Here is a 288358-nt window from a genome sequence, read left to right as displayed (position 1 = left end):
CCGGAGAAAAACCTATAGTGGTAACACAAACCATTTTTTCAGAAAACACCAAATATGTTCTGGGCTGCACTGAAAATGCACCCGACATCCGTAATGAATGACGTGCTGGTTTTTGTCTCGACTAGTCAGGTGTTTATTACATTCAGTGATTCCCCAGTAAAGCAGATAATTTCAAACAGACTTCAACAAAAGTCACACTGATGAGCAGGTTTTTAGGAGACAAGAATAACCTAACAGGAGAAAAAGAAAATTAATTTTGTATCCTAAGATTAGCTTCTTGAATATAGCAATGAAGTCTCTACCTGGTAAACAGAAGAAAACAAGTTAATGTAAAACTGGCACTTGGGTTTCATTATCATGAAATGATAATTTCATTACCATTTTGGATTTCGTTATTCATTATCATGAATGAATTTCTTGCATTTCAAAGATCTAACATGGGGTTTGGAAGAGAACAGAGACAGAACCCTTGAAATGCTTTCAACAGCAATGACAGATGTACAAAGTGCTAGAGGCCTGTGGTTTCCAGGATTCCACTTAACTTCTCTCAAGTTACTAACATGCAGTGGAAAGAGAATGCAATCTTCCCAGGACACTGGATCAATGTGTTGCAACAAATACAAATCATTAATGAAGAAAACAGGAATATAAAACCTGACAGGATATAATCTGTTTTGGTGATTTTATAATTCAATAATAGACACAATATGAACTAATGTATGGCAGAATGACCTCCTTAGTTGCCTACCACGGAGCAGAGTATTACGTGCTCACTGGGAAGGGCTGCGGAATGCTCCACAGAATAGTGGCATGGGAGCTGAGCTTTGAGGAACTCAACGGCTGCATTGAAAACGCACTGAGTGGTCTTGGCATCCGTAGGCAGAATTCTGTTCCACACTGCCTCACCCTCACTAGAAGGTGGCTCTGATGAGAAAGGACAGCTCAGTGGACTTGAATTCCTAGTGGGCTTAGCTGTTTCTGTCTGCCTGCTGATGGGAGAGGCTCTGGTGCCCAAGATTTCAGCCTGACTTTTCCAATTTATGCTCTACCCTCCAACTGGGAAGTATTTCTGCATTAGGATGGCAATCCTTGATCATGCTAACTAGAAAATTCTTCAAGAGGACCACTGATGCACATCACCCAGTGCCTGAAACTTTGATGAAAAGGCATTCTTTGATTTTTGTTTTTCCAAGGTAGGTAGGGTCTCTCTCCAGGCCAAGTTGACCTGGAATTCACTATGCAGTCTCAGGATGGCCTTGACTCACAGTGATCCTCCTGCCTCCCAAGTTCTGGAATTAAAGGTGGGCAGCACCACACCTAGTCTAGAATTTTCTCTCTCTCTCTTTTTTTTTTTTTTTTTGAGGTAGTTTCTTGCTCTAGCCCAGGCTGACCTGGAATTCACTAGGTAGTCTCAGGCTGGCCTTGAACTCACAGCAATTCTCCTACCTCAGCCTCTCAAGTGCTGAGATTAAAGGCATGTGCCACCATGCCCAGTCCATTTCTTTCAAAACTCTATCAGTCTATTTTATTCATTTTTAAAATAGTGTTATTGAAACCTTTACAAATATTATCTTTTCATTTTAAGCTCATTATAGGGAACAGGAAGCAGTAACACAATAGGGAGAGTCCTATAGCTGTCCTGCCTCAAATAAGGACAAGCGGTAATTCTACCTTGCTACTCTGAGTTAGGTCAGCATACATATTTTCAGGCATCAGGTTTAGATTTTTTTTTATGTGAAGGTGAGTTAATCTCTTTAGACTTGTAATGAGTATTAAATTCTTAAAATATACAGATTGATAAAAACATTAAGATCCAATAAGTAAATAGGCAAATCAAATATACAGAACTAAAATTAAGTCTGCTATGAATAGTAACACCAAAGTATCCCATCATAGAGAAGATAGGAAGAAACTAGAGGTCTCAGACATTGCTGGTGGCAATGTAACTTGGAATAATACTTACAAAAATCTATTTTCTCATTAAATGTCTTTTTTTTTCTATAACTCTGGGGAATGACATTAAGAAAATGATATCTAAGAAGGAGAAACTCTTCACATGTTTATTGAATTACTGTGCAAACATTACAAATGATCTTCTGGTTTTCATCTTGCTTCTAAGCCCCGGCACAAGAAAATTCCAACACGGCAGTGACAGAGGTCCACTTCTCTGCTTAACCCCTCATGTTGGCCCTTCATTTCTCAGGGTGGAAAGCTATAGGCCCACGTGATGCGCCTGCTACCTTTGGAACTCATCTCTCTGCTGCTCTGCTCAGCTCCTTCCTCTCCAGGCCTCAGGCCTCCTTGATGGTCTTCTAACCCACCCAACACAGCCTTTGTTCTGGGCTCCTTTTTACTTCTCCTCAATGTCTTGTTCAGCTTTCCCTCCTGATAAAGCCTACCCTAAACCAATCAGTTTGTTTCCAACTCCTCCCCTGTGGTGGTTTGATTCAGGTGTCCCCCATAAACTTAGGTGTTCTGAATGCTAGGTTCCCGGCTGATAGAGATTTGGGAATTCACGCCTCCTGGAGGAAGTGTATTGTTGGGGGCGGGCTTATAGTTGTTAAAACCAGTGTCCTCCTGCCAGTGTTTGGCACACTCTCCTGTTGCTATGGTCCACCTGATGTGGGCCAGGGGGTGATGTCCTCCCTCTGCTCATGCCATCATTTTCCCTGCCATCACGGAGCTTCCCCTCGAGCCTGTAAGCCAAAATAAATCTTTTTTTGTTTTTCCTACAAGCTGCTCTTGGTTGGGTGATTTCTACCAGCAATGCTAACCTGACTGCAACAGTAAAGTGGTACCGAGGAGTCGGATTGCTGCTAGACACCTGTGTAGCTTTGGCCTTTTGGAGCTGATTTTCAAAAGGAATGTCGAAGGATTTGAAACTTTGGCCTAAGAGATGACTTGCAGTTGCTGTAAGTACAGCTTGATGGACTATTCTGTTCAGAGCTGAAAGACCTGAGTGCAGTAAGAACTATGGACTGTGAGGTTTGGCTTATGAGGGTGAGAAAGAGCTTTGCTTGGACTGGGCTAGCAGTTTGTGTGAGAACCTTGCTCTTATGGCTGTGCCTTGAGAAGTTGTGCAGGGTTACTTTGCATAAAAATGAACTGGTGTGAGCAGAGGAATATGGCACAGAAAGAAAAATCTTTGGATGAACTGTTGCCTGTTCAGCTGCACTTGAGAGTGTACAACTTTTGAGACTGGACCAGCTGACCTGCACTGGGGCAAAGGGAAGAATGTCAACTCTTTTGAAGGGGCCTCAGTGCTCAAGGAGTGTCCTGTTCTTCAAAGTCTGTTTTATTTTCCCCTGGATTAACAAATTGGCATCCTACCTGGTATTGTGAAGTATAAGAAATGAGGAGAGAGTCATTGAGTTAGCAACATGGTCTTGTGTTTTGGAAATGGCCATGGGCAGTATAAAGCAGGCTTTGTTGGTTGCCTGCATGGAGAGCCCATGGGGTCATAAAGATGAACTGTAGATTGCAGTGGAGACCCAGTGGAGATGCTGGGACCACAAGATGGCTGCTAAGGAAAGCTGCCAAACCCAGACGATGTTTTCCAGGACTGTGAGTAGCCTAGCTGGGGGGGGCAGAATTGGAACTCCAGAGACTTGGTGCTGGTTAGAATGATTGGACTTGGAGATTTGTCACTAACTAGTTGTTGGACTTGAAGCTACAGAGTTTAATGTTTTCCCTGGTTGTTTTAAATCTTGTATTGGCTGAATATTTCTTTGCTGGACCCAATGCTATCTTTTGCAGTGTGAATGTTTATTCTGTGCTATTACGGTTTTAGGTTATATTTTGGTTTTATGGCTCAGTTAAAAGAACTTGGACTATGAGAATTGCGGTGTCCCCCGTAAACTTAGGTGTTCTGAATGCTAGGTTCCTAGCTGATGGAGATTTGGGAATTAACACCTCCTGGAGGGAGAGTATTGTTGGGGGTGGACTTATGGGTGTTATGGCCAGTTTCCTGTTGCCAGTGTTTGGCACACTCTCCTGTTGCTATTGCCCACCTTATGTTGGCCAGGGGATGTCTACCCTCTGCACACGGTGTTGTTTTCCCTGCTATCATGGAGCTTCCCCTCAAACCCGTAAGCCAAAATAAACCTTTTTTTTCCCCACAAGCTGCTCTTGGTTGGGTTATTTCTACAGCAGTGTGAGCATGACCGCAACATCCCTCTAAAGTCAACCTGAATTTTCCCTTTTAACGTGTTCTTCCTCTTCTAACCGAAACCGTTGTACTGGGCTGGCTTTGCACTTAGGGGGCCTTTGCAGCTCGGCACTTACACTGGAGAAAGAGCCCTGTGTGTAGGCATTCTGAGCGGAGAAGAGGAAATGCTGGCCTCTTTCCTCTCGGCCTGAACCACGATCCTTTCAGAGTCCTGGTATTCAGGAATGACTCACAGAAGTACTGCTGACTCTGGCCCAGAGAAAGCACATAATAAGAGAGAGATATGCCTTCTGTTCTGGCTGCATGGGACTCCTGACTACTTACACAGGGAGGAACAAGGTATGAAATAGAATTTGGTCTCAGAGGACAATAGGACAGTTGTCATGTTACCAACCACTGACACCTTGGTCTATGGCCAGTGCACCCATACTTCACAAAGCTCTTCTATCTCCTTACCCACTACTGCCCCTCCTGCCCATCAGAGGAGATGCCCGTCTTCATGGTCACTCCTTCCCCCTCCTCCTCTTCCACCTTGGCTACCATAGCAGAAGCAGAGGCTTCTCTCATTTAGAAGACATTCCAATGTGGGGAATCCAAATACACGTTTGATAACATAGAAATAAAGTTGTTTTCATTATGATAGCAAATTCCTTTTTTTCACCCAAAGCACATTTCATGTTCGTTGGGGTTTGAATGTGATGATTCCATAGGCTCATGTGTTTGAACACTTGGTCCTTGGTGGGTGGTGCTCTTTGGGAAGGTGTGGAAACTTTTGGAAGTGGAGTGTTGCTGGGGGAAGTGGGTCAGTAGGAGCAGACACTGAGGTTTCACAACCCAACCCACTTCCTGTCACTGCTACTTCCCACATGCCAATGTGACAAGCCAATTTGATGACAGGATCCACACTTGCCATGCCTTCTCTATCCTCTGCCAAAGCGCTCTGTCTTTCCTTAATTTGCGTCTGGTCGGGTATGTGTTCACAGCAATGAGAAAGTATCCATTATAATATTTAATGCTAAGTATCACTTCTTTTCCAGCCATTTTTTTTTTGCTCGTAGGAAGAATTGATTGATCATATTCTATATATGGGTCCACTACACAAGAAGACACCTGAACACCTGACTTTTTTTTTCTTTGAGGAGGATAATTTTAAAAAAGCATCAACATTGGAAAATTACCAGTGAGTAATTCCCTGATTATCTAAGCCAGTGTGCTTAAAACCCTAATTTATAATACTAATGGGGAGAAAGAAAATCATATGTGGCTGTATTCCAGCAAGTCTGATTAGCAGATGCTTAGGGCCCATCGCAATCTGCTCTTAAGCGTTCAGCTGACTGATGAATTTGCAGACCTCACTGCTAATCACTCATATATACCTGGGACAGAATAGAGGAAGGGGGATGAGAATAACAGAGGCTAAGCAGAAATTAAAGATTGAATTCACTAGGCAGTAATAAGAAATAATAGAAAATAAGACAAATAAGTAGTGGCATGGCATAGTTTGATTTATCCTAAGGTCATGAATCTTTTTCTGGGAATAAATCATCAAATTAATCAACAGTCAACATGAACTTCTAAAAGTGCACGCATTCACTGGTGGAGGGATAGATTTTGTAAAATTCAACATGCTCCTTCTATAGAATGCTAGTGGTACTAAATATATCAAGTATGGGTAATTCCATGTGTTTAAAAATACTAAATGAGAGCTTGTAAGATCTCTGCCTATTTTCAGTTATAGTAAGTTTATGGAACATTAGCTAGTCACTTTTGGTTTTCCTTGTTCATGGGGACTGCCTTTAGTATTACCTAAAAACTCACTTATGGGTTAATCTTGATTGGTCCTGTAATCCATTTTAAGCAGGTTTTGCAATGATTCACTCTATTATTTCCCAGTGGTTTTCCTTTCTAAGTATTTACTATAAAAATCTATTCAACTTAATTTTTTCACAGGATTAGGCTGGTAAGGATAAAATTAGCTAGTCTGGAAGACTTTCTAAAACAATCATTAAAGACCAACTCAGTAAAACATAATCATCACTGAAACAGTGATGGTTGGGGCTAGAGAGGTAGTTTAGCTCGATAACAGAGCACTTGCTTAACCACAGTAACCATGACAGCAATATGGGAAGATTTTTAAAATTCAATTTTTTTCTGTTTTTTTAAAAAAGTTATTAAATCCAGGTGTGGTGGCACATGCCTTTAATCCCAGCACTTGGGAGGCAGAGGTAGGTGGATTACTGTGAGTTCAAGGCCACCCTGAGACAATATGGTGAATTCTAGGTCAGCCTGGGCTGGAGTGAAACCCTACCTCGAAAAACAAAAACAAACAAAAAATATTTATTTGAAAGACACAGAAGGAGAAAGAGAGAGAGAAAGAAAGGGAGGGCACACCAGAGTCTTCAGCCACTGCAAACAAACCCCAGACACATGTGCAACCTTGCACATCTGGCTTATGTGGGTCCTGGGGAATAGAACTGGGCCCTTTGGCTTTGCAGGTAAGTGCTTTGATTGCTAAGCCATCTCTCCAGCCCTTTTCTATTTTAATACTTATGAAAAAACTCGTTGTTACGAAAACTGTGACCAGGTGGAGTACTAAAGAATGAGGGTCTCGCCTCGCCAACAAAGCTCAGTACGCAGGAAGCATGGAGCACTGACTCAGCAGGAGGGAAAAGTACTAGGCTGAGCTGCTCTGCTAAAGGCTCACCAAGCTTGGTTTCACTCATGGCTCCACCTATGAGACATCTCTTTAAACCTCCTCCTCCCCTCACTGCTTCCACGATTTGAAGTCATCACCGTAGAGACAAGAGCTAAAACTAAGGGGACGGGATGAGACTCAGTGGGTCAGGTCTCTAAAATAACAAATCACAGGTAAGAGCCTTAATAAACATTAACACATTTACAGAGGCACTAATGGGAGAGGAAAGAGGAAACAAAGCCATTACTGGCAATGGATCTGAAAAGAGGCAATAGAGTATGAAAATGAGAATAACAGCATTTGTAAAAATTTTATTATCAAATTTGTAATATTGAAATGTAACAAACAGACATAAAGGCTAATAAAATCATTAGGTTTCTTCAGCTTTAATTAAAATTAGAATTGGCCAAAGTAATGCTTTCAAATTTCGGCTAGGAAATTAAACAAAATCTTTTTTCTTATAGCAATAAACACTCAGAGGAGACAAATTCAAAAGTATCAAGATTATTTTACAAAGTATTTATTTAAGAAGTATGGAAACAATGATGCCTCAACAGGCAGTCAGAAGATGCTCACAGACCTGTGTCTCTCAAGCACAAAGCAAAAAATAGTCCCAGGTTTCTCAGAAGTTGGCATCTTGACAGCAGAATTTCCACCAGTGTCCCAGTCATTTCTCAAGGAAGTACCACATTTGCTCTGTTGAAACTGAGGGAAAAGGAAGTTAGGGAGAGTAAAGTAGAAAAGAGAGGAGAAAGGGAGAGAGAAAACAAACAATTTAAATCTGTAGGAAGCATTTAAACAGATAAAAAGATTCAACCTTAGTATGTCATAGTTTTCTTATTCCCTTCCCTCACATGTATATAAAATCACAGTTTGATCATTTTCTAGCTTGAAAGTAAAGTGTTCCTTCTCATTTTGTGAAATTAGGAATATGATTTTTAAAAAAATGTTTTTATGGGCTAGAGGGATGGCTTACTTGTTAAGGCGTTTGCCTGCAAGGCCAAAGGACCCAGGTTCGATTCCTCAGGACCCACATTAGCCAGATGCACAAGGGGCGCACGCATCTAGAGTTCATTTGCAGTGGTTGGAGGCCCTGGCGTGCCCATATTTCTCTCTCTCTCTCTCTGCTAAATAAATAAATGAATGATGTGTGCAACCCCTTGTGCATATGGTTAACGTGGGTCCTAGAGAATCGAACCTGGGTCCTTTGGCCTTGCAGGCAAACATCTTAACTGCTAAGCCATTCCTCCAGCCCAGCAATAAGATTTTCATCAAAACTTTTAATGACTATTTGAAATACATTTTGCTTAATTTATATAACTTAAATTAGTCATAACTTTTTTTGGTTTCCACTAATGTAAACAAATTTACATCTTATGCCTCAAGAGCCATAAGAGACTATACCTTCTATACTGCTTTCTTTACTTGGTGAAGATCTTGGGACCTAAAAGATTAGAATAGGAAAATAATCTGTTAAAATTAATACTTAGAAAGTGAACCCAGTTTTTCATGAAATTACAGAACAAAGGTGACATAAAGCAGTTCTCGAACCTCAAAAAAATAAACCTTACTTTTTGCCTGTAATAGCTGGTTCACTCTTTCTGATAAATAAAACCATTAGAGTCAAAGAGGAAAAACACTTGAAATGTCTGTTCATTATCCATGGGCATCTCTGAGTATGAGAGATTTTTCTTTCAGTTGATTCCATGGCTAAAGTTTTAAGAATGAAAAAAAAAATAAAGTTTTAAAAATGAAAAATCAAGCACACTCCCTCCACACACACATACATAACACACAGCTGTATTCTTGAGATTTGAAATTATTTTATGATTATTTTGAAAGCTAGAATAAGAGTTTTAGAATAGAGGAAACAAAACCTACAGTATATAAATATGAAAGGCTTTTCTGAGATGTGTTTCCCCCTCCTAAATAAGAACAAAACTTTTGGGGGTATTTCCACACTTCGTGGGAATCAATTATCCATAGAAAGGGCATAATTAGAATAAACAGCCACAGAGCCACTACCCAAGTGAAGGAATAACTTGTTGAGTCACTATCCAGTTTCCTTCCTTAGACACAATTTACATTTGGCTTTGTGTTCTTCAGATCACAACTGTAATCATTAACTTCTAATTATCTGAATTCGTCCATATTCAACACGATAGACCTGGCAGTGGCATGTGAGAGGCAGAGATACAAATGGATGGCCATATCCCAAGCATCTAAATCTTTAAATGCTGAAACATGTCAAGGTAAGAGGGTGGATAAAAATGTTGACAGGTACTGTATAGGGCGCTCTCATTTAGAATTCTGGACATCTCAGAGACATGGCCCTGACAAGGAGGGTCAGGACCCTATTCCTACCACTTCTCTTTGTATGCCTGGCTCCTTTGTGCACCTAGACGGCCCCTCCAGACCATGCATCTGTGCATTCCCAAACTCACTGGGCTCCTACCTTTTGGCTGGAAAATTAGATCGACATTAGCACGTCACGGAAGCAGGTCTTTCTTTGGCTGCGCCATTACAGCACAGCAGGCCCTCACTGTACGCACAGGCTGCAGCCCAGACACTCAAGCATCTCTTACACACCGACAGGATGAAAGCGACGACGGGAGTCCTATCTTTCATGATGGGGCATAATTCAAGTATCTATGTTTCTACAAATACAGCCCAATAATCTTTTGGAATACTTCAGATCTCCTTTGAAAATTTCCCCTAGATTTACCTTTAATATTTCTAAGTCTGATATATATTTCAGCAGATTTTTCCTATTTTGTTTACAAAATGGTACCTGTTACTACTAGTCAATTTGGTGACGTGGATTATTCCTAGACACAGTGAAAATATTTTCTCTAATTGAACTGTACATGTTACTGGGTGACTATTTAATGATACTGGGGGTTTTAATATACTACACTCAGTTATGTTTGATTAATATATGTTCATCCAATTTGTGCTTCCTACAACAGTTCTACTGACTGCCCAAAAGTTTTAGTAATTTTTTTTTTTTGGTAACTAGGCATTTTGCCTCACAAATATTTAATGACAAATGTCCTGTGATAAGGTCCACCGAGCTAGTGAGGGGGGACTGGTTTCTCTGAGTCACGGCTGCCTGCCGCGACACTCTCAGCATGAAGAAACCGCAACGCTGCCTCTTTATTGTGAAGCTCAACAAAGTTACCAAACCGTGGAATTATGGCTAGATGTAGTTTCCCAATTTTAACCTTATTCTGTTAATCTACCTACCTAGCATTCCCACATCTCCTGATTTTCTTCCCCAAGATGACTATTTACCTGCTATTATGTTGATAGGAAGCAATTTAAAACTAAGATATCCACTGAAACTTTGATCTTCTAAATAAATAACTTTAAAATAAGAAATCTGGGCTGGAGAGATGGCGTAGCGGTTAAGCGCTTGCCTGTGATGCCTAAGAACCCCGGTTCGAGGCTCGGTTCCCCAGGTCCCATGTTAGCCAGATGCACAAGGGGGCGCACGCGTCTGGAGTTCGTTTGCAGTGGCTGGAAGCCCTGGTGTGCCCATTCTCTCTCTCTCCCTCTATCTGTCTTTCTCTCTGTGTCTGTCACTCTCAAATAAATAAATAATTAAAAAAAATAATAAGAAATCTATTATATCTGTTATTAATTAATCCATAACCCAATGAATGAGATATGAATAATTTTAACCTGAAATAGTGAGACAAACTGCTGGGACAAAGATGTGAAGTTTCTCTTGGGCTGAAGAGATGGCTTAGTGGTTAAGACATTTGCCTATGAAACCAAAGGAACCAGGTTTAATTCCCCAGGACCCATGTAAGCCAGGTGCACAAGGTGGCCCATGTATCTGGAGTTTGTTTTCAGTGGCTGGAGACCCGGCGCACCCATTCCCTCTCTTTCTTTCTCTCTCACTCTCTTTCTCTCTCCCCCTCTATCACTCTCTCTCAAACGATAAATAAAACTAAAAAGATATCAAGTCTCTTGTTTTACTTCTTCCTTAAAGAGTACTGAGTTTTCTTTTTTTTTTTTAAATTTATTTATTTATTTATTTGAGAGCGACAGACACACAGAGAGAAAGACAGATAGAGGGAGAGAGAGAGAGAGAATGGGCGCGCCAGGGCTTCCAGCCTCTGCAAACGAACTCCAGACGTGTGCGCCCCCTTGTGCATCTGGCTAACGTGGGACCTGGGGAACCGAGCCTCGAACGGGGGTCCTTAGGCTTCACAGGCAAGCGCTTAACCGCTAAGCCATCTCTCCAGCCCTCTTTTTAATAACTTATTCATTTCATTTGCAAGCAGAGAGAGACAAGAGAGAAACATACAGAGAGAATGGGTGCACCAGGGTCTCTGGTCACACTGCAAACTCCAGATGCATGCACCGCTTTGTGCATCTGGCTTTTTAGTATATGTGCTGCTGAAGCGAGCACACATCTGGCTTTTTGTGGGTACCGGATAATTAAACCTGGGTTGTTAGGCTTTGCAAGCACATGCCTTAACCACTGGGTCACTTCTCCAGCCTAAGTAATGGGTTTTGATTATAATCCATAGAAATATATACCTGGAGACCTGGAAAAAATAAACCAGTGCTCCTTTCTTGCTTCCCTAATAGTTATTTTCATCAACACAGCCATAGTGATTCAGATCACACCACTCCTTTGCTTAAAATCTTCACTGGGGACTTTTGGTCAAGATGGTGGCTTCCTAACCACATTTCAGCTTCTGGGAAGGTAGTGAGACCCGAGGAGATACACCAACCCTTGCACTTCAGCCAGGGCTCAGGTGAAACCACAGAGGAATTGGTGAGATGAGTAAGAGTGTTGCTGCCATGGTGAGCCAGACAATCAGTGTCAGGGTAAAGGAGACAAGACATTGAGGATACTCAACACATACCAAGCAGAAATCCAGAAGCTCAAAGAGCTCATCACTGAAGTACACTTAAAATACACCCACAGGGCTGGAGAGATGGCTTAGTGGTGAAGTGCTTGCCTGTGAAGCCTAAGGACCCTGGCTCGACTCCCCAGGACCCACGTTAGCCAGATGCACAAGGGGGCGCACGCATCTGGAGTTCGTTTGCAGTGGCTGGAGGCCCTGGCACGCCCATTCTCCCTCCTTCTCTCTATCTGCCTCTTTCTTTCTGTGTCTGATGCTCTCAAATAAATAAATAAAAATAACAAAAAAATTTAAAAAAATACACCCACCAAGGCGCAGGGAATTTTGCAGAAGATGGGGAGGAAAAATTTTAAGGGCCACAAGTTGGGAGGGCATACCCAAAAGCATTGCCCATCCTGCAGCCCCCCTTTCCCTGACTGACTACTGCTCTCACAACCCCATAGGGAATACCAACAACCCCACTGAGGAGGTCCTTAGTGGAATGGGGGCAGGGTGGAGGGAAATAATGGTACCAACACGTGTCCATACTAAGTAAGTGTATACACACACACACACGTATATATATATTTTTAATTTTTTATTTATTTATTTGAGAGCGACAGACACAGAGAGAAAGACAGATAGAGGGAGAGAGAGGGAATGGGCGCACCAGGGCTTCCAGCCTCTGCAAACGAACTCCAGATGCGTGCGCCCCCTTGTGCATCTGGCTAACGTGGGACCTGAGGAACCGAGCCTCGAACCGGGGTCCTTAGGCTTCACAGGCAAGCGCTTAACCGCTAAGCCATCTCTCCAGCCCTGTTTGTTTGTTTTTGATGTATTGAGGTAGGGTCTCATTCTAGCCCAAGCTGACTTGGAATTCACTTTATAGTGGCCTTGAATGAACTCATGGTGATCCTCCTACCGGTGCCTCCCAAGTGCTGGGGTTAAAGGTGTGTGCCACCATGGTCAGCCACATTCAGCTTTTTTGGTATTCTGAGGTAGGATCTCATTCTAGTCACAGACTGGTCTTGAACCCACACTGCAATCCTCTTACCTCTGACACCCCTGAGTGCTAGGATTAAAGACATGGGCCACCATGCCTGGCCCTAAGTATATTCTTAAAAAATAGTCTTCGATAGGTCTCTGCTTCATTTGAACAAGAAATATAATTCTTTCTTAAAACTATATTTTATTTATTTATTTATTTGAAAGAGAGAAAGACAGGGACAGAGAGAATGGGTGTGCCAGGGTCTCTAGCCACTAGCCATTGCTAATAAAATCCAGATGCATGTGCCCCCTAGTACATCTGGCTTATGTGGGTCCTGTAGAATCAGGATCCTTTGCTTTTGCAGGCAAATGACTTAACCTCTAAGCCATCTCTCCAGTTCAAGAAATACAATTCTTAAAATGGTCTTCCATTTAGGGGTGCTTCCTAATTTGCCTCTGAATTTTTCTTCTTCTACAGCATGCAAACATTCCAGTTTCATCTCTTCTTCTTCCCCTGAGCCCCATATCTTCCTAGGTCAGGAGTCACTGTAGGCTCAGGCATCCTCCTGCCTCATTCACTTCCAGACTCATATAAATGCCCTTTCCTGTAAGGCTCCTGATAACCTTTTAAATAACTACCACTCCCATCCTATTTCTGGAATGTCACTTCCTCTTTTGCTTATTTCTGCCTATTGAATGCAACACTACATATTTTATAGTTATATTTACTATTCATTGCTCCAACTAAAATGTGACCTTCAAAAGGGCAGAGGTTTTATTTTTGTCTTTTTCTGTGTCACTGCACACCCAGCACACATACCCTACCACAGAACAGTTGATGAATTACTGAGGGTATGGGAGTGGGAAGGGGAGGAGGGACCCAGAAAATTAAAAGCAGCCGTAATTAGCAATAACATTTTAGCTCTTTGTAAAGACCTACATTTACTAGTTTCTAGCTCATAATTAGTTAAAAAAAACCTTAATTCATAAATAGGATTTCAAGATTACACATACTTTATATATCAATACTACCTAATTATCTCAATATTAATTTTATTTCATGTTCTCTAAATTAAGCATAATTAACTAGTAATTTCTAGGCAGCATTATCACTAGAGATGTAAAGTTTTTTGGATTCCTCAGCCTGGACATGGAACTCTTGTGGGGTAGGGAGCTATGTGGAGATAAAAAGGAGTGTCATATATTTCAATCTCCTTGAGCAAAAATGCATCTGTCCCCATGTAGATAATGGATGACTGACAGCCCATGAGAAAAGAACAGCAAAGGAGATGTGTGTGTGTGTGTGTGTGCACACATGTGCATATGTCTATAAACAAAAATAAATTGATAGCACTAAGAAAAATTATAAAATAAACTTTAAAAATTCAACTAAAAGGTTGACTCAAATTCACTGATGTTTAAAATATGTAATTGTAATGTTATTTTAAAGTTTCTGCTTCCCAAAATGACTTGACACATTTCACTGCTAGATACCTGAGAAGTTTTACCTGAGTTCTCATGACATTTACCGCCCTGGACATTTGTTCCTTACCGATTCAACGAATGATTTTGCCTCCTCTGGGGTGCAATGGAAAGGGCTATCACACACCTGCACATTTGTGCTAGAGAAGAAAAGAGAAGGTTATTAAACACAATAAAAAAGGAGCAATTGCCAAAATGTGCTCACTTCCCAGCACTCCATAGTGGTTGCATAATTTCAGCCAATGAACAAAGGACAGAAAGAGCATACCTTAAGGCAACTAGAAGCGCTTGATATTCTTTAAGGCAAAATTACAAATACAGAAAACTCCATAACACTGCACTTCTTACACAACTAAAGAAAACTTTAAAAGATGATATAAAAATCCAAAGGATTTTCTGGTGTGCTTATAGAGCTATACCATAACAATATTTGACCTTTATTAAAGCATCAACTTTGACATTAGTGTAAGTATGCTTCAAATATCGAAAAAGATACATTTCTTTTGTTCCTTTTTTATTTTTGTTTTTCTGAGGTAGGGTCTCACACTAGCTCAGGCTGGCCTCAAACTCACATGATCCTCCTACCTCTGCCTCCCAAGTGCTGGGATTAAAGGTGTGTGCCACCACACTCAGTTTACATTTATCTTCTTAAAAAGCTGTTCTGAAGTTCAAAATTAACTGAATGTCTTGAGTTTTTATCTGCTAAATCTGAAAACCCTGTTTCTAAAGTAATCTTCCACCCCTACAACAAAATGAAGCCATAAGTAGGACTGTAACTTGAAAATAACAGATACAAAAGATTGAAATTTATAGGGCAGTGATATGGAAATATAATAAAGGGGAAATTATTTTCGCTAAGCCAGTCTCAAATCAGACAAAGGCTCATACTCAGGATAGTCTCCAAGACACTGCCCAGGGTTTGGATGTCAAATCTCCTCATTCTGAAACATCACAGTCTAGAACATAGGAGATGGCAAAGACTGAAGATTTTTGACAATGATCTCTAAGTTTGTAGAAGAAAATAATTGTGAGGTGATTGTATATAAAGCCAAATAGAACTGGATCTATCAGTATGTAAGAAATGCTTTCTAAGGGCTGGAGAAATGGCTTAGCAGTTAAGGAGTTTGCCTGCAAAGCCAAAGGACCGTGGTTAAGATTCCCCAGGACCCACGTAAGCCAGGTGCACAAGGTGGCACATGCACCTGCAGTTTGTTTGTAGTAGCTAGAGGCCCTGGTGTGCCCATTCTCTCTCTCTCTCTATCTGCCTCTATCTCTCCCAAATAAATAAATAAATATTTAAAAAATACTTTCTATATATTACATGTGCCATCCTCTGGGAAGACAATTTTAAGGCATAAATATAAGTTGTGAAAATTGAATATATCTTTCATTACTCAGCTTGTAAAACCTATCTTTTTGTCAAGCTCTGTTATCATATGGCTCAACAGAAAACATTTATAGAAAAAAAATCCACCAAAATACCCGTGGTTATAATCAAGTGTGCACAGTGGTTACATGAGAACCCAGAAGGAATAAAACTGCAGGGGTGACAACCACACTGCTCCTTGGAGGTAGGCGTTCATGGTGGAAGGACAGTGAGGAAGGAGGGAGCAGACCATATAGTTGGAGAAGAGGTCTCATTACTAAATAGGAGCTGGATTAATGATTCAAGAGAGTCATAAGAAGTATAAAAATAGCATAGTGGGCTGCAGAGATGGCTTAGCAGTTAAGGCACTTGCCTGCAAAGCATAAAGACCCAGGCTCAATTCCCCAGTACCCACGTAAGCCAGATGCATAAGATGGCGTATGTGTTTGGAGTTTGTTTGAAGGGGCTAGAGGCCCCAGCACGCCTATTCTCTTCCTCACCCCTTTATCTGCCACTTTCTCTCTCTCAAAAAATATTTTAAAAATGATATAATAATATTTGTACTCTAAGGTAATTTTGTCCAGCACTTGGGAGGCTGAGACAGGCTCCAGGTTCCAAGAGACACTAGGCTATACAGAGACCCTGAGACCCACTGAGACCAGAAGAGTCACCACCTGGCTCTACTGAAACAACCGACTCCAGCAGGTGTTGAGTAGCTCCTGTACACCAGGCACTGGGGTATAACCAGGTCTTGCCCCTTCATCTGCTTCGAGGCTCTTATACTGCAGAAGGGATGATTCATAAACGCTGTATGTAGTAACTGTGATACAAAGGATAATGGGGCCTAAGCAGGCCTGCACTAGTATGAAGGAAGGGGTTTAAATTAAATCTTAAAAATTGAGCAAGTACAGCTAATTCAAAAACCAAGAAAACAATCATGGCAAAGAAAACCAAGCAAGCAATGGTCAGAAAACAAGAAGAGTGTGACATTTGGAGGAGTCACAGAGTCGTTGTGTGTTGTTGCAACAGTAAATTAGAGGCAAGAAATGGCTTGAAATGAAGCTGGATGACTAGCAGGGGCCGAACCTCCAAAGTCGATGCTTGTCCTTTTAGGGAAGAAGTCTGGATCTCAGGGTTCTTAAGAGGGAGGCTCATAGAATCGAGTAGGGAGTGCTTCCATCTGCTTCGACCCTACTGCCTACAGTTTAGAACAAGGACAACACATCTAAGTTCTAACTGTCTGCCTGGTGACTGACTGTGACGTAGCTATGTACACTGACTGGGAGAATGGCTATAATAAACAGTGTGGCTTTAAGCTTGACTGGAAAAAACAGGATTAAAAACGTTGGAAAGAAATGTTTGCTACTTAGTAACAACACATTGTAAGAAATTAATTAAGACACTTGCTTAAAAAGCCTGATGGCCTGGGTTTGATTCCCCAGTACTCATGAAAAACCAGATACACAAAATAGCATTGGGGTCTGTAGTTAGTTTACAGCAGCAAGAGGCCTTGGTGTGCCCATATATTCCATCACATAAATACATATAAAAGAAATTAAAAATAGAAAGTAGTTTACCAAATAAAGGCAAAGAAGCTTTTGAATGCATCTTATAATTATTAAGAAAAAAACTATACAAAATTGAGTTAAATTTCTAAAGATGTTAATTGAAATTTATACCCTGAAAATTCTTAAGCTAAAAATAATTTGTTGTAAGCAATGCAGAGGAAGTAAGAGAATTCAGCTGTTGCTATAGCCTGGATATGCTTGGTCCTCTAGGGCTTCTCGTGCTGGAGTCTGGTTAGTGTGCTGGAACCTTTTTCAGGGCTGGGAAGTGACTGGGTCATGGCAGCCTTCATGAAGGGATCAGTGTTGGTCTGGCAGCAGAGTCCTGTGCTCCTGCTTACCCCATGATCTTTCTGCACCTTGTGATGCCATCTGCCACGAGCCAAACACACTGGGCTGTGCTCTTACACCTCCAAAACCATGTGCTGAATAACAACTTATCTTCATACAGTTTTCAGCCTCAGATATTTTGTTACTGCAACCCAAACCAGACTAGCACAGCTAGTAGGAAAGCAGATATGGGGCTGGAGAGATGGTTCTGTGGCTAACAGTGCTTGCTGACCGCCTGACAGTCTAGGTTCGATTCCCCAGTACCCACAAAAAGCCAGATACACAGACTGGTACATGCACCTTTGCAGGAGCAAGAGGACCTGACACAGCCATCCTCACTTTCTCTGTGCTTGCAAATGAATAAATAAAGTATTTTTAGAAAGACAGCAGACATGGAATCTAGGTTTAAATCCAGGCTCCACTGTGCACTTGTTTGACCATAGTAAATTATTTAAATTTCCATCTCGCCTCAATTTCCTCATGTAGAAATAGTAACAACATATATTATATAAGGTTTTTTGAGTATTAATGAAAACACCACATGTAAGATTCCCCAAACCTAGAATATAGTATAGAATTCAATAAATGTCAGCTCTTCTATTGTATGCCTTCTTAATGCCCTTGGGGCTAAAGCAACAAGACTCCGGAGTTTAGAGGAATTAAGATTACCTCTAGAGTAAAGATAATTACTCAGAGCAGGAGGAAAAAACAAATAAACAGGAAACACATGAGTCCCCCCTGGGACTATATAAATGTTTTAAAGGATGATTACGGAGATGAGGGAAACAGCAATCTGACTTCTGAATTTCTCTGTATTCAGAGAGGTTAACATGTCCATCCAAGTGGTCTTCACCCCAGGGTGATTGTGGTTTTATTGGCTATGCTGAAAGCAAAAAGCTTTGTTTGCAAACCACTTTCAGTTGTTTAAGGAAAACAGTACAGAAAAAGAAGTAACACTGAGAAAACTGAAACTCTGAAGGCTGTAAACAATTGTGAAAATTTAAATCAATACAGCTAGACTGCTAGGCATCACATTAGGTGTAACACAGTTAAAAGCCTAGAAAAAAAGAACATTAAACTTTCACAAGGGTTTTTAAGTTATATGATATTAAAGATTATAGGATCTTTATTCTTTACATTATGTTAGTACATGTAAAGAAAATCTATGTGGGATCTAAGTGAAAAAGATCTTAACCCAACATCCAAAGATTGGTAAATAAGTATCAATTTATGTGGTGGTTTGAATAAATGACACCATAGCCTCAGGTATTTTTGATTAAGCTTCCTACTTAAGTCTCTAGCAGGTGAGGTAAAACCCTGTTGGAAGTGAGCCATTGGTGGCAGATTCTTGAGTGTAGTCCTAAGGCACGTTCAGAGCAAGCTTGATCTCTGACTGTTCTCTTTCTCTCTTTGCAAGGAATGCATGCTGAAGGCAGCTTCTTCCACCATGAGGAAGCATTCCCTGGAATCTGTAAGTTTGAAATGAACCCTTTCCTCCCATAAACTGCCTCTGGTCGGATGTTTGTCCCAGCAATGAGAAGGAAACTGTAACAATTTAGATGCCATAAACTGCAGTGGAATATCTGAGTCAGGTATGTTACTATCATTTGAGTTCTCCTTAACTGCTGAGCCATCCCTCCAGCCCGCTCTTAATCAGCTAATGGTCTAGATCATGCTGGATAAGATGGTTTTTACTATTCTTAAGAAATGATGCAAAAAAAAAAAAAAAAAGAAAAAATACAGTAGCCACTGGTAAATGAAATAACCAAATACCTACGTATTGAAAACATTACTAGTTTTTACTCCATCTGGGCACTTATCACTATATTGCAATTAAATATTTACTTGATCAGTATCTCCTGCTAAAATACAGACTCTTGAAAACAAGACCATGTTGGACTTGTGGCTTCACAGTACCACACAACAGTGACCACTAAGTAGGTCCTCTGAAAAACAACTGAAATCTCTCCTTTAAAGAAGTGAGATTGGAACAGTATTATGTGGCTGCTTAACATCAACTAACAATAAATTGTATTACTTAAACAAAAAGACAAATTCTTACCAGTTTATAGACCCACTATCGCATTTCTTCATCATCATGGCTTTCCAACATTCATGAGCAGATTTAATAACTTTAAGAGCAAAAGCCTAGTTCCAACCAGAAAGAGACACAGTAATCACCACATGATAGTGACACAGAGATTAGATGATCCCACTGTGAAGTTAATTATGAGCATGAGCTCTAGATCAGGCAAGTGACTATAAAACCTAGCTTGCTTATTTATTAGCTATGTAACTTTGAACAACAAATGGAATCTCTAAGCCTCAATTTCCTCACCTGAAAAATGACGCATAACATGGCTAACTGCACCAGGAACTGGTAGGTAAGGAGTGCAGGTGAGGACAGGCTGCCATCAGTTTTCAGCCTATGGCCGATTTAGTGCTGCCCTGCCCCTGTTGAATAGTTGTGATGAAACCACTTGGTCTGTACAAGCCTAAAGCACCTGAAGTTGACCTTTTCCAGAAAGTTTGCCTACCTCTCATCTAATCTACAGCATGGCTGAAAGAATCACTAAGGCAATACTTAAAAAGCACTGAGCTTAGCCCAAGACTAGTAAGTCCCCAACTGCACAGTCTAACTGCAAAATAGTTTTGGACTATTAACTATCTGAAAACATTAAGCTTTCTTAGTATTTTCCAAATTTGTTCTTAGCAATAATTATTAAGATGTCTCAAAGTGCACAATCAATAATAGACACACATCTTGCTAGACATACATCAGTAAGACTGACTAATAAAAGCTTGCTATATTATTCCAGAGCATAACATTCTGTTAATGTTCCCCCCAATGCTATTTTTATTCTTTAAAGACAATCCTTATTTATATTAACTCATACTAGCTCTTTTCTCCTTAATGACAGCTAATTATCAAGAAAGTACAGAATCTTTGGTTCTGAGATATGACAATAATGGAAAAGCTAACCAGTGAAATCAAAGGTCTCTCGGGTCTACTGTGGGCTAAGATGAAGAATGTCTTAATTCTCAGTGAGGGAGGCTCTCACTTAAGATTAAGGACAAGATATCGGACTTATTATCTGGATGATACAAGAAACATTTTTATCCAAAATTACCCAGATAATTGTGACTCTTTGGAATTAATTCCAGTACTTGTTTAGGGTCAGGCAGGAAAACCCCAGAATAAATAACAGCAGGCATTTTTTAACTTGTTAAAGCGGTATGATTAAATGTTCTAGAATTAGTCTCTGTATTTTAAATGGCAGTGGTGGAAAGCAATGCATAAAATGACTATTTCTTTTGACAGTTTGTAAGAAGGACCGAGTATTCATACAGAAAAGAATACTTGTCAAGAACAAACAAACAATAAAAGATACCTCACTCTTAGTAAATTCATGATGTGGTAGGCTTAGTCTAAAGCAATAAAGGATTACAAAAATACAGGTTTCTAATTTGTATTATTTCAAATGAAGAAATATATTTGAGGAAAAATAAAAAACAATTTGTCACATAAAATGATAACATCTTATTTTTAAAACAATCCAATAAAAAATTATAGCTTTGTATTTGTATTGAATAATTCTAAATACAGCCTTTATAATATTAAAGGTTTTTCTTGTTTTTTTAATGAGCCTTTCAAAAAAATGGGCAAGGCATTCAATTCTCATATAGAGAAATACTGTAAATTTCAAGTTTTCTTTAAGTGCTTTATTTTCACTTACAAAGTATAATTTATTAGTACCCACTGAGAAGTTGGTTTAGAATGTGCAGTTTACTTAGTGCTAACAGCTTTTTAAAAAGCCATGCTAAGGATCTTTTTTATGTGATTTTTTGGCTCTTTTTAAAATTTATTTCTTTGTTGTTGTTTGAGACAAGGCCTCATACTTCCCATTCTGTCCTTGCACTCATATGTAGCCAGAGACAACCTTGAACTGCTGATCCTCCTGTCTCCACCTGCAGAGTACTTGGATTACCAATGTGTACCACCACACCTGTCCTGAAACAGCTTTTTAATAAGTGTCCCATACTTTAGATTTTAACTTTTAGACTCAACATTTCATGACAACTTTGTAACATTCTAGGTAGAAAAAGGTGCTATGGCAGTAAGATAAGTCAAGTGCTTTCTAATTGTTAACTCAGTTGTGGCAGAATTAACGGTAGTAGTGGATTTACATTAAAGGTAAATAACCTTCTCAAGATAGTAAATGGAAGGTTTTTCTTATACACAACTTGCAAGGTTTAACTAGCAGTAGAATTCCTTCATGTTCAGAGAAGATAATTAGTTATACACAGATAATGAAGCAGATACTTTTCAGCTTTGTTAATTCACTTAAATTTGTTGCAAAAAATTTAATGATAGTATCAAGTATGTAAGCCAGTAAAGACTTTGTTGTCATACTAATACAGATATTGACAAAAAATTTATGTAAGTAAAGCAATTACTGTATAGGCACGAGGAGGTACATTCTAAAATAAAGATTCTCATCTTCACCTTGTTTTTGAATTCTCCATTAAAAGCAAACTTGTTCTCTGGCTTTCCTTCTGGTACCTTATAAAGTCTCAACCAATTCACAGTAGCTTCTAGGTAACCTGGTTTGAGCTTCTTAACATCATCAATATCTGTGAGGGAAGCAGAAACAAAGATATTTTATTAATAAAAAATTCCTTTCACTTAGTGGTACAGTCCTGCGCTAAAGAAGTCAGGAAACAAAAGGCCTAGTCCAGCTCACATCACAGGCCGTTATGTTAACTGGCTATACAATGAGTGACATGTATCATGTCACCTGCTGACTTCTGTTTTCATGTGTATAATACTATTCTTTAACTGTACATTTATGGAACCCCTTCAGGCAAAGTAAAGGGATGGACATACATTTTTGTCTGAAAATCCCTAAGTCTAGATATAGGAAACAGACAAATAGATTAACAAATTGAAAAAAGTGCAAAGAGGCTTTAACAGATACACAGGAATGGTACGGTCATATATAGAGAGTCATATAGAGAGAATAAGCTCCATGAACGTGGGGAGCACATCACTGGTCAGGTAGGAGGGATGGATTGAAGGACAGCACACATGAAAGCAAGGGAAGGGATTTCAGGAAAGACACTGATGGCCCCAACTGGCTAGACATGGGTGTTAATGGGGAGTGAACCCCCAGGAAGAGCCAGGCCAGTGAGGAGCATACTGAATGATAGGGATCAATGTCTTCTTCTGAAGGTGATAGAGGGTTTTAACTAGCAAATTCATAGTATCAGGATCTGTATATTAGAAATATTAGCCTAACAGTTCCCTCACTATTTCACAGGGACTGACTGAGGCCTTTAACACCCCACAGTGAGTACCACAGCCCCACTGAAGAGGGTCCTTGGGGTAACAGGCACAAGGGCTACAGGATAAAAGTATATAGCCTATTATAATATATACATATGTAAAATAACAGTAAAAAAGTCTAAAAGAATGCTAATAAAAGTGAGGGCAGTGCCCAGAGGAAAAAGTACTTAAGATGGATGAGTTGGGTTTTATCCAATACTTAGTAAATTTCCACCACATGTCAAGCTCTGTGCCAAGCTGTGTGATAGAAAAATGAATGAAAACATGTTCTTGTACTCATGGTTAGAGTGGAAAGACATGGATAACAGAAACCCACAAATACAATTATGTTTAGTGGTGAAAAGTCTCTTGCAAAAAATAAAGCTGAGAAAAAAAGATGGAAAATGCATCAAGTGATCTTAAACAGACTGTACCTGAATAGTAATAAATGTTCAATTCTGTAATGATTTCTGTAATTATTACTTTTTGTTGCCATTCACTGGAATATAACTGGAAATACAATTAATGTGTTAAGATTAATAAAAATTGCTGAGCGTGGTGGTGTACGCCTTTAATCCCAGCAGTTGGGAGGCAGAGGTAGGAGGATAACTGTGAGTTTGAGACCAGCCTGAGACTACATAGTAAATTCCAGGGGCTAGAGGAACATCCTACCTTGAAAAACAACCAACAAAAACCAAACCAAAACAAAACAAAAAAATATTCATAAAAATCCCTTGTTCAAAGGCTCCCTAGGAAAGGTAGCCTAGCTGATTCATAACAATATAAACATGTAAAAAACCCTGACCACATTGTGACTTAAGGAAAATTTAGGAGAGTCCTTCTATGTAAGTGACAAATAGAATTGGTAGTACTTAAAAAGAAATTTAAAACTACAAACCAGATGTTGCCCCAACAAAGGAATAATTTAAAGATTACTCAGTTCTAGACTAGGTCATGAAAGTCTGGTGGGAATCCCTCTAACTCCGCTTTGACAAGCAAAGGCAAGCACGTTGCAGACAGGAATTAGTCTCTTGCTTCTGCACACTTGCCTCATCTGCTGCACAGAGATTTCTCACCTCCAGAGCCTATGCTTCACATAGATGAGTGATATGGCACAGCTCAGGACAAAGAGAAGATTGCATCTGCTGTTTGAAGACAGTGACACTGAAAATGCCAATGTTTCATCTAAACATTTTCATCTAAATTTTTCATCTAAACATCTAAAACATTCTGGAGCAAAAAGCAGCAATTTTACAATTAACCAAAGGGGGGAGGGTAACCAGCTGTAACTGAATGCAGGTCACATTTGCTATGATATTCAGTCAATGCACATGAGACAGTGACATTTAAAGATTACATCCTTTCAGTATTACATATTGCACCCATAATTACTGAGTCCATTGCCATGACCAAAGCAGGACATCCAGTAAGTATTTCAACTAATACATTGTTGGTTGTTTCACCTTCAGATTCTTATTTTTTCTCCTTACTTTGTTAAGAGGTAAGTTCTCCACTGATGATTTTCTTACATCCTATCTATTGTGGCTTGAATATGAAATGTTCCCCACAGGCTCATGTATTTGAACTCTTGGTCCCTAGCTAGTGACACTGCTTGGGAAGGCTGTGGAACTGCTGGGAGGTGGAGCCTTGCTAGATGAAATGGGTCACTGGGGACCTGCCTTGAAGTGTTACTCCCTCCCTCCTGCCTCCTGCCTGCAGCTGTGACGAGCCTGGCCTCCTGCTTCTGTCTACCATGGTGGAATGTACCCCCTTGAATCTGTAAGTCAAGTTAAATCCTTTCCTTCCTTATGTTGTTTCTGATCAGGTATTTGATCAAAAATAACTAGAACATTACCCCTATTTTTATAAAGCATCCCTATAAATTAATGACAATTTTTTTTAAGTTATTTATTTATTTATTTGAGAGCGACAGACACAGAGAGAAAGACAGATAGAGGGAAAGAGAGAGAATGGGCACGCCAGGGCTTCCAGCCTCTGCAAACGAACTCCAGACGCGTGCGCCCCCTTGTGCATCTGGCTAACGTGGGACCTGGGGAACCGAGCCTCGAACCGGGGTCCTTAGGCTTCACAGGCAAGCGCTTAACCGCTAAGCCATCTCTCCAGCCTGACAATTTTTTTTTTAATTGAGGGAGGGTTTATTTTGGCTTATGAGTTACGGCAGGGAAGACATGTCTGCAGGACCATGAGGTGCCTGGACACATTGCCTTCCAGACAGGAAGCCAAGGATGATGAATACAAATTCAGTGTTATCTTATTCACAAGAGTATAAAAATCTTTTAGTCCATCAAAGTTGAATCACCAGAAATCTACTTTGATCAGTGTTCAAAATAATTTTATTATGTAAATATAATGTATGACCCCATCACTAGGCCTCAATCTATTACTTTTTATCCCAGTGTATAAATATTTATTACTTAACTCATTGATTTAAATGACAGAAAAAGCTAAATATCAATATTGATTTCAGTTTAGGTAGCCATTTCCCCAGAAATTATGCAGGGGATCTTTAAGATATCAATTGCTATAAAACCATCATCAACAGTGCTGGTAAAAAATATTAAAAATCTGCAAATGTAGCTAAGCTTTTCTTTTCTTTCTTCTTCTCTTTTTCCTTTTTTCTTTTCTTTTCTTTCCTTTTTTTTTTTTTTAGGTAGGGTCTTACCCTGGCTCAGGCTGACCTGGAGTTCACTATGTAGTCTCAGGGTGGCCTCGAACTCTTGGTGATCCTCCTATCTCTGCCTCCCAAGTGCTGCGATTAAAGGTGTGCACCACCACACCAAGTAAGCTTTTCTATTCTCACATAATTTCATGCAAGAAGAAAAGAGCTGCATTTTTGCAAATAATACAAAACAAAAGTTTATTCATTTTGGACATTCTTAAAACTATAATAGTAAATATCCAGTAGTAATAGACAATTTAACAAATTACTTTTCTGAAAGAATGAAACATTACACCTAAAATCTATAAGCTGATTCAGTTTACAGAATACATTTATATTAAACATAAAAAACTATAGGCAAGATAGCTTTAAAGGTTTTCCAAAATATATGGTAGAAGTAGTAGTATAAAAATAAAATTTGTCAGCTGGGCATGGTGGCATACACCTTTAACTCCAGCACTCAGGATAGGAGGATTGTCATGAGTTTGAGGCCACCCTAAGACTACATAGTGAATTCCAGGTCAGCCTGGGCCAGAGTGACCAAAAGAAAAAAAAAAAAAAAAAAGAATTTGTCTAATTACCTAACTTCTATGTTTTCTCCTATGCTGCAAAGTTACCTTGTCCATTAGAAGGTCACTTACTAAAAAAATAAGAGATCCTGGGTAGTGGTTAAGGCATTTGCCTGCACAGCCTAATGAACCAGGTTTGATTCCCCAGTACCCACATAAGCCAGATGCACAAGGTGGCACATGCATCTGGAGTTTGTTTGCAGTGGCTGGAGGCTCTGGCACACCCATCTCTATTGACCTGCCTCTCTCTCTCAAAATAATTCAATAAATAAAAATTAATCTTAAAAAGTGATCTATTTGTAAATTTTCTTTTATTGTGATAAAATGCACATAGCATAATATTTTCCTTCTTTAAGTTGTTTCTGGTCAGGTATTTGATCAAAAATAACTAATACACTACCCCTATTTTTATTAAACATCCCTATAAATTAACTACAGTGTTGTTTTTTTATTGAGGGAGGGTTTACTTTGGCTTACGAGTTATGGCAGGGAAGGCATGCCAGCAGGACATGAGGTGGCTGGGCAACTTTTCTATTTGACACAGGTTTTACAATATAGATGTATAAATATTTTAGGTTTTCAAGTCAGGCTCTTGCTCTAGCCCAGGCTGACCTGGAATTTACTATGCAGTCTCAAGGTGGCCTCGAACTCATAGTGATCCTCTTACCTTGGCCTCCCAAGTGCTGGGATTAAAGGCATGCACAATCACACCCAACCAACATATATGAAAACTGGCAATCTATCCACTTATTCCCACTCCTAGAATTTTATATGAAGCTTTCTAATATAGGCAATTATATCATTCAAACAACAAAGTTGAGAGAACTTGGAAAAGTAGTTTTAAAATATTTTATTAATTTCTTTATTTCAGAGAGAGATTAAAATATTTTATTTTTAACACATTAAATAGTTATTATGAACACATTCATGGATGTTCATGAAAGCCAAAGGACAGGTGTTCAATTCCCCAGTACCCATGTAAAGCCAAATGCATAAGGTGGTACATGTGTCTGGAGTTCGTTTGTAGTGGCTACAGGCCCTGGCACACCCATTCTCTCCATCTGCCTCTCTCAAATAAATAAACAAAAAACTTTAAAAAATAAAATAAAGGCTGGAGAGATGGCTTAGCAATTAAGGCGTTTGACTGCAAAGCCAAAGGACCTAAGTTCAGTTCCCCAGGACCCACATAAGCCAGATGCACAAGGGGGCTCACGTGTCTGGAGTTAGTTTGGCTGGAGGCCCTGGTGTCCCTCTCTCTACCTCTTTGTCTCTCTCAAATAAATAAAAATAAAGTTTAAAAAAATAAAAACGCTAGAAGGAAATCATACCAGAGAGAAAGGCGGACGCATGGACCTTTGTGAAGGAGGAAGTTATTTGGTATGGAAAATATATATGTATAATACATACACATGCACATTTGTACATACAGCTCTTAATTTTTAAAAGACATTTGATATTTGAAACAATGGTAACAAAAGCTTGGTTTGTGGAATCATACACTTCAGGGAGGGATGACATTTAGACTGCTTTCAAAAGATGTTACACAGGGCTGGAGAGATGGCTTGGCGGTTAAGCGCTTGCCTGTGAAGCCTAAGGACCCCGGTTCGAGGCTCGGTTCCCCAGGTCCCACGTTAGCCAGATGCACAAGGGAGTGCATGCGTCTGGAGTTCGTTTGCAGAGGCTGGAAGCCCTGGCGCGCCCATTCTCTCTCTCTCCCTCTATCTGTCTTTCTCTCTGTGTCTGTCGCTCTCAAATAAATAAATAAATAAATAAATAAATAAATAAATAAATAAAGATGTTACACAGATGTTTTCAGATAGACAAAGGACACTTCAGTGACAGAAAGGTGTCCACAAGGCACTGAGGAGCAAGAGTCTGGCACTAACTAGAGGTGGGGGAAGCAAGTGTGTTATGAGCCAGCAGCCTTACTGATACAGGATGTTTCCCCTAGACAAACATGTGGGTGGAGAATTAGATGACTTTTACTAAGAAAGAGAATTTGGATTTTTATGTCAACAGTGAGGTCAGAAGGTTTTCTACTCTCCTTTAAAGTAACATTTCCCTGAACTCAGTTGATGAGTGAAGAAGACAAATCTTAGTGGCAGGAGGCTGAGAGCAGAGAAGTACACACACTGCCTCAACGGAAAGGCAAGATGTGGCCGGCAAAGGCAGCGAGGAAGCAGGAACTGATGGGAGATCAAACTAAGAGAATCTGGTAATCAGGTGACTTACGAACATCACCAGTAACACAGAGATGGCGAAGTTTAGAATGTCACAAAAATAAAAACAAAGGAGATACACATGCCTCTACAGAAACAACCACAATAGTTAAAAATGTCAAGATTCTTAGCATTAAATCAATGCTTTATCCTATGAAAATGTGCTTAGTTTGAAGGGATTTTCAGAGTTCATTTTAAATGTTCATTATTGTTGTCAATACATCTACATTCTCTTATTCATCAATTTTAAAAATTACTTTTGTCACACCAGACACTGTGCAGAACCATCCAGGCAATATTATCAAACTATATAAATTCATACCTCTAACTTTACCATTGATTTCCCACAACCAAGAAGTGCCTGTATTTCCACAAAGGTGCAAAGAAAAGGAATTAGAATACTTTAAAATTTTTTAGCTTTTCTAGTTTTGGTCTTAATCTGGATTGTTTCCATCAACCCATAGCATAAAGAGAACAAAGCATATATTCAAGTAACAATTTTTTTTGTTTTGTTTTTCGACGTAGAGTCTCACTCTAGCCCAGGCTGACCTAGAATTCACTATGTAGTCTCAGGGTGGCCTCGAATTTACGGAGATCCTCCTACCTCTGCCTCCCAAGTACTGGGATTAAAGGCGTGTGCCACCATGTCTGGCAAAGTAAGTATATTTAGACAAACATCAGAAATATAATTGTTACTCTTTGCTCTTTTTTTTTTTTTCGTTTGTTTTTCTTGTTTTTCGAGGTAGGGTTTCACTCTAGTCCAGGCTGACCTGGAATTCATTACATAGTATCACTATGGCCTTGAACTCACAATGATCCTCCTACCTCTGCCTCCCGAGTGCTAGGATTAAAGGTGTGCATCACCATGCCTAGCTCTCTTTCCTCTTTTTTTTAACAAAATATTTTAATATTTATTTATTTATTTGTTGGTGGGGGGCAGATAGAGAAAATGGACATTAACCAATGCAAATGAACTCCAGATGCATGCACCACCATGTGCATCTGATTTTCATGGGTACTAGGTTATCAAATCTGGGTCCTTTGGCTTCACAGGTAAGCACCTTAACCACTAGGCCATCTCTCCAGCCCTCTTTGTTCTTTTTAAAAAGTATCAGGAAGTAGCCCATGCTCACATTTTGTCTGGAAGTTAAATAAAGGAGCTTACAATTCTATGGAATATTACCAAAGGAAGCACCTGGGGTGTCTGCACACAGCTTTTGTTCCAGTACTACACTTGGTGCTCCCCAAAGTTAGACATGCATGGCTCACCCTTTCTCAACAAAATCTGTGGGAGGCACGAACATGTGCACTTAATGCCCTTATAAATATTCACAAGAAACAGCAGTCTCATTGAGTAATTTCAATGTATTTTTTTGCACAAGATCCCTACTCAAGAGAATTAGATTTTTATGTTTCCCAGACATTTTGCATGCCTTTGTGTAATGTATATGTCCTACACTAAACTTGCCTTTTCACTTTTGTTTTTCATAAATTTTTCTTAAGTTAAAACATAGAAAATATGGAAATTAATAACTTTATAATAAGTGTTCCCAAAGTCATTCTACAGATAGAGAAAAGGAACTCAAAGAGTTGGTGATATGGATTAAAAATATTTCCTAAAACTGGGTGTGGTGGCCTTTAATCCCAGCACTCAGGAGGCAGAACTAGGAGGATCGCTGTGAGTTTGAGGCCACCCTGAGACTACATAGTGAATTCCAGGTCAGCTTCAGCTACAGTGAGACTCTACCTTGAAAAAACAAAAAGCAAAAGCAAATTTCCTAAACTGGGCATGGCGGTGCACAACATTAATCTCAGCACTCATGAGGCAGAGGTAGGAGGATTGCAATGAATTCGAGGCCACCCTGAGACTACAGAGAGAATTCCAGGTCAGCCTGGACTAGAGTGAAACTCTACCTCAAAAAAATAAAAAACAAGAAAAAAAGTTTTACACACACACATACACACACACACACACACACATACACACACACATTTATTTTTTCCTAGAACAAGAACTTAGGGGTAGGAAAAACTCTAGGGATCATTTATGGATAGAGGACCCATCTTACAATTTTAGAAATGGAGGAGCTAAGCCTTTGGGGGTCTATGTGCCTTTCCCAAGGTCAGGTAACAAACAAGCAGAGGTGAGTGCTTTAGAATTTAGATCCCCCAAGTTTCAACACATCATAGGAATATGACTAAGCCTGAACAACTGCAAGAGGTCAAGGTTCAAAAAAGAACCAACAGACTTCCAGTAATTTAACTCCTAATTACAGTGCATTTAACTCAACGTGTCCCAGCTCAACTGCCTCCTCCCACATCCCGTCCCTACACACCCATGCCTCTAAGATACCCATTAATGAAATCAAAAGGATAAGGATCAAAAGAGCTCCCTTCCTACCAGACTTCTAATTATCATTAACTTACTACTGCCCAAGGGAAACAGTAACCACTACCCAAGAGTTACAAATATGGTTGACAATCCCAGACTATTTTAGAAGAGCGAAATGGCAGAGCAATGACAATCCTGGGCTGGGGAATCAGACTGAATGTAAATGAGCAACGTGTTATTGAGTGACTGACTGAGACAGGCTGGCCTCAAACTTGTTATGTAGCAGAGCTGACTCCTTGAGCTTTCGATCCTCTTGAGTGTTGGGATCACAGATGTGTACCACATCCAATTTATGTGGTGCTGAGAATGGAACCCGAGGCTTCATGCATGCTAGACCAGAACTTGACCAACTGAGCCACATCCCGCCGTACCTTGTTATTTCAGCAAGTTACTAGTCATCCCTCCTCCAGCATCTGTCTCATTATCTAACAGAGTGAGGCCAGTACATCTCTGAACAAGGAGCCATACCTTCAGCCAGGGACAGCACATTTTAAAAAATATTGTATGTTTATGTATTTATTTGAAAAAGAGAGAGGGAAAGAATGGGTGCTACAGGGCCTCCAGTCACTGCAAACAAACTCTAGACGTATGCACCACCTTGTACATCTGGTTTATGTGGGTCCTGGGTAATCGAACTGAGGTCCTTTGGCTTTGCAGGCAACTGCCTTAACCACTAAGCAATCTCTCCAGACTGACAGCATATCTTGAATGAAGTTGTCTGATTAGATATTTCACAAAGAAGTATTTAGGCACTATGTAAGCTAGAGCTATTCAGATGACAGTTATACCTTGACCCCTTCCGGAGCCCACAACCATGTCCACTGTCTTGTGAAAGCACATGAAAGCAAGTTGAACTCTCTTCTTTCTAGTTACAAAGATGGCATGGTAGTGTTGCTCAGAATTATTATACTATACCCTCTTACTTTTTTTCTTAGTTTCCGAAGTGGCAGTATTAAATTATGTACTAAGAAGAAAAAAATAAGATATACTATATTAATTTGCTTATTTAAAAATATTATAAGAACCTTAGAAGTGTTTACTTAGTAAATAAAAATTTAAGCCAAAGAGATTCACTTTAGACATGCTCATTCCTTCCCAGAAAGACAATAAAAGGAATTATGTAGATTTACTTTTAAATTTTCCTAAGTGTATATTGAACTTATTATTAAACACAATTGAAACACAAAAACTCTGACAACACTGGGACAAATGTGATGGTGGCCTTTGAAAAAGTTCTAACGGTCCAATTTAAAAAGTCTCCTACTGCTCATGTAACTCATTCTCCATAATGCACACAAATCAATACAATGATTCTGATTTCAAGTTTTGACTCAATCTTTCATGTTTGAAAAGTGTAAAATCATTTCATAGGCAGTATTTCCAACAGCACAACAGATAATAGTTTCATTTACTTAAAGACAAAAAAGAAGAAATCTTCCTTGCTTTAAGCTGAAATAATTCATAGGTCTAATTTACTTGTCTTGACCTAAGGCCCATCCCCGCTGAGCATTGTGGATGAATTTCTGAAGCTCCACACTATGAGAGGCAGTTCATGTAACCAAGGAATGACACAAGCCTCTGCATCACAACCTTTTAAAAAGCCCTGAACTTGGTTATTTCTTAACAAAGCACTCTTATCTCTAATGGCCAAGGCACTCTAGCAACAATTCAGGTGCACTGGGAGGCTTATTAACTCTTTCAGGCCATTAAGGCACCATTACAAGCTTTAGGGCCTGGAAGCTAATTACAGGTCACTAAATGATCTCAGTGCTCTCTAGTGTTAATGAGCCTGCCAAAGTGACCAATTTTCCATCAGACAGTACAGGGTATTTGCTTTTAAATGTTATTTAGACTTTTTAAAGATTGTTCACAGTGGCAAGATCAGATTCAAAAGGTAAAACTTGAAGACTTAAAATGTTTACTTTTTTTTTTTTAAATTTTTATTTATTTATTTGAGAGCGACAGACACAGAGAGAAAGACAGAGGGAGAGAGAGAGAATGGGCGTGCCAGGGCTTCCAGCCTCTGCAAACGAACTCCAGACGCGTGCGCCCCCTTGTGCATCTGGCTAACGTGGGACCTGGGGAACCGAGCCTCGAACCGGGGTCCTTAGGCTTCACAGGCAAGCGCTTAACTGCTAAGCCATCTCTCCAGCCCTAAAGTGTTTACTTTTTTATTTACTTTTATTTTTAGAGAGAGCAAGCAAGAGAGAATTGGCACGCCAGGGCCTCAGCCACTGTAACCAAACTCCAGATACTGTCGCCACCTAGTGGGTATGTGCAACTTTGTGCTTGCCTCATTTTTGTGTATCTGGTTTACTGGGGATCTGGAGAGTCAAACATGGGTCCTTAGGCTTACATTTTTTTAAAAAATACGGTCTCACTATGTAATTCATGCTGACCTGGAACTCATGGTAAACCTCTTGCCTCAGCCTCTCGAGTTCTAGGTTTATAAGTGCAAATCACCATGCCTTACTATAAACATTAAAATTAAAGAATCACAGCCAGAAACAAGAGCTTTTATGAACTGTGGTTAACATGCCTCCCTTTTAATTTACAATAACTTCAATCACACACACCAATTTACTTTTGTTTTCTGGACACTCCAACTTACCATTAAACCTTTCAGCTTCAGGATCATTTACATTAATAGCAATTAATTTCCAATCTGTTTCCCCTTCATCAATAAGAGCCAGAATCCCAAGGATCTTCACATGAATCACCTCTCCACGAGAAAGAACCTTTAAAGAGAAAAGATGGTCATTATTTGCATGACTTGGAGTTGACCAGGTATTATAAAAACAACACAGAAGATTAGAAGTACTATAGACTTAAATTTAGTGGTTCCAACAGTTAAAAACTAATGTGAATGTAGTTATAAAGCCTGCTTTGCAATGTCCTTTATAGGACTACATAGTACCTCAAAACTTACACTTATGATAGAATTACTGATTAAACAGATGAAACCACACAGACTATGCAGACTGTGGGCCAGAGTAGGGGAATCCAACAACAATAGTCCTAAAAGTAAGAAAGGATGAAGCAGCTGCAATTTGTTGGGACACACATGGAAATAACAATTACCTACAGAAAGCTACCTAGGGACCATTTTAAATCATCAAGGAAATACTACCTTGCATGCACTGATGAGGCAGAGACCCATAAGGCAAAGTAAATAGCAGTCACAGAACTGGAAGAGTGCCAGCCACCATGGAAACCCCTTTCACAAGAAGGGCAACTGAACACAGGACAGAAAAGGCTGCAAGTATTAGAGCTAAACTAGCCCTGAGAAAAAGTTATTCCAGACCTGCCCTGATCCTAACATTTTCCTCCCTTCCTAGCTCCTTCTGCCCTCCTCTGTTTTATGCCTAGAAGCAATAAAAATGACCCACAATGACCACCTGCAAAACAAATACCCTTTAACTATAACAATCACAACAATTAAAATTCTGTCAATAAGCAGAAAAATGTTTTAAGGCCTGGGTGAGGAGGTGGAATTGAAGAATTATATGACAGTGAAATGCAGAAATGAAAGATGACAAATTCACTATAAAAGAACTGTTATAGGGCTGGAGAGAGAGCTTAGCAATTAAAGCACTTGCCTGTGAAACCTAAGGACCCAGGTTTGATTCCCCAGTACCCATGTAAGTCCAGTGTACAAGGTGGCACATGTATCTGGAGTTTGCAGTAGCTAGAGGCCCTGGTACACCATTCTTTCTTTCTCTTTCCTCTCTCTCATAAATATGTTTTTAAAACAACTGTAAATATACTCAAAGATTTAAAGAAAAATATTAAAATGTGCAAGGGAGAAATGGAAATATAAAAAAAAGCACATGGAACCTTTAAAGCTGAAAAATGACATCATCTGAACTGAAAAATTCTCCCAATGGGTTTAACCGAATAGAGTTGATATGGTGGTTTGAAATGTGAAATGTCCCCCATTTCCTCATGTGCTATGATTAAGCCACATACTCAATCCCAGCTTATGGACACTTTGGGAGGTGGAGATGTGTTGGAGGAGTTGTATCACTGGGGAGCAGACTTTGAGGTTTATTAGCTCAGCTCCACTGTGTGTTCATAGCTTACTCTTTCTACTTCCTCCCTGCTGCTGTGGTGATGTGACACCCAGCTTTTTGATTCTGTCATGCTTTCCCTACCATGCTGAAACTTTTACTCAAAACTATAAACTGGAAACAAATCCTTTTGTTCCATCACTTGCTTCTGGTCAGGTGTTTTGTCTCAGCAAGAACACAGAAATTTTTGCACAAGACAAAGAGTGACAAAAAGTAACAAAACAAAGAACAAATACAAACAGGCCAAGAAGAAATTGATAATCACAATAACCCAAGGGATAATATCACATAGTTTTTGTGTAATTAGAAACTCGGAATGGGAGCCGGGCGTGGTGGCGCACGCCTTTAATCCCAGCACTTGGGAGGCAGAGGTAGGAGGATCACCGTGAGTTCGAGGCCACCCTGAGACTACAGAGTGAATTCCAGGTCAGCCTGGGCTAGAGTAAAACGTTACCTCAAAAAACCAAAAAACAAAACAAAACAAAAAAACAAAAACAAAAACCTAAAGAAACTCAGAATGGAAAAGAAGCAGCAGAAAAAGATTATGTTTCAAAGTCCCCCAGTTTATGAAAGGTGTAGAGGTGTAGACATATACACTGGAAGAGCAAACATACATAAACACTCCACCAAAATAAATAAGGAAAATCATACTAAGGCATATAATAATAAAATTGTGGAAACTAGCTACATAGACTAAGTATCAAAGGCCGATGGGGGAAGGAGACTGCATATAAAGGTACAAAAGTGAGAATGACAACTGATTTCTTTTTATAAACAATGTAAACCAAAAGACAAAGGAATGGAATCTCAAAATAAATCTTAGAAAAACACCAGGAGAGACTTCCGGTTAAGATGGCGGCATAGGAACCACGCCAAAGCAGCCTGGGGTAGAAAGACCAAAAAAACTCAGCAAAATATATACTTTTACTAAAAAGCGAGGTGTATAGGAAGTTGAAATGGCAGTAGAGAAGTGGAAGAGATCCAGAGCATCCAGAGCCAGCACAGGCCAGCAAAAGCGAGGTGTATAGGAAGTTGAAATGGCAGTAGAGAAGTGGAAGAGATCCAGAGCATCCAGAGCCAGCACAGGCCAGCAAAAGCGAGGTGTATAGGAAGTTGAAATGGCAGTAGAGAAGTGGAAGAGATCCAGAGCATCCAGAGCCAGCACAGGCCAGCAAAAGCGGCCCCGGCAGGTCTACAGACTGCGGGTGCAGCAGTGCACCAGAAAGCCGCCAGGCTCGGCTTAAACTGCAGGAAAAGCCAGGTGAGGGGAGCTTCCACTCACACCGGAGCTCTCTGCAAACTCCAGAAACGTGAAGGGAGAGCAGCAGTGAACACTGGAGGAGCAGATCACAAGGTAAAAGAACACGTGGAACAGCCAGAGAACTCGAGCAGCATCAGCTCCCTCCTCTCCCCCACCACCTGTGCCCAGCTCCAGCGAACAGAGCAGCGGTCCTAGGACCCGGCCATGCCAACTTGAGCCGACAGCGGGACCCAATCGGAAGCAGAGTCCGGCAGCAACATCAGCGGCTCCGGCACCGGTAACAGCGGCCTCAATGGCAGCAGATCCAACAGCAGCAGCTTCAGAGGCAGCAGTGGCGAATCCAGCAGTGGCAGCTATAGTAGCAGCAGCAGCAGCGGTTCCAGCAGTGGGGGTGCCAATCTGCAGGGCCACAGTTTCCAGGCTCGGTTTTCCCCGCAGGAAAAGCCAGTGCCCAGCTCCAGAAATCAGAACAGCAGCCCAACGACCCAGCCAGCAACTTGACTGAGACCAAAATCATCCAAAGAGGTAACTGGGATTACACCAGGGAAGGTTCTTACTTGGTCACAAGCTGACGTGAATCCCTCAACAGACCAGAAATCTTAACTTCTTTGTTGATAGAGGATCTGGTTGTTATAATAACTACTGTTACATAAATACTCGGTGCTGTTTTTGATTGAATGTGTACAGTGTTTAGTTAAATTTTAGAATCTACCTATATTTTATTCCACTCAGCCTACTTGAATACTCCCATAGCAGGCAAACTCAACCCCTAGGAACACCTTTGTAGATACTTTGAGAGTCTTAAGAGCCACATCTAACACCTTAAGCTCCTACCCTGAAGATATATAACATCAGATCAATTGACACAGCTAAGAATACCCAGCTAGCTAGAAAATCCAAGCATTAACTTAATCCAAGATGCAAAAATATATACATTATAACATAAGAAACACTAAAAAGCAAGACAATATAAATCCACCTAAAAGTATTAATGCATCAGAAATGGCCTCCAGTGAGAACGAGTTAGAGGAAATGTCTGAGAAAGATTTCAAAAGAATGATTGTAAATATGTTCAAAGAAGTCAAAGAACAAATCAAAGGAGTCAAAGAGGAACTCAAAGAGGAAATCAAAGTAATCAAAGAAGACACAGGACACAAATTTCATGAAATAAAGAGGTCAGTACTAAACATAAATAAGGAAATAGAAATAAAAATAAAAACCAGTCAGAATTACTAGCAATGAAGAACACAGTTAATGAAATAAAAAACTCTGTAGAAAATCTCACCAGTAGAATGGATGAAGGAGAGGACAGAATAAGCTAGAAGACCAGGTGGCAGATCTAATACAGTCCAACAAAGAGAAAGACAAACTTATAGAAGAGTATGAGTGGGAATTTCAAGATATTCGAGACACTATGAAAAGATCAAATATAAGAATTCAGGGCATAGTAGAAGGAGAAGAATTCCACTCCAAAGGCATAGTAGACGTCTTCAACAAAATCATAGAAGAAAAACACCAGGAGAGATGGACCAGTTGTTAAAAGGTACTTGCTTGCAAAGTCTGACTGCCTGGGTTCAATTCTCCATTACCCCTGTAAAGGCAGATACACAAAGTTGCACATGCTTCTGGGGTTCATCTGCAGTGGCAGGAGGCCCTGGGGTGCCTGTAGTCCCTCCCGCTCTCTTAAATAAATAAATATGTTTAAAATTATTAGAAAAAGGCAGCTAATCTAGAATGCAGAGAGGTTACAGGGAACTGTCTGAGGCAATGGAAATGTTCTATGTTTTGACTAGAAGTAGAGGTTTTGTGTATGTAATCTGCCCAAAGTTAATGGACTTCATTCCTAAGGTAAGACCATTTTATTTTATATAAGGCATCTCTTTCCCCTTTTTAAAATTTTTTTAAATTATTTATTTATTTGCAATAAGAGAGAAAGAGAGAAGGAAGAGAATGTACATGCTGGGGCCTCTAACTGCTGCAGGGAAACACCAGATGCATGTGCCACTTTGTGCATCTGACTTTACATGGGTACTGGGGAATCAAAGTTGGGTCATTAGGCTTTGAAGCCAAGTGCCTTAACCACTGAACCATCTCTCCAACCCCTATAAGTTATTCTTATTTTATTTTATTTTACTTATTTATTTATTTATTTATTTGAGAGCAACAGACACAGAGAGAAAGACAGATAGAGGGAGAGAGAGAGAATGGGCGCGCCAGGGCTTCCAGCCTCTGCAAACGAACTCCAGACACGTGCGCCCCCTTGTGCATCTGGCTAAAGTGGGACCTGGGGAACTGAGCCTCGAACCGGGGTCCTTAGGCTTCACAGGCAAGCGCTTAACCGCTAAGCCATCTCTCCAGCCCTATTCTTATTTTTTTTTAATTATTTTTATTTATTTGACAGAGAGAAAAAGAGAGAGAGCGCACACGCGCGCATGCAAATGTGTATGCCAGGGCCTCCAGCCACTGCAAACAAACTCCAGACGCATGTGCTCCCTTCTACATCTGGCTAACATGGGTCCTGTGGAATTGAACCTGGGTCCTTTCACTTTGTAGGCAAACACCTTAACTGCAATGATATCCCTCCAGCCCCCTAGAAGTCATTTCTTAGTGAAGTTCAATAGTTAAAAATACTAAGAGTTCTTAAGTAATTTTGTAATACCAAATAATCTAAGGCAAGAACAAAGCCAGTACGCTGAGAATGGCAGACAACAAAAGACTGGACTTTGGTGACATCTCTGCTCCAGTGTCTTATTTAGTCTCAAATCTGTACTATCTGAGACTTTTGATACAAAATCTCAAGGCATATTGGATTTTAACCAGTTTTGTTTCATATTTTATTTTCTGATGTTAGAAGTATCTGAGATGAAGATCAAAATTCAAATGTTAAGCTGGGTGTGTTTTCTTGAATCTTTTGTTGTTGTTGTTGTGTTGTTTTTGTTTTTTGAGGTAGGGTCTGACACTACTCAGGCTGACCTGGAATTCACTGTTTCAAGATGGCTTCAAACTCATGGTGATTCTCCTACCCCTGCCTCCCAAGTGCTGGGATTAAAGATGTGTACCACCACACCTGGCTTTGTGTGTGTTTTCTTAAAGAAGTTAAAAAACAAAAAAAACCCTCCATGACAGTAGATACAAAGGAGACTCAAACCTGATCAAAGCTGTCAAGAAGAGGCTGTTGAGAGCACAACACTAAATAAGACATCTCTATCACGCTCTCCACGGCTCAGTAACATTGCAGAAGAATGGGCAGAAAGAATCTAAGAAGCACAGGTGCACTCATGACCTCACAGTGGTTGTCATTACCCCAATAAGACCTGCACAGTTCTGAACCCATCAACATTCTGACATAAGAACAACAAAAAGAATTGAGACATCAAAGTAGAGCAAGGACTGCTGGGAAGAGGAGGTATGTGATGGAAGCAGGGGTCAGGGAGGGGGGGGGCAAAAGAGGGTACTGGGATGGGAATGCTATTAAATGACAGTATACTCATGTATTTCAATAAAAATGTTTAAAAAAGGGGGGGGGGCTTGGGAAATGGCTTAGTGGCTAAGGCATTAACCTGTAAAGCCTAAGGACCCTCATTAGATTCTCCAGGATCCATGTAAGCCAGATGCACAAGGGGGCGCATGTGTCTGGAGTTTGTTTGCAATAGCTGGAGGCCCTGGCGTGCCTATTTTCTTTCCCTCTGCCTCTTCCTCTGTCTCTCTCTCAAATAAATAAATAAATAAGACATTTTAAAAAATGTTAAAAATGTAAACTGATTAAATATAGCAATTCATGTTACAGTCAACAGGCCACGATCTCTTACACATGAGCTGTGTAAGAATGTAAGGATATGAAGAATACTAAGAATAATGAAGAAAACCACGAAAGCGCAACTGAAATGGAAAGAAACCATGCAGGGGGATTCACAGAAGAAAAACCTGGATGTCCTTTAGTAGCATATAAAGAGATATGCAAGCTCACCCCTGGTATAACCTCCTTGTGGTTTAGATAATACCTCTGCCTGTAGTCCCAGGATTCACATAATCTACTTTTTCCTCTGATTGCCAGCTCTGAATCTAAAAAGGAAATCATTTTTTCTGTTCTACCCAGACAAATCAGAAATTGATATAATAAAAATGTACTGTTCTATTACCAAGAAAATTTACACATGAACAAGAACCAAGGGTATGCAAGGGACAGAGTAAAAGATATAAAGATAAAATCATGAAGACAGCTTGCAGGTCCTCTTGTCACTGTCGGCCACTGTGTAAGAATCTGAGATTTTCAATACAAGTTTCATTCATGCCCTAACGCCTACCTAGAATCTTCTATAGCAATTACCATTTAAATTCTTAGCATTTTACCAAGTAAATATTTTAATTAAAAAATAAAAAATCTCTGTTATGAGTAAAAACATAATCCATATATTTAAAAATATGGCACCAAGAAAATAAGACTGTTGCAACTATATGATGCTGAAATTATTGATATATATGGTACCTACTAGGCCTAGGAATTCACTCTAAATAAGATATAGGGCTGGAGAGATGGCTTAGCGGTTAAGCGCTTGCCTGTGAAGCCTAAGGACCCCGGTTCGAGGCTCGGTTCCCCAGGTCCCACGTTAGCCAGATGCACAAGGGGGCGCACGCGTCTGAGTTCGTTTGCAGAGGCTGGAAGCCCTAGCGCGCCCATTCTTTCTCTCCTCTATCTGTCTTTCTCTCTATGTCTGTCGCTTTCAAATAAATAAATAAAAAATGAACAAAAAAAATTAAAAAAAAAGATATAAACCCATATACATTACTACATACATATGAACTTCACTTTCTGCTTAGGAAAGAGAGACTTGAAAACCCATTTGAATTGCTTCACCTCTTCTGCAAACCACATTAAACTACATTTACCAGTGAAAAATAAGATATTAAGATAACACCTTAAGAAGGTAATGACAATGAAATAATTATTAATGTTATACACACAGACCAACTAGCCTTCATAAATGCTTTACAAAGTGTAGAAGAAATTACAATCTATCAAGAAGTTGAAGCAGATGTTCTCTGGCTTAAGAAAGTGACTCCAGCAATACTCAAGTTGCTAGGGCCTGCACCTATGTTCTTTTTGTTTTTGAAAGGTTTAGTTGGTTATATGATTTCCCTATAAGCTTAACACATGAACAAGTTACAGAACAAATTTCTTCAATATTCAAATGCACCTTTATATTCAACAAATAAGTTATGCAAAATAATTTGTGCCCTGAAATTATTTATTTTGAAAAAGCTGATTTTAAGCTAAAGTCAAATAAATCCGTTCAAAGCAAATGATACTAAAAATCTTGAAACTGTATGAACTGGTGATTAGTTTACACAGCATATGAATATGGTTAATTGTACTTTCATTCTTGGAAGATACATAGTATGTTAACCAGAGACTCATGACTCATAGATAACATCTATTAAGTGCCCAGCATTGTACTAAGCACCATTAATAGTAATAATAATAATAAAAGAGTCCCTGCTCTCAAAAATTTACTATGTTGTTTGGGAGCCATATATTTCAAGCAGGGATAGAATAACATAACACAGAATACAAAATGTACCTTAATAAAAGTGGACCTCAACAACTAGGACTCTTTCATCTCAAGTCCAGACAGTTGAAATAACATGGCCAGAACCCGCAAATTTTAAAGAACAGGGATGGGATGGATATAAAGATGTGTATCAGTTCTCACAAGTTTGAGCACAGGAGGAAGCATACCACACAGGCTGGAGATGCCTGGGATTCAGTCCCAACTCTGACAACCACCAGCTCGATGAGTTAGTCCCTCTGGAATATGGTTTAAAATGTGGATAATAAAAATGCCTCTTTCACAAGGTAGCAGTGAGACATAAATGAGATAATGCACAGTGCCTCATGGAAGCATCAATATTAAAGTCTAGGATCCTAAAGGAAATCATAAGTTATTTTCCTCCCTACCATTGTAGGTAAACAACAACAACAAAAAAATGTTAGGAAGGATGACAAAAAAAACAAATGGCTTTCCCCTCAAGAACACCCAAAGGACAAATGAAAAGACAAGCTCCAAGTGACATTTTATGTTACTTTCCACAGTGTTCTCCATCCATGAGAGGACATGAACTATCATTTTAGCATCCTTAAACACCAGAATCTCAGAATCTAGTTTTCTGTTGTCTTTCTTCAGTATGTTTGTTTATTTTGGATTTAACAAACATAGGCTGGAGAGATGGCTTAGTGGTTAAAGGTGCTTGCTTGCAACACCCAATGGCCAGGGTTTGATTCCCCAGTACCCATGTAAAGCACAATGTGGCACATGCATCTTGAGTTTCTTTTTTTTTTTATTTTTTTTATTTTTATTTATTTGAGAGCGACAGACACAGAGAGAAAGACAGATAGAGGGAGAGAGAGAGAATGGGCGCGCCAGGGCTTCCAGCCTCTGCAAACGAACTCCAGACGCGTGCGCCCCCTTGTGCATCTGGCTAATGTGGGACCTGGGGAACCGAGCCTCGAACCGGGGTCCTTAGGCTTCACAGGCAAGCGCTTAACCGCTAAGCCATCTCTCCAGCTCATCTTTTTTTTTTTTTGGTTTTTTGAGGTAGGGTCTCACTCTGGCTCAGGCTGACCTGGAATTCACTATGTAGTCTCAGGGTGGCCTTGAACTCTCAGCAATCCTCCTATCTCTGCCTCCCAAGTGCTGGGATTAAAGGCATGTGCCACCATGCCGGGCTTGAGTTTCTTTATAGCATCATGAGGCCCTGATGCACCCATATTCTCTTTGTCAGTCTGCCTTGATCTCTCTCTCTGTTTCAAGTAAATAAATAAACAAATACAATTATTTTTTGTTAAATATAGCAACAAACAAGAATGTCTTACACTCCAACATTAAATTTGTATTGGAGCCAACAAAATGTTTCCTAGAGGACAGGCTGCTCTTGGCTTGGAAATGGGCAATGGCAGACACACAAGCCTAAACATGGCCCCTCTGAACTGATCTTGGCACCAACTCACAGAAGCCACTAACTGTTCAGCTCAGCTCCTCTTTCTACATGTCTCCAGGGGTAAGTCATTAGTAGCATCTGGTAAAGAGATATAAAAGTAGTCCTGTTCACAATACATGACATTACAGGCAAAGGGCTTCCCTTTGGATGTAAATTGTCTGACAAACTGGAATGCTGCCCCTTCCCATTCCACATTCTCACCACATGGCACTTCTCAGCAGGTGCCAATCATAAAGAATTTCATGACTCATCTTCAGTTCTGCACTATTTTCTTAAATCGACTCCTGAGTCCAAAATGAAGATATAAAAAACATTAATAGATGGCTGATATTTCTAGCTGAGAAAGACTGTATAGCTAGGCGGTAAGATCTTCTTAGAAGGGGTCATATAAAGAATGCTTATTGGAAGTAATTTTCCATTCTAAAGAGGGAAAGAGGCATGGACAAGCTGATGAATGGGAATAAAGTGGACCAGGATCTAAAACACCCACAAGAGGAGCAATCAATAGAAACTAAAGTAAAAACCCTTGAGGACAACACCGTACAAAGACATAGTACATGGGACCAAAGGACCATAAGATCTTTAGAAAACAAGAGCACCTGAATTAAAGTTATCCTGCAGTTATCAATGAAAGCAGCTAGCTCTGCTGATAAATGGCTCTCACAGGCAGTCTGGCCTTCCAGAAGACATTTGGCAGAGTCTTGAGACATTTTTGTTTGTGACAAAGGAGACATACTAACATCTCAACAGGAGAGGCCAGGCTATCCTCAGGCAGACACGCTAACAAAGAATTGTCCTCCCCATACATCACAGGGAAGAAGATGGCAGCAGAGGTATCTTTTTAGGATTCCTGTGACTCATATGTCACTTACACAATGCATACTTTAATTTACTTTTTCACTTACAAAATTATTTTACTTAGAATTTTCTAACAACAGATGGGATTTCTACGGATTATAAATCAAGGAAGAAGCATGCTTGGCAGGTTGTTCAGTTTTATCAAATGTAACATGCCATCTGACCTCAAAATAACTTAAAGGGAGAGCTGTATTTCAACAAACCAGTGCTTTGCTCTAATGCCTAAAAAACTAAAAGAAACTCAGCAAAAAGTTCATTCTTAGGAATAAATGGTACAATTCTTATGAAACCTATACACTTAAATCTCAGTTAATTGAACAAACTTATACTGACTGTATCATGTTTAGTTTTCTCAGCCAGCAAATGGACAATACATACTCTCTGGGGGAATTCATATTGTTAAGAATTTCTACGTCTCAGTCTGCTGTCAACTTCCAGAAGACAGATGTGTGTTACGAGACTTTCTACCACAATTTCCCTTTTTCTTCTGGTAGGCAGGCAAAAAGAAAGTCATATACTCCTAACATCACCTTCTTGTGATAGTATTTACTTTGTATTTAATAAATATTATCATGGATCATGCTAACTGAAGGAATAAATTCTAGATATAAGAGGAAATATTCTTTCCCAGTTCTACCATCACAAAACTCTTCTAAGGAAATTACTTAGCAAATTTTGTTACTACTTCTGTGGCAGCAATACAATTTATGTCTGAAAGGTGAGTTGAGAGTCTAGAACAAGAGCAAAAGTATGCCCTAAGGTTTTAGGTGGAACCAAACTAAGGTTATTATCAACTTTTCTTGCTGTTGTGGGATTTTTTTTTTTCATTTTTATTTTTTTCAAGGTAGGGGCTCAAGCTTGACCTAGAACTCACTCTATAGTCTCAGGATGGCATTAAACTCATGGTGATCCTTCTGCCTCCCAAGTGCTGGGATTAAAGGGGTGTGTGTCGCCACTCCCTACAAAGGACAGGATTTTAGTCACAAAATGTTGGGCTGAATTTTTCTTTCATCATTCTAAGAAATAACTTGAAGCAATTTATTTCATAAATTATTTGAGATTTTTAGTTTTTCAACAGTCAAGTGAAGATCTATCACTTTTCCATCACAGGACTGCTGTAAAGAAACAAGGAAAAGTAGACAGATGAACTAGAGCACAAGTGGTATTTTACAAATATTCCATTTTTTTCCTGTGGGTTTTAATAGACTTGTTAGAGCAAAGACTACCAAGTGCCAATTCTCATAAGCTTGAGATAAACAGACTTTCACAGGGCTGATAATGTAAATTCTTAACAATATGTATCCAAATGAGGTAAACTTCAACCAGCTCTAGTCATAACAAAGAAAACCATGGAAACCTTTCAGTGAGAGGAACTTCACGCATGGTATGGAAAGTAAGTCAAAAGCCTATGGCTGGGGAGGTCACAGACCTTAAAGTGATGCCTATAATGTTCTTTGGCTAATGGAAAGGTGATGTTCAGCAAAATGTCTTCTAAACATATTAAGTTTATCCCTGTGGGGATATGACTGAAGAATTGAGCCTGGTGTCTAAGTCCCAGGATGTGCTTCTTAAAATATTGTAGTAGCCTTCCTTTATTCAAGCATATTCATTTATATAAATTTTGTTACTGCCCCTCTTTACAGAAAATGTTTAAAATATAAATTCTGAAAACTGTACCTTATTACTATTTTTTTTAAACTGCTTATCATTTGGTTGTATTTCTGCTGGAGAGAGGTGACAGGCAAGAGGTGACAGACCTACCAAATTTTTGTATTAACTCAGAAATCTCTAAGAACGTAGTAAGAGGGAGGAAAAAGACTAGGGGACAAAAAGTGAAATCTCCAGGAGGAGAAAGAACCCTGGTAAGCAGGAAGACAAAAAAGCAAAGGAAAGGGAGCAGGCTAGACCCCTGCTTCTGGACTTCTCCCAGCCCCCTGCTCTGGGCTCCCTGCACAGCAATGTGGAATGAGAGCGAGACCTGAGGAGATCAAGGACCCAATACACTCCAACCCAGCCCCAGCTGGAACCACAGAGGAACTGGGGAAATGAGCAAGAGCACTGCTTTCTAGGTGAGCCTGATATCAGCACAAGGGTGAAGGAGATAAGACACTGAGGACACTCAACACCCACCAAACCAGAGATCCAGAGGCTACTACTATGTGCCCATCACTGAAGTAGACTTAAATGCACCCTCTATGGCTCAGGGAATTTAGTGGAAGAGGGGGCAGAAAGATTGTTAAAGCCACAAGTTGGGACATTCTGCACAGAGACATTGCCTCTCCACCATAATTGACTGATACCCCCAAAATGCATGACCCACAATCCCCACAAGGTTGACCTGCATCTCTAACAAGGAGGGCCTTTTCAGAAAAGGGGCAGAGAGGAGGGAAAGGATGGTACCAACATGTGATGCTTACATATATATGTCCATATCTAATAAAAATAAATTTTAAAAAAGCAAAGGAAAAGAAATATTTAGAGGAGGATGAAGAGGTGAATAAAAACAAGAATGATTTAAGGAGCACAGAAGAATGTAACAAATAAGCAGAGGTCAATCATACCTGAGAGAGCTAAGGTAAGTTTCCACCAAGAACCAACCTCATCTGAATCCGCAGGGAGTAACAACCAATAGCTGGACATGCATGCTTTAACTTAAGCACATGCTGCATGGCAGACCCTGCGCTCTCCACTGGTGATGGCTGCTCCAGCAAGCCTATAATCAGTGAAGACAGCCAGCTAGGCACAGGCAGTGCAGTGATGCACACAACCAGCTGGGGTCTACAGAGGGTCAAGCCGACTTCCCAGAGGAAGAGAGCTATTAGCCGACACCTTTAGACGAGCAGGGGAAGTAAAATTCCATCTGCATAATGAGAGTAGCCAGGATGAAGGCCTGGGAAAGGGGAAGGGCAGATGAAATTTAGGAACTTTAAGACTGCTGCAGCTGGTGGGTAGTATGCAAACAAGGAATACCAAGAAAGGAAGCCAGAAAAGGAGGCAGCAGGAAGGAGGCAGGTACTCAGACAAGGAAAGCAGAAGAGTCTGGAGTGATAACTATACTCAGCAAGGAAACTTGTTAGGAGGAAGTATTATAATTCAAGTGAGACATAACAATGAACTAGACAAAGCCAGCAGCAATGAGAATGCAAAAAAAAAAATTAGCTAAAAGCTCTTTAGGACACAGAATCAGCATTGCATCCTTATCTGGATGAAGCGACACAAAGAACAATCAGGGATGACCCCTTCGGTTTCTCGAGTTGCCAACAAGAGAAGAGATGTCCCTTACTGAGACTGAGAATATTAAGGAGGTAAAGCAGAGAGAGGAAAATAATGAATACCGCTTGGACATGACAACTTTGAGAAGCCTAGGAAACATCTAAGTACAGATAAAGGTAGTTGAACATATGGATCTGAGCTGAAGTCATCAATCCAGCAGCAAAACCAGAAATCCTTGGTTGGAACTGACTCATCCAGGAAGCCCACGTGAGGATAGGAATGGACCCTCATACTGCTCATCTTTTAGTAAGCAGAAGAAAAGGAACTTGCAAAAGATACCAAGAAGGGCTGGAGGGATGGCTTAGCAGTTAAGTCATTTGTCAGTAAAGCCAAAGGACCCAGGCTCAATTCTCCAGGACCCATGTTAGTCAGATGCACAAGGGGGCACACACATCTGGAGTTCATTTGCAGTGGCTGGAAGCCCTGGTGTGCCATTCTCTTTCTCCCTCTCCCTCTTTCTCTGCCAAATAAATAAATAAAAATAAAATATTAAAAAGAAACCAAGAGGAGGGAGCCAGAATGATGAGAGGCAAAACAAGATTATAATACCCAACAAGTCAAGCCAGCTGACTTAAGAATAAAGAGGTAGTTAATGGTATGAATCATAAAAGGAAATTCAAAAGCTCCCCTTCTAGGCTGCTGGATTCGGCCAAAAGAAGTTACTAATCTTAATGTGAGCAATTTGATTGAAATGATGATGGAGAGGAGGTAGGAACAACTATGCAACCAATGGGCTGACAACTAGGAGGGAAGCAGGAAATGTAGATAAGTGTTAAAAACTCTTTTTACACATTGTCATGTGAAGTGTAAGAAGAAAAGAGACATGTGACAAAAAGGAAATGATAAATGAAGAATTGAAAATAAAAAGAGAAAACATTTTTAAAAATCACCCTTTACCAGCAGGGCGTGTAGAAAGTTATTCTAGAGTATAAGCAGCAGAACATAAACTGCTAGTGGCCACATTTGATGTCTAGGAGAGCTACAAAACCGAAGACCAGACTCAGAGGCTGTGCCATGGTGCAAATTAAGAGGGAAGAACATAGAACAAGAGAAATGAATGTAACAGAAAATAGATACCTGTCATGCGTTTTGATTGCTTAGCCCCCAGCTGGTGACAATTTGGGAGGTGGAGCTTTGCTAAAAGATGTGTGTTACCAAGGGTGGGCATTGGGGTGGTACAGTCAGCTCCCCTTTGCTAGACTTTGGTTTACTGTCTTGCTGCTATTTGCCAAGTTCTGTGGCACAGAGGTGATATCCAGCCTCTGCTCATGCCATGCTTTCCCCTGACTATAGACCAAAATAAACTCTTCCTCCCATTAGCTGCTTTTGGTTGGGTGTTTTGTCCTCGCAATGAAAAGGTAATCACAACAGAACTGGCCAAAGCAGATAGAAGGACTGATGAGCAGTGCCAATCCATGAGTGTGTGCTGTTTTTTTTTTTTTTTTCTCAAAATAGGGCTTTGCAAGCTAGACACAGGTATGCAGAGAAAACAGGAAAGCTGGTTTTCATCACTATTACAGTTTCTATCTATATAAAGGCAAGGAAACTGAACATAGGGAGAGCTTGGTGAACTTCATGTAAATGATCAGATGGCACATTAGTTACCTTAGTTGTTGCTGTGACCAAATACCTGCAGGAAACTGCTTAAGAAGGGAAAGGGCTTTTTCTTGCTCACAGCTTTGAGGGACTATATTCTGTCACGATGAGGAACACAGGGCAACAGGAACAGGAGGCTGGCTGGTCACAGTGTAGCCACAGTCAAGAGAGGGGCATGGAGAGGGGAGGAAGTAGGGACTAACTATAAAACCTTAAGGCCCTGTCACAGTGACTCACTTCCTCCAACAAGATTCCACCACTGTACCAAATAATGGCACTGTCATAAACCAATTATTCAAGCACGAGAGTTTACGGCCTATGGGAGCGATTTTACATTTAAAACACAACAGATGGAAAACATTTTAAGCCTTGTAGATGCTCAGTTCTGCAACTGTGGTCAAACACAGTCTGGACAGTGACACATGAACAGGCACAGCTGTGTCACTTTAATCAGAGCCAGGCAGTGGCTGCTGTTTACTAAGGCCCTGGCTTAAGAGAAGGAGTAAAGATATAACAGACTATTGGAGCAATCAATGGGCTTGAACTTTTAAAGTAAAAGAACTGGAGATTAAAACCAAACAAAACAAAACACATGAATCAAGAGTCTCTAAACAAACCTTTGAGCCTATTTCACAAACATCAATAGGATCATTATCTCCACAGCAGTTTGTGTCCTTATCTTTTTGATGGGGATCTTCCCATGTCTAAAAAAAAAGGGGGGGGGGAGAGAAAGAAATGTAGATTAATGTTCACTAAAATACATCTTAATCTTTCTACATGATCATGATGTTTTATAGATAGCCATAATCAAAAGGGAAAAAAACATCTCAGAAGTTACATAGCCATAAAGCCAACATGACAGCACACTCATAAGTATTGTAATAATTAAAACAGATTTACAGTATTTCCTCTCTTCTGTCTCTCATTTGTCTGTGTAAACACATCTGAAAGTGGGTGGCATTTCCAGACATACTTACTTTCCAAGTTTAGTCAGTGACTAAATTCATATTCACAAATCTCAGATTTTCAGTTTGAATGTTCCCACTGCCTATGCCTTGTTTCTGTTTTTCTACTATCTCAACTGTAGCTCCTATCACTCATAACTTCCTTTAACATAAGACTCTAGGTCTAGCCTTCCATGTTTGAAAATAAACTTCCTATTCTTTAAATGTCTTCTACTAGTGGAAACACGATTTTGCCTTTATAAATGGCATTATTCACCACAGAAAAGCCTATTTTGTCTCATTTCATTCTCTGAAAAAATCCTCTACCCTAGCCGTTAAAATTTCAAGATCTTTTACAAAATTTTTATTAATTAATTTATCATATGAGAGAGAAGTAGAGAGTGAGTATGGACACACTAGGGCTTCCCACCACTGCAAACTAACTGCAGACAGATGTGCTACTAATTTGTGCATCTAGCTTTGTGTGGGTACTGCGGATACTGTGGAACTGCACCTGAGCAGTCAGACTTTGCAAGCAAGCTGAGCCACCTCCCTGGCCAAAATGCAAGATCGTCCAGAAAGCATGGAAGATGCCAACACTCCAATTTACTTGAAAAAATTGTACCCTGTTGGCTACAAAATATTTCTTTCTTTCCTTTCTTCTTTTCTTCCTCTTCCTCCTCCTTCTTTCCCTCCCCCCCCCCCCCCAAGGTAGGGTTTCACTCCAGTCCAGGCTGAGCTGGAATTCACTATGTAGTCTCAGGTTGGCCTCCAACTCATGGTGATCCTCCTACCTCTGCCTCCCAAGTGCTGGGATTAAAGGCGTGTACCACCATGGCCGGCAAAATGTTTCAGTTTTGTAAATACATAGCATAGTGGCAATCTGGTAGCCACTACCCCTTCTCAAAGCTTCATAGGTGCCTAACTCTTTAAGTTGAACTACAGAAATTGACTAAAACTACTTGCCTCAAATTTACATGATAAAGGTGTCATCACAGGGTTCAGTTCTATCACTATGGTCCTGGCATTCAGGTTATCAATGCTTCGCTTCTCTAATTTTATGTACATAGCTAAAAATACACACTTATTTATAGCCAACCACAGATAACCTTCAATAGTTTCCTTCTAATTTTAATTATAGCACAGGAGTAAACTAAGCCAATCTTACTTAAAAAAAAAAAGGTCCCACAATATTGCACTACCCCCTAATATTATCACTAATAATAAAACTTAAGCATTTAATATTATGTCAATATTTTACATTGCTTCTAGGTGACAGCAGCACTTACTTTCTAAGATACACACATACACTAGCATGCATACTCTGAGGAATATACCATTATTTTTACAAGTTAACTGAAACATAATAGTGTAAACTGGTCTAAGCTATAAAAGTTTCTAAACAGCAGAGAAAGGATCAGAATTCATTCTATTAATCAGAATTTATGATTTTTCTTTTTATTGCCTTTTTTTTTTTTTTTTTTTTTTTTTTTTTAATTTTTATTAACATTTTCCATGATTATAAAATATATCCCATGGTAATTCCCTCCCTCCCCACCCCCACACTTTCCCGTTTGAAATTCCATTCTCAATCATATTACCTCCCCATTACAATCATTGTAATTACATATATACAATATCAACCTATTAAGTATCCTCCTCCCTTCCTTTCTCCACCCTTTATGTCTCCTTTTCAACTTACTGGCCTCTGCTACTAAGTATTTTCATTCTCACACAGAAGCCCAGTCATCTGTAGCTAGGATCCCCATATGAGGGAGAACATGTGGCGCTTGGCTTTCTGGGCCTGGGTTACCTGACTTAGTATAATACTTTCCAGGTCCATCCATTTTTCTGCAAATTTCATAACTTCATTTTTCTTTACCGCTGAGTAGAACTCCATTGTATAAATGTACCACATCTTCATTATCCACTCATCTGTTGAGGGACATCTAGGCTGGTTCCATTTCCCAGCTATTATAAATTGAGCAGCAATAAACATGGTTGAGCATGTACTTCTAAGGAAATGAGATGAGTCCTTTGGATATATGCCTAGGAGTGCTATAGCTGGGTCATATGGTAGATCAATCTCTAGCTGCTTTAGGAACCTCCACACTGATTTCCACAATGGCTGGACCAGATTGCATTCCCACCAGCAGTGCAGAAGGGTTCCTTTTTTTCCACATCCCCGCCAACATTTATGATCATTTGTTTTCATGATGGTGGCCAATCTGACAGGAGTGAGATGGAATCTCAATGTAGTTTTAATCTGCATTTCCCTGATGACTAGTGACGTAGAACATTTTTTTAGGTGCTTATATGCCATTCGTATTTCTTCCTTTGAGAACTCTCTATTTAGCTCCTTAGCCCATTTTTTGATTGGCCTGTTTGATTCCTTATTAGTTAACTTTTTGAGTTCTTTGTATATCCTAGATATTAATCCTTTATCAGATATATAGCTGGCGAAGATTTTTTCCCATTCTGTAGGTTGCCTCTTTGCTTTTTTCACTGTGTCCTTTGCGGTGCAAAATCTTTGTAATTTCATTAGGTCCCAGTGGTTAATCTGTGGTTTTATTGCCTGAGCAATTGGGGTTGTATTTAGAAAGTCTTTGCCAAGACCAATATGTTGGAGGGTTTCCCCTACTTTTTCCTCTAGCAGTTTCAAAGTTTCCGGTCTGATGTTAAGGTCTTTAATCCATTTGGACTTAATTCTTGTGCATGGCGAGAGAGAAGAATCTATTTTCATCCTTCTGCAGATATTTATCCAGTTTTCAAAACACCATTTGTTGAAGAGGCTGTCTCTTCTCCAATGAGTATTTTTGGCATTTTTATCGAATATCAGGTGGCTATAGCTACTTGGGCTTACATCTGGGTCCTCTATTCTGTTCCACTGATCTACATGTCTGTTTTTGTGCCAGTACCATGCTGTTTTTGTTACTATGGCTCTGTAGTATAGGTTAAAATCAGGTATGGTGATACCACCAGCCTCTTTTTTGTTGCTCAGTATTATTTTAGATATTCGAGGTTTTTTATGATTCCAAATGAATTTTTGGATTGTTTTTTCTATTTCCATGAAGAAAGCCTTTGGAATTTTGATAGGGATTGCATTAAATGTGTAGATTGCTTTAGGTAAGATTGCCATTTTCACGATATTGATTCTCCCAAGCCAGGAACAAGGGATGTTTCTCCACTTTCTAGTGTCTTCTGCAATTTCTCGCTTGAGTGTCTTAAAGTTCTCATTGTATAGATTCTTTACTTCCTTAGTTAGGTTTATTCCAAGGTATTTTATTTTTTTTGATGCAATTGTGAATGGGAGTGATTCTCTGATTTCATCCTCTGTGTGTTTGTTGTTAGCATATATGAAGGCTACTGATTTCTGTGTATTTATTTTGTATCCTGCTACATTGCTGTAGGTTTTGATTAGCTCTAACAGCTTGCTAGTAGAGTCTTTAGGGTCCTTTATGTATAGAATCATGTCATCTGCAAATAGTGATAACTTGATTTCTTCCTTTCCAATTTGTATCCCTTTTATGTGTGTCTCTTGCCTTATTGCTATGGCTAGGACTTCCAAAACTATATTAAATAGAAGTGGAGACAGTGGACACCCTTGTCTTGTTCCTGATTTTAGTGGAAAAGCTTCCAGTTTTTCCCCATTTAGTAATATGTTGGTTGTAGGCTTGTCATAAATAGCCTTTATTATATTGAGATATGTTCCTTCTATTCCCAGTCTCTGTAGGACTTTTATCATGAAGGGATGTTGGATTTTGTCAAATGCTTTCTCTGCATCTAATGAGATGATCATGTGATTTTTGTCCTTCAACCCATTTATGTAATGTATTACATTTATAGATTTGCGTATGTTGAACCATCCCTGCATCTCTGGGATAAAGCCTACTTGGTCAGGGTGAATGATCTTTTTGATATACTCTTGTATTCTGTTTGCCAATATTTTGTTGAGAATTTTTGCATCTATGTTCATGAGGGAGATTGGTCTGTAATTTTCTTTTTTTGTTCTATCTTTGCCTGGTTTTGGTATCAGGGTGATGCTGGCCTCATAGAAGGAGTTTGGTAGGATTCCTTCTTTTTCTATTTCCTGGAAAAGCTTAAGAAGCAATGGTGTTAGCTCTTCCTTAAAAGTCTGGTAAAATTCAGCAGTGAATCCATCCGGGCCTGGGCTTTTTTTAGTTGGGAGATTATTGATAACTGCTCGGATCTCCATGTTTGTTATAGGTCTATTTAAGTGATTAATCTCATTTTGATTTAATTTAGGTAGGTCATATAGATCAAGGAAATCATCCATTTCTTTCAGATTTTCATACTTTGTGGAGTATATGCTTTTATAGTATGTCCCTATAATTTTTTGAATTTCTCTGGAATCTGTTGTGATGTTACCTTGTTCATCTCTGATTTTATTAATTTGTGTCTCTTCTCTCTTTCTTTTGGTCAGATTTGCTAAGGGTTTATCAATCTTGTTTATCCTTTCAAAGAACCAACTCTTTGTTTCATTAATTCTTTGGATTGTTCTTTTTGTTTCTATTTCATTAATTTCTGCCCTAATCTTTATTATTTCTTCCCGTCTACTACTTTTTGGTTTGCCTTGTTCTTCTTTTTCCAAGGCTTTAAGGCGAAGCATTAGGTCGTTTACTTGCGACCTTTCTAATTTCTTAATATAGGCACTTAAGGCTATAAATTTACCTCTTAGAACTGCCTTCATTGTGTCCCAGAGATTTTGGTATGTTGTGTTCTCATTATCATTTGACTCTATAAATTTTTTGATTTCCTTTTTGATTTCTTCATTGACCCACTCATCATTTAGTAGTGTATTGTTTAGCTTCCATGATTTTGTGTATGCTCTATAGCCTTTCTTGCTACTGATTTGTAGTTTAATTCCATTGTGGTCAGATAGAATGCAAGGAATTATTTCAATTTTCCTGAATTTGTTAAGATTTGCTTTGTGTCCTAATATATGGTCTATTTTAGAGAATGTTCCATGTGCTGCTGAAAAGAATGTATATTCTGCAGCCTTTGGATGAAATGTCCTGTATATATCTGTTAGGTCCATATCTTCTATGACCTCATTTAGTCCAGATGCCTCTCTGTTTATTCTTTCCCTGGATGACCTGTCAATTGATGAGAGTGGGGTGTTAAAGTCACCCACCACCACCGTGTTTGGTGTTATCTGTGACCTTAGTTCTAATAGTGTTTGTTTGACGAATTTGGGAGCCCCCATGTTAGGTGCATATATGTTTAGGATTGTAATGTCCTCCTGTTGGAGTGTGCCCTTAATCAATATAAAGTGACCTTCCTTATCTTTTTTGACTAACTTCGGACTAAAGTCCACCCTGTCTGATATTAGGATAGCAACCCCTGCTTGTTTTCTAGGCCCATTTGCTTGAAACACCGTCTTCCAACCTTTCACCCTAAGATAATGTCTATCCTTTGTAGAAAGGTGAGTTTCTTGAAGACAACAAATTGTAGGATCCTGCTTTTTAACCCAGTCTGCAAATCTATGTCTTTTCGTTGGGGCATTGAGACCGTTGATATTAAGAGATATTATTGAAAGGTGTGTATTTATGTTTGCCATTTGTGTGTGTGTGTGTGTGTTACTTGTTCTACCTGTGCTCTCTTCTGTTAACTGGTATTTGAGTATGGCTGGTTTTTTCTAGGTTCCTTATATGTGTGCTTTTCCTTTTGTTCAGCATGGAGGATTCTATCAAGTATTTTCTGTAGAGCTGGTTTTGTCTTCAGATATTCCTTTAACCTGCTTTTGTCATGGAATGTCTTTATTTCTCCATCTATTTGGATGGATAACTTTGCAGGATAAAGTAACCTTGGTTGACAGTTGTTATCTTTCAGAACTTGGAATATATCACTCCAGGCCCTTCTGGCTTTAAAAGTTTGTGTTGAATAATCTGCTGTAATCCTGATGGGCTTGCTTTTGTAGGTAACTTGATTTTTCTCTCTAACTGCTTTCAATATTTTTTCTTTGGTTTGTGTGTTTGGAAGTTTGAGTATAATGTGGCGAGGAGAGTTTCTTTCTGGGTTTTGTCTGGCTGGGGTTCTAAAGGCTTCCTGTATCTGTATTGGCACCTCTTTCCCAATTTGGGGAAAATTTTCCTCTATGATTTTGTTGAAGATGCCTACTATGCCTCTGGAGTGGAATTCTTCTCCTTCTACTATGCCCTGAATTCTTATATTGGATCTTTTCATAGTGTCCCGAATATCTTGAAATTCCCACTCATACTTTTCTATAAGTTTGTCTTTCTCTTTGTTGGACTGCATTAGGTCTGCCACCTGATCTTCTAGCTTAGATATTCTGTCCTCTCCCTCATCCATCCTACTGGTGAGATTTTCTACAGAGTTTTTTATTTCATTAACTGTGTTCTTCATTGCTAATAATTCTGACTGGTTTTTCTTTATTATTTCTATTTCTCTATTTATGTCTTGTATTGCCTTCTTTATTTCATTAAATTGGTGTCCTGCCTCTTCTTTTTTTTTTTTTTTTTTGAGGTAGGGTCTTACTCTAGCCCAGGCTGGCCTCGAACTCACAGTGATACAACTACTTCTGCTTCCTGAGTGCTGGGATTAAAGGTGTGTGATACCAAGCCTAGCTGATTCTCTTCCTTTAAACATCTTTCCATACTTTCAGAATTCCTATGTACATTTTACTGTGGAAACTTTGTTTTTATTTCCTAGTCTTCACATTCCCGCCTCGTGTGTGTATGTGTGCATATGCGTGGACGCATGTGTGCCACAGCATGCACATGGAGGTCAGAACACAACCTTGGCTTATGGGTTCTTTCCTTCCAGCTGGTAAGACAGGGTCTCTGTTCTGTCTGCCACTGCGAATGCCGGACTAGTTGGTCTGCAAGCTTTAGGATTCCCTTGACTCCACCTCCCATTTTGCCATAGGTTATGGAGGGATTACAGACATGTGCCATCCCATCCAGCTTCATGTGGGTTCCTAAAACCCAAACCCTGGCTGTCAGGCTTGTTCAGCAGGGATTTAACCACTAAAGCCATCACGCTAACCCTGCAGCCTCTCTCACCACCTGTTACCAGATACCCATTCATAAGTGAGCTGTTGAGGATGCACTGTGGGACAGGAGTACCGACAAACAAGAGACCACAGCAGTAACATCAGTGTGCTCAGGAAACCAACATGGGATCAGAAAATCTAGATCAAAAAGGCTTAAATATCCAAGAGGTTCCTCTTTCTTCACATAAGAATCTCCTGAATTCTCTTTCATCCCCTTCCAGAGAACAAATGTGTTAAGCCAGAATTCACACTGGCCTACAGGAAGATAGCTATATACTAGTTCTATCTTATCCACATCTAGACCTAAAATATCTAGACCTCAGTTTCTTCGGCTAGAAAAAGAATGGTTCAAATAAGAAAATCTTCAGCTATGCCCTTACCCTATAAACTCTGCGAGTATTAGTACTCGTTCAGACTCTGCACGAGCCCTAGTCTAAGTGGGAGGCTTACAGATTCTTAATTTAGCCTATTTAAAAAATAGTTTATTTTTATTTACTTATTTATGACAGAAAGAGAGAATGGGCATGCCAGGGCCTCCAGCCACTACAAACTCCAGAAGCATGTGCCACCATGTGCATCTGGTTTACGTGGGTTCTGGGGAGTTGAACGTGGGTCCTTAGGCTCTGTAGGCAAGTACCTTAACCACTAAGCAATCCCTCCAGCCCAATCTAGCCTATTTTGGTCAACATTAATTGTAAGAAACCCCTTCCTTATACTGAGGCAAGAGTGACTTGCTAAAACTTGTATATAATATAGTTTTTTTTTTTTTTTTTGACTGTTGGGATGGCATTTATTTTCTACCATTGAGGAAATAAAAATACAAGTGAAATATGCTTAAGATACACATTGCTGTGAATTTTATGGGCATTTCTTCATGATCTTCTGCTATCAGTCCCCCAACCAAATTGCCAAAAAAGACCAGTTCTATTTCTAACTTTACTGTGGTAATTTGAATCAGATTTCCCCATAAATTCAAGTGTTCTCAATGCTTGGACCCCAGCTGATGACGGAGTCTTGCTGGAGGAGGAGTGTTACTGTAAGGAGGTGATGTCTAGCTTCTGCTCTACCATCTTTTTCCTGCCATCATGAAGCTTCTCATAAGACTGTAGTCAAACTAAAATCCTTTCCTCCCTTCAGCTGCTTTTGGTGGGGTGTTTTGTCCTAGCAATGAGAAGGTAACTACATCTGCCTTGAATATTTTACATATACAGGCTTCATTTATTTTTTGTTGTTGTTGTTCGTTTATTTACTTATTTATTTGACAGCGACAGGCAGAGAGAAAGAGGCAGAGAGAGAGAGAGAAAGAGAGAGAGAGAGAGAGAGAGAGAGAGAGGGAGGGAGGGAGAACTAACGTGCCAGGGCCTCCAGCCACTGCAAATGAACTCCAGATGTGTACGCCCCCTTGTGCATCTGGTTAACGTGGGTTCTGGGGAATCGAGCCTCAAACCAGGATCCTTTGGCTTCACAGGGAAGCGCTTAACCATTAAGCCATCTCTTCAGCCAAGGCTTTAGTTTTATTCCAAAACAAGATATATACTAAAGGATCTCAATTTTAACATGAAAATATAATGTAATTTCAACAGAGGAAATCTTGAACAATTTAAAATTTTGAGATCGCCCTCTTGTGGGCCTTTAGGTGTACAACCAGGAAGCGACAACCAGTAAAAGCAAAATGGAAAACTGTCAAGTTCCAAATTTTAGTATTATTGCAACAACAGTGACAAAAATTTAGATGCACAATTTAGAAATAACTTATACCATTAAATAAGCAAAGGGAAACCAAACAAAAATGGGCTGAAGGGCTGGGTAGATGGCTTAGTGGTTAAGGTACTTGCCCACAAAGCCTAAGGATCCGGGTTCAATTCTCCAGAACCCACATAGGCCAGATGCACAAGGTAGTGCATGCATCTGGAGTTCATTTGGAGTGGCTAGAGGCCAAGGTGCACCCATCCCGCCCTCTTATTAAATAAATAAATGAAATACTTTTTAAGAGTGGGCTAAAGACATGAACAGGTAAGTACCCCCCCCCCCCCAAAAAAAAAACCACAAATAACAAAGATGGAAGGAAGGAAGGAAAGATGAATGACTTATAAATACACAGAAAGATACTGGCTTGAGAAACACAATTAAAAAGTCACAATCTGGGCTGGAGAGATGGCTTAGCGGTTAAACACTTGCCTGTGAAGCCTGAGGATCTGGGTTTGAGGCTTGATTCCCCAGGACCCACGTTAGCCAGATGAACAAGGGGGCTCACGCATCTGGAGTTCATTTGCAGTGACTGGAGGCCCTGGCACACCCATTCTCTCTCTCTCTCTGTCTGCCTCCTTCTCTCTCTGTCTGTTACTCTAAAATAAATAAATAAAAATAAACAAAAAAAAATTTTTTTAAGTCACAATCCAACAGAATTTGAAAACAATATAATGATCTGATAACCCAAAATATTACCCATGATTTAGATACCTGGAACCCTATATACTACTAGTAAGATTGCAAACTTGCAATTTCTTTTGTCAACAACTTGGAAATACTTCATAAAGTAGAATGGATACATAGCTCACCATCTGATTTATGGCTATATTCCTAAGAGTAGGTATCTAAATATGTAGAAACAATGTTAATATAGACTCAAGAAAATAACACAAAGCATAAACAATGTATCAACAGGAAAACAGTGCTGTAATGGCTAATCTTTGGCTGTCAAATTGACAGGATTTAGAATCACCATGGAAACAAACTTCTTGCCATGCCTGTTAAGAGATTTTTTCTAGATTAGGTTAATTGAGAGACAACTCACTCTAACTGTGGGTAGCACCATTTCATGAACTGGGGTCCTGGACTGTAACAAACAGGAAAAACCCAGCTTAGCACTGGCATTCACTGCTGCTGATTTCCTGAATGAAGATATAATTTGACCAGCACTACTTCATGTTCCTCCTACCATGCCTTCCTCATCACGAAGCTGTAAACTGAAATAAATTTTTTCCTTAAATTGCTTCTATACAGGTATTTGGTAATAGCAACAAGAATGTAACTAGTGGGCTGGAGAGATGGCTTAGTGGTTAAGCGCTTGCCTGTGAAGCCTAAGGACCCCGGTTCAAGGCTCGGTTCCCCAGGTCCCACGTTAGCCAGATGCACAAGGGGGAGCATCGCGTCTGGAGTTCGTTTGCAGAGGCTGGAAGTCTTGGCGTGCCCATTCTCTCTCTCTTCTTCTATCTGTCTTTCTCTCTGTGTCTGTCGCTCTCAAATAAATAAATAAATAATTTTTAAAAAAGAATATAACTAGTAATAGATGTATTCATACTAAGTATGTCCTTAATAAAAATAAATTAAAAAGCACCATTTTTAAAAGTTATTAATATAAATGCTGTACAAATTATCACTATAAACCTATGACAATGAACAAATCACAATATATGTTGTTGACCTAGCCTAAAACAAATCTTATCTTCATACAAGTATTTGTGACCATTACTGTATAATCTATAAATATTAACCAATATACTTAAAATCACCAGGTCTTTAGGTCTCTTTGAAAATTACTCATGGCAAAAATTTTAAAAAAGCTGCATATACAACAGGTGGATATTGAAAACCCCTTCCTGACTACCAAGGATTCCTATCACCAAGTTAAGGAAAGTAAGAACTACTCAGCCATGACCTGTATTTCCCCAGCTCTAAACTAGAGCAAGAGTCTCTGTCATTTGGCTCTCAGCAGCTAACATCAGAAGTAACAGTGCCACCATGTAGTTATTACTGAGAACTCATCACCATGCTACATGCTGTGCCTTGATCACCTCCTTCACTACACAGACCTCTTGAGGGAGGCAGCATGATCATTCAGACCTACCTTTAGTCTCTGTCTTGGACTCTAAACCATACTATATTTGCAGCCAGTGACTCAACTATGTAACTAAGTTCAACATATAAACACACTGATATTATATTGAAATTGAAGAAGCCTTGCATTTAAGGTGAGCCTAGTCCCTCAATATCATCCAGACAAGTGATCTAAATATTCACTTACAGAAAGAACACACTGGAATGACCTTATAAAGAAGGACAATGGAAGGAAACTGAGAGAAGACAAAGGTAACTTCTACCCATGTCAAGCTCTGAGAAAAGCACCATGGGAGAAGCAGGCGCCAAAGGCCTGAAATACTGATGGCTTATTGATGAGCCACAAGTTTAGTGAATTTCTACCTAATCAATGTTCTATTGCTTCAGTGCTCTTTCAGGCTATTGGCTTGGTAATGGTCCTTACTTTCCTGCTGCTACACGTCAAATCATAGGGGAGCAACAAAATCCACTACCCAAAATGTCTTTGAAACAAATACATACACAGTGAATTCATCAACTTTTCAGACCAAAGAACTTACTGTTGGATTTGGTGGCACATCTCTATCCTGATACTTCCGAGGCTGAGGTAGGAGGATTAGGCATTCAAGGCAAAAGTGGAATATATAGCAAGACCCTGTCTCAAAAGAACAGCCAAAAAGTATTGATCACTAACTCCTTGCCAATCAGGAAGCTGCAGAGTTGTAGAAGAACCATCAATAACACAAAATCCCTGCTCTTGCAAGGTCTACGTGCTAGCTAGAAGAGATGGAGGACAGACAACTTACAAGGCAGATTACAATTTGGTAGATGTGAAAGAAAGTTAATTAAAATATGGAGATAGCAACAAGAGTTCAGGAGGCAGTATAAAAATACAGACAGGAAGGAAGCTGGAAGAAACACTTCAGGAAGTAAGCTATGTGCATATCTGGAAAAGTGTGTCCCAAAGCAGCAGGAGCATGCTGGGAGCATCAGAGGGTCACAGCAGGGGAGAGAGGGAGATGGGCTCAAAGAGGGGCATGGTGCTGTTAGTTGGCTCTCATTTTAACAGCTCACTGAACATCAGCAATAAAGAAAAAAATCTAAGAGTGTGTGTGTGAGAGAGAAATAACACAGAATTACCTGTTCCCCTAAGTAATATATGATTTCAACTTTTTGTGTGCTTAGGTTTTGAGGTACAGTCTAGCCTAGCCCAAACTGACCTGAAACTCACTCTGTAGTATTAGTCTGGCCTTGAACTCACAGCCATCCTCCTACCTCTGCCTTCTGAGTGCTGAGATTAATGGTGTGCACCACAACACCTAGCTCTTTATTTTTTTAAAAAAATTGTGTCTAGAGGGGTAAGGATGAGATTTAAAATTGTGTCTTAAAGGTAAGGTTGAGATTTATAATTGTGCCTTAAGGGTAAGGTTGAAACCAGGTGTGCTGGTGCACACCTTTAATCCCAGCACTTGGGAGGCAGAGGTAGGAGGATTGCCATGAGTTCAAAGCCACGCTGACACTCCACAGTGAATTCCAGGTCAGCCTGGGCTAGAGTGAGACCCTACCTCGAAAAACCAAAAGAAAAAAAGGGGGGGGGGCATTAAGGTTGAGATTTAAAATTGTGTCTTAAGGATAAAGTTGGATTTAAAATTGTGTCTTGGGAGGTAGGGTTGAGATTTAAAATTATATCTTGAAGGGTAGGGTTGAGACTTAAAATTGTGTCTTGAGGGGTATGGTGTAGACTGGGCCTTGTTATGAAGCCACTGCAGTTCTTTTATTTGCAACAATCCTCCTGCCTCAGTTTTCCAAGTGATAGAATTACAGGCATGTACCACCACGGTCAGCTTTGCTTTGTAACTTTTCTTTCCACAAAAAAATAAAAGACCCAGTAAACAGCTTGGTAGCACTTATTATGCTACACTGCAACCAGTGACTTAGTTGTCAACACTCATCAGATGATAAATAACTTTCATGAAGAGCCAGATGATACTGAAAGTACTAGTCATCATAACAAACCCAACACTAAGGTCTGGGGAGGCGACTCACTTGGTGAAGTGCTGACCATGCAACCATGAGGAGCTAAGTTCAGACTGCCAGCATCCACATAGGAGCCAGTGCAGCGCACGTCTGTACACACTGCAAGTCCAGTGCTGGGAAGGGAGAGACAGGAGGAGCTCAAGGGATTGCTGCCTGGCTACTCTAAGCAAATTGGTGAAATCCACATTTATTGAGTGGCCCATCTCAAAAATTAAGGTAAAATGAGCCTTTTTCATTCAAATAGTATGCAATAGACAGTAATATGTTACTATTTTTGGCATGTGCATGTATGTATGTGTGGTGTGCATGCTTGTATACATGCTCATATGTGTGAAAAACCAAAAAAAAAAAAAAAAAACCAGAATTAAGCTATATAGCAAAGGACACCCGAAATCAACCTCTGGCCTCCACACACACATGTGCATGGTATTCACCTGTACATACATGTGCTCACACATATACAAACATGTACACTAGCAAGCATACTATATACATACATACATATACACATACATATGCAAAAACTAGTAAAACATTACTATCTGTGCCATAGTATTTTAATGAGAAAAGCTCATTTCACCTCAGCACAGACAGTAGGTATTCTATGTTCTTATCTCACAGGTGAGATCAAGAGGCAGAGAACAGCCCAGGATTTGGATCAAGGTCATGTTGCCAGTGTGGCTCTGGCTCTCAAGCCCACCTTCTTGGCCACTTATGCCTGCCTCTCATCTGACCTCATATCCCCAATTCCTGCCTGGCACTAACTCTGAGGAAGTACCTAAGAAACTGAGCGGGCTCGTGAGCAGCAGCTTACCACACACTGCCCCACTGTGTGCACCTCTGCTTCTGTCTCAAATCCAATGTCTTCTTGACCTTCACCTCATTCATACTTCCTTACCTCCCAGTATCCACCAAACTCTACAAGGTTTTTTTTTTTTTTGGGGGGGGGGGGCTCAAGGTAGGGTCTCACTCTAGCCCAGGCTGACCTGGAATTCACTGTGGAGTTTCAGGGTGGCCTCAAACTCATTGCAGTCCTCCCTACCTCTCTGCCTCTGACTGTTGGCTTCTACAAGGATTTTTAAAAATATATTTTATTTATCTATTAGAGAAAGAAAGAGAAGGGGGTGAGAGAGAGAGAGAGAAGAGAAAGAACAAGAGAGAAAATGGGCATGCTAGGGCCTGTAGCCACTGCAGAACTCCAGATGCATGCACCATCTTGTGCATCTGGCTTATGCAGGTAATGGGGAATTGAACCTGGATCCTTAGGCTTCATAAGCAAGTGCCTTAACCACTAAGCTATCTCTCTAGCCCTACAAGAATGGTTTTAACCATCAGAGTTCAGTAAACTTGTCTATTTAAATTTTTTTAATATTTTATTTATTTATTTGAGAGTGACAGAGACAGAAAGACAGATAGAGGGGGAGGGAGAGAGAATGGGCGCGCCAGGGCTTCCAGCCTCTGCAAACGAACTCCAGACGCGTGCGCCCCCTTGTGCATCTGGCTAACGTGGGACCTGGGGAACCGAGCCTCGAACCGGGGTCCTTAGGCTTCACAGGCGAGCGCTTAACCGCTAAGCCATCTCTCCAGCCCAACTTGTCTATTTAAGATACCCTGGAAGTAAAGGGAAAAAAAAAGGTGACCCTGCTTTCATGGTTTCAACATATCTTCTCATTCTTAACTATCATTTTCCAAGTGTCACTTTAACCAAGAATGGATCCATGTGGGTGGTCTAAGTGAATCAAAGGCAGACTGACTCTTTTTAAAGATAAATTTTCTTTTTTCTTTCCTTATGAATGTTTATTCGAACTGGACAACTATTTTTCTCTGCTGAATAAATCCAGACTCCCCCTCTTCCCAGACAGCTCCCTCAGTAGCATCTTTGAATTTCATAAAAAATATTAAAGACACATAAAAATATAAATATTAACTCTCTAAGCAACTGCTGATATGAGAGTTTATAATCATAGAAACAAATATTTTCCTATGTCCTAACACCTAGACTCTGGGTCAGACATAGCAAATTCTACTAATCACATAACATCGGAGAAGAGCAAGGAAAACAAAAAAGGGGTAGGAATGAAAGAGAAGCAAACAAGAAAAGAAGTTCTCCCATAGCGATGCTACTTAACCATCATTGAGCCCTGGTTTTCCTTATTTTCACTTAAAATTTAACAACGCCTAACAGTGGATACTGTAATACAAATTAATTTGTAAGTTCTAAAAAAAAAAAAAAAAACAAGGACCTGTGTTAAGAGTGTAAAAATAAAATCCTGTTATACATATAAACATTAAAATGATTATTAAGTTTTGCTTTAAGAATTCACTGACAGCAGGCATGGTGGCGCACGCCTTTAATCCCAGCACTCGGAGGCAGAGGTAGGAGGATCACCATGAGTTCGAGTGCACCCTGAGATTACATAGTGAATTCCAGGTCAGCCTGGACTAGAGTGAAACTCTACCTAGAAAACAAACAAAAATTCACTGACAATAGCTAAGCTTAGAAAGAGAAGGTGTTTAAAATGTCACATGTGAATATGCTATATTGCCTGACCTCAGGAACCTGAGTATATACATGTATATGCTTTGAAATAAGATTTATTGATACAACAGAACATATTAAAATCTTTAAACTTACTAATCACCCAAATTGACATTTCCTCAAAGCCAATTTAAATTTAGGTAGATCATATGATTTACAAGACAATTTTTTTAGGAGATGATAAACATTTGTTTTATAACAAAAATGTTACCTGAGGGAGGGCCCCATAATTCCATATGTAACCCTTGTGAGGGAAGACGTTGGCCGTGTAGCGCAGCTGTCCATGTTTTACATCTTGTTTAATGGGGTTCAGTGGCTCCTCAGTGGCAATCTATACAGATCACATGGGAAAAGCAGGGAAGGAGGTGAAATGATTACTCCTATATAGAAATAGTATTTTAAAAATGTTTTATTCTTATTTATTTATTTGAGGGAGAGTCAGACAAAGGAAGAGAGAGACAGAAAGAGAGAGAGAGAAAAAAAAAATGGGCATGCCAGGATATCCAGCCACTGCAAACGAACTCTAGACACATGCACCATCTTGTGCATCTGGCTTACGTGGGTCCTGAGGAATTGAACCTTGGTCGTTTGTCTTTGCAGGCAAGTGCCTTAACCACTAAGCCATCTCTCCAGGCCCCCAAATAGTATTTTTTAAATCTGCCTAAATCTGATTAAGTACTCCCTTTCTAACTTAATGATTAAAGATGTTTTAAAGTAAATTAAGCAAGTTCTTACTACTAGTTTTTAGTACCATGTAGAAAGAATGGTATAGAAATATATGTATTGAGATACTGTATTACTTATGCACTATATTAGTCCTAAAACAAAAAGTGACTGAAATTGTGAATAATCAACTTGCTTTTTGTTACTAATGTTGGGGTTTTTGTATCAGCAATCTTACAATATTACAGTTACCTCAAAGTTTTTATCATAGTGAACAACTGAAAGCCCCCCCTTTAAGACCAGAAACAAGAAAGGGTTGTTTACTCTTGTCACTTTGAGTCAGCATGATATCCTTGCCAGAGCAACTAGTCAAGTGAAAGAAATAATGGGCATCAAAAAAGGAAAGCAAATAGTTAAATTGTCACTGATAATACAATAATTTATCCACAAAACCCGACATGTCCCCTAGCCCTAGAAAAACTAGTTAGACCAATTAAATGACTATGGTAAATTTGCAGAATTTAAAATCAACATACAAAAGTAAGTAGTATTTCAGGATAATAATGATGAAATATTCCAAAGAGAAATTAAGAGAATGGTCCTATTTATAAGAAAGCATCCACAAAAACCAAGAATACTTTGGAATAAATTTAACTGAGAAAGATAAAGATTTGTACTTAAAATGGGAAAGTGTGGGGGTGGGGAGGGAGGGAATTACCATGGGATATATTTTATAATCATGGAAAATGTTAATAAAAAAAAAACTGCAAAACAACAACAACAAAAAAAAAAAGATTTGTACTTATTGGAAACTATAAAATGATGATGAAAGAAATTAAAGCAGGGCTGGAGAGATGGCTTAGCAGTTAAGACACTTGCCTACAAAGCCAAAGGACCCAAGTCTAATTGCCTGGGACCCATATAAGCCAGATGCACAAGGCGGCACATGTATCTGGAGTTCATTTGCAGCAGGTGGAAGCCCCAGTGCATCCATTCTCTCTCTCTCTCTCTCTCTCTCTCTCTCTCTCTCTCTCTCTCTCAAATAAATGAATAAAAATTTTAAAAGAAATAAAAGGTAACACCTGATGTTTCAGTGAAACACACACACACACACACACACACACACACAGAGAGAGAGAGAGAGAGAGAGAGAGAGAGAGAGAAATCCTAAATAGCTAAGGGTATCATGAGTAAAACGATCTATGTGACTTCTTCAACACATAGGCAAAGAAACGGTATCAGTGTGCTGAGGTAACTCTGCAGCACTTTACTGTATGCAACAGCTGCGATATGTAAACCGGGCCCATCAACTGATCGGTGGATAAAAAACATACAGTACACAATAGAATGCTATTCTGCCAAACCAATAAAAGTCTTCAAAAGAATGAAATTCTATCATTTGCAACATGGATGTAAGTGGAGATCATTACATTAAGTGAAATAAACCAGGTCTGGAAAAAGACATGTACCACTTAATCTCACACAGATGTGGAACCTAAAGAAGTTGATTTTCTAGAACTAGAGAGTAGAATAGTGGTTACCAAAGGCTGGAGGGAGTTCTGGTATGCTATTTGCCCAACCTGGCAACTACAAAAAACAACAGCATGCTGCCATTTCAAAAAAACAGCAGGGCCGGGCATGGTGGCGCATGCCTTTAATCCTAGCACTCAGGAGGCAGAGCTAGGAGGATTGCAGTGAGTTCGAGGCCACCCTGAGACTACAGAGTGAATTCCAGGTCAGCCTGGACTACAGGGAAACGCTACCTTGGAAAACAAAAACAACAACAACAAAAAAACCCAGCAGGGATTTCCAGGTAAGATGGTGGCATAGTAGCCACATCAAAGCAGCTTAGAGAAGAAAATAAGAAGAAAAACAGCAAAACACACTCTTCTACTGAAAAGTGAAGGTGTATAAGTTAATATCAACCACAACAGAGAAGCAGGAAAGATCTTCCAGAAAGGAGGAAACTGGCTAAAATCCCACCAAGGCGCTAACGGCCAGGGTCCCTGCACAGCCAGCATGTGTGGAGCTGCAGGAGCAGAAACCAGGTCTCCCTCACACCAGCCTCCTCACAAGCCAAGACCCCTGAAGGGGAGCACAGCAGGGGCCAGCTGAGCAGCTGCTGAAGAACACAATCAGGACCAGCTGAGCAGCTCCAGTTCAGCTCTAGGCATCTTGCACAGCCTCCCACCCCACAACGTCAGTGCCAGGAACCTCCAGAGAACTCACTCACTACCAGCCACACAACATCCATCACAGCCAATCAGAACACAAGGTCCCCAGCACAACAGAGGGATGGAGGTGGGTGCTTGGCATTGGTGAGACTGGAACAGGGCCTATTTACACAAAGGCAGGAACATAGACCTGCACTGGAAGCGCAAATCTCTCTTTCCATGTCAGGGCAGGTTGTGTATACTTGGTTGGCTTTACCATTCTCAAATAAACTGTATTTTGGTGTTGATTATTGTTGCCTTTGCTGGTCCCTGACTCTCAGGGCCTTTGTCTTTTTCTTCTGTCATTATTAGGGGCAGGGTCTCACTCAGTCCCAGGCTGACTTGGAACCTATTTCAGACCAGAAAGCTCAACCTCCCAGTTGACAGGATTAAGGGTGTGTTGCCCCACACCCTTGGGGACTTTGGCCTTATTAGATTATTTGTTTGCTTTAATCCCCACTACTGCATAAATACACTGTGCTGGTTGGGATTGAATGTGTATACTACTCAGTTGAATTTGGAATTTGCCAGTAAATTTCTCCACCCAATATATCAGAATATCTGAATAGCAGGCAAACTCAATACCTAAATCACTTCTGCTGTTTTTTGGAGTATAAGAGCTACACTTGGCACCTTAAACTTCTATACTGAAGATATATACAGTCAGATTTACATGGCTTAGAACAACGTAGATAATTAGAAAACTCAAGCATCAAATTAACTCCAGATGCACAAGTCTCTACATTATAATACAAGAAATACAAAAACTCAAGACAATACAATCCCACCAAAAACTATAAATCCATCAGAAATGACTCCCATTGATACTGTTTTAAGTGAAAGGCCTGACAACAATAATTAAAAAAAAAAAGATTTTATCTACTCTATAAGAAATCAAAGAAGAAAACAAACTCCTGGAGGAGAACACAAGAAACCAACTTAATGAAATAAGGAGGTTAATACAAGATCTCCAGCCTTTAACATTCACATTGTCATCCAAAACAGAAAAATACCTGAAATAAACGAAACAATGAACAAACTAAATAAAACTACCACCAATTAAAATTTTACTCAAAACTGTAAGGGATCTTATGTAAAAGAAGAAAGAACAATAAAATACTGAAAAGAAAAAGAGGTGTTCTTGATAGGATCATGCTTCATGGAAATTATTAAAATTGAAATTTTTTTTTAATGCTAGCAAAGGCAAAAGCCAGTGCTCTTAGCATTGGTGAAGTCAAAGTCAAGAAGCCCTTTCATTCAGCAGAGTCAAGTCTAAAGGAGGACAAAGCCCTCAGGGATTAAAGACTACACTTAGTTTATCTATGGACTAAACACATCTCAGAATCTAAGTAAAGCTGGAAAAATTTTGTCATCGTATCAAAGAAAACTATATACATATGTGTCTAACAAATTATAGTGAATATTCACTTCAAATATTCTTAAGTTTTAAGTTCACAGGATATCTTAATTATCAACTATATTAAGAAGTCTATCAACCATCCCCCCACAATGCCAAATAGTGAAAAACACTGCTTTTATATCATTATTATATTAGCATTTCCATTTTACATTCACAGATTATATATGTACCTCCATTTTAGCATTTGTCCACCGAGGTATTTCCACAACCATATGAAACAAATTCTGCAGACAACAACAACAACAAAAAATATATATATATCAGAGAGAACATCAGAAATTTTCTCTACCTTCTATTTTTTTCAACTTTGCATTGGAGAACCTTATTCTAAATGAAACAGGACAGCCTTTAAAAGAATAGTACGGGTTTTAGTCCCACAAAATGTTTAGTGTCTTCAGTCAATATTTACCTATTATAAAATTCTTCTTAAAATTATCAAGGTTGTCTAAAGAACCACAGCATGAAGGCCACCATGCCATGTGATCCCTACTGCATAGAACTGGCAGTCACGCCATGTCTATAAGCACCTGGCAGTGTAGCGATGAAAGGAGAATGGAATCAGAAAATGAGTTTTGATTTTCATTTTCAGATAAATAGGAGAGGGGCCAGATCTCTCAGCTTGCACATTCAGTCTCACTTTCCATTTCAGGAAGCAAGTGTGACACTGTCTGTTCTGCTCATGGCAAGGTGATTAAGACAATCCATTATATAATGTAAAGAAAAACAGAAAATTATGAAGTCAAATATTTTTAAAATATAAAAATGTTTTCATCCAAGCTGCAATCATGATGAAAAATTAAGAATACCAGAAATGGTAGTTATAAAGTTTATAAAGAGTTAGATATGCCATTCTAAAGCACAGCTAGTAAACCTGATTCCCTGTGATAGTTACAAAAGGACCAGGATTCTTTTTCTTTGATATTTTGTAGGATACATTAGCCATGCAAGGGACACCCTAGGTCAATAGTGATTTCACTTAGCCTTACAAAAAGAAAGTGTTAATATTCAAGGTGATTTTCAAAATGGTTAGAATAGCATTTTGATGTCAGTAGTGAACCAGTGGTCATGGAGAAGCAGAGGTTTAAAACAGTGCTGTTCAAAGTGCAGCCAAGAACCAGAGTTAGTCTACAACTGTTAACTGAATCACTTGGAAATATTTGCAGCTGGTTTGCAGGAATTTGTATGTTTGCTGAATCAATAATCAAAACTCAAAACTTCAATTAAGCCTCTCATTGTCATTTTGATTACATGTTCAAAGTATCATGCAACAACAGATAAGAATAAACAAAAAAAATTAGTCCTTTATCACAGATCATTAGGAAGGGAATCATTTAATATGTTCTCAGTGCTGCATACATCAAAGTTAATAGCAAGCCTTAACTAATTACAAAAAAAGTTCCAATAGCCCTACTGTCCACCTGTTTGAATTGAATGGGTGGAGCCAGGACACTGCTAATTTTTAAAGCTCTCCAACGAGCTTATGGTCAATATTTTATTTATTTATTTATTTACTTATTTGCAAGTGGGGGTGGGGGGATAGTGAGACAATGAATGGGGCACCAGGGCCACTAGCCACTGCAAACAAACTTCAGATACATGCTTCGCTTTAGTGTATCTGGCTGTACATGGGCACTGGAGAATAGAACCTGGATTGTTAGGCTTTGCAGACAAGTGCCTGAATCACTGAGCAATCTCTCCAGCCCCTTCCAACCAACCAGTGTTAATATGTAGTCAAAGCTGAGTTAAAGCATTGCTAACCAGTATCCTGGGAATTTCTTCCTGAAACACAAATACTGTTAATTCAGACAATGACATTTACACAATTAAGTGTAAATATACATTGAGCCACAAAAGTAATTACGTTTTTCTTAGGCTTTTCTAGAAAGGTCTGAATGTTACAAATAGCAAACTCTCAACAACTGCTTCTTAGAGGGCATCTCATACCGGCTCAGCAATCCCAGACCCTGCCCTACAGTGTCTCGTTTTCTATGCTCTTTCATGAGCTACCCTTACACCTGTTTAAATATCTCTGATGATGGTGTCTAAAAGAAAAATCTGAGTAAATGACAGGTGCTTACATAATTTATTCATCCTCCAAAGCCTGTGAAGAGACCATGCAAGTGGGAGAACAAAAAGATGACAGAGAGGACACACTAGTGACAAACTGCTGGACAGTGACACCTGCCAGAGCCACCAGCACAGACGGGAATTGGGCAAACGAGCAGCAGACGAAGAGCTGGCTAGCATCTGAAGCCCTCGAGCCCCACCCTGCTCAGCATGCTCCCTTTCACGAAGGGCTTATTTCTAGCCTGCCTTTCCTCTTCCCAGCTACAGTGTACTCAAGCCAGAGCTAGTCTGGTTTTCCTGCGATTAGTATTAATTATAAACCAGCAATGGCCTGTTAGAATTTATCATAAAATAGAATGATAAAAAGGGGCACAAACAAAATCAGAAGGTTGTGTGTACAGAGAGGACATTTAGCCTTTCCTTCAAGTCCTTTTCTTTCTGTCCAGTGAAATTGGAAAGAAACACTAATAAAAATAAGAAAGCAGTCACTGAACCTTATGTGCTTGGGGGAAAAACAGGAAGAAATCACCTTTCCTCTCTTTTAAATTTCCAGATAAATGCCAACCAGATAGATAGCCTCTGACATACAAACTTTGCTACAAGAATTAAATTTCAACTTGACTGCCTAGACTCAGCAGACACTTCTCCTGTTGAAACATTTCAGACTAATACACAAAGTCTCTGGGAGCTAAAAAGGCTGAGCAGTTCTCTCTCATGTCATCCAAACATCCAGGGTAGAGGCTCTCAGAGTAGAGCTGCACCCACTACCATGCAGATTAGCCAGGCATCACGGAGCAGAGATTCTGAGTCAGCACAAGGGAGACAGGCCTAGAATCTAAATTTTTAACAAGCATTATAAGTGGTTCGGTGGTTCCAATTTAAATGGTTCAAGGATGACTGAGGAAAACGGAAGAAGGATGGCAGACAAAGGGTGTAGGAATGAAATAGCACCCACAGCTATGTTTCAGATGGATTCAAAGGCTGTAGACAAAACTTTCAGTTAGGGTTGAAAAGAGCACAAATGAGGAAGGCTGCAGAGTCAAAGGTGGCAGGGAAAGCTGCCTGGCAAAGCAGGACAAACAAAGGGACACTCAGAGCCAGACAGGAGGAAAGGGGCCAATCCAAAGCTGTGGGCCTCATGAGTAAGAGGTTTCATCATCACATGGTTAAAAGACACACTTGGAATAACTTTATGATAGCATATAACTTCTGTAGCTTTTTCAACTCCTGAAAGACTACTGGGCCTGAATTCTGAAACATACTCACACTATCTTCTGTTATAACTTAAACCATAAAGAGAAATGATTTTCATGGCATTTACTTCAGTCATCTATTAGGATTAAATAATTTGACACCAAAATCAGGGCTCCTGTTGTGGGTTTCTTACCTAGAAAACTCCAAGAGAATACTTAGGATAGTCAGGCCAAGAGGCAGAAAGCAGAATAGTGGTTATTGGAGGAGGAGGAGGCAATGGCAGGTGATGGTGCTGTTTGGGTGAACAAAAAACTGATTCTCTGGATACTCTGAAAGGTTGAAGTGGCAAAGTTTGTGCTGTGAATTTTACTACAATGAGAATAATTCAATGGTGATAGTACCCTAGCTGTTTTTGAAAGATACTAGAAGAAAAGCCATCAGAATCCACATCAGAGTCTTAGAAGGAAAAATTAGAAGCCCATTAGAAATGCAAACCATCAGCCAAGTCTTTAGGACAGATGAAAGTTATTCAAAAATAAAATTTTTTTAAGATATACCTCATCTTCATCATTTCGTGCTTTCTTCGTGGGAACACCACCTTCCTACAAAAGAAAAGAACAGTATTTACAGCTATAACATTTCATAATGTTATAAATATGTACTGCAGGCAATAAAAACACACCCACTACCATGCTTGGTTAAGACATTGTCCAGAACCGGATCTCACCAGAGTGCTTGTCAGTACTGTGTGGTCGGCCCCTCCCTTAGCATGGGACACAGGATCAAAGTGTTTTATAAAATAAATTATCAGAAAAGCCAAATCTCTTTCAAGTATAGTTCCCAAGTTTTTATAAAACAAGCAAAGGCTCTGCTCAGTCTTCAAAGAAAGATTGGCAGTTTCCAGTGATTACGCTTAAAACAGTCATTTCATTATTGAAATGAAACTCCAGGGAGCATGACTAACCAGCCATGAAAGTGCTCAGCTACACCTCCTGCCTGTGAGTTCTACCAAGGTGTGATTAGTATGCCTACACTAAGCATTTTTAAATGAAACCAGACTGTGTGGAGGATTGGGAAGAAAAATTATCATTCACAAATGTACATCCAGTCTACTTAGCATTTACACAGCAAAATGACTACTTATGAAGAAACAAAATAAGCAAAAAATAAAATATTTCTGGAGCCAGGTATGGTGGTACATGCCTTTAATCCCAACACTATGGAGAAGGCAGAGGCAGGAGGATTGCTGTGAGTTCAAGGTCAGCTGGTAATTACAGAGTGAGTTACAGGTTAGCCTGGGATACAGTGAGATTCTACCTTGAAAAACTCAATAAATAATCTTGCAAGGAGAAGGGCCCTGAAACATCATTTCTGTTGCTCTAAAACTCTACATCCCAAAACACAAAGGGCAAAACTTCTAGTCATGACTGACTTAATAGCAGGGAAACCTATGGATATAACCACCATGTGGATCAATTTCAGTGTCTCCAGAATTCAGAGGCATTTCACATTACAATTTGCCCTGCCCTCTCCTCAATTTTGCTCAACCCCAAATTCCAAATCCTTCAAACCTATCTCCTTAGGCAGAATGTTATTTCCACAGAGATTTTTCTTTTTTGTTCCACCTCCATTCTTACTCATTCCATGACTCTCAAAAATGCAGCTTCATTATTCTTACTTTTATGGGGTACACAGATTTTATTATAGTGAACCACACACAAGGCCACCACCAGTCACTCTTCATCCAGCCTTTGGCTTTATAATACTTAACACTATGTGACTGTTCTCTTCCATGGCTGTCTGTTTGGTCTTATCTCTCCCAGCTGAGAATGAACTGCACCATCTTAATCAGCACTGCATGCCCATGCCTGATAAAGTGTGTGGCTAATGATAAGCGCACAAAGATTATTTACCCAACAAATACATGAAAACAAAATGTACACACTTCAGCCAAAGGTAAAGAGAGGAGTTGGGAAACATGTGATGTAGTTTTGATAGTTCAATGAACAAAACTAAACACACCACCTGACACTCAAGGAGACACACAAAGTAACAGAGTTATTTCTGTGGTTTCTGGTTTCTTTCTCTCTGAAGATTGCATAACTCCTCATCCTAGAACAGAACATTTAGAGTAATGGGCTGGGCACTACACAAGAGAAGTGAAGTACACAGCTCTGGAGTTCAAGCGCCTAAGTTCAACACCACCTCACAATAACCTACATGTGTGGCCAAGGGCAAACAATAATGCATGTCAAGCACTGAGCACAGTACCTGAATGCCCCGATATTAGGCCTTTTCACTTCTCCAGGAAGAGTGTTTGGGATACTCCTACTTGACTGTCACAATAATAACTATTAAGTGACACTGAGTTTCAGGAGAGTAGTCAGTGAAGCACACCATTTTCCCCAGCCTTATTTCTCTAACACTTATTTCATAAACTGGTTCAGGAACCTGAGCTCTGTGAACAGAAAGGCCAGTTAACAACTTGGCTCTGGCACTTACTAGCTGTGTGATATTGGGCAAGTTAACAAAAAGCCTTTAGCTTCAGTGCCCTTCGAGATAATAAGTAACAGCAACTCATAAGGATTAAAGGAAATAGTATGTTCACAAGGTGATAGAAAATAGAAATCATCCAAAAATGTTAACTATATGATTATCAAAAATAAACCCATTAATTTCTTACCTTGTTATACTTCAGTCTTTATTTCCTACCAAATCCGAAGCTTTACAAATCTCTAACATCCCTTTCTCCTACCATCACACAAATGTTAATTCATAAAGGAGGCTTACAACCTGCTGTAACTCCAGTTTCTCTTCCTGACTGCCAATCTCATTCTTTCCTTTTAAGGAGATCCGCAGAAGCATTTTAACATGCTAGTAGAGGTACTACTTTCACGCCACTCTCCAAGAAGTTTCCCATCACCAAAACAAATTAAAAGAATACCTCTTTAGAGTCCACATTCAGAGGAATATCGTGGAAGGGGGAAATGTAGTGACCAGCTACATTCTCTGTAAAGGAAAACCAATATAATTAAAGCAACGGACCCCCTCTTCTTTATAGTAATAACATCCTATCTAACTTTGAGCTTATATGGTTTTTCAAAGCTAACTTTACAAATTTATACCTTAATTCAGCTTTGGAAGAGTTAGTTCCTTCCTATCTGAAGACCAAACAGAATTAATTACCACTAAACCATACTTAGTTGCTGAAATTATTTAATTAAAACATTTTATGTGGCTTACAACTCTTTAAGCAGGAAATTAAAAGAAGAAAAGCAGAAAAAGTACACAGAGCTCCTGCCAAAAGGGAGGCGAGAGGGTTTGGTAAAGCCCACCCTATGACCCAAATGGGATCATTTACAGATTCTGAATGGGTGCTGAGCTAGCCAGCTATGACTCTAAAATTCGGTACTGAGCATACCAACCACAATGTCAGGATCACACTTAAACCTTCCAGGAATGCTCCTTCCCAGGGAGGGGGCTCAGGTTGCAAAAACAAATTTTAATAGCAGAAACTATCTTATCTTAGAAGTGTCTCTTTCTCTCTCTCTCTTTGGGTTTTTGAGGTAGGGTATCACTCTAGCCTAGGCTGACCTGGAATTCATTATGTAGTCTCAGGGTGGCCTTGAACTCACATCTTAGAAGTTTTATTTTTATTTATTTAATTGAGAGAGAAAGAGGTAGAGATAGAATGGGTACACCGGGGCCTTCAGCCACTGCAATTAAACTCCAGAAGCATGTGCCACTTTGTGCACCTGGCTTACGTGGGTTCTGGGAATCGAACCTGGGATCTTTGGCTTTACAGGTTAGTGCCTTAACTGCTAAGCCATCCCTCCAGCCCACATCTTAGAGGTTGTATACTGAAGCATGCATTTAAAATATCAAGGGAGTGCAGAGATGGATCAGTGGTTAAGACACTTGCCTGCAAAGTCCAATAAGCTAGGTTCTGTGCCCCAGTACCCATATAAAGCTAGATGCACAAAGTGGTGTGTGCATCTGGCGTTCATGTGCAGCAGCTACAGACCTTGGTTCCTTCTTTTGTTTGCTCACTATGTTTGCAAATAAATAAATTTAAAATACTTTCAAGGGACTGGGGCTCAGACATTACAGGTACTTGCTGGGAAGGCCTGCTAGCCCAGGTTCAATTCCCCAGACACTCAAGATGAGCATGTAGCTGCAGCAGTAACAGACCCTGGTCCATTGATATACACACACATATGTGCATACACACAAGTGCACATAATAAAAAGCAAATGCTACTTAAATACATGCAATGATCCAACATACACTTTCACTGGATTATTTCTATTTCCAAAAACTGAGTTTATTATAGCCATGCAAAATTTTCACTTTGGAATTTTCTAAGCCAGAGTATGTTTTACTTCTCTCCCACTATCACTTACCTTAATTTTCAACTTCCGGATTTAATAGTATTTTAATAAAATAAAAAAGGACTGGCTGACACTCTTAATATCAGTGGATAACATCCAGAACTTGGTTTCTAAATACTAAGTGGAGAAGGCTCCCTGGAAGAGGAGCTGATAGTCATACTGGAACAAAGACTACATACGATGAGCCTGGACATCTCACAGGGTCACAGGTACGGCTTAGCAGTAGGCAGACCACTGGCCTCACACGTACCAGAATCTAGATTGGATACCTGGCACTATTTTTTTAAAAAAAAGGTTAAAATACTATCCTGAGAGCCAGGCACAGTGGTATGGCACTTCAATCCCAGCTATGCTAAGAGGCTGAGGCAGGTGGATTTGCCTGAGCCCAGAAGTCTGCATACACCCTGGGCAACACAGGAAAACCTTGTTAAAGTAAAAAGAAACACACAAAACTTCAACCAAGTACTCAACGAAAAGCTGGAGACATGTTAAAGGGAAATGCCAGGCAACTTCAGAGAGCTTTCAAAAACCTAAAACCAAACAATCTAATAAACAGCATAAATAATGGATTTAGAACCCAAAGTGTAAAATAAGTATATAAGAATAACCAATGATACATTGTCAGAACTCTCTGTTTTTGTTGTTTGTTAATTGTTGTTTTGTTTTTTCCAAAGTAGGGTTTCCCTCTATTCTAGGCTGACCTGGAATTCACTCTGTAGTCTCAGGCTGGCCTTGAACTCGCAGCAATCCTCCTACTTTGGCCTCCCAAGTGCTGGGATCAAAGGAGTACACCACCACACCTAGTCAATTTGTTCCTTTTTGAGGGAGGATCTCAGTGTAGTCCAGGCTGACCTGGAAGTCATTCCATAGCCCAGCCTGGCCTTGAATTCACAGGAATTATCCTGCCTTAGCTTCCCCAGTGCTGGGATTATAGGTGTAAACCATGATGCCGAGTGTCACAATGATACAAAAAAATGACTGAATAAATTTGTCAAGGGGAACAAAAACTAAGAAATTATAACATTGGACAAACTAAGAAAATACATTTGAATGTAATGTCACACACTGAACTGAAGGCTGAAATGGAAAGAGGACATTAGTGGGAGACAAGTGAGATCAGAACTAATCTGAGTTCCTGCAAGGGCATGCAGCTGCGCTGGTGTCCCAGAGGACCTCTCAGTTTGGTTAAGAGCACGTACCAGTCCTGGATTCTGGGTTTGAACAACCATACAAAGGCAATGAAGCATGGTGGGATTAAGAGAAACAGGGTGAGAGGTACACTGGAGCTCTGTCTTTTCAAACTCCAGAAGTACTCCAAAGCTAAGTGTGGGGGTACATATCTAAAATTCAGCATTCAGGAGGTTATGGCAGGAGGACTGTTTTGAATTGGAGGCTATCATGAACTACATGGTGAGTACCAGGTCAGGGCTATATGGCAAGACCTTGTCTCAAAAATATATATAAATAGATAAAAATGAAGGAATAGATATGACAGTATATGAAGCAGGTTTAATAAACAACAGCAAATAAATAATAAACCCTGAGGGAGGCTAGGAATATGGCTCAGTGGTTAAAACATTTTTTTTTTTTTGCAAAGCCTGTCAGCCTGGGTTCAATTCTCTAGCCACTCACATAATGTAAGCCAGATACAAGAGTAATCCAAACATCTCTTATTTGTCTGTAGCAGTCAGAGGTCCTGGCATACATGCACACAGGCAGGCAGACACACACACAAATTAATTGTTTAAGAAAGGAGGCAGGTCACAAATAATCATAATTAGCCTTGGCGATAGCACCCCCTCACCTCTCCCAAACTACCTGCACTTAGCACCTGTCACTGGGACTGAGTTCTGAGGGAAAAGGTTTGGCTGCTGGTTCTTGTTTTTGTCTTATTATACTCTCTACTGATTCCCCAGCATGTGGAGAAGTAGCCAGTACTCAGGTATCACTCAAGAGTTGCTTCCTATTTCATGATATCCCCTTAGACTTAGGGTTTCCTCTTCCACGCTGGCTGGTAACATGGCAACCACTGACGGTTGTGTGCACAAGGCAGAGGTAAGCACACTGTGGGAACACAGAAAACCTGTGCTAGGTTCCATCTATCACACTCTCTCATCATTTCACGAGGGTGCATGTCAAAAAAGGCTTCACTTGTACATTCTACATCAGATTTTAAATTATCTGATGGATTTTCAACGTTATTTCTGAGTAGAACAAGAAAATTACCGATTTTTAGATGATCACTGTAAACAAGTGAATGACTAGTCACTATTTACTGACTCAAATAATGTAAGTACTAGAAATTACCGGTTCATGAAATGGTATTTCATAAATAAACAAAAAAAAAATGAGCAAAAGTGAAAGCAACTACTGAAAAAAAAAAATAAAATGTTCCCTGTTCTCAGATAATAATACTTTCATGAAAAACATTTGAAATTCAAGCTCTTGGGTTGGAAAGATGGTTCAGCAGTTAATGCTGCTTGCCTGCAAAGTCTGACAGCCTGAGTTCAATTCCCCAGTTCCCATGTAAAGCCACATGCACAAAGTGGTGCATGATTGGAGAGTTTGTTTGCAGTGGCATGCTTATTTTCTCCCTCCCTCTCTCTCTCTCTCTCTTTCCCCTCTAAAAAATATTTTTAAAAAATTAAAAATAAAAAAAATAAAATTCAAGTTCTCTTCTTTCTCATTTCTTTTTTCCTATTTAGTACTTTTCCTTAAATAAATTCATTCGGTAAGTATTTGCTGAACACATATACTATATCAAACACTTTTTATCAGGAATACAAATTCCAGCTCCCACTCTCATGTAGGTTAGATTCCAACGGGGGAGAGAAGCAATGAGTATGCACAAACCACAGCAGGTGGATAGCAGTGCATGGGAAAACAAATCAGGGCAAAGGAAGAGTGAGTAGTGGATGTTTCATCTGAGCAGACAGGTTAGAGCTCTCTCTCAGGCACTAGCCCGAACAAAGTGGGAAAGAGGGTGAAGCAGATGTGAAGAAAGGAGCATTGTAGGCAGAGGAAGCCCAGGTGCTGAGCAGAGAACAGCTCAGACATTAAGAAACATCAAGCCAGGTGTGGTGGTGCACGCCTTTAATCCCAGCACTTGGGAGGCCAACCTGAGACTACATAGTGAATCCCAGATCAGCCTGGAATAGAATGAGACCCTTCCTTGAAAAACAAAACAACGGGCTGGAGAGATGGTTTAGCGGTTAAGCGCTTGCCTGTGAAGCGTAAGGACCCCAGTTCGAGGCTCGGTTCCCCAGGTCCCACGTTAGCCAGATGCACAAGGGGGCGCACGCATCTGGAGTTCGTTTGCAGAGGCTGGAAGCCCTGGCGCGCCCATTCTCTCTCTCTCTTCCTCTATCTGTCTTTCTCTCTGTGAATGTCACTCTCAAATAAATAAATAAAAAAAAGAAAAACAAAAATAATAATAAAAGAAACATCAAGACCAGACTTGCAGGGACACCATGACCAAAGGCTGGCAGTGTAAAGAGGCCAAATGCTCAATGACTTTGTATTCAAAGTGATATTTCAAATTTCTTCTGAATAAAGAAAAAACACTGGGGTTTTGAACTGGTCCTGAACATCTTAAAGGAGCCAATGCGACTTCTGTATGGAAAGCAGACTGAGGGTGAAGTGATAGTCAGTAAGGATGAGGGTGGCCAGGACACCTTGGCAGGGGTGAAGCAGAGAGAAAGAATTGTCTTCTGGGTCCATTTCAAACACTAGATATGCTAGTGACAAGAATGGCTTCTATGTCCGGTGGGGAAGGGGCAGAGGCAAGTGGTACAACACTACAGTGAGGAGGATCAGGTTCTGCTTCTGTTCTGTGAAACAGGAGCGTGACCACGGTTAACAACAGTATCTCGTGTTCTGAAAAATGGCTAGAAGAGTGGCTTCTAGCGCCGTCACTACAGAGAAATAATCATATTTGAGGTGATTAATACGCTAATTATCTTCATTTGAGCAAGACAGAGAAACAAACTGGGCAGGGGTGGGAGATCAGGACTGCCATCATGCCTGTGACCTGTAATATGCTTCAGAGTTAAACAGAAATACTTAGCTACACATGTAAAGCATGAGTTCAAGAAGACATGAGGCAAAGGGAACAAGTCTGGGAACCATAGGTAACACCTAACAGTAGGGGATGGACTCAGTACTCATTAGAACAGCAGCTATGGTCAGTTAATTCCCATCAGTGGTCCATATCCAGCCCATGGCCCGTTTCTGCTTTTGTAGGTTCTATCTTGCTGAAACACAGCTACACGCATGCCCTTACTATCAAGGGCTGCACCTAAAGTGGCAGTGCTGAGCAGTGGTGGTTCACACGGACTACAACGCTTCCTATCTGGTCCTTTACAGAAAAGTTTGCTAATCCCTGCCCAGAGAGGCAGTACAGAAAAGTTAGCCTAGAATTAAACATGGGCTATTTCAAAAATTGGCGTTCAGAAATACGAGAAGTGTCCAGCAAGGGAGAACATGAAGAAAAGCCATCAAAATAGATACCTGAGAAAGATGCTGTGCCAGGGGAAAGGGCAAGGGCAGGAGTAAGAAGAAGGGGAAAGGGAAAGGAAGTGTTTTAAGGTAGAAAGGGGTCAACTGTGAAGACCCCTACTGACAGGGCATGTGAGAGAGAACTTAAAATTGAGTATTAAATTTGAATCATGGGGGCTGGAGAGATGGCTCAGCAGTTAAAGTACTTGCCTGCAAAGCCTAATGATCTGGGCCTGATTCCCCAGTGCCCGCATAAAGATACACAAAGTGGCACATGAGTCGGGAGTTTGTTTGCAGTGGCTGGAGGCCCTGATGTGCCCATTCTCTCTTCTTTCTCTGATTGCTAATTAATTAATTAATTAATATGAATAAACAGAAGTGTGTAGCATGGGGGTCATGGTGACCTTCACAAGGGAAGTAAGGTACAGTGATAGTAGACAAAAGCAGAGCTGAGGTGATCCTTGGCTATGTGGTTTAAGAATAAGAAACTAGAAAGGGTGAAAGAATTCTGCATAATCGGGCTGGAGAGACAGCTTAACAGTTAAGGCCCATGGCTGCCTAAGGACCCAGGTTCAATTGCCTAGCACCCATGTAAGCCAGATGCATAAGGTGGCACATGTGTCTGGAGTTCATCTGCATGGCTAGTGGCCCTGGCACACTCATTCTCTCTCTGTCTCTCTCAACTAAATAAATATATTTTTTTAACTTAAAGAAAGAAAGAAAGAATTCTACACAATGGGAACAAGCTTGTTGAAGGGCCAGCTTCCAGTAGAGATGAACAGGGGAGCATCTGGCTGTGCCTGGGGTTCCTAAATGTCAAAAGGCAGAGATGGGGCATCAAGCCCACAAGCAGGCCATCCTACTTCCCTTTCAACATTCCAGTTTTTGAAAAGGAACTAATGTACCTGTCAGACCCCAGACATAAGGTAAACAGTTGTGTACTGTTGACAGTAAGAATAAATGAGGCCCTTTGTTGAGGTTCACACTCCATGCTTACCCTTCCTCCTCCTGTATCAACATGCTCACAGTGCCCACGGTACTTACTGCAAAGCAACTTGGCTTCCTCCTAAGCTATAGTCTTTTGGCACACAGACTTAGCTGATGCATCGTAACCATACATCCATCTTCTAGACACCTCTTTTACAAAATATTTTGCAGTCTCAATCTCAGAGAGCTCCCTTGTTATGTTAGGATTACCCCTTTTTACTCTCACTATCACATTAATAGGGTACTTTATTAGGAGAGAAAAGATAAATGGTTGAAGTCACTATATCATTTTGTCTTGGATTATTGTTAAAAATCAGTCTTCACCCCTAGACATAAATTAATGAATTCTATCACACCCATCAACAAACACAAGACATGGCCAGTGTCCAGATTCCCCTTCAACTGGTCTAAAATTACATTTTATTTTATCATTGTGTAAGTTAACTATTGTTTCGTCTCAGGTTGCTGAAAATTTATGACTTGTACTAGTACATGAAAAAATTGAACAGAATGTGGAACCTCTATCTGATATTATGTTATACCAAATAGCTACATTTATGCCAAGTACCAACACACACTCATACACCATTGTTAGAACTAATCATAAAGATTCTTATAGGAAGATTTACTAATAGATAAAACTAGTTTTTTTCAAAATAAATCACAAGGTATTTATACTTCACAGTACTTCATTTAGCAAAATAGGCTGATTTAAAGGCTATATACACTGAAAATAAATCTGTATGTTTTTTAAATATTTTAAAATATTTTATTTATTTATTTGCAAGCAGATAGTGATATAGAGAAGACATACACAGAGAGAGAATGGGCACACCAGGGCCTCCAGCCACTGCAAACAAACACCAGATGCATATGCTACTTTGTGCATCTGGCTTTACGTGGGTATTGGAGAATTTAACCCAGGTCATTATGCTTTGCAGGCAAGCACCTTAACTGCTAAGCCATCTCTCCAGCCCAAATCTACTTTTTCTGTATTCATACAATAGCTATTATGTTCTAATATGTCATTCTAGTTCTATGCTATGGGCCAGCTTATAAAGGTTACAGGATTATTCACAGCAAGTTTTGCTAAATCCAAACACATGGCATTTTCAATGGCACACATGCTACAATTCTACTCAAATGATGGACTTAACAAAAAAATTTCTGGTAATTTCAACCTAAGTCCATACCTGTTATACATGATAGGCCTGACTGAAAAAGGACAGAGTGATTCTCAACCCAAATAAAAGTAACCTGAGGGTTGAAGAGATGGCTCAGCTACTGCAAAGCCTAACAAGCTGGATTTGATTCCCCAGCACCCATGTACAGCCAAATGCACAAAGTGGCATCTGCATCTAGAGTTCACTTGCAGCAGCTAGGGTCCTGGTATGCCCATTTTGTGTCTGTCTGCCTCCCTTTCTCTCTCCCTTTTACAAACACACACTCTCTCTCTTGTTAAATAATAAACTCGTTAAATAAATAAACTAAAATATTTTTAAAGTAACCTGAATTATCCACACACTGTTTCTTTAAGTAAACCAGTCTAATATCCCTTAGTAACATGAATACAAATTATGAAAAAAGAATACAAATTATGGAAATATAGCTTTTGCCTAGCCTTTAAGAAACGTTTAAAATATAAACTAACAAAACCGAACAGGACAACAACAACAAAAAAAAAAACATGCAGGATAGCTAAGGAATAAAAACATACAGTACAAGTTTTGTTTTTTGGTTTTGTTTTTTTTTTTTTGGTTTTTCGAGGTAGGGTCTCACTCTGGTCCAGGATGACCTGGAATTAACTCTGTACTCTCAGGGTGGCCTTGAACTCATGGCAATCCTCCTACCCTCTACCTCCCGAGTGCTGGGGTTAAAGGCGTGCGCCACCACACCCGACTCAGTACAAGTTTTATATAAACAAGTTTAGTTCATTATGATTTTAGTTCATTTAAGACTGTAAGGCTGTATCTAAGTAAATTCCTGAGACCCAAGAAATAAAAATTGAAACACTATCCAATAATTCAATTTTATATCAATTTTAATTTCAATTTCTTAGCAAAACTGAGCAAAGAGATTTCACTTGAGGTGAGATGCCATCCCCTGGTTAGTCAAGTGAATGGTGAAGCCAGGACAAAAATCTAAGTGTGCTGATTGCTAGTCTGCAACTGTTACTGTAACACAGTGGCTTCAGGAAACTAGACATCACCCAAACTGAGTACCCTGAAACTCTGGCATACTAAGATGTTCTGAGAAATATGCACTCCACGTTCAAAAGTATGGGGCAAGTTACCCGACATGAGAATTTTCCAAAACTTTAATATGAACATTATTATCTTCCAAGAAGGTAATAAAATGAGAAGCACTCTAACTTATTAAATTATGAAGCCTTCCATGTGAAAGAAACCTAATAATATCTCAAATGATGCTTGGGTGCAACTAAAAATAGTTTGGAACATGATTACTGTGCCCAAGCTTGTCAGTCCATGGTTTAATACAATGAGGTAAGAAGTGTTGAAGATCAGCCACGAGTTACTAACAAGGCCAATGAGGCAGCCAAGAGGCCTGCTGATCCAGGATGCTTTCTCCACTAGCACCTTGTCTCACTGCAATACATTTCTACGAAGTTCAACACCAATTTATTATTTGTAATGGCAATAAAGAGAGACTATTGAGATGGAGCTCAAAAATATTCCATCTTGGGCTGGAGAGATGCCTTAGCAGTTAAGGCGTTTGCCTGCGAAGCCAAAGGATCCCAGTTTGATTCTCCAGGACCCACATAAGCTACATGCACAAGGGGGCACATGTGTCTGGAGTTCCTTTACAGTGGCTAAAGGCCCTGGCATGCCCATTCTCTCTCAAATAAACAAATATATATTCAAAAATATTCTACCTCCTCCTGTGCTGGCAATTCAGGAACTTGGGAGTATATATAGGAATTTATATTTGTAAACTATTTCCACTTTAATAACACTGGATAGCAATTTTTAACCCAATAATGTGGTGGTTTGATTCAGGAGACCTCCATAAACTTAAGTGTCCTGAATGCTATTCCACTGGTGGCAATTTTGGAATTGGCGCCTCCTGGAGGTGATGTATTGTTGGGGATGGGCTTATGGGTGTTATAACCAGCTTCCCTTTGCCAGTGCTTGGCCCACTCTCCTGCTGCAGTTGTCTACCTGATGTTGGCCAGGAGGTCATGTCTACCCTCTGCTCATGCCATTGTTTCCCCCTGCCATCATGGAACTTCCCCTTGACTCTATACGGAAAATTAAACCCTTTCCTCCCACAAGCTGCTACAGTAGGGTGTGTTAAGCCAGCAACAAGAAGGTTAACTGCAACAAGTGCTACACTCATGTTTTTTTTTTCTATCTTTCCTTCTTTTTTTTTCGGAGGGGGGGGTGGTTCAAGGTAGGGTCTCACTCTAGCTCAGGGTGACCTGGAATTCACTATGCAGTCTCAGAGTGGCCTTGAACTCATGGTGACCCTCCTACCTCTGCCTCCCAAGCACTGGGATTAAAGGTGTGTGCCACCATGCCCGGCATGATTTTCTTTTAAGTGAAACACATTTTATCCTTGTACTGCTTATAGATACCTGGTACTGCATATAATCATTATTTGACCATTTTTTAAAAGGGACATAAAAAACTTATATTTATTTATGGGCCTAGCATTGTAATTTATGCAATGTGTTTACGATGAAATCAAGGCAGCATTTACGTCTCCTCAAATAGTACCATTGGTACCTTTAAGATCTTCTCCTTTAGTTATTGTGACAATCTTTATATAAAGCAGTTTGGGGGCTGGAGAGATTTCTTAGAGGTTAAGGTGCTTGCCCGTGAAGCCTAAGGACCCAGGTTCAATTCCCCAGTACCCATGTAAGCCAGATGCACAAGGTTGTATATGCATCTGGAGTTCATTTGCTAGAGGCCCTGGCATGCCCATTCTCTCACTCTCTTTCTCTATCTCTTTCCCTCAAACAAATAAAACTTAATACTTTAGAGCAGTTTGATCATGGTTTTCCCCTTATCCTACTCACCCTCAAGTAGATTGACTTGTCCAAGCCTTTCACAAATTAATAAACAGTCTGGACCAATGTTGCCATCTGGTGGTTAGTTAAGGAATGATTCAACTCAACCATCTCACATTTAGACTCTCCTTCAAACACCCTTCCCTGCTTTCTAGTTTTTACTCATTTGTCTCAGTATTTTTCCTCCTCCTTTTGTTCTATCTACCTAACTGAATAAAATAAAAGGCAAGTTCATAACATAGTAATTAACTTATTGTAAATACCGAATAATTTCACAATATTAAGCAGAAAGCTAACTGCCATTCAGAATCATTTTTTGTCTATGAAAAACATTCCCAGAATCATTGTATCTTAACCTTTTGAAACATGATTCATTTAGAAATGAGACTTCTTGTTAAAGGTTTCTTTCTTTTTCCTCCTTTTTTTAAAATTTTTTTTAGTTGAGACAAGGTTTCCATTTGTAACTTAGGCTGGTCTCCAATTTGTCATTCTCCTGCCTCTGCCTCCCATGTCCTGGGATTCCAGGTGTGGGCCACCATGCCTCAACTTTCTTAAGCCTTCTCAGTCCAAAGAATGGGCGGGGGATGGGTGGTATAAATGAGAAAATAGTGACCAACTTTAAAGAAAAGAGAAAATTCACTACAAGTTACAAGAATTCAAATAAGCTCCCTTATAAAATAATCCTTGATCCTAAGCCCTGGAAGGCTAACTATAAATTGGAGGTATAAATGATTATAGTTATAAGTAGTATTTAACTTTCACTTTCAGCCCTGTTAGTACTTCACATACACACTGTAAATTTGTTTGTAATCAAAGACAGGGAAGGAGGGGGAAGAGAGGAGAGACAAAAAGACAGAGGGCATGCTACAGCATCTTGCCAATGAAAACGAGCTTCAGGGCTGGAAAGATAGCTTGGCGGTTAAGGTGCTTGCCTGAGAAGCCTCAGAACCCATGTTTGACTCTCCAGATCCAACCTAAACTAGAAGCACAAAGGAAACAAACCCAAGGTCGCACATGCCCACTAGGTGACCCAGTGTCTGGAGTTCGATTACAGCGGCAGAGGCCCTGGCCAATTCTCTCTCTCGCTCTTTTAAAAACAAAAAAAGAAAGAGAGAGAGAGAGAGAGAGAGAGAGAGAGAGAGCGCGAGAGAGAAAGAAGGAAGGAAGGAAGGAAGGAAGGAAGGAAGGAAGGAAGGAAGGAAGGAAGGAAGGAAGGGAAAAAGAAAATGAAGTCCAGATACACAAGCAACTTTGTGCATCTGGCTTTCAGTGGGAACTGGGGAATCGAATCCAGGCCTTTAGGCTTTACAAGTAAGTGTAACTCGTTAGGCATCCTCCCAGCCCCCACAATGCAATTTTTGCTGCCTTATTCTACAGAGGAGAAAAACCAAAGCTTTCCAAGTCCAGAAATTCACCGAGGGGAGGGGGTCCTGCAGGACAAAACTAAATTTCTTCAATCTCCCCGTGCAACAGGGCAAGGCTGAAACAGGCTCTGAAGTCAACGGGGCGAGAAGGCAGCTCAACCCACTGCTCTTTCCACATCACAGGTTAGCTTCCACGGGGAGGCTCGCGGTGCAGGAAAACCTGAGCCCGAAAAGGCGCATTTCCGTCTGGGGAGGCCGGTTCGGTCGCCCTCTGGGCCCCTTCAATTTGGAGGGTTGGAAGAGGAGTGAACAGGAATCCCACTGGCTTCCAGGGTACGAAACTTGTGGGTAGCACGTTTTTCATTCATTCACCTATATTTAGTTGGCAGACACAGCGACAAGCTTCCTTCAGCCATTGTCGGACGTGCGTCACTGCGCCTCCTCGCTCACATTCATTAGCACCCCTCCCTTCCATCCCCTCCCTCATCGGTAAATGCAAGTTTCTGCAAAGTTCTACAGGCCTGCGCACAGGCCCGCGGCTAGCGACAGGAAGCGCCACCTCCCTTCCGGCGCCCGAAGCGGTGACCCCGCCGGCCCGCGACCCGGGCACCGCCCACCGCTCGGGAACACGCCGGGCTCGGAGGAGGCGGACTTGGACGGCGAAGCCCCGCCCGCCGCGACCCCGCTCCCAGCACAGACGGCGAAGCTCCGCCCACCGTTGCCAGCAGGACAGACTGCGAAGCTCCGCCCACCCCGGCCCCCGCTCCCAGCACAGACGGTGAAGCTCCGCCCATCGCTCCCAGGAGACAGCGAAGCTCCGCCCACCCCGGCCCCCGCTCCCAGCAGACGGTGAAGCTCCGCCCATCGCTCCCAGGAGATAGCGAAGCTCCGCCCACCCCGGCCCCCGCTCCCAGCAGACACAGGCGGCGAAGCTCCGCCCACCACTCCCAGCAGGACAGACTGCGAAGCTCCGCCCGCCGCGGCCCCCGCTCCCAGCAGACACAGACGGCGAAGCTCCGCCCACCGCTCCCAGCAGAAGGACACAGACTGCGAAGCTCCGCCCGCCGCGGCCCCCGCTCCCAGCAGACACAGACGGCGAAGCTCCGCCCACCGCTCCCAGCAGAAGGACACAGACTGCGAAGCTCCGCCCACCGCGGCCCCCGCTCCCAGCACAGACGGCGAAGCCCCGCCCACGGCCCCCGCTGGGCTCGGAGCACACACGGCTCCGCCCCGCGCCCTCGGCCGGCTACCCTCAGCCTCCGGCCGCGGGCTACTCACTGAAGAAGACACGGTAGTCCAGCGAGCGGGGCTGGCCGCGCTCCTCCGCGCGGTACAGGGCCATGGCGCGGCGCGGCCCGCCTCCGGCGCTCCCGGGCCCCCGCAGGCTGCCCGCGGCGGCGACCCCCACACGCCACCCGCGGCCGGCGCTCCGCAGCAGCGCGCGCATGGCGTTCCAGGCAGCGACGGCGGCAGCGTTGGTCCTCGCGCGCCTGTGCTGCGCCCGGCCGCTCGCCGGCGCCCCCTGCCGTCTGGAGTCGTCACTTCCGGCACCATGCCGAAGGCCTGCCTGCTTGGCAAAGGCCAGCGCCCCGCTGCTAGCCCCCGGATTCATGCAGATGCCATCAGTCTATCTTATGTTCATTACATTCCAGTAATGCAGTATTGATTACACTGTGCTCGAAACTGTTCTAAGTCCCTGTCCAACCAACCCAGGAGCCCGTCACCGTGAAACATGATTAGGTCTTCTAAAAGCGTGACCTTGACACAGACTTAGCAACAGCCCTATGTGATTTCCTCCTCAACTGCCACCTTCTCCATAGACCTTTTAATATTTAACCAAACGACAGATGACTTCCCAGAAACTGAATACACTACTTCTCTAAGAATGTCCACTTCTGTTTTCCTTCTCCACCTCCATCTCTTTTTTCCTTTTTCATCAAACAAGGTAGCCCAGGCTGGCCTCAAACTCAAGATCCTCCTGCCTCAGCTTTCTCACTGCTGGGATCACAGACATGTACCACCATGCACACCAACCAATAATAACAAGGTCACTACATTTAGAAAGTGTGTTATTACTTTCTGCTACTATTTGCTTATATTTCCACACTCAGTAAACACCATTGTTATTCTAGTTCGTAACAAATACTGACTGTACCACTGCTGCTTCTAAATGCTCTTCTAAATGTAATACACTTGCACCTAACACCGATTGCCTTAATGAGCTTCAGCCTACTTGGCTAAGTTTTACAGTCTAGGCTAAAAAAATGATTAGTCATTGGAATAGTGTGGAACTATGTGGCTGGTTCCTATGCATGGATGATTTCACTCTTTAATTTTAACATGCTATTCTTTACTGCTATTGAGGACATATTGTCTAGCTTTATTTGCAAGCAAATGTCCTAATTTTCCATTTACAGATTTTTTTTTTTGCCTTCACCGCTCACACCTAAAAAAGGTTAAATTCTCAGAATCCCCCTTTGAAGTTTTGAATATTTTATTTGAAACTGAAGTTTTCATACATACAGATATTGAATAGCAACCAATTTTAGATCCAAATTTACAGCATTTAATATAAATAGGATGAGTGTTGCAGTTACCTTCTTATTCTGGGACCTGACCAGAAGCAGCTTATGGGAAGAAGGGGTTTATTTCACACTTACGGGTTCCAGGAGAAGCTTCCTCGTGGTGAACAAAGCTGGCTCACTTGGTCACACACCCATAGAAGAAAGATGAAATGAACAGCCAGAGCTCAAGCTGACCCTCTACACACGGAGTAAGGTTGGACTCAAGGTCTGACACTAGTGACACACCTCCTCCACTAGACCTCTGATTAAGTAGGAAGATTAATCAAAAATACCTAAGGTTATGGGGTTACTTTCATTCAAACCACTGCATTACGACCCTGGCTCCTATAGACTCATGATCACCTCACAATGAAAAAGACATTCAGTCCAACTTCAAAATTCCACATAGCCTTTGCTAACTTTAATACTGTTCAAAAGTTCAAAGTCTCGTAAGGCATGGTGGCGCATGCCTTGAATCCCAGCACACAAGAGCCAGAGGTAGGAGAATCACTGTGAGTTTGAGGCCACCCTGAGTCTACATAGTCAATTCCAGGTCAGCCTGGACTAATGTGAAACCCTACCTCAAAAAAAAAAAAAAGTTCAAAGTCTCAGATTCAAGACTGGCTCTTAACTGTGAGCCCTGTAAAATCAAAACATAAGTTACATGCTCCCAACACTTAATGGCACAGAGTAAACATTCCCATTGTGAAGAGAAGGCATAACAAGGGGAGATGAGACCAATGCAAGACAATAACAGGCAAATATCAAATATTTCCAGTTCCAAGTCTTAACATCTGCAGCAAGAGATGAAGTCTCAGAGTTTCCAATTCCATACCTCAAGTTCGGCTGCTCAAAGCTAGAGGAAAACTTCATCCCAAGCCAACAGATCTTGTCAATTGTCCCACAATCCTGGTATCCAAAATCTGGAGTCCCCATTGTAACTCATGGTTCATCTTCATAGCTCCATGCAATGGGCATCACTAGGCCTACATACAAGTATTTCAAGCTGCCTTCACACTGCCGCATTTCAGTGGCTCCTGGAACTGTATGCACTTCATGACCCTCTGACCTGCATTTCCAGGCTTCCAAAACCAGTACCAGGTGGGAAACAGCCAAATTTATACATCCAGGGGAAGATAAAGCCTGACCTTAAAGAGCAGGGTACTCCTTCGCCAGTCATCTTTTAAGACCCCTCTTTTCAAAAGCATTGCATTCTTACTAGCTTTAACCTTCCATGGGTGGTTTTTATCCTCAGTGCATCTTTCCAATTATCCCCATGCAAAATAGTTGGCCCACCTTTAATGGTGGTAATCTCCTCACCCTAATTGCAGCTTAGTAACTTAAGATCATTCTTTGTGCCTTTAACTTCAAAATTTCTCAAATCTTTCCTATGATAAACTGTGCATTTTTTATCTTTATGTTCTATACCCCCTGTCAAGCATACCAGTGCATTTTTAAATTCAATCTTGCTCAGTCTCTCAAGATATGGTTGGAAGAATGCAGCCAGCCTTTCCACCAGCAGCCCAGTTCCAATAAAGTTCCCTCCTTCCTCTTTGAAACTTCATAAGCCAAGACTTCAGAGTCCACAATTCTCTCTGCATTTGGTATTTTCAAATTCTCACCATAATAGTCCATCAAGCTCTACTTACATCTCTATTAGGGTTCTCTAGCAATGACACCACTTCTGGTACCAATTTTTTTTTCTTTTCTTTTTTTTTTTTTTTTTTAGTTTTTATTAGCATTTCCCATGATTATAAAAAAGAAAAGAAAAATCCCATGTTAATTCCCTCCTTCCCCCCCCACACTTTCTCCTTTGAAGGTACCAATGTTTAAAAATATTTTATGTACTTATTGGAGAGAAAGAGAGAGAGAGAATGGGTGTGCCAGGACCTCTAGTCACTGCAAACGAACTCCAGATGCATGCACCACCTTATGCATCTGGCTCATGTGGGTACTAGGGAATTGAAACTGGGTCCTTAAACTTCACAAACAAGCACCTTAACCAATAAACCATCTCTTCATCCCCTGGTTCCAATTTTCTGTTGCAGGTACCTTCTTTTTAGAAACTTTTTATTGACAGATTCCATAATTATAGACAATAAATCATGATAATTTTCTCCTCCATGCCCATTCCTCAAATCCACCTTCCATCAAATTCCCTTTCCCTTTCAATTAGTATCTCTTTTATTTTTATGTCATCATATTTTCCTCCTACTATGTGTAGGTACTGTCAGACACTGTGAGGTCATGAATATTAAGACCATTTTGTGTCTGAAAGATTGCAAATTACCTTGTTGTTGTTGGGACAACTACTTGACCAGAAGCAGCCTATGGGAGAAAAGGGTTTTATTTCAGGCTTATAGATTCCAGAATAAGCTTTATCATGGCACAAAATGGGCCATCTTATTTCATCATATATCCATAACAGACAGTTGACACAAACAGCCAGAGCTCAAGCTGGCTTTCTACACCCTAATAGGTTTAAACTCAGGATTCACCCCTACTGACACACTTCCTCCAGCCAGTCTCTACCTGCTAAAGATTAATCAAAATGCCTGACACAGGGTGGAGAGATGGCTTAGCAGTTAAGACTCCTGCCTGTGAAGCTTAAGAACCCAGGTTTGATTCCCCAGAACCGTTTTAAGCCAGATGCACAAGATGGTGCAGTGGCTAGAAGCCCTGGTGTGCCCATTCTCTCCCTCTCTCCCCCCCCCTCTCTCTCTCTCTCTCTCTCTCATAAATAAATAATGCCTGAGGCTATGGGACCATTTACATTCAAATAACCACAAAGAGTTTCTAAACAAGGCAGTAATTCACTAATTCACTGGTAATTGCTTTTTTTTTTTTTTTTTTGTATCTCATAGATCTCATAAGTCTGTTAGTTCCATACCTATAAGAAAATTCTTTCAAAGGAGAAAGTGTGGGGGAGGGGAGGGAGGGAATTAACATGGGATTTTTTTGATAATCATGGAAAATGCTAATAAAAATTAAAAAATAAAATATATGGAAAAAAAGAGAAAATTCTTGAAAAGATTAATCAATGCAAATATCAGAACATAGCTCTAAATACCTTGAATGAAGGAAATATCTATTTGGTCCAAATGAAAAGGGGGATTTCAATGAGCCTGATGCTTCTAGCCATCTGAGAGACCACAGTAAATCAAAAATCTCTAAAACCTCAATTCTATTGGGTCAATTTTTAAGATGTCTGATATCTAAAGAAATGTTTTAAAAGTTATTTTCATAGCTTTGTACTATCATATGAATACCTGAAAATTCATTTTTTTAAAGACATTCTTAACTTCCAGGTACTTAAAGAAGCCATTGTGCACTATCAACGCCATTGCTCCTTGAGCAATCAGAGAAAGCCAGGACCTAGAACAAAGTCTAGTGAGAAGCTAGACAAAGCAGGTCTAAGGGCCAGTGTGTCTCTGAGTCTGTGCCTACAGCCCAGAATACATAAATCTTAAGTACTAGGTGTCTGCATGCATTATTCCACCACCATGACAAAAATCAAAATATTTTTAAGGAACAACTCCAGAGAAGCTTGCAGAGATATAAAGCGTGAGTGTCACCATGCTTCAATCACTCTTTTACCAGAAAGTTCCTCAAAGAGACAGTTGTGAAGTTCCACCTTCCAACCTTTCAAAAACTACCAGCAGGGGCTGGAGAGATGGCTTAGCGGTTAAGCGCTTGCCTGTGAAGCCTAAGGACCCCGGTTCGAGGCTCGGTTCCCCAGGTCCCACGTTAGCCAGATGCACAAGGGGGCGCACGCATCTGGAGTTTGTTTGCAGAGCCTGGAAGCCCTGGTGCGCCCATTCCCTCTCTCTCCCTCTATCTGTCTTTCTCTCTGTGTCTGTCACTCTCAAATAAATAAATAAATAAAAAAACAAAAAAAAAAACTACCAGCAGTAATAAGTCCAGAAAGCAATAAGAAAGACATGCCTATTGAAGGACTGAAATTAAAGAGTTTATTTCTTCCTTCTTGATGTTTCCTCCTACTTGAAAAGATGATGAGGACATCAAAATAAAAGAGACTAACTGAGGGAGGAAGAAGATATAATGGAGGATGTATTTGTGTAAGGGAAAGTGGGGGAAGGAATTATCATGGTTTAACTGTCTATAATTATGGAAGCTGTCAATAAAAAACCTTAAAAAGATGATGAAGCATTAGTCCTTGTTCTGATATGATTTCTCACTTGATGTCACATCTTCTGATGAAATGGAAAAGTTTCTTGGGTAATGGTTGCCCTGCCTGTCTGAAATTGGCTGCATGCCTTGCATGTAAATAACGGTACCTAGTTGAGATAATCAAGGTTGCTTGACCTCTTAATCTTGCCTTCAAAGGACATTGTGTACCTTGTGGTACACTCATTGTTTATGAGAGCAGTTAGTTAGAGCAGTTACCTCTTACGGGCTGTGTGTTCTGCAAATGAATCTAGGCACAACAAGTTTAATCAATGCTTGGGAGCACAGTTTTATTTTCATACAGTGCCCAACTATGATAATTACTGGTGATTCCATTAGCAGCATGGAGAACAGCTTTTAATAGTCCCATGCTTTAACAAGAAATGTCTGAGCAAGATAGGAAAACTTCAAGAACATTGACAGAAACAGAGCTCACAGCGTCACTCATCTTGACAATGCTTGGAATGACTGTGGAAGAATCACAAATGTTGTAAAGACTTGCCATTTGTATCTGTCACTTTCTCATTGCTGGGCAAAAAATACCTGACCAGAAGCAACTTAAGGAAGAAAAATGTTCATTTTGCCTTACAGTTCGGAGGGTAAAATTTGTCTTGGTGGGTGTGATAGTTTGAATGGATATTCCCCAATAGATTTAGGAGTTTTATTCAAGCTTATAACTTGGTATCACTGTGCGTACAACCTATGGTCCCCAAGGTGTTTAGGGGTGGGTCTGGAAATTTCAGCTAAAGCTACGCAAAGTGTTTGGGCTCTGACTGGGGTTTCCTGTAGTGTACTTTCTTGTGGTGCTGATGATGGTTTTTCTGTGTGGACCTGTGACAGAAGACCACCTTCTTCTATCATTATGTAACTTCCTCTCAATCTGCTTCAATATATCCCATCCCTTTCATAACTGTGCCTGGTTTGGAGGTTTATCTCAGCATTGTGAAGTGAACTGCTGCTATGGAGGGAAAATAATGGCAGAAACAGCATGCTGAGATCATATCCTTTGGGAGGAAGTAGAGAGAGAGATTGCTGCACACTCAGCTAACTTTCTCTTTTTATTCAGTCCAGGAACTTAGCCAATGAGATGGTACCTCCCACAGTTAGGATGGGTCTTCCTACACTAATCTAATCTAGAAAATCCCTCACAAACATGATCAGAGATGTTTTCATGGAGATTCTAAACCCTGTCAAGTTGACAACCAGTGATTAACCATCACACTGTTAAACTTTCAACTCAAGACAATGAATTTGAATTTAGTCAACCTGCACATCATATAAAAGACAAAATGCTTCATCTGGTTAAATGGAGGAAAGATTTTTATCCTCCTGTTTGCCTATCCTGCCCTTACTAACTTTTAGATAATACTTTGAAGAGTCTGTGTCATCTGGAGGTAGGGGACAGATGTTGTCATGCACTTTTATTTTCACCTGAAGCCAGTTTGGCTGCAATAAGTGAATGGTAAAACTTGAGAAATGAAGGCTGGAGAGAAGGCTTAGTGGTTAAGGTGCTTGCCTACAAAGCCTAAGAACCCAGGTTCAATTCTCTAGGTCCCATGTAAGCCAGATGCACAAGGTGGCACAAGGTGGCACATGTGTCTGTGGTGGGCTCCTCCCCGGTGGGTAGGTAGTGCTGAGGAACGACCAGGCCAGCTGGTTCCTCCAAAGGGGTTGAGGAAGAAGGGATGAATGTCTGACGACTCAGAATCTCTCCTAGTCACCGGAGAAAAACCATACTGAGTCGGGACTCTTGTCCAAGCAGGAACTTGCTTTATTGTTACAAGCAGTTGCCTATATAATGTTGGGAATGAAGGTGGCGATTCTAGGATGGGGGAGAGGTAAAGAACAATAGTAAACCGCAATCTTTGAGATGATTGGTTCCAAGCGCGCTCACCGGAATTCCAACTCCTATGCGGAAGTAGCAGGCCAGGAGCCATTAGGCATAGCTGGCCTGAGGCAGATCACCAAACTTTAGCTAGGCTAAGGAAGTTCCACTAGACCTCACGCCCGGGCCTCTCAAGGCCCAACAAGTCTGGAATTTGTTTGCAGTGGCTAGAGGCCCTGGCATGCCCATTCTCTCCTTCTTTGTCTCTCCTTTCTATGTCTCAAAAATAAATAATAAAATAAATAAATACAAATTAAAACCCTTTAAAAATATTGAGCAATGAGAGGAGCTTTAAGAAGAGTAGAAATTTCAAATGGAATTTTAAGAAGTTTTATTGTGTTGAGTAAAATGACTGCCTTTAAAGCTTGCAGGGCCATCTAAATTACTCATCAACACTTTGGGGGTAAAAGTAACACTTAAAAAAATATTATGTATATGTTTAAATAGCCAACCTTCTATGACAACATAGAATACAGAACTTCATTTAATTTTATGAATATATCATGAACCCTCAGAGAAATTTCAAAGGTCAAAGGTTGTTAAAGAGGTAGTACTGCCACCAACGAGGCATCTTTGACATTGTGACATTTTCTGATGTCATAATGATTAAAAAGCATTACTACCATTTAGTGTAGGGGTCAGGGATTCTGTAATTCAAAAGAGAGCCTGACACAAGACAGAGCTGCTGTGTGTCTTGCATTGCTTTCAACTATCTCACCAGATATTTGTGTAAGTGAAAAAATAATCTGACTTTTTAGAATAATTTTTCTTCATTTATTTACTTGAGAGAGGCAGTGAGAGAGAAAGAGAGAGAGAGAGAGAGAGAGAGAGAGAATGGGTACACAAGGTCCTCTAGCCACTGTACAATAACTCCAGACACTTGTGCCTACCTTGTGCATCTGGCATATATGTGTACTGAGGAATTGAGCCTGGGTCCTTAGGCTAAATTGGCAAGCGCCATAACTGCTAAGCCATCTCTCTAGCCCCTCCATTTTATTTTTTGAGGCAGTGTCTCACACTGTACCTAGAGCTCACTGATTCAGCTATACTAGCTGGCCAACAAGCCATAGGAATCCTGGATTTTTTTTTTTTTTTTTTTGCATAGGTGTGGTATGGGATATATTTGGTGTAGGCATGTATGTGTGTTCATGTGTCTGATATGCACACAAGGGGAGGCCAGAAAAACATAGCAGAAGCTCTCTTTCGTCTCTGAACCTGTACAGCTGGGCCGGGTGTAGTGGCACCTGCATTTAATCCCAGCACTCAAGAGGCAGTGGTAGGAGGATCACCATGAGTTCGAGGCCACCCTGAGATTACCCAGGTCAGCCTGGGATAGGGAAAGACCCTACCTCGAAAAAAAAAAAAAATACAGCTGGCCTAGAGTGATGGCTCAGCAGGTAAAGGTGCTTGCAAAGCTACCAGCTCAGGTTCCGTTCTCCAGCACCCATGTAAAGCCAAATGCACAAAATGGTGCATGCGTCTGAAGTTGGCAGCAGCAAGAGGACTTGGCACCTGTGGTGGTTTGAATAGATGCCCCCACCATATTCAGTTTTTTATTTGTTTGTAGTTTGCATCTGCAGCCACCTGGCTGGAGGCAACATCACTGGGTGGATCTTTAGGTGTGGTGGTGGGCTTCAGATTTCAATCTAAAGATATGCAAAGTGTGCTTAGCTGGAAGTGTGCTGTGCTATGTGGCTTTAGGTTTGTGCTTCTCTCTGTCTGCTTGGGCCTGTGAAGGCAGGCCAGCTTCTTTTGCCATTATGGAACTTCCCCTGGATCTATAAACTTCGATAAATATCCCTTCCTCCATAACTGTGCCTGGTCTGGAAGTTCATCTCAGTGAACCTAAAGCAGTCTGATACAGCGCCTATGCTATCTGTCTCTCTTTCTCTCTGCCTGCAAGTAAATAAATAAAAATATTATTTTCAATGTGAAACAGACCTACATAGACATTTCTCCAGAGAGGATATAGATATGGCCAACAAGTAGATGGGTTTTTTTGTTGTTGAGCACACAAATTGAGATATATACTGACAAATGTTAAGTGAAAGAAGACAAGCACAAGAGATTACATATTCTATGATCCCTTTCATGTGAAATGTTTAGGATAAGCAAATCTATACAGCTAGACAGGAGATTAGTGGTTGCTGAAGAAGGAAGGAGAGGGGAAATGGAGAATAACTTAAAAGATACGTGCTTTGCTTTTGAGGTGAGGAAAATGTTGCAAAAGCAGAAGGCAGTGGTGGTTTCACACATTGTGACTATACTAGCTGGTACTAAGTTATAGACTCTAAAATAGTAGTATGTCATGTGAATTTAGCCTCAAAATTTTTTAATCAAAAAATTAGGTCTAAAAAGTTTGAACAAACTGCTTATGAGGTTCTTGACCATCTTTATTCGATTCACCCCCATGGGCAACATTATTGGATCTGTTGAAATGTTTTCCAAGGTAATGTTTTTAAGTGCATAAAATACACAAAGAAGAAAGTGAGGCTGGAATGACGGCTCATTGGTTAAAAAATCACTTGCTGCTCAAACCTGACAATTTAAGTTCAGAACCCTGGAAACCAAGTACAGCCAAGAACAAGCAGTGCACATATCCTAATCATAATGTGACGTTGGCAATGGGAAACTGGAGTATCCCAAAGCTCACAGGCCAGCTAGTCCTGCATTACAAGAGGAATCCTGTCTCATGGAAACAATTGGACTGGAGGCCCGCTCCAAGGGAGGGAATACATCCCTGATACTGAAAACTTAAAACAGGGGTAGTCATAAGCCCTAGGGGTGTAACATCTGCTGATGTCTGGATAAGTGTATATACTATGCTTATCAAACTGCCCAGTAAGCCCTTCTCTTAATATTCTCTTAATATTTATACCCTTATATTAATGCTACTCTCACTTTGAGTAGAGAATCTTCTCTTTTCAGATGGCAGTGACCTTGGGATGACTCAGAAGGTATCATGGTGCTGGAAAGAAGTGACCAGAGTACCGAGTAACATCTCGATCACACCTTCCAAGGCTCAGGGTCTAATGCGGAAGAGGTGGAGGAAAGAATGTAAGAGCCAAAGGAAGGGTAAGACTCCTTACCATATGCTCCCTCCAGACGCAAAATGGCGTGGATATCCATGACCTCACAGTGTCTGATACTACCTACACAAGACCATCATAAGAGGAGGGAAAGATCATGACATCAAAATAAAAGAGAGACTTATTGAGATGGGGAGGGGATATGATGGAGAATGGAATTTCAAAGGGCAAAAGAGGGGAGGGGATTACCATGGGATATTTTTTATAATCATGGAAAATGTTTAAAAATTGAGAAAAAATAAAGTAAAATAAAATTTTTTTTAAAGTTAAAAAAAAAAAAAAGAGGAATCAAACAAGATGGAAGACAAGGCTCACACCCTGAGGTTGTCCTCCAACCTCCACATGTGTGTGGCATGTGTGCACACACACATACATACATACAAAGAAATAAATTACATTTAAACATATTATAAAACATTTTCAAAAAGTCTTTGTGATCTAATAACATATCTGCTCTTTCATTTAGGCATTAAATGACTAGACATAGTAACAGATCTGGTTATTATCATAACTTTGAAGTAGTTATGGGTATAAATTATATTTAGAGACAATTGAAATTGAAAGTGATGTTACAACTATATTCCATTTGTAAGGTAGTGAAATTTTATAGTCACAACTATAGTGGCCTTTGCTGTCTCCTTTCATAAATGCATTTTTAGCCAGAAGTTAAAGAAAATAAATCACAAATTACCAACTTTTAAAAATCAAATCCAAGCTCACTGACCCCCCCCCCTTAATTTCTTTCTCAGAAATGCAGAAAAGATTGCAACTCAAAGGGGCATACATTCCTTCTCCTATGCCTCTAGAAAGACTTTGGTGGAAGAGCTGAATAAGAGAATAATGAAAGGCAAAGCAAACAAGAAAATAAAAGCAACCACATTAGTGCTTTGGATTCTTCCTTAAGACTACCCAATTAAAGATCAAATTGTAGTCATCTTTTATATATTTTTTTCTAATGTTATATTAGATGTTGATCCAACTCTCAATAAAACCAGTGGTCCAAGAATCATGCTCACCGAGCAAATAGACGTAATAGCTTGAGAGATGAGAAATAAGCTTCATTTCCTCCTGCCTGGAAGAAAAGAGGTGCTGTTAGCATGTAGAAACTCTTTTCAAACTGATTTCATCTACGTGAAAACAAGCCATGTCCTGAGGCCCAGCCACCTCTTGAAAACAGAAAAGAGCAGATACACTGTTTCTCTGATATTCCTATGATTTACAGAATATGTTTGGTATTAAGTTTTTCTGACTATTTACTAAATTGGCCAAAATAAAATTTATATATATATGCGTGTGTGTATATGTATGTCTAAAAAGTTTGAACAAACTGCTTATGGGGTTCTTGACCATCTTTATTCGATTCACCCCCATGGGCAACATTATTGGATCTGTTGAAATGTTGAAATGTTGAAATATGCATATATATATATATATATATATATATCCATCATTCAAGAAATTACATCTGATTTAACTACATATTGTTAAATGGGATCAACAGAGCAGAACGTTTTGCTTGCTTAAGTATTATTACAGCTTCTAAAATAATCATGAGAAGTTTCAGCTCCAATGACATCACAACTTCCTTGTAATATTATAAATGTTAAGTCATGGTAATACTGATTCAATTCAAGGATTCAGCTACTAAGTTGATAGTAATAGGCCCTGAATAAAATCTAATGAGACGACTCATTTTCTCTGCATACTTTTTAGATTTTTGTCATAGCTCTTGAGCAGTAGAAATTAATTTTGTTTTTAAATGATTTCACTGCAGAACTTCTATTTATTTCTACATTGTAATATTCTAATTACATGGAGTAATAGGCTTCAAACTGGATTCAAAGAACTCTGGGTTCTAAAGGCAATTCCTTGAAATAAATTTTATGTAAGCCATTGCAAGAAAATGTAGACAGGATTAATTTACAGCAGGCCTCATGCCCACCTCACAAAAGCATCTTGGAGTCCCTCAAAAAGTGCAGACCAGGCTAATAATTTCAGTTGTTGATACCTGTGATGGGGAGAGTTAGAAACTTAGTAGCTGAGGTTTTTTTTTCTTTGTTTTAAAATAATGTTTTTTGTTTATTATATTTATTTATTTGAGAGAGGCAGACAGACAGACAGACAGAAAGAGACAGAGTGAGAGAGCAAGAGAGAGAGAAAGAATGGACATGCCAGGACCTCCAGCCACTGCAAACTAACTCCAGATGCATGCACCACCTTGTGCATTTGGCTTACACAGGTTCTAGGGAATCAAGCCTCGAACCGGGGTCCTTAGGCTTCACAGGGCAGCACTTAACCACTAAGCCATCTCTCCAGCCCCTAAAATAATGTTTTTATTAAAACAGTATTTCCTTTATCTCCCTTCTTCATCCAGTCCTTCATTCATTTGATTAATATTTTACTAAAAAGGCATTATTGGTCAGAAAATAGGATATTAGCTGGATATAGAACAGTGGAAAAATAGAAAAAAAAAATGATCTGGCCATGGTAATTAAAGGCTAGTAAGAGATCCAAGCATTAAACAAATAATTAAGTCAACCTATTGGTAGGATTAAAAGCTGAAATTTAAAAAATACTGAAATAAATACGATGAAGGAAAATATAAGAAGCTACAACAGAGGGTGATTTGGACTGAGGCTTAAAAATGGTCTCTATAAGGATTCAATACTTCATTTGACAGCTAAATGAAAGATAGATAACAAGCCAAAAGAAGAGTGGCATGGGTCAGAGAATATGCAAATACTGAATATGAAAGCAGTACTTGCAGAAGAACACTGCCTGAGAAGATATTTTGAAAATATATTAAATATATATTTATCTCAGATAGGATTCTCCAGGGAGAAGCAGATCCTGAGACAGAATATGGGGAGCATCCTGGTAAACAATACCCAAGAAGAGCAGAAGAGAGACTCAGAAATTAGCAGAGGGAGACATATAGTTTCAACACAGACAGAAAGAGGGAGGGAGAGAGAGAGAGAGAGAGAAAGAGAGAGAATGGGCATGCCAGAGCCTCCAGACACTGCAAACAAACTCAAGATGCATACACCCCCTTGTGCATCTGGCTAATGTGGATCCTCAGGCAAATGCCATAACCACTAAGCCATCCCTCCAGACCTATTTAACTAGTTTTCTCAGACACTTTTGGATGGATTTCATATCATGATATCATCAACTTCATTAAGAGATCAATGGTATTTCTCAGGCTGGAGAGATGGCTTAGTGGTTAAGTGCTTGCCTGTGAAGCCTAAGGACCCCGGTTCAAGGTTCGATTCTCCAGGACCCACGTTAGCCAGATGCACAAGGGGGTGCATGTGTCTGGAGTTTGGTTGCAGTGGCCGGAGGCCCTGGCATGCCCATTCTGTCTCTCTCTCTGCCTTTCTCTCTCACTGTCTGTCACTTTCAAATAAATAAAAATAAACAAAAAAAAATTTTAAATAGTATTTCCCTTGAGAAAACTAACTACTACCATATGCTGGTGGTTAGACTTATGTGATGAAATCACTTTAATTTTTTGCAATACCTAAGAAATAATTTTCTTAAGTAAAAGAAAACTTTACAATTAGTAATTAAAATAACTTCCACTCACAATTTCTTTTTTTTAATTTTATTTTATACATATATTATGACAGGTTATATTCTTTTATTCCCTTATCCCTGCTTCACATATAGGCAAAAATGAATACCTTAAAACGATGAATGGACATAATAGCCAAGAGCTGAAATCAACCCAGATGTCTGTCATTAGACAAATAGATAACTAAGATGTGGTATATTCACACGATGGATTATGGATGGTATATCTACACAGCAGTAAGGAAAATGCCACAATGAAATTTGAAGAAAAATGGTTGAACCAGGAACAGCTTATTCTCAGTGAACTCACCCAATCACAGAAACATAATCACCACATAGTCTCACTCATCTACAGCTCCTAACCTGAATCTACTCAGGTTGCTGACATAGCTACCAAGCATCTTGAGGACCAGACAATAGGGAGGGAGGGAAGGGTAAGGGAGGGCTAGGGGACACAAAACTGGACCCAAAGGCAATGGTACCATAAAACTCTGCATCCTAAAAGATAGCCCAAATGGCTGAACCTCCCCCAGGCCCTTAAAGGGAACACTAGATTCACAAGGCCCTGGAGAGAGTATGATGAAAACTGACCATTATCTCCTCCTGTTTCTGCTTCTCTCTCTCTCTCTCTCTCTCTTTCTCTCCCTCCCTCTTTCATATCATTTATCCTTTTCTTCCTTCTCTTCTTGGGCACTGACCTGTCACTTCTGGTACCAGCAGGTGGATATCATCCACAATGAGCTTTTGATCACAAAAACCAACAAGGCCTCCCAAAAGAAGACATATTTATATCAGAGCACTTGATGACCCACCATAGGTTAGTGGTGAGACCCTACTGCTGAAGACACCATACACTATTGATACGTATCATGGAACAATATGGCTGGAAGCTAGAAGAGAGTCAGTCCCCAGACAGTTAGTGCATCTAGTGCCAGAAGGTGCTACATGAGTGACTGGGGGATTATGACCAACATCTGTCTAAGCAACACATGGTTTAATCTGGTTAGCAGCAAATAAACTGATGTGATGCTCATACAAGTGCAATAGTGGTGCATAGCCCATGGTGGGAAACCGACTACTCTCAGTTTGGCTAACTGATCTGCTCAGTGGAATGGAACCCATAACTAGGGCTGGGAAACAAGTCAGAACCATATCCAAAAATGAACCCACTCCCCATTAAACTCTCTCTAAAAAACAATGGTTATCACATTTACTTGGTGCTAACTTTACTCTCCATTGGAGAATCTGCTTCTCTTTTTCAGATAGATGTAGATCCTAAGGATAGAACCTCCCCATCATACCTCAAATGGCCCCAGCTAAAACTAAGAATAATTGGGGAAACATGCAAGAATGCTGTTTTATTGGAGAACCAAGAACCAGCACAATGGTGAAGGAGATAGACACAGAGAAAAATCAACCCCTACCAAACCAGATATCCAGAGACACAGAGGCTCCCAAGACCTCACCACTGAAGCAGACCTAAAATGAACCCAACATGGCTCAGGGAAATTTGCGGAAAAGGGGGAGGAAAGAATGTCAGAGCCACAGGTTGGGTCATGACATGCAGAGATATATCCTCCTACCCAAAACTAAAGGCTAACCCCACAATGCACAACCCATATACCTCAACAAGGAAGGTCCCTGTGGAGGGGGGAGAACAGAGAGAAGACTAACAATGGTACCAACTTGACTGTATTCACTGATTACAAAAATAAAAAAATAATAAAACAAAAAATACGATAAAAAGATGGAGACGTGATTGAACTTAGCTGCTTTTTTTGTGCAATTTCTGGAAATCTGTCGTTGATCCTTAGCTTCAATTACTCCACTTTTTTATTTATTTGAGAGGGACACACCGAGAGAGAAAGAAGCGGGGGGCGGGGGGAGAGAGAGAGAGAGAGAATATGAGTGATCCAGGGCCTCCAGCCACTGCAAACAAACTCCAGATGCTGCCACCTTGTGTATCTGGATTATGTGGGTCCTGGGGAATTGAGCCTCAAACCAGGGTTTCTTAGGCTTCACAGGCACGCACTTAACTGCTAAGCCATCTCTCCAGTCCTACTCCACTTTTTCTAATCACCGCTGGTAAGGACTTCCTAGAAAAGATTTGCTTTCCCCACCTTTGTTTTTTTACCCCCAAGGCAGGGTCTCACTCTAACTCAAGCTAACCTGGAATTCACTATGTGGTCTCAGGGTAGCCTCGAACTCACGGCAGTCCTTGTACCTCTGCCTCCCGAGTGCTGGGATTAAAGGCATGTACCGCCAATGAAGCCTGGTATGTTTCCTCAGACACCAGACAAGAAAGGATGAAAAAGCATTAAATCATATTATTTATTTCCCATTCTTCATATTTCCATACATGTTATTGTGATCTTATTCCTCACAACTACCCTCTCTTATCCCTTTTGGTAGTATGAATGGATGTCCCCAAGAGATTCAGGACTTTTCAAGCTTGTAACTTACTAGATTCGCAGCTGCCTGGTCTGGAGGAGGTGTCACTGTGGGAAGATCCTGGGATCCAGTCCCAATGTATTAAAGGGGGCAGATTTGTTTCCAGCCAAAAGGTATGCAGAGTGCTTGAGCTCTGCCTGGGGTTCCGGGAGTGTGCTTGCTCATAGTGATGGTGGGATTTCTTTCTGTGTGGACTTGCAAAAGGGGACCAGCTTCTTCTGCCATTATGAAACTATTCCTAGATCTGTAAGCTTCAGTAACTCCCATTCCTCCCATAAACTCTGAATGCTTTGGAAGTTCATGCCAACAATGTGAAGTTGACTGCAGTATCCCCCTCTCCTCCCATTATCACCCTCTTTCCCTCCATTAATCCTTATTTCCATGGCCTTTTTTGACCCATTGAATTAAGTGTGGTTTACTTGCATACTCATGGATGGAAGGTTATTGACTGTGGAATTGGCAATTTGGCAGTGGCTACACCACTGATTAACCTGCCTCCCATCTCCTAGCAACCATTAGATACTCTGGGAGGTGTGGGGTTTCATGTACCCTTCCTCCATCAATAGTGTATATCAACAGATCCAGCCTTGTGCATGAAACACAGCTGCAGTGATTTCATGAGCATAATGGCCATGTTATATCCAGAGATAGCATTTCACAACTCTCCTATCCATCCTTTTTTAAAAAAAAGATATTTATTTATTTGAGAGAGATAGGGAGAAAGAAAGAGAAAGAGAATGGGTGTGCCAGGGCCTCTAGCCACTACAAACAAACTCCGGATGCATGCACCACCTTGTACATTGGGCTTACATGGGTCGTGGGGATTTGAACCTGGTCCCTTTGGCTTTTCAGACAAGTGTCTTAACTGCTAAGCTATCTCTCCATTCTCCCCTCCATCCTCTTGCTCTTAGACTCTTTTTGCTTTCTCTTTTGTGAGGTTCCTGAGCCTTGGAGAATGTTTAGTCAAACATTCAAATGAGTAAATATGCCATTGCTTGAAGTAGTCATTTCAAACACCTTGACCACATTAGCAATCACAAGAGGATTATTAGCAGTACCATGACAATGTTATCTCATCTGAACCCTTTTTTTTTAAATTTTTATTTATTTATTTATTTGAGATAGACAGACACAGAGAGAAAGGCAGATAGAGGGAGAGAGAGAGAATGGGCGCGCCAGGGCTTCCAGCCTCTGCAAACGAACTCCAGACGCGTGCGCCCCCTTGTGCATCTGGCTAACGTGGGACCTGGGGAACCAAGCCCCGAACCAGGGTCCTTAGGCTTCACAGGCAAGCGCTTAACCGCTAAGCCATCTCTCCAGCCCATCATCTGAACCCTTAAATGTTAATTCTCAATTTGATTATATGCCTTTTCCCTCAAAATAACTTTCAGTTGATCCTCAAAGCCAAGTACTTCAGAGAATAAAGTTTGTCATTATTGAAAGCATTTCAAAAAGAATAATAAGGCTCTGAAAAAGAAGTTAAGACTGTCCAGAGCTGCTTGTATGTTCAAGTTTTCAACATAGTTTCCACTTGCTCATTCATTGATTACTTATATTTGATACACGGTGTGATTGTATGAGTGTACCATGCCCCCCATAGACTCATGTGCTTGAATACTTAATCCCCAGTTGGTGGCATTGTTAGGGAAGTATGTGGAGCCTTTAGGAGGTGGAGTCTTGTTGGAGGAAGTGTGTCACTAGGGTTGGATCTTAAAGTATTTTCTAGTCCTGCTTGATGTTTTTCTTTCTTTCCTTCCTTCTTTCTTTCTTTCTTTCTTTCTTTCTTTCTTTCTTTCTTTCTTTCTTTCTTTCTTTTCTGTCTCTCTCTCTCTCTCTTTCTCTTTTCTTTTTAAAGAGAGAGAAGCAGACAGAGAGCGGGCATGCCAGGGCCTCTAGCCACTGCAAACAAATTCCAAACACATATGCCACCTTGTGTGTCTGTCTTACGTGGGTCCTGGGAAATGGAACCTGGGTCCTTTGGCTTTGCAGCACGCATCTTAAGCAGTAATCCATCTCTCCAGCCCTGCTTTTGCACTTTCTACTTTTTCCCTACTGATATGAAGGTGCAGGGTCCTGCCTGCTTCTGCCACGCTTCCCCTGCCATGATGGACACGTCCTGTCAAAACTGTAAGCTGTATTAAACCCTTTCATTCCTTATGCTGTTTCTGGTTGGTATTTGTGTCTCAGCAACAAGAAAGTAACTGATACACAAGGAAAGTAAATGAAGCCTGAGGTTACTTATTCATTTATTTAACATATAGGTGATGGCTGCTAGAAGCCATCACTAGCAAACCAGTATTCCCTAAGTTACATGGATAATAACTGGCAAACCTATTTAATTTTCTTCTCTATCATGCTGCCTATCTGTTAAAGTTTATATTATATATATATATATATATATATATATATATATATATATATTTAAATTATTTATTTATTTATTTATTTGAGAGCGACAGACACAGAGAGATAGAGGGACAGAGAGAGAATGGGCTCACCAGGGCTTCCAGCCTCTGCAAACGAACTCCAGATGTGTGCGCCCCCTTGTGCATCTGGCTAACATGGGACCTGGGGAAGCAAGCCTCGAACTGGGGTCCTTAGGCTTCTCAGGCAAATGCTTAACCGCTAAGCCATCTCTCCAGCCCAAGTTTATATATTTTGAAATGTAAAAATGGCCACCAACACTGTTCAGCCCACATGCTTTAGAAGCTTGGGAGTCCCTCATCAAGAAGGGAAGTAAAGGGCTTGGGAGAGGGCTTAGCAGTTAAAGGCACTTGGGTACAAGGCCTGTTGGCATGGGTTTGATTTCCCAGTACCCATGAAAAGCCAGATACACAAAGTGTCACATGCATCTGAAGTTTGCTTTCAGTGACATGTGGCCCTGAGGTGCCTATCCCCCACTCTCTTTCTCTCTCTCCAATCAATAATCAATCAATAAAAGCGAAATATAACTTTCCTCTCATGAACTTGGGCAGGCAGACTTACTTTTAATAGAATGCAACAGTAGGTGTGAAGTTACATGATTTCTGAGACTAGATTTGATTTGTGAACTAGAATGCCTACTCTTAAAACATTCAAGCCTTGATTTGATATAAACAGTGCAAATTCTCTATGGCCACCATGCTGTGAAGGCATCTACCTTCAGTCATATGGAAAAATCACATTGTAAGATCATGGGAGCAAGGTGTCCATCCAGTCCTTATTTTCATCAGGACCATTCTGCCCAATCTCAACCATCATCTGACTGCAACTATAAACTCCGAGCCTGAATCCTCCAGGCCAGCCTTGTCTGCAACCATAATCCATAGCTGGTTAACCAGAATGCAGTCATAAAGAAAATGCCAACATGTATTTGTAGGGTTCCGTGAGCTCCAAGTTTTCCATTCCTGTTGGTATCCCTGCCTTTCCCCTGTACCTCTGCAGTACTCATGGCAGTATGTTTGGCTGTTTCTTTACTGGGACTTGTTTTATCCGAAAAGACATGAGCAGATATATCACACAGAGAGATATAAAATGAGCTTCTATGTTTGGGCTTTTTCTGTGTGGCACAACCATCTCCAGGGGAGAATATGCCTTGGCTACAAATAGTCCACTGATGCAAGGAAGAATGGCTGACACATGAAATGGCTGCCTCAACTGAGCCAAGCTGCCACCGTGCCACATGTCTAAATAGTAAAACATCATTGTGTGTAAATTCTGGGGTGATTTATTTTTCACAATAGGTAACTAATATACTGAGCTTCTCCAGAAAGAAATCTACTAAAGTTAAGCAAAATCAAAAATATTTACTAACATATAGAAATTGATTTTTTTTCCTTGTAAAGTCAGACTCCTATTAGTCACAATTCTCTGGTCAGTCATGTGCTTTGGAAGGTGTGGCTGGATTTAGCGAGGACGCCATTCGTGTCTGCCATGCCCAAAGTGGCTGTTACCCTGTTGGATATGAATTGCCTTAAATGGGTTTCTTTATCCGTAGAAAGAGAAGCATACCACTTATTAGGAAAGCCTGTAGAAAGAATTGAGTGTGGTTGTCCATGACGTTAATAAGAATGCTTTTGTTGAAAGCAACAGGAACACAGAATGAACTAACCTAAGTAAGAAAAACATCAATTAAACACTCAATCTTAACATAATTGAGGACAATGCTGACAAGATGAACTATGAAGATAATGCCAGCATTTAAAAATACTTGAAGCATGGGCTGGAGAGATGGCTTAGCGGTTAAGCGCTTGCCTGTGAAGCCTAAGGACCCAGGTTCGAGGCTCGGTTCCCCAGGACCCACGTTAGCCAGATGCACAAGGGGGCACACGTGTCTGGAGTTCGTTTGCAGGGGCTGGAGCCCCCGGCGCGCCCATTCTCTCTCTTTCTCTCTGCCTTTCTCTCTGTGTCTGTCTCTCTCAAATAGATAAATAAAAAAATTTAAAAAAAAATACTTGAAGCCTGTATCTTTAAATAACTCCTTCTCTTTAAATAACCCTTCTCTTGATATTTCTCCAGATCCTGTGATTGTGTTTCTTTATTTTTCTTGAGATCAGTTTTATTCTTATTTCCCCACGTCCACAGTAAAGCAGAACCCTACCACTAACCACTCCTGACAGCTGATATTTTGTGCTTCCCAGTATCATATTCTTGCCAGTTGGAAATTCAGTTTTCAGTAAGGGGCTTTGATTGTCTATGTTTGGTTCAGGCAATTTTCCTTGAACCAACTGTGGCCAAAGAGCATGGTCTGTAAGAGAGTATCTCTTTTATAAGATACATAGTAGGGAGAACTCTAATAGAGCCCACTGGAAAGGCGCATCATACCCCAAAGGTAAAGGGAATGGCAAAGCAGTACCTTAGATGGCCACAATCCATGCATTATTTAAGGAAAGTGGCAGTTTATAGTAAATGTGCAACATATACTAGCATCTATTGACCAATTCAATATTATAATTATTACTGAGCATGTTATAAAGTACCCATATTACTAATTCATGACCCATGGTTGCAGAGAAGACTAATAAAGGTTCTACAGGTATGCACTTTGAACTCAAAATTTGTACAATGAGCCGGGCGTGGTGGCACATGCTGTTAATCCCAGAACTTGGGAGGCAGAGGTCGGAGGATCACTGTGAGTTCAAGGCCAGCCTGAGACTACATAGTGAATTCCAGGTCAGCCTGGGTTACAGTGAAACCCTACCTCGAAAAACTAAAATTAAAAATAAAGTTGTACAATGCATTGTAAGTCCTTTGTTGATGCACAAATTGGGATAATGGATTTTGTCATTTTTCTGGGATATTGTGATTTACTTTTCTTTGGATTTTTTTGAGGTAGGTACTCAGTCTGTAGTCCCAGGCTGGCCTCAGACTCACAGCAATCCTCCCACCTCTGCTTCCTGAGTGCTAAGATTAGGGTGTGCCACCAGGCCTGGCTTCTTTCTGCGATATTTTGATCAAAATTCCCTCAATAGTCCTAAAGCCTATTTTATTATGCATCAAATGAAATGATTGAACAGCATGTATTATTGATTGTATTTAGGTAAGTCACACTAATATCTACATGCCCCTATCTCAGAAGATAATAATATGTTTTGCAATAGAAACGACACTACAATGTAAACTACATCTTTCTATATATGCACACTGAAAAAATAAATTTGCCTTTTCTTTCTCCCCAATGATTTGAGCAGATCATTTTTTTTTTCTGTCAAAAGTAACAGTGACAAGAAAATAAATAGTTAAATTTTCTTTCTAAAGAATTAGATATAGTTACATATCTAATTCTTAATGCTGGAAAGAAGCCCAAAAAGAGGATGCAAAGCTACCTATGTCTTGTTTAAGTCATTGTGGTGTAGTCTTTTCTGGGCTAAAGATCTGTCCTCCAGAAAGTGTACAACACATATGAAGTTTACTTACAAACCTTGGAAGTCACTGACCTCAAAGATCTGTCAAAGTAATATATAAATTTCTATTAAAGCTATATGTCAAGTAATATAGAAAAATGCTCTCAGTCATTGGGAAATGACTGTAGGGTTAATTTGTGTGCAGACAGTCTCATTTATCCTCCCTAGTCTACTGTCATGACTTAATTGAATTAAGCTTCTTTAAGACAATTAAAATAGGAAAAGAGATGTGTTAGGTGGTAGACTACGAAGAAAGCACATAAAAATATCAATTCTTCCTCCTTATAGGCTTTGATTTCTTATCCCAATTTAGAAGAGTTTGCCATAACTACAGTTTTTACTAGATATCTATCAAAACATATGATATTAATGACTCATTGTAAAAAGACTTTACTATCTGAAATCTGAACATTAATAGGACATAGGTGCAATTTTGTCTTATCATTTTTTTAATGAAAGATAAAATATAGGTAACAAACTATTTTATAGATGACGATCCCTTATAAACTCATGGCATTTCCACTGCCCTTCTTCATTTAATTTAATGTTCAATATAGTCTTAGTCAGCATTTAAGTTTTTTTTTTAATTTTTATTTATTTATTTGAGAGTGACAGACACAGAGAGAAAGACAGATAGAGGGAGAGAGAGAGAATGGGCGCGCCAGGGCTTCCAGCCTCTGCAAACGAACTCCAGACGCATGCACCCCCTTGTGCATCTGGCTAACGTGGCACCTGGGGAACCGAGCCTCGAACCGGGGTCCTTAGGCTTCACAGGCAAGCGCTTAACCGCTAAGCCATCTCTCCAGCCCTTAAGTTTTTTTTTTTCAAGATAGGGTTTCACTCTAACCCAGGCTGACCTGAAATTCACCATGGAGTCTCAGGGTGGCCTTGAACTCATGGCAATCCTCCTACTTCTGCCTCCCAAGTGCTGGGATTAAAGGCGTGTGCCACCATGCCTGGCTAGCATTTAAATTTTTTTGTGTAGTACTGTGCTTTCATAGATCTGTCTCCTGAAGTCCACAGAATCATATAATACTATAGATACATAGATTCAGGTTAAATATTCAGGACATCTAACTTGACACTTTGGTTTCAACTTTTTTTTTTTTTTTTTTTTTTTTTTTAGAGAGAGCTCAAGAGGAGTTGGGGAGAGAGGATTGGCATGCCAGGGCCTCAGCCACTGCAATCAAACCCCAGATGCTTGCACCTCCTAGTGGCATAAGTGACCTTGCACTTGCCTCACCTTTGTGCGTCTGGCTTACATGGCATCTGGATGTTGAACATGGGTCTTAGGCTTTGCAGGCAAGTTTCTTAACAGCTAAGCCATCTCTCCAGCTCTCAAAATTTAATAAAACCACACAAATAATCTTGAGATACAGATAAATTAATGTTAACTTTCCAAAGTCTCTATAATTTGTTTAAGGTATCTGTTGCAGGCAGGTTCTTGTTGCTGGCAGAAATCACCTGACCAAGAGCAGCTTGTGGGAAAAAAGGTTTCTTTTGGCTTACAGACTTGAGGGGAAGCTTCATAATGGCAGGGGAAAATGATGGCATGAGCAGACGGTGGAAATCACCCCCTGGCCAACATAAGGTGGACAATAGCAACAGGAAGGTGTGCCAAACACTGGCAAGAGGGCCTTGGCTTTAATACCCATAAGCCAAACCCCCAATAACACACTGCCTCCAAGATGCATTAATTCCCAAATCTCCTTCAGCTGGGAACTTAGCATTCAAAACACCTAAGTTTATGGGGAACACCTGAGTCAATTCAACACAGTATCTTTCACTTTTTTCCAGTTAGAACATTATACACTCATATACTTTACTATGTTGTGATAGTTTATATTAATTGCTGACTTGACAGCATCTAGAATCATCTATGAGGGATTAGGTTAGCTTCAATGCATGTCTGAGAAGAATTATCTTTATTAGGTTAATTAATGTGGGGAGACCCATATTAACTATGAGCTGCACTATTCCATAGGCTGAGGCCCTGGATTATATGGGAAAAGGAGAAGGCTGGCTGAGCAGCAACATTCATTGCTCTGCTTCTTAACCCTGCTGATGTGAAGATTTGACACAGGCTTTCTGCTGTAGCCTTCCATGTCATCCAAACCATGATGGACTCAACCCTCTGGAACTGTAAATGAAAATAAACACTTTTCTTCCATATATAGATTTTGGTTTGGTATTTTGTCTCAGCCATAAGACAGTAAACTGATACATGTGTCAGTGTAATTCCTGTTTTCTCAGGAGAGGTCAAAGGGTACTTTCACAACATGTTGTTGTTGGACTTGGCCATGTGACTTGCTTTGGGAAATGACATATTGAGATACTTTAAATATTTTGTCATACTTCTGTTTGGTGTTTTGCTCTTTTGTTATTCTACACATTTGAGTGGCTGCTATGTTTAAAAGTAAATGATGACAACTCAATTTAACTCACAAGGACTGGAGAGATGACTTAGTGGTTAAGGCATTTGCCTGCAAAGCCTAAAGCCTAAGAACTCATGTTTGAATCTGTAGGTCCCAGTAGCTAGACACACAGTGACATGAGCATGTAATGTTGCACATGAACACAAGGGGGAGCACGTGTTTGGAGTTCATTCACAGTGGCTGAAGGCCCTGGCATGCCCCATTCTCTCTCTCTGTCTGTCTCTCTCCGTGTGTCTCTCAAAATAAATAATAAAAAATTTTAAAAATTACCTCACAAATTAATATTATAGCAAATGGAGACATGATTCTAACCTGAACTTTTAAAAAAATTTTAAAAGTTATTAAATTATTATATTTATTGAGGAGTGTATAGAACCAAGGAAATGCACCCAAGTGGCCAGAGATCCCACATGGAAGGCCTGGGAAAACCATGGGATAAAAAAAGCAAGAAAGAAAAGAAAAGAAAGTTCAAAGAACTGCCATGTGGGGAGGTGGAGGAGATAATGAGCCCATGTGAAGAGTAAGGGCTAAGGGACTCTGCTCTCAGCTCAGACTGGCTGTGCCTGGGCCAAGCAGAGGAAAAAGTCACCAGCAGCTGGAAGTTCCCAAGTGATCAGGCAGCTAAGAGAGTATGCCCTCACGTTGCCAAGGTGTGTATATCCCTATAGTGGTGGGCCCTCTCTTCTGGCTCAGGTGAGCCAGAGGGCCTGCTGGTTGGCTAGGGCTAAGAGGCTATCTCAGGAAGAGTTGACATGAACTCTTGAGCCCAACCCAGCACAGCCAAAGACATTGTTATATCTAAGATTAGACAAACAGCAGCCTCATGCACAGACACAAAAGCAAGAAGAGAATTCACTGTTTTGAGGCACTGGGGTATTTGGAGCTCTTTGCCACATGGTAATAGAACTGTAAAAAAGAAGACTGATAAAATCTCTTTTCCAGATGGTTTTATTGGCTGAAATTCAGTTTGCTTACATATAACAGAGAAGTAACCATGGCTTAACGAAAATTGAATTTTACTACTCCTTAACAGAAGTATGGAGTTAGGGAATTGTGGTATATGTAAGGGAATCACTAAAGTCATTAGACTCCTTCTAGTGTATTGCTCACAGCCCTAGAGTATGGCTTTTGTCATAAACGTCTAAGATTGCTAAGGGAGCATGTGCCATCCCATCGAAGACTCAGAAGAATAAAGGGAACAGGAATATAGGAATTGTGTATGTTTTGAAGGAGATTTCTCAGATGTTTTATATTGACTCACTAAAGATCAGAACCTAGTTTAATTACCATGCCAAAATACAAAGAAAGCCATGAAATAATGTCTTTAGCTTGGTAGGAATGTACTAAGCAAAATTATCAATGTTTTCATTCTGAAGAAGAGGGAGATTGCATACTTTAAGGCAATTAACCATTTCTATCATAATGAACAAGTAGTGACTGCTCAAAAAAATATTAGATGGAAGAACAAATAAAATATTATTAAGTTTTCATGATTCATGTTATCACAATAGAAAAATATAATTTAGCTCTTGATTGAGCCATTCACTTAAAATTTGTTTTCTTATGAATGTGTTTTGTTATGCATTTTTAAAATTCTATTCAGTAACTAGTACTGGAGACTACGATGTGACAAATATTGTGCTTGGATTGTTCCTGTCCCGATGTGACTAGGGTGCATTCTTAAATTCTGTGCAATTTAGATGTTAGAGGAAGACAGTACAATGGGATTCAAAGATGTCCCAGGCATTTTTATCGCATGCTGACAGTTTCTGCCTCTGACCCTTAACTTCTCTTTCTGAGAGCCTTCTGTGGTGCCACTGAAGCTTGGTCGGCCTATTCAGCCCAAACCACCAGGAGCAAGGAGGGAAGAGACTGTACTACCTCTCAGCATGTGTAGCGGCAACCCTGGCCCTGAGATGCCAGTAGCACAGACCCGAGCTGTGACAGACAAGACTGCCTCCACGGTTTATTACGCTTCTCTTCAAGGCAGAGGAATTTGCTACCAGTTGAGAATTTTAAAGGCCTCCTACTTATCAAATTCTTACAATTGTAGAATCAAAATATAATTTGTAGCAGTATCGTGGTTATTATTACTATGCTTACCTGGAATAGATTGAATTTCCAAAAAGCTTTGAATAAATATATGTCAAAAGTGAAAAACAAATTGAAATATATAAAAAGTCATAATACCAAACAAGCGACTGTAAAGAAAAAAAATATATATATATATTGATTTAAAGATAAAATATTTATTTACTTATTTTCACTTTGAAAATTTTTTCTACTCCTATCACTCCCAATTGTCTTCCTAACTAATCCCCCCACTTTCAGGTCTGGGGTGTGTGTATGTGTCCCCCAGTGAGCTTAATTAAGGCTGTTTACAAGAGAATGGGCAAGGGCTTATTTTCAGCAGCATGGCCAACAGTCCAGGGGCTACACCATGGAAGAAAATGTTTCTCCCATCCCTCAAACCTACTAACTGCCTATAGATACTCTAGGAGGGGTAGAAATTCATTAGTCCTTCATTCTAAAATTAAAATATTAATGTATAGATAGTTTTCAAATCAGAACATGAGACTACAATGGAGAAATTGGCCCAAAGACTTATCAACCAATAATTTAAAACAATTAACAAAGTATAAGAAACAAGTATTCTCAGACCTAGGATAACAAGCAAAAAAGTATTATTCCTGAAAGAAGGGAAATGAATGAGATCAATGCTACAGTTAAATTTTCTATCTAAATATCCAGATTGGAGAATCACTGGGGATCACTGATGGGCAGCAGTTCCAGGTTGGAAGAGAGACTTCACCTCACAGAAAGAAATACATAGTTGAGTGACAAGAGGATATCTAACATTCTACTTTGGTCTTCACAAGCAGGCATGTGGGGAGTATGTATCTACACGCAGATGTGCATGCACCACACGTACCACATCACATAATGTAAACACACACACATACGCATGTGCACATGCAAAAAAAAAAATCATTTTAGCAGAAGTACCCTCTGTGGGTAGAAAATGTTGCTCTCATAAGCCATAGGCTGGTAAAGAAAAATCATAGTGTTAGGCATGGGATACCTCCTAATGAGTTGTTGGTTATTCAGACCCCTGAGGCTATCAAAATATATAGGCTATCACCAACGCTTTTGATTACCCATCAGAAGTAGATTATAAGGCCCTACTAACTGAAAACAGTACATGCTTCAGTTACACGACACTGAGAAATAAAGCTGGAACTGAGATGGAAGCCTCCTTTCTGGTACCTACCTGTCAACGTGCTGGAAGGTGCTATGTAGGCTGCTTGGGGAGTAAAGTCATTAACAGTCTTACCCAACAGTGGACCTGTGAGATACACAACTAACCACCGGGGCAAGATGTGCCCAGTGGTTGCAACAGTGGCATGACTGCTATGGGGTAGCTAACTGATATCTGATCGAGTTTGAGGCCCACTCCCCAGGAGGAAATTCAAGTCTAGCATTGACGACCTAGTCAAAAACCTATGCCTCCAAATGTCACAGATCATAAAAAGGAAGTTATTACTGTTTGACTGAAAGAATATGTTGCTGTACCAATCAAAAATGCCCTCTGAATATTTATTGTTTTTCCCATATATTATTGCTATTTTCACCTTTTGTCAGAGAAACCTCTTTTTCCAGTTGGCAGTGACTATTGGGGAGACTAAAAACTCATCAGAGTGCTGATGATAAGTGACTGTTGAGTGCTCAGTGTTAACTGGAGCCTTTATATTACTCCGTCCAAGACTCAGGGAACATTACATAAGAGGAGATGGAAAGCATGTGAGAGCTGGACGGTGGGAAGGACTGCTGTGAAATCTGGCGTCTGGAGGTCATGTGGCCCTCACACTCATCCCAACACAGCAGCTGTGTTTCCCTGCATGAGAGATGCACAGCGTAGGGCCCTGTCAACACTCCTCCATGGATGGAGGAGGACACAGGAGACCCCATTCTTCTCTGAGGAGCTAATGGCAGTTATTCGTATGTGAAGGGGAGTCATTCTCTTCAGTGGTGTGGCCCCTCATAAGTGATGGGAAGAAGAAGGGATTCAGCTGGAGTAGGAGTAGATGGGAGAGAGTAAGAGGGATATATAGTATTCAAATACATTATTTACATGTATCAAATTGTAAAACACACATTAAAAATGTATAAAAGCCAGTCACTATCAGTGTTACATATATATATAATACATATATATATACATACATATATATATATACACACACACACACATATATATACACATATATACATGTAATATATATATATATACATACATACATTTATATATATATATATATATATATATATATATATATATATGTAAAGTAAATGAGAACATTAACTGGCTACATTTTTTTCTACAGTTAGAAAATTTTTTTTTTTTTTTTTTGGTTTTTTGAGGTAGGGTCTCATACTACTCCTGGCTGACCTGGAGTTCACTATGTAGTCTCAGGGTGGCCTTGAACTCACAACAATCCTCCTACCTCTGCCTTCCGAGTGCTGGGATTAAAGGCGTGTGCCACCACGCCCAGCAGAAAATTGTTTTTTACCTTAGAAATCCAAAATAACAATGAATGATAATGTATTCAATACAGAGATTATTTTCCTTACATAATGACATCCAGAACAATGCTTTCAGTATTTAGTTTGAAATTTTATTTTCAGGTTTCATACTTCAAGAATTATAAACTGTGAAAAGAAAATAGTATTTTTGTACTTTGAACAATTAAAATATGACCTTTAGGAGCATAGCCTTTAAAAAACAAAAAATAAATATATGCCCATGCTAAATGCTACGTATGAATCAAAACTTAGAAGGTTAAATTTTGGTTTTGCTACAGCTCAACTCACCAAGAAGACTCATTACTTGCAAGTTCAGACTTGAACACAGGGATCTGTTAATGTTTATCTGTAGCACTGAACTTTGCCTCCCTTGGAGCTGGCAAAAGGGACATGTGTGACAACACTAAGTCAACATTTGTAAGTTGCTATATTGGAGTGATGATTTTGGTCAGTGGAAAATTCATAGTTTTGTCATTTTTTATGATTCCAGAATTACCTGACATTTACCAAAGCTGGAATTTAAATTGTCAGTATTCTTCGGCCCTTTCTCTCTTGACTTGTCTAAATGTATTTCTTTTTGCCCTAGTTATTTTCTCTAAATGTCTTCAACAAGTAGCTTCTAGATAGTTATATATTCGCAGTAACGAATACATTTTTGAAATATTTTTTTTTAATTTTTATTTTTTATTTATTTGAGAGCGACAGACACAGAGAGAAAGACAGATAGAGGGAGAGAGAGAGAATGGGCGCGCCAGGGCTTCCAGCCTCTGCAAACGAACTCCAGACGCGTGCGCCCCCTTGTGCATCTGGCTAACGTGGCACCTGGGGAACCGAGCCTCGAACCAGGGTCCTTAGGCTTCACAGGCGAGCGCTTAACCGCTAAGCCATCTCTCCAGCCCATTTTTGAAATATTTTATTCATTTATTTTTTTGAAAGAGAAAGAGGGAGAGAGAATGGACACACCAGGGCCTCTAGCCACTGCAAACCAATTCCAGATGCATGTGCCACTTTGTGCATCTGGTTTTATGTGGGCACTGAGGAACTGAACCCAGGTCCTTAGGCTTTGCAAGCAAGCCCCTTAACCACTTAGCGATCTCTCCAGCCCAGAATATTTTATGGGAAGAGGTTTAAGTAAGATGTGTCCAAATGAAGAGGGTGCCAGGGGAGTTACACTATCCCTCAGGCCTGGTCTTGTTCATCTTTCACAAATTGATCATCTGCATTTCTTTCTCCCTCATTCTTGGGTCCTTCTTATCTATTCAATGTTTTTCTGATTTGTAACTATCCTTAAGTAACAGAAACTTATAAATACCTACACAATTAATCAGCTTCCAGTTCCCAATGACAGAAATTCATTTGGAAGGGTGCTACAGCCTTCTAGAAAAGTGGTTTCCTCTTCTCTCATGCAGCTAGGCACAGCCATATGATGAAACCCTGACCAATGGAGTAAACTCCAACAAACTGGAATGAAGATGAAAATTAAGTATAGCAGGAAACTTCTGGAAGGCTTCTTGGTGCTTGCTGGGACTTTCTCTTTCGCTACTGCTGCCTGTAGAGAGGAAGTAACAGTCAGTGCGTTAGTGATGACCTTAGAACCCAGAGGCTAACTTAAAAAATACTATGACTGGATTTCTCAGTTTTAATATTTTATTTATTTATTTGAGAGAAAGAGAAAGAGGGGGGAGATAATAGGCACATCAGGGCCTCTAGCTACTACAAATAAACTCCAAACACATGGGGCACCTTGTACATCTAGCTTATATGAGAATCGAACCTGAGTTCTTAGGCTTTGCAGGCAAGTACCTTAACTGCTAAACCATCTCTCCACCCCTGGAGGTTTCTTTCTTTCTTTCTTTCTTTCTTTCTTTCTTTCTTTCTTTCTTTCTTTCTTTCTTTCTTTCTTTCTTTCTTTCTCTCTCTCTCTCTCTCTCTCTCTCTTTCTTTCTTTTTTTTTTTTTTTTGAGGTAGGGTCTCGCTCTAGTCAAAGCTGACCTGGAATTCACAGCGATCCACCTACCTCTGCCTCCTGAGTGCTAGGATTAAAGGCGTGCGCCACCACGCCCGGTCCCTGGAGGTTTCTTTATGGCTCACAATTATGGCTTCAGTGGCAATTGAACAGCAAGCATAAAGTCTAAGAGGAGAGTTTCAGTGAAGGGATACTTTACAAAGGTAGACAAGGGTTAGGGCAATTTAATAAGGGATGTTGAAGGTTCCCATCTTACTTACAGTAAAATAGCCTGTTTGCCCATGGAGCCAAAGAGATGAGGAAGACAATAGGTGTTGGACCTGTTTGCTGACAGGAGTGATCTTTGCAGCCTGGTCATCCTGACAGGGAGTGGGTGTAAAGAGCTGTCACCCCCACAGGTAAGAAACCTTAGGGGGCAGGCAGAGAAATCCACAGCCCCGCTTTGTTTAGTCCACTGCAAATGTGTGTTGGGCCTCTAAAGGTGCCTGAAGAAAGCAGCTGGGGAAAGAGATAGAGGAGTGCCACTGAGTTGAGTCTCAATCCCATTCCTGCCACTCGGAAGGGGCGTGGATGGGTGACTTTGCTCAGGCCCTGAGCTCCCATTTCTTCAGCTTTTAAAATTGCTATAATGATCATGATTGCAAATCTGATTCCAAACAAAAACTCATGTCACTCTGCTACAACGTCTTATTGTTAGCTACTATTTGCTGCTACTATTTTAACATTCTTAAAACTGTGTACCTACTTTCCACATGTAGTTCCATGACTTTATTTTTCCAATCAATTCCAAAGTTTCCATTTGATTTTTTAACCTTTTATTTTTTTACTCCTGGTTGCCAGTACATTAGTCATAATTCTGTTACAGTAATAAGTACCATAGATAAATCAACTTGATAAACAAAGGAAATGATTATCTTCGCTCTAGTTCTAGGTTTCAGGTCATGGCCAATATACCCCATGGATTGGGCCTGTGGTGGCATCGCTATCCTGATGGGAACATACTGTGGTGGAGACTTGCTTTCCTTGTGATTTAGAGGGAGGAAGAGAACTGTGTAGCACAGTACATGCCTCTGGGTGGACAGCAGACCTGTCTTAAGCATCTCCACCACCTTCCAACAATGCCAAGCTTATGACAGAGATTTAAAGACATACGGGCATCTGAGGGACATTGCACACCTGTTGCAGTTACCTTCTTGTTGCTGGAACAGACACCTGACCAGAAGCAACTTATGGGAGAAAGTGTTTATTTCAGGCTTTCAGATTCCAGGGGAAGCTCCATCATGGTGGAGGAGTCTGGCTCACTTCATCATACATCCATAGCACAGAGACAGAACAAGCAGCCAGAGCTTGAACTGGCTCAAAACACACCTTAAGGCTACACTCAAGATCTACCCATAGTGACACACCTCCTCCAGCAGAGGATTAAGTAAGAAGTTTAATTAAAAACACTAGAGGCAGCCAGGTGTGGTGGCACACGCCTTTAATCCCAGCACTTGGGAGGCAGAGGTAAAAGGATTGCCGTGAGTTCGAGGCCACCCTGAGACTCCATAGTGAATTCCAGGTCAGCCTGGGCTAGAGTGAGACCCTACCTTTAACAACAACAACAAAACCTGAGGGCTGGAGAGATGGTTTAGCTATTAAGGCACTTGCCTGCAAAGCCAAAGGACCCAGGTTCAATTTCCCAGGAACCACGGAAGCCAAATGCACATGGTGGCACATGCGTCTGGAGTTTGTTTGCAGCGGCTGAAGGCTCTGGAGCACCCATTCTCTCTCTCCCTCTCCTCTCTCTCTCAAAAAAATGAAATAAATTAATAAAAAAAATTTTTAAACAAAAAACCTAAGACTATGGGGCCATTTACATTCAAAACATTGCAACATCCAAACTGTAGCATGCCAAGACCCCCTCGATTTGTTTCTTCCTGGCAGTGTTCAGTGTCATCAGCTGAGGCTTCCATCTGTCAATTTCACATGTCCTGACAGAAAGCTCGGATTGGGTCACCTCGAGGGCAGGTTGTACAGGACTCGGAGGACTACTGAGGACTCTGGTTACTAGGCCTCCGTTTATCTTTAGAAGCAGATACATTCCCTCCAGGTCCACCTGCTTTTGTCAGAGAAGCACAGGGAATGGTCTATGGGACTACACAACTATATCACGTGAAAAGCCTCAAACTTCAGTTTCCATGCATGTACTCACCCTAATTTATATAACTAAGAAGCAACCATAATTAGGTATTTTGTTATAACATAAAAATCTACCTAAAAATACATGTAATCTCTACCTTTAAAATATAGACCAAGGGCTGGAGAGATGGCTTAGTGGTTAAGCGCTTGCCTGTGAAGCCTAAGGACCCCAGTTTGAGGCTCCATTCCCCAGGACCCACGTTAGCCAGATGCACGGGGGGCGCACGCGCCTGGAGTTCGTTTGCAGTGGCTGGAAGCCCTGGTGCTCCCATTCTCTCTCTCCCTCTATGCTTCTTTCTCTCTGTGTCACTCTCAAATAATAAATAAATAAATAAATAAAATGTAGACCAAACTAACTTGATTTTCAAGCACTGGAAACACACAGAATCTCATTTAAATTCTGGCTTCATTCTCAACTTATGTCAGTGCATTATAAACTATTTTGTTCTTTCTTTGTTCATTTGCCTTCTCATCTGGCATTTAAGTTTCTTAAAGGTGTGTCCACTAATATTTATTTCTAGATTTCTAGCTCTGTACATTGTGTATTTTATTTTTATTTATTTATTTGAGAGTAACAGACAGAGAGAGAAAGAGACAGAGAGAGGGAGACAGAATGGGCACGCCAGGGCCTCCAGCCACTGCAAATGAACTCCAGACACATGCGCCCCCCTGTGCATCTGGCTAATGTGGGTCCTGGGGTGTTGAACCTCGAACAGGGTTCCTTAGGCTTCACAGGCAAGCACTTAACCACTAAGCCATCTCTCCAGCCCTACGTATTTTAAAAGGTAAAAGAAAAATGGAAAATTTTTGTGTACTTAACTAGTTTTGGTTGGTCTTCTCAACCATTGGACAGAACATTTCTGTTTAGTTTGTAAATATATATATATATATATTTACATATATATTTACAATATATATATATTTACATATATATTTTAAAGGAACCCCAGGAGGGGGACCCCATGCTCTGCCCGGATATGGCGACACCCCAAATCACTCACAAGAAGCGGTCTTGATGCAAACTGCAAGAGGATTTTATTCCAAGCGCGCTGGGGCCCACAGTCGTACACCACACAGGGGTAGAGGACTGCAGAGCCCCGAATGCAGGAATGGGACAGTTTTTATAGGGTTTCTAACAAAGCCTGTGTACTAGACCAATCATTTTTTTAATATCAGGAGCCCGCGGGGTGCGAGCCAGTCAGTTTGTGCCACCCCATAGTTTCTAAGCCAATTAGTTTAATTTGTTCAAGCCCCTCGTGGACCAATCATTCTCTTATGACCTTGGTGGTCAGCATTTGCGCAGGTCCTTGGGTGGGAGTAGCAGAGTGTGGTATCAGTCTCCTATGACCTTGGTGGTCTGAGGCAGGCTGCTACAGCTTATGGTGCGAGCTACTAAGGCTTACAGTGTGGGCTATTAAGGCTTATGGTGCAGGCTATTTACAGAAACCAAATAAGTGGTTCACTTCATTACTCATTTCCCATCCTTGAGGGCTATCTCATGCCCTTTTTACCTAGTTTTATATTAGGAGCGGGCTCTGATATAATGAGAAGAGGGATTCTTTACTTGCTTTCAACAGAGAGTAAAGCCTGGAGTTTGAGGTATGAAGGGGCCCGCTTAAGCTCCCTTTGGAGCGTGATAGTATTTCTGGGCTTCTGAATTCTTGGGCCTTTCAATATAACTGTTGATGAGCACAGGGAACTACAAACACTGACTGGTGCTCCCACCTCTTGTACGTTTTGAGATTCATCGGTAGCTGTGACGGTCACTACAAAGCATAAGGAATATATGGAGTGATGATGCTACAAACCACCCCAGTTGTCACATTCTCCAGCCATTCAGATTCCCCAAACCACGGTCATTCTCCAGTGTGTTGGCTTTGTCACACACTTTCCAAAACCTCACATGTTGTTGATAATACTCCGCTTGGTTAATTCCACAGAATGTATTTCAGATCAATTTTGAGGTACTCTGTAACTGTCAGCAAAATCTGGCAAGTCTTAGATTAATGCATGATACAAATTGTTCAATAGCATAAACTAAGCAATTTCTTTCTTTAAAAATTACGTATGGGAGCTGGAGAGATGGCTTAGCAGGCAAGCGCTTGCCTGTGAAGCCTGAGGATCCCGGTTTGAGGCTCAGTTCCCCAGGACCCACGTTAGCCAGATGCACAAGGGGACACATGCGTCTGGAGTTCGTTGGCAGTGGCTGGAGGCCCTGGCGTGCACATTCTCTCTCTCTCTCTCTCTCTCTCTCTGCCTCTTTCTCTGTCTGTCACTTTCAAATAAATAAGTAAACATAAAACAACAAAAAAAAGTTTTAAAAATTAGGTATGGTATGTTCAAATGTATACCAGTGTAGATTTAGGATATGTAAATGACATAGGCTTTGCTACTAATACATCCTCACTGTAAAATACTTAATGATATAGAGTGTTTAAAATAAAAGACATTACTTGTTTGTAATCCCACCTGTAAGCCATAATCAGGTATTTTTGTTTTATGGTCTTAGAATTTTTAATACAGATTCAAGCACCCATGAAATACAATTTAGAAAACATACCATGTTTCCAACCTTAATTATTCATGTAGGTATCATTCCTTATCTATATGTATAGATTCAGGTTATTATTTAAACAACCATTTAATATAGGCCCAGATGGTTGCTCTATGATTTTAATTTTGTTTTTTGTTTGTTTGTTTGTTTGTTTTTTCAAGGTAGGGTCTCACTCTGGTTCAGGCTGACCTGGAATTAACTCCGTCATCTCACGGTTGCCTTGAACTCTTGGCAATCCTCCTACTTCTGCCTTCCGAGTGTTGAGATTAAAGGTGTGCGCCACCACGCCTGGCTGTAGTTTACTGTATGATTTTTTAATTAGCTCTCAACTATGGACAAAAAATGGCTTCCAACTTTTTACTAGAAAAACAAAACTACAGAAATCCCTCTTTACATATCTCTTTGTACATGTGTGCAAGTATTTTTTCAGGAAGATTTTTACAAATAGAATACCTGATTTTACATTTATTAATATTTTGATTTTTTAAATTATTTATTTATTTGAGAGCCACAGACACAGAGAGAAAGACAGAGGGAGAGAGAGAGAATGGGCACGTCAGGGCTTCCAGCCTCTGCAAATGAACTCCAGACGCGTGCGCCCCCTTGTGCATCTGGCTAACGTGGGACCTGGGGAACCGAGCCTCGAACTGGGGTCCTTAGGCTTCACAGGCAAGCACTTAACCGCTAAGCCATCTCTCCAGCCCAATATTTTGATCTTTAAATGCATTTTCACTTTGAGTATTATTTCCACATTGCTTTTAATAAGGTTGTATTAAATACATACTAATTTCCTAAAATTGTCCATGAATTAGTTACTTTCTGGTTGCTATGAACTTGACCAGAAACAACTTAAGGCAGGAAAGAAGTTTATTTTGGTTTACATTTAGGAGTGAAGTATCAGGGCAGGAAAGGCACGGTGGGAGGAGCACGAATCAGAGATGGTCACGTTGCAGCCACAGTCAGGAAGCAGAGCATAAACAGGAAGTGGAGCCAGGCTATAAAAGCTCAAGCTCCACCCCTAACCCAGTGACCCTCTTCCTTCAGGAAATCTCTGCCTTCTAAAGCTTCCACACCCTTCTCAAATGGAGAGAAAGTGCACAAACCCATGAGCCTGCAGAGTGACATTTTATACTCAAACCACAGCAGTCTATTTTCGTCTCTAGTCTCATCACTTTTAATTAATTCGAGGGTGGCCTCGAACTCATGGCTATCCTTCTACCTCTGCCTCCCGAGTGCTGGGGCAAGGCACAATGTGACCTACCAGTACCACGGGACTGGGAGGAGCAAGGGAACAAGGGTATGGAGTACTTCATGCTGCACCCTCCAGGACACAGACCAGCGTAGGCAACCCTGTCTGGGAAGTGGGGGGATCCCAGATACGGGGGTCTGCCCTACACACTGCAAGCTGCTGAGCCCACCCACACACTGTGCAAGGAGCTCAGACCCAAGAACTGGGAGGAGCCCAGGTTTCTAAGTTGAACTTCTGTATTTCTTTGTACATTCTAAGTATTAACTCCCCATTTGATATTTAATTAGCAAACATGTTTTTCCCCCGTTCTTTAGGCTGTCTCTTCTCCCTGGTGATTATTTTCTTTGCTATGCAGAATTTTAATTTCATGTAATCCCACTCAGAAGTTCTTGGGATTGTTTCCTGGACCACTGGAGTCTTATTCATAAAGTCCTTGCCTATGTCTATATCTTCAAATATGTTTTCCTCTAGCAGTTTCAGAGTTTTAGGATTTTCTTAAGTTATTTGATCCATTTTGAGTTGTTTTTTAAAATTTTTTGTTCATTTTTATTTATTTATTTGAGAGTGACAGAGAGAGAAAGAGACAGGGAGAGAGAGAGAGAGAGAGAGAGAGAGAGGGAGAGAGAGAGAGAGAGAGAATGGGCACAACAGGTCTTTCAGCCATTGCAACCAAACTCCAGAGGCGTGCGCCCCTTGTGCATCTGGCTAACGTGGGTCCTGGGGAATCGAGCCTCCAAGGGGGATCCTTAGGCTTCACAGGCAAGTGCTTAACTGCTAAGCCATCTCTCCAGCCCTTGAGTTGGTATTTTTTGGGGGGGGGGGTGAGAGACAGATATAGGTCAAGTTTCATTCTTTGACAATTTTCCGAGAATCATTTGTTAAACAGGCTATCTTCTCTTCCATGTATGTTTTTGACACCTTTGTCTAAAATTAGGTGGCTTTATATATGTGCCTTTACTTCTGGGCCCTCTAGTCTACTTCACTGGTCTTGTTTTCATGCCAGTACCATGTTGTTTTCATGGTTCTGTAGTATAATTTGAAATAAGATTTCTCTAGTATTCCTCCTGCTTAGGATTGCTTTGGCTATTCAACATGTTTTGTGTTATCATAAGAATTTTAGGATTGGTTTTCCTAGTTCTATTAATAATGTCATTGAAATTTTGATGAGAATTGAGTTGAATCTGTAGATCACTTTTATAATATAGCCATTTTACAATATTGATTCTCAAAACCATGAGCATGAGAGGTCATTCCATCTTCTAATATCTTTAGTTTCTTTCCTCAGTGTTTTGAAATTTTCATTGTGTAGATTTTCACCTCATTGGATAATTTTATTTCTAGGACATTTTTTTGAAGCTATTTGAAATGGGATTTTGTTTCTTTATTTCTCTCTAGGCAAGTTCACTATTGGTATATAGAAAGGCTATTGCTTTTTCTGTATTGATTTTGAATTATGCAAACAATGTTTATCAGATCTAAGAGTGTTTGGTGGTATTTTTAGGGTCTTTTAACAATATGTTCATTTTCTAAGCTGTTTTATTGACAATTTTCATAATACAGACCATATATCCTGATCATAATCCCCTCCCATCGCTGGTCTTTTTCCCCTTCCCAAGTCTATTCCCCATTAAGTCCTTCTTTCCACATAGTCTCTCTTCTATTTCGATGTCATTGGGCTTTTCCTCCTATCATGCAGGTTTTGTGTCAGTAATGTCAGCCACTGTTAGGTCATGAATGTCAAGGCTATTTTGTGCTTGGAAGGCAGCATTGTGGGCACTGCTTTCCTTCCTTTGGCTCTTACATTCTTTCCACCACTGCTTCTGCAATGGACCCTGAGCCTCGGAGGGTGTGATAGAGATGTTTCACTTTATGCTGAAGCCTCTAGTGTCACTTCTTCTCAGCACTTTCATAAGTAAATTCACTCCATTGGTCACCAACATATGAAGAGAAGTTTCTCTAACCAAAAATGAGAGTAACATTAATATATGGGCATAAGTATGACTGCTTAAAGGGCAGTTTGGTGGGCATAACCCATCCATTTATCCAGACAACAGTAGTAGTTTCCCCACCAGAACTTATGACCTTCCCAGCCAAAGGTTTTTAACTAGGTTTTCAGTACCAGGCATGCATTCCCTCCCATGGAGCAGCCTCAAGTCTAATCAGAGAGCAATTGCCCCCCCCCCCCCAAACAGACATGCCACCATTGCATGTCTGGACACTTGGCCTGGCTGTCCACCCCTAGAGCTTGTAGGGTCTACTACTGGTTAAGACTGATAACTTTTCTCCTCGCAATTTTACATACTGCATAGGTCTTTCTACCATCCTGACAGCTGCTCAACAGGGAGGAGGCTTCCCACTCAGCTCCAACTTAGCTTTTCAATGACCTGCAGCCCAAGAATGTACAGTCTTCAGCAATAGCGTCTTGCCATCTAGTTCTGGTGGGAAACCAAGAACTTTGACAATAGTCTGTAGTGTTTAGGGGCATCCGAGGTCTTGCTGACCAACAACTTGCTGGAAGGTATCCAAGTATCACTTCATTTTGTCTATGAATAAGTTGATTTCTTTTTCTAGGTGTATTCCTTTTCTTTCTTTCTTTGCTCATGCATGTTTCCAGAGGATTAACTTTATAAGCCCCAGTGAGACAGTGTGAGTGACATTTTCCAGGTTCAGAAGGCTATAGAAAAAAGTTTTGAGAAACTGGTATGGATGTATTGGTTAGGATGGGTGAGTAGGGTCTTGCAAGCCACAGTGATGACATTGAATTTTAATGGGACAAGCAGGGAGAGAATGCAGGAGTCTGTTGTCCTCTCCAGCTGAGGGGTGATGATGTCATAACCAAAGTAGATGGAGAGAAAAGGGAGAAAATTGATCATACCAAGATTGCTTTGAAGGGGGCTGGGGTGGTTAAGGGCACTTGCTTGTTAAGCCTGATAGAGCAGATTCAATTCCTCAGTACCCAATTAAAGCCAGATGCATAAAATGGCTCATGTGTCTAGATTTTATTGTGATAGATCTCTCTCTCTCTCCCCTCACAAATAAATAATTTTTTAAAAAATATTACATTGAAGGCAATGAGAGTCACCTACGTGCTGGTGTGAGGAATGAAAATGAAAGGGTAAAGATGAAAGTAATACATTTTAAGTTTGGGGTTGCCAATTCAAAATGTGAAATTTTCATTAAGTAACTGCATAGAGTAAGCTTTGGTGGTTAGGGAATGAGGAATTCAGTATTGGAGGTGTTTAACTTGAGATGCCTGTTACGCATTCAAGTGATTTCAAATAGATTGTTTTGTGTGTTTAGGTCTGGTGATCACAGGAGAGTCTGGTTAGAGAACTGAAATTGGAAATCACGTTATATAAATGGTACTAACTCATAAACTGGATGTGACTACCATACAGTGAATATGAAGAGAAACAAATTGGGAGTGGTGGAACACATCTCTAATCCCAGAATTTGGGAGCTGGAGGCAAGGGAATCAGGAGTTCAAGGTCATCTTCTACTATATGGGGAGTTTGAGGCCACTACTGGCTACAAGGGATCTTGTACTTTTTTTTAATAATTGTTTTCAAAAAGAGAGATACATAGATGATAGATGGAAGAGAGAGAGAGATGATAGAAGAATATGTGCTGGATCACCCCAATGTTAAATTGATTCTTGGGGCTGGGGAGATGGTTCAGTGAAAGCTTTGCTGGCTGGGTTCATTTCCTCAGAACTCTGGTAAACTCAGATACACAAAGTGGTGCAAGTGTTTGACATTCATTTCCAGAGGCAAGAAACTTTGGTGCATCCCACCCATGACATAAATAAATAAATAAATATTATTTTTTTTTAATTTTTTTTGTTCATTTTTTATTTATTTATTGGAGAGCGACAGACATAGAGAGAAAGACAGATGGAGAGAGAGAGAGAGAATGGGCGCGCCAGGGCTTCCAGCCACTGCAAACGAACTCCAGACGCGTGCGCCCCCTTGTGCATCTGGCTAACGTGGGACCTGGGGAACCGAGCCTCGAACCAGGGTCCTTAGGCTTCACAGGCAAGCGCTTAACCACTAAGCCATCTCTCCAGCCCGATAAATATTATTTTTATTTAAATTTTTTCAAAATTTATTTGAGGAGGGAAAGAGGCTATGTATATATATGTATGTATGTGTAGCTAGATAGATAGAGAGAGAGAGAGAAACCTGGGTCTTTAGTCTTTGTTGGCAAACATCTTAACAGCTAAGCCATCTCTCCAACCCTAAATATTATTTTTAAAAAGAAGTTGACTATAAAAAGGAAGAATTAGCAAAGGAGGCTAAAGAGAGTGGGCAGGGAGTGAGAGAAGAAACAAGAGACTGTGAGAACCTATTGTCAAGGGCATAGTGCTTCCAGGATGCATTAGAGGGGGACTGAAAATTGACCCCAAGATTAAGGCATAGGGCAATCAGGGTACCATAGGTGGAGCAAAAGCCTACAGATCCAAGGGAAAGTGGGCTCATGGAGTATAGATGACATGTTCTACACATGTAATTGGAAAAGGCTTCAGAAAAATGGGTTAGGGTCCCCAGGGAGATGTGTAGTCAAGACATTTTCTTTTTGTGTGCATGTGTTTTTAAAAATGGGAGTGATAGCATATATTCTACTCAGAGTGGCACATAAGAATAGAAAAACTGACTACATAAGCAAGAAAAGTAGAACTGCTAAAGCAATTTTTTCTAATACTTGGGAGGAAATTGTATCTGGTTCATAATTAGATTGGCTAGTAAGGATTTGAAATATCAACATTCCATCTACAGAAGAGAGGACAGGCTAGGAATCTTATTCCTGCCAGCAGCCATGATGATGCGTGTCTGTGGAAATCCTTTACTGCCTGCTACAACGCTCAGAGAGCACAGAAGATTGTCATTTGTAGGCTGTGAGGGAAGGGTCACAGAGTTTGTGGACAGAGAAAGTGCAAAACATTGATATGGAAAGGTGGAAGAGAGAAGCCACACACTGTGAGTGTGTGTTTGAATCCCTGCCAGGACTTCAGGGTCATTTGAAGTTCAAGATCATAGATTTAAGGTGAGGCAGATGCCTTAGTGTCTTTTCTCAGCCATGTTCAGCGGCACCACGCAAATACAGAGACGACAGGCAGATTGAGCCAGGCAGACAGGTCTGCCCTGCGAACACCATGAAGGCACAAGGAGGCGTGAGAATGAATAGTGCATCCTTGGTTGTCAGGCCTGACCATGGATTTAAGCTGAGTGAGGACAGACAATAGGCGATCCAGAGTGCAGGAAGGTGGAAGTGTGATAAGATCAAGAGAGCCGTGTTGTGGGGTTGGACTCTGGGTACATAAGATTGCTGAGCTGGAAAAATCAGTGAACACTTAAGTTTACCTTCAGTAGGGCATTCTTTGTGACAACTATGCTTGGAGAATACTGGAATTCTAAAATCCCAGGAGTATTAAATTTCTTCTTGTTTCATTACTCAAGGGTTTTACCACCTAACCCCACTCTTCAAGCAAGTTAAATTTTCAATTTTGGAGTAAATTCTTTATGAAGGCATAAAGCAATGACTTTTCTCAAAGGATACTTTAAAAAGTCTAGGCTAACATCACGTGTATTTTTTAATATTTTATTTTTATTTATTTATTTATTTATTTATTTATTTATTTATTTGACAGAGAAAGAGGAAGAGAGAGAATGGGTGTGCCAGGGCCCCCAGCCACTGCACACAAACTGCAGACATGTGAACCCCATTGTGCATCTGGCTAGCGTGTGTCCTGGGGAAGCAAACCTTGGTCCTTTGGCTTTACTGGCCAATGCCTTAACCACTAAACAATCCCTCCAGCCCTCACGTGTATTTTTTAATGTTTTTTGTTTACTTTTATTTATTTGAAAGTGGCAGACAGAGAAAGAGGCAGATAAAGAAAGAGAGAGAGAGAGAGAGAGAGAGAGAGAGAAAGAGAAAGAATGGGCATGCCAGGGCCTCCAGCCACTGCAAATGAACTACAGATGCATGAGCCCTCTTGTGCATCTGGCTAACGTGGGTCCTGGGGAATCAATTCTTGAACCAGGGTCCTTAGGCTTCACAGGGAAGCGCTTAACCACTAAGCCATCTCTCCAGCCCCCTCATGTGTATTTTAATACATAAATATAATAGTATGTTTTTATAATAGGGCCTCATTTAGTACATCTGCAATAACATTACAGCATTGACAAAAATTAGCAACAAGTTGTTACTATTGCCAAATATGTGATAGTGTTCAAGCTTTCATTTATATTAGAAATAGCATAATTGTAACATTTACATTGTATCAGGGTTTAACTAAAGCTTTAACACTGAATGAATCAATATGACTTGCAAATTTCTTTTCATCTTAAAAGGCTTTCCCAGTTTCCACTCCAACTTGTGTTTTCTTGCTATTCTTTTGTTAAATAAATCAGGCCCTTATTATTCTGATTGCTGGTGAAATTAAACATATTTCATATTCATATTAAATATGAATTTTTGTTTATCTTTTTTGTTAGCAGTCATTGACAGTGCTTAAATCCCCTCTTCATTTTTAAAAATATTTTTATTTATTTATTTGAGAGAGAGAAAGAGGCAGATAGCTAAAGAGAGAATGGGTGCACCAGGGCATCCAGCCACTGCAGATGAGCTCCAGATGCATGCGTCACCTTGTGTATCTGGCTTATGTGGGTTCTGGAGAATTGAACCTGGGTCCCTTGGCTTTGCAGGCAAGTGTCTTAGCTGCTAAGCCACCTCTCCAGCCTTCCTATTCTTCTTATTAGGAAGTTTTTACACATATAAAGGACATAAGTGAGGCCAATTTATCATAGTCCACTAAGGCATTTATAACCTGCTCTTTTAGGCTCAGGAGATGGCTCAGTGAGTAAAGAGCTTGCCACTCAAGATGAAAACCCTAGCTCAAATCCCCTGCCCCCACATCAAAGCTGCTCGTGATGTTGCACACCTCTAATCCTGGCACTGGGGTAGCAGAGACAGAATCCCTAAGACTCACTGGCTAGCTAGTCTAGCTTGAATCAGTGAGCTCTGGATTCAGTGAGAGAGCCTGTCTCAAGGAATAAGTAGGGAGCGACTGTGGAAGCCCCCAACATTGACCTCTGGCCTCCCCATGGCCACATGCACATGCACTTACACACATACATGCACCCACACACATATAAATGTAGATATACATGTAACACATATACAAAATAAATAAAATAAATAATAAAAATGTAATTCACCATTCGATTAACCTCAACAACAGAAAAGTTGCTGCTGTTACTGTGTTTTTCTAGACCTTGGCCTTCCAACAGGTTGGCTCCCCAAGCACCTGACCATTGTCCCTGAAGCTTGGACCAAAGCTCTCCCGCCGTCATGACGTCATGGGGGACTGAAGTAGTAGTGGGATGGTCCAGCCATTTCTAAAACTCTCAGATCTGTGTAAAATCAGTAAGAACACTGAAGTCAAAGCAGATGCAGTCAAGCTGTGGCAGCAGCATAAAAAGGAAAAATGCATCCTGACTAAAGCCAGAAATGCTTCAGTCTTAAGGGACAGATATGTGAGCCCATATTACAGAAGATTTAAAATGAGCTCATCTTATGAGAAAAGGTCTTAATGAACATGTGTTTTTTTTAAAGGCTTCCTCATGGTACATGCTCATTGGGACACAGAAACTAGTGACTGAACATTAAGTTGGAAATGAAGAGCAGCGCAGCGTGAAGACCGTGTTGGAAAGCTGAAAGTTAAAAGATTCGGCAAGAAGAAAGATGTGATAAGTAATAAGCCTGAAGTAAGAAAGATAGCAGAGTGAAAAATGATTCAACCTCCCTGGAAAGTAGCTTTGTAATATTTATTAAGGAATTAAAATATTAATATCCTTTGACCCAGTTATTTTATATCTCAGAAACTATCCTAAGGAAAAAAGCTGAAATTTGAAAAATGTTTGAGTGTTTTATAAATACAGAAATCAGAAATCACTGCCTATATGCATAAATCTTTGCATGTGATTTAAGAATGGCTTATAGCATGAAAGCAGTTTTTCAAAAACAACTTTTGTAAAAACATGAAGGTATGAGAAGCTGATTGTGTTGTGGTACCAGTTATTTTTTATATGTCCATGGTGAAAAGTGTGATTGATGTAGGGTCAATGCATCATTGTATATAATGATAGTCTGTGATGGAAGATGCTGTGCTGAAATTAAGAACTTCTGAGAAGACACTGCTCAGATTATTCTCAGAGAAGCACGTTCTAAAGATAAAGCAAAGGGATGCTGGGAAATGCACAGAAGACACCAAAGGTGTATGTAGGGTCTTGGAAGAAGCCTATATTGTTTTTCCTAGATAATCTCAGAATAAATTTAGGTCATGGAAGCTTTATTTAAAAATAAAATCTTAGCCGGGTGTGGTGGTGCATGCCTTTAATCCCAGCACCTGGGAGGCAGAGGTAGGAGGATCACTGTGAGTTCAAGGCCACCCTGAAAGTACATAATGAATCCCAGGTCAGCCTGAGTTAGAGTGAGACCCTACTTCTAAACACACACACACACACACACACACACACACACACACACACACACACACACAAATCTGCACATGGATTTTGTATAATAAAATAAATTACAAAGAGACCCACATAAGACAAAAAGAATTTTAAGAGAATTCTATTGCTGAAACACAGCCAACTTGGAATGAGAGATAGAAGTAGTACCAAACGGTAAAGAGAAATATAGTATGACATAATATAAAAAGTATGCAATGAAAGGTGCTGGAAGGTAATTTTCTAATATAGCACTTCTGTTTCTGGGTATTTCCCCCTTTCCTTATACTTAACTGTACCTTGAAATGGTCTGAACCTGTAGATCATTGTGTTAGGTGAAATATGCCTGACAGAGAAAGATAAGTACTCTATGGTCTTATTCATGCAAAATCTAAAACTCTATAGAAGATGGGAACTCTATAGAAGGTGGTTACCAGTAGTTGGGGAGAGAGGGGAGGAGAGAGAGGTAGGCAAAGGTTGACCAATGGGCACCAAATTATAGCTAGGAGCAAGAAGTTCTAGTGTGTATAGCAGCATGCTTATAGATGTACTGTACATAGCAAATAGCTGGGTGAGGGGCAGAGTGACGGCTTGGCAGCTAAGAGACTTTCTGTGCAACGCTGGCTCCTTAGGCATTGCAGACAAGTGCCTTAACTGCTAAGCCATCTCTCCAGCCCCGATTTTGTATTTTAAAGGAAAAATTATAGCAGAGAATCCACTTTCATTTTCTTTTCTATAGACACTTGTGGTCACACCTGGATTTTGATGTGGCTGCTGGGCATCAAACCCAGGTCGTCATGCTTGCACAGCAAGTGTGCTGGCCCAGTAAGCCATCTCCCCAGACCCAACTGACTCTGAGAAACAGAAAGCACTGCCACTCATATATGCCCTATAAAAGACATTTGCTTCTCAGAAGCCGAGAAGAGAATGGTGGTAATACAGGGCTGGGCATGCGGTGAGGAGGGTAAAGGCTTGTTACTAGAAACTAAGTTACAGTTACACAGGAGAAAGAAGGTTTTTTTGTGCTCTTGCATAGTAAGGTCATTGCAGACAAAAATAATGTGCTGAGCTGTTCATAAAGGTAGAAGAAAGGATTTTGAATGGTTTTTAGCATGAAGAAATGTTATATGTTTGAGAAGGTGGATATGTTCCTCCTAATTTAAATGCTATAGAATGCATGCACATATTAAAACATCACTTGAAACCTCATCAATATGTATGTATCATCTCTGCCTAAAAATAAATTTAATTAAAAAATTTAAAATAATCCTTCAACATTTAAATGACCCTCCTCTTGATGCTTTCTCAGATTGTCTATATATTTGTTAAGATATGTGTAGGACTCTGCAGTAGAGATTAGGCAGGTGTGGCATTTGGGTGTAAAGAGAGGGGGAGCTTATGCTTCAGTTGAATTCCAAGAGTCATTTTTTTCTATCAATCAATTCTGAGGTCTATTCTCTCTTTATAGCCCAGGTTGGTGCAATTCCAGGTCTTCCTACCTCAGCTAACCTGAGATATGTCTTACAAGGACAATGAACCCCTGAAATACCAAATTTTGATCTAAGTACCACAGAAGAAGGGAAGGGCACCTGGCAAATGCTCCTCCCTCATTTTAAGAAGGCAGGGTTCCCCTGTTCAACCAAGCAGCACACATCACTTCCTGCACTGGTTACTATCCCTCTCCATCAACCTGGTTTGAGATCCCAGTTCACTGTGAATAGCCATGGTTTTTATAATATTTAAACTCTATGTTTAAACTGATCCTTTAATTTCTCAGGTCATTCTATGGAAGATATACTAAGGTACATTAAAGCACTGACATTTGTTATTTTTTGAAATAATTGGTTATTAAATGCTATCAAAGATCCTGGCCCGTCCTTTCCATCTTTTGACTCATGTTCATTATATGAACAGTCTTCCCACTCCAGCACCATCATCATAGGATAGGCTTCCTAACATAGTCATCTGACATCCTTATTTGAAGCCCAAAAGTAATGGGTCTGCCTGATCATAGGCCAGAACTTCTAGAAACATGTGCCAAGGTAAACTTTATTTTTTTATTGGTTAATTATCTCAGATATTTTGTTATAGTAATGTAAGGCTACTTAATATACTATATAAACTAAAATCTGAAAGCTCAATATGTTATAGGTAATATTGGAAATGTTAGAAGTAAGTTGATGAAATATGAAATAATAATAGGGTGCTTTACTACTGAGAAACACAAAACATTCCAATCAAGACATAAACTTTAGCATTAAAATAATAGAGATGTAATAGAGATAGAAATATTGTTATTAAAACTACTTAAAGAAAACATTACAGTGGCATTTTTAGGAAACCTTCAGAGTTTTCACAGAATCAGGCTAGAGGGACCTTAGAAAGAAAAGTTTACATAAATATTTCAAGTCACTATGGACTGTACCTAAATGCAGGGGAAATTTAAATAACAATATGAACGTGGTTACCCTTCCCGCCTCTGTTAGTACTGTTACCCTTCATGTGGGAATCAGTGTTTGTCATTGGAGGGAACAGTGATTCAGTCTGCTTCAGAGTAACTCTGCATTTCTGCTTTGTGGCACATGAAGGACAGTAGGAAGACGTGAGGTAAGGGACTAGAGAGGGCGTAATCTTAGCGAATTGCATGTTTTCTATGCATAGCTTTCGACATTTTGTTATGGCCTAGATCTAATATTTTTAATTTTTATCTTATTCTGTTTATTTGAAGGGGGGTGAGAAAGAGGCAGATAGAGAGAGAATGGGCATGCCAGGACCTCCTGCTGCTGCAAATGAATTCCTGACACATGCACCACCTTGTGCATCTGGCTTAGGTGTGTCCTTGGGAATCAAACCTGGGTCCTTTGGTTTTGCAGGCAAACACCTTAACTAAGCCATTTCTCCAGTCCTCTAATATGTTTTTGACAGATTACTCATTCTTTGAAAAACCATGTGGGGAATGTCACCAAAGTCACAGCACTTACCAAATGTCACTAAGACCAGCATTAATACAGGTTGCTACGTTCTGGCATCACTAGCTGAAGGCATTTTGCCAACCCCTAGTGTGGTTGGAATTTTGAGAACTGATTGTGTGACCATGCCTGGGAACAAGCACAGCAAAGAGCAGCACTTCCATTGATGTGGCATGCTCTCTTTTCATTTTAGTATTCCTTTAGAATGAATGGTTTAATTGACATAAATCATCTCTTGGAAATAAAATCTGGAGATACTTTCTAGATCATCATAAACTTTGCTACAACCATCTTTCCTTCTGCCCCTGAGTATCCCCACACTATTTTTCTCTACACACAGTCATGTATCTCCCCATAATTATATATTCCATGTCTTTCCCATGACCTTCAGTCACTTAAGTATTTGGTTATAGTAGTGTAAAAATGCCTATTGCTACATCCAGCTTCTGTCCTTGGTGATAGGTTAATGCTGCGATCACACATCTGCTCAAGGCTGCACTAAGCCGTGTCCTAGGCAACAGTCTACTCATGGAATGTGTCTATATAAACACTTCTCTGCTGGTTATTCTCCTGTTTTGTGTGTGTGTGTGTGTGTTTTGTATTTTATGGTTTCATTTCATAACTCTTATTATCATTGGTTTCCTTTGTCTATTCTTATTGAAAAGCAAATAGGGAGATGGGAAGATAGCTCAGTGGTTAAAGGTGCTTGACTACAAAGCCTGCTGATCTGGGATCAATTCTCAAGCCACTCATGTAAGATGGGTGAAGAAAGGCGGCTCAAGTGTCTGGTGTTTGTTTGTAGCAGCACAAGGCTCTGGCAGGCCCATGTACATGCATGCACACACGTGCAAATATAAAAGACTGTTTTAAAAGAAAGCAAATAAAAATCTCTCTTGTAGTTTTTAAATTCTGGATTGATTAAAGGAATAGCATCAAGAAACTTTTCTTTTAAGCTGGCAATGAACCCACCATTCATCACTGATGCTTTCTGACCCTCAGTTTCCTAAAATGCTAAACATGTATGTTAACATTGAAAATCTCATTCAACAATTACTTGCTCTGACAATCAGATTTCTTTTTTCCCTTTGGAACTGACCTCTTACAAGTTATAGATGGTAAGGAGTATTTTACCTTTAACGAGGTGTTTATTGGTGGAAAGGACATAGGTTTTAAATGACATATCTGGGCTTAAGCTTTATTTCTGCTCTCTTCCAGAATATCTAGAATAAAGGTATTTTTTCAGCTCTGTTCTGTGCTTATAAAACAGGAATTATCAGATTTGTCTCATAGGAGCGTTCATTCAATCTTTAAAAAACACACGTCAGCCTGAGGGGTGGCTCATGCTTATAATCCTAGCACTTAGGAGGCTCAGGCAGGTGAACTGCCATAAGTTCAAGGTCACCTTGAGCTACAGAGTGAGTTCCAGGCCAGTCTGGGCTACAGAGTGGGGTCTAGCTTGGGAAAAAAACGTGAAAATATGCAAACATTGTGGCACAAAGGCAATGCTCAGTAAATGTCCATCACTCTCGAAGCTATTACGGACTCACTGAAGAGAAGGGAATGTGCTTCCACCAGTTCCTGAAGCATTCAGCACTAGAAAAAGCCTATCGAGTGCTAAGCCAGTTAAAACATCAAACACAACAATGTTGCTAATAAGAGGGGCTTCACTCACCTTCTTTCTAGTTCCTATCTATGTGTGATTCTATCTAATTGTTTCAAGATTTTATTAATTAATTTATTTATTAGAGAGAGAGTGGGTGCATCAGGGCCTCTAGCCACTGCAAACAAACTCCAGATGCATGCACTACCATGTGCATCTGGCTTACATGGTTCTAAAGAACTGAACCTGGATCCTAAGGTTTCGGAGGCAAGTGCCTTAACCACAAAGCCATTTCTTCAGCCCTTTATTCTATTTAAATTTGTGATAACATATGTGTTCGAAATTCCATGTACATGAATGTAATTGATTTTATAAACCAGCAGAGGCTCTGGAACAGCAGGTTTTGGAACACACACTATGAGATAAAGATATTTAAGTGAAAAGTGGGAGAGGTTGATATGTCAGGTGTATTCATCCCTGTGTGTGTGCGTGCGCACGTGGTGTGAAGGTCACAGGTTGATATGTCAGGTGTATTCATACCTGTGTGTGTGCACGTGCACATTGTGTGAAGGCCGCAGGTTATATATCAGGTGTATTCATCAGTTGCTCTTCCACCCTGTTTCTTTTTCAGGCACTCTCTCACTGAACCCTGAGAACATTGATCCAGCTAGACACATTGTACACCAAGTGTCAGAGAGCCTCCTGGCGTCACCTCCCCAGCACTGAGATTACACATGCTGGCCACCTTGTCCAGTTTTTATGAGGGTGCTGGCAATCTGAACTCTGGACCTCACGCTTCTATGGCAAGTACTTTACCCACTGAGCAATCTTCTGAGTCTGAGTCACAATATTTTAGAAGATGTAACTACAGCTTCATTGCTAAAAACCATTATTCTACATTGGTTGGGGGAGGCAAAATCACATATGCATTACCTAGTTTGCATAATGGCTTTGTGGGGATCACAAGTGGATAAGAAAATAACTCTTCTGGCTGCTACCAGTCCTTTTTCTCACAAAGCTGCTTGCAGCAGCCTAACAAGGTTTTCCAGACACAGAACATGGTTGGAGATGGATACAGATTCTGCAATGTTGTTCCTCGAAGTGCAAACTGACCTAGTTATGGTTGCCATGGATACTGTAATTTTGAATTTAATAGCATTCTCTGAAGGAAAAGCAATGCAGCTCCAAAAAATGCTAAGATCAATCTGAAGCTCAGCCTGGAAAGGTGAAGAAACTGAGGCACCATCGGGAAACAAGAATTAATGAATGTTTACTTCAGCAGCCAGTATGTTTTCCAAAGTCACTCAAGCTGTAAAAAGTACATAAGTAATTTACGTGAGTATTTCCTGCATTTATTTAAAACACTCTAGCTTTCTTGTAGTCATCCCTAACTACAGGTTTTCACTTCTAAACTAAAAATAAGTAGCAATCTAGTTGAAGTCCCTGTACTAAGTTCTCTGTACAAGCCCAAGTTCTGCACAAAAGAGAAATGGAAAATAAAATGCATAGAAAGTGGAAGAACAAAGAATCATTTGTTTTAACTTGAGTTTCCACAGTCCTTCCGTGGCCTTATTTTATGAGCCCTCAGTGCACAATCTTGCTTATAAAAATGGCAATATAATGGGCACCATTACATATTTACCCATAATATGAAAATCTTTAATAAACATTTCTAAATTATTAATACTTATAATAAAAAATAAGTTGGGTATTCACAGCCAAGATAAAGCTACCTATATTTCTTTTTGTATTTTCATATTTATACATATAAATAATTTATTTATGAAAGAGAGAGAGAATAGGCACGACAGGGCTCCTAGCCACTGCAAATGAACTCTAGACACATGCGCCACCTGTGCATCTGGCTTACATGGGTCCTGGGGAATCAAACCTGGGTCCTTAGGCTTTGCAGGCAAGCAAATTAACTGCTAAGCCATCTCTCCAGCCTATATTGTTCACTCATTCTTAGAGGCTAAATAATATCAATTAGATACAAATTTTAGGGGATGATGATTGGGGAAGTTGGAGAGGAAGCAAAGAAAAGTCTCCATAGTTCATCACCTGCTTCAGTTGTTTTGGCCCAAGTTGCTGTTCTGCTGAACAGTAGGTCAATTAATTCTAGAAAATCATATAGAATTGGAAATTAAATCCAATGACCTGACTTAGACCATGGTGTTATTAGGTAATTTTCAAATGACTCCAATGGCACATTTTCCTGCTTATGTGGCTGGTTTTGTTCACAGGCCATCCCCTTGCACTTGCAAAGATGTTTCTCCTTCCAAGATAAATCCCCCTCCCCCAACACAGCCTTGAAAATCTTGTAATGGATGATTCATTATAGCTGAGGAAAAGGCCCAACTCCGACTGTATGTCATTGCTAAAATTACTTCAGTCAAGAGGATAAAAACATTAGATGGTTCACCTCCTCCCAGGCCTCAGCTCCATCCATTGCTGCTGACAAGGTTATTATGCTGCTGCTTGGTCAGTGCATTAACAGAAATGGTTGCTTTCAGGAAGCACATCGGAGGACATAAAAACACAGCTACAAGATAGCAGAGGCACTATGAACAATTTATAGTGGAAGAGGGAGCTCTCAGAGACGGCTTTATGATCATTTTCCTGATGCATGAATGACCTCATCTTTGCGGAAATAATATTCTCTGATTTTCTCTTTTGTTTCCAGGAAAGAAAGCACTAATATAGGGTGCTTTGCAGGTAACCTTTCTTCATAAATTGGTAGGCTACACATGATCTTAACCTGCTCTACCTTATCCCCAACATTTATTAATCTCATATCACTAGCCATGAGGATTTCAAAGGCAAATAGATTCAAGAACTCATATATAACTGGAGTCACAGAGTATACAGAGCTGTGTCTTCTATGAAAGTATGATGGTGAGCAGTTTCAGAGGATGGAGGAGGGACCATTGAAACTAGATTTTGAAGGATTAGCAGGCTTGCACCAGAACAGGACAGGTGGCTCCATGTAGAAGAAATGGTTTGAACACAATCAATCCTGAATCTAGAATATGTAATGGATGTGTGAATCCGCTGAATTTGCAAAGATGGTCACAGCCATTTCTCTTCTTCTGTAAGATCTTCTTTAATGTGATTTTGGTACTCTTTCCAATGAGAAGGTGGAGTCCATGTCCCCTCCTGTGGACTCTGTGAAGGCTATGAATCTTCATGCAAGTAACACAAGGTGACTTCCTAAGGTAAGTCATAAAGATGTTACAGTTTCTGCCCACTCTCATGAGCTACTTCCTTTTGGAGCCTTGAGCCACCAGCTGTCCCTTTCCTCAAGTTTCTGTGCTGTGACAGTACCATTGGGATGTCAGAGGCCACGGATCAATCAGGAAGGAAGCTACCCTAGGATCTGCAGGCTGTTCCAGGACTTACTGTGTCAGTGCCCACCAACATTTGCCCACACCTACAAGGAAGACCCGAGTTAAAAATGCTGGGCTGGCGAGATGGCTTAGCGGTTAAAAAGGCGCTTGCCTGTGAAGCCTAAGGACCCCGGTTCGAGGCTCGGTTCCCCAGGTCCCAGTTAGCCAGATGCACAAGGGGGTGCACGCATCTGGGGTTCGTTTGCAGTGGCTGGAAGCCCTGGCGTGCCCATTCTCTCTCTCTCCCTCTATCTGTCTTTCTCTCTATGTCTGTCACACTCAAATAAATAAATAAAAATAAATAAAAAATGAACCAAAAAAAAATGCTCAGCTGACTCACACACACACATCCCACCACACATAACACATACTATGCACATGCAAAAAAAATAAAAATAGAATTCCATGATCAAATTCATGGAAAGTCAAGAGACACCGGGCAAGGCTAACTGGAGACAAGGGCTATGCTTCTAGAAATTCTCAAAGCTCTGCTCCTTGTCTCCAGTTAGGCCTTGCCCAGGTGAGCTTGCCTATATTGTAAAGCATTGTTCCTATTGTTCCATTGTGCTGTGAGTGCAGCACAGAACACTGTGGTGTACTTGCTAGCAGTCAGGAGTTTTCTGTGCACTTTACATATTGCTAAGCAAGGGCAAGGCAAAGGCCACAGCCTTGCGCTTATAGCATGTGCCTGAGTTTGGGTCCCTTTCTCCATTAGTTCCCACCAGTGTGGTCTAGGGAAACATTACTTAAATTTTCCAAATTTGTTTCCATATCTGAAAAACATGGGTAATATTCTTGCTTTCCTTATTATTTTACCTTGATAAAATCTTTATGTATAATAACAGCTTGGTAATAATTGTCATAAAAATTAAAATGAATTACTATAAATTTTTCTAGGAATGGCATTCCCACAGGTTTCAATATATATGGCCTGGAATTCACTCGGTGGCCCAAGCTGCCCATGACCTTGCAATAATCCTGCCTCAGCCTCCCATGTGCTGGGACTATAGGCATGCGCTCCCATGCCTGGTTTATGTGGTGCTGAGGACCCAAATTGAGGCTTTGTCCCTGCTAGGCAAACAGTCTACCCACTGAGTTGCATCTCCAGCCCAGTTCTCTGCTTTCTTTAATGGACTCCTTTAATGGCATCTGTGGCTGCCATTTGACTGAATTACTTGTGAAAAGCTTATAGATGCTCAACATTGTGCAAATTAAATGACTCATTTGATTTCCATTTTATTTGGTCACTGGTTGGTACAACCTTCGTTATGGGAAAGCTTACTTCTAGCCTGCTTTAAAGCCATATTCCATTGTGTTTCTTCTGCTGTCTTCTATTTTCTTAGCTTTGTCTTCCTCTAAACCCACCTCTTAGAGATACTGAGGATTTGATTTTGATCTTTCTGCTCTAGATATATTTTCTTCCTAAATAATCTTCTTAACCTATGCCTTTAAATAATATGTATATTCTAATGATTCCTGTTTTTTTAATTTAAATACTGATTTCAAACTTAAATTCCAAAACAATGGCCTATCTCACATGCATCTTAGCCTATTTGCATCTTAAACAGAATTCTTTTTTTTAATATTTTGTTTTTATTTATTTGAGAGACAGAAAAAGGGAGGGAGGGAGAGAGAAAGAGAACATGGGTGTGCCAGGGCCTCCAGCCGCTGCAAACAAACTCCAGACGCATGTGCCACCTTGTGCATCTGGCTTATGTGGGTCCTGGGGAATTGAACCGAGGTTCTTTGGCTTTGCAGGCAATCACCTTAAATGCTAAGCCACATCTCCAGCCCTTAAACAGAATTCCTTAAAAACAATTTTTTATTAATTGATTTTCTACAAAAAGTTTGTATTCTTAGATCCCCGGAGCCTCCCCTACCCCAATTCTTCTGAGGGTCTTCTTTGGTGGGATTACTGGTACTCATTGTAGGGACCAAGAGGCCTCAGTCAGTCTCTGGGGGCGGGGGATACAGTGCCTCTGTCTATTCCCACCCACCCTGAGGCTCTTACAATCATTCCACCATGTTTTCTGAGCCTTGGTGGGCAACATAGAGATCTGATTTAATGTTTTCTCTGTAGGCTCTGGAGCTCTGTTTTGATGGGGTTTGAGTGACCACAGTGTCTGTCACTGTTTTCCTGGGACTGGTTTTCAGGCTAGCAGTGAGAGCAGTATTGCTGTCTGCATTTCTCTGTAATAACTTCTGGGCCCAAGCAGATCGGGTGGAGATAACACATCTCATGGTAGACAGTCAGCTCACTATTCTTGATGTATTGACGCATCCTAGTTCTCCCCAGTATTCTCCTCCATCTGTAAGATAGAACAGATTCTCCAACCAAAAGTGAGAATAGTTTGAATAAAAGCCTAGTTATTAGAGAGATATAGTGATGTGAATGTCCATTCATCTTAGTTAGAGAGTGGTGGAGGCTCTCTCTAGAGCCTATTGATTTCCTGTTTTAGAGAATCTGGCTTGGTTCCCATGAGTGAGATATGAGTTCACCCCCCCAATACTGAGTGGGTTTCATGCCCAGTCAGTGAGCAGTTGCTGATCTACATCGGCTGTGTGCCACTACTACACAATGTGTACTTTTTGCTTGGTGGTTGATTTTGTATATGGCAGGATCTCCTCTTTATTCAATCTGTTGGCAAACTTTATTCTCCAGTTACTCTCATAGCACTTTCCAGCACTATGAGGGCTAGCCAGGAGGGAACTGGATTTCCTCTCAGTGCCAACATGATCACTTGATGTCCTGTGGCCGCAGACTGTGGTGTCTTCAGCAACAGGGATTTAGCTTCTAGCTCTTGATGGTAACAAAGTGCTTAAACAGAATTCTTGACACCACCACCAAACTCATTTCCTCTTGTTCTTTCTTCTTTCATTAGCTCATATCCCTAACCCTCCCCCAAATTATTAGTCCTAACACCTGAATTCATCTTTCATATCTCCTTTTCTGCATTCACCTCAGTCAAATCACCTTCGAATTCTGTTAGTCTAACTTGTATCATGCATTTTGGATTCTTCAACTACCCTGTCTTTCTACTTCATCACTAGAGTCCAATCATTGTTTACCTGGCCTTCTAGAATAAATGTCTATCACTCCTGCCCTCCTCTAATCCATTTATTCATAACAGAATTCAAGACACACTGTTTCTGTTTAGGAATTACTAACTGTATACATGATGGTACATTGGATGTCAGAATCCTGAAATCACATAATGATAGACCTAAAAAAGATTCACTTGTCATTTACTCTCTACTCTGTATTCATAATTATGTATGGCGCAGGCCTGTAATTCCAGCATTCTGGAAGCTGGGACAGGAGAATCAATAGTTCAAGGTTACATAGGGTTACATAGTAAGTTTTAGGCCAACCTGGGATGAACAGACCCCGCCTAAAAACAACAACAAAAGCCCCACATCTCAGAGTTTTAAGGCAACAAAGGTTTCTTTCATGCTCAAACTAAACCATATTATGGGTGGCTGGAGGATCTTCCCCAGGCTATCCATATTCTAGGACTATTACTGAAAGAGACACCACTGAAATTATAGATGACAGAAAGAAATTTATAACAAACCACATTGCTTTTTTTTGGGGGGGGGGGTTCAAGGTATGATCTTGCTCTATTTCAGGCTGACCTGGAATTCACTATGTAGCTCAGGGTAGCCTTGAACTTACAGCAATCCTCGTATCTCGGCCTCCAAAGGGGCTAGGATTAAAGACATGCACCACCAAGCCCGGCTCCACAGTGCATTTTTAACCCTTTACTCATAAATTTGTCCATGCCAGGCATGGTGGCTCATGCCTTTAATCCCAGCACTTGGGAGGCAGAGGTAGGATCGCCATGAGTTCAAGGCTACCCTGAGACTACATAATGAATTCCAGGTTGGCCTGAGCTAGAGTGAAATCCTACCTTGAAAAACCAAAAAAGAAAAAAAAGAAAAAGAAATTGTATCTGCAATTTTCAATCAGTTTCTCTGAACAAGCACCAAGCAAGTTTCTTGTGCATGTTTGAAAAGTTTAAAGCACACAGAGCAGTGATATTTCCATGTGCTTGGGTGAAGAATCAAAAATATTTGGTGAAGAACACTAATGACTCCCTTCTACTTTACAGATTGTGACCTGAAACAATTACATCAACAGTCCTGTCATGAAGCTGATGCCATTGTATTATGAAATGTTCAAGGGATCAATCCATTGATGAGGTCAGAATCCTCAGGATCTGATTATTTCTCCCACACTCATCAGCTGGCAACCAAACTCCAACAAGTTTGCCTTTAGGGGCCATCCCAGACTCATGCCATAGCAGTAGTTGTTTTTTAAATATATTTATTTATTTAAAAGTAGAAAGAGATAGTGAGAAGAGAGACATACAGAGAATGGGTGTGGCAGGGCCTCAAGCCACTGCAAACAAACTCCAGTTGCATGTGTCTCTTTGTGCATCTGGCTTTATGTGGGTACTGGGGAATCGAACCTGGGTCATTAAGCTTTGTAGGCAAGTCCCTTCACCTCTGTGCCATTTCTCCAGTCTCATAGCAGTAGTTTTGAGTTTATATAGTGTTACTAAGTTTGCATACAAACTACTGTGAATAGAAATACACACACACACACATATATATATATGCCAGTGAATTCATAGCAGCTATGTCATATGTCTTCATAGTTGGTAAAACTTATAAAAATGTACTAGAATAAATTGTGCTACAAATTTTGTTTTAAGAAACAATAACTTGCTCTAACTGACATATTCAGGAACTGCTTGAACATAGCAATGTTTACTTTTGTTTATAGATGAATTTAGGGGAATTTGTTTATTTGAAATACAAGGTGATTGCAAAAAATAAATCTCTAAATAAAGTAATCACACCAGGAAACATCAAAGTCCCATACATGCCCTTCAGAAGTCATCAGCACCTCAGCTCTGTGACTACCGTGGAGCCCCTCGTCCACATCTGCTGTCATTATGTTCCTCTCAGATTCAAGCACTGAGGTGTCTGTCATTTCTTATCTCACACATTGCAACCTTCCAAGGAGCATTTCTTCAAGTAAATGCCAAGTCTTACTCGAGATAAAGGTCTGTATTTATTGTAGTATTTGCATATTTCTTCAATAGTTAAACTGAGCACAGTGGCCCACACCTTGTAGTCCCAGAAATTAGGAAGCTGAGACGAGAAGATCACAAATTCAAGGCCAGTCTATGCTACATTGTAAGTTCCAGGCCAGCATGGGATACAGGTGAGACCCTACCTCAGAAGCCGAAGAAAGCAAACAAACAAAAACTGTTCATCATGTGTTAAAAAAAAAAAATGGGCATAATAAAAAAGGTTTATCTGGTTTTATTGGGCTGCTGGTTTCTTTTTTATGGACTGCTGACTAATTTCCTTATAGCCTTAATTGCACAACTTTTAGTGGTAGTATACTAACTGGTAAAGCTCTTTAATCATTAGGTGACTATATTTATAATATGTGTGTGTGTGCATGTGTATGCACACATGTGTGTGTGTAAATACATCTATAAAATTCAAAAGCACTTTAGGTACTTTTAGCATAAAAAACTCATGTTACAACTTCAAGGCAAATAGGCTTTAAAAATATTTATTAAATGTTCTTAGGAGGGATTGTTACAAAAAAGACCATCAATTTCATCAAATAAAAGCCATTCAATATGCCGAGCTATATATAGATGTCTTTATAGTGTGTGGATATTTGTCATTTATCTTTTAAGGTAATTATGCAAATTATATTCAGCCCACACATCCTGAGAAAATTGCTTTTATCTCGTTTTCCTCATTTATAAATCTTGTCTAGCTGGAGTGAAGCAAGATTCATAATGGGCAGCTCAAAGTTGAATTTTGGTGCTTCCTTAACAACAAAAGAGAACCTATTTTTCTCCTTAGGATCTATCTTCCTTCACAAAGGTGTACAAAACACTCAGCACATTCCCAAAGCTTCTGAGACTTTCTCCCTAGAGAGCTCTCAATAAGTACAGGGAAAAACAACTTCAAAAAATTTAACGAGCGGCTCATCACCATGTGCCGATCTCCCTGACCACCTATGCTCCTATCCGTCTGCATTCAACATGCCTCCTGAATATCAAACACTTACCTACTTTCCCCCCAAAGTGAGCTGTACTACCTTTTACTCCATTTGGGAAAGGTACAGGGGAAGATTTTAAATGAATCAAATTTGACTCATTCCTCCCCTCCCCCGCCCCAGGATCAAGATATTGTAGGACAGAGTTGGGACCAGGAAAAGAAGAATTTCACGTAAGGGCAGAATGTGGAGGAAAAAAGCTTTAGTTTGGCCTGTGTGGGCAATCATTCCCTCTCCAATTATTTTTTTATTTTTATTTTTTATTTTTTGGTTTTTCGAGGTAGGGTTTCACTCTAGCTCAGGCTGACCTGGAATTTACTCTGTAGTCTCAGGGTGGCCTCGAACTCATGGCGATCCTCCTACCTCTGCCTTCCAAGTGCTGGGATTAAAGGCGTGTGCCACCACACCAGCCCCTCTCCAATTCTTGAGTTTCTTGGGTCATTACTTTCGAATTACTCAGGATTGCTGACCAGGGTTTGACCAGAGGATTTTTAGCAAGTTCTGAATATTTGGCATTTATGGGCAGAGGCATTACTTTGAGTGCACCCTATCAAAATTAGAAATTAAACTGTCTTTACGATTGTGTATCGAGTGCAAATTCTCATAGCTACACACTGACTTCAAGGCCACAGGTGAATGACGCTGGAGGAAAGCCACACTCCAGCTCCAGTGCGCCTCCGGGCAGCCAGCCACAACACAGTGCACTGGGCACGCCTGGCCACACCCATGGGCACACATTCAAGACACAGGGTGCAGGCTCTGCTCAGGTGGCCTTCCCTCCCTTCCTCCCTGCCTCTCCTTGTTCCCTTTCCTTTGCTCCACCCTCCAGCCCTTCGCCCACACAATAGGATTTTTGTTTGCTTCAGTAGCATGTGACAGTGCTTTGCCTAGCTCAGGGCTGCAGGTCTCTCAGGTAACAGGTGGCAGCTTCCCCTGTTGGATTCTAGGTACAAAAAAGAATGACTTCATAGGGGTGGAGCTCTGGGACTGCAGGTTGGAGGGTGCAGTCGCAGACAGGTAGCCCTAAGGCAAAGCTGTAGAGTTAGTAGGGGGCAGTAAACCGCAAGGTTCACCCTGAGGCACTTCAGCAACCAGCCATAGCCTGCAAACCTCTGAAACTTGTCTTTGCCCCAGATGGAGCCCAGCGAAGCCACTGGGAAAGAAAACATGGGAACCAAGAAAAAGAATCTGCCCTTCCTGAGGTCCAGGCTGTACATGCTGGAGAGAAGGAAGACTGACACGGTGGTGGGGAGCAGTGTTGCTGGGGACCCCTCTGGCACCTTGAGGAGGAGCCAGTCCGACAGGACCGAATACAACCTGAAACTACAAGGTAACCGAAGAGACAGCAACTGCCCAGCCTGGTTTTTGGCTTTCTCCCATTTGCAAAGAATCACTTAAGACAGAAAAGAAAAATCAACCACCACTTCTCACAAAGCAAGAAAATGAAATTAAATGTGACTCATAAATTACAGGGAAAATTTAGTATGTAGATCAATGGTTCTAGAGCCAGCTCTGACTTTTTTTCTTAGCACTGCTACTTTGTGTCTGGCAAAGTTATTTCTTTTTGCTGCTGCTCTCTTTCCTCCCCCTTCCCTACTCAACTTAAAAAGTGGGCAGCACTAGTGAGCAAATGATTTAGAGACCTACAAAAGCTAGTTTATCTCAATAGGTGGCCAAAAGATGTCACACTACGAGATCGATCTAGGTAATTGTTTGGAACTGTGACAGTGGTTATCTTAAACAGGGACATGAAACTATAATCATGCTGGTGAAAAATAAATAATGCTATAGTCAGCGGGATGGTATAACAGGATTTCTTGAAAATCACTTAACTGATCATTTCCTTAGAGTGAATTGAATAATACCCAAATAAGATAAGAGATGTTTAGCATGCTTTTGCAGTGACTTTTGCGGAAATAACTTTGGTGTACTTGTGATAGTTTTAAGATAATTTGGCAATGTTATTTAAGTCTTCCATCATGGGCTCTGAATTTCTGTTTAGTTCCATCCACCCTTCCTGCTAAAGGTCCTTTGCTCCAGTTAAACTTCATTTTAGTGTAACAGTGCCATGTTTGAAGTCTGTATGCTGCACCTACTCTGGAGTCCTGCCTCTCCTGCTTCGCCCACTATGTGTACCTGAACTGCGCTCATCCCACTTTGAGTTGGCATTCTTTACTTTAAAACTGTAATGACAAAGACAGAACGCGTATGCATTTGGCAAACCACTTTCCTTAAGAAATGAGCTTAAGCCAGCTGGGCGTGGTGGCGCACACCTTTAATCCCAGCACTTGGGAGGCAGAGGTAGGAGGATCGCTGAGAGGCCGCCTTGAGACTACATAGTGAATTTCAGGTCAGCCTGAGATAGAGTGAGACCCTACCTTAGAAAACCAAAAAAAAAAAAAAAAAAAAAAGAAATGAGCTTAGACTTGGTTATGCAAATTAATGCCAATTAGTTAAGTTGAATATGTTAAATGCATTTAAAATAAATGTTGTTTTGTTTGTTTGTTTTGCTTTTTCAAGGTAGGGTCTCACTCTAGCCCAGGCTGACCTGGAATTCGCTATGTGGTCTCAGGGTGGCCTCAAACTCACGGCAATTCTCCTACCTCTGCCTCCCGAGTGCTGGGATTAAAGGCATGAGCCACCACGCCCTACTAAATTTTTTTTTAATTAAATGTTTTTAAACTATAACTAGAGGTTACTACTTTAAAAAAATCTGTGTGGTTCAGCATTAAATTGCAGTGTAATTCTTAAGAATTGATTTCAAATGAGGAAGGAATGGTATTTGATCTCTGAATTTAACTTCTTTCGAGGCAGTGATGGAAATCATGCAAATTTTATTCATACACTTTCCTTTCCAAATGTGGCTCTTTTACCGACTACCTTCAAGACTTTGAGAAAAATCACTTAATTAGAGAAAATTCACTTAACTTCTGATCCCCAATTTCTGAATGTGAGACTGATGATATTTATTATAGTTTATTGGGAGACTAAAATTAGATAGTTACATGAAATACCTAGTATTTTGATGGAAATATATTATATATCCAATAACTAGTTATTTAAACCTTAAGAACAATGGATACCATAGTAATAGAATAGATTCTACTCTGTATTAACCCAAATTTACATGTTTTTTCTCAACTTTTTGTTCTTTGACAATGATATCATGCACAGAAATTTAGGAAAAGTCCGTCTCATTTTTGCTAGTAACATGTTTCTTCAGTCTGGATTTTCCTGATTCGGAATCTTTCTGCTTTATTCGTTCTGGTAACAAAATAAATTAGAAAATAAGTTTTGTTACTCCTTTCCTAAACTTATCCAACAAAATAAATCTACAGCAATAAAATACAGTGGATTTGTATTAGCTACTTTGCAGAAGTTCTCAGGTCTCCTCTATACTCCAACTGATTTGTGGGTTTATTGTGGCCTACTGAATGTATTGTAGAAGGAAGATTCAGAGCTTAGCCATGTTCTTACAGACACTTGTGTTTAAAAAACATTAGCAGGGAGCATGGGAAGAGCAAGTGATAGCTGTAAATTTTGCTGAACGGCTAAGTGTCTTTTTATATTACATTTTTATATTTTCACCAGGATCTCCTGACACTGTAAATGAACATTGGATATAACACTTTTAGTATCTTACTTTGTGTCAATAGTTGGGCAATTGACCCAGGGCCTCTAAGTGCCTTTAACCACTGAGCCATCTCCCAAGCCCTTAAGTCATATTTTTTATATTTATTTATTTTGGTTTTCTGAGTTAGGGTCTCGCTCCAGCTCAGGTGGACCTGGAGTTCAACATGTCAGGTCAGGGTGGCATCAAACTCACTATGATCCTCCTACCTCTGCCTCCCAAGTGCTGGGATTGAAGGCATGAGGCCACCATGCCTGGCAAGTCATGGTTTTTTTGTTTGTTTGTTTTGTTTTGTTTTTCAAAGTAGGGTTTCACACTAGCTCAGGCTGACCTGGAATTCACTATGTAGTCTGAGGGTGGCCTCAAACTCTCAGCGATCCTCCTACCTCTGCCTCCGAGTGCTAGGACTAATGGTGTGCACCACCACGCCCAGCAATGGTCATGGTTTCTAGATGTACCTCAATACAATCTAAGTCAAAGATCTAATGCCTATAAGAGCTTTTATAGTAAGTGAGCAATCAAAAGAATTTTCTCATCAGCATTCAAGCAGTCAGTTCAGTGGGTTTGTTATCTTGTACAATGCCCACCGTCAAAGAGTTGACTCCCACATCTTTAAGAAGCTCCTTATTATTGCAACAGTGAGGCAACCCATCCATCTTTCTTGGAACTGGTAGCTTCCAGAAGGCATTAAATTAAGACCTGGACTGGCTAGATCCCTAGGACAGATGGCCCAAAGCCAGTGTAAAGTCATAGCGTGCTTTCGAAGACTGGAATTTCTGGTACATCTACAGTTCTTACATTATTGTCAGTTGTTTATCAGTACTTTGTTACTATCTGAGTTAAAAAAAAATCTAGAACTCCAGTTATCTTTCAAAGCAAACTCACTGGGTTTTTTAAAGATAGGTGTGCCTTCAGTGTCTAGGAGCTTGCCTTTCAATATATGCATGAGGTCTACGTGGTCACTTTGCAGTGTGACTTCTAAGTTGCAGTCATTTAAAAAATGCCATGTTAATCTTTTGACCAACACAAATTTTTGCTAATCAAGTGGGAGGTGCTGGATAGGAAGATGGAAAATGGTTCTACAGACAGCATTCTAACGGGCCTGCAGAAGATTGTGCTCACATCAGCATAGTTATTCCTAGGAAATTGTTATATGATAATAGTTGGGCACTAACCTAAATTACGTTGTTTTATGTAATCAACTGATTTATTTGGTGGCTTGGCATCTGTTACATATGTTAGATGCTATGCCTTGGTGTTTACAGTGGTGAGAGGGAAAAAAAAAAAGTATATTTCAGAAATCACAAGTACAACATGATTAAGAAAACACATTTGACCTTTACTCCACAGAGCCTTAAAGTATAGCTGGGAAAGATAAGACAGGTAAACAGATACATGTAATAAAGAGGCATGAAAAAAATAGAGGTTGGATTGGCAGTTCAGAGGGCTGGATGGAGGACCGTGTTAGTGTTTTAAGAAATGGTTAGAGGGCTGGAGAGATGGCTTAGCTGCTAAGCGCTTGCCTGTGAAGCCTAAGAACCCCGGTTCGAGGCTCAGTTCCCCAGGTCCCAGTTAGCCAGATGCACAAGGGGGCACACGCATCTGGAGTTCGTTTGCAGTGGCTGGAAGCCCTGGCGCGCCCATTCTCTCTCTCTCCCTCTATCTGTCTTTCTCTCTATGTCTGTCACTCTCAAATAAATAAATAAAAAATGAACAAAAAAAATTAAAAAAAAAAAGAAATGGTTAGAGATAAAGAAAGAAGATGCAGATGGAAAATGAAGGGTATTTTCACCTTTTCCCTGTACTTCTTCTGAAATGTGTTGTTTCCTTTACTATTGCTTATTATTGATACTCATCTTCCCTCCAGTCTTCTGCCCTCACCCATGCTCTGTCAAAATGACCTCTGTTAATTGTTCCATCTCTGCACTTAGGGTCATGCCCAGTAATCACACAGCAAAGTCCCAGGAACTGTTACATGAAATGAATGACTTGAATGACATGACCCAGGCAGGGAAATGACCCATGGAAACATACCAAAGCCTGACAGAAGAGCTCCTGTGTGTACGTGTCATCACACTTAAAGATGTATTTCTCTATCAATAAATGTGATTCGTCATCAAAACAAAACATGCCGGTGATATAAGTGTGTAGCATTCCCTACATAACAAACTTTTAGAAGAGGCTTATCATTCCAGACTGCCTTCCAGAGTTCAAAATGACCACACCTCACTTCAGTTTCTTCCATTCATTGCAAGAGCTGCATCATCCTACCTTCCAAGCTAGCTTCAGTCCTAAATACCATTGTGTTGAGGGCCTAAGAGATGACCTAAATTGGAGAAAGTTAATGCTTGAGTTGTAAAGGCATAAAAAGGATTCTGTATATGATTATGTATATAAATTCTACATTTGAAATGTACACAATTTAGTTGTAAGCAAGTGTATCTGTATATGCAGATATTTACCTACAGGATACACTGAAACATATGTGTACTTTGAGAGATTTCTGCAATGATTAAATTTCTATCAAAGCTTTATTACTTAAGATCCAGCAGTCTTGTCTGAAAGCCCTATATGACTGAAATTACTGCCCTGCTTTTCTTGCCACGTGGGTGCTATGGACTGCACATTTTACATGCCCTACGGATACCAATTGCATAGTGAAGCCCAATCCCCAGTGTGATGGTATTTAGAAGCAGGGCATTGGGAGGTAATGAGATCCTGAGTGAACCCTCATGAATGGAATCTGTGATCTGGTAAGACAAGACACCAAGGAGCTGGCCTCTCCCTGTGCTGTGCCGCCATGTGGAGATGGACACCTGCGAACCAGGAAGCAGGGCCTCTGCAGGAACCGTGTCTTCCGGGACAGTGGTCCCAGATTCCCCAGGCCCTAGAATGATGAGGAATGAATGCTTATTGTATAAGCCTTACAGTCTGTCACCTGTTTTTATAGCAGTCAGAACTGACCAGGACAACGGGCCAGTTACTTCGATCCTCTATGGCCACAGTGCATCCTCTCTTGATAATCTTTTGGTGACATTTATTTTATTTTAGTTTTAGTTGTTTTTTTTTTTTTGAGATAGGGTCTTACTCTAGTCTGTCCCTGAAACTCACTATGTAGTTCTAGGCTGGCCAAAATCTCACAGTGATCCTCCTACCTCTGCCTCCCAAATGCTGGGATTAAAGACATGGGCAATCATGCCTTGGCAACATTACTTTCTTCTCTAATCAAACACTAAGAGAAGAATGAGAACAAATGGGTAAAATACCATGATTGCTACATATAACACACCAAAAATCTTACCTTTAAGACATAGAACCTTGTTCCTCTTCTTTTGTTATGTTTTATTCCTTTTGCAAAAGAGATAATTACATACTCGTTGAGAAAGAATTGACTGGCTGTCTTATGAAATCCTAAAGTTTTCTTACTATAGTAATAAAAACTACCCTAATGCATCAACTTGATGCTGAATAACAGATCATTCAACATGAGGACAAATGTCTCAGCTAACAAGTAAGACTTGGTACAATTATGAGACCATTTAACTTATCATGTTTTAAAATAAGACAACCTGCGTGTACGCAGGATCTGTTAACACTGGAAGATTTGGTAATTTTCACTCAAGGCTTAATGAAAACTAATTTCTCAGGTTTTTGAATATTTCTAAGCCAGTGCTAGAAATGTCAGCCCCTTCTCCTTTACCTACCTCCAAACACCATTTACTGAAATGGTGACTGTCTGAACCAGTAATGTGACATGAACACTATCAGGTGTGTGCTATAGTTGGAAGGGCAAACCTTCACAAAATTCAAAGCACTTTAAGTAGTTTCTGTCTCATTTATGCATAGAAACTAAAGCAAAGCATGGTTGTTACACCACTTTCCTATCAAAGGTATCTTGCAGTTTTTATTAGGGTCATTTGTGTCAAAGTGTGAGCCATTCTACCACTATGCATTGAGAGAGAGAACTCTATTCCTCCTCACTCTGTGTGATGTGACGGTGGATGGAACTCCCCCGAAGGGAGCAGATGTGGCATCTAATTGTATGCTTTTTCTATCCACAAGAGTTACCATTTTATCAAAGCATAAAATGAGAAATCAAGAGGGATGGTAGGATAAAAGGGAGGAAGGGAAGAGAGCAAGAGATTAAGAGAAACCAGGCATGAATAGAAATGCATTCTAAACTGTAAGAGAGTTGAGAAAAGAGAAAAGCTCTCAAGCTATGCTCATCTCTAGTTCTGTCAATATACAGATTAGAAAAAAACCTGTCTCTAGAATACTTTTCCTTGGTATCTTGGTATAAACTTCAGTACTTTTTTTTTCAATTTTTTATTTTTTATAATTAACAACTTCCATTATTGTAAACAATATCCCATGGTAATTCCCTCCCTCCACCCACTTCCCATTTGAAACTTCACCCTCTATCGCATCCCCTCCCCATCTCAATCAGTCTCTCTTTTATTTTGTTGTCATCATCTTTTCCTCCTATTATGATGGTCTTATGTAGGTAGTGTCAGGCACTGTGAGGTCATGGATACCCAGACCATTTTGTGTCTGGAGGAGCACATTGTAAGGAGTCCTACCTTCCTTTGGTTCTTACATTCTTACTGCCACCTCTTCCACAATGGACCCTGAGCCTTGGAAGGTGTGATAGAGATATTTCAGGGCTGAGCACTCCTGTCACTTCTTCCTAGCACCATGATGCCTTCTGGGTCATTCCCAAGGTCATTACCATTTGAAAAGAGAAGGTTCTCTGTCAAAAGTGAGAGTAGCATTAATATATGGGTATGAACATTAAGAGAAGTGGTTACTGGGAAGTTTGGTGATCATAGTATATACATTTAGCCAGACAGCAGAAGATGTTACACCCCTAGGGCTCATGACTACCCCTATAGTAGGTTTTCAGTATCAGGGATGTATTCTCTCCCATGGAGCAGGCCTCCACTCAAATTAGAGGGCAGTTGGTTTCCACCATGACAGACATGCCATTATTGCACCTGTTGGCTCATTTGGCCTGGTTAGCAAAACATAAGGCTTGCAGTGTTCACTGTTGAGTATCTTCACTGGTGTTTTCTCTTTCTCCCATTGAATTGCATGCAGACTGACTTCTTCCAGCTTTCTGTCAGCTGGTCTACATGAAGAAGGTTATCAGCTCAGTTCCAGCAGGATTTCTCAGTGGTCTTGCAGCCCAAGTATGTGGAGTCTTTAGCAACAGGGTCTTACCATCTATTCCTGGTGGGCAACCAAGGGCCTTGGCAATGGCCTATAATTTTGGGGGGAATCAGGGACCTCCCTGGCCAACAACTCACTGGAAATTATCCCATCCCTGGCACTGAAAACCTTCTAATAACAATCTACAGCTCCTGAGTGTTCCACTGTCCAAAAAAGTAGGTTTCCATATGATTTATTTATATCCTCTTGGATTTTAATTAGCCCTCCCTCCACCTTTCCTTTACTCAATCTCTTCCCCTGACCTCACTTAGGCCTTTTCACCCCCATTAATGTATTCTTCTACTTACATATATACAATACCATCCTATTAAGTACCCCCTCCCTTCCTTTATATTCCCTTTATATCTTTTTTCTAGCTTATTGGCCTTTGCTACTGATAAACTTTAGTACTTTTGTAGGTGTTGGTTTCTTGGTAAAAATTGGATTATAAAAAAAACTTATAACTTGTATATACTATCGTACTTACTTAGAATAAGGTAACATGGCTTCATGTGGTTCTTTGGAATTTTTCTATGCAGCCCCCTCCTCACCAAGTATTCAAGAAGTCCTTGGGACCAAGGTCACAACTCCTAACTCTCATATCTAGAGTGTTGCACATGACTCCATGCTGGCTAAAGACTTGTTTTGACCAGGTCCTATCCCATTCTCCTAAGGGTGGCTTTGGCTGCTAGTGCCCGTACTTTTAGGCCTGAGGAGTAACTGGGTCATGGGCCTTTCTGGAGCTTGATAATGCCATGTATACATGATGGGAGAGGTAGCAGGAGGGATAATAAAATTACAGACCCCAGGACTAGGTAAGAGTGAGTGTGTCTCAAGCATCCTGCTGAATTTTAGCAAGGAACTCTGAGAGATCTGAAAAATCCTAGCTTAACCTTGGCTTTCAGATTGTTTTGAATGGAGATGGGTTAAGATAAAAGGATTTTGTTTAGCAGTTTGCTAGCTTGGTTGGTAACTTTTAACTATGTAGACATGGCACACCAACAGCATTGGTACTTTTGCTCCTGGTAGAAAGACTGCTCTAGTTTGGAGCTATTATCTATGCTCCAAATGTTGCTCCTGGAAAGGAAGAAGGAAGGAAAGGGGAGAGAAAGAGAAACAGAGTAAGCTGTTACCTGCCAGGGACTGTGCCAGCAGAGGTTTTCACAAACACAGCCATTTGACACTAAGTCCTTTTCAGTTGTTGTGTTTTTTTTTTTAAATTTCTTTTATTTATTTATTACAGTCAGAGAGAGAGAAAGAAAGATAGAGGTAGAGGAGAGTGAGAATGGGCTCCCCAGGGCTTCTAGCCACTGCAAATGAACTCCAGAGGCATGCACTACTATGTGCATCTGGCTTATGTAGGACCTGGAGAATCAAACCTTGGTCCTTAGGCTTCAGAGGCATGTGTCTTAACTACTTGTCCATCTCTCCAGTCCAGTTCTGGGTTTTAAGAGAGAGAGAGAGAGAGAGAGAAAGAGAGAGAGAGAGAGGGAGGGAGGGAGGGAGAGGTGCATGTGTGTATACATGTGGGTACACAGAATGTGTGTGCAGATGTTCATGCAGGTGTGTTTGAATATGTATGTGGAGGCCAGAGATCAAGATCAGGTGGTTTCCTCAATTGCTCTCCAACTTATTATTATTATTCTTTTTTAGTATTTTATTTATTTGGAAGTATTTATTTATTGGAGCCATCTCTTTAGCCGCATGTCATTTTTTGAGCTGGGATCTCACAATGAGTCTGGAGCTCACAGATTCACTAGACTAGCTAGCCAGCAAGCTTCCCTAGCACTGGGCTCAGAAGTCAGATTTGTGCTTATGTGACAGAAGCACTGTACTACTTGAGCGATGTGTCCAGGTCTTGGTTCTGGTTTTATAGTTAAAAAAAAAAAAAAAAACAAGATGGAAGTCCATGGACTTCAATTTAGGAGTTTTACATACTATATAATAGAATGCATCTAATTAAGTATCTCAGTAAGTATTTTGTACATATGGTTTACAAATATTTAGCCCAATTTGGTGTTTAGCAAGGTGGTGTTTACAGTGACCATTTTACAACGTGATTACATTCTTCTGTTACTTTGATAGAGCTCAACTTTTTGGCTTTCACTCGGAAATGTACATTCTTTAAAATTTTTGTCTGTGTTCTCGCCAGTGACAAATGTTTTGTGTTGTTTCTGTCAGGGAATAAAACTGCAAAGTCAGGGCAAGCAAACCTGCCCTGCTACAATAACGTAATGAGCTTTATTTTCCACTCCACCAAGCATCTCAATGTTCTCTTTAACTTTATGTCTGCTGTCCTTTATTTGCATCTTGATAAAATATAATATACATGTGATAAACTGAAAGCCCCATTATATAGCAAAGGTGGGAAGGAATAACACATTAGCAAATGAAAAGTATGGAGTTATATTATGGAAATAAGCAGCTCTTTACATGGGTTGGTTATGTTTCAATAGTATTCCATAAAAGTCAGCCTGAGTTGTGAGTTGTAACTTAAGTGCAGCAGGAAAAGAAAATGCTGTGATGGACAGCCTTTGTCAAAGGAGGTACTGAACAGTTCTTTCTTGGTTAATGAATAGGAGTGCAGCTCTAGGATACCTACACAGAGGCCCTTTTCAAAGAAAGCAATGGACTTTCCGGCTTCTGCTTAAGAAAACAGAAATTTCATGGCAGCTAGCTATGGCTCTAAGTAGCTGAGGCATCCAGGCCCCTGAGAGAAACTGCTCTTCCTGACTGCATCTTGATGTGAGGTTTCCAATGTCACTACAAAGTCCTCACATGGGTTGGTTTTACTCAAGGAAAAACTCAAGTCCTTTAAGGAATTAGAACATGTTTCCTTTCCACACAAAAACAAGTGACTTACTGTATTTAGCGATCTGGAATTGAGAGTCATATTTGCACCTGCTTCCTGGCCTTTGATTTGGTCACTTTCTCGGACTAAAATTCCTTTTCTCAAATCTCTGTGAGTTTGGGTTCTCACCCCTGGTGCCTGTGTTTATCCTTGTGTACAACCTTTTCTTGGCCCACCCTATCTAAAGCAGCTTAGGAAGTGTTTTCTTCTCCCCTCGAGATTCGGTGATTGGCCTGTGAACTTTATTTGATGTTGATATTTTTGAAATGTTTGAAATTTATGTATTTGGATGTGTGTGTGTGTGTGTGTGTGTGTGTGTGTGTGTGTGCACGCACAAGCACAAATACCCACACATATATGCACAAACCAGGGTGTCTTGCTACTGCAAACTAATGCCTGTCCAGTTTACATTGGTATCTGGGGAATTGAACCCTGGGACAGCAATCTTCTCAAGCAAATGCCTTTAGCTGCTGAGTCATCTCCCTAGCCCATGATGTTGGTATTCTTAAATGACATAAGAGGCATTTATAAAAAGAAATGGATATCCCAAAGTGGTCAGACCTGGGGTTTTATGTCATTTTAACTGTAGCTAAGTGTCACATGACAAAAAGAAGGAGCAAAGCAGGGTGGGGGTTAGGCCAGGGACAGTAAAATGAGAGAAAGTAAACTGGAAGTACACAGGAGAGCTAACGATGGATACAGATTGTTTGTATGGGGTTTGTTTGTGCAGATGCCTCTCAAAGCCCATTGCCCATCTCCAGTGATAAATTTATAGACTAATTACACTCCTGCTGATCCAGCTGTGCCCTTTTCTCATGGGAATTTACACCCTGCTTTCAGGAAGAAAGAAGGAGGGGACAGAGCCCTTTCTGCATCTGCTGTTTCCTAGACATCCAGCCCCAAATAATCAGTGGAGAAAATCACAACTTCAGGGGGATATATTTGATTCCTTATAGTGCTCTTCATATCTTTGAATACTCCCTGAAATTATGCTACTCTATTTCATTTCAGGCTGTTTTTCCAGTGAAGTGTAATTCCTCTTGGGATACAGACTTAGTCTTAACACAGTATTTGAGGGATGCTGGTATTTGAAACATGCCCAGCTCAATTTTACCTATTAGATGATTTAAAAACATTCAGTGTTGAGCTGGAGAGATGGCTTGCCTGTGAAGCCTAAGGACTCATGTTCAACTCGCCATACCCCACCTAAATCTTGGGCACAAAAGGTGAGGCAAGCACATGGTTGCACATGCTCACTAAGTGGCGCAAGTGTCTGGAATTGGATTTCAGTGGCTGAGGCCCTGGCATGTCAATTCTCTCTCTCTCTCTCTTGCTTGCTCATTCTAAAAAAAAAAAAAAAGAAACTTGCAGAAACCTTTCAGTGCTAACTATAGCCATACTGACTCTTAGGGTTGATGGTTTTCTCTAATTCCCATCCCCCACTATTATTGTAGTCTGCTTTTGACTACCACATTCTCTTTTATTCTGTAAAAAGAGGAAAGGGATATGGATAAATAAATTAAATAGAAAAATATAATTTAGTAACCAAACAAAACAGGACCCCACTTTAAATGAGTAATTCAAAAGGACCTTAGTGTTCCTATTGCCAGGTGTTGGCGTAAGTCATCAGAGTATAGAAGTGGATCAGAAGCAAATTCAGCCTATTGAGTGAGACAGACAGTGAACAAGTGATGTGGGAAAGGGCCAAGTGCAAGGGTGCTGCAGGCTGGGATTTTAGCCTGCAGAGTCTGAGCCTGAGCACCTTTGAGGTGCAAGAGCTTTAGTTGGAAGTGGTTTTGCAACATCCCACCTGGGGAAGAGAAAGGAAGGGTGTAGGATTAGGCAGAGGGGGAGGTGGAGCTTCAGTTTGGTCTGAGTGGAGGCCTTGGCTGCACTGAGAGGGGTTTTGAAGATGGGTGACCCTTTAGAGTTGCTGCTTGACCTACACTGACTCGTGAAGTTTCAGAATGCCCTAGAATGGGACATGGCCTGTGACAGTCTGCATTCGAGGCTACACCTGAGGAGGCCTATTTTGGGAGGAGTCAGCAGCTGAACAATAAGTTCTTTATTCCTGGAAAAAATGTGCATTTTCCTTTCAAGAGCTTTATTACTAGGAGCACCAAAACCTGCCCCACATCCTAAGAGGCCATCATTATACCAGAGGCATAGGAAGCAAACAGGAACTGTGATAAGAAAAAGAAAGCTTCACTGTACTTTTCAAGTATAGATGGGAGACTGACAAGATTGCTCACCAGTTGAAAGCACTTGCTTGCAAAGCCTAACAGCCCTGGCTCAATTCCCCAGTACCCATGTAAAATCAGATGCTCAAAGTGTTATATGCATCTGTATTTCATTTATAGAGGCAAGAGGCTCTGGCACATTCGTAATCACTCTTTCTTTTTGCAAATAAGTAAAAAAAAAAATGGAAAAATATTTAAAGTATAGATAGGATGTTTGAAGAAAAAATATTATGCTATAAATCCTTTAAAACATTTTAGGGGTGAAGAATTCCACACAAAGGGACGAAACATGTGTTATGATATATAACAAGGTAATAATTTAATACTAACTTTCTTTTAATTTATTATTTATTTATTATTTTTATTTCTTTTTCTTTTTCTTTTTTTTTTTTTTTTGGTTTTTCAAGGTAGGGTCTTGCTTTAGCCCAGGCTGACCTGGAATTCACTATATGTAGTCTCAGGGTAGCCTTGAACTCATAACAATCCTCCTACCTCTGCCTCCCGAGTGCTGGGATTAAAGGCGTGTGTCACCATGCCTGGCTTATTTATTATTCTTAACAACATATTTTGTATGGATACATCATGTGTTGGTACCCTCTTTTCCTTTGCCCCTGCCCCCATTCCGACTGGGACCCTCCTCAGTGAGGTTGCAGGTATTCTCCACGGACTTGTGGGTTATGCATTGTAGGATCAGCAGTCAGTTTTGGGGGGCAGGCAATGCCTCTGGGCATGATTTGTTAACCTGTGGCTCTTACAATCTTTCTGCCTCCTCTTCTGCAAAATTCCTTGAGCCATGGTGAGTGAGTTTTAAGTCTATTTCTGTGATGAGCTCTTAGGAGCATCTGGATCTCTGCTTCAGTAAGTTTTGAGTGTCCTTAGCATCTGTCTTCTTCATCCTGGGGCTGATTATCAGGTTTAGCATGGAAGCAGCATGCTGGCTTATCTCCCCAATTCCTCTGTGGTTTCAGCTGTGGCTTGGCGAGGGTTGGTTTATCTACTCTGGTCTTGCTACCTTCTCAAAAAGAAGAACAGATTCTCCAATGGAGAGTGAAGTCAGCATAATTTAAATTTGATCAACATTGTTAATTTAAGAACAATTTGATGTATGTAACCTCTCTTTTAGCTAAAGACTAGTGAGAGCTTGACATTGGAGAGCATAATTGTTGTGTCCATAGGATTCTGATCTGGTTCCCAAGTCTAGATATGGGTTCCTTTACACTGAGTGGATCTCTTAGCCAATCAGATAGCTGTGTGCCATGTTGCACTGGCGTGTACATCTTGTCAGGGGGTTTGCTTCTGACTAATTTAGACCACTGGTTGCAAAGAACATTGTTGGCCACTTTCCCCCAGTATCTCATGTAGTGCTTGTTTAGGAATTTAAAAATGAAAGACGTGGTGCTTGCGCCTGTGCAGCGCGCACGCACACGCACGCACGCACGCACGCACACACACACACATGCACACACACACATACATACACACACACACATACACACACACACACACATACACACACACACACACACATACACACACACACACACACACACACACACACACACACGAGTTCAGAGAGGCATAAGTACTTCCCCAGTGGCAATATGGTAGTGTGTAAGCAGTGTAAGCAGGGGAGTCAGTTTTGCTGTGTTTCCTTTGGCTCCACTGTGACTGATTTCAAATAATATGCATTCTTCATTGTCCTAACCTTAGTTTTATAATATTCATGTCTGCTTTCTAGCTTGTTCTTAAGAAATTGACTGATAATCCAAAAGTTTGACAGGCTTTTGAAAACTACTCAAAAGCACCAAGATACTCTTAAAATTTGCCAGAACATTCATCTACAATCTTGAAATAAACAGTGACCAAGTAATGCCTAGGGCTGTTACTTTATGCTTTCAAAAAAAAAAAGGGGGGCTGGAGAGATGGCTTAGCGGTTGAGCGCTTGCCTGTGAAGCCTAAGGACCCCGGTTCGAGGCTTGGTTCCCCAGGTCCCACGTTAGCCAGATGCACAAGGGGGGCGCATGCGTCTGGAGTTCGTTTGCAGAGGCTGGAAGCCCTGGCGCGCCCATTCTCTCTCTCTCTCTCTACCTGTCTTTCTCTCTGTGTCTGTCGCTCTCAAATAAATAAATAAAAAATTAAAAAAAAAAAAAAGCTTTATGTAGCATGTAAAGTAGAAAGCTATGCAATCACATCCAATGAAGTCTGTACTTCAAAGATTCACTAGACTACTACCCTGCTCTGAAAAGACAGTACTGATTATCTGGGATACCTCACCTTTGAAAACTCATCATCTCTAAGCAGAGGGCCTACCACTGGCGAGGGTGCATGATAGTAACCCCAGTCCTGCTCCTTTGCTCAGTCATCCTCAGTGCTTTGCCATTTCCATAACTGTGCTTCTCCCCACAAACTGTGGTCAATAAACTTCAGAGATTTTAAAAAGCCTATCCATTATGAAAACAATAAGTGAATGTTTTTAGTCTCTTCCTTCAGAAACACTTGTTTTGCGTGTGTATGGTTCATAATTTCACAACACAGAGATGCCACACATGTAATAGCGGTATATACATGAAACTGATTAACTGACACCGAATCAGAAGCATTTGGGATAAAATTAAGATGTAGATGACAACACAGACAAACACTGAAGACTTTATGCTCAATAAAACAAGGCAAATCTAAGAGGATAAGTATCAAGGGGTTTGATTTCTATGAGGTACCTAGAGCATCAAATTCATGGAGGCAGAAAATAAAAGGATAGTTATGAGTAGTTCAGGCTCTACTAAATAATAGAAAATTTAAGTCTGAGAAGTAAAAAAAAAAAGTTGTGGAAATGAATGATGGTAATGATTATACAATGTGAATGTACTCAGCGATGATGCTCTGAATACCTAAAGTTACTAGAGTAGATTTATGGCATCTAGATATTACAATAATGAAAATAATAAGGATGTTTGGAGACCCACTGCCTGCAACATTAGATGAAGTATAAGACATTTCTCAACCCAACTCTCTCTTCCTCTTCTCATTTCTGCCCTTCAGGACACTTACTTGGACTGGCAGGCTTAGCTATATCATGCTTCCTCCTGTTGGTCATTTTATATATTCCAACTTCTCTTGTCAAGTCTATTCTTCTGAGTCTTCACCCCCAAAGTATATTCATGTCTTCAACATCACTGCATTCCTTCCATTTGATATTTATTTTCAGACTCTTTCACTTGCTCAAATTTCTAGAAGACAGGAACATTGGTTTACCAGTGCCTGGAAAGAGTTGGCATGCATTTAAAATTCTGTGAGTGGAGTTAATGAGTGAGTGAGTGTATAATGAATAAACAATGGGTAGACGGGGTGGCAGTCGCACAGTGAAGTCCTGGTGGACACAGGAGGCCTTCCTCATAGTGGTTCTCCCTCAGCCAGGCCTCCATTACTTGTACATTAGCTTCAGAACCACAGCTGCTGCTGTCGGTATAACTCAACTGAAAGACTTAGCACTTTTCATCATGTTACATATTTTTTCTTCTCTACATTAGGTTTTGTTGGGTCAGCCCTTAAAATTCTGCCATTATTAGCAAGAGTGCACAAAAATCACATCTTTAATACATGGGAAAACAGAGGCAGATTATCAGTCTGAATGAAATGTCTTATTTTTTAATGTCACTTTTTGTATTTTATTTTTGTCGATTTTTTAAGATTTATTTTTATTTATTTACTTATTAGAGATAGAGAGAGGGAAAGAGAGATAGAAAGTGACTAAGAATGGGCACACCAGGGCCTCTAGCCACTGCAAACGAACTTTAGATGCATGTGCAACCATGTGCATCTGGCTTATGTGGGATCTGGAGAATCGAACCTCGGTCCTTAGACTTTGCAGGCAAACACCTTAATTGCTAAGCCATCGTTCCAGCCCTAATGTCACACTTTTAATGATAATATATTTATTTATTTATTTGTTTATTTGTTTATTTATAAGAGAGAGAACACCAGGGCCTCTTTCTAGTACAAGAGCTCCAGATGTATGCACCATTTTGTATATTTGGCTTTACATGGTACTGAGGTATTGAACCTGGGCTTCCAGGCTTTGCAAACCAGTGTCTTTAACTACTGAGTCCTGTAATGTCACATTTTGTGGGTAACGTTATGGATAAAGAAATTACTTAAACTTTTTGTTGATAATCAAAGATTCAAAGTAGAGTGATTTTTCTTCTTTCTTTTCTTTTGTTAACCAAATCTATACATCTAAAAACAAGAATAACACATTTCAAAATGCTCTTGAAAGGGTTGAATTGCTTGTTAATCCCACATATTTATGGACATTATTATTTTTACATTTGTATTACTGTTTCTAAATCATTCAAAATTTAACTAATGTTCCTAAAATTATAATTTCATATAGTGCCTTTTCTTTTTAATTCTGAATATTTCTTCATAGAAGTGAGTCAAATGAAGACATAAAATTTGATTGCTTTTAATGAAAGAGTATTTGGAAAACAAAATCAATACTCTGAGGACAGTGAGTCTTCATTACATTGGAGTTTCAAGCAACAATTTTTACCCGTTTACCTCTTTCTTTTCCCTTCCTTCTTCCTTCCTTCCTTTCCTCCCTCTCTCTCTCTCCCTCTCTTTTCTTCTCTCTCTTTCTTTTGTTCTTCCTTTCTTTCTTTCTTTTTCTTTCAGATTAATCCAAAAGCCTTATACATGCAAGATAGTTGCTCTATAACTGATCTATACCCTCAGTCCATATTTCATTTTTTACATGTAGAGTCACACTTACATATAACTGTAGCTAAACTTTTATTTCAGTGAATTATTAATAAAAGTTTTGAATGATAAAAAATTGGAAAAGCTCAAATTCTGTACACCTTTTGCTATGTGTTCTTATTAATGCAAAAATTAAAAACAACAAGAAATTTATAGCAAAGTATTCAAACCATAGTTTTGTCCATATTTATGCATGTGATTTTGTGACTTTTAAGACCATGTGATCATATCATGTTACAGAGTGTTAATATAGTAAGTATAATACTATGTGCATGTAAAGTACACATTTATTTACAGATAGCAGTACATGTATCACTTTCTAGATGGTGTATAGAGCATATAGCCTGTAATAATTGCTAAGAAAGCCTGTTTCAGCTGGGCACGGTGGCTTCTGTCGTTAATGGCAGCACTCAAGAGGCTGAAGTAGGAGGATTGCCATGAATTTGAGACCAGCCTGGGCTACAGAGTGTGAGTTCCAGGTTGGCCTGAGTTAGCGTGAGACCCTTTCTCAAACAGACAAACAAACAATGAAAATGTGTTTCATTTAGTTAAAAGGAAACCTATTCTGTTTGCCAGCTATCTATAATCTATTAAAAAATGGATAATAAACCAGTTGTGGTGGCATATGCTCTTAATCCCAGCACTCAGAAGTCTGAGGTAGAAGAACCATGGTGTTTTCGAGGCCAGCCGGAGACTAAAGAGTGTGAGTGTATTTCAGGTCAACCTGGGCTAGAGCAAGAACCTACCTTGAAACACACACACACACACACACACACACACACAAAGGAGAATGAAGGGAAGGGATGTTTGCCTGGCATACATGTAGCCCTGATTCAATCCTTGAGAGAGATACACCTCTATATCTAAATTAGCACAGAGGTTTTTTTTTTCCAATAAAGAGAGAGAAAAAGAGTAATTATGTTCAGATAATTTTTCCACAATTTGTATAATTTATTTTCAATTTAAACTCATGTATGATAGGAAAGAAAGGAAAAGAAAAGAGAAGAAAGGAAATGAGACAGGGAAAAGAAAAGAGGGGCAGAGAAGAATGAGAGAAAAAGGAAGAAGAGAGGAAGGAAAGAAAAAAGAAGGGAGGGAGAATAGGAAGAAGAAAGAGAAATAAAAGGAGAGAATAATAAAAGAAGTTGGTATCCATCTTATGACCATGACTTGCTTCTCAGCTTGCTTCTGATTTCTCAGAAATCAGCGTCTTAATGAGCTCTCCCCTGGTCTTCCTCTCTCTTCATTGGGAATTGTGAAAACTACCTGCTTGATTTTCCTCCTCAGTGCCTGGTCACTATTTGGTATGCTGTTATTTCTTCATTAATTGGTTTGTTTCTCTTTCATCACTAAAAGATGCTCAGAAGGGCTGAGGTTTTCCTCTAGTTCATCTCTGTGTTGGTAGAATACAGAAAAAGTTCCTCAACTCTGTCACTACTCCCATTTGGGAATGTAATTCTCTGCTGCAGGGTACGTTCTGTGCGTTGTAGAATATTAATTCTCCCTTATCCTCTAGCCACTAGCTACTGGTGGTCCTCCCTCCCACTTCCTACTTATGACAACCAAACTGATATTAAATGCTAAATATTTCATGAGTAGGGGATGGTTGACAATTGTCAGATTAAGAATCACAGTGAGGACTGGAGAGATGGCTTGGTGATTAAGGCACTTGCCTGCAAAGCCAAAGAAAGGAGCCAGGTTCAATCCCCCAGGAAGGTGGTGCATGCATCTGGAGTTTGTTTGAAGTGGCAAGAGGCTTTGGCATGCCCATTGCCTCTCTCTCTCACACACACACACACACACACAAATAAATAAATCAAAATAAAATATTTTAAAACAGAATTACAGTGAAAGTTCAGCAAATGTTTTGAATAAATGAACAAACGGATAAAATCAGTGTCCCATCAACGAAAAATTTGTATTCTCAAGAATAGAATAATTATGACAGAAACTGTGAATTAAGGAAAGGCTTACCAAACTAGGATCTCATTCTAATCAAGGTTGAGACTGTCCTCACACACTCACCTCTTAGTAAAACCTTAAACTAAAGGCATTTCCAGAAAGTTCCACTTACTAAGCTCCCAGTTGTCCCCGCCGTGCTATGCTGGTTACTACTGGAGCCTGTAGGTTCAACCCAATGCTACAAGTAGGTTTTAAGCCAGGTAAGTGTCACTGACTTCTTTTTTGAAATATAATTCTCTGCCTTTGCAGCAATTAGCAGTCAGAGGAAATACATCACATGCCTGCCAAATGAGGATAAAATATTTCCCTGACCCAGTGTTTGAGCTTTCAAATTCAGAGCAGTGGAGGGTCCACTCTTCCATTTTTTTTTTCACATAATACCTCACTGGCTTCTCTCCAAAACTTGCCTGACATACAATTATTTTCAACCTATTTCACAGAAGGCCTGCTCCATTCATCTTTCTGTGGGTTCAGATTTTCATTGAAACTGATAAAAGATTTTACTGTGTGAAACTTACATCAGTAGGGCTCAATGCAATGCTAGGCCAACTGTATTTTTGTGCACATGTGGGGCAGGGGAGTCAATTATAGAGGAAAGTATGAAATACAAAATGGCATGGAAGAGGAGCTTTAGTCATATCTGGGGCTCAGTAAGGATCTAATTGGAATAAAAGTCTAGATTCAACTAGGAGTGAGTGTTTGCTATTTATAGGTAAAAGGGGACTGAACCAATGGGGCAATGAGGTGGTGATAGTCTGAACTCAATTCTGACCCTGTTATTTAAATAACAGACTTACTCTTTCTATAAATTACCTTTGTTCCCTAAATAAAATATAGAATTAGATAGAACTTACCACCTTACCTCCTCTTCCTCATTCTTTCCCATGCTCCTTCATTTAACTAAGTGGTACCATTACCCAGTTAACCAACTCAGAGATCAGAAAATCAATTTTGACTTCCCTACATTGATTTCCAATGCATACCAATTTTATTCCTAAATTCTTCTTGATTTGCCCACTTCTGGTCATCCTCTTGGCAAATAGGCCACACTTAAGAGCCTGCTCTCCTCTATCAGCTGTCTCCTCCCTCCTCCGGGTGGATTCCCTCCCCCCCATATGTGGTCCTATGTGGGCCAGAATGACCTTGCCAAGAGAATCTGATCATGTCCCTTGTTTAAAAATTCTCCTTTGAGAGATGGCTTAGCAGTTAAGGCACTTGCTTGCAAAACCTAAGGACCCATGTTTTACTCTCCACATCCCATGTAAGGCGGACACACAAATGCAAGGTTGCACATGTGCATTAGGTGGTAGAAGTGTCTGGAGTCTAATTGCAGTGGTTAAGGCCCTGGCACACCAATCCTCTCTCTCTCAAGTAAAAAAAAAAAAAAAAAAATTAATAAAAAAAACTCTCCACTGAGTGGCTGGGGAGATGGCGAAGCTGTTAAAGGCACTTGCTAGCAAGCCTGCTGGCTCAAGTTGCAGTCCGTAGCACCCATGCAAAGGCAAACACAAAGTGAAGCTTGGGTCTGTAACCCCAGTGGGACTACAGCAGTGGGAGGCAGAGCCAGGAGAATGGGGAAACTTAAGGACGAGCTAGACTGGCGCGCGCGCGCGCACACACACACACACACACACACACACACACACACACACACACACACAAACTGAGGCCCTGTTTCAAGCAACGTTAAAGGAGATTTCAAACAATATCCTAGCCCCTGCATGTGCATCATGGCATGCAGGATCCTATACTCACAGCACACACACACTCTGCACTGACTTCCAGTGGTTACCGTTTTGATCTGAGGAACTCCTTAAAAGGTCAACTGTGTTGAACGTTTGGTCTCCAGATGGTAGATCCAAACGTTGAGAGGTGATTGGCTCCTGAGGGCTCTGACTTCCTCTTCCATGAATTAATTCATCGGTGCATATGCTAGAGGAGGAAGTGGGTGGTGGTGTCTGATTGGAGGTAGTAGGCCATTGTGCATGTTGAGTGTGCTTCTGCAAGGCATCTTGTCCTTGTCCATGCACCCCATTTTCCTGGCTGTCATGAGGTGAGCAGCTATGCCCCGTTATGCCCTTCTTCCTTCATGCTCTGCCTCACCACCGAAACAATGGAGTCAGCCAGCCACATACCGAGGCCTCTAAAACAGTGAAACAAAAGTAAATCCTCCTTCTTTTAGGTTGTTTTTCTCAGGTGTTTGTCACAGGAACAAAAACTAACCAACATGTTCATTATTCTTAAAAACCCCAGAGTTTGGGCTGAAGTGGTGGCTTAGCGGTTAAGTGCTTGCCTGTGATGCTAAGGCCCGGGTTTGAGGCTCGATTCCCCAGGACCCACGCAAGCCAGATGCACGAGGGGGCGCATGCAGTGGCTGGAGGCCCTGGTGTGCACATTCTCTCTCTCTCCCCCCTCTCTCTCTCTGTCTGTCTACTACTCTCAAATAAATAAATTAAAATAAACAAAAAAAAAAATTTAAAAAGAGTCCTTACATAGGCATCCCTTGACATTTTTTTCTGCACTGTTTGCTTTCTCCTGTCCTCCAACATTTATATCTCCACCATGGGCAGCCATGTTCCCATGTGGCTTTGTGGTCAAGCCTCTGGATATGCTATTGGTTTGCTGATGGCCTGTCCCTTCTCTCCTCTTCTCATGCTGCCTCATCCAAATCATCATTATGTGTCATATTTACAGGGTCCTTCCTGAGCTGTAGGCTGTGCCGCACATCTTAGCACAGGTCACAGTGTATTGTAATTATATCTGCATACGCATTTTTAAATATTGGCTCGTATTTCAAATTGCAGAGTGATTAGTCAGTAGGAGATTTCTAGTGTAATTTTCTTCTCAATATTTTAGCTTTGTCTCATCCAGGCCCTAATATAGAAGTAGGATCATGGCAACTAGCTTTCATGAAAACACATGCATTCTTTTACCCTCATATTTTACCAATTTATGTAAGTTTAGTTAAATTAATGCAAATAGAATAAGAAGCACAACTTATAAAGTTGGGTTTGCTATTCCACACCTAACAATTCTGTGGAAAATGTACAAATTAATTAAGTGGAAAAGCACAGAGAAGTCCCTGCATGTTTTAGAGAGGGAAAAGAAAATATTGACTCATCCTATGGATTTAATAACTTAATTATTTGAAGATTGTTTATTTCTTGAAAGTAAGGGCTATTTTATTATTCATTGCTATGTAAATAACAGATCCTACTAAAATCCAAAAGATAACTTTAAATGATACTAAATTAGATATAAGGCTTCTTTAGCCCTCCAAACTAGGGATCTGGTAAATTCTTTAACTTCAAATCAGAATATCCATTTATTTAACTATGAACATATGTGTGGTAGTTACAAAACTATAATTTACTTAAGGGCTAGGTCCTTTTTTTACATTATTCTTCTGTTCTTCAGTTAAATGACTGTGCAAGTTCCCTGACTTAAAAAATTTGGGGGTGCAGTATATATTCCTGCCTGTTCTGGTGTTGGGGGAATAGAAGTGAGGCTGAGAGTTACTATGTATGGCATTGAGCCAAACCCGTACTTACGTGCATACTTTACTCAGGGAGGCCTCATACTCGTGATCCTCTTACCTCTGCCTCCCAAGTACTGGGATTAAAGGTGTGTGCCACCATGTCTGGCCTTTGGTATATAATGTTATTTGTTCCAACTCTTATTTATTTATTTAAGAGAGAGACAGACAGATAGAGTGAGTATGGGCACACCAGGGCTTCCTGCTGCTGCAAAAGATCTCCAGATGCATGCACCACTTCCTGCATCTGGCTTTATGTGGGTAGTGGGAACTTGAGCCATGGTTGTCAGGCTTTGCAAGCAAACTGTTGAGCCATTTCTCCAGCCCCCAACTCTTCTTCGTTAAAGGGTAAGCAATAATATAATTATGAATTTTAAATCTATGATTATTTATTGGTAAGCACTGATAATGAACATCAGCTATAGACCTTAATCTAAATGAATCCAGAGCATATAATTTTAAAATATTTATTTACTTTTTTGTTTATTTAAAAGAGAAAGATAGAGAAAAGCAGACAGAGAGAGTGCATATGGGGTGCCAGGATCTTCTGTTGCTGCGAAGGGACTTCAGACACATGCACCACTTTGTGCATCTGGCTTTACCTGAGTACTGGGGAAGCAAAGCCAGCCTGTCAGGCTTTGCAAGAAAAGTGCCCTTAACCACTGGACCATCTCTCCAGCTCAGAACCTGGAATTTAAAAGTAACAGTAACTTGTGTATTTAAGCAGAACTTGACTCTTTGAGTCATCTTGTTGCTCTTTACACTTTCTGGAGATGCACAACATTCTCAGGGACTTCTCAGAAACTTCTTTGCATTGGTGATTTAGCTTTGGTATATAAATGAGAGTGAATTTGGGATAAATAAGAGTTTTTAAAGTAAGGCTGTGTTACTATGGCAAAGTAATGCAAGCTGATAGTCTTATCTCATTTGAATTCAGTCTGAGTAGTGACGGTGAGCACCAGGCCTGATATTGTAGTCAACCTTGCTGTTTTTGCTTCTTTTTGGCAAGGAGGATAATTTCCTGATGGAAGCTCTCTCCTGTCCTGCCCTTGGAATGTTTCCAAAGCGAAAAGGAACAAAGAGGGAGAGAGAAAAAGGGCAGCATGCAGAACTTGATATAATATAATGAAAAGTAAATCATAGTCATAGGCACAATCAGTGGCACTTTTGGAGAGGTGTCTGTATGTCAGACCGTGGGTTGTGATTTTCCTGCTTTCCCTAAATTCTCATGACATCTGAGCAGTGACCAGTGGTTAAAATGCATGAACAGACCAGATGAGTGCACTCGGGTTTGGATCCAGAGCCCACTGCTTGCAGCTGCTAGAGCTTGGGTAAACCACTGAACCTCCTCGTGTTTCAGCTCCCTCGTGTGCAAAAGGAAAGGAATAAATATACGCCCATTTTCTAGCACTTTTGTGAGGAAAGGCCAATACAGCTCAGGACTTATCATGAGTACATTTAAGTTCATGCAGTGAGTACTTAAGAATGATTCCCCTTAATTACCATCGCTGTTACTGCCTTTTCTTCTAATCTACAATGAAACAATTTTGTGTTACTGCACAGCTAGGGAGCAGTGCTGCCTGATTTGAACTTTTTATTGTTCTGTCCAATAAAATACGACTGCATATAGCACAATGTACCACGATGGAAATATCACCAATTGAGAGGTAGTGAGAAAGGCTAGTTGCAGAGCCAAGCACATCTGGTTTGCACCCCAGTTCTTCTGGGTAGTTCACAGATCTCTGGACACATTCCATTTACATTTACTGTGTACGGTTTCTTTATCTCTAAAATTAGCATAATATTCCATTGGAGGATGTGATACAGAATAGAGAAAATGAATACTTGCCAAGTTAGTGTTCAATAAATATTTGAAGATGGTTGCTATTATTATAGGTTTGTACAATGTATTTTAATAAGTGTAAACTGATAGAAATAAATATATATGTGTAGTGTTAGCTCATGTTTCTATAAATAAAATGTAGATAGATATACATTAGTTGAACTATTATTTTTTTGCAAATTTTGTTCATTTTTATTTATTTATTTGAGAGTGGCAGAGAGAGAGAGAGAGAGAGAGAAAGAATGGTGTGCCAGGGCTTCCAGCCACTGCAAACGAACTCCAGATATATGCACCCCCTTGTGCATCTGGCTAACATGGGTCCTGGGGAATCGAGCCTCGAACTGGGGTCCTTAGGCTTCACAGGCAAGCACGTAACCACTAAGCCATCTCTCCAGCCAAGAACTATTATTTATTCTTTAAAAAATAAAGACTTTTTTTTGACATACTACACAATTTTTGACATACTGCAAGATGACCCTTCAGTACATTATACTGCATGAAATAAGTCAGGCAACAAAGCACAAATACTGTATGATTGCCCAGAATTGAGGTACACAGAGTAGTCAGATTTATAGAGACAAATAACAGCATGATGGTTACCAAGGACCGAGGAGAGAAGAGAACAAAGGATTATTTAATGGATGCTGAGTTTCAGTTTGGGGAGATGGAAACATTCTGGACATGTGTAGTGGTAATGATTGCTCAGCAATGATCATTACTGCTCCTGAACTGCACATTCAGAAATAGCCAAAGTGGAAAATGTTGCATGGTACATACTTTGGTGCAATAAAAGAGATAGGAAAAGAATATAATCTTCCATGTAAAGGAAAAAATCTGGTGTTCTGATTATGAAAATGATAATTATACTGAGGATCAGCTCAGCCCCTTTAATCATATCTCTGATGTTTTCAGTTAAATTCCACAAGCAGTCACGCTACTCTTTATATCATATAAGAAGGAGAAGTGGTGTATGACTAATCTCACCCACAATATATGGCTCTATTCGAATTGGCAGGTGAGTATTAATCAATATAGATATCCTTCTAACAATGCTGTCAGGAGAGAAATAGTACTGTTGTGACACCAAGTGAACATTTTTATTATACACATTACCTTGAAATAACATTTTTGCCAAGAAATTTGATGCAGCACACATGGCGTATTATAGAAAGAAGCCCAGCTCAGGGCCATCAGTCATGCGCAGTGCACACAGTGTGTGGGTGGACAGCCAGTGAGATACGAGGATGTATTTAATGGTGAAGGTCATTCTTCACCAGGATAGCATTTGGAACAAAAGTGTATTCAGCATGGTGTTGACTCAGTGTATATCTCCTTGCTTTTATAAGCCTCTATATGTGAGTTTTAGGACTTACATTTTTTCTTAAATATGTCTACTTTGTTCAAATTTCCTGTACTCCAAACCCAACTCAAAAGCATTTTGAATTTTAAGCATGGACTTGTTATGACATTGAAACTTTTTTTCTTTCTCTCCTGTTCTCAATTACTATAATAAATGTTAAAGTTAGGTGGCAACTTTATTACATCCATAAGGCTCTTATGTTCTATTTGTATTTATTTTATAATCTCATGTATTTCCTCCAATTAAAAAAAATCTGGTTATATCTATCACCTATCTAGCTAGCTATCATTTATCTGTCATCTGTCAATGTATCTATCATCTATCTATCTATCTATCTATCTATCTATCTATCTATCTATCTATCTATCTATCATCTATCTATTTATCTATCTATCATCTATCATCATCATCGCCTATCATCTATCTATCTATCTATCTATCTATCTATCTATCTATCTATCTACATAACGGAATTTAACACCCTACTCAGCCTTAAGTGACTACTTCAGTCATATTAAATCCACGTACAACATCATTACCCATCTCCAAAACCGTTCTCAACTTGTAAAAGTGAAACTTTCTGCCCTTTAGTCAACTCTCCACTGACCCCCCTCTCATAACCCAGCAACAACTATTCTATTTGCTCTCTATGATTTCTGGATTTGGTTATCTTTGAGACAAGGTATCACTACGCAGGCTGGCTATGAATTTTTGCCTTGTCTCTCAAGTTATAGGATTACAAGTATGTTGTGCCCTGCCAGCTGTCTCCATGATTTTGATAATTGTGGGAACCTCATAAGTCAGATCACATGTGTTTCCATGTGCTTGACTTATTTCACTTAGTATAGTGTCTTCAAAGCTCATGCATGTTGTAACATATGTCAGTATTTGCTTCCTTCCTACAGCTTGATAATTCATTTTATGTGTATGCTACAATTTACTTATCCATTATCTGTTGCTCAATACTATTGCAGAAATTTTTGCTCTAAGCGTAGCTGTCCACCTATCTCTTGCCTACTCTGCTAGCAACTAATAGGGATATTTACTCAAATGCAGAGTTGCTATAGGGCAAGGTAATTCAAGCTTTAATTTTTAGGGAGCTGTCACATTATTTCTCACAGAGTCTGTATCATTATTTTTTCCCACCAAGTTGTTCTTTGACCCCAGGTTCTCCAGACCCTTGCTAACACTGCAGCGTTGTTGGGGTTGACAGTCGCCTTCCGCGTGGGCGGGGAGCACAATGTCCTTGGCGCTCAGTTGGTATTTCACTGGCAATGTGGAACATCTTTTCATGTACCTGTTGACCATTTGTACATGACCATTTGTGGGGAAACGTCTACTCCAGTGCTTTGCCCATTTTGAATCAGCATATTTTTTTTCTTTTGTTGTTGTGTTTTATAGGTTATTTACCTGTTATGGGTATCAATTTGTAAATATTTTCTCCTACTTTGTCACTTGCCTTTTTATCCCATTGATAATTTTTTGATGCACAAATTAATTTTTTTTCCATGAAGCCCAGTTTGTTTATTTATTGTTGTTCAAGCCTTTGGCATCATATCCTAGTAATCACACCAAATCTAACATCATTAAACTTGCATTTTCTTTTAAGTCTTATATCTTTAAATTTAACTCAGATACAGTCTGAGTTAAATTTGTATATAATATTAAGTGAAGATTCAACTTCATTCTTTTTTTTTTTTTTATTTGAGAGTGACAGACACAGAGAGAAAGACAGATAGAGGGAGAGAGAGAGAGAGAGAATGGGCGCGCCAGGGCTTCCAGCCTCTGCAAACGAACTCCAGACGCGTGCGCCCCCTTGTGCATCTGGCTAACGTGGGACCTGGGGAACCGAGCCTCGAACCGGGGTCCTTAGGCTTCACAGGCAAGCGCTTAACCGCTAAGCCATCTCTCCAGCCCAACTTCATTCTTTTTTAAAAGAAACTTTTTAGAAGCCAGGCATGATGGCCCACACCTTTAATCCTAGCACACGGGAGGCAGAGGTAGGAGGATCAGCCGTGAGTTTGAGGCCACCCTGAGAATACAGAGTTAATTCCAGTTCAGCCTGGGCTACAATGAGACCCTACCTCAAAACAACAACAACAACAAATTTAGACAAGCCCAAGGGACTCCCCCCCCCTTTTTTTTAATATGCCAGAGAGCAACAGTCAGGTGGGGAGAGGGGGAGAATTGGCGCACCAGGGTCTCCAGCTACTGGTCTCCAGCCACTGTAATTGAACTCCAGACGCGTGTGCCACTTTGTACACATGTGTGGCCTTGCTTGCTTGTGTCACCTGTGAGTCTGTCCTACATGAGACTTGGAGAATCCAATACGGCAGTGCCTTAACTGCTAAGCCAATCTCCAGCCCTCAACTTAATTCTTTTGTTAAATTTTGTTGACAGTTTTAAACACTTAATCCCCTCCCAGTACCTTCTCTTGATTGATGCTCCCCATCCTCTTCCATTGAACCCCTTCTTCTTCCCAACCAGTTCCTCTTCTACTTCCATGGCCTCCATTTGTTGTGTGTGTGGGAGACTCACTAAGTTCAGTCAGGGTCGGCTACATGAGCATGGGGGTGGGGTCACTTACCAGAGCCCAGGCTGCTGTGAGTGCAATGCACCACTGCAGAAAATTCGACTTCATTCTCTTACATGCACATATACACTTCTCCCAGCACTATTTATTGAAAAATTGCCCTCTTTCCACTGATGACCTTAGCCCTCTTGAAAAAAATAATTTTACCACATATGAAACAACTTATTTCTGGCTTTGTAATCTATTCGTTTTGGCTATCTTTATGCCACTACCTCGTTATTTGATAAGTAAAGCTTTGTAATTATTTGGAAGCCTTCTAGTTTTCTTCTCTGTTTGTATGATTGACTATGTCTCCACCACTTTCAGTGGTTGATGTCACAAAACTGTATATTGTGTTCTCCAAAACTAATAATTTTTTTGAAATGAATTTATCTTAACCTATACAAAAAACAAAATGTGGAGTTATAAGTAAAAGTACAATAATGCTAGCTTTTAGACCATTTTACAAATGTATTTCTTATGTTTATTGTTTGCCACTACAGTGTCATTTAGAAATTATCTGAGTGGAATTCTTATTATGGCAATGGCTGAGAGATTTAAAAAGGTAATGATATGAGAACTTTGGCATTCCTCACCAATGTACCCATGAAATACATCTCCAGATCCTTGTCTTGTATATTCAATGAATGAAATACAGAGACCAGAGGATAAGGTTCAGAAAGATTTTATTATAGTTTAGAACTTAGGAGGGCGAGCTTTAAGAAAAGGGGAGCTTGAGGGAAGGAAGGAAGACACAGCTCTTGCCCAAGGAGGAAAGAGGGAGGATAGAAACCCACCTGAAACTCAAGTTGGAATTTTTTATGTGAGCTCCATGGTTGGACTGCTGGTTTAACCTGTTAGTACTGCTTTCAGGTGTCTGGAGTCAGAATTTCTGGGAAAGAGCAATCTTGCCAGAAATCTTAATTCTCTAGGAAGGGCCTTCTCAGGACTCCCTCAGGGGGCAGAGATGAGATAAGGCCAGACATTTCTGACTTGTAGTAAAGTGGAATGACCTAAATTTTCCCTTACAGACACAAGGACAAGCTTCAGATTTAATCAAGAGAAAGCTATTAACTTTGGTGTCCTGTCACCCCTAAGCTTTCTCAGTAGCTTCATCTCCAACTTCTCTTATACTTGAAAAGTTGGTCTTAGATCCAAAATATAAATAACAAGGGAACTAAGATCAAACCACGCCCCTTGAAAATTCTTTACCCATTTTTTCAATGCCTCCTAGCACCCTATTTTACACATAAGGAGTTTTTCTTTATCCTTAGATATCAATAATATCTCCATAATCTGTCTCAACATACTCTTTTTTTAAAAAAAAAATTATAGTCTAACCCTTATGATTGACAAGTATTTCAGGAGCAGAAAATTTTGCCAATTTACACATTATTTCTTCAGCATGCTTACTTATCCCCACCTGCTCACTTGTCCTTCATAGATTAATCATCCACTTGATTTTACTTCCCTCTCTATTTCAGTGTGATTCCTTTCACATTTCAATATTGCATTTGGGAGAATTTGCCCTGTGAATGAGGTGAATCCTCCCCGATTTCTTTTAACAGGACGTTTGTTGATAGAGTGTGTCTCTATCAGATCATCACATTTGATGGAGTCTTTCCAGGTATACAATTCTAGGACAATAAATTATCCTATTCTTATTCTATTAGTACTGTTGTGGAGTCAGTTACGAGTCTAATTGTTTGTTTTTAATTCTTGAGTACATTTAAGATTTTCTATCTATTTTTACCCTATTAAACCTTCCACCTTTTTCTAGGTATTGTTTTTAATTGTATCAATCTTGTTTGTAATTTCTGGCTCTCAGAATTAGTGTCTTTCAAAACTTTGGAAATATTCCAGTTATTATAACTTCAAATTATGCCTCCCTCTTCCATTTTCTCTTACTCCTTTCAGAACTGCAACTAAACAACTGTTAAGACTTCTCCTTGAGTTCTCAGTGTCTCCTAATCTTGCTCACACACTCTGTATTTCTCTGTTGGAGTCCATGTTGGCTCGATTCACTCACCCCTTCAGCTTTGTGTAACTTCCTCTCTTAGCCATAACATTGACTTTTTTTTTTTTATTCCATTCAGTTTTAAAAGTGTAATTTGTGAGCTTTTAAAGTTATGTATCATTCTTTTGTAATTAGTCTCTTGTGTTTTGCTTTAAATGTCAAACTAGTGTTTTAATTTTAGCCTAATTAACTAATACTTTTTTGTACTTCTGTATAATAATTTTGCTATCTTAAGACTGCAAATATAACTGTACTCTCTTTCTTTTCATTCTATATCTGACTTAGTACCATGCATGTTTATGAACATTAGGAGTTTAACCCACATGATCTGGCTTCAGTTTATGTATGTAACTCTGTACTTATCATAAATATATATTACTTTACAATTTAAAGAAAAATAATCATGTCTGTTAGATCCACACCACAGTAACAATAGCAGTAGTAATAGCAAGAATAAAACTAAAAGAAGATGCACTAATACTTAACTGAACCTGGCTACCAGGAGAATGGTCTTCAGTCCTCTTTACCCTCCTTCGCCTTGGGTGTGCTTTATTTCTGTAAAGGATAAACCCCAGCAAGTGCTCAAGATTTCACAACTAATCTCAATTCTGACTTTCCCTCTCATGTAGCTTGCTGAATTTGTGTTCTAGTTTCTCTCCTATCTGAAGTGAGCTGCCCATCTACTTTAGAATCATGCATTTCTCTTGACAAGTTGTTTATTACAAAACCGTGGGATAACTGCCTTAGGTAGTAAAAAGTTAGATGCTTCCTTTTAGTTATTTTTTAAAACTTTTTTGTGATTTTTTTTTTAAGTTAAGAGCATATTTTATGTGGACACATCCTGAGTTGGTTCTATCTTTTCCCTCCTCCCTGCCCGCATTCGGCTCAGTGGGGTTGCTGGTATTCCACATGGGGTTCTGAGTCATGCCTTGTGAGAGCAGCAGTTATTGGAGTGGGGGAGCAATGAGTGTGACATCCCAACCTTTGGCTCTTGACAATCTTTCCTCACCCTCTTCCACAAAATCCCCTGAGCCTTGGTGGGTGAGTTTTAAGTCTACTTCAGTGATGAGCTCTTAGGAGCCTCTGGATCTCTGCTTTGGTAGGTGTTGAGTATCTCAATGCCTGTCTCCTTCACCCTGGCACTGATTGTCAGGATCACCATGAAAGGAACACTTAATGTACAAAATGTACGATGGGCTATGTTCCAATAAACTCATCACAAACTGAAGAAATTTCAAGAGGGAAATGAAATTAATAGCAAGTAATGACCCTAAACTATAGAACATTATAGCTTAGTTGAGCATACTTTAAAAATGTGCTCCTACACTAGCTTATAATTAGTTGAACAAAATAACCTAACAGAAAGCCTGTTTTACATTAAAGTGTGACTGTTTCATGCAATTCTAGACTATGTTAAAAGTGAAAACCAGAATGGTTATATAGGAATGCCTTCGCATGGTAGTAATAATGTCAGTAAGTCAAACCATATAAATCAGATACTGTCTGTGCAAAAAAGGTACCCCTTGGCTTCCATGCCTGTGAAAATACTCAACATCTGAGTTGTTTTGGAGATCCCAAGGTGATGCTCATTAAATTCAGTCTTCATACAACAATGTGGTGGCTTTCATTCACCACTTACATATGAGGAAACCGAGACTCTATGAACACCTCAATTGATAAATCAGACTTGTGACCTGCTACGTGCTTTGAGACGCGTAGCAGTTCAGAAGTCTGATTGCAACTTTATTTAACATAATCTTCCTTGGGTATCAATTTTCCAAACCTTACCAATTAAATATGGAAAAAAATGGTGAAAATTCATTACCAGAGCTAGAAAAATAGAGTTTTCAGAAATAGAAGAAAGAGAGAAGTCTCGGCATAGTACTGTTTTCACATACTGAGGTGTATTTTTGGTTTTAACAATTTAAATGTTCTTTTAATCTTAGTTGAACTTTGGTTTTAATATAATCTCTTTTATCTACTGGAAACTATTCACTCTTGTCACTATTTTTTATTTTACCATGAAGACAAACTCATCTTTTTTCTTTATCCAGAAATTAAAGATTTAGGTGATATGGGTTGGCAGTATTGTGCTAAAAATATTTTTCTATGTAAAACCTGGGCTGACAAAAATATACAAAAAGTTTCAAGACAGAGAAGGATCTTAATCATATAAATTTGATATCCATAATGCCTTGTGGAGAGTTTGTTGGTTTTAGAAATGCAAACAAAGAAAGTGTTTGGAGATCTGACCATAAGATGATGCAAGTTGAGCCTTTGTTCCTGAGATAAACTTGAGTCAGAAGAGCAAACAAAGATATCTCACAGAAGGTTGCTTAACTCTGGATCCCATGAAAATGTTCTTATATCTGAAAGAAGTTTCTGAAGTTGAATCTCTTGACTAACATTTTATTTCAGCCACACTTGCCCCATAGTGCATAGTTTTGAACAAGTTGCTAAGTAGTAACAGGAAATCAAATTCACTTTTAAAAATTTTAAAAATATGATGTAGTCTGTTTTAAAGTACAGCACCTGAAATATTTGGGGAAGAAGCTGCCATGGAGTTGAGGCTTGGAATTTGGAACTGGAAGAAACCTGGGGTGTATTTTGGGGGTATTTTCTTGCCAAAGATCAAGATTTGTATTTGGATCTTAAGTAATTGACAGATTATTTGTTTAAGAAACAAAAGGGGGGCTGGAGAGATGGCTTAGCGGTTAAGCGCTTGCCTGTGAAGCCTAAGGACCCCGGTTCGAGGCTCGGTTCCCCAGGTCCCACGTTAGCCAGATGCACAAGGGGGCGCACGCGTCTGGAGTTCGTTTGCAGTGGCTGGAGGCCCTGGCGCGCCCATTCTCTCTCTCTCCCTCTATCTGTCTTTCTCTCTGTGTCTGTCGCTCTCAAATAAATAAAATTAAAAAAAAAAAAAAAAGAAACAAAAGGGTTAGAATTTGGAAAAGCATAAGAAAGAACCTTTTTTTTTGTAAAAAAAATAGCAACCTTTTATTTTTAATGTAAGGCTAAGTAATTGGACATCATCTCTATTGGCATGTGCATTCACTGCTATGATATTCTTGCCTTTGCAGTACTTAATATATCCCAGAAGTAATGAAACCCACATCATGCCCTCTGCTCTTTACATTTTCCAAACAGTTGCCTATATACTCAAATATAAAAATGTGCTGCATACCTTAAATATCTATATCTATATTTAAATGTAAAAGCTAGTTCCCATTTTGAAAAAATATTTTTTTAGAGAGAGCCAGGGAAGCAGAGAAAGGAGAGGGAATTGGCACACGAGGGCATCAACCACTGAAATCGAGCCCCAGATGCTTGTGTCACCTTTGTGTGCCTGGCTAATGTGGGATCTGGAGAGAAGAACATGAGTCCCTAGATTCACAGACAAGTGCCCTAACCATGGAGCAATCTCTCCAGCCCTGAAAATATGTTTATTTATTTGAGAGACAGGAAGAGGAAGAGAGAGGAAGATAAAGAGAAAAGGCAAGCCAGGAACTCTTACCACTGCAAACAAATTCCAGGTATATATGCTACTGTGTGCGTCTGGCTTTACAATGGTACTGGGGAATCAAATGCAGTCAGGCAGGCTTTACAAGCAAGTATCTTTGACTGCTGAGCTATCTCTCCAAAGCCCCTCCAATTTTTAAGTTGGTAGACTGATGGCCTAGCATAAGGATCTGGGTTCAAATCCTAGCTTGGCAAAAAAAAAAAAAAAAAAAAATCCGGCATAGTGACCCATGACTGTAATTCTAGTACTCAGGAGGTGGAAGCAGAAGGATCAAAAGCTCAAGGTTACCCTCTTCTTAGTAAGAGTTTGAATCCAGCCTGCGCTATTTAAGACCTTGTCTCAAAGAAAAAAAAAATACCAACAAAAATAAACAAACACACAAAAAACCAGGGAAAGAAAGGAAAAAGGAAAGAAGAGAGGGAAGGAGCAAAGGAATGAGGAAAGTAGGGAGGGAGGAAGGAAAGACATTTCCCTTGTTTAAGTCTCAGAAAAAAGATACAGCAGCCAGGTGTGGTGGTGCATGACTTTAATCCCAGCACTCTTGGGAGGCTAAGATAGAAGTACTGTTGTGAGTTCGAGACTAGCCTGAGACTGCAGCCTGAGTGCCAGGTCAGCCTGGGCTAGAGTGAGATCCTACCTCGAAACAAAAACAACAAAAATGAGAACGTGGAGAGAAACTGAAGAAGACACGTGATGGTGACTCCTGCACATACACACATTTGTGCACGCCCACACACATGTGCACCTAGACACATGCAACACAAACCACACAAATGCAACAACAAAACCCAGATAAATAAATGGAAGCGGGCTGGAGAGATGGCTTAGTGGTTAAACGCTTGCCTGTGAAGCCTAAGGACCCCAGTTCAAGGCTCGAATCCCCAGGACCCACGTTAGCCAGATGCACAAGGGGGAGCACGCGTCTGGAGTTTGTTTGCAGTGGCTGGAGGCCCTGGTGCCCCCATTCTCTCTCTCTCTCTCTCTCTCTTTCTCTCTCTCTCTCTATGTGCCTCTTTCTCTGTTGCTCTCAACTAAATAAATAAAAATGAACAAAAATCATAATAAATGGAAGAATTAAAAGACCAAAAACAATAAACAATTACAAAGATTTAAAGGCTGTGTATGTGGGCTGACTTCTCATGGCATGAAGTCCCCTCATGAAGTGGCCTGCTTCCTTTCATCTTCTTTGCATTAAAAATAGTACTCATAGCTGGGCATGGTGGCTCATACCTTTAATTCCAGAATGGGAGGCAGAGGCAGGAGGATCACTGTGAATTTGAGGCCACCGTGAGACTACATAGTGAAATCCAAGTCAGCCCGGACTAGAGAGAACCATATCTTGAAATACCTAAATATATAAATAGTATTCGTAGGGCTGGAGAGATGGCTTAGTGGTTAACTCATGCCACTTAAACATGAGTACCTGAGAGGAACTGAGACTACCCGAGTTTGATTCTGATTACTCCAGAACCACATTTTTTAAAAAGCCGTGCACAAGGGGGCGCACGCGTCTGGAGTTCGTTTGCAGAGGCTGGAAGCCCTGGTGCGCCCATTCTCTCTCTCTCCCTCTATCTGTCTTTCTCTCTGTGTCTGTCGCTCTCAAATGAATAAATAAAAAATTTTTTAAAAAAAGCCGTGCATGTCTGCAAACCTCAGTCCTCAGACGGGTGGGGGACAGGGACTGGAGGACTGTTGGGGCTTGCAGACTGGAAGTGGTAGCCCCAGCTTGAAGGAGAGACTCATGGGTTGACGCACACTGATTAGCCAGCACGCCCAGGAGCCCATAACGCAGATCAAGCTGTGAGAGCGAGAGTACTCCCCTGCCACCGCATTCAGTGCCTCTCCTTCTGTGGCTTCTTCTATGATTCTCTCTTTTGATGCAGCTCATCTGAGTTGTTTCTTTGGCAACGTGTGGCTCAAGCCTGCAAAACTATGTGCTTTTAGACGCCACTTGTCAAAGTCAACTTCTTTCCTGTGGCAGGAAGGATTGCTACCAGCTGTGGTTCAACTTGATGTTGGAATTTCCTTTACAGTGCTCCACAGATGTTTGAATACTGAGCTTTTGCTGACACTTCTGAGGTTAGCGGGACAGAGAGGCAAGGTTCCGTGCTTCTTAAAGCGTCCCCTTAGGTTCTTGGGCAGCCTCTTTACACGGACCATTAACTCTTCTCCTTCTCTGGTCTTCTTAGCTTTACTTCCAGAATCAGAGATGAATACCTCTCTTCTTCCACTTGTATGCACTGTGACTGTTCCTCTGAATTTTCTTTTTTTTTTTTAAACATTTTTTTAATTTATTTTTTTAATTTATTGGTTTGAGAAAGACAGACACAGAGAGAAAGACAGATAGAGGGAGAGAGAGAGAATGGGCGCGCCAGGGCTTCCAGCCTCTGCAAACGAACTCCAGACGCGTGCGCCCCCTTGTGCATCTGGCTAACGTGGGACCTGGGCAATCGAGCCTCGAATCGGGTCCTTAGGCTTCACAGGCAAGCGCTTAACCGCTAAGCCATCTCTCCAGCCCTCCTCTGAATTTTCTATGCGGTCTTTTTGGTTTTATAGTTCAGCAATGGTGTCAACATTGAACATATCTCACATAGCAGTTGCTTGAATCATATTAATCATGTAACAGCTAGAGTACTTGTGCAACTGCAGAGAGTAACGTGAAAATTAAGCTTCAAGTTTGAACTAAATACACACACACACACACACACACACACACACACACACACACACCCGCCTGATCTACATGTTTGCTGTGATGTCATGGTCTTCAGGCTGAACTCACTGTCTATGATATATATCTTCCAAGTTTTACATTATTGTGGGAAGTTTATCTTTGAATATATTAGTTTTCTTAATATTTCATGCCTGTGAGATATACAATTAATTTCACTATTTCAATGCTGTAATTTTTTAAGTGTTTTTTAATTTTTTATTTATGTACATGTGAGTGTATGTGCATGTATACAGGTGTGCCAGGGTCTCTTGTCATGGAAAGCACGCATCAGAAGCTTGGGCCACGATTTTGCTTACCATTTATGTGGGCAGCTTAAAAAATAGAAACCAGAGAAGCAGGCTTTGCAAGCAAACATCTTTAGCTGCTGAGCACTCTCCCCAGCCCCACAATACTGCCATTTTTTGATTAAAATTATCATATGAGTAGTTTGGTATTTTTGAAATGACCATATTTGCATAATGCTAAAGAAAGGCCATGAAAAATCATAGTTGATATTTATTTAATCCACTACTGCCTTGCTTTTCATGAGTTCTGATTGTGGAATAAGTGACAAATACCAATCATATGTGATTTTTTTATTTCATTGAGTATTACCTGTGAAACAATTATTTTTAATAACAGGGTGAAACAAAATTGGAAGGCGTTTCACTTACAAATTAAAATCTCCCTTGATTTGAAAGCAAGCATATCCTGAAGTTCTGAACTAAGTTTTTCTATATCCTTCCTCCAGGCTGAATGTCTACTTTCTAGCCTGACATTCCAGCAAGGAGAGGCTGAAGAAAGCACGGCATTTGAGTGTAGTTGGATGGCTTATTAGATACAGCTCCTTCTCTTCTTGTTCATAATTGTGTAAGGTTGCAACTTCACGAGGAATTAACATAGACCTCATAAGGGCCCTTGATGAGCACACACTGAGCCACTTTCCTTGTCAACAACAATCCTGCCTTGTTTATGTAAAAGGAAAAAGAAACCTCAGCAAATGTCTCACCTGAACCTATTGTTTAACAGAAAAGATGACTCCACAGGCTGAGTGCTCAGCAGCTGAGACCCTGACTGCAGAGGAAGAGCATCAGACAACGAGGATGATGGCAAAGAGAGCAAAAGTCATCCAGGAGCTGATACAGACAGAAAGGGATTACCTCAATGACTTGGAGCTCTGCGTCAGGGAGGTTGTTCAGCCCCTGAGAAACAAACAGGTAAATGCAGCACACCTATGAATATTCACACAGGTATACACACATACGTATACTAAAAGAGATGAACGGTGAGAAAATGCCCATGTTTTATCCAATGAAGTGGGAAGTTCATCCGGCATAAAAGCACTGTTGACCACTGACGGGAATGTCATAGCTCAGGTATACTCTTGAACGGTTCTCTGGCTTTTATGTTTCTTCCTCTGCTGTTGCTGTTCTTGCTTTCCGCTTTCTATGAAACTCTCATGGGCAATTCTCAGGCAGTTGACTCCAGCCATTCCAAATAAAGCACTTCCATTATGGTGATGTCTGTGGGGGTCTATTTGGCATCTGAAATCTTGGATCTCAGCTTTGGATTGCAAGTCTCAGAAATCTAACTCATACTCCCCATTATTTTATTACAGTTGTCTATAAGCTCGTTGGTTTTTCACACATCGCACTTCTCTTCACTTAGGCATCTCTAATTGCTCTGTCCTCCTCATTGTGAACTTCACTGTCATAATATTTTTAAATATTTTATTTTTATCTATTTGAGAGAGAGAGAGAAAGAGGCAGAGAGAGGGAGTGAGGGGGGTCAAAGAGAGAGAGAATGGGCATGCCAGGGCATCCAGCCACTGCAAACAAACTCCAGACACATGCACAACCTTGTGCATCTGGCTTACGTGGGTATTGGTGAATTGAACCTGGGTCCTTTGGCTTTGCAGGCAAGCGCCTTAACCACTAAGCCATCTCTCCAGCCCCATTGTCATATTATTGGTCTGTTTCTCACCTCACATTATGTTATAATAACAGCTCTTTTAAGTGTTCTTTTCTTAGAATATACTTTTAAATCTATTTTCAAGCAGAGAAAGAGGGGGATAGAGAGAAGAGAGGAAGAATATGAATGGGGGCTAGAGAGATGGCTTAGCAGTTAAACGTTTGCCTGTGAAGCCTAAGGACACTGGTTCTAGGCTCAATTCCCCAAGACCCATATTAGCCAAATGCACAAGGGGGTGCATGAGTCTGGAGTTTGCTTGCAGTGGATGAAGGCTCTGGGGCACCCATTCTCTCTCTATCTGCCTCTTTCTCTCTCTGTCTGTTGCTCCCAAATAGATAAATAAAAATGAACACCAACAACAAAAGAATACGAATGGGCATGCCACAGCCTCTTGCCACTATAAATGAACTCCAGACACATATGCCATTTTATGCATTTGGTTTTATGTGGGTCCTGGGGAATTGAACTCAAGCCATCAGGTACTGCAGGTTAACACCTTTAACTGCTGAGCTATCTCTGCAGCCCTCTTGCAAGATTTTTTTAAAATTCTTGCATCAGATCAGCCTTTTCTCTACTTCTTAAAGTTATATTTAAAATTTAAGAACTTATATAACTCTTATTTATATGAGGGCTGAGGATCTAATTGATACTGCAAGTTTATTAACTAACCAATCATTCAATGTTCATTAATTCCTTCATTTCCTAACTTTCTTGATGGCTATGACATTACCCACCTGTCTTCAGTTAGTATCAAAATATATAAATTAACAATACAGTCTTCAGGTCGCCATGGAATAATCACAGTTAAACCAAAGACAAACCATGCTTGGTTAAACCTGAGGCAACGTAAGTAAATATTTTACCTATATGTACTAAGCTGGGAGAGATGTTGGGAAGTAACCTGATCTATCATTTTTCTCTATGTAAACTCAGATCACTCCCAGCAACTGGTGAAGTAAGTGAAGTGTGGAAGAAGGAAGTGGAAAATGGAGGAAACCCTAGATTCACCTAGGTTCTTTGAGTGAACTGTGAATGCATAAATGACTAGCTGCAGCCCTTGACTGACAATTGTTCTGTGACACTCCTGTCTGCAAACCTTAGCCTTAATGTCAGGGCTGTCTACAAATAGATCTTCACCTAACTGAAAACAGGCAGCATCTTTCTTAATAGTGTTGCTATGGGGTGTAATGAAGGCCGAAGTGTCTATAGCATTCAGTGTTGAAATACTGAGTCAGAAAATCAGTTCTACTTATTACTCAAACAAGAAGACAGGCTACATTTGGGGGAGGCAGTAAATTAAAATAACTCAAATCAGGTTAAGTTATTCTAACAACACATTAGGGTTTTATGTGTAAAAAGAGGACAAGAAGGGGCTGAAAATAATAGAGAAATTTAAGTACACATTTTTATTTTTACTTGATTTTAATTCCTTTTTCAGTTTCTAAAAGTCACATATGCCAAAGATTTCAAGGGGCTCCAATGCCATTCGGCTACTCACTCTGTGTCCCTATAGGCAGGTGGCATTACAGTCTCTTTTCACTGTTGGCATTACATTTGTTTCCTTTTTGCTCTTGCAAGGGTAATCTATTCATAAGTGTGTATGTTTAAAAAGACACCTAGTAAATTTTAAGCTATGTAACAAGAGAGGTGAGGCTATTTACCTTGGGTTTATTCATATGTAGTCTAATTGTGTATATTACACTTGAAATATTGTGTTTCCTAGATAATAGTAGAAAGTAATCTATAATTTCCTATTGGCAAGAGCTCATTGGAACTTTCTGTTAAAAAGTTGAGCATACATGGCAACAACTTTGTAACTGATTTTTGTTAAAAAATGATAGAAGAAACTAAATAATTCATAGCCCTATAACTTGGAAACAAACACTGTAAATACTTTGGCTTACTATCTGGGCATGTACCAACATACTCAAACACTCTATCATAAACACCAAATGTTTATTTTATTGCAAAACATTCTTTAGTATATTAAGGGTCCATAGGTTTAAAGAGAACTGTGTTCCTGCTTGCTGGATGTAGAGATCCCAGTTCATAATGGTGCTGACCAGTGCTATTACACACGTCGGTCAGCAAAGAGATTTTTCATTGTCCTGAAGGTAGGGACCAGGTGGAGTGGTTGAGCTGTGTGGCATATAACACACTCTTATTGGCATCCTACCATAACTATCCCTCAGGGTCCAAACTGATTGAGACCAGCCCTGAGAAAGGGGAACATGAAAAAGAGGGAGTCAGATAGGGAGAATCTTTTAATTAGCTTCTCATTTGAAAGACAAGGATGGGCAAGCTTACTATAGGCCAGAGAATTCAGCTTCCTGCCTCTGCTCTCCCAGAAAATGTTGCTGTACCTTGCACGACCGTATCAACCCTGACAATAAACTTGACATATGAGAAGGGCTCATCACTCCTTGAGAGCACTGTGCAGATAGATCATCCCTGAAAGAAGAAAGAGGAGGACAATGTAAATACACTGTAGTAATGAAATATGTAGTATGAAATATGTGTTGCAAAAATTTGTGTACAAAGAAGATGGGCACAGGTCATTTGATTTCCAGTGAATTTTTATCTATATTTACTATATTTAGTTCAGCAAATGGATTTTATATCCCTTTAAAAGTTGCCATGCTTCTAATGACTCCCCATCAGAGGCAGCCCTTGACTTCCATACAGAGGACGAATAGCTTCGGTGCATATCCTGGTAGTCTCCCCACGTTCTGCTTCCTGCCTTCTTCCAAGCCTTTCCCACCTGTAGGGGTATTTGTCATATCTGTCATGACCCCTCAACGCTGGGTGGGAGCTCTGTATCCAGCTCCTGGCTGCTTTGAGATGTGATAGCACTCCAGCCGCAATGTGCATCATGGTTGCATAGTGGTCCTGGTGGCCCCCTTGCCTCATTCACAATTTCAGTGGTCCTCTTTAGACAAGCTCTCTGAAAAGACTCTCAGTTCTGTTTGAATCTCCCTATCGCCTTCTTTGCCAGCTCAGCTGGAAGTCAGAAATTGAAATGTAACAAAGATTTGTTATTTTTAAGAAGCAGAAAATAAAATTATACTTATGATAGTATGCTAAAACATAAAATTAAGGGCTGGAGAGATGGCTTAGCAGTTAAGTGCTTGCCTATGAAGCCTGAGGACCCCAGTTCGAGGCTTGATTCCCCAGTACCCATGTTAGCCAGATGCACAAGGGGCACATCTGTCTGGAGTTCGTTTGCAGTGGCTGGAGGCCCTGGTGTGCCCATTCTCTCTCTCTCTATCTGCCTCTTTCTCTCTCTGTCACTCTCAAATAAATAAATAAACAAAAAAGATTAAAAAACTAAAAATAAAATTAAAATACTATGGTAAGAAATACTTTATCTAGTAATTATCAAAAATATACTCAGCTTAGACACATGAAAGATATGCAATTAAACTTGTGAAGCTATTTGCTAAAACTTTGCCTATATAACAAATAAAGGAAATCATATGCAAGCTAACGTCTTTAGTCATGAAGTTCCATTTCATAGAAAACTATTTGCAAAAAAAATGACATTTCTTTTTGTTTAATAAGTAGCCATAGAACATTTCCCTCTGCGGTTTTTTTCTTTTTCCCATCACCCAACCACTCTTCATGTCTCTGTTCACTTGCAAAGTTCTTTTTTTTTTTTTTTATAAAGCCAGGCATGATGACATATGCCTTTTTTTATTTTTTTATTTTTATTCTTACTTATTTGAGAGTGACAGAGAGAGAGAGAAAGAGGCAGATAGAGCGAATGGGTGCGCCAGGGCCTCCAGCCACTGCAAACCGAACTCCAGATGCGTGCACTCCTTGTGCATCTGTCTAATGTGGGTCCTGGAGAATCAAGCCTCGAACCGGGGTCCTCAGGCTTCACAGGCAAGTGCTTCACCACTAAGCCATCTCTCCAGCCCACAAAGTTCTTAAGTTGCCTTCTAGACCTACAACATTCTACCTTGGCCCACCAACCACAACCTTCTGAAGAAAGTCAATTGCTTTCTAAAGCCCCATTTCTTCCATGACACTGAACTAAGTGGAATGACTCCGTGACTGTAGACACGTCTAGTTTATTCAATTACTGCTCTTTATTCATGACATATTCTTCCCCACCACAAAGTCCAGTGCCCTGTCACTGTAGCTTTGTAGGCTATTACCATTGAGGAAATCTGAGAAGGAGCATATGGGATCCTGATGTGTTGCTTTTTATTAACAGCATACAAATCTACAACTATTTAAATTATAAGGCTCTTCTGTCTCTTTATTTAACTAAATTATCCCTTAAAGCACATAGATAATTCTATATGAAAAGATCATTTTTTCTTACCTTTTGCCTGGTTTATTCTCTTAAACTTTCTCTTAAACTTCTCTTCTCATTGTAATTTTTAGGGTTGTAGAGATGACAATTTAGGGTGTCAGGGACACATTAAGTTGTTTAGAAGAAACTTTATGATGTATAATAAACTCCTGGACTATCTTGACTATGTTTCATGATATGATTAGAATATTAGAAATCTTGCTGGTTTGTAAAGCAAATGGAAGGAAAAGCAAATGCAGGCTTGCTTACCACTTCTATCGTCCTTTCAATCGGGTCTCTCCTTTGTAGAATCTGGCAGTTCCTGAGGCCAAACCTCAGCCACAAGGTCTCACAGCCATTAGTGAACACAGAGATCAAAGCCAGAATGATAACACCAAAATAAAACATGCCCAGAAAGGCAGGGAGAAGAACACAGGTAGGAACTTTGGCCATTACATTAAATAGAAATCTGAGGGGGAAAAAAAAAAAATCAAAGCAATTCAAGTTGGCTGTAATTGAGTTGCTGGAACAATGACTCAAAAGAAATATACTTGAATTTTTGAATCTGCTTTGTGCTAAATTTCCTGAGCTACTGTGCCAAAGTTAAAATATTATCTTCTTGGGCTGTAGCATTGCTTAGTGGTTAAGGCTTTTGTCTGCAAAGCCAAAGGACCCAGGTTCAATTCCCCAGGACCCATGTTAGCCAGATGCACAAGGGGGTCTGGAGTTTTTTTTGCAGTGGCTGGAGGCCCTGGCATGTGTCCCCCCCACTCTCTTTCTCTCTTCCTCTGTCAAATAAATAAAAATAATTAAAAAAATATTTTCTTCTTGTTGGAAGTCTCCTTTAAACATTGATACAGATATTCGTTAATTTTTTTAAAAATACTGATTTTCATGGTGGGAACATCACATCACAGTGATTAGTCCTGTGATCTGAATGGTCAAGTCACACTTCATGTTTTTCTACATTTATTTACTTACTTATTTGAGAAAGAGAGAGAAAGAGAGAAAGAGTGAGAGAGAGAATGGATACGCCAGGGCCTCCAGCCATTGTAAACAAATTCCAAATGCATTCATCCCCTTGTACATCTGGTTTATGTGGATCCTAGGGAATCGAACCTGGATCCTTTGGCTTTGTAAGCAAGTGCCTGAACTGCTAAGCCATCTCTCCAGTGTCACTTCATGGTTTTTGGAATCAGAGACTTAATTTCTCCTACTCTGTGGATTCACAGCACTTATTACAGAATCTGGACCATTGTTCCTATTTGGTGAGGTCCTATACTTGAAGTCATGTTGCATAAATAAAGCAGCAAACAAACAAGAACCTCCATGGAGTCTTCCTTACTTTTCTAAAGCTTTGTTAATAAGGAGAGTTCCTGTGTATCATAGAAAATTATAGTTATGAGGTATTAAATTTAAAAATAAAATCCACCACAAAGTCATGGTGCTGCCACAGAGTGAATACACCTAAGTGCCTCTGAGTTCCAGCAATGAGCCACTGGTCTTCACTTTCTTTTTGCTTTTCCTCAGGACACATATTTCCATTTTACTATTGTAGAAGACACATAACTTGCTGTCATGTTTGGCTCAGAGTTAGCTGAGTATGAAAATGATACATCAATGTTCTGGTACATGAGGCTTCTTTGTATAGAAAGGAAATCCCTTATATTTGCTTGCTCAAGAAGTCATAGCTCAAAATTTCTTATACTTGGATTCCAGTGTTTTGACAGAAACCCTTCTTCTGTTGTTTTCTGTAAGTCCCATTCCAGGATAGTTGCAGTTTTCCCTAGGTTCTGTAATACATAGTAAATATCATAACCTGGTGAGCCAATGAGGAGATGCGTGAATGCATTTCCCAGTCCAGTGCACACATTGGAATACTCAGGATTGAAAATCAGAGAGGTGATCCACAGGTCTGGTTTAATATCTAAGAATATTGTCCTTTTGGCCTGGCAAGGTGATCACACACTCATCACTTCACCTCTGAGAACTGAGATGTATAAACCAACATCTCAACTTGTTCTTATTTGTGAGGAAAAAGCAGTGAATGTCCAGTATCCATGGTTATTATAACAAGGTCATAAACCTCCCTAGTGAAATGTTAATGAACTTGGGGTAGCTTTACATGGCTGGAGGCCAACACAGCCATGTGTATCAGTACAAAGGCTCCAATACCAGATTCTAAAGGATAACACTGAATGAGGAACAGGTAAACTTTAGTGCTTCATGAAGGAGAAGACTACCAAGCCGGGCCTGCTGGCACATGCCTGCAATCTCAGTTATGTGGGAGGCTGCGGCAGGAGGATTCCAGACTTGGCTGGGCTCCATGATGAGTTCAAAGACAGTCTGGGGATCTTAATAAGACTTTCTCTCAAAATAAAAGGAATAGGGATATAGTTTAGTGATAGAGCACTTGTCTGACTTTATCAAGGTCCTAGGTTGAATCATCAGGACAGAAAGAAAGGAAAAAAGAAAGGAAGGAAAGAAAAAAAGAAAAGGATAGATGGTTCACAAAAGAAGCACACACTAGAGAAATACTTATTTAAATATTAAATATTCATGTATTAATGAGTATTTATTTAAAGAATGTTATATACAAATAAGATTGATGGCTATATGAGCTTGCAATTGTTCAGGTCATTTGAAGTATTTAAAGATATATGAACACATTCCTTATCATGCAAAGAAAACCTAAGAACTAGCTAGAGGTGATAAGTCTCTTATATCTATGAAAAGATAAGTTGCCAAGCAAGGCAATAATTGGTAAGTGCAATTGGAGTTCAGCGAAGGGACACATTCCTTCCAGACAGGAGCTGGGCAATAGTTCATGGAGAATGTGATATTTTAGTTAAATGTGCAAATTAGAAGGTTAAGTGTTTGTCAACGATGTAATGCCTCCAATGTCTGCTGTCAAGTTCTGTGTGGAAATCCAGGCAATTCATGTCATAATCCTGCCCTAGAAAAGCTTAGAATCTGGTCAAGAAAATGACTCACAAGCACACAGAAGCACAAATAACAATTACCAATGTATTTCAAGACAGCATTAGGAGGGATCATGACAGAAGGCAGTTTGTAATTAGTTATGCTAATTAGTTTTGTAGCAGCAAATAATTGCTTTAGACATTAGCAGAGGAAGCACTTATTTGTGGGACCTATTGGCAGCACTCCACAGATAACCCGCCCTCCTTCCATTCTCCAAAGACTGCTCTTTCTCCCACACCCTGGCTACCCCTGCTCTGTCTTCTTTGCTGGATGACCCTCGTTCTGACATTACCATTGTTCTGGGCTCTGGCTTGGCCTTCTTTCTCAGTCTGCGTCCATTTGTGAAGGATCTGATTGGGTTCATGGCTTTAAATCCTGTCTGCACTACTTTGTTTGCCCAGCTTCCCACTCAAATCTCTACTTGGTTGACTACAAGTGATCTCAAATAAACACCTTCAGAACTAAGCTTCTAATTCGCCCTTTAACACTTACTCTAATGCTCCCCCCCAAATTTTTTTAATGTGTTTTCTAAAGGTAATTGTTAGTGGGTCCTAAGAAGAGATTCTCTCCTAGTGTGATTAAGGCTGTTACCATGGCAATGGGTTTATTTTAAAAGTAGTTTGGATCTCTTTTGCTATCTCTCATCCATTCTCCTGAGCCCTTCCACCTTCTGATATGGGATGACACAGAAATTATATTCTCACCAGATTTAAGTTCCTGGATCTTGGACATTTCACTCTTCAGAGCTATAATCAATGTATCTCTGTTGTTTATAAATACCTCAGCCTACAGTATTCTTTAGAGCAACACAAAATGAACATGCAGTCCATCTCATCTCAGTAAATGGCGTCTCCATTCTCCCACTTGTCTAAGCAAAACCCCCTGGAATGGTCCACCACTTTTCTTTAAATCATACATCAGGTATAGCATTGAATTCTATTAGTTTTGCTTTTAAAGTCCACTCAGGATTAGAACTATCTCTCCCTTCCTTTACCACTACTACTCTTCAAGAGCACATCAGTAATCACCTAGAGTCTTCCATGTAAGGCCTTTCATGATGGCTACTTCTCTCTGCCTCTATCCTTAGCTTAGCCAAACAGCCAGAGTGATCATTTGCCGTCAGCCAGATCGTATCACTCTTCTGCTCAGAGCCCTCCAATGACTTCCCAGCATTGTGATTCAAGCATAACATTTCCATGATAGTCTATGGCGGGCGTTCTACGTGGGCAGGCCCTCCACTCCCTCGAACCTCAGCTACTACCTTCTGGCCTCCCCACTGTTCTTTGAATGAGCCAGCACGGCTACTGGATATCTTTGCTTTGTTTTCTTTGCCTTCCTTGTACATTCATTCTCAAGATTGTTTCACAGCTCCTTCCAATCATTACTTTGTAAAACATCTTTGATTATATGAACCTATTTTAACTGTGTTCCTTCTGAAGTAGATCCAGATAAAAAGGTGGTTTTTTAAAAAAACCATCTGAGGGGTAATCATCTGGAAAAATTAGTAAAGGAGTGGGGAAATGAAACAGAAAGAAGGGAAGATAATCTAGAGTAGCTCTGTGACCAACTGGGGCTTACATCTCAGTGGAGGTCTGAGAGACTGCACCCCTCCTAAGGTTTGTCCACTTATAGAGCTGGGAATGTAGCTCAGGACATATCACCTGTCTAGCATTCATGAGACGCTGGTTTCAGCCCAACACTACATAAAAGAAAAACAATTGCCTATGAGTTGTATTAATTATTGTACTGGGGGTAATGGGATCACTTTAAGGCCTACCCTGTATATAGGCAGAGTAGATATTAGTAGTCAGAGATAGCCTAAAGGCTCTTTAAATCTTTAGGAAGAGAATTAGTGATGCTTACAGAAGTTGGTCCCAGTTTCCTCATATAGGTGTTTAGTACCACAGGAATTTGAGTGAGACATTACCAGTGATGCAGCCCACTCCCCTTTTCTTACCTTATTTTATGCCTATGACATTTACCTCTGCATTTATCTACCAGGTAGTCTACTTATTTATCGTGTTCACTGTCGCCTGACTGCTTATCTCATCTGTTCACGGCTATGTCCCTAACTAACATGGTTGCCAGATAACATGAACAGCAGTGTCTTTACTGATTGAAAAAAAAAATAAAAAGAGTGGATAACAACTTCCAGGGATAAGTAGTTCAGAACATGCTAGACAAAGATGAGTCTATTGTGAGTGAGCATTGTAGAGACAGAGGCGGAATCAGAAGAGCCCATAGACAGACCAGGAAAACAAAGTTCTAGGCAAATTTGAAAAAAAATGTCACTTATTAGAGAAGATGGCTCTTGTAAAAATAAAAGTAGGACAGGGAAGATGGCACAGTGGTTAAAGTATTTACTTACCAACCTGTTGGACTCGTTAGATTCCTGAGCACCCACTGTAAAGCCAGATGCACAAAGTGGTGCATGCTTCTGACATTTATTTGCAGTGGCAAGAGACCATGGCATGCCCACACAATGCAAATAAGTAAATAAATACAAATATTTTAGAAAATAAAATGTTCGGAGTAAAATAAGACAGGTCCTGACAATACAGAACTGTCCTACTGAGAAATTTGTGGTATATTTTGTACTTAACCAGGGAACGCAATCAACGTTATAAGGCAAAGGAACTTATAACTGTGTTGCAAACCCAATCTAAAATAGTTTTTATGGGGCTGGAGAGATGGCTTAGTGGTGAAGCGCTTGCCTGTGAAGCCTAAGGACCCTGGTTCGAGGCTCGGTTCCCCAGGTCCCACGTTAGCCAGATGCACAAGGGGGCGCACGCGTCTGGAGTTCGTTTGCAGTGGCTGGAGGCCCTGGCGCGCCCATTCTCTCTCTCTCCCTCTATCTGTCTTTCTCTCTGTGTCTGTCGCTCTCAAGTAAATAAATGAAAAATTAAAAAAAAAATAGTTTTTATGAAGACAAACCTAAAAGTATTAAGTAATGGGATTTGGGGCCTGTGGGACAGAGATGAGTTTAGAAGCCAGCAAAGGCACAAAGTGAGGACTGGTTAGTATGTGATAGAGTTATGATAAGAAGGCTAAGTGGATGTTGTAGATAATGTGGTTATTCTGTCCATAACCGAGGTAGAGATGGTGGAGGAGAGAGCCTGTTCCGACCCTGCTGTGGAATTCAGCTACACAGAGACTTGTCTGGACTCCAGGGCTCGCATTTGTTTCTGTTATTCTTAGTGCAGTCAGCAAAATTCAAACTTGGATGAGTTTGGACTTCTTCTTAAACTCAGGCAAATTGCAACCTTGGGGTCTTAACAAAAAGATGGTTGCTCAAAGGGGTGAGTAAACAATTTCACTGGCTTTGCTTCTTAGAATGAACACTCCTACTCCTTTCTCCTGCGTGGTGCTCAGGACTCACAGCACAAGACCACGCCACAACGTGAGGCATTGACAACGGTGCTGGGGAAACCCTGTCCTGCGGGATAGACACTGGCAGGCCCATCACTTAATAAGGCAGCGAATATTTGAACACACTGTTTAAGGGGACTTCTTGCTCAGCTAGCAACTCGATCAAAATCCATTCCACAACTTTAATAATAATAGTAATAATAGCAGCTAAACTGTAGTGCCTCATAAGAAACCACTATTTAGAACAGTTTGTTTAGATTAACTCATATATTCTCTTCCTCATCAACTCATGAAATAGTTAAGTGTCCCCACCCTACTAAGAAAACTATAACACAGAGGGCTTACCTAACTCATCCAAGTCATAGATCTATAATATTGCATGAAGACTTAACCTGGCAAATACTTACTTGTCTTTGTCCTCATGATGTTTCTTGAGGCTTTACTGGAGAACTAGAGATGGATACAGCACAGCAGCTAGTTTCCAGAACTCACCATCCTCAGCAGAACCAGGCATATGGATGGATAATTCACAGTCATGATTAAGTGCTATGGTGAATGAACATGCTGTAACTATAGAGCCAGAGTCCTTCACCTGTTTACATGGTCATAGAATACCTTTAGGAGATTTTCCTTGAAGAAGATGGGCATATTCAATATCAGCGCATCTGTTGTAGTGGGCTCTATGTTGCTGGGACGAACTTCCAAACAGATACAGTTTATGGGAGGAAGGTATTTATTTCAGCTTACAAATCCAGGGGAAGTTCCATAAATGGTAGAAAAAGCTGGCTCCCTTTTAAAAATCCAAGCACAGAGAGAAACCACCACAAGCCAGCAAGTACCCAAAAGCAAGCAAGTAGGAACCCAGAGCTCAAACTCTTCTCTCCAGAGTTTAAGGCTTGACCTTAGATCTGCTCCCAGTGACATGCGACTCAGCTTGCAGGAAGCTGTCCTCTTGGGGCTGAAGTTGAAAAGTCAGTATCTATAAAACATCTGAGTCTACTGGGGCATACATTATACTATCATATTCACTACCCCACCATCAAAGCAGAGAAGTTACCTAGTGCAGTAAAACCACGAACAATTGTATCAGGCAACCCCATCAAGATATTAATTTGGGGGGGAGTCTGGAAAGATGGTTTGGTGATTTAGGAACTCACCTACAAAGCCTAACAACCCAGGTTTGATTCCCTCATACCCACATAAAGCCAGATACACAAAGCAGTACATGCATCTGGAGTTCATTTGCAGTGGCTAGAGAGGTCCTGGTGCACCCATTCTCTCTTTCTCTCTCCCTTGCTTCTTGCAAATAAATAAAAATAGTAAAAATAGAGCCAGACTTGGTGGTGCACGCCTTTAATCCCAGCACTGGGGAGGCAGAGGTAGGAGGATCACTGTGAGTTTGAGGCCACCCTGAGACTACATAGTGAATTTCAGGTCAGCATGAGCTGACCTGAAAAACCAATCATAATAATAATAATAACAAGAACATTAACTTTAGCTGTTAGATTCACAACTGGGTGGCTTATATAACCAAATTTTGGTTGTATGTGTGTGGTATATCTCTATATGTGCTGATTTGTACACATGTGTGTCTGGAAGCCAGAAGTCAGCATCACCTGTCTTCCTCAATTGTTATTGATATAAGGACTCCTACTGAACCTAAAGCTCACCTGGTTTGGTTAGACTAGATAGCTGGAAAGCCCCAGGAAACCACCAGTCTGTGCCTTCAAGTGTTGGGATTGGAGGTACATGCTGCTATACCTGATGTTTTTCCATGGGGTCTGGGGATACAAACTCAAGCTCTCATGCTTGTATGGAAATCACTTTATCTATTGACCCAACTTCCTGAACCTACTTTTTACAGAATAAAATACATGTTAGAAATATGAAGGAATTTAGCACATTTTTTGTTCACATCAGCAAACTATGTCATGCTCAATTTGATATTTGACACTAAGAAAATTGATGCCTCAATTGAAAATTTGAGCAGAAAGTGTGTGACTTTAACATTCCATCATACATTTATTAGAATTGCTGGCTTGTAAAGACAGAACCTGGGAAAGGAAGCACCAGTGTACTAGTATATGTGCTGTAGGATCACACCAGCCCTGAATTCCGTGTGGCAGTAGGAATGGTTGCAGAGCTTTGCTAAGGCGGGGCAATACAAAACCCCTTGTCATCAGTCATATTTAACCTGGATAAGGTGATCAGAATAATGAATATGAGAAACTTTCTGAGGGGCAAACTATAAGAGTGCCTGTGTTTCAGTGACTAGAGCCATGGCAACTTCGAATTCAGAGAACAGATATTCTTTCTGCATGCTTGTTACAAGCTGTAACAGTTTTTGTGCCTAGTCCTGCCAGGTCACCATCACTCACTCTACAGCATCGCATTTTGGCAAGCTCATACTCACTACTTTTTCTTCCTTAGTCATCTCAAGCAACTTTTAAAAATTTTTTTCAAAAGCTTTCAAAAACTTTTCAAAACTATTATTTCAGTAAATTTAGTTCTCTCCTGGTCTTTGTTTACATTATTAGAAGTTAGAACTTAGAAAGTCTATTGTTAAATGGGAAAAAAAAGTGTTTCTAGTATCAGTACTTTCTCTCCAAAATTAGATTTGGTGGCTGTAGATGTTCTGTTGAGGGCTGGGGTATAGCGCAGTGATAGACATTCTGTTGACAAAGTTAAGAGTGCTGTCATGTGCTCTGATGAGCGTGTGTTTAGAAAGAAAGAATACAAGTGTGTGAGGAGTCAAGAGATTAAAGCACAGAAGTGTCTACCTCAGTCCTTGTGCCCAGGCAGAAGCCCTTCATTATAATATTTGGATGACATGAGGATATAAATGAGTTTATGTACTTTTAACTCCACTGATTGTTCAAGTATTCAAATTACATTTTTTCTTAAATCTTGACAATAAAACTCAAATGTTTATTCAATATTTTTTGTAGAACTTCTGAAAGGATTGCAAAATGACTAGCCCTTCAAAGGGTTATTCTGAGTGGTACTGGTTGTTCACAGAGCATTGCACATCAATGCAATGTGGGAAAGGGAGGCAAACATGAAGAACCCCAAACTTCTACCAAGGAACTTCCTACCTGTCCCTGTGTCAAGGCAGATAAAAATAACAAAGGCAGAGAAAGGTTGTCTTCAGAACGTTGTGTCAGAAGCATAAGTAAACACATTTTCTTTCCATAATGTCAGAACATGTATTCAATATTGTTCTGCAACAGTGAATTCACAAGGTCCAGTAGTTTCATTGGCAGCAATGTGCCAAGTAGTCCTGATTCCCTTGATAGATGGACAAGGCAAATACAGGTTCTTTTATTCTAATCTTAAATACTAATATTCACATCACACCCAGTAAAAATCTCTCTCTCTTTCTATACCTACTTATCTATCTACCTCTATCTGTCTGATCTATCATCTATCTATCATCATCCTTCTATATACCTACCTATCTTTGTGAGTGTTCAAAATGACTGTAAAAGGGTGGAAGGGGCTGCCCCACATTTCATGAAGGATCAAAGAGTTCTGATTGAGAGGCAGAAGCAGAGAGCACATAGTCTCTATTTCTGTAAGAAAAAGGTCTGTGTGGACAGTCAGGTAATTAACCCTGATGGAGACCTGGTGTTGTTACTATCATACAGTCAAGCTTCTAGGTGACAAATTTGAACCCACCTTCAGGGTCCAATCGAGCTGCAAAAGTGAGGGGCAGGACCATGGAGGCTCTAAAGGCAAAGGGCTGGATTGAGTCCAAATGGACAGACGGGCAGGAGGACAGTCAGCTTCTGAGTTGGCATGTAAAAAAGGAAAGAAGGAGTAAAGCTGCAAGTTCTAGGACACTTTGGAGTTCTATGTGTGTTGGTCCCTTGGTGCACACAGTAAGTGGCCAGATGACAGGCCATGGAGGCCATTGCCTTTTCAGTGTTAGACATCCTCCTCTTTGTAGGTTATACATGGGGGTATTGCACCCTTTCCTTAGTTTAGAGTGCCTGATAAGTTCTTGGGCCTGGTTTTCCTGATCTGATTTTAATATGAGCAAGGGCATCTATAGTCTCAATTTGCTCTGATAAATTTATAGGGTGATAACCTTTCTACTTTTAGGAATAAGTTATTTATCAGTCTGAGTCTTGCCAGTGGTACCAGACAGATGGTGTTGTTCACATGTCCATCAAGATGCAAAGTCATCCTTCATGGGAATTTGCACTCAAATTGAATAAAATAGCACTTATAAATGGAGTTCCTCAGGGCAAAGCGCAGCCTGAAAAACTACCATTTTACACAATATAGAGTAACTTAAGGCAGGCTACAGTCTGATTAGCAAGGATCCTTGCCAACCATGTACTTTTCATCTGACAATGTAAGGACAAGGACTTTGCCTTTTCTTTTTCTTTTTTTTTTTTTGCGTGCGCCCCCTTGTGCATCTGGCTAACGTGGGACCTGGGGAACCGAGCCTCGAACCGGGGTCCTTAGGCTTCACAGGCAAGCGCTTAACCACTAAGCCATCTCTCCAGACCAACTTTGCTTTTTCTATTAGGCACAACCGGGATGGACTGCACAGCTCAGGAACTTCTGGAGTTTAACCACAGTCTGTCCTGGTCTTCACCCTGTGTTTCTCTGCCCTGCCTCCTCACATGCTGAGATCTCAGAGTGCCAACCTTTCTGATTAGGAACTGCTACTCTGTCCTAATATAGATCGATTCATATAAGTATCTTTTGTCTGGAATGTATGTGGGCAGGTATCTGGTATCTTGGCTACCTAGCTGCAAGATTAGTTAAAAGATCTGCTGTCTAGCTGTGATATTGATTCAATTTGTAGTTTGACCCAATTAGCTAGTTTAGAACCTAGTTTCACAGCCAGAAATTTCACACATACAAATCAACAGTTTTGAGAAAATGATGAAATAATGTCTAGTTTACCCCCAAAAGCTTTGTAATCTAGAAGCCAACTGACTGAGTAAATGTCACAGTCATTAAGTAATTATCCAAGCCCAGTGGCTGCCAGGGCTTTCTGCCAACAACCTTGCTTTCCCACTTGCTGTGATTTCTGTCTCACAAGTGTTCTCCTCAGTTTCTTCAAAACAAACAAACAAACAAATAAATAAAATACAACCTAGTTTTATTTTTCTGTTTAAATGTCCCCAGTTGGGTTTATACTAAAGTCTATGTTTCATACATCTTCAGCTTGGATACACTCCTATTTTCCCGGTTGCACTTGGAATAACATTAGGTTTTGACAGTTTTTATGTTAGTAATGGACTGCTCTAGTTTATGGAGTGCATGTAGTTCTCATCACAATGTGGTACATATGTAGAATATCATAATATGTGGCCATTGAGGAAGAATGTGGGGCCAAAGTTCTATTAGAGCTAGTCAGACAACACCCATGGTGGGCTTACCCTGTTTAACCTGTAATATTAATGATTATAATAAATCCAAAGAGTCCAAGTTTTACCTTACTGGGATTACCGCAAAATTTGACCTAAGTGGATTTATTGACAAACCATCCTAAATAGAAACATCAAAAAGTTTCTTCTAGCTGGACGTGGTGGCACACGCCTTTAATCCCAGCACTCGGGAGGCAGAGGTAGGAGGACTGCTATGAGTTCGAGGCTACCCTGAGATTACATAGTGAATTCCAGGTCAGCCTGGGGTAGAGCGAGACCCTACCTCAAAAAAAAAAAAAAAAGTTTCTTCTAGAAACAACTTCCAGGGTATCACCTGGTTGGAAGTAATCATTATGTTTCTCAAAAACAATGCTGTTTATTTTGTGTTCTACAAGTGTTTTGTATTTGTCATGTACATGTATATGGAACTCTTAAATGCTATGATTGTGATTATCAAACTAGGAGCCTAAATTGAAATTAAGATCAGGGCTGCAATACCCAACTGTTCATAAAGAAAAACAATTTTCATAATCTGCCAAAACTTATTAAAAATTCCTAAAATATTAAAAACTACAATTTAATAATTACATTCATAAATGTTATCATAAAATAACCATGGAAATGAACATGATTTCATCCAAGAAATATATTTATAATAGTCAGAATGACACTATATCCAGATTTCACAGACCTAGTGATTTGCTTTACAAGACTATATTATTTTCCATAATCTTCATATGCACTGAGGAAGTTTATACGAAAAAAAGGTTCATGTTAATTTTAAAACATTTTAAATGCTATTTGAAGTATATATTTCTTTTGAATAAATAGATGTATATACACACAGAAAAGAATTTTAAAATATACACTTAAAAATATCAGTGGTTACTATAATGTAGTTGATAAGTGATTATATTATTCCTTTTGTTTTCTTCTATAGACACATCCTTAATGTTCTATAGTAAATATGATCTATTTTAAAGATAATTATTTTCTCCAGGCTTGGTGGCACATGCCTTTAATCCCAGCACTCGGGAGGCAGAGGTAGGAGGATCGCTGTGAGTTCGAGGCCACCAAGAGACTATACAGTTAATTCTAAGTCAGCCAGAATCAGTGAGATCCTACCTTGAGAAACAAAAACAAACAAACAAAAAAGATAATTATTTTTAAGAGTTTGTTTCTAGGCTTCTTTTTAATTTTCAACTTTAGTGTTAGTAGTTGAGGTCTACATAACATCTAAGAATACTTAGTTATTCCTGCCAGTGACTTGACATAAGCTAAGTTGCTCAATTCAACTGTCTACTATTAAACAATATAGGATAAATACACATTCGCCAAGTGTAAGCTAAAGAGGAATCTTGCTGTGTCAGCAAATTTGTTAAGTATACTAAATGGCCGAACTAAACTAAGCACACCAGTTTGTCTTTGTAGACACAATAGTAGTAGGACATAGTAAAACATTCATTTGGCATCATATTTTGAAGAAGCAAATTAATTAATTTTCATTTTTTCCTTTGAGCTACTTTTGATTTTTGCCTACTTGTTATTCAGAGTTCAGTGAATTATGAAGCATTTATGTATGGCTTCCATGTGACTAGATAGAACATCTGAATTGTAGAAATTCCACTCAATTCAAATAGCCAAACCTGTGTTGAGTAACTGTTTACATGCCTAACCCTGTATGAAACTCAAGAGAGTTTTAGAATAACTCATAAAAGTAAATATCCTGGTAGAACTCAGTTTTGGGGTTGTTTTAAATGTTTGTTTTTTGAGGTAGGGTCTCACTCTAGCCCAGGCTGACCTGGAATTCGTTATGTAGTCTCAGGGTGGCCTTGAACTCATGGAGATCCTCCCACCTCTGCCTCCCAAGTGCTGGGATCAAAGGCATGCGTCACCATGCCTGGAACCTCAGTTTATTTTAAAAAATAATTTATCTATTTGCAAGCAGAGAAAGAGAGAGAAAGAAAAAAAGTGGGCACTCCAGGACCTCTTGCCACTGCAAATGAACGCTAGGTGCATGCACCACTGGAGTGCATCTGACTTTACTTGGGTACTGGGGAATTGAACCCTAGCTGCCAGACCTTGTAAGCAAGTGCCATTAGCAGCTAAGCAATCTCTCCAATCCAAACTTGTAACTTTGATAGAGACTGGAAATTTAATTAATATCTCTGATTATACATGCACACACATATACAGATGAATATACAGAAAGTAATGCAAGCAAAACTTATGAGCTAACAAAGGAAGCAATTAACAGAGCCAATAACCTAAACAGTAAGAGAAAATACTGCAAATTATCCATCTAACAAGAGAGTAATATACAAAATATGTAAGGCACTTAAAAACTGAACAATAAAATGTAAGGATATAGATAGTCAGTTCTCAAAAGACGAAATTTATGGAACAAATGCTCAACTCCATTAGCCATGATAGACATGCAAATCAAAATTGCAATTTGGGGGCTGGAGAGATGGCTTAGCAGTTAAAGTGTATGCCTGTGAAGCCTAAGGACCCAGGTTTGATTCTCCAGGTCCCATGTAAGCCAGATACACATAGTGGCACATGCATCTGGAGTTTGTTTGCAGTGGCTAGAGGCCCTGGCACACCCATTCTCTCTATATAATAAATAAATAAAAATATATCTTATATATATCTTAATATATATAAATTTAAAATTGGGGCTGGAAAGACTGCTTAGTGGTTAAGGCTCTCGCCAGTGGAGCATAAGGACCCACATTCAATTTCCCAGTATCCACATAAGCCAGATGCACAAGGTGACATGTGTTTAGAGTTTGTTTGCATTGGCTGGAGACCCTGGCATGCCATCTTCTCTCCCTATCTGCCTATTTCTCTCTCTAATAAATAAATAAATATAAATAAAAAAATTCAATTCAATATTCTTTCACCCCATTAATTAAAATAGCTATTATTAAGAAGATAAAGTACTATTAAGGATATTGGAAAAAGGAAAATGGTACACTCAGATTTGATCAGCACAGATTGAATACACATATTTAACTCTCTCTCTGTACCTCTGAGTATAATGCAGCATAGTCACTATATGGGGCACATGCCACTAATCCCAGCACTTGAGAGGCCAAGGTCAGAGGATTGCTGTGAATTCATGGCCAACCTGAGACTGCATAGTGAATTCCAGGACAGCCTGAAGTAGAGCAAGACCCTATTTCAAAAAAAAAATTAGCTGTTTAAAGTGATAGCTTAATTATCCTGATTTCACCAACACATACCTTATACATATATCAAATTATTTTTTAACCCCATAAATCTGTATAATTAAAGAATTGATAAAGAATCATAGACATATGGAAGAAGAACAGATTAATTTTAACAAAAAAGCATGAAATTTTCCTTAGAGGAAATAGAGTTTGGCTCAATTCAAAATTTTGTTAATCCCTTTTCAGTTAACACAGAAATAAAATTCAAACTTGATTCAACAAAACACAAGCAATAGACTTCTGTGATAAGGATGTCTTTGGCAAGATCAGTTCCAGGCGCTAACACAATATTATCAGATGTAGCTTTCCTCTCTATATCACCTTTTCACATTCAAGTTCCACACAAAGATGACTGTTGAAGACAAATCAGTAACATATTGGCCTTTGGTGTTTGGGATTCCATTGCAAAATATCAAAAACTCAGTGGTTTAAACAAAAAAAGTTATGTCTTATAGTTCTAAAAGTTGGAAAGTCTAAGCTAAGGTACCAGTAGATTGATGTCTGATGATGGACCTAGACACGTTTATTAGCATAACCCTATAAATGGAAAAAAGTAGAGTCTCTCCAACCTCTCTTTTATAAGGTTTTTAGTCTGATTCATGTGAGCTCCACCCCAATGACCTAATTCACTTACGAGTGCCCCATCCCTTAATACTCGCACCTTGTGGGTAGGATTTTGATACATGAATTGGAGAAGATGGGAATACAAACGTCTAGACTGCAAAACATATAATCAGAGTTTTCTATTTCCCAATTACCTTTTATTAAATGTCAGTTAGCATTCTCATTGGCTTTGTTGGGAATATAGTCATCCTAATGATTGGCCAACTAGACATACACTCATTGGTTAGCTAGGGGACATGCCTACCACTGTAAGGAGTGGGAAAGGGAACAAGGAATCCTGACTAAGAATTCCAGATCAGATAGAGATGAGGAGCTGTGCTCCTCCCTGCCAATCCTCTAAAAAATGTAAATGACAGAGAAATGGATAAAACTCAAACAATATTCTTCCCAGATTCCATTCCCGATATGATGTAAAGTTATATGAAGACAAAACAGTTTTTGAACAAATGAATGAGGCTGAGCTAGAATGTAAAAGTAGTGAAACCAATGAATGAATTGTGTAGAGTACAAAGTAACTCTATCAGTTATTATAGTCTTATAGTTTAAAGTTTAGACCAGATTTTATATATATGTATGTATATACATATGATTTTTAAATTTACTTTTCTGATTGAAAACAAAAATGTATATACTTATGATAAAACATGATATTTTGGCATATGCATACATTATGAAATGGCTAAATCCAGGAACTTGTTTGTGTGTGGTAAGAACATTAAAGTCTGCTCTCATCAACTTTTGAGTGTATATAATCTATCACTATGAACTGCAGTCACTGTGATGTACAGTAGATCTCCTGAACTGTTTCCTTTTGCCTAACAAAAATTTTGACTTTGATCAACATTTTTAACGGCCACACACCCTCCAATGTCTGGTATAATTTACTCTCTATTTATAATAGCCTGACATTTTCACACTCTCCATGTAAGTGAGATTATGCAGCATTTGCTTTCAGTGACTTGCTTATTTCACTTAATATAATGTTAAATTTCATCCATGCTGTCATAAAGAACAGGAACTCATGCTTTTAAAAGGCTAAATAGTATACATTCTATGAATATACCATTTTTATCCATTTGTTATGGTGAATAGTAATACAAAAAGACATTGTATAAATTTCTTTAGCATTCTAATCACAATTCCTTTGCTTGTAATCCCATAGTCTGGGGTCTTGTATTACATGGTAGTTTTATTTTTTTATGAACCTTCATACAGTTCTCCATAATGAGTATATTAATTTACATTTCTACCAACACAGTGCAGTTTCCTTATCTCTACATCCTTTCAGTACTTGCTATCTTTTACCCTCCTTTTTAAAAATGTGGGCATTTGATTTTTTTAAAAGTTTTATTTAGTTATTTACATGAGAGAGAAAGAGGCAGAGAGAGAGAGGGAGACAGAGAGAATGGGCATGCTAGGGCCTCCAGCCACTACAAAGGAACTCCAGACACATGCGCCTCCTTGTGCATCTGGCTTACATTGGTCCTGGGGAGTCGAACTGGGGTCCTTTCCTTTGGCTTTGCAGGCAAATGCCTTAACTGCTAAGCCATCTCTCCAGCCCTCTTTTATCCTTCTTGGTAGCTATTGTAAAAGGTGTGATATGATATGCCAGTGGGGTTGTACTTTGCATTTTTGTGGTGATTTGTTACCTTGAGCATTTCATGTATTTCTTGGTCATTATTGTGTTTTCTTTTGAGAAATGTCTACTCAGGTCCTAGGTCCACTTTAAAACAGGTGGGTTTCTTATTATTGAGTTGGGCTTCTTATAGATTTTGAACATCAGGCTCTTACCAGATATATGGCTTACAAATAGTCTCAAACCAGTTGTACCTTTAGTTTGATTATTTCCTTAACTATGCAGGAAGATTCCTATTTGATGTTATCTCAACTTGTATATTTTCCCTGCTGATGTCTTATTGTTAATATTGTATCTAAAAGGTCATTGCTCATACTAACACCATGGAGCTTTTCTATTTTAGTGAGCTTTTTTTTTTTCAGTAACTTCACAATTTTAGGTCTTTAATCCATTTTCAGTTGATTTTTATATAGTAATTAGTGCATTTTCTTAGAACTGTTTATAAAGAAATAGTTCTTTACCTGTTTCTGTGGCTTTGGCACCTATGTTGAAATCAATTGTCCATAAATATATAGATTATATTCTGCATTTTCTATTCTGTTTCATTGGTATGTGATTGTACATTTGTGTATTACTATACTAATTTGATTACTATAGATTGAAATCACTGAAAATTCTCAAATATTGATGAAAGAATTTTGAGGAGACATAGATAAGCAGAAATATAGCAAGTATTAGGGACTGAAAAAATAGTATTATTAAGATATACATACTACCCAAAGAACCTTATGAGCTTAATGCACTATCAAATTTTGAGGATACCTTTCTCTGGAATAAAAATTAGTACTAACTTTTGTATGGAACCACAAAAGACCATAGTAGCCCAAATGATCTCGAGCCAAAAGGACTAATGTGGAGACACTACCTGATATTAAGTTCTTTAACAATTATTTGAATGTAATGAGATTTTATAATTTGAAATATATTCCATGTGAATACCTTTGTAAGGCAACAAATTGAATTCTCACTGTAAATTCTGAGTTTTTATTTCTACATTTTTTATAGGTTTGAATTATTCCATGATGATTTGGCTTAAGATAGTGTTTATTTTAACTGTATTTTTTTCAGAAAATAATATTAAGCCATTTAAATTAGAATTCAATTTTAAGCTTTCAGAGCATTGCCTGTTGTGAATAAATGATTAATAAATGTATATGGATGGTTCCATGAATTTTTATCAGTAATCATAAAATCATCTATCACTTTTAAAAGCCGATTTGGAGCAGGTGTTTATTTGTTCTTTTGCACAGCCGTGCCTGGATGTGAATTCATTTTATGATTCACAGAATCCCCAAGGGCCCGAGGTGATGTGATGGAAACCAGGCCAATTGATGTTTTAATCCTTTCTGTCCTTCAGGAAGAAATGGAATTAAAACCTAACTTTCTGTTGTTCGGAATTTGTTGCATTGAGCTAAGATTACAGATACAGTGTCGAATTAGATCCTTGCTAAGTAGATTTGTAATCTAAATTAGATATACATGATAGTGACCTTGGCAAATGAGTTGCAAGTGACAACTTGGTGAACAACTCAGCAAGAACCCAAAGTCTGAATAAAGTACTCTATTGCTTTTTCCTAATGAGAGAGGAAGGCACAGATTGCAAGGTCAGTCGGTGGTTCTAGATCTGCTGTGAATATCTGTGTAGCTTAGCGCATAGCACCTTCCCTTACTTTGCATTCATTTTCCCACCTTTGAGCTGGTTCATACTTCAAAGAGTGGGCCATGTGTGAAATAAGATACCACAAATTCATAGAGTAGTTTACATAGCAAAAGAGAATAATAATATGGACACACTGTGAATCACATCTAATCATCATGTTATAAAGCAAGTAAACTAGGGAATAAACCTTTATGCTTTCCAGAGCTTCATTTCAAAATGATTTGAAGAAATAACCACCAACACATTTAATAAATGAGTCTATAAAAATTAGTTTATGTGAAGTTTTGGAAAACATGTCTTGCCTTAAGCAGAATTGCATTTTTGTGGATTTAATTAATATCCAACATAGGAGATAATGCTCTAGACTAAGTAGTGCATTAAGTCAGTGGTTTTGAGAAATTTATAAATTTATAAATTAACTACACAACACTTTATAAATATTTTTGTTTATTTTTTATTTATTTATTTGAGAGCGACAGACACAGGGAGAAAGACAGATAGAGGGAGAGAGAGAGAACGGGCACGCCAGGGCTTCCAGCCACTGCAAACGAACTCCAGAGGTGGGTGCCCCCTTGTGCATCTGGCTAACATGGGACCTGGGGAACTGAGCCTCCAACCGGGGTCCTTAGGCTTCATAGGCAAGCGCTTAACCGTTAAGCCATCTCTCCAGCCCTACACAACACTTTATTAAGTGATAGTTAATAGAATGAGCCATATAACTATTATGTGCTTTATATATATATTGTATAAAATACTAAATATACTTCATAATATAGAAATTGGAAGTCCTGAACATCCATAGATTTCAGGCAAAAGAGGCACATCTATTCTTATTTAGTGAATAACTTAGTGAAGGCATATTTATGGAGACAACTGAAGATACAAAAAACCAACAGTGGGCTGGAGAAATGGCTTAGCGGTTAAGCGCTTGCCTGTGAAGCCTAAGAACCCCGGTTCAAGGCTCGGTTCCCCAGGACCCACGTTAGCCAGATGCACAAGGGGGCGCACGCGTCTGGAGTTCGTTTGCAGAGGCTGGAAGCCCTGGCGCACCCATTCTCTCCCTCTCTCTCTCTCTCTCTCTCTCTCTCTCTCTCTCTCTCTCTCTCTCTCTCTGCCTCTTTCTCTCTCTGTCTGTTGCTTTCAAATAAATGAATAAATAAAAACAAACAAACAAACAAAAAAACCAACAGTGATCGTAACGTTCTCATTACTGTGGGAATATAGATAATTCCAGTGATTTACTTTTTCAGTTCTGGGGACAGAATCCAGGGCATCATGCATACTAGTCAAGCATTCTACCACTGAGCTAAATCCCTAATTCCAATAAATTCAGATTACATGAAAATAGTAAAAACAAAACAAAACAAAAAAAAACTGTCCTGTTCTATATTGAAATAAAATCATTGCATACAATTATGCAGATATGATTATAAATGAGTCTGGGGGTTAGCTTGTGGACAGGGGTGATGATAAGAAAGTGATGAATTTTCAAGAATGACTGACAGAAATATATACAAATGGTATGGCTATACTCTTCAGGAAGTAACAGGCACTGTACTCACATTTAAAAAGGGTTAAGGGCTGGAGGGATGGCTTAGTGGTTAAGGCACTTGTCTGCAAAGCCAAAGGACCCGTGTTACCCGGATGAACAAGGGGGCGCATGCGTCTGGAGTTCGTTTTCAGTGGCTGGAGGCCCTGGTGTACCCATTCTCTCTCTCTCCCTCCCTTTCTCTCTGTGAAATAAATAAATAAATAAAAATATAAAAAGCATTAAATATTTAGCCATGCTTCCAACGTCAATGACAGAATATCCTTAGTAAAGTAATATCTGTATCCATTGTGGAGAACAGATGGTGCAATGTCCAAAGGAATCCGATGGAAAGGAGAACAGCTTTGTCCTTCCCTCTGATAAACCCGGCACAGCTAGCAGTGATGTTGAAAGCATGGGAAAGAAGCGTAAGTCGTTGCTTCCATCTGAAGAATCCCTTCAGTTCTACGTCTTAGGTCTTTCATTTGCACTGGTGCTCTGTCCTTCACTGGACTCCCACGGTCATTCTTGTCCCTAATTTTGCTGACCTCTGTCAGCAGTTCTGCTTGTTACCTGTGAAACTCTTCCATGACACGATTATTGATGGTCTGGCTACCCATCCGTGACTTCACCCCAGCAAACATGAGCAAATGGCACCATTCTCTGTTCCCCACTGTGCACTAGCCCCAGTAGTGTGTGCATGCCCCGAATAAACATTACTTGATTGTGAAAGAAGATTCGACTTAAGGGATGATTTCTGAACAAGACAAATCCAAGCACATACTCACCACATGCAGACTGATGCATATGGTGGCCAAACCTCTACTCCTCCCTCCCTGTCTGTGACAGCTTCTATTTTCCAGTATAACTCTCAGCCCCTAGAAGGTGTTCAGGAAATATTTGATGAATGATTAAATGAAATTTACATACATACATATATACACACATACATAGTGATGACACTTATCCAAAGAATGATTGTAAGGATGTGCCTGAAACAATAAAATATCATAAATCCTTAATTAATGTATATTTGTTACATACTTAAATTCATATTTATTTCAATGAAAAAGAGCAAGAAGCAACCCAGAAAATTTATTTTTCCTCACTTTTAGAGTATCTGTGGTTTAAAAGTGCTTTGAAATAAGTCATTTTTAAAGGATAAAGTCTGTGAATGCAGTAAACTATTCTGAATTTATACAAACTAGTACATACTTTCATAGAAGGCAGTTAATAGAAATAAGACCAAGGTCGAAATCTCCCATTCTGGGTTTTATTGAGATGTGCTGTGGTACACTTGATTTAAAACATTAAAATAAAAAGACAGAGTACCCAGCAGTAAAGAAAAATGAAGTTATGAAATTTGCAGAAAAATGGATGGACCTGGAAAGGATTATACTAAGTGAGGTAACCCAGGCCCAGAAAGCCAAGCGCCACATGTTCTCTCTCATATGTGGATCCTAGCTACAGATGACTGGGCTTCTGCGTGAGAATGAAAATACTTAGTAGCAGAGGCCAGTAAGTTAAAAAGGAGACATAAAGGGAAGAGAAAGGAAGGGAGGAGGGTACTTAATAGGTTGATATTGTATATATGTAATTACAATGATTGTAATGGGGAGGTAATATGATGGAGAATGGAATTTCAAATGGGAAAGTGTGGGGGTGGGGAGGGAGGGAATTGCCATGGGATATATTTTATAATCATGGAAAATGTTAATAAAAATTAAAAAAAAAAAAGACAGAGTACCATATACCACCCCAAATTCCTAGATGCAAAACTGTTCATCTACTCTAGAAATCCTAAATACTGTTTTCAGCGACAGTGGTGGGTGCCAGCATGGGCCGACGGATGCAATGCTGCTGGCCAGGAGGAAACTGTACACCGCGCTTCCCTCCCCATCTGCCTGCGCTCAGTGTCTCTGCCTCTTCAGATTGACAGGCTGGACATGGAGAGCTTGTTTAGCAACATTGAGTCGGTGCATCAAATATCAGCCAAGCTGCTGTCCTTGTTGGAAGAGGCTACGACCGATGTGGAACCGGCCATGCAAGTAATCGGTATGTTTATTCTCTTCTCAAGTTCTCTGATACAACAGGAAATAATATTTTAATAACCCCTGGTACTCTGGTTTTATGTCTCTGACTCACAGAGCTTCCCAAGAGATATATAAATGTTAAACCCATTTTCGGGCTCATTGTAATTACACAAACTCTGTATTTATCTTGGATGGGTTTATTTCCACTTGCTGAAGTCCCTCAGTAGCACTAAGCACACCATTTGCTTTTTAATGTCCTATCTTTCAACTTCCTTGCCTTCCAGATGTTCCTTCATTTTGTTTTATGGCCAGCACTTACTTGATCCTTTAAGAATTAAACATGTTTTAATAGCTTTACTGATTTTGTTCATAATACTTTTCTGATCTTATGGCTATGGTTTTTAAATAGTAAATTTTATAGGAAAGGTTTACGTGATTTTAAAGAACTTGCACAACATCTATATTTTCAATGGCTTTCCATCTTATTCTCAAATTGTCTTACATATATTTATATTTTTACTGACAAGATTTTTTATACTTTTTATTTTTATTTATTTGCAAGCAGGGAGAGAGAGAAGAGAGACACACTGAAAGAGAATGGGTGCACCAGGGCCTGTGGCCGCTGCAAATGAACTCCAGATGCATGCATGTGCCCCTTGTGCATCTGACTTACGTGGGCCCTGGGGTATTGAACCTGGGTCCTTTGGCTTCACAGACAAATGCCTTAACTGATAAGCCATTCCTCCAGCCCTACTGACAAGATTTTTTTAAGTGATTGTGGAGAATATCATAAGAAAAATGTTCAGCCAACTTTTTGTACTCTTCTCCTTGGAGTTCCAAAGAACTCTGAGGCTTCATAAGCAGTGACATGTAACCTAAAATTCATTTCAAAAATCATCACTTTGCTACTTCACACATAATGTAACACATATACAGATATATCTATATCTTATAAAAATATTAAAACAATTGAGGCTATTACAGTAATGGTAAAAATCCTTTTCATATACTCCTCCAAAGCCACTATTTTTCCCACAAGTGATCATGAATATTAATTTGATGTGGGTGCTCCCTGTGAGACACACCTAAGTGGACACAAACACTTTACATCTGTACTGAACATTTCTTCTGTTCTGTGGAAGTGTTAGTTGTGAAAATGATACATTATTCTTATTTAGTAATTATGGAGCTCAAAGTTTAGTAAGCAAAGCTGATCTTAAGGAAAATAATGATTGGGCTATTTGTTTTGCTTTTATGTATTGCCCCACACAGAAGTATTTCTCCCACAATCAGGTTTAAATTCAGCTGCTCCTTGTGGTCAAGCATCCCCAGTAAATTACAAAAGTATTTTTTTCTTTTTAGAGAAGGATTTTACATATTGTTATCTTAGTACAAACCCATCACTCACTTGTTTGTGCATTTATTTATTTATTGATGTGTGGCATGTGTGCATGTATGTAAGTATGTGTGTGGGCACATATGTGCATGTGCATGGAAAGACCAGAGAACAGCCTCAGGGTGTCCTTAGGAATGCTGTCCACCTGTTCTTGAGACAAAGTCTGTCATCAGCCTTGTGTTCACCAATTAATGCAGACTGACTTGATGGTAAGCCCCGAATATCTGCCTATCTCTGCCTTCTGAGCACTGGGGTTACAGGTGTGCACCGCCTTGTCCTAGATCTTTACCTGGGTAAAGGGGTTTGCATTCAGGTCCTCGTCTATAGCCTCTACAGCCATACCCACCCCGAACATGCCCAAGCTCATCTGAACTCAGACCCTCAAGCTTGCAAGCAAGCACTTTACTGAGCCATCTCTTCAGCCCCCAGCCATTCATTTATAAATTCACTCAATGCGTAACTATGAAGTAGCAGCATGCTCAGAGTATCAGCATGCTATGTGGCACTGAAAGATGAAAGCCATCCTCTGTCCTTCAAAAACTTACAGTAATACAGCTCCTTGAAGTGAAGATGTATGTCCAATACACCTTCAGAGTACTTTCTACACTATCACAGAACTACTGATGACTACATTTTGAATAGGGAAATCAAGGAGGGATTCATAAAAGATATTACTTGGACTTAAGAGCATAGGTAAGATTTCAGAAAATAGGTCTGGGTGGAGCAAAAGATTATAAATGGTATGTTCTTTCTTTCTAGGGTGAACAGAAAATGCCAAGTATTTTTAGGAAAGAGTGAGCAATCAACTTGCACAGATGGGTTCATGTAAGAGAAATGCCTCTGGAGATGTAACATAGGGTAGGGCTGTGCTGTGGTTTGCATGTAACATGTCCCTCTTAGGCTCATGTGTACTTGGTTCCCAGCTGGGGACAGTTTAGGGATGCTGTGGAATCTTTGACAGGCAGAGCCTTGCTGGAGGAAGTAGGTCACTGGGGGTGGGCCTTGGGTTTTATAGCTCAGCTCCACTTCCTGTTTTTCTTTTCTGCTGACTCAAGACAGAAATGTGATGAGCCTGTCTGCCGCGTTTTCCCCACTTTAAAAATTTCCTTCCAAACTGTGAGCCAAAAATAAGTCATTTCCTACTTTATGTTGCTTCCAGTCAAGTATTTGTTCACAGCAAGAAAGTAGCTAATACAGACTATATTGAAAGAGATTTGGAATTTATGGGTAATGAGGGGCCATTAAAAGATTTTTCAGCAATGGTGTGACTTGACAAAAAAAGTTTTTGGAGAAGGAAAAATACAAGTACGAGGAGAGTGGATAAAAGGAAAGACTGAGTCTGGACCAGGAAACAGTTTGCTATACATGATACAGGCATGTGGTAACAAGCACATGAGCTAAAATAGACAGTGAGAATAGAAAATGGCTCATTTCAAAAGAAATGTGGCAGAAAGCTTGCATGAGATTTAGGAAATAATTTATTCAAGTGTTGAAGCCAAAGACAATTCTGGATTCAAGGTGACCATGTATACTGTTTGCCCAGAACACACTGGTTTGAGCCTACTTAAGCATTCAGTCCAGTTTAGCATGTGCCTGGACTTTCCTTTTAAACAAGTGCCCTTGCCAATCATTGCATTACAAGAGGTTTCATAAGTCTCTATGGTACTTCACTCTATGATGTAGTCACCTTCATAGTAAGCTATGGGGGGCATGTGTAGTTAATGGGACTCTCCGTGGCCCCTGAGATATTGAAACATAGCCCTTTCTCCTTTCCTAGCATTTCCAGTTTCAAGGAAACTTATATCTTCCTTTGGGGTTCAGGGCATAGGCAGGTCATATAATGACACATGAAGACAAGCTGCTAGAAACACTCCTTGCTGTGCTGGTGGTATCAGGATGTGCTCTTGACGCTACAAACCCTGCCAGCATCACTGGGTGTCATTGCTGGTTGGGTGTGCTGCTGGGCACTTGCCATGAGCTGTGAGATGTATGAGGCCACCAGTACGCCAGTCAGTGGAGTCTGTGGGATATGCAGGGACTTACAGATTAGATGTAAATGAAATGGGTGTGGGAGTCAGGGACTGCGAAGCTTCATTGCAGAGCACCTGAATGTGCTTGCGGCAGCAGTCTGGTTATTTAGCAAATGCTATATAAGTACAGCTCTTGTTATTGTTTGGTCATACTTATCTTATTTTTGCAATAAACCACATCAGAAACAAAGATTTAATGTATTTATATAACTTAAATATTGATTTTCTGTTTCTCAAGATGATAAATATATAACATACAAAAAAACCACGCACAGGATTGTTGACCATAAAACAACCAGGAGACAGAAATGTGCTGAGGAAGCAGCAATATCTTTTGCTGTTGTTTATTTGTTTTCTAGGGAGGATCACACTGGAGCGCAAGCTATCCTGGAATTCACTCTGTAGCCCCAGGCTAGCCTTGAACTCACAGGTGCTGGGATTAAAGGCGTGTGCCACCTTCCCCTCTCTCCCCTCCACCTCGCCAGCTTTTGGAAACAGCAATATCTATGTAATAAGCATTAGTCATTGTTTAAAAAATATTGTTTGAAGTGACTATACACACAGCTGCTTAAGGTGCATTTACATATCTCTCCATGCTGTAGGAATGCTCACCTAGCTCACATTGTGCACAATTAATTTCACTCAGTTTTATTTATTTATTTATGGTTTATGAGGTAGGGTCTCACTCTAGCCCAGGCTGACCTGGAATTCACTATGTAGTCTCAGGGTGGCCTCAAACTCAAGGCAATTCTCCTACCTCTGCTTCCTGAGTGCTCAGATTAAAGGTGTGCACCACCATGCCTGGCTCACTTGATTTTATTTCTAAAGTTTATTGAATTGTCAAGAAAAACAAATCGTTGGCTACTAATGTACTGACTCATTTGTAGAAGTTTTGCAAAGTTATGTGATAATTTGATAACAGGTGTCAGCAGATTAAGCACAGAATATCAGGTAATACTAATAATGATTTAAATATTTTAGTTAAATTTACAGGGTCCAGGAATAGCTTTGGAAATCTTATTGTTAAAAAATAAATTGTTGAATCTTATTGCAAATACTACCATCATTAAATTATTGTGATTTAAAAATTAAATAATATGTGAATACAAATGATAATATAAATGCAAATATTGGTAGAGCACAGTACCCCAGTCAAAATAATCTATGGAGATATATATATATATATGTGTGTGTGTATATATATATATATATATATATATATATATATATATATATATGTGTGTGTGTGTATATATATATATATATATATATATATATATATATATATGATCGCTGGAGAGATGGTTTAGCAGTTAAGCGCTTGCCTGTGAAGCCTAAGTTCAAGGCTCAATTCCCCAGGATCCATGTTAGCCAGATGCACAAGGGGGAGCATGCACCTGGAGTTCCTTTGCAGTGGCTGGAGGCCCTGGAGTGCCCATTCTCTCTCTCTCTCTCCATCCCTCTTTCTCTCTCTGTCTTTCACTCTCAAATAAATAAATAAAAATAAACAAAAAAATTTAAATAAATAAAATTCTTAGTTTTAGTTATAAGATTAAAAAATCTATGGAGTGGAAGTATGTTTGAAACTGATTTCAGTATAGATGCAATGAATATGATACTTTATTAACATAAACATTAATTAAAATTTACACCAACATACATAAAAATATCAAGAGTGACATAATATTTGACAATAAAGTTGTTAGTAAAATACTAAAATCTTATGCATGACAAACACATTCTTTGTTGCTAGACATTAATCACAATTTTGAACTCTGTCTTTTTTTTTTTTTTTTTGGCTTTTTGAGGAAAGGTTTCACTCTCGTCCAGTCTATGTAGTCTCAGATTGGCTTTGAACTCATGGTGATCCTCTTACCTCTGCCTCCCAAGGGCTGGGATTACAAATGTGCCCCACCACACCAGCTATTAATCACAATTTTGAAATATTGGATTCTTTGTTGTATCACTTTATAAATCAGCCAAAGTATCCTATAATGGCATTGGCTAGTATTGTAAATAAGGTCTAGGAATTGTATTGAATCTTATTCCAAATTGTTTGAAGATTTTTACTTAAGATATTTAACAAAAAGATTTAACCTCAGATTTTTAAAATGGCAAGTTCTGATTACAAAAAAACAAAAGTATAAACAAGAGAACATGGAAAATTTGTCCCTACCACAGTAAGACTAGTTTTGTATAGAAGATTTTGTTTTGAAGTTCTGTAAGTGTAATTTTGCATATTTAACTTTGAAAGGTTTGCAGTTCAGTTTCCATGTATTTAACTATTTCATTTCTGTGACATGGCCTCACTCTGTAGTCAAGACTTTCATCAAACTCACTGTGTAGCCCAGGCTGGTCTTGAACTCATGATAATCCTCTTGCATCACTTTTTCTGAGTATTGAGATTAAATGAGCCACCATACCTAGATTAAAAAATCTTTTTAGTATGAAAAATTGCTATTCTAGGGTTTTCAATATCTACATTTCAAAATATGTGAAGAAAAAGTCATACATAGGCATAATTTGATGATGTTTTTCATTTCCAAAAGGAACCCATCTTTACTAGTCATTTTACTTGTTGCTGTGACCAAATAGCTGACAAGAGGCAGCTTAAGGAAGGCAAGGCTTTACTTCAGCTTCCTGTTTGACAGGCTGCTGTCATTGTGCTGGGGAAGGCATGGCAGTGGGAAGGGGAGGCCAAGCGCTCCTACTGATTTCAGTTAGAGAGTGAATAGGAAGTGGGGCCACGCTATGTAACAGAAAGGCTTTATGCCAGTGCTCCACTTCCTCCAGCAAGGCTCTACCTTCTGAAAGTTCTACCGTCTTCCCAAACAAGCACTGCCAGCTGGGACCAAGTATTCAAACACAAGCCAATGGGAATATTTTACATTCAACCCACAACATCCTGCCCCTGGCCTCCATAGGCTTATGGCCACCTCATGATGCAACATGCATTTAGTTCAACCTCAAAAGTCTCTATAGGGACTGGAGAGATGGCTCAGAGGTCTAGGCACTTGTCTGCAAAGCCTAAAGCCTCTGGTGCAATGTCCCAGTAGGTAAAGCTAGATGCACAAAGTGGCACATGCATCGTGTATCAGTTGCTAGAGGCCCTGGCATGCCTATTCTCTCTCTCTCTCTCTCTCTCTCTCTCTCTCTCTCATTTTCTCTCTCAGTCTGTCTCTCTGTGCTCGCAAATAAATGAAAAAATACATTTAAAAAAATTCCTATAGTCCTTAACAGTCCCAACACTGTACAAATTCCAAAGTCTATCTGAGACTCAAGGAGATCAACTGGGATACCCCTGCAAAATAAAAAAAAAAAATTACATAGTTTTTCTAATATATAATGGCACAACATAAACATCCCCACTCCAAATGTGAGTAATGGAAGCATGTTGTGGAAAACTTAGACAAAGCAACACTGAAACCCAGCAGGGCAAACATCAAATCCTACAGCTCCATGTCCAGTGTCTGGGGCTTGTGATGAAATCTTCTGGGCCCCAAAGGGCATAGGTAGCCCCACCTCTCCAATGCTGCCTGTAGCATACATAGTCTCTCTCTTGGGCTAGCTCTACTCTGAGTGAATAGCTTTTCTTGGCAGACATCCTGTGGTTCTTGCATCTCTATGTAGTGGCGTCTCCGCTGCAATTTAGGCTTAACCTTCACAACTTCACAGGAGGATGTCTCAATGTGTCCTTGCAGGAAATCCAACCCTGTCATACTTCACCCAGCTTCTGCAGCTCTCTCCAACCATGGAATGAGACACTGCTACCCCTTTGGTCTTGTATCTTTCATGCCAATTTTGTCAGTTTTTGCTGCCACCTCATAATGCAGTCTTGGACCCTAGTGTGTGTGCCTTAGTTGCTGGATCTGTGAAATCACTTGAAATCAGTCCTTAAGCGTGGAGCTCAATATGCAGCATTCTCCCTTCAGACTTTCTGGCTTTCTCCTTTCAAAAAATGTTTCATTATTCTTATTATTATTATTTGGTTTTTCAAAGTAGGGTCTCACTCTAGCACAGGCTGACCTGGAATTCACTCTGTAGTCTCAGGGGTCCTCGAACTCATGGTGATCCTCCTACCTCTGCCTCCCGAGTGCTGGTATTAAAGGTATGTGCCACCATGCCCAGCTGTTAGAACTTTTAGTAGGCAGGATTTGGCCCTCAGAGTATTTTTCCTATTGCCCCAGTGAAGAGAAAGATTTCTGTTTAATGGAGTCAATCTCTCCAACAATTGTATTGCATTGTCAGCAATAGTCTTATCTAGAACTTTAATAAAACTTTTCTCTCTAAAGTTCTCTTTTTTCATCTGGTGTTTTTTAAAATTTATTTTTGTTGTTGTTGTTTGCTTTTTGTGGTAGGATCCTACTCTAGGCCAGACCTACCTGGAATTCACTCTGTAGTTGCAGGCTGACCTCAAACTTACAATGACCCTCCTACCTCTGATTTCCAAGTTCTGGGATAAAAGGCATATGCCACTATGTTCAAATCTATTTGTCATCTTCGTGATCTCTTTCACTATAGATCTGAAGAAAAGTAGTGAATAGTAACCATGCCACCGCTTGAATGCTATACTATCTTAAAATTTTCTCTGCCATACAAATTAATCCATTACTTTTATAATCAAATTCAACCTCAGTCAATTTTAAGATAAGGGTAACATGCAGCAAGATTATTTGCCACAATATCACATGAACTGTAGGAACTCTAACCTCGTTCCTGTTTTCCTTGAAAATTTCATGGGTCTCTACTGTTAGTGTTGCTTACAGTATTCTGGACTTTTGAACTCTCATCAGAATAACTTCTTAAACTCTGCTTACAGCATTCCAGGACTTCTTTAACCCAAGGTTCCAAACTCCTTCATATTCCTCCCACAAACCATTTCCAAAAACCTATGAATCATATGGTCAGGTTTCTCACAGCAACAGCCTCACTTCCAAGTTCCAAATTTCTGTATTAGTTACTTCACTCATTGCTGTGGCCACCACCTCACAAGAACACCTTTGAGGAAGGAAGGAGTATATTTTGGCTTACAGTTCAAAAGGATGCTTTCCATCACTATGGAGAAGGCATGGCAGCAGCAATAGGAGGCTGACTGTTCACATTGCATTCACAATTGACCTGTGAATTTGTAGATAGCAAATGAAAAGTAAGGTCAGGCTATAAAACTTCAAGGCTTGCCCCCAGCTAGGTACTTCTTATAAATCTTTACTTCCTAAAGTTTCCACAACAGTACCACCAGCTGGGGACCAAGTGTTCTAACACATAAGTTTATGGAGAATATTTTACATTTAACCATAAAGGAATTGGAATGTAAGTAAAAAGAAGATAACTTTGAAAATAATTCAGCTCAATATTTACACAGTTTAATATTAAAGATATAGCACTGGAATTTTAATATCTTTATTTGTCATAATTTTCTGTGCTTATTACATGTTATAGAACATATTAGACATATTCAGAAGAGTACAAGTGTTGGATACTTAATAAAGAAATTGATCTTTCTTTTTTCCAAAAAATGTATTATTGATATTTAATATATTTATATGGAAGAAGCAGAGTGAATGTCATTTCAAAACTATCTGTATTGTTTCTATAGTGTTTTAATTAGTATGAAATTATTCTGAAATTTAAAATTAAAAACAAACTATTATTTAGAAATAAAACACAATTGAAGATGTTTATAATTTAAAATTTACTAGCCCTAAATTATTACCTGAAAGATGACAGAAATATTTTGAAAAAAAATTTTAAGAAAGAGTTCTATTTTTAAAAGCATCAGTTATAGTTTTATTTCTATACCTTCACCTTTCATTTCTGAGCTGGTCTTATGAAAAGCTTTGACTAATAAAAATGAGGTAAGTTGATCTTACCAAGCTGTGTTACAACTTCTGCTCTATGCTCATAAATAGAGAGACCAAATCTACCTAGTCATTCCCAGCAAGAGAGCCAGGACCTTGGGTATGTGAGCGCAATCCTCCTCAACCAACTGGCCAGATCCGTGCTGACCCAGCTGACTGTAAGCATCAGCAAACCCATCAGCCTCTTGGAGACAAGCCATGCTAGCTACACCTTTCCAAGTGGCAACCCATAGGAACCTGAATGAACAGTTGCTCTTTGTCTATAAGTTTTAGGGTGATTTATTCTACAGTAATAGCTAAGATAGAGTCACAATGGAAACTTATTTATCTCATCTTATATGATGAGAAAAGCTTGATTTGGACTATGCTTCTGAACCTTAAGGATTTAGAAAGGTGGGTTTATATACAAAAGGCAGTATAAATGAGAGCTGGGGTTAAGGCTTCAAGTCAGAAGAGTATGGGATGTCTTATAAAGACCAGCAGAAGTACATAGTGGTAGGAGACAAGTGTATCTATTCATGGTAACACCATCGGTGCACAGTTCACTTTCAATTTCCATCTTTAAATCTTCCATCAAACCATTAGATTTCTTAAGAAGAACTTAATTTTGGTGATAGTTCCAAAATCTGTGTTAACATAAAATGCAAAACACAGATGTCCCATTTCTGTATTTGTGATAATAAGAATTTGTGATTTAGCTCTAGTGCTAAAGGGGAAAATTTCCTGGTATCTAGATAAATGAGTAGGAGAATTTTACTCAACAAACCTCAGGGTTTGGCTGAGGTTCAAGCTTATAAACAGATACATTTACTAGCAGAGCTGAGATCTTTGGGGAATTATCAGGAATTTCATGCCAAATAGAAAGTGGATTAAAAATTCTGACTTTATACATAGTGTCATTAGGAAGTGTGCCTTAAACCTTCAGAGGTAAGTGTAAGAATTAGAGCTCTTGTTTCCACTCTAATTGAACATCATTCGATAAAAATGTATGAAAATAATGAGCAAGGACAAATCAAATGAAGTAATTTATACTTTAAGAACATATGTGTTTTAAAATCAGGTGGAATTGGGTCTTGTTTCTTCCTATTGTTATATTCTAGGCAAGTTACAAAACCTCAATGAATTCTTCTAATCTGGAAATTTGGAGGCAATAATATCTGCCTCATATTTTTTTAATTCTTTATTTTATATTATTTAAGAGAGAGAGAATGAATATGACTGGGCAGGCTAGGACCTCCAGGCACTGCAAATTAATTTTCAAGCCCGCAATATGGATTTTATGAGGTGTCAATAAAACCAGGTATAGGGCTGGAGAGATAAGTTAGTGGCTAAGACACTTGCCTGTAAAGCCATAGGACCTAGGTTTGATTCCCCAATACCCATGTAAAACCAGATGCACAAGGTGGCACATGTGTCTGAGGTTTGTTTGCAATGGCTAGAGTCCCTGGTGTGTCCATTCTCTCTACTCCTCTCCCTGCCTCTTTCTTTGTATCTTTCTTTCAAATAAGAACCAAGGAATAAAGAATAATAAACCAGTGCCTATTTTTAATAAATACCTAATACATTGTATTAGTAAATTGCTATTATCTTGAACATGCTAAGTTTATTTCATAATAAATTTATCTATTCATACAGCTTGGTTTCTTATGTCTGAAACAATTGGGAAAAATGTAAGCTTTTTCAGAAGTCTTAGTTGTGTTTTACAAGCAAATAAGATTTGTAATTTCTATATACTTTCCAGCGTCAATAAGTCTTGATAATTCATACACCTAGTAAGACTTTTTTTTTTTAGGAAAGGACATGTAGATTATCAAATGTCCTTTTTACTTTTGGCAGAGTGAACAATAGTTTCAGAAGCTGGCCTCTGGACGATGGCCCTTAAAGAACCATTCCTCTTAGTAGTTCCATAGTAACATAGTCTAGACTCATATGAACTCTGACTCACCAACTAATACAACACAATGCAAATGGCACTTTAGCAACAAGCGAGCCTAAGCCCAAACAAAGCGTAACAATTTGTGCTTTTGTGATTTGGGGAAGCTGCCATTTAAAGACTCCAGCTACCTTATGTTAAGATGATATGGAGAGACCAGAGAGAGAGAAAAAACTCACAGTAGATAGAGAAAAAGGCCCAGCATCCCAGGATCCCTGTAGAGGCCATGAGACTAGACTTGGGAATGAGCCATCTCAGACATCACTGTCCACATATATCCTCCAGTGACTGCAGCGCCAGAGAGCAAGTGAAGTTGGAGAGCTACTCAGATAGACCCAGTTAGCTCACATGATGTGACAAACATCAAAATGAGTGTTCTTGGCTACTCTGCTTTGGAGGGGTGATTTATTACGTAGCAGTAGAGAATCCAGACAAGTGTTCCTATAACATGGGTTACACATTTTAATAGTTCAAACTATTTCAAAGAAAACTGTCATGAATGTGCTCAGGTTTATTTTACCTGCTTACCTCATGAAAGAAACTTGTACAAAGAACCAGACTGAAAGAACCTTGTAATAGGGAACTGTAATTCCTTATATGCTTTTTGCTGAGGGTGAGTTTATACTTAAAGATAATTCAGAGCATTCTGTCCTTTGAGGTCTAGAAAGTTATCCACTGTTCTACAGAAGTACTTTGTTCTGAAGCAATCTGTCTTGTAAGAAGAATCTGTCTTAGGTGATAGCTGTATGAGAAGAGAATTGGTTGCTAGAAAAATCTGTGTCATAATGCTGTGTGATGCTCACCTGAATAAGTTTTCTAGGAGAGGGGCAGGAGAAAGAGGAGAGGGAGGTATGTGTGCATGTGTGTGTGTGTGTATCCATCCAGACAAACACAGACAGGTGTGACCTAGTTAATTCTGGCCACCTAGGACATGTTGGGTTATAGAATCTGTGACGCCAATGGTGGGGAGACCTAGAAGCAGAGCTTGACACTGACACAGCATTTCCCTGCAATATGTAAGCAATACAGGAAAGCTGCCACTTACAGAGAAAATGACAGGGGCAAAGCATGGAGCTTTCAGGGTTAAGAATGCATAGATCCACACATGAATGGAAAATCCAGGAGGAAGCATTTGTAGTGATACAACATAGGAGTCAATTCTCCAGTCTCCATCCTACTTGTGGTCAAGATGGCCTTATTTCTTGTAGGATAAATAAAGCAAAGGCAGATTAGTTTTCTTTAAGCCATAGTTCCAGTCTTTAAGGAAAAAAAAAAAAACAACTAAATTCTAGGGTGGTGTTCTCATGAAACTGGCTAGTTGAAGTCAGCAGCTGAGCTGTGCAGGAAGCATGAATGGAGGGTTGGATGCAGACTTGAATAGACCAGGGAGACATCAAGCACTGCACAGAACACAGACAGCAATAAAGTCCTGACTCTCAGGAGTGTGAGCGTCTGTAAATCCCTCCACGCTTCTGTCCTCCAGGAAGCTCAAAGGAGATGAGCATGGTAGGGCAAATCTTGAAGGGACACAAGGGCAGGAGGAGCACGGCTGTATCAAGTTCACTCTGTCATTACGGGCAAGCCACTTGCATGAGTGAGAGGTGTCTTTGCCTGGCTGGGATTGAAACCTGACCAAAGGGGCTAATCCAGAACAGAATCACTTTTCTCCATAATAAGAATTCCCAATTGCAACAGTCCAGGACCACTGTAGCCGCAGGCTGGCTTTCACAGATCTTCATTTTCACATAAATTCCTCAGCCTGTGGCTCTGTAATTGCAGCCCCAAAATGGCTACTCCACTTTCAGGTACCACTTCCTGCAATGGGAAAACAAAACATCTCCTTGCAATGTACTTTTCATATGGGAGGACTATAACCCCTTCTCATTGACTTCTGTATTTCATTTTATGAATTCTTTTCTTTGAAACACACATATACATACATACAAACATGCTGTGCACACATTTTTGGCCACTCTTGGCTATCAAATATTTGAGAAATCACTAGTCCCTATTTTTAGCTGGGTGCATCATCAACTCAAATTTGTTGAGTTTCAAAGAGGAGTTCAGAAGAATAGACAAGCAATTAGCAATGAATGTCACATTCATTTGCTCATATTTCAAATGGAGATGGCAAGACCTCCATAGCAAAGAATACAAGATTCAAGGCACATTCCCTTCAGAATATAAGATCCATGAGAAGTGGGATTCCTGTGGGTTGTGTGACTGTCATGTTCCCAACACTAAGAGCATTATCCTCAACAAATACTGAGTTAATGAAACATAGAGATGAGAAAGATGGTCAATGCACTAGCTAGAGGGAACACTCAGTGGTTTGTTGCCACTGCTGTTGAGACCAACTATGCCTGTGGCTTTGCCAGTGTGATTTCCATGGACTCCTAAGTACTACAGAACTGTAGCAAAATCTAATAGTCTTAAGAGCAATATTTACGAGCATGAGCTATGGAGAATCAAGGATTAATCTAAGAACAGGGCCTTCCTCTGAGTTATCAGCCTTGAGTCAAGAAAGGGTTTACTTTACCTTTTCCTCATCAAACCACAAAAAAATCCTAAACTTTCTCAAAGGTCAAATTTTGCCTCAATATATCAGTTATCAAAATCTTGGAATTAACATATACAAGAAGTCAACCACATATACAAGAAGAGACCAAGAGCTATCAAAATAAGCAGCTCTATCATACAGTGTTAGAGCTGGACTAATACTTAAAAAAGAGTATTCTTATTCCAGGTTCAGACAAGAGTAGTGAGAGCTTGATTTTCCCAAATAATACTACTAACTCTGCATATAGGCAGAAGGGATTCGGCACTGAGTATCTCTACTGCCTATAAATGGATCCTGGTTTGTCCTAACCAGCTGCTAAGCCATCTCCCGTTGCTAGATGTGCTTGGAGGGCACCAAGTACACTGAATGAAACCCTCATCTTTGAGAGACCAGCCCCCCACCACTTATGGCACTGTCCTCCATAGCACTGGATGTGGTGGAGGTCATGGGCAGGACTCTTTCCATGCCCCCAACTCCCTCTTCCCACTTTCTCTTCAGTCAAGCTCCCTCTATTGATTCCACTTCTGTATCATTCTTTCCCTCCTAAGACCACTCCTCTGAAAATGCAGTTGTCTGTGGTAGTTTAAATGGATGGCCCCCAATGTAGTCAGGATTTTATTAAAGGTTGTAATTTAGATCTGCAGCCTCCTGGCTGGAGGGGGTGTCATTGGGTGGATCTTAGGGTCTTAGGCCCTCAGGTGTGTGGTGGGTCTGGAATTCCAGTCTAAAGTTATGCAAAGTGCTGGAGTTCAGCCTGGAGTTCCTGGAGTGTGCTTGTTTGTACTGGTGTTGGTGTGGGTTTCTCTCTCTGCTTGGACCTGTGAAAGTGGACCAGCTTCTTCTGCCATTATGGAACCTCCCCTCTACCTTCAATAAAGCCCTTCCACCTTAACTGTGCCTGGTCTGGAAATTCATCTCAGCAATGTGAGACTATCTTCTACATTGTCCTACCTCCAGGACCTCAGAATTATTAGCCAGTGAACACATTTTCATGAACATCTTGTTAGCACTTTTGAAAAACTTTTACTGAAATATTCCTTCAATCAGAAAAAATTTATCATGAACCTCATAGCCATAGTCAATACATAATTTTGGAATCTTGTTTAATCTGTAGAATTCATATGAGATTTTGCCTTTACCCTTTTTCCTTTAAATATCTTAAGAAAACTGATACTCAAGGGACATGTACCTACGTTCAGTCCATGGGTGACATCCCACTTGCCACTGTATCTGGTTTGAATTTGATGCCCTGCCAGGCCGTTGTGTATCTTCAGCTCCATGTGTATCCCCAGGCTAGGTGGGAACTAGATGAGATTAATGACAGGGTTTCTTCAAGCAGCATTCATTCTTCCAGCGTCTTCCTCTATACCTCCTTATTACCTGCTGTCTTGGAGAACAGAATAAGTCTCAAAAGGAAGGGGGAAATATATAAATATGCTGGCATTTTGGCTGGTAAACATATTGCTTTGTTTCATCCCAGCAGCTGGGCTGCAGTCCAAGGAGGGTAACCAGGCCTCAGAGAGCATACTTTGGAAAGTCTGCACACGACCAGCAAAACTCTTTAGGTTGGGAATACCATTTCCCAGCTCTGTGATGCAGGAATGTGACATCCCCATGCCTGTAGTATGCTACGCAGCCCTCCAACCTTCTTTTCAGAGTGTGGTCAAATATGCACCCTGGGCTTGGAGCCCTTCTACCACATTCTCTATATTCTGAATGCTCTGTCTTCAAAGACAAGTTTCACTTAGAACAAGTACAAAGATAACTTCCTTTTGAGATATATCTCAGACCTTTGATTTTTAACTAGAGTTCTCTTTGTAGTTTTATCTTTGTTTGTTTTTAAGAGATAAATTTGATATAATTTTTGTTACTATTATGAGTAACAATCTACTTTAAACTTTTCATAAATAATGTGTCATATTCATACTTCTCTCTTTTCATTCTTGTCTCTTTTCTTTCCCTTCCTCTTGTCAGTCTGTGGACTGTCTTGCAATGATCGTATCAAATTTATAAGTTCTACTACTCAACATCTACAAACCTGTGTCTCTTTCATCATTTCTATATTGTTTTTCTACACCCAGACCAACATATTCAACTCCATATAGGACATTCACACTTGGATATGCAATAAGCATCTAAAATTTACAGTGAAGCTCATTATCTTCACACCCAAAGTCTCTCCTTATCACATCTTCATCTAATCACATGATCCATAAAACTGGAAGCCTGGCATTATACTTGGTACCCGCTTAACACGTGAGGAAGTTTGGGAACAAAGAAGCCTGTGTGCAGCACTCTGAAATGGCAAATGTGACACGTTCGTTGAACAGGAGAGCCAGGATTTGAATTCAGGCAGTTTAGTTTAGAGCACTTGTTTTCCCTGGGGCCTTGTACCTGCTCAGCATGCCCATCACGGAGCTACATTCTTGGCCCTCAGAGAACTGCTGTGACTCCTATTCTAACTCTTACTGTGCATGCCTCTCTCTCTCTCTCTCTCTCTCTTTCTCTCTCTCTCTCTCTCTGTTTCTCTCTCTCTTTTGAGGTAGTGTCTCACTCTAACCCAGGCTGACCTATAACTTGCTCTGTTGTCCCAGGCTGGCCTCAAACTCACTATTCTCCTACCTCTGCCTTCCAGGTGCTGGGATTTAAAGGCATGTGCCACCAGGCATGGCTGTTTATATCTTATGTTATTACAAATCTTTGATTGGTTCCTCTTCTTTGGCCTCACTGACTCGCTCCGAAATTCCATCTGTCATAGGACTTACCATCATGGTTACCATCTGTGATGGTTTGATTCAGGTGTCCCCCATTAACTTAGGTGTTCTGAATGCTAGGTTCCCAGCTGATGGATATTTGGGAATTAATGCCTCCTGGAGGGAGTGTATTGTTGGGGGCAGGCTTATGGGCTATATAGCAAGTTTCCCCATGCCAGTGTTTGGCATACCCTCTTGTTGCTGTGGTCCATCTTATGTTGGCCAGGGGGTGATGTCCACCCTCTGCTCATGCCATCATTTTTCCCTGCCATCGTGGAGCTTCCCCTCGAGCCTGTGAGCCAAAATAAATCTCATTTTCCCAGAAGCTGCTTTTGGTTGGGTGATTTCTACCAGCAATGTAAACCGGACTGCAACACCTTCTAAAATACTAGCCTTGATTGTCTGCTGCCAAAATCCATCAGCTCCATCACCTTCAGGCTCACTCTTTTTTTTTTTTTTAGATTGCTTTTATTTTTATTTGTTTGAGAGATAGAAAGAGAGAAATAGGCAAGGAGAGAGAGAGAGGGAGAGAAAGAGAGAGAGAGAAGAAAGGAGGGAGAGAGAATGGGTGCTCCAGGGCCTCCGGCTGCTGCAGACAAACTCCAGACACGTGTGCCCTCTTATGCATCTGGCTTACCTAGGTCCTAGGGAATCAAACCTTGGTCTCCTTTGGCTTTGCAGGCAAGTGCCTTAATAGGTAAGCCATCTCTCCAGCCCAGGCTCAGTCTTTCTTGATGCACTCTCTCTTTCAAGATCTATTTACCTTCACAGTTTCTTCAGACAGGGAGTCATCCACCCATACTTGCCGCTCAGAGTTTCCGAACACATTTTATAGCCTATATGTCCTTTCTTAAAAAAAAAAAAAAAAAAAAAAACTTTTAAAAATTTTAATTTATGTATTTGTTTAAGGGAGAAAGGGAGAGAAAGAGAGAGAGAGAGAGAGAGAGAGAGAGAGAATGGGCATGCCAGGGCCTCCAGCCACCACAAACAAACTCCAGATGCATGCATCACTTGTGTATCTGGCTTATATGAGTACGAAGGAATTGAACTTGGGTTCTTAGTCTTCACAGACCAGTACCTTAATTGCTAAGCCATCTCTCCAGTCGTTGACCTTGTTTTGACATCACATATAGTATCTACATCAAGGTCAGGTTGTTGTGGTAATAGCCCCACGGTCTCCAAGGACTGAACAAGTGTTTTGTTGGACTTCTCAGCTCCAGCAGTACACTCCACAAGGCACAGTGAGTGGGGGTTCACTCTTCTCTCTCCCCATTGCTAACTTGAGAACAGTGTCAGTTCTTTGCATCTGCACTACAAACTAGTGCCAACAGGCATCCAATAAATTTGTAGCAAATGATGAAATAAAAACCATAACTACGCTACTTCCTTGTATGCCATTTTCCTAAACCAAGCCCAGGACAAGGAGCATCTTTGAATATCGTCGACTTTATTCTGGGTTACTTGCCTGCAGGGGCAATTGATGGTGCAGCAAGGTCAAAATAATACAGAGGCCACATAGTTCAGGAAAGCCTATCCTGAGGGTAGGCATGAGGAGCTGAAAGAGAAGAAGAGGTGGATCAAGGAAAGCACTAAAAACTAAAAGAACATGAATATATTTACATCAGTAATGGTGGAAATTGTAACAGGAAAAATTATACTAAGACATAGAATGTGGTCAAATGTTTTAGGAAGTAAGTTGTTTTTAAAGGCGATAAATCATGAAATATAAAAGGGAGCATTCTTGTTTTTCTCCTTTGTATAACAATTGCTTTTTTGGGAAAGTCAGTGCAGAAATTCTTGAGTTGTATGATTTTTAAAAAGAAGAGCATTTTAATTTTATTTATTTTATAAGATTCTAGTGCCTTTGTGACTTGCAGGCAGAAGTGAAATTACCTTCACTGGTTTTGGTTCATTCCCTTCCCTGCTACTAATCATCCCTTCAAACCCACATACATTAGACAGAGCAGTTGTCCTTCACCACCAAAGAAATGCAGCTGAGACTTGTGTTACCGTGGAAACAGAATCATTTTTGGCTCCAAGACACCTCGCTTCATCAGCACTATTATGAAGCAGAATGGGCTGGGAGGAGAATCAAGTATTCTGCCCACCAGTGTTGTACTTGGCCTTTGGGTGAATAAATGATTTTCAATCAGAGTTCTTAAATGTATTTTAACTTTAATAATTATTATTAGCTCCACAACAGAATTTTAATTGGAAAAGAGTAAAATGAAAATATGATTCTGCAGGTAAAGGGAGAGATAAAAATTCTTTCAAATTCAGAGGTTTCTGTTAAAACTATACAAGAACATTTGCATATAATGGTTAATTGTGTATGAAATAAATGTCTCTTTTTAGACTTTCTGATTTGATCTTAATACAGATTTGTGAGGCTGGCCTTGCATCCGTCCTTCTGTCCTTTCCTCCCTTTCTTTTTCTTTCCTTCCTCCCTTCCTTCCTTCCTTCCTCTCTCTCTGTTTCTGGTCTATTCTTACCTTCTTTGTCATGAACGTGCATATTTACTACTTCATCTTGTGCTGGAATGTGTGGACTCAAGTCTTCTATTCCCAACTTGCTTGGGAGCAACCTTCTAAATCTGCATTTCCTGGGCTTACTTCCCTCCCCCAGCCAAAACCCAGCTCCCTTTACCTGGTTCTGCTACTGGAAGTCCTTCCTCCCCTTCTGCCCATCCCTAAATTCACTAGCTGTTCTATTTTATTTTTTATTCATGTTAGCTATTGTGTGCATTTGCACACATGTGTGCACACGTTTGTATATGTGTGTGTGTGTGTTACCGTCTTTAAGATCAAATCTATCAGTTACTGAAAGTTAAAGCTCAGAAATAAAACAAGAAACTCTCATCCCTTCCACACTGAAGATGCTCATTGGAACTTGGTTCCTCATAGACCCCCAGCGCTTAGTTACACATGCACGTCAACACCTGAATATACACATAAAACTTCACATTATCTCAAAGTCTAATTATAAGTACATAAAAATACCACATAATGAAGAGGAAAGGCAAGTCCTCTATTGGATGGATATAAATTAACAATGCATGAAATATTTTTAAATGCCAGTGTTTTAATTCAGAGATAGAGAAGCAGTTTCAAGAGATAAGTGACAATTATTGAGCAACTAGTCAGTGACAGGTGTATTTCACACCATTCAGTCCCTTTCATTATCAAATTAATCTTCATGCTATTAGTTATTATCATTTATGTTTTACAAATATTGTGAGGGTTACAGGCTCAAACATGTAACACACCAAGTCCTCCTGGGAGTCACCATGTTAACTCTGATTATAACTTGAACACATCACCTCAGCCAGCATCATCAGAACTTGATGTGTGACGGGCTGAAACCCAAGGCCAGCTGAGAACACTATATGGCCTGTAAGCCTGGCTTTGTAATCTTCTGGCAGGTATTTGAGAAAAAATCCTCTATTTATTTCAAATTCAGATGTGCTCATCCCTAGTTCAGATGGATAAAGAGCCTCATCTCTTTATGCTTGTAGGTTACGGAAACAACTAGAATATATAAACATGTTTAAACTGCCCCAGGCATTTTTATTTCTGATGCGACCATCACCAAAAAAAAAAAAAAAAAAAGTTAGCTTCCAAATCGTAGTCAATCTCAAATATCCAATGTTTGTGAGACTAGCTCCTACAAGCCTTTCTGGGTATTTCCCACATCACCTAATGTAGTGCTGGGTGGGTAGTGGGTGCTTACTGCTCAGCTTTAAGAGGTGAAGTGGGGGACTGAGTCAAACTATTACCCAGTATCAAATTGGCCCACTATATATACCCTATTGTTATCATAATACCAAAGCAGATTCATTAAATGCCCAAACAGAATTAGCCCAAGTTGCTTCATGAAGATATGCTCATGCCTTGGTTCATTGTATTATCCAGTGGAGTTTTACAAGAACTAATAATCTGTTCTTTCTCATCACAAATAAATAAAGTTTTTTTTTTATTCCTCTAAATTCTACATGGCCTTCCATAGACCTTTAGAAAACACTAGTGGAATAAATATTTTCAAAAGTCATATGCCTTGTACCAGAAATGTTACCTCCCATACTTTTAATAAGTTAATAAACTACTTCATTCTGAGCACTTATTGTGTGTATTATGCTCTCAACCTGCACAAACATCTCTTTTTATGACAACCATATGAAGTTGAATCTATATGGCTAGCAATTTGCAGATGAGGAAACAGATTCAAAAAGTTAAAATAATTTGCTCAAACCACAAAAACAGTTTGCAGCACAGCCTGATCCAAACCTATACAAACCAGGTCTAAACTGGTCTGCCTCTAACTCTATCCACCGGCCTGTTCACCTCTGAATCCTTTGTCTTACACAAGGAAGGCAAGAAGAGAGAGAGGGACTTAGGAAGGAAGGAAGGAAGGAAGGAAGGAAGGAAGGAAGGAAGGAAGGAAGGAAGGAAGGAAGGAAGGAAGGAAGGAAGGAAGGAAGGAGGGAAGGAAGGAAAAGAAGGGGGGAATCACTCCATGTCCAACACCCCTCCCAAATAACCTGGGGAGAAGTTGGGACTCATTTATCTTTTTCACACTATTCAACATTATTGAACAATCAACAAGCATGAAATGCACGTTGTTCGGTCTAACGTGATGCTATTTTGCCTTTGTTTTGCACTACTCAGGAGAGGTATTCTTACAGATTAAAGAGCCGCTGGAAGAGATTTATAAAACATACTGCTATCACCATGACGAAGCGCACAGTGTCCTGGAGTCCTATGAAAAGGAAGAAGAGCTAAAGCAACATTTGAGCCACTGTATCCAGTCCTTAAAGTAAGGTCTTTTCAAATGCTGATTCCCACCTGCTCTCGCTGGCTTAGCAGGGGCCCTGCGAAGTGGGTGTACATGAAAGGTCGCACATCCAGCCTGTACTTTATGAGTCTTGCTGGGAGCTTGGCTTTGTTACCTTTATGAAAGGGCTGACATGCCAGGAGCCCAGATTGACTTTTATTTTCCCGTGAGAGGTCAACTAAAAATAACATGGGGAAGATTCAGGGCTTTGTGGAAATGAAAGATGCAATATCAAAATATAAAATATGGAAGGAAAGCCCTTCCTTAAAGCTCTTATAACTTGCTGGCTTATACATAGTTCAAGGACCACTAGAGCAATGTGTTAATACGGTTAGTGAATTTCCTGAATAATCTGTCTCTTTCCCCAAATTCAGTGGACTAGGTGATGAAGACAAGTCAGGCTCTGCTAAAGTTAGTTTCAAACAGTTAGATGGGGCTGCCTTTCTCATTCTAAAATGTGGGTGGTGGCAATGGTGCTACAAATGCTTGCTTTTTTTTTTTTCCTAAAAGAAATATCTATTCACTAGTTTAAAAATCTGTAGAAATATAAACAAATGAAATTTTTAAAGCTCTGGTGTGAATCAGAAGATGCTATTAAGCCTATGCTCATGCTACTCATGGCAGCACTGAGTTTTCTTTGAGTCTGAAAGCCAAGATAAACCTTGTCCCCCCCCCCCCAAGCTGCTTTTGGTTGGGTGCTTCATGCCAGCGATGTGAAGGTAACAGCAACACTCTACCATCACTTAATAACCAGTTTACATTTTCTCCTGCTCTTTTTCAGTTGTGTAAGAATAGGCCTGTATTTGTTCTGATCCTTTTGAATGAAACTGATTTCACACTGCACATATAGCTTTCTACCACATGAAGCTTAAAGCTAAAAGTACTCTCCTATTCTTAATCTCACCAAGTTTTCATATGTCCTTTCACTTTTAAGGATTATCTGCTGTCAAATTACCTGGAACAGGTCAGGGATCAGCCCACCCTAGGAAGCAGAGGTGTTGAAATCAAGGTGCACCACTGAGTCTCTAACGGCCCTTTCTGTGTGGGGGTGAGGAGAGGGGCTAAAAAGGTGCCACTGTAGTACTTGAGGTTTGTAGTAACATTAAAGTGAAGTTGGGAGACTCAATGAGCAAAATCTGGAGGAAGATTTTCCAGGTTTGGCTGGATCTGCAACTGGGTTTAAATTGGACCCAGTGATTTTAAATATAGATCAATAAAGTTTCAGCTTTATTGCCCCCTACTGGCCATTAAGAAATTGCAGGTCTTTAACATCTTTTCCTACCATGGGACAAGGCGAATTCTTACTTAGTTCTTAGGCTGTGGCAAGTGTAAGTTGGGGTGCTGAGAAAACAAACACTTAATACTCCATCTACAAGGAGCTCAACATAATCAGATAACGCATATGCATGTGATGAATAGCTCCAGTTAATTATTTCTAGCCAATTTCAGTGTAGTTCAGTGGTGGCAGATCCATATGGAAAAACATTAAAGTTTGGAATTGTACTCATCTAAATAAGTTCATATATCATGTGAAAATCATATGAATGTATACACACTTCTCTCTTTGGGTAAAATAACAATGTCCTGAGCATGAACAAATACCTTCCCTACCTTACGAGGCAACATCCAAGAAGTGTAGGTCTTGAGCTTTTTCCTCCTTCAGATTCTAGAAAAAGAGAAATCCTCTTGGCACTAGCTCTACTTTGGTCACCCCTCAAATCCAGTCCTGGGGACAGAGCACCTGACCTGAACAGGAGGGTCATATACCTACTCCGAACTGCTCATCTGAAAAGGAGCTGGTCACATGAACTCCAAGTCAAGAAGAAAATGAAAGGAGAGGAGAAATGCCCTGAGGTTATCTTCTGATCTCTACATGCTCCCAAGCACCGTGGCACACCAGGCCCATACACACACACACACACACAATAAAAATAAAGAAGGAAGCAGTTGTACAAGTTGCACAAGTAATTTTGAGAACTCAATTTGAAACTTACTTTCAGAGCTAATAGATTATTTATTTCCTTATTTTTAAACTTCAAGTAATTTTCCTGTGATATCCCAAGTTTTGTTTATTCAGAACCATTATCCTGTTTGGAAATACTTGCATCCACTACAAGAGGTTAATGTTTAGAATATGCAAAGTCCAAAAGAAACAATATTGGCAGAACTATTTCTTATGGGTAAAAATCATAGTGTAAGTTAGGACTGTTTTCCCAAAAGTTGCCTTTCCATGAAAAATAAAGTTAATGATGAATTGTACGGGTCTGCCTGAAGGCCAAGAGAAGTAGAATTATTGACGTTACAATAATACTGACCTCAATTGAGTTAAGCTTTAAATTCTGAGAAACAGGTTTTCAAACAGGTTTATAGGCCAAAGAAAGTCTGGAATACCCTCAGGGCTTAGTTTCCCTTGCCAAGTAATCAGTCAAAGCTATTACTGTCACTGTGCCTTTTCCTACTGGCTAAATAAAGGAGCCGATGTACAGTTACCATTGCTAATGAATATTTGGCAGCCCCCGTTTTCTACAGAGCAAATGGGACAACTCAGTTTGAAGCAATATCCACAAATGAGGTGGCTTCATGCTTGAGAATCAAAAGAGGATTTTAAAGCAACATAGCTTGCATTTATATTAGATCAAAATTATATTTATTGAGGGCCTACTAAATATTTGTTAAGAGCACTAGCTAATGCTGGGGCTTTTGTTTTTATATATATAATATGTAAGCATAGTTCTTTCCTCCTAGGAAGACAAGATAATTTGGGAGATAAAACCATCTGGAAAGTTTATTAACAAAGAAGAGTTAATTTCAGTAACACACCAAAAGCCATCTACAAGAGGTACAGTTCAATACAAAATAACCTTCAAAAGGATGGCTGAAACACTGCCTGAATCTATAAAATATTCAGTCTCCTAACTCTGGGTTATTTGTGAAGCACATTACCATTCAAAAGAGAAAATAATATTTGTATCCAGAAAATAAGTTTGAATACTTTTGAGATGTTAGGACAGTGTTTCTTGGTGTGTTTTTCCTTACACCAGATCCACCAGAGATGTGTATCAAAAGGACAGATTAAGTAAATAGTATTTGTTTTTTTATTTGAGGAGGCCAGATATATATATATAGAGAGAGAATGGGTGTTCCAGGGCCTCTAGCCATTGCAAGCGAACTCCAGATGCATGCACCACGTTGTGCATCTGACTTACGTGAGTACTGGGGGATTAAACCTGGGTCAGGCTTTGCAGGCAAGTGCCTTAACCCCTAAGCCATCTTTCCAGCCCCCCCAAAATAACATTGTTAATGGTACAGAACACTTTTACCAAGTACGCTCTGGTGGTATTTGATACACCAGAACTACTGGAAAGGGAAGTCATGCCCACTTGGGTCCTCACTGCTTTCCCTGAAGCACATGGGCTTGTCAATTAGATTCTATAAACTGCCCAGCAATAATTGCAGCTTGGAAGCCTTATGAAAGAGTAAACTCTAAAACTATCCACAAGGATACTATGCATCTGCATCTATGGCTTAGAAAGTAAGAATTGGCAGGTTTTATTTATTCAACAAGGAGTGTTGACAGAGTGGCATGAAAGACCCCTAAGACTGTATGCAATATTGTATTAATATATTCTCTAAAGGTATGGGAACTGTTTGCTGAGGAACCAATTACTTAGCTTCTTTGGTGTTCCTTAAAGTTTCTGATCTCTGTGAAGAATGTGAAAATAGATTACCTGTAAATGAAAGTGTAGCTATAATTACACCAGCTTGTCTGCTGCTGAATTTCTTTCTATTTTTTCCAGTTACATTATCACTAAAGTCCTTTTTATGAAGCAAGGCCCTATAGATCGGTTTACTTTGTAGTAGAAAAAGAACAAAAGGTCTTTTCAAAGTTTGATGGTAGAGAGAAGACACAGTTCTAGCCTCAGGCCTCATTATTATAAATTATATTTCTTTTTTAGCCAAGGTCATGGTCCTTGGGAGATAAACATCTAATTTTTAGTCATCTGGGCACTTTGATCACATTGTTCCTGTAGTTTCTCCATTCAGAGAAGAGGCTAAAAGTGCAGGCAAAGCAAGATCTAAGGGACTGCACTGTGGTTTATTTACCACATGGTTTGTTTGTTGTTCTAAATGAAAATATTTTTGAAAATTCTTTCAGTTTCTTGTTACCTGACATTAAGCTCGAAAACATATCTCTAAGAAATAGCCACAAAGGCCCCTTCAAATTGTGGCTCAAATTATAATGAGCCCACCAGGAGAAGGAGGTATTGTGGTGGTTACATGAAATTACTTGAACCCTTAAGACGCTAAATGGATACAATTTAACTTGCTCCTTCCTGGATTGTACTTGGCTGGGATTAACTGCTGAAAAGTTTTAGCCTAAAAGGGGGTTTTCTTTTTCAGTGGTGCGGCAATAGAAAGGTGTTGTAACTTAGTGTTCTTCCCTTACAGAACATGACTTCCCTATTGAAAACTTCTGAATGTTCTTTGTATAGAGTGTTATATTACATTAAACACAATGTTTATTTCTATAACATTTTATATTTTGTTATTTTATTTTGAATTTTTATTTTGTTGAAATAAATGAAAAAGACAAAAAAATTGTCTTCTCCAGGAGTTAAAAATATAATCTTTTCTTTCAATTTCAGTGTACTTTTGTTTCTGTGAGACATAATATTTCCTATTTGTATAAAAATTTGTGCATTTATTTTCATTCATGCTTTCCTTTTTTTTTGTTGTTTTTGTTTTTTCGATGTAGGGTCTCACTCTAGCTCAAGCTGACCTGGAATTCACTATGTATTCTTAGGGTGGCCTTGAACTCATGGTGATCCTCCTACCTCTGCCTCCCGAGTGCTGGGATTAAAGGCGTGCGCTACCACACCCGGCTCTGCTTTCTAATTTTTATTATCAGAATCTTAAGTAAATAAAATTGCTGCTGGAAGGGAACAGAAATTAGTGGAAAAATGTAAGCATGAAGGAATTAGTGGAAAGAGATCTTGAGGCCATTAGCAGGGTGCCACTTTTTTTTTTTTTTAATATTTTTTGTTCATTATTTATTTATTTGAGAGCAACAGACACAGAGAGAAAGACAGATAGAGGGAGAGAGAGAGAATGGGCGCGCCAGGGCTTCCAGCCTCTGCAAACGAACTCCAGACGCGTGCGCCCCCTTGTGCATCTGGCTAACGTGGGACCTGGGGAACCGAGCCTCAAACCGGGGTCCATAGGCTTCATAGGCGAGTGCTTAACCGCTAAGCCATTTCTCCAGCCCATGGGTGCCACTTTTTCATTGCAGTAGAAGAGTTCTTTAAACAGCAGTAATTGCTTTAAAATGTGGCAGTTGTTGATTTTGACAAAATAATAATTCTGTGCTTGATTTGTATCTGGAGGCCTTGGACTTAGCAGAACCTACTTATTTTAGAATCTCTAGGGATCCATGTGTGCATGTGTGAAGAACAAGGAAATGGTTGCTTCATACACATTTACCTCTGCTTTCCACATTTACAGAATACTGAGATTACTGTTTTAATTTATTAAATACATTGAGTATATGAAATTCAGTAAGGTATTGATCATTAAATTTTTATCTCAGCTGGGCATGGAGGCTCGCGCCTTAATCCTAGCACTTGGGCAGCAGAGGTAGGAGGATCACCAAGAGTTCAAGGCCCCCTTGAGAATACACAGTCAGCCTGAGCTAGAGTGAGACCCTACCTTAAAAAAAAAAAAGCACACAAAAAATTTTATTTCAACAGCAAATACAAAAACATTGTCTACTATTAAAACTGTAGTTGCATAACTTTTTTATTTATTTTTATGAGAGAGCAGGGGTGGGAGGAAGGGACAAAGAGGCAGACAGAGGAAGAGAATGGGGATACCAATGTCTTGGGCCACTGCAAACAAACTTCAAATGCTTGTTCAACCTTGTGCATCTGGCTTACATGGGCACTGGAGAATCTAACTCTAGTCCTTTGGCTTTGCGGGCAAGCTTACCTTAACTGCCAAACCACATCTCCAGCCCCAGCTTTTTATGCTTGATATTAGAAACATTTATTGTCATCCAAAATATTAAAAAGCAGAGGCTATATGGATCAGGTTATGAAACCAGTTCATTATTTTATTTCTTGATAACCATGTGACACCTCCATCTCTTTTTTCCCTTAAGTGTATTTTCATTAATTTCCACCTTTTCATCGCTAATTAGTTTTGAACTACCTAAGTACTGTTCATGTATTAAGTATTTAGTTTTAGGTATTTTAACAAATCATACATGTTATTGCTCAGGTTGGAGGAGTAGGCAGTAAACTAAACAGGAAAGTAATATGGTGTATGAAACATGAACAACTATTTTGGACAGGAATAAGGCAGGGAATGAGAATTAAAGAGAGTGGTATGAAGCACAGGGCAGTTTTGAAAAGGTTGGTCAGAGAAGGTTTCTGGGGAAGGGACAAGAGCAGATCTGGAAGGGACAAAGGAGTCTACTACATAGAGATCCGGAAGCAAGGAAACCAGCACGGAGGGACAGTGGGTACAAAGACCTGGAGGCTAGAGGGTGTCTATTGGGCTGCAGAAGGATTGAGGAGCCTCTATGGTTATACTGTAGCCAGTAGGGAAAAAGTGAGTTGAAGGAACTAGGTGGAGAGTGAGCTCAAGGAGAGGCAGACTATGTATGTAATGCATTTCTTTGGAAGCTTATCAGTTTTATATGAGCAGAGCAGTAGACACGGAAGCTAGCAGTGCTTAAGTGAAGGCTTTCTATCTTGAGAATTATTCATTGAATAGATGAATTGCTAATAGTCTGCATAAACCAAGCATGGTGACACACACCTATAATGTCAGCACTAGGAAAGCCAAGGCAGGAGAAGAACAAGTTTAAGGCCAGCTATTGCTACATAGGAAGTTCAAGGTCACCCTGGGCTACATGGAAAAACTCTGTCTCGGAAAGATCTGTGTCAAGCTTTATAGAAAGACATCAATGAAGCACTTTTAAGAGCACTCCACAAATCCATCAGATATTTTCTTTGTTTTCTTGTGAGCTTGCTTTCTCTCATGATTTCATTCAATGGACTTTTTCATAATGTACTAGAACTTGAAATTTAAAACTATTTTCAAATTATTAAAATGTTCTCACTATAATCTGAATCAACAGTTTCTAAATTTTATACAAAGCATGAAGCAAGAGTGGAAAGTATGATAGCATGCCATTTTATAACAGATTTTAAGTCAGTGAGAATTAATTCCATGGGGCATTCGTAAAACTTACTACTTTATTTTGTACAATAAAATTATAAAGGTTTTATAATGTTGCATACTACCCCATATATGTGGATTTATAACAATTTATTTTCCCCTTTCTTACAGGAAAATATACATGCATGAGTAAGTACACATTTTAATTAATACTTTGTAATTTTACATATTTAATATTTATTATAAAATCTGTTGTTATTATGAATATATAGTACATGTTGGTCAAATCATAGAAGTTAGAGGCAACAATTAAACTAGATGCTTTTTTAAAAATGCAAATTAAATAGCTACTGAATATTCCTGAACAAATCATAATTTTCAGTTTTTTTTTAATCAAGTATATTACTTGGAAGATAAAAGTCAAGATTACAAAATCATTTACTACAGACATTATTGGTACATGTGATTTCAGTATTATTTTATTTCCAGTTTTCTGAGATGATCTTACATATTAAATTGCTACATATACTTTAAAAAACATAAAAGAAATTTTAATACATAATTTAATTAAATTTACTGGTGCCAGAAAATCTCAGGAACTGCTCATCATGCATATCTTTAGGAATTATAATGTGCCCAGAAAAAATTCTTCCTAAGAACACTATATTTAAAATGTTAGGGCTGGAGAGATGGCTCAGCAGTTAAGCCATTTGCCTGCAAAGCCTAACAACCTAGGTTCAGTTCCCCAGTACCCACATAAAGCCAGATGCACAAAGTGGAACATGCATCTGGAGTTCATTTGCAGCCCCTGGTACACCCATTTTCTCTCTCCCCTCCCCCTTGAAAATAAATAAATAAAAATATTTTTAAAAAAGAAAATCTTGCCAGGCATAGTAGCACATGCCTTTAGTCCCAGCACCCCAGCACTTGGGAGGCAGAGATAGGAGGATTGCCATGAGTTCAACACCACCCTGAGACTCCATAGTGAATTCCAGGTCAGCCTGGGCTAGAGTGAGACCCTCTCGAAAAATTGAAAAACCAAAAATAATAATAATAAAATTAAAGAAAAGAAAAAGAAAATCTTGAGTGCTAGAGGGGATGACTTAGAGGTTAAGCTGTTTGCCTGTAAGGCCAAAGCAACCAAGTTCAATTCCCAGGTAAGAACTAACTTAAGTCAGATGCACAAAGTGCTTGCAGCAGCTGGTCTCTCTCAAATAAATAAATATTTATAAAAAAGAAAATCTTTCATTAACACCATAATGATTGTGAACGTTTCAAATATGAATACAGAAGAAATGCTTCTTTGTTATAGCAAAATATTTTTTTCATTTTGGAGTCATGTGATCTTAGAGATAAAAATCATGTACACATGGCTTAGAAATGAAATATGAATGTCTTCATTAAATATGAAATAATTGGCTACTAGGAAAAATGGTAGTTATTTTATAAAACCAACATAAATACATTCTGGAAGGCATCCGCTTTTCTAGAAGAAATGTGTGTAGCCTACTTAATACTGCAAAAATCGTACTAACTCAAATATGAACTCAAGTTTTCCAGGATTTTACAAAGCACATGTTCAACTCACTATGGCCAGCCATTCTCCACTCTAAGGTCTTCATCTCTTTATGTGTTCTTGTGTGAGTGTGTGTGTGTGTGTGTGTGTGTTAAACTTAAGGTATATACAAATTACAAATAGGCTCCATCTTCATCAATCTCTTTCAGAAAGATAAAAATATTCTATAGGATGGTCAAATATGAATAGACTTGATTTGTTTTGGGTCTCTGATCCTGAAATCCTTTGAATTTGCAAGGATTTGTGAGCCTCCTAGTGGGTCCACAGATAGAAGGCCTCCTAGCTTTTCCTAGTGACAGCTGATGGGAATAAGGAGGGAAGGCTGCTCCTTATGAAGCCCATGTCTGTGGCATTATGCCACACAAAGGAGCTTCACATAGCTGCTGACAGAGAACCATAGGTGCCAGGAACTCTGTGGGGTTTCTACTCTTAAAACTTAAGTTTTTGCAAACCAAAGGAAAAGAAGAGAGGGAAAGATTTAGAGCAAGAAGGGAAATAATTGTGACGTCTGGTACAGTTTGCATACAGACTCCTACGTCCAGAATGGTTAAACAGTGCACTGTATTGAAACACTTCATTTAAACCCATCCTAGCTCCTGCAGCAGCCCCGTGGTGTAGGAGGTAGCTGGCTGGGTGATGCACCTCTTAGCCTATTCTATACATCTAGAACTAAAGAGAGGAAGGGCAGCCACAGAAGGCGGCTGGTTGAACATCATAGCCCAGTTGAGCCCAAGTGATTTGTCCCTGGCCCTTGTCTGTCTTCCTGAGGCCAGCAAGCACACACGCACTACCAGAAAGGAGAAAGACAACGTCAAGGGTTGTGTAATAGTGGGGCTCTTCAGTGGCCACAGCCAGGCTTGTTGCAGCCAGGAGTTGCTAGAGCAACACCCTACCTCATAAAAACAAAAAGAGAGTGGGGGGGGGGGGGCTGGGAAGAGGGAGAGATGCAATGTTTAAAATGCCATAAAAAATCCCTTACATCAAGTGAAAACAAACATTTGTGTTTGTTTTTTTTTATTTAATTTTTATTAACATTTTCCATGATTATAAAAAAATATACCATGGTAATACCCTCCCTCCCCCTCCACCCATTTGCGTTTTTTTTTTTAATATTATTTATTTATTTCAGAGCAAAAGAGGCAGATAGATAGAGAGAATAGGTATTCCAGGGCTTCCAGCTGCAAACTCCAGATGCATGTGCCACCTTGTGCATCTGGCTGATGTGGGTCCTGGGGAATTGAACCTGGGTCCTTTGGCTTTGCTGGCAAATGCCTTAACTGCTAAGCCAGCTCTCCAGCCCCCATTTGTGTTTTTAAGATAAAGTCAAAGATAGTTATACCTTTGGAAAAGTTTGCTCTTCTCTTATACAAACATCAATGTATTTTGTTCAAATTGTCATTCTTTTTTTTTTGAAATGCTCATCTTTTCCTAATAGCTTTAAAATTTTCTTAGATTAGCAAGTCACAAACCCCTAGTAGAACTCGTGTAGGATAATTTCCACTTTACTATTTTACACTTCCTCAAAGAGGGTGGATGCCTCTGATTTTGTTTTTGTTGGCACAGTTTTACAGAGCTAGGCTTTTGAATAGGCTTGTCACATTTTTATTGTAGCTTGTGGATTTTGTTTATTTATTTATTTTTATTTTTTTGCTTTTTTGAGGTAGGGTCTCACTGTGGCTCAGGCTGACTTGGAATTAACTATGCAGTCTTAGGATGGCCTCGAAATCACGGCAGTCTTCCTACCTCTGCCTCCCCAGTGCTGAGATTAAAGGTTGTGGTTTTTACATTTTGTTTATAACTCCAAGATTAGTTTTTAAAATGTCGTCTATGTTTCCTAAGTTCTTTGATGGTCTCTCCTTTACTCACCTTCATCACGTTACCAGTTCTCTGAAGTCTGCTGCAGGTGCTATAATTCATCCTTCTCTTTTATTTCTCTAAAACCTGTGAATACTTTGTATTTGGTTTGGGTTACCATTCATTTCTGACAAATGCTATTTGTCACTGTGTAGCTTTCTACAGTTTCCTTTAAAATAGACTCAAGGAGTTTTATAAATTCTCCTTGGAAATAAACTGGAAATAATTTGCTTGTGACTTCTGTACAATAAATATGCTACGATGTTGTGTTCATAAAACAGAAGAGTATGGTTAAGAGTTAAATGACGTTTTTCTCCTTTCTTCCTCTAATTAAGAGACATAACTGGGCGTGGTGGCATACACCTTTAATCCCAGCACTTGGGAGACACAGGTAGGAGGATGGCTGTGAGTTCGAGACCACCCTAAGACTATATAGTGCTTTCTAGGTCAGCCTAGGCTAGAGTGAGACTCTACCTCAGAAAACCAAAAACAAAAGAAAGAAATATATGTTAAATATTTATTTTGTATTTCCCCCAGTTTTTTACAGTGTTTTAATGTCATATATATTTCTTTCCTATATTTGATGGGAGCTACTTTGCAACAAGTCTAGATGCCACCAAAGCAAAGCCAGCTTATGTTTACTTTACTTCAAAGTTCCCAAAATGGCTTGCAATGAGACTAACTAGCTACTTATGGCACAAAATACCAGCCAAGGTATACGTGAGAAAAGAGAAAGCTGAAACAGCACCATATATTAATGACTACATTAGTTTTCCACCCCATGTTGCTAGTCTAGTTTCTTACTGTGGGGGGCAGGCAGGTGACAATTGGCTGGCTTAGGGACATCCCACGCAGGACCCACCTGTCTCCCAGTTATCAAAACTTAATCTCAGTAGGAGGGATTAGACAAGGCAGTGAATTTTGTGACAACAAATGCCTGGAGTGTCATTATCTTATAATATAGCCTCTATCTTTTCTACCATATTGCATGTATGTCTGATGCAGATATCAAAATGTCATTGCTCATCACTTGGGCAACTGTAAAATATATATATGTCTGAAGACAAAAATGCCTGGAAACTTTCTTATTTTTTCAGACTTGTATTGACTGTGTTTTAAAGAAGCAATAATCATTTATAATTTTCATTGTCAATTTGAAATACAAAGGGAGGAAATGGAACTTTGATGCCCAAGAGTAATGGAAAAGAAGTAATGTATTCAAAGGATACAATTAAAGGGCCAGGTTGGTTTTGTGACAGGGAAAAAAGGAGGGCAGTGCAAAAAGAAAGCTATACCCTTTAATTCATCTGGGGTTTTTTGCTTTAAGTTAAAGAAAGTGTACACACACAATAAATGATCATATTAAAACTAGGTTTTCTTTGAAATATTTGATTATGTTTAGATAGTATTTTCAATAGCTTTTGAAGAATTAAATATTTTGTGATGATCAAATGAACACTCACAAGAAACTCTAACAATAACGATATAGATAATGTAATGTCCACTCATGAAGTTACTCCCAGGGAATTCTAACTGTAATCCCACAATAATGTAACTACTGATGAAGTTACTATCTGACATTCCTGACTTGCTTTGTATTTTGATGAGATTACCTATTGTTGAAGAATATCTGTTTCAGATATGTAAGAAAATGCTGCCTGGTCATCAGTTATAAAATGTTTTGGCTGTGTTTTTGGTATAACTGACATTTTCCCATTTGCTTCACCCAGTTCTCTTGGAAACCAATAACCAACTTCTCTCTCTTCTCATCTCTGCTTCTCTTTTCCTTTCTTTTTCACTTCTTCTCTCTCTCTGTTGGAGAGACAAAGGGGAAGATGTAAAGAGAGAATGGGCATGCCAAGGCCTCTAGCCACTGCAAACAAGCTCCAGACTCATGTGCCACCTGCCATATACAGCATTAAGTGGGTACTGAGGAATAAACTTGAGTCCTTAGACTTTGCAGTCAAGTACCTTAACCATTAAGCCATATCTCCAGGCCCCTCACCCCCCCCCCCTTTTTTTGAGGCAAGCCCAACAGACTGGCCTTTTTTTTTTTTTTTTTTTCAGTCTTTTGAGGTAGGATCTCACTCTAGCTCAGGCTGACCTGGAATTCACTATGTAGCCTCAGGGTGGCCTCGAACTCCTGGAGATCCTCCTACCTCTGCCTCCCAAGTGCTGGGATTAAAGGCATGCACCACCATGCCCAGCTCCAGACTGGCCTTTTTGCTGCAAGAGAGTGAGAGCAACAGTGATAGAGAGAAAGAGAGAGAGAATTGGTGCACCAGGGCCTCCAACCACTGAAATCTAACTCCAGACATGTGTGCCCTTGTGTGCGTGTGCACCCTTGTGTGCTTGCATCACTGTGTGCTGGCTTACATGGGATCTGGAGAGTCGAACATGAGTCCTTAGTCTTGGCAGGCAAGTGCCTTAACCATTAAGCAATCTCCCCAGCCCCTCCCCCTTTCTTAATACAGTTGAAATAAATAGGTAGGAATTATAAGCTAAAGCCTATTAAAGCAACTCTACTTTCTTGCAAACCTGTAGTATTTATTCATTTTCCTTTAAAAGTGTAGCTTTTTTAGTTTCCTTTCATCTTTACACCTGTTGTGCCATTAAAGTTTTTCAGCATATGAACAAATTCCCTCAGTTATTTATTTAAACATTATGAAAATCTTATTTATTTTCAAGGAGTGAGAGAGAGAGAGAGAATGGACACCAGGGCCTCCAGCCACTGCAAATGAACTCCAGATACATGCATCACTTTCTGCATCTGGCTTTATGTGGGTACTGGGGAATCAAACTCAGGTTGTTAGGCTTTGCAGGCAACCACCCTAAACTCTAAGCCATCTCTACAGCACAGGAAATTTTTTTTGGATGATGCACACTTTTTAAATCTTTTTTTAAAGTTTTTATTAACAACTTCCACAATAGTAAACAATATCCCATAGTAATGCCCTCCCTCCCACCACTTTCCCTTTGAAACTCCATTCTCCATCATATCCCCTCCCCCTCTCAATCAGTCTCTCTTTTATTTTGATGTAGTGATCTTTTCCTCCTATAATGATGGTCTTGGGTAGGTAGTGTCAGGCACTGTGAAGTCATGGATATTCGGGCCATTTTGTGTCTTGGGGGAGCATATTGTAAGGCGTCCTACCCTTCCTTTGGCTCTTACATTCTTTACACCACCTCTTCCACAATAGACCCTGAGCCTTGGAAGTTGTGATGGAGATATTGCAGTGCTGAGCACTCCTGTCACTTCCTTCTACCACCACAATGCCTTCTGAGTCGTTCCAAGGTCACTGCCATCTGAAAAGAGAAGATTCTCTATCAAAAGTGAGAGTAGCATTAATATAAGGATATGAACATTAAGAGATATGCTTACTTGTCAGTTTGATAAGCACAGTATGTACATTTAGCCAGACAGCAGCAGACTTTATACCCTTAGGGCTCATGATTACCTACCCCTATTTTAAGTCTTCAGTATCAGGTATGTATTCCCTCCCATGGAGCGGGCCTCCAGTCTAATTAGAGGGCAGTTGGTTTCCACCATGACAGACATGCCACTATTGCACCTGTTGGCTCATTTGGCCTGGCTGGCAAAATTTAAAACTTGCAGTGTTCACTGTTGAGTATCTTCCAGCCCAGAATATTTTTTGATTAAAAAATAAAGTGCATGATAGAAAATCTGAAAGTCCAGTGATTTCTCGGTATACATATTTGCATTGAGAGTATACTAAAGTCATGGTTGAAATGTAGTTGCAATGGAGACATTGGTCATAAATTGGAAAAGTAGGAAAGAAAATGATTGGAAAAACAAGTGATATGATGAGTAGAAAAGAGAGACATAATGATGACTGGTGTGTTCATGTATCTGTGGATGCCTGTGTGTATATAAACACATGATCACTAAAGGCCCTTAGTTTCTCATTTATCAAATGAAGAATTGATTATGTGGTCGCTGAGATGCCTTTAGACCATTCTAATGATGCACTTTCCTTATTTTGTTAGACATTTCTTTATTTATTTTGTTATTCAAATTTCATGTCTATTGTCTGTCCACATTGGTATGTTTAAAAACATTTAAGTATGAAAAATCCATCTATTGAAAATTTAAAGGTATATGTCTTATCTATTAGTGTGTCATTTCTCTTCTTTATAAAATTTTTAGGAATCACTGCCTACTAACTGAAAGATCAGAGGCAGTGGCTTAACCAAGCTTTGTAACATTTTCTCCTGTGTAGTGACTGGCTAGTGTAGATCTGCCCTCATCTCAGAGGCCCCAAACGAAGACTCAGATAGGAGTGCTCAGTCTTGTATAGTGATTAGAGAAGTTTTGGTTAAGGATGCCATATAGAAGTCATCATGTGATAGTGGTTAGGGAGAGAGGTCACAGTAATAATAATCTGATCTTGCATCTTATAAATTTCTTCTGAACTCTGTGGTAGGGGCTCTAAATATGCAACTTCCATCTTGGTGAGAGAGGGTAATGCTGACCTTAACCAAACTTGGCAAGTCTTCTGTTTAGAATATATATATATATGATTTCATTTTGTACTATTACAACAATTTCATTATTGACCAAGGGGAAAAAAGAAGAAAAAGATAAAACCAGCACACTGAGCTAATTACTAAAGCTTTTCTACTTTTTAAAATATTTTATTTATTTATCTGTTCCCCCCTCCTCCCAAGGTAGGGTCTCACTCTAGCTCAGGCAGACCTGGAATTCACTATGTATTTTCAGGGTGTCCTCGAACTCTCAGCGATCCTCCTACCTCTGCCTCCCCAACTGCTGGGATTAAAGGCGTGTGCCACCATGCCCGCTTTATTTATTTATCTGAAAGAGAGGGAGAGACAAAGAGTCAGATAAAGAATGGATGCTTGAGGGCCTCCAGCTACTGCAAACAAACTGCAGATGCATGTGCCACCTTGTATATCTGGCTTATGTAGGTACTGGGGTATTGAACCTGGGATCTTAAGCTTCACAGGTAAATGCCTTAAGGGCTAAGCCATTTCTACAGTTTTGTAGCTTTTCTACTTTTTAACAATATTTTCCATCTTGTACATTTATTTTAATATCCTCAGAATAAACAAGATGCTACACACACACACACACACACACACACACACACACACACACACACACATATGGTTTTTGGAGGTAGAGTCTCACTCTAGCTCAGGCTGATGTGGAATTCACTATCTAGTCTGAGTGGCCTGGAACTTTTGGTGATCCTCCTACCTCCTGAGTGCTGGGATTAAAGGCATGTACCACCACACCTGGCCAACAAGAGACTTATCATATTTTAAAGATTATATGTTGCCACTGAAAGAAAAATTTTACACTGCTACTATGCATCAATGTTTAAAAACTCTCCTGTATGAAAAATATCTTTAGAAATCATGTGAATAAAATAAAATATAATTGGGTTTAATGAAAGGTGCCATCTAAAGGTGGGACTCACTCTTGAAGTCGCTGAGTTTCAGGGATTTCTGCTTCTGCCCTTCCCACTCATTATATTGGATTTTTACCCAACAACATTCATTAAGGCCTACAAATCGTTTTTTCTGCAGGAGTCTTAAGAAACTGTGGACAAATAGCAAACTTTTGGCATTGAAACAGGTTAACACAAACCTAATCTTCAGTGACAAGCATACTTTTTGAATGACGAGAGGAGCATGCTTACTGACAAGTCAAAAAGTTAAAAAATTCAGAGTCTGAGAAATTCCCAATGTCACTTTTGTAGCTTTAAGCCCCCAAAATATAGAATTTATGCAAATGCATTAAGTATTCAAACTTGTTATGCCCAAACAATTTAAACTATAGATATAAAAAGTAAATGATTAGTACAGAATTATGAGTCCTTCTGTTTTTTATTTCTTAACCCCTTGAAAATTGACAAACTTTCTGAGACAGTTCTATAGTATCAACTATTAGGTAACCATATGTGTTGGGAAACCCTAATACAAAAATGGATTTAAAAACTTTTTATTTATTTATTTTGTTTTGTTTTATTTTGGTTTTTGTTTTTCAAGGTAGGGTCTCACTTCTAGCTCAGGCTGACCTGGAATTCACTATGTAGCCTCAGGGTGGCCTCGAACTCCTGGTGATCCTCCTACCTCTGCCTCCCGAGTGCTGGGATTAAAGGCATATGCCACCATGCCTGGCTATTTTTATTTTTTTTTATTTGAGACAGAGAGAAAGGGAGAGGGAGAAAGAGAGAGAGAAAGCCACAATGGCCCTGCCAGGGCCTCTGGCCACTGCAAATGAACTCCAGACACATGCACCATCTTGTGCATCTGGCTTATGTGGGACTTGGAGAATTGAACGTGGGTCCATAGACTTCACAGGCAAGCACCTTAACCACTAAGCCATCTCTCCAGCCCCCAATAATCACAAAAATAAAATGGGGAAAATTCACTTTTTGGTGGTTATCATGGGAAAACAAAATCTGAAGCTGTTGTAAGACCTGTATGTGTGACAATGTACAAACAAAACTGTGTGAGGGACATGAATGGAGGTCATGCTTTCAGCACCTTTAGCCAGGCAGCTATGCTTGTTGGTTGTCTTTTAGGTTTTTGTTTAATAGTTGAACCTTTCAGCCCTGCTGCTTTTGGTCATTTTTGTTCTTATTTTTATTTAGAAATTTTATATAGCCAAAAGGAAGAAAATAGTTTTAAGAACAATCATTTTTTAAGAAAATCACAAAATTAAAGAAGTTAATAAAACAAATATTCTGATACTACTTATCTCTACTGTAGAGGCAAACCGAATCTACTGGACATGGGCTCTTTGATGATCAAACCAATTCAGCGCGTGATGAAATACCCCCTGCTGCTGTGTGAACTGCTGAATTCCACCCCTCCCTCTCACCCAGACTACAGGGCCCTGGAGAATGCCTTTGCAGCTGTGAAGGACATTAATGTTAACATCAATGAACTTAAAAGAAGGAAAGACCTAGGTAGGAGGAAATACAATGAATTGGGTATTCTGCTTGTGTTTGTGACAAATACATCTGAATAGTTTTGTAGGTGTTGCAGTAAACACTATCCTTTGAAATCCAGAGGCTGGGAGCAGAGTGTAATTTTGCTTTGACAACTGGGTTTAGTACAAGACGATGAAGCATAAAAACATAACCAATTAAAAAAATAAACAAGGGCTGTAGAGGTTAAGGTGCTTATTATACAAAGCCTAAGAACCTATGTTCAACTCTCCAGATCCCATGTAAGCCAGACAAACAAAGGTGAGGTAACACAAGATCACACATGATCAGTATGTGGCACAAATGTCTGGCATTCCATTACAGTGGCAGAGGCCCTGATATGCCAATTCTCTCTCTCTCTCTCTCTAAAATTAAAAAATAAAAACAAATAACTCAAACAGCTGCACTCAAGCACTCAACCACCTTTGCTGAATTCTTGGTGATATATTGTGGGCTGAAGACTTCATATTGTGAATCCCTGTGTCACTGTAGGCCTGTGTGGTAAGAAGACATGGTCAGGGAGCTGCAGCAGTGGGAGGGAAGCCAGTATGACAAGTGCCTGTAAGAGGGACTGATCCATGTAAGGGGAATGTCATTAGGCTCATCTGGCTGAGGGTGGTAACTGTTCCTCTCATGGCAGGCAGTTTACTTGCATGATATAAAATTAATGTCAAATTTAGATATTGAAACAGGAAAGCTAGGCACATGCCACGTATCCCAGAGGCAATAGTCCTAGTCCTCTCCATGGGATTAGTTTCACTGGCTTTGTACTTCAAATATGAAAGCTCAAATCAACATAAACATAATGACAGAGACTTGTTTTTCCCAAGTATATGTGGGGAGGTGTGTATATGTTTATGTATGCTCATAGGTATGCTACTCACGTACATGGGAACGTGCATGAGTATGTGCAGCCCAGAGAATAACCTGGAATATTGGTCCTCAGAAGTGGCATCTACCTCTTTTGAGACAGGGTCTCTCTCTTTTGTCTGGAATTCCCTAATTAGAGACCCCAGGGGTCCTCCTGTCTCCACCTTCCCAGCACTGAGATTACAGGCATCTACCACCAAGCCTAGCTTTTACGTGGACACTGAGGCTCAAACTCAGTTCTTCATGTTAGCAAGTCAAGCACTTTATCACCTGACCTATCTTCCCAACCCCAGGCAGGAGTTTTGAGCTAAGTGCTCCAAACATTTCCCTTCCTCTTATTGTTTTATTTTTCAATATTTAATCAAAAGTAACATTTATTTTTAAATTAAAATTATAAAGGAGCATAGTAGAATAGATGGGCAAGTTGTTGAGTAAGAGACATCATAAGCAAAATGAAAAGACTTCATGCAAAGGGTTACTGTCTAGAATGCATCATTATTGATATTAACTCAGGAATAAAAATATTCTAATAAAAAGGCCAATAATTCACAGAAAGACCAACAAGCATTAAAATTCAAAGACGCACTAATACTTAAGGAAGTCAGAATTGAAATCACAATGATACACCACCTATAGCCTGAGAGACAGACAAGATAATTGAGTGGAGAATGCTAAATGTTGTGTCTCAATTTAGAAGTACACATATAAACTGGAGTGCCCATTCCAGAGGACCTGTCACTGTCTAGCAAAGGGGAAGACACACACAAGAGATATGCAGGTATTTGCCTTAGAGAAACTCTTGCCCATTTGCTCAAAGAGACATACACTATTAACTAGCACTGCTCCTCCGTTTTCCTTCTTTCTATCTTCCTATAACATATGTTGTACCTAGTTTGATTTTTGCTTTTTTGGTGCTGTAGATTGAACCTAGGGCCTTGCCACTGCTAAGTCTGAGTTCTGGCACTGAGCTACATCCCCAGCTGTTGTAGCTATCTATTCTTTGCTGACCAAAAAATATGAACCAAAGTCAGCTGATGGGGAAAAATAGTTGTTTATTTTGTCTTTATTCCTCAAGAGGGAGCTCAATGATGGAAGGGAAAAGATAGTAGAGCAGGGGCTAGACATTACTTCGGCCACAGCAGGTGGACAGCAGCAGCAGGAGAGGGAGCAGAACTAACACTCATAAGTTAGGGTTAGTAATGCCCAGGAGCCACTCCCGCAACATACCTCCTCTAACAAAGGCTCCACCTCCCATCTGAAGAGCAAGCATTTAAATTCACGAGTTTGTGGGGGACACCTAATTCAAACCAAGCAGCACAGGCAGCCTAGCAGATAAAAAGGGATTGTGGGGCTACAGAGATTGCTTAGTGGTTAAGGTGCTTGCCTGAAAACCCTAAGGACCTATGTTCGGTCTCTTTCCAGATACCAGATAAGCCAGATGCACAAAGGTGACACAAGCATCTGGAGTTCAATTGCAGTAGCTGAGGCCTTGGCATACCAAGTTCTCTCTGTGTGTGTCTCTTTCTATAAATAAAGTTTTAAAAAAGGATGCATATGTCCGTCCTCTCAGAGCATTCTTATATATAGCCCACCACCTGAAGAGCCACCCACTCTTAGGAAAGTGCTCACTCTGAAGGAAGGACTTTTTCTTCCATCAGTCCTTCCTGGAAGCAACCTCAGAGACCCGTCCAAGAGGAATGTCTGATCTGATGATCTGATCAAGTTGAAAAGTAGAACGTGACTCTCACACCAGCCCTGACTTTTATGTTCTGAAACAATCACATATGAATATTTTTCCAAATAATATCACATTCTTTCTTGGTCCTGTAACATTCCATTTATGAATACATAATCATTTATTAAACTATCTATGGAAAAACTTTTACATGGTTTCTGATACCTTAGGGCAAATGGAAAATTGCCTTGATAAAACAGAACATTTGATTTCTTTGAATGGACCTCCTGGTTATAGACTATGAATATTTTTATCTTTGTTAGATTTGCCATGTTCTTCTCTACGAAACTGTGGAGGTTTAATCCTCATCAATAATGTATGTGTCTACCCATCATCCTACACATTCCTAACACTCAATGCTGGGATTCTCAAATAGTTTGAACAAAAGAAGTAAAAAATATTTTAAAGCCAAATAAACACAGAGAGATAAGTCAACTGGGCCTAAATCACTGAGCTTGTGGGCAACCATTCTGGGGCCTGAGGTGCCAAATCATGGTTCAGTAGTCTTCTCATTACTTTGGTCCTGTCCCAAAGACACTCAGATAGTACATGTATTATCAGAGAAGTGAGAAAGTGTTTTCTTTTCCTATTCTAATAACAAAAACAAAATTCTGTCTGTTGAAAATCAAACTCAGGGTCTTTTCACCAGCCAGAGATTTTTTTTTTTTACACACACACACACACACACACACACACACACACACACACACACAATTTCTTTTGACAGAGGCTATAGTCTTGTGTCTTCTCACCTCTGATCCTCATTTCTCTGGGGTGCCCCCTTAGTAGGGTCCTTGGTATTCACTGTGGGGAATTAGGGCCTTTCTTAGTTTCCAAGAGGGGGGCTGTACCTCAGAATATTTCTACCTACCCTGTGCCTTTTACAATATTCCCACTCCCTCTTCTGTGTTAACAGTTTGTTTTTACTGTTGAGTTCTCTGTAGCCTTTATATTTCTCTTATGATGTGTTTCAGTTTGTCTCTGTGTTTCTTGCTATTTCCCTGGACGTAGATGTCAGGCTAACATTGGAAGCAATTCTCCTGTTGCTGCTTCCTCTGGAGTTTTTCCTGGACTCTGGCAAATGTGGCAATGGAGCTAGAGAGTACTTTAAAATGGGAGGTAAATAATTGTGGGCTTTGAGTAACTATGTCTTTAAATAAATGAGTTTTTGAAGGTCAGTGGAGTGAGGAATCTGGAACAAATTTGACAGTGTGGGTAGAGCATATGACATCTACAGAAGAGGGTCAAAAGCCATATAGAACCTTATCTTGAAAACTGATGTTGGAAACTGTGAAATGCATGCATTCCATGCTGCACATGTTCTGATATATGATCACTTTCTTCCTTTTCAGTTCTAAAGTATAAGAAGAATGATGAGGATGAATCACTTAAAGACAAATTGTCTAAGCTAAATATTCATTCAATTAGCAAGAAATCAAAAAGAGTGACAAATCATCTAAGGATTTTGACCAGAGGAGAATCACAGGTAATTTTTCTTCTTGGACCACCTACATTTCCCCAGGGAACATTAACACTGATATTTCTGTGGGATTTTGTTTTGCTATGTTTAGGAACATATCTAGAACATGGAGGGTCAAGGTAATTGCCCTCAGATCATCAGTTTTCCTCTCTATCTTTGGGGAAAATGGGAGTTAAAAGGAGGGATAGAATGTTTTTGACAGACTTCAAACATATGCTTCCACTAGGAAACCACAAAAGACATGATGCAGACAAGAGGGCATGGGGTAAAGTTGTCCCAAGAATCCTGGCATCCACTCTCAACCTGCACAAGATCCCCCAGGGAAACTTTTCCCTCCTATCTCACTCTTTCTTCTACTTTCAAAAATCTTTCTTTCCTTTATTGTTCCCTTGGTGCTCATTTTATCCATTTTTCATATATAAAAAGTCTTTAGATACATAATTTAATGTGATGTTTATCCTACCTCCCTCCCCAGCTGCACATTATATTCATGGTAATTGTTTTTTCAGCTGTTTAGGCTGACTTGAGCTATTTTTATCTCAACCCCTAGCAAATTATGAGTGGATAGCAAAGGCTTTTAAACTTTAATGTGCTTAAGGAGAAGAATATGGAATGTTTGAGAAAGGCCAGTTTCAGGGTTTCTGATTCAAGAGTGCAACCTAGAACTCTGCGTTTATGCAGACACCCCAGGTGTTTTACAGCTAATGATCCCAAAGTGACAAATGGAATATATGTTGAGGTAGAAGGTTCGTGGTGAAGGTATTATAGCAGGGTGCTCACCAGAATTCGGACAGACAGTTCTCAGCTTGTTATGTTGTCCCTTTTTTCTTCTCATTTGCCTATTTTCATTACTTACCATGTTTACTTCTTTAAAACCATTACACTGAGTTAGAGGCAACCGTGGTTCAGTTTTGATTTCAATGGTGTACCTACCATACTGTTCAGCTGCTATATTCTTTTTTACTTTCTTCTAACAAATCTTTACAGCTTTATAAGACGTGGCCCCTTCCTTCTCAGAATGCCAATAGATATCTCTCTGTATTCCAATATTTGCACTGTTCATATTTATAGGAACCAGCATAGACAGAAATTAAGAGAAAAGTCTGATTATATTTAATTTCTGCCTATTATGTTTGAAGACTACTTTCAACAAATGTTTGTCTTAGAGCATGTAGCTTAAATTCAATGTCATCATCTGGAAGTTGAGGATTATACCATTACCAGCTCATGGCTTGATTATGAGGATTAAATGAGATGATGCATATATAAAAAATGCACTCAACATATGTGGTGGCTGCTCTGATTGTCACAATCACCACCATCTTCATTTTGCAGCATCGTATTGAATTATTTACATGCAAATGAAGGTGTAAACCTCTTCATACATGGTGTATGAATGATTTTTTTACTTTCTGTGTTTTAGTGTTGTGACATATGTTCACTTGCTATCTGAGGAGAGAGTGCTCCTTTCATGGCTAGCCAATTGCAAGAGAGGGCAGCTGGCTGGCAGCACAACTTTCACATGCCAAACAAACAATCCTAGTCTATAACTGCACTCATCGACTTGTCTAACTTGTTCACAGTAGATATTTATCCTGTACTAAACCATTCCTGGGCCAGATTCTAGGTATCTAGAGAGCATCCCTATAACCCAAAGTCCATGGGAATTACTCTGCCCTTTCAGGAAGAAATCCCAATACTGCTCTGCCTAGGCTTCTCTTCACATATAAGACACATAGCTGGTATCATTTTTGTACTTATGACTTTATCACTAAGTCCATCACAAAGTATAGCTTAAGTGGAACTATAATGTGGGAAGTTTGAGACGTTTATAGTATATGGGCACAGATCAGAAAAAGGAGAGTCATGACATTTCAACTAAAAACAACAGTAATAAAACCAAATTAAAACTCAATTTAAGAAAAGGCTATAGTATCTGTAGGCATATATAAACATAGTACAACAGCTTTTTCCACACTCACTGGGATTTTGCTTCTTAACTCAAGATAATTCTATTGAATAGGATATGCAACTTCTAATTTAGGATAGCTTTTGTGTATGCTGTTATATTCCTTAACATATTCATCATCAGCTTCTTACATTTTTCAACGATGAACTAAAAGTGAATTGTAGTTAAAGTAGCATGAAGGGATATTAATTAGATTTTTCCCCTTAATCTTTTTAGAGGATGTCCTGTCAGCAATGAAGCATTTCACTGTTAATCAGAAAATCAGCTGCATAGGCTGGACTGGAGAAGAGATAAATCTCAAATCAATCAATTTTGCACTTGTCAGCAGCTCAGGTGAAATATTGGTAGAGTTAGGGTATAAAGCTATTACCCAAGAGGAAGATTCTATTCAATTCATCATACTTGTATTTCGCTTTCATGTACCAGGCACTGTGTGAGAAATGGCGAATACACAATGATCAGGGGTAGGTTCTGAATTTGGGATGCTTGGATTTTAATCCAGGTCCTACCTATTAGTGTGAGTTTCCCTAACCTCCTACATTAGGGCAAAGACCATGCATCTACAAAGAAATACCCAAGCATAGCTACTGAAGCCAGGTTAACACTTATTCCTCTCTTAAATAATAGTACTGAAGTGTAAACAGATGAAATCATCTTCATATATTCTTCCAGGAACCCAATATTGGCCATGTTCATCCTAGACATAATACCTTGACTATCTGATTGTAACTAGGTCATTGTTGAGTCTATATTCAGATCCTACAGAGAGTTACAAGGTTAAGCCTTAACAAGGAAATACAGCACCTCACTCACCTTATTTGTTCAATCCATAGCTGCAAGAGAGTCTGGGAAATGTGGTTTCTAGCAGGGCAGCCATATCAACAACTGAATCTAAAATGTCAGCTTTATCACTTAAAAGAACAACAGGAGAATATTAATAATCCTTGCCAACCTCCTTAAGTTTCTATTTCTTTACTTCTAAAATGGGACGAAACATAATTTCTACCTCACATAATTGTGTAAGAATTAAAGAAAGTAGATGAAAGGTTGTGATTCAATGTCTCAACATAAGTTATGTTTAATAAATAAGTTCTAGGTAAAATACTGACCGTAAATACTTGAAATTTATCAGTGGAGAGAATTGCTTTAACAAGCAAGGGTGCTGTTTTCCTGATGAGCCGGATACCAGTACAAGGGGGAAGGAGCCCAACATAGAGAAAAATCAACTCCTACCAAATCAGAGAGCCAGAGCCTCAGAGGCCCCCAACACCTCATCACTGAATCAGACCAAAAATGAACCCAACATGGCTCAGGGAAATTTTGGGGAAGAGGGGGTGGAAAGAATGTCAGAGCCACATGTTGGGTCATAATATGCAGAGACATTTATCTTACCCATAACTGTGGGCTAACTCCACAATGCACGATCCATATACCTCAACAAGGAGGGGCCAGTGGGGAGGGGGTAAGTCACAGATGAGCCTAATAATGGTACCAAACTGACTGTATTTGCTGAATATAAAACTAATTAATTAAAAAAAATTAAAGGTAATTATGGAGCCAGGCTGGTGGTAATCCCAGTACTCAGGAGGCAGAGATAGGAGGATCACTGTGAGTTCAAGGCCACCCTGAGACTACATAGTGAAACAAAGGTCAGCCTGGGCCAGAGCAAGACCCTACCTTGAAAAACCAAGAAAAAAAAAAAAAAATTATGCCGGGCGTGGTGCTACAAACCTTTAATCCCAGCACTCAGGAGAAGCGCTGTGAGTTTGAGGCTAATGTAAGACTACATAGTGAAGTCTAGGTCAGCCTGGGCTAGAGTGAGACCCTACCTTGAAATAAAAAGAAATAAGCTAATTCTCACAGTACGTAGAAGAAAGAAATTGTCTCCAGTGGAAGAGTAGCAATGGAGGGTGGAGGCACAGAAAGGCTAGCCTGTGAATAGTCCTTACATATGAACACAGTTTATAAGGCAGACAAGGAACAACAGCATATTTCGTCAAAGAGCACAAGAAAGAATTGGTTATGGGGATACAGATGTGAGCAACATTCCTCACAACATGAACCTGAATAACCCACTTTAGAGTCATCTGAGGTGCAGCCAAGATATACAAAACAAAATATCTGGCGATGGGTCCTTGGAAATTTCATTTATGAAGTTTGCCCAATAGCACTGTTACCCACATAAAAGGAGTGAGACGCCGGGCGTGGTGGCGCACGCCTTTAATCCCAGCACTCGGGAGGCAGAGGTAGGAGGATTGCCGTGAGTTCGAGGCCACCCTGAGACTCCATTGTGAATTCCAGGTCAGCCTGGGCTAGAGTGAGACCCTACCTCAAAAAACAAAAAAAAAAAAAAAAAAAAAAAAAAAAAGGAGTGAGAGCACACAGATTTAAGATGGAGAATGTTGGGCTTGTGGGTGTTACAAAGAACTCTGATGTTCACATGGATCTTTTCCAGATAAAGAATACTGAAGGGTTTTATATCAACCAAATGGCTTCATTTCTGTACTTTCATTTCTAAGGTCATCTATGTGAAGTTAAGAAGCATATGAAACACGGAGACAGACAACTATTACCTAGCACAGCAATGAGCTGTGCACACCCCATTCCATGAAACATGGATTTACATGGTTACACAAGCTTCACCATCATGGATGTCTACTTGCAGACTTTGTTCTTTTTGTTGTTGTTTTATTTTTTGAGATAGGGTTTTGCTCTAGCCCAGTCTGACCTGGCATTAGTCTCAAGATGACCTTGAACTCACGGCAATCCTCCTACCTCTGCCTCCCAAGTTCTGGGATTAAAGGTGTGTGCCACCACGCCCGGCTACTTGTAGACTTTTTGATTGCTAAGAGATAATGCTACCATCAGTACAATAAGCATGTGTCCTTAAAAATGATCAGAAATGAGCTGGGCATGGTGGTGCATGCTTTTAATCCCAGCACTTGGGAGGCAGAGGTAGGAGGATTGCCATGAGTTCAAGGCCACCCTGAGACTACAGAGTGAATTCCAGGTCAGCCAAAGCTAGAGTGAGATCCTACCTCAAAAAACCAAAAAAAAAAAAAAAAATTCATATATATATATATATATATATATATATATATATATATATATATGGCAGAAACATAAAAAAGCATGTTCTATTGAGTGTTATTGGATATTACACATAAAATGACAAAATCTGAACATATGTAACAAGTATCTTAACTGAAAATTTATTGTAACAGAAGACCTAAGATTATGTATCATCCTGCAAATTTGAGGTGATATTACCACATCTTTTAAACTGTGGGACTAAGACAATTTTCTTAAAAAGTCTTAAATAAATTGGAATGAATTCAACGAGCAAAGCAATACACTTCAGTGATTGGGCTAAATTTAGCTATTTTATACAAATACAAATAGTATAACTTGTATACAGAATATATGCCATTAAAAACTGCAGAGAGTTTTACAGTCCTACAGCTCCTATGACATAGGTGAAAGGTGTGAAAAAGAATGTCAGCAAATAAAGCAGCATGGTGTACCTCTGCAATATTGATTGAATATTAGTTGTGCTGTAAGCCCATCCAACAGTACTGTAAAAGTCAGCATATCACAGGATGTTGTCATGTCAACAAGGATTTTTTTATAATATTGGGGCCAATATGATCTGTACCATTTTTCAAGTAGCAGATTAATTTGAAATGCAAAATTGAATGATTTCACATATATTTTAGGTAAAAGATAATACCTTTAACAAGGAAGAAAAACTATTCAGGTCTTTAGAAAAGACTGTGAGGCACTGTGTGAAGAATATTTCATTCTCTCTTCAACATATACAGGTAAGAAAGAAACAAATGTGTCAGCATTTCTATGAGAGCACATTGATTTTCATGGTTATTATGAGGACATGTTTCTGCTCATTCATTTACATGGAGATACTGCATCACATTGGGGAGGCTGCAGCTCCTGGGAAGGGAAACTAATATGAAGACATGGGTATGGTTCTTAAACCATAACCCCACCTGTTTAGCCTGCCCCAATCCTAAGGGGATGTTGTGTGGACCACCATCCTGTCTTCTTTGTAATAATGATGAACACAGAATTGTATGCAAGGTAGAAATTATTTGTCTGACTTTTACTAATATAGCTCTTTCTGATACCTAAAATAAAATTCAATACAAGAGAAAATAAGTTGAACTACAAAATAGTATGAGTTGGTTACAATAGGCAAATGCTGTCACTCAACAACAGTAGATGACAAAAACACTGCCACAAGTTCTAATACCATAAGAGGTTGTGCTGACCCTCTTGAGAAGCAGCAATTTCAATAAAGTAGTTGGAAAGCAGTGCATCATCCCACCAGACAGGCCAGCCAGAGGATTCTTCAAATGGATCTTATAGAGGACACAGTGTTCTTCATAACATCTTGGCAATGGCTATGACTTGAGACACAGAGAGTAGAGTTACATGTAAATCAATTAAGAAGGAGCCACTTTTCATTTTCCAGAAGTCATCCCCATGCGTGTCTGGTTTTGGAAGTACATGCTGGAGCGTTAGAATAGCACACCCCCAGAGGATCCATGTGACAAGCATACTGATTTGGAGACATAGTCTATAGGGACAAGCACCTCTGTTCTAATTTATTGTCTGATGCAGAGCCCCATTTTACAATCTGGTTTGACTCTTGCTAAAGTGCTACGTTCAATGAAAAGAAACCCAAAATACAGTGTATGGCTGGGAGGAATGGGAACCCAGCTCTTCATTGCACTGTTATTGGAGTAAATGCTTCTTGGGAGCATTTACTGGGAAGTCTGGTATTTATACCGACTGATCCCAGAAAAACGTGAACTTTTCTGTTAAAGACAGTTTTAAGCTGACCAAGGAAAACTGATTATTAAACCAAAGAGGAGTGACTTAAAGTAAGGAATTTGTGAGAATTGAATGTTGAAATGTGGCCAGTGCAGATATTCCTTCCTTGTCAAAGAAGACCAGAGTCTTGTCAGAAAGGGCATAAGTGAGAGGAAGGAAAGGGATGAACTGCATGGACATTCACAGATGCTTATAGCTCTTTTCTTGTCATCACTCCAGGAAAATGGAGCATTGTCATGACAGCATTCACATTTGTGACACATTTTAATTGTTCTGACCTCAGCACTTCCCCTTTGTGTAACTCTGTGCTTGTGTTTCAGGATGCCATGCCCTTCGCTCTGCAGAGTGTAACAGGGCTCCAGGAGATTTTGTACAGGAATGAAGAGGAGAAGAGCCATGTAGAAACCTCAGGCAATGCCCAGAATCCCTGTCAAGACTTTGTAAGTTACTTATATTCACAGATAAATATACATTGAGCAAGTGAGGATTTAAAAAAAGAATGTTCTCTCTCTCTCTCTCTCTCTCTCTCTCTCTCTCTCTCTCTCTCTCTCTCTCTGTCTGTCTGTTTCTCTGTCATTTTCTCTCTGGTTTACTCTCAAATAAATAAATTTAAAAGGGGGGGTGCTGGAGAGATGGCTTAGCAGTTAAGAGCTGGACTGTGAAGCCTAAGGACCCCGGTTGGAGGCTCCATTCTCCAGGACCCCATAAGCCAGATGCACAAGGGGGTGCATGCATCTGGAGTTTGTTTCCAGTGGCTGGAGGTCCTGGTGCACCCATTCTCTCTCTCTCTCTCTCTCTCTCTCTATTTCTTTGTCTGTCACTCTCAAATAACTAAATTTTTTAAAAGCTATTTTTATTTTTTTTCTGGCCTTAGAATAAATGTGTACTAAAATGTATACAAATGTTAAAATTACAAGAGTTTTTTTTTTAGGTAGGGTTTTGCTCTAGCCCAGGCTGACCGGGAACTCATTCTGTAGTCCCAGGCTGGCCTCAAACTCACAGAGATCCTCCTACCTCTGCCTCCTGAGTTCTGAGATTAAAGGTACCATGCCTTTATTCAGTTTTGGGTACCCAATGTCTGCTTTTCATGTTTAAAGTTTTGTCTATTTTAGAATTTCATATAAATAGAATAATAAAAATTAATTGTCTTGGGGTGTGGTTGCACATATCTTTACTCCCAGCACTTGGAGGACAGAGGTAAGAGGTTGGCTGTGAGTTTGAGGCCAGTCTAGAACTACCGAGTGAGCTCCAGGTCAGCTTGAGTTAGAGTAAGTCCCTACCTGGAAAAAAAAAAAAATTTAAGAAGGGATTTTTAAAAAAGCAATTAAGCACTTTGAAGTGCATTAGTGAGGGCTTTACTATAATTAAATTTAAGACAATCCCACACAGCATTTTGTGAGGTAGTCAGTGCCTGATAGTTTCTAGAATCAATATTAATTTAAGTCTTATGTGACACATCAGAAATTTATTACTTGGAAAGCTGTGACACTCTTCAGAGTCCTGGGGAATTCCTTAAGTCCTTCCCCAGAGAGCCTAGGTTCTCCGTGGATGTGATTCTCACATTGTGCACACTGGGTGGCAAAGCCTTCCCACTGAGAAAAGATTGTACTTAGGAGCAAATCTTGTTTCTTCCCACCCATAATAGACTATTTGTTTTCTAAGAGTTCTGTAAAATGTGGATTTGGGAATCATAATAACAGGATTGATGAGTCACTAAAATTTTTGTTGTTAAGCTTTTCTTAGTGAAGCTACTTTTAATTTTGTAGGTGTCATTACTGTATAGTAGTATCTAATGTATCATACAGAGGATGTGATAGCATGTGTTTTGTGTTCAGAGTATTGACATTTGGGGCCAGATAGTCTTCAACAAGTAGCCTTGTGGTGAATGATTTTGGCATTCTTGGCCCGTGAGTCTCAAAATCTTAATAACCTCCCTGCTTCAAATCATTTTGACAACCACTGGATTATGCCAAGTATTTCCAAACCCTAACAAGTGACATAGCCCTCACCCTATTAGAAAACCATTCAGGAGCATCTTGCTCTTCTGACATTGTGAAACAAAAAGTATTGTACCTTATTAGTTACTTAGTTACTTTTCTCATTGCTGTGACATGCTTAACAAAAACAGCTCAAGGGGTTTGGACTTACAGTTTGAGGGTACAGTCCCTTGTGGTGAGGAAGGCGTGGCAGTAAGAGTGTAGAGTGGCTGGTCACATTGTGTTCATAAATCAGGAAATAGAGAGAGAGCAATGAATGTTAGTGCTTAGCTCATTTTCTCCTTTTTATGTAGTCCAGAAATCCAGCCCACAGATTGTTAACAACTGTATTCAGGGTTGGTCTTACATCCTTAGTTAAACTTCTCTGGAAACACCTTCATAGACAGTCTTCTGTCCTAGATGATTCCAAATCTTGTCAAGTTGACACTCGAGTTAATCAAGTTAATCATCGTGACTCCAAAGTAAGATGATAAATAGGTTACTTATAGATGGACAGATGAATAGATCACTGATTGGTTGATAGATTGATAAAGTTTTTACTTATATCATAGATTTCATAGAAAAATATGGTTAGCTCTGTATGTATTTTCTGGGTTTAATTATAGAGAGATCATGTTAGAGGAGCCCTGAAGAGCCTGCTTTGTAGGTTAATTCAAATTTACTAGGTCAATAAATATTGATTGAAAACCAAATGAGCAGTGGTATGTAAGTATACTCCAAAATTTGACAGATGAAACCATTCTGTTTGCCTTACATAAGATAGTATTATTAATTCTACTAAATTAAAATAGTTATCAGAAAGCTCAATATAAAGGTAACATTTTGGGGCTGGAGAGATGGCTCAGTAGTTTAAGGTGCTTGTTTGCAAAGTGTGATGGCCTGGGTTCCATTTTCCAGTACCCATGTAAAGCCACATGCACAAAGTGGCTTATGCATCTGAAGTCTGCAGTGGCAGGGGCCCTGGAGTGTCCATGTGTCCATTCTCTCTCTCTCTCTCTTTCTCTATCAAAATAAATAAATAAATCTTTTAAAAAGCCACATTTTTATGGATAACATACTGAAATCGTTTTTTTTTTTTTTTTTTTTTTTGTCTTGTTTTTTTGAGGTAGGGTCTCACTCCAGCTCAGGCTGAACTGGAATTCACTACAGTCTCAGGGTGGCCTCAAATTCATGGCAATATTCCTACCTCTGCCTCCCGAGTGCTATGATTAAAAGCATGTGCTACCATGCCTGGCCTGAAATCTTTTTAACAGACATTAAGAACTCAAAAATCTATCTAAAGGCAGTGATTCTTATATATGGCCATGAGTGATATTTATTTATAAATTTTATAGAGAACAAATGTTTTTAAACATTTTAAAATCTGCTTTGTTTGTTCCAACTACAGTTTCTGCAAACTGGTGAATCCATTCATATTTATGAGTCACTGGGTATATATTGCAACTATACTGCGATTTAATTACATTACCTGTAGACCCCAGTCAAGTCAGTAATACATTAAATAGATTCTTTACTTAGTCAAGGGGCTCATTAAACATTATTCAGTTATATATTGGTTATGTCATAAATTACTCATCAAATCCAATATGTGTTGGCTATTGCTGGTGCCAATAAGAGATTGTTTCTATTTCTTAAATTTCCCATGAGGTCAAATAAAGTTATAAGGGATTAATGATATTAATTAATTCAGGGCCTTGTTCAGACTCCCTGGAATATATTTGAAGATATAGAAGATAAACACATTTCCAATTTCCCATAGCATATATGATAAAGAATGAAGTAGGGCAATCATCAAGTATGGAGTATTAACGCATCTCAGAATAGAGGGTCAGGACAGAGAGCTAAAATTAAATCCAAGTACTTGAGTTCTCACAAGGGTACTAACATATAATCTATCTCCAATGATTAAGATAAAAATATGTGGGTTGGATAGATTGCTTAGTGGTTAAGGCACTTACATGAGAAACCTAAGAACACAATTTCAATTCCCCTAAACATGTATAAGCCAGATGCACAAGGTGGCACATGCATCTAGAGTCTGTTTGCAGTGGCTAGAGGCTCTGGTGTCCCCATTCTCTCTCTCTTCTACTCTCTCTCTCTCCCTCTTTATCTCTCTTTCTCTCTCAAATAAATAAAATAAAATATTTTAAGACCTAAAAATGTAACAATTTAAGATACAGGACCAGCCTCATCCTTCCAAATATTTAAATGTAAAGTTTAACTCTTGCAGGTATAAAATACCTATATCACAGGGTTACTATCTGTCTAGGCAATATGATTACACACAAACATAGCCGCAGAGTAGTCTAAGAGATCTGAGATAGATGCAAGGGAAACAATACATACACTCTCCTAGGATGACTTACATTCATTTTGCTGTCAGAAAGTGGAAGGTGTGATAGTATGTTTGGTCATTTAGTTTGGTAGTCAGAGGCTAGAACTCACCCCCACTTCCATAAGGTTGAGAGCTCAGCTTGGCTGTGTGGCTATGTATGAGCAGAAAAGAAAAGTGTCAAAGGAAATGATATGAAGGACAAACTCAATGTCTGTAGAAGGAAAGTAGAGTCATAATTTTCGAGAGCATGCTGTCTCTTCAGGTTCAATGTTGCTGCCTTCTAAGTTTTTGAACACAAGGTTTTGACAGACCTGGAGCAAAATCTGCCCTCGTATGGTTGAATGTTCTCTTCTTCCTTGAGCTCCTGAAGTGGGACCACTGAGAACAGTTTGGGTCATGGGTTGTCCCTCTTCTGGCACTGGAACCTTGTTTTGTTTTGTTTTGTTCTTTTGCAGGTAGCTCACTTGCAGAGACTCGTTCTGGCCCCTCTGTCAGCCTTGCTGTCCTTATTCCCAGGGCCCCAGAAGCTCATCCAAAAACGCTATGACAAGCTACTGGACTACAACAGCTACCTGCAGCGGTCAGTGGAAGATGAGTCAGACTTGGCCAAAAGGGAGTATGAGGCCCTCAATGCCCAGCTAGTGGAAGAGCTCCAGGTATTCAACCAGGCTGCTCGCAAGATCCTGTCAAACTGTCTACGCAGTTTCATCACCCTTCTCGGAGACCTGATGCTCATGGCACAGCGAGCATACTCCACAATCAAGCCGGTGAGCACAGCACCCCCCCCCCCAGCCACTCTGGTCCAGGGATACTAGCAACCATACCACACAAAGAAGCCCTGTGGGCACAGGTGCGCGGCCCGTGTGTGTGCTGCCATTTAAGTATAAAGCCAGTCAGATGGTCTTCTGCATCTTCATCACCATTTAGAGTCCTACAATTTGAAAAGGTATCTTCAGCTTTTGTCTCAATTTTCTCAAATTCTTTCACTGAGAAGTTCACAGAACAAGAGCATGAGTCTTCAGTGTTAAGAAATTACTAAATATAAAATCCCCATTTTTTATGGATAACATAGTTATCTCTTTAAAACTGAAATATTAAGAACTCAAACCTATCTAAAGGCAGCTATTATTAATCTAACCATATGCTAAAACTAATATTCTATATATTAAAACAAGCATTCTAAAGGTTATATCTAATGAAATGATTCCATTCTGTAATTTATATATACTATGTATCTGAACATTTTTGTTTTGAGATAATTATAAGTCACATAGTGGCTGTAAATTCATGGTGGCTTTAAGAAACAATACAGAAATCCTGCATGTTCTTCCACCATTTTCCTTGATGACATCTTGTATAATGATGTAGGTGTTTCTGAAAGGCAGAAATAAATAGCAATATGAGAACAGACTCTGGACTAGATCTTGTTTCAAGACTCACTTGTTCCTGCTTTACCTTGGGAAAACTAATTGATCTCTGTGCATTTCCATTTTCCCATATGAATAAAGTAAGAATAGTATATGATTTATGTGGTAAAAAATATCATAAAGTTTATCATCTTACTCACTTTGAAGGGTACAGTTGAAGTGATAAATATACTCACATTGCTGTGTAACAGGTTGCCGAGAACTTTATCATCCTATAAAACTGAAACTATACCAGTTAACTAAATGTGCCCCAGTCCTTTCAACCATTATTCCTTTTAACACTTCTGTAGATTTATCTACTTTAAGTACACCATGTCAATGGAATCATAGTGTTTATCTCTCTGTTGTAGAAAGACTTTTCTTACACTCACAGTTTCATCTATGTTGAAGCATATGACAATACTTCCCTCCATATTAAGTCTGAATAATAAATAGTCTATGGTGGCTGGAGGGATGGCATAGTGGTTAAGCACTTGCCTGTGAAGCCCAAGGACCCCGGTTCGAGGCTTGATTCCCCAGGACTCACGTTAGCCAGATACACAAGGGGGCGCACATGTCTGGAGTTCATTTGCAGCAGCTGGAGGCCCTGGCACGACCATTCTCTCTCTCTCTCTCTCTCTCTCTCTCTCTCTCTCTCTCTCTCTCTCTCTCTCTCTCCTTCCCTCCCTCCCTCCCTTCCTCTTTCCCTCTCTGTCTGTGTCTCTCAAATAAATAAATAAAAATAAACAGACCACACCTTATTTATTCATTCATCTCTTAATGGTCTATTGGCTATTGTGAATAATGTTTCAATGATAAAGGGTGTGCGTGAATATCTCTTCAAGATTCTGCTTTTAATAACTTTGGACATATACCAAGAAGTGGGATTTCTAGATCTCATGGTAACTCCATAGCATTTAGAAGAATCCAAAGTTCTGTATTGAATTTTCATTTTTATTAGAGTTATACATGCACACAATTTAAAGATTCAAGTTTGACCAAGAAAGTTCCTGTCCCTCCCTCCTGGTACTCTATTTCTTCTCCTCAGGAATGACTACTTTTCAGATATTTTAGGTGATTATTTTGGTATTTAACTTCATATATAAAATAGTGCTTATGTTCCATTTCATTATTTTTCAATTTTAGTCATGAAACATTCCATTACAAAAAATGAAAGTTCTTTTTTCCTTCATACCACTGCAATATATATATATATATATATATATATATATATATATATATATATATATATTCATTCTTTCTACCTCCCTCCATTACGGTCATGCCATAAATTTGGCTTTGTCCTGAGGGTAGTAAAAGGGAGGTGCCTAGAGGCAAAATACTGATCCTAAAGGTTTTCCTATGCCATATTCACATTTTGGAAAATAGTCTATTAATTTTTTCCTTCAAATACCCAACTTAAATTTGTTGTGTTTTTCCTACTGGTATCATGATTGATAAACAAGTCAAATAGTTTAAACAGTGAGTCTAAATACACAGTCAAATTTATGACATAGCTGTAATGGAAGAGGATAGAAAGTCTATGTGAATATATGTTGCAGAGCATGAAGAGAAGAGCAAAACTTTAATTTTTCATACAGAAATGTTTCATGCCTAAAATTGAAAGAACAGCAGAATTTTAGATATGTGAGGTAGTTTATCAAGACACTTCCTTCTTGCAGAATTGACCTGCTAGTATCCAAATGTTTGCTTTTTTATCTGATAAGCAGCAGAGACCCTGGGATCACATTTCACCATCATTCTGCAAAACCCCTTTATTTCTATGTGGAGTCCAATTTCCTTATCCCATGTCTTTTTTTCAATGTTTTATGCCTTTCACTAGGTAGGAACAAGTTTTCCAGTACTTTTTGAAAAAGAGTGATTAGAAGATAAATAACTGGATTCCTTGTTTTTATACTATCATTTCACTGAGTGAAAGTTTGTCTGCATGTATAAGTTGTTCTCTGAATAGTAAAACACTCACTAGTCTGGTCTGTTTTCTAGCTTTTCTGTTGAAAACTGTAAATTCCATATTAATTTATGATTTTTTTGTATGGATATCTCATTGTATCCCTGGAAGCTCTGGATTTTCTTCTGGTATCCACTGGTCTGAAATTTAATGATGAGGTACACTGTTGTGTTGGATATTTGATATGATCCTTTTAACCTGAAATTTTATGCCTTTCATTCTAAAAGTTTTTTTTTTTTTTTGAAGACTTTTCTTTCCTTACTCTTTTTTTCCTGCATGTCTTGGATTGTTTCCCCTACTTTACCATCTTTTTTCCACTTATTTTCTGTTTTTAAATGACTTTGTTCTTTCTATGACATTTTTCTACATTGATTTTCGAACCCACTTATTATTTTATTTCTTCTCTTGCCATTTTAATATTTAAGAACTTTTTGTTTATTAAAATTAAAATCTAGATGTAGCCGAGGCTGATCTGGAATTCACTACATAGTCTCAGGTGGCCTTCAACTCACAGCAGTCCTTTTACCTCTGCCTCCTAAGTGCCAGGAGTGTGCTACCATGCCCAGCTCAACTTTACTTTTCTTGAACTGATTTATTTCAGGTCAGAGGCTTCTCTAAGATGTCTAATGTTCTTGCTCACCAGTTGAAAAGGAGTGGAAACACCGAGCACACAGATAGTTGAAAAATATCAGCTTCACTATTGCCTAGAGTACTCTTATTTCACCTGGGAAGCCCTGGTGATAGAATCTTTAGTTCTTTTCTATCGGCTCCATCTGAATAACCAGAAGCAGCTCTTCAAAACTTGTCTCTAGGCTAGAAATTCTCTATGTGGACCATTGTTGATGGAGGTTTCAGAGTCAGCACACATCTATTCCTTTAATTATCTTGTTTCAAATATGAATCCTCCACCCTTATTTGTACTTCGGGTCCCTCAGTGGAGGGTCTCTGTTTTACCATTTGCAGAGAAGGAATCTTCATCTCTTGCCCAGGTGGAGAAGAAACATCGTCCAACCTCACTGAAATGGGTAAAGCATCTGAAGATGCAGCTAGATTACAAGATGATGACAGAGTTACTGAGCATTCTTGTCTGTTATGGGGTTCAGTGGGATTGGGTTGTTTATCATCTGGGTTTCTCAGGAGATTACTGTCAGGTAGCACCTAGACCTGTAGTCATCTCAGAAACTTCCTCAGATCCATTTCAGAGGATGGGAATGGGATGACCAAGGAAGATTTCAGTGGATGTGGATTGAAACAGCTGAGGCTCCAGTGAAACTGATCTCTCTCTCTCTCTCTCTCTCTCTCTCTCTCTCTCTCTCTCTCTCTCTCTCTCTCTTATCCTCTTACATTTTTCCAATATGGTCTCTATATGGTGGCTACAGTGCATCTAAACTTTTCTCACAGTAAGGTCTTCCAGTGCAAGTGTCTCAAGAGAAACCAGCTGGAGCTGCATGATGGTTTATAACCTAACCATGAATGTCAGATGGCATCAGCCATCATTTACGTGGCTGTTTCTACTCACTGATGCCATCACAATGGCATGCCATACTATGCTTTTCTTAGGTTCTACCAAGACGTGACACTTAAACAGAAAAAAGATTCCTACCATTTGTAGGGCTTCTGGAAACCACAGTTTTTTCTGTCTTTACATAGATGCTCTGAAGTTGCTCAGATTTTTCACTGTGGAGCTGTCTTGCACCTTCTCAAAGGACTATCATCACTCCAACAAATTCAATCTGAATGCATTCACTTGTCTGAAGATGCCTTATTCTACTGCAGGGGCCGCTGTTGGTCTTCAGCATATCTGAGATTCAAAATCATGTACTAGAAGAAATTCAAAATCTGAGTTTTGTGAAGGACAACAGTGCTACCTTTATTGAGAGAAAACTTAGCTTTGAGAAGAAGAAGCCTACACAGATTGTGGTGAGTTTAGCAGCACCCATGAATTTAATAAACACCATTGCCTTGCCTCATCCAAATGGTAATAGATTATTATCCATGTCATTCCCTTCATTCTGGTAACCGATAGTGGGTATTTAGAAAGAAAAAAAAAGCTGGGGAGATGGCTCAGTGGAGAAAGCACTTGCTGTGCAAATGTGAGTATTTGAGTTCAGATCCTCAGAGCCTGTGCAAAAGCTGGATGATGTGGCCAGCAGCAGTGATTTACGTGCACCTCCGCTGACAGAGGAGGCAGGAGAACTTCGCAGGAGTGCAGGGCCCAGCCAGCCTAGTGCTTGCAGCAGTGGGCAACAGTGAGAAGAAAACACCTTGCCTCAAAACCAGGTGGAGGCCCAACGTTCTCCTCTGATCTCCACAAGTGCGCCTGCATCCATACAAATGAACACACACATTATAAACACATATCAAAAACTGTTTCCACACTCCATTCCATCAGCTCCATAAGATAGTGATCTTTGTTTTTGTTTTATCCATTTATTTATTGCTGTCAATGGCATAACATGACAAAAATTGTGCTTGAGAGGGCTAGAGAGGTGGCTCAGCAGTTAAGGCCCTTGCCTGCAAAGCCTAATGACCTAGGTTTGGCTCCCTAGAACTCAGGTAAGGCCAGATGCCCAAGTGCCACATGCATCTGGAGATCATTTGCAGTGGTTGGAGGCCTTGGCACTCCTCTCTCTCTCTCTCTCTCTCTCTCTCTCTCTCTCTTTCTCTCTCTCTCTCTCTCTCTCCCCCTCTCCCTCTGTCTCCCTCTGCACTTGCAAATAAATAAATAAAACATTTTTCAAAAGTTGTGCTTGACACAAGGAAGGCATTAAACATTTGTTGTCTAGGATATTAGTAAGATAAATAATAATCCTTTCATTTTCAAGATAAGGTATTCCTGGTTCCAGAGATATTGAGGATTTTTTTTTCAAAGTCACTTAATGCCACAGTTTGGAAAGGTCTATTATTTTTGACTTCTACCTCATTTGCTGATATTTTCCAGAAAATTATGTATAAAGTATTTAATATGCAAGGATTATCTACAAAGTAGACAAGAGTTAAAATAACATTTAACAATCAAGAGGGATTAGAACCTCTGCTTCATTCTTACCTGCATTTTCTTTCTTTTCTACAACACTGCCCTCATGTGTTTACTGGAAAAAATGTTCACTGAAAACCCAATGGAGAGCAGTTCCCTGATCCAAGCCTCACCCTGAAATAAATCCACCTCAGGGTATGATTTCAACATTGAAATAATTCTCCAGAGAAAATATTTACCACCTCAATGAGAGTTTTCCTGTATAGGCATATCAACCAAAACTCTTACTTTCCCCAGGCAGAAGTGCCACGTCAAACTGACCTTCACCGCTCCAAACTCCTGTCCACGTACAGTTCAGAGGAGCTCTACCAAGCTAAGCGCAAGTGCAACGCCACACAGGAGCATGACATCAATCTTCTGGAGGGAGAACTGGTGGCCGTGATGGAGCAGAAAGACCCACTAGGGAGTACAAGCAGGTGGCTTGTTGATGCAGGACGTAAGTTGTTTTGCTTAGAACTACCTCCATCTTCAGGTTGAGATTTTCCCCCCAGGTCTCTGCCCGCTTCCCTGAACACACATTTGGGAACAGAAAACACACAGCCCGGTTCTTTCTTATTATTCCCTACCCAGGTGCAAAAGGATATGTGTATTCCTCCTTCCTCAGACCCTACAACCCGGCCAAAGTGCAGAAAGTGGATGCCGGGAACAGGTTCTGTGAGGACGATTTTGACAACATCAGCCTTTTTGTGTCTTCGCGGCCAGCCAGTGACAGTGTGACCGGCACTCCAGAAGGCAGCATAAGTGACAGCAGCTCATCTCTTAGTGGAACGTGTGGGAAGTGTGAAACAAATGGCACTGATGTGGATAGCTTTCAGGAGTTTGATGAACAGGTAAGAATTTAAACCTTGATGGGAAGATGCGTGGTCATTCAAATCATGAGTCTCCAGCTGCACGTGTGCTGTAATTCTTGGTGGGAAAGTGCCAGCATTGACATCGAAAATACTGAGGTCTATGAGTATGTACTATCTGTGGGCTGCTTTGCAAATAATTTGATTGTTTGAGCTTGTCTCCTCGAGTGAAAGGAACACAGTATAATCCCTAAATTACAGAGACAATGGGTTGTTTAGAGATAAATGCATTACATTTGGCACAGAGGAGAGACTCAAAAATAGTAGCTGTCAGCCAGCCATGATGGCCCACACCTTTAATCCCAGCACTTGGGAGGCAGAGGTAAGAGGATCGCCATGAGTTCAAGGCCACCCTGGGACTACATAGCGAATTCCAGGTCAGTGTGAGCTAGAGTGAGACCCTACCTCGAAAAACTGAAAGAAAAAAAAAGAAAGAAAGAAAAAGAAAAAAACAGTAGCTGTCACTACTCTGCTGCAATATACTCAGGGTGGTCAATGTTTTTTAACGCACCACCAGTGCAGCAAAACAGTTTCCTATTAACAAGTTGTCATCAGTGGCACATAGGAACTTGGCCCCAATTCCATCAAATAACTGCTGCTTTTTCATCTCTTGTTCATGCCATTTCCTACACACTAATGCTTTTATAAACTAATTTTTCCTCACTGAACCAATGCAAGAGCTACTGGTATAGTTCTTTCACAAACAGCAAGCTAATTATACTGCTTTCTCATAACATTTCAATATATTTGACTATCAATACCCAAGTGGTGACCAAATCATTTTCTTATTTAAATTACTTTTTTCTATAGTAAATTTTATTAAATGTTAAAATAATACATTTGATTTTTTTAATGAAGATAGTAGAAAATACACATAAAAGTTGATATTTATTTCCTTTCCTCTGCAGTCTACTATCCACAGATAATATTTTATGTATACCTTTTCAGATATTATCTATGCATATACTAATGCATATATTTATACAAATGAAAAGTACACTATGTGTCTTACATATTTTCTTCACTTAGATACTGTCTCTACATATCAAACTTATTATTTTAATAAAAACTCTATGGTATCTTTAACAAAAAAAAAAAAAAACAACTATTTTTGAGATAGATTCTCATGATGTGGCCTGTCCTGGAACCTGCTGTGTAGCTCAGGCTGGCCTTGAGCTCATAGCATTCTTCCTACCTGAGTCTCCTACGTGCTAAGATTGCAGGCATGAGCCACCACACCCAGCTTCATAGTACTATATTTTATAGGATAAATCATGAATGTAGCTATTAACCCAGTTATTGACATTTAGAATGTTTTGTTTTAACTCATTTAAACAAAAATTCATAACAATGCCTATTTTTATATGCCTTTATGAGAATAGTTGAAAATTATTAGACATATTGAAGGGTCAAAGGTTGTATAAAGCTGTTTTATGCCATACTGCCTTTCAAAAAATAGCTTTACTTTCCTCATTGCACCAATGTAATGCCATACATGACACAGAATTTGCCCTTTATAAATGTAAAATCAAATGATATTATCTTTACAAAATCCTATAACCTTCATCCTAACCCAATTGCAGAATGTTCCTTTCATGATGAAAGATCTTTTGGACTCATTTTCAGTCACTGCTTTTCCCACCTCCAGCCTCAGTAAATCACTAATTGATTGTCTATCTCCAAAGATTTACCTTTTTTGTATACTTTTTATGGATGGAATTGTATAATACTATCTGTTTTATAGCTGCCTTTTTGTCTTTTAGCACAATATTTTGGAGATTCACCCCCATTTTGTGTGTGTATGTTTACTTTTTATTACCTAATAATATTCTATTCTAGGTACATAATATTTTCTTTAAACAGTGGCAATTAATATAATTTTGAGTTTGAGGTAGGGTCTCACTCTAGCCCAGGCTGACCTGGAATTCACTATGGAGTCTCAGGATGGTCTCGAACTCACAGTTATCCTCCTACCTCTGCCTCCCAGTGCTGGGATTAAAGGTGTGTGCCACCACACCTGGCTAAAATATTTTTAATATAGAAAATACATTGATGGCATCTCTCTAAAAATATCTACTTATAATTTTTTCTGAGTGTAGAACCAGTTCAAAACAGAAACTGGTATCAGGTACATAAATAAAAGCATTGGTTTTTTTTTTGAGTGTGTATTTGTGTGGACTGTGCATGTGGAATGATATGTGTTCTGTGGAGTATGCAGTTGTGTATGCAGATGCATGTGCACGTGCTTGCAGAGGGTAATGGATAGTGTCTTGGGTGTCTTTCTTTTATTGGTCATCTGTGCATATCATTGAGAAGGAAGATTCTCCTACAACCCAGAGGCGCTATCAGTGAGCCTCAGTGATTCTGTTCTTCACCCATGCACATCCAGCCCCAGCAGATGGGGATTACAGATGTGTGGCTTCACAAGATTTTCATGTGTGATGTGAAGAATCAAGCTTGGCCATCTGGCTGGAGAGGCCACTGGACTAGTAAGCAGCAAGTGCTCATAACTGCTAAACTATCTCTCCACCACAAATATAAGAATTAATGCAATGCAAGTAGATTAGGAACTGCATTTGGGATCAGTGGTCACATGGTTTCCCTGATACTTTCTTTCAAAATAAAGCAATCTACTCAAACTGAAGGCCTCCCCTATGGAAGGGCAAAGTTTGTCACACTGAGTTTACCACAGGAGAAGCAGTAACTGTTGGAAACCACCACGCGAGAGAGAAAAGGAAGAGGGCATGAAGGAGTACTTCCTTTAATGCCGTGACTTTGGATGCAGAGAGTTATTAGGCCAGCAGTTTTCATTCTCTGCTCTTTTTTTTATATTCATTCTTTGAAAAATATTTTTATTTACTTGAGAAAGTGAGAAATAGGCAAGGAGAGACAGAAACAGGCACACCAGGGTCTCCAGCCACTGCAAACTAACTCCAAATTTATGAACCACCTTGTGCATATGGCTTACATGGGTCCTGAGGAATTGAACCTAGATCCTTTGGCTTTACAGGCAAGTCCCTTAACCACTAAGCTATCTCCTTAGCCCTATATTCATTCTTTTTTTTTTCAATTTTAATTTTTTTTTCATTCTCTGCTCTTAAAATGCAACTTCTCCTCATCCCTTTGAAATAGGGAGAAAGGATTATATTTTCATAACTTTTGCCACAGGGGTAATATTTTCATTCCCTCACCTCCTAGAAAGCATGGAAAGAAAATAGCTAATGTTTATATTTATGGATGAATGTCTAGGGGAATAATATATCATAGAGATCTGAATAAGGTGACTGGAACATGAGAGTAAAATTTATCATCTTGGTGAAATCTCATATTCGACATACTCAATAGGCCATTTTCCATATGGCTGCTTAACCAGTATTTTTTAATTGGGAACATTGACTGCAACCTATGTTGCTTAACTGGGTGTTGCTTAAGGCCACCACATCTTGCCCTGTCCTTTCCCATGGTGGCAGCACTTCCTTTCTGTCCTTCAGAACTAAGGAGCACATTGCCGGAGGAAGTAGCCTCCTGGAATCCTTCTTATCAATGGTTCGAGTGAACCTTGACAGGGATGGGGGCGGATCTTGGCCTTTACTTGATATTGGGGGCCTCACTGAAGCTGTGAGAGTCACTGAGATATAGGCAGTTTCAGACTGATTTAGGATATGATGGCTTTGCAATTTTTACAGTACAGATGAGTTTTAACCTAGATTCCAAGAACTAGAGAATACACATACACAGTTCTAGTTACAAGAGTCCATGCCTTTCATCAATTTTTCAAAGGGAAATGGTATCTAAAAAGTGTAGAAATAAGTCAGCCAATTCTGCTTCTCTGAATGTTCTTCCTCAGAAATTTAGAAAAAGCTGGCAATAGTGATGCCATGTTATGAGCCTTAAGGACAACTGAGGTCATTAAGGTCCCTGAAAATGGCTGCAGTGTCATAATGCTGAAGTGTTTTCATAAGATTTAATTAAGATTTTATTGTAACTTGTTCTAAGCTTAACGAAGCTTGAAGAAGTTAATAAATGATATTTAAAAAGTGTAGAAATTACAGCTGTAGAGGTTTGACTGGTTTATCCATTCTCCCTCTGAAACAAAGGCGATTGTTAGATGAATAGCCAGCATTTTCTAGGATGGTCTTGCCTAGTGGATCAGAAGTCTTACTGATATGGTGAAAATTTGCTATCTTCAGTGCATGCTTTTGCCAGTGAAATAGGGAAATAGTGGAACAAGTATAACTGGGAAATAATCACTCTATTTTGGTGGTTCATAGAGCCAGTCAGTCCAATCAAAGTCCCACACAGAAAACATGGACTGCCTTTTGGTGTTTTAGGAGACCCTTTGTTGAGTAATGGGGGCGAGATAATGGATAGTCCTGATTTATACCAAAGGACTCTAAGTTTTTCACTTACTGTTTTTGCTGCATTAAAAATATTACAGAAATGGTTAAACAAATATGCCTTCCATTTCTAATGTATTCTCTTTATTCGTCCATCAGATGTTGACATGGCCTTTGTTAGTGCTTTGTGTGATACTTAGCAAATTACAACACATTTAGTGGCTTAAAACAATGCAAACTGTCTCAGTGCCTGTGTTCAAGAACCCCTGTGTGGCTAAGCGTGTGCCTTGTTCTGGCTCTCGCAAAGCTGCAGTCTAAGGAGTTGCTGGACTCTGTTTCTTTCTGAAACTTGGGATTCTCTTCCAAGCTCATGGGTGTTGATGGAATTCAGTTTCTTATCCTGTCAGATTAGACTGGCTTTTTTCTGGCCACTTTCAGCAACTAAGTGCTGCTCTCAGACCCTAGCCAGAGGCTGGCTATACAGACACTTTCCATATGGATGTGATGCTGTTTTCCACATAAGTAGGCTGTTTAGCACCAGATTTCTCCCTTAGAAAAGGCCTTCAACATTCCTAAATTTCTCTTCTGATTAGGTCCAATCCATCAAGGATAATATCCCCTTAAACTCAAACATAATTTTCTAGGAACCTTATTTGGCATCTCTGTAAAATCTCCCTACTTTTAACATATGCTAGTTTAACTACAATGTAAGATCCTACCATGCTAAGAAACCTCAGCTACTGTCAAAAGACAAGACATATACAATGGGTGGTGGGAAGCTTAGGGTTCACCTAACTGAGAAATTTGGCAGAATGTTGCCTTGGCACTTCAAAGAGGACCAGGTTTAAGAATGGATGAAACTCAGTTTGAGAGAGAACCTGTTTTGACTTGCAAATTTAGTTGTTTTGCTACCAATTTTTTAAGCTCATGATCTGCTCCTTTATGTTTCTATTTTTCAACTACTATGGTCATTATGATGCATGTTTGATTAGTCATTGTCTAACAGTTTCATAGACTGCATCACAGTAAGTCTCAGAATTCCACTAAACTGCAGCATTAGATAAAAAATTGATATGAAAATATTTTAAAATATTCTGAAGTGGAAAACAGGTTGCTGAAAATATCCGTAATTCCATTTTCATTACCATTTTGGAAAGAAAGAATGGAAAGAAGGAAGAAATAGCAATTTGGTGGACTTTTGTTTATTTGTAGTTTCTCACCTTTACTGAAAGCCATTTATTCATAAAAATGACTTGCGTAATAAAAAGAAACAATTATTAAATGAGGAAAATGAAAGCTTGCTCCTAGAGGGTAAGAGAGAAGTATGAATGTTCTTCATGCAATGAGAATATTTTGGCTTCTGAGCTACATAAGATATAATACAATAATGCCAGTTGTGTGGCTTTTTGGTTTTAGAAAGGAAAAATAAAGCATTTTTTTTACTTAATTGGAAAATTGAGATAAGAAAAAGGAGATTTTGAGATTCAGTGTGGCTCATTCCAGAAGGAAAGATTTAATGTACAAAATATATAGGATATGGGAATGCTGAGCTGGTAATTGTACCAGAAAAAAATGTGATGAATACTAAATAGTGAGCAATAAATCAGGCATAGGTCAATAATGCACTATAGTTTTTTAAAAAAGGCAAATGCTGTGGAAAGCTGAGTGGTTTTGCTAAAAGATTGTATGTAAAATGATCCAGTTTTACAGAGTACACAGGAGCAAACAAGAAAATGTATTTTACTACATACCAAGGAAAAAGGAAGATTGCATGATTATTGCTCATACTTAGCATTTTGATTGTTACTGGATAAAAACATATAACTATTTACAGTCAGAGAAATATACCCCCAGGCAATTAAAAGACTAAAAATAATGAGAAATCTTTCAGCTCTAAATTTCATAATGGGCTGAAAACTTCTAATTTTTAGTTAGTCTAATAACAAAGAAATTAAAACTAATAAAAAGAGACATAAAAGACTAAAGATTCTACTTTCCTTAAAAGCAGACTTTGAATGCATAATCTATACCTCCACTAATAGGTAATATAAAAACTAAAAAATGATCACCCTAAATAAATTCTAGACTGTGATCATCTAACGTATTGAAAGTATATGTAATAAGTTTGCACTTTACATTTATGATTTCATAAGAATTTGTAGTTAATGTTTAAAACACATGTGATAATTTAATGCCAAATAGAGCTAAGTAAGAGATTTTATATTCCCTTTGAGAAAGTTTGTGCCAAAGTGAAAGATGACTGCAAATACTTAAGAAATGGGGCACCAGTAGTTAATCCATCTGCTGAAAAGGTATAGCTGCTTTGGTAAAGCCTACATATTAATTATATAAATTGGTAAAGCATATATAAGTAGGTAAGGCATACATATTATATATTTTTTTCCGAGATGACGAGCAGCTGCTAATGCTGGCTCTCACATATTAATGGACTCCTAGATGCTTTTGCAAACCAAATTTTATTCTGCTCTTGTAGCTCTATTCAATGATTTCACCTTGCAGACTGCAAAGCAATAGAAGCAACATATTAGACTCTAGTCCCTTTCCACAAGAGTATACTCTGTATATCCTTGCTAGAAGAGGAGTTTGATTCCTAAAACATTATAAGAAATAAACCAAGCACAGGATTTGCAGTTAGGAGATATGGGTCCTAGCAACATGAATTAACACGATGGCTAGGAATGTTTCTTTTCTAAGTCTCCATTGACAAGGTTGTTGAGGATGGTAACAGAGCTGGTTGGTTAAATCTGTTGTTTAGGTAAGGAAGAATTCTGAAATAATAAACTTCTTCCTATCAGTGTTTCCTAGCTGAGCTGCCTTTCCCTCTTGGCCAGATGAAATCATCTGTGCTTCTTGTGGGTATGGGGTGAGAGCTCTTATAGGTGGACATTGTGTGGTCTAAAGGAATGCAGAAGTTCTGTCTATGAGTTGTTCGAGTGTGTTGGCTCGAAGTTCTAGGCACACTTGCAATGAAGGGGGACAATAACTGCCTTCTGCTTGGAAGAGACCTGTTCAGGGTTTCCAGCCACAGATTTATTTAGGTACTGTGACCACTACTGCATGCCTGCTGTGGTGGTGTGAACGGCATGTCCCCCATAGCCTCACGTGCTTGTGATGTCTCATACTTAATCCATAGCTGGTGGGGTTTTTAGGAGATACAGCCTTGCTGGTGGTGTATCGCTCAGGGCACACCTTGTGGTTTATTAATCCAACCCACTGGGTATTCAGGGCTAGCTCAGCTAGCTCACTTGAACAACTTACATCACCTCTTATCTTGCTTGCTTGGGCTATGCTTTCCTTGCCATGATACAGCTTCCTCTTGAAACTGTGAGCTGAAATGAATCCCTTACTCCTATAAGTTGCTTTTGCTCAGGCATTTTTTTCACCTATAGGGATCTGCTGATGTGGACACTGCAATGGGGTGGCTGATGCTGGGCTTTAGTCAGGAGACAGCCGGCATTGTCAGGAGATGGCTGCATCTCTCTCACCCAGCGAGCACTGAGATTTCTTTGGCAGACCTGAAGAAGCAATGGATGCTTATACAGTGACCACTGAGGGTTGGGAAATTGTTGGCCTCATTCGTTTCAGAGTTCTCTCCAGTTGGTCTTTATCCTCTGCTTCTGTGGCTCTCCTGAGTACCTTGAAGGTGGCAGTCTGTTGTCAGAGAAAAATCTTGCGATGGCTGCTGGGAATTCCTTATCAGGTGCTGCTGAAAGTACCATCAACATAGGCAGTCAGTGGGTGGAGCAGGACACAAGAATGGCCCCGGATCGCACTGTTCTGTTGAGTGTCCTTGTACCGTATCCCCTGGAAGACTTCACCTAGGCTGGCTGCTACGACCAGCAGTGCTCTTAGAGGGAGTTCACTGTCACACAAACCTTTCAACCTATGTCAAGTCAAATCAACGAATGTTACTACTGTGGACCATGCTGTAGTCAGTAGGAAAAGGTTTAAATGTATACCTTAGTCCTTTTAGTATCCTAGTGACAGAATGCCATATACTGGGTGGCATATAAACACTAGAAAATTATCTTATCTCAGTTACAGAGGCTTGAAGTCGGAGATCAAGGCAATAGCATTTTTGTATCTGGTGAGGTCCAACTTTCTAGTGCATGAATGGTATACTCTGGTTGTTTCCTTAGTAGAAGAGATGAGAGGTTTCAGGCTATTTTTATAAGAAAATCACCCGGGTGTGGTGGCGCACACCTTTAATCCAAGCACTTGAAAGGCAGAGGTAGGAGGATTGCTGAGAGTTTGAGGCCACCCTGAGACTACATAGTTAATTCCAGGTCAGCCTGGAACAGCCTGAGACCCTGCCTTGAAAAAAAAAGAAAAGAAAAGAAAAGAAAAGAAAGAAAGACAGAAAGAAAGAAAGAAAGACAGAAAGGAAGGAAGGAAGGAAGGAAGGAAGGAAGAAAGAAAGAAGGAAAGAAAGAAAGAGAGAGAGAGAGAAAGAAAGAAAATCAATCCATCAATCCCATTTATGAAGGCTTTATCCAGTGACCTAATTGCATCCCCCAAATTCCACCTTATCACCATACTTTGGGATTGGGATTTCAATATATATATTTGGGGGGTTAAAAACCTTTTTTAGAAAGCAATGTTTCCTCTCGCAGTAGCACATCATGCTAGCTCCTAATTAAGCAAGTTACAGTCTCAGAATTTTACTAAAAGTTAAGTAACAGTTCAAGATTTAAATAATACTTACTTTATAACATAGTCCTTTGCCACACTGTCAAGTCTCCTTTTCTGCCCAGTAAAATCACCATATTTCTTATAGTTCCCCTTTATTTGGCCTCAATTTTAAGTGCATCTGGATGCTCTTTTCTACATATTTTCAAGTATTCATGTCTATACTTTTATGATATATTCACTCTCTATTCCATCTTATCATTTGTGAAATGTTACTTCTTCCAAAAAGCTAAGGCATCATCTATGTTTGTTTTCTGTTTTTGGTGGTGTTTCCAAGGTTTTTTGTTTTGTGTTTTCTTAGATGACTTTTATGATTCCTGATTAAACAAAAAACAAATCTGATAGTCAGTACTTTGTAAAGTTTGCTGAGACAAATGAATACATGAGCTGTGTTTCCCATCCACCTACTCATGTACTATAACTGAACATATCAAGTCTTATGATTTTAATGGAAGGTGGGCTAAACATTTGGGGCTTCTAATGCATACATATCAGGTATTTTTTTTTTTGAGGTCAGAATTTTTTGTTGAAATATGTCTTATTAGTTTCTTCTAGGCCATTTAGATAATTTTTAAAATTATCCATTCAATGCAATGTCATTTTTAAAGATTTGGAAAGTCAAAGGAAGCAAGAGGTAACGAAAAATTATCATCTCACCATTTAAAGCAGTGATTTTCCAATTTTAGGCATATATTATTTACCTAATTTCATATTTTAATTATTCAGTCATAAACATGTCATTAGCCTCAGAAAACGCAATTTTAATGACTATAAATTTTCTTAATATGAGGGTTTAGGATTTATTTTCCTCTTGCTAGTTCTTTAGTATATTTCCCACATGCCTCCCATTTCTTCTCCGTACATACAAGTTGTCACACAACAATATCTGTCATTGTTTCTATTTCTACAGAAGAGATTATTAGAGATATCACTTCAAAGACACTAATATTGAAAAGTTTTTGTAATAGAAACTGCCGAACTGCCTTTAACTACTTCCAATGGAATAAGAATGCCTATTTTACTCCATTTTTATCTAGGTCATATTTTAACAGAAAAAGCTGGGCAACATGACTCTGTAAAATGAAGAACATTTCAGCATTCCATCTAAAAGCTTGGAGACCTTTGTTCAATTTCTCTTCAGTTTTAGGTTCTACTTCTAACACCATGTGTTCTCTGTCTAGATTTTCTATGCTGTCCATGCTTTCCAAGCACGGAGCGAACACGAGCTCAGCCTTCAGGAGTACCAGAGAGTCCATATACTTAGATTTTGTGATCTCAGCGGAAATAAAGAATGGTGGCTAGCTGAAGCACAAGGGCAGAGAGGCTATGTGCCGGCTAACTACCTTGGGAAGATGACGTATGCTTAAGAAAAGATTCCTTGACCTTCATTTCCTGGCAGACTGCTGACTGACTACCTCATAAACCCGGCATTCTGAAACTCTGCTCCAGAAAGCAAGAAATCCTCACACTCTGGATTGATGATGTATCAGGTTTTAAGGAAACTGTACTTCTTCATAGGATGATTTAATGAATGTATTATAAAAAACAACTTTTGAAAGAAATACTAAGCCAATGGAAACAGTGAAGCAAAAAGCCCTAAGGTTGGACTATTTACAGGCAAAAATATTTGGAAACGATAAATGTGATTTTATCATGACAGAGTGGATTGAAGAATATGTTTTTTTATTTAGTTTTTTACAGTATTTTGCCTCAATAATGTTCATTTTCATATTTCCTACATGAGCATACATGTTTACATACATGTATATATTTTGCTGTTTACACATATGCATAAACCAGAATGTAAAGTAAATATACATACAAATAGTAAATCACAACCAACCACATGTCTGTCATACAGAGCCACTTTTTTTTC

General features: G+C 39.7%; 2 protein-coding genes and 1 non-coding gene across 6 annotated transcripts; 2 read left to right on the top strand and 1 right to left on the bottom strand.

Moving 5' to 3' along the window:
• Positions 1–7351: 7351 nt before the first annotated feature.
• Positions 7352–89340, bottom strand: Ppa2 (inorganic pyrophosphatase 2). Of its 4 annotated transcripts, none has more exons than XM_045143722.1 (12): positions 89172–89340; positions 75569–75633; positions 73182–73226; positions 69534–69587; positions 65279–65398; positions 49313–49399; positions 33253–33379; positions 21963–22090; positions 19518–19603; positions 14265–14334; positions 8268–8307; positions 7352–7568 (listed from the first exon to the last, which is right to left on the bottom strand). In XM_045143722.1, the coding sequence occupies exons 1-12, from the start codon at positions 89338–89340 to the stop codon at positions 7531–7533; spliced, it is 1029 nt and encodes a 342-aa protein (XP_044999657.1). In that variant the 3' UTR covers positions 7352–7530. The 4 variants fall into 4 exon arrangements, with proteins under 4 accessions (XP_044999657.1, XP_044999658.1, XP_044999660.1 ...); XM_045143723.1 differs by lacking the exon at positions 89172–89340 and adding an exon at positions 88266–88395; XM_045143725.1 differs by lacking the exon at positions 69534–69587 and having other exon boundaries at positions 89172–89258.
• A 60748-nt stretch (positions 89341–150088) lies between these two features.
• On the top strand, positions 150089–288089 carry Arhgef38 (Rho guanine nucleotide exchange factor 38). Its single transcript, XM_045144431.1, has 14 exons — positions 150089–150383; positions 188290–188477; positions 215885–216008; positions 237181–237328; positions 244700–244717; positions 254718–254917; positions 258896–259029; positions 264709–264813; positions 266164–266283; positions 270631–270942; positions 275327–275470; positions 276825–277023; positions 277158–277417; positions 287664–288089. Exons 1-14 carry the CDS (start codon positions 150188–150190, stop codon positions 287847–287849), a joined length of 2334 nt encoding a protein of 777 aa, XP_045000366.1. The 5' UTR covers positions 150089–150187; the 3' UTR covers positions 287850–288089.
• LOC123459147 lies at positions 281244–281371 on the top strand. The gene has a single exon (XR_006636055.1). It is a non-coding gene; the product is annotated as a small nucleolar RNA SNORA33 (small nucleolar RNA).
• Positions 288090–288358: the final 269 nt, after the last annotated feature.

This window comes from Jaculus jaculus, chromosome 2 (genome assembly GCF_020740685.1).
Source record: "Jaculus jaculus isolate mJacJac1 chromosome 2, mJacJac1.mat.Y.cur, whole genome shotgun sequence".
Lineage (NCBI taxonomy): Eukaryota > Metazoa > Chordata > Mammalia > Rodentia > Dipodidae > Jaculus > Jaculus jaculus.
This window is presented reverse-complemented; position numbering and strand designations above follow the sequence as displayed.

Excerpts from the sequence above, each read along its gene's own strand:
- Ppa2 (XM_045143722.1), bottom strand. The coding sequence starts at position 89,340 with ATGCGCGCGCTGCTGCGGAGCGCCGGCCGCGGGTGGCGTGTGGGGGTC. Across the intron at positions 73,227-75,568 it reads TGAATGTGGACTCTAAAGAG|GAAGGTGGTGTTCCCACGAA; the intron begins GTATTCTTTTAA and ends TTTCTTTTGTAG. Across the intron at positions 7,569-8,267 it reads TAAAGAAAGCAGTATAGAAG|TTTCAACAGAGCAAATGTGG; the intron begins GTATAGTCTCTT and ends CTTTTCCCTCAG.
- Arhgef38 (XM_045144431.1), top strand. The coding sequence starts at position 150,188 with ATGGAGCCCAGCGAAGCCACTGGGAAAGAAAACATGGGAACCAAGAAA. Across the intron at positions 259,030-264,708 it reads TGACCAGAGGAGAATCACAG|GTAAAAGATAATACCTTTAA; the intron begins GTAATTTTTCTT and ends CATATATTTTAG. Across the intron at positions 264,814-266,163 it reads TCTCTCTTCAACATATACAG|GATGCCATGCCCTTCGCTCT; the intron begins GTAAGAAAGAAA and ends CTTGTGTTTCAG.